General features: G+C 44.2%; 17 protein-coding genes, 5 long non-coding RNA genes, 10 other non-coding genes and 4 pseudogenes across 44 annotated transcripts in view; 21 read left to right on the top strand and 15 right to left on the bottom strand.

Annotated features, from left to right (window-relative positions):
• MTMR11 (myotubularin related protein 11) overlaps positions 1–1,870 on the top strand; it is a 7,959-nt gene extending 6,089 nt beyond the window's left edge. For 3 of the 5 annotated variants that reach the window (XM_058715955.1, XM_058715952.1, XM_058715956.1), the window contains 2 exons: positions 257–550; positions 1,164–1,870. In XM_058715955.1, the coding sequence (XP_058571938.1) occupies positions 257–550; positions 1,164–1,310 (441 nt within the window). In that variant the 3' untranslated portion in view covers positions 1,311–1,870. The remainder of the gene's footprint in view (positions 1–256; positions 551–1,163) is intronic. The other 2 variants (XM_058715954.1, XM_058715957.1) reach the window with 2 other exon arrangements.
• Positions 1,871–2,847: 977 nt separating this feature from the next.
• Positions 2,848–7,611, top strand: SF3B4 (splicing factor 3b subunit 4). 2 transcript variants are annotated; one of them, XM_058715958.1, is made up of 6 exons: positions 2,848–2,969; positions 3,442–3,570; positions 4,035–4,577; positions 4,909–5,115; positions 6,810–6,983; positions 7,192–7,611. In XM_058715958.1, the coding sequence occupies exons 1-6, from the start codon at positions 2,936–2,938 to the stop codon at positions 7,377–7,379; spliced, it is 1,275 nt and encodes a 424-aa protein (XP_058571941.1). In that variant the 5' UTR covers positions 2,848–2,935; the 3' UTR covers positions 7,380–7,611. The 2 variants fall into 2 exon arrangements, with proteins under 2 accessions (XP_058571941.1, XP_058571942.1); XM_058715959.1 differs by having other exon boundaries at positions 4,909–5,097.
• A 10,751-nt stretch (positions 7,612–18,362) lies between these two features.
• Positions 18,363–31,901, top strand: SV2A (synaptic vesicle glycoprotein 2A). Its single transcript, XM_058715960.1, has 13 exons — positions 18,363–18,494; positions 22,011–22,962; positions 24,256–24,436; positions 25,261–25,412; positions 25,527–25,660; positions 26,297–26,386; positions 26,626–26,736; positions 26,907–26,995; positions 27,298–27,462; positions 27,655–27,788; positions 28,697–28,903; positions 29,507–29,666; positions 30,067–31,901. Exons 2-13 carry the CDS (start codon positions 22,341–22,343, stop codon positions 30,248–30,250), a joined length of 2,229 nt encoding a protein of 742 aa, XP_058571943.1. The 5' UTR covers positions 18,363–18,494; positions 22,011–22,340; the 3' UTR covers positions 30,251–31,901.
• A 2,834-nt stretch (positions 31,902–34,735) lies between these two features.
• On the bottom strand, positions 34,736–35,928 carry BOLA1 (bolA family member 1). Its single transcript, XM_058715961.1, is given in 3 exon segments — positions 34,736–35,096; positions 35,098–35,469; positions 35,828–35,928. Coding segments are annotated over 2 exon segments (414 nt in total). The 5' UTR covers positions 35,467–35,469; positions 35,828–35,928; the 3' UTR covers positions 34,736–35,051.
• Positions 35,929–38,908: 2,980 nt separating this feature from the next.
• On the top strand, positions 38,909–41,059 carry LOC131504027 (uncharacterized). The gene is made up of 2 exons (XR_009257740.1): positions 38,909–39,781; positions 40,450–41,059. It is a non-coding gene; the product is annotated as an uncharacterized LOC131504027 (long non-coding RNA).
• Positions 41,060–46,062: 5,003 nt separating this feature from the next.
• LOC131504028 (histone H2A type 2-B) lies at positions 46,063–46,758 on the top strand. Its single transcript, XM_058715963.1, has one exon. The coding sequence runs from the start codon at positions 46,335–46,337 to the stop codon at positions 46,725–46,727; it is 393 nt and encodes a 130-aa protein (XP_058571946.1). The 5' UTR covers positions 46,063–46,334; the 3' UTR covers positions 46,728–46,758.
• Positions 46,759–46,837: 79 nt separating this feature from the next.
• On the bottom strand, positions 46,838–47,310 carry LOC131504029 (histone H2A type 2-C). Its single transcript, XM_058715964.1, has one exon. It carries the CDS (start codon positions 47,271–47,273, stop codon positions 46,884–46,886), a length of 390 nt encoding a protein of 129 aa, XP_058571947.1. The 5' UTR covers positions 47,274–47,310; the 3' UTR covers positions 46,838–46,883.
• A 236-nt stretch (positions 47,311–47,546) lies between these two features.
• LOC131504030 (histone H2B type 2-E) lies at positions 47,547–48,054 on the top strand. The gene has a single exon (XM_058715965.1). The coding sequence runs from the start codon at positions 47,601–47,603 to the stop codon at positions 47,979–47,981; it is 381 nt and encodes a 126-aa protein (XP_058571948.1). The 5' UTR covers positions 47,547–47,600; the 3' UTR covers positions 47,982–48,054.
• A 17,982-nt stretch (positions 48,055–66,036) lies between these two features.
• On the bottom strand, positions 66,037–70,620 carry LOC131504031 (small ribosomal subunit protein eS6-like; annotated as a pseudogene).
• A 106-nt stretch (positions 70,621–70,726) lies between these two features.
• LOC131504032 (histone H3) lies at positions 70,727–71,436 on the bottom strand. The gene has a single exon (XM_058715966.1). The coding sequence runs from the start codon at positions 71,192–71,194 to the stop codon at positions 70,784–70,786; it is 411 nt and encodes a 136-aa protein (XP_058571949.1). The 5' UTR covers positions 71,195–71,436; the 3' UTR covers positions 70,727–70,783.
• A 702-nt stretch (positions 71,437–72,138) lies between these two features.
• Positions 72,139–72,829, bottom strand: LOC131504033 (histone H2A type 2-A). Its single transcript, XM_058715967.1, has one exon. It carries the CDS (start codon positions 72,637–72,639, stop codon positions 72,247–72,249), a length of 393 nt encoding a protein of 130 aa, XP_058571950.1. The 5' UTR covers positions 72,640–72,829; the 3' UTR covers positions 72,139–72,246.
• A 23-nt stretch (positions 72,830–72,852) lies between these two features.
• Positions 72,853–73,447, top strand: LOC131504037 (histone H2B type 2-E). The gene has a single exon (XM_058715970.1). The coding sequence runs from the start codon at positions 72,994–72,996 to the stop codon at positions 73,372–73,374; it is 381 nt and encodes a 126-aa protein (XP_058571953.1). The 5' UTR covers positions 72,853–72,993; the 3' UTR covers positions 73,375–73,447.
• Positions 73,448–82,673: 9,226 nt separating this feature from the next.
• On the bottom strand, positions 82,674–83,261 carry LOC131504038 (histone H2B type 2-E). The gene has a single exon (XM_058715971.1). It carries the CDS (start codon positions 83,125–83,127, stop codon positions 82,747–82,749), a length of 381 nt encoding a protein of 126 aa, XP_058571954.1. The 5' UTR covers positions 83,128–83,261; the 3' UTR covers positions 82,674–82,746.
• A 45-nt stretch (positions 83,262–83,306) lies between these two features.
• On the top strand, positions 83,307–83,982 carry LOC131504034 (histone H2A type 2-A). The gene has a single exon (XM_058715968.1). It carries the CDS (start codon positions 83,482–83,484, stop codon positions 83,872–83,874), a length of 393 nt encoding a protein of 130 aa, XP_058571951.1. The 5' UTR covers positions 83,307–83,481; the 3' UTR covers positions 83,875–83,982.
• Positions 83,983–84,686: 704 nt separating this feature from the next.
• Positions 84,687–109,738, top strand: LOC131490784 (histone H3.v1-like). Its single transcript, XM_058693240.1, has 3 exons — positions 84,687–85,336; positions 85,821–85,924; positions 108,559–109,738. The coding sequence occupies exons 1-3, from the start codon at positions 84,927–84,929 to the stop codon at positions 108,975–108,977; spliced, it is 933 nt and encodes a 310-aa protein (XP_058549223.1). The 5' UTR covers positions 84,687–84,926; the 3' UTR covers positions 108,978–109,738.
• Positions 99,303–100,051, bottom strand: LOC131504039 (histone H4). The gene has a single exon (XM_058715973.1). It carries the CDS (start codon positions 99,965–99,967, stop codon positions 99,656–99,658), a length of 312 nt encoding a protein of 103 aa, XP_058571956.1. The 5' UTR covers positions 99,968–100,051; the 3' UTR covers positions 99,303–99,655.
• A 16-nt stretch (positions 109,739–109,754) lies between the features above and the next one.
• Positions 109,755–110,952, top strand: LOC131504036 (histone H2B type 2-F). The gene has a single exon (XM_058715969.1). It carries the CDS (start codon positions 110,038–110,040, stop codon positions 110,416–110,418), a length of 381 nt encoding a protein of 126 aa, XP_058571952.1. The 5' UTR covers positions 109,755–110,037; the 3' UTR covers positions 110,419–110,952.
• Positions 110,953–122,280: 11,328 nt separating this feature from the next.
• On the top strand, positions 122,281–130,647 carry LOC131504045 (uncharacterized). The gene is made up of 2 exons (XR_009257744.1): positions 122,281–124,929; positions 128,022–130,647. It is a non-coding gene; the product is annotated as an uncharacterized LOC131504045 (long non-coding RNA).
• A 1,684-nt stretch (positions 130,648–132,331) lies between these two features.
• FCGR1A (Fc gamma receptor Ia) lies at positions 132,332–140,716 on the bottom strand. The gene is given in 5 exon segments (XM_058715982.1): positions 132,332–132,558; positions 132,561–132,766; positions 133,773–134,057; positions 135,249–135,500; positions 140,416–140,716. Coding segments are annotated over 5 exon segments (1,104 nt in total). The 5' UTR covers positions 140,702–140,716; the 3' UTR covers positions 132,332–132,483.
• LOC131504043 (uncharacterized) lies at positions 135,409–136,195 on the top strand. Its single transcript, XR_009257741.1, has 2 exons — positions 135,409–135,522; positions 135,888–136,195. It is a non-coding gene; the product is annotated as an uncharacterized LOC131504043 (long non-coding RNA).
• Positions 140,717–154,912: 14,196 nt separating the features above from the next.
• TRNAG-CCC (transfer RNA glycine (anticodon CCC)) lies at positions 154,913–154,983 on the top strand. Its single transcript has one exon. It is a non-coding gene; the product is annotated as a tRNA-Gly (tRNA).
• A 5,945-nt stretch (positions 154,984–160,928) lies between these two features.
• Positions 160,929–161,000, bottom strand: TRNAE-UUC (transfer RNA glutamic acid (anticodon UUC)). The gene has a single exon. It is a non-coding gene; the product is annotated as a tRNA-Glu (tRNA).
• A 939-nt stretch (positions 161,001–161,939) lies between these two features.
• LOC131504040 (myomegalin-like) lies at positions 161,940–211,333 on the top strand. 7 transcript variants are annotated; one of them, XM_058715974.1, is made up of 9 exons: positions 161,942–162,214; positions 189,991–190,208; positions 201,107–201,342; positions 202,431–202,482; positions 203,524–203,768; positions 208,162–208,395; positions 209,689–209,820; positions 210,720–210,794; positions 211,102–211,333. In XM_058715974.1, exons 1-9 carry the CDS (start codon positions 162,182–162,184, stop codon positions 211,191–211,193), a joined length of 1,317 nt encoding a protein of 438 aa, XP_058571957.1. In that variant the 5' UTR covers positions 161,942–162,181; the 3' UTR covers positions 211,194–211,333. The 7 variants fall into 7 exon arrangements, with proteins under 7 accessions (XP_058571963.1, XP_058571957.1, XP_058571958.1 ...); XM_058715975.1 differs by having other exon boundaries at positions 210,723–210,794; XM_058715977.1 differs by having other exon boundaries at positions 161,944–162,214; positions 190,061–190,208.
• LOC131504042 (large ribosomal subunit protein eL33-like) lies at positions 164,206–166,201 on the top strand (annotated as a pseudogene).
• On the bottom strand, positions 169,191–169,262 carry TRNAH-GUG (transfer RNA histidin (anticodon GUG)). Its single transcript has one exon. It is a non-coding gene; the product is annotated as a tRNA-His (tRNA).
• On the top strand, positions 170,262–170,335 carry TRNAN-GUU (transfer RNA asparagine (anticodon GUU)). Its single transcript has one exon. It is a non-coding gene; the product is annotated as a tRNA-Asn (tRNA).
• Positions 211,334–212,525: 1,192 nt separating the features above from the next.
• LOC131490791 (thymidylate synthase-like) lies at positions 212,526–216,038 on the bottom strand (annotated as a pseudogene).
• Positions 216,039–221,015: 4,977 nt separating this feature from the next.
• Positions 221,016–226,868, bottom strand: LOC131504044 (uncharacterized). 2 transcript variants are annotated; one of them, XR_009257743.1, is made up of 4 exons: positions 226,344–226,859; positions 225,629–226,038; positions 224,333–225,084; positions 221,016–221,235 (listed from the first exon to the last, which is right to left on the bottom strand). It is a non-coding gene; the product is annotated as an uncharacterized LOC131504044 (long non-coding RNA). The 2 variants fall into 2 exon arrangements; XR_009257742.1 differs by having other exon boundaries at positions 224,333–226,038; positions 226,344–226,868.
• A 17,659-nt stretch (positions 226,869–244,527) lies between these two features.
• Positions 244,528–244,599, bottom strand: TRNAE-UUC (transfer RNA glutamic acid (anticodon UUC)). Its single transcript has one exon. It is a non-coding gene; the product is annotated as a tRNA-Glu (tRNA).
• A 2,230-nt stretch (positions 244,600–246,829) lies between these two features.
• Positions 246,830–246,902, top strand: TRNAV-CAC (transfer RNA valine (anticodon CAC)). Its single transcript has one exon. It is a non-coding gene; the product is annotated as a tRNA-Val (tRNA).
• Positions 246,903–249,089: 2,187 nt separating this feature from the next.
• LOC131504048 (MARCKS-related protein-like) lies at positions 249,090–250,222 on the top strand (annotated as a pseudogene).
• A 1,243-nt stretch (positions 250,223–251,465) lies between these two features.
• Positions 251,466–251,539, bottom strand: TRNAN-GUU (transfer RNA asparagine (anticodon GUU)). Its single transcript has one exon. It is a non-coding gene; the product is annotated as a tRNA-Asn (tRNA).
• Positions 251,540–252,238: 699 nt separating this feature from the next.
• On the top strand, positions 252,239–252,310 carry TRNAH-GUG (transfer RNA histidin (anticodon GUG)). Its single transcript has one exon. It is a non-coding gene; the product is annotated as a tRNA-His (tRNA).
• A 5,536-nt stretch (positions 252,311–257,846) lies between these two features.
• Positions 257,847–257,920, top strand: TRNAN-GUU (transfer RNA asparagine (anticodon GUU)). The gene has a single exon. It is a non-coding gene; the product is annotated as a tRNA-Asn (tRNA).
• Positions 257,921–271,246: 13,326 nt separating this feature from the next.
• Positions 271,247–273,109, top strand: LOC131504052 (uncharacterized). Its single transcript, XR_009257755.1, has 3 exons — positions 271,247–271,301; positions 272,324–272,425; positions 272,810–273,109. It is a non-coding gene; the product is annotated as an uncharacterized LOC131504052 (long non-coding RNA).
• On the bottom strand, positions 271,400–271,472 carry TRNAV-CAC (transfer RNA valine (anticodon CAC)). The gene has a single exon. It is a non-coding gene; the product is annotated as a tRNA-Val (tRNA).
• Positions 273,110–281,949: the final 8,840 nt, after the last annotated feature.

Below are 281,949 nucleotides of genomic sequence, written 5' to 3' on the forward strand. Positions count from 1 at the left end.
CCTCATCTTTATTAGTTTTTGTCTCTTACATACATTTTACAAGTTTCCCTAAAATTGACTTTCATGAGACCTGAGGCCTAGTTTGAAGTTTGAAGCCTAATGAGGAGAGAAGATAGAGTTCTCAGGGGGAGGCCTGTAGTTCAATCACTAATGCAGTGTGAGTAGGTGGCAGTTAGACATTCCTTCCTGACCCATTTTGGGGAAAGTGGGGTCATCTAGTTTCTAGGTTGCCAGTTGATTTCTCTCTTCCTTTTAGCCAAGCTTCATGGTTCCTGGACCCCCCAGTTCTGTGTGGCTCTTCTCCAGAGGGGCCCTGACTCCCCTCAATCAGCTCTGCCCTTGGCGGGACAATCCTTCCCTGCTGGCAGTCTCTTCTCGTTGGCTCCCTCGAGCAGCTGTCTCCTCTGAAAGCCTGGCTGATCAGGAGTGGGGGCTCCCCTCACATTGGGGGGCTTGCCCTTTACCCCCGGGGTTGCTGCTGCCTGGATATCTGGGACCCCAGATCAGGCTGTGGAGACGCTGCTACTTGAGGGGAAGGCCTGAGGTCCAGGTGAGGAGGGAAGACAGGGATTGGGAGTGGGAGAATGGAATTGACTACTAAACCAGATGTTTCAGGAGAAAGCAAATGTTTCTAGGAGTGGAAAAGCAAGGGCCTGGGGAGATCGAGAAGTGAAGTACCATTCCTATTGGACTCCAAGTGGACTCGGTCTCCCTCTCTTTCAAAAACAAATAAACATTAAAAAGACCCTAGGTAGGAAAGGGGTGGGTGCGAACCGGGAGAGGATGGCACCCATCATACTGTCCTTAAGGAAGTAAGGGGATAGGGCAGGTCAAGTCCACATGCACTTGGGAGAAGGTTTGGGAGAGTGTATGTGGTGGGGATGCAGATGGTTGTTGCTCAGATCAAGTAGAACCTAAGGCATAGCTGGAGGGGGAAGAGAGAATTAAAGATGCCAGCGGTGATGGTAACTAGACTTGTCATGGGGATCACTTGGTAATGTATAAAAATGCCAAATCACTAGAATATGCACCTGAAACTAATAGGATGTTGTAGTTAATTATACTTAAAAAAAAAATGATGCCAGTAGTGGACAGAGATCTCAGAAACAGGGAGCTAGAGCTACAATAATATTCCTCTCTGCCTCTCTTTACCCCCTCCCCAGAAAGGCCTCTCAGCTCCTACAATCTCTGGCCTCCAGGATGAGCTATCCCATCTTCAGGAGCTTTTAAGGAAATGGACACCAAGAATATCTCCTGAGGATCATTCCAAGAAAAGAGACCCAAATACCATTCTCTCCCAATCCCGCTGAAATTACTGTCTTTTTTTTTTTAACCGACTGAGCGACCCAGGTGCCCCTTAATTACTGTCTTTTTTATGGGCATGGCAGAGGGTGGTCCAGAGTGAGGGAGGGTTCTAACCTTCTGATTCTTCTTATCTGGTCTTGCTGTCTCAGCTTTTGACACTCCAGCACTCAACAAGCTCACTGACCTTTCTGTTGCAAGTGTGTGGTGCTAACCTTCTCCAACTCTTGCCCTGTCCTGTTTGGTTCAAGATAGGTTTCTTGTGGTTTGAGGAATTAAGAAAAAAAAGCAATCTAGAACATGATTACCTTTTTTCCAGGGCAATTTTATCCCTTTGGATATCCAGCTATTAAATTGTGAGAGATGCTGTCCATCAGTCTTAACACGATGGCCTACAGACCTCATTCTCACCTCCTCTTGCTGCTTCCTTAATTCCAATTTGTTTCTTCCCTTTGGTTTTCTATGGGCACGCAGTGGGTATGGGAGACGCACTGTCTCTTCCAATTGTGTATTTTATACACTGACATTTCTATTTAAGGAGTTCATTAAAGCACAGTATTTATACACATTGCTGACATTATCTCTTGCGTCTGAATAAAAGATCCTAGGTAAGGGGTGACTGTGTGGCTCCCTAGTCAATAAAGCATGTGACTCTTGGTTGTGCTCAAGTCATGAGCTCCTGGCTCTTGAGTGTGAGGTCTACAGCTGGCTCTGGGCTGACAGCACAGAGCCTGCTTGGGATTCTCGGTCTCCCTCTCTTTCAAAAACAAATAAACATTAAAAAGACCCTAGGTAGGAAAGGGGTGGGTGCGAACCGGGAGAGGATGGCACCCATCATACTGTCCTTAAGGAAGTAAGGGGATAGGGCAGGTCAAGTCCACATGCACTTGGGAGAAGGGTTCCCTTCGAAGGAGCAGACGGGCCAAAAGCACACCAAGACGTTGTTGCCGGGCCCAGGGTGTTCTGAAGGTAGAAAGTGAGACCTCTGGGCTTCAATGTCAACTACTCCTCAGCTTTGGCCACTCTCCATTTCGGAGCCCCAGGTTCCCGTCAGGAGCCCTCACCCCCACCCACACGCAATAGGACTAGGTGAGCTAGACGTTCCGCTTCTTTCCCATGAAGGAAAACCAAACACCTCAAGCCCAGGCTGGGGCTGAGGCCACCGCTGTCCGAGGGTTGTGGGCTTGGGTGGGAGCTGCCTCCGCGTCTTAAGGCAGCAGAATCCCTCGGGGGGGGGGGGGGGGAAGGACACCCTCCTCTGGGGAACAAAGAAGGCTCGTTTGGCAACAAAATATAAAAAAGTAAAGTTTTGTGCTTTCAGCTTTTGAATTTCCATTTTTGGGAGCAGTGTGATCCTTTAGCGTCCAGTACTGCCTTAAGAGGGTCTGAGCATTTGCATCCCGCCTCCCTCGCTTTCACCGCTCGCGTGAGTACTTCCTCGCAGGGCCATTGATGGGAGGCGGCCCACCGAATCGCGGGAAGTCTCCGCCGTTCCTAAGATGGCCGCGGCCGCTTCCGGCTCCTCCCCCGCCGCGGCCCTGCCCACTGCCCTCACGTCCGCGTTCGCCCCGGAAGTGGAAGTAGAGTTCAGAAGGCGGGACCGCTGCCTGGAGACGGCGGGAGCTCTTTCGCCATGGCGGCCGGTCCGATCTCCGAGCGGAACCAGGGTGATTGGAGGGGATGAACCCGGAATAGGCCCACGGGGGCTGGCAGGCATCGACTAGGGCCAGCAGTGTCTTCGCCTGGGCAGGAAATCGGACCCCCCCTGGAGGGCGCGAGACCGGCCCCCGTGCCTGCCGGAGGGAGGGTGGCCGAGTGTAGGCTGAGGCCTGTAGGGGTGGTGCTGTCTGTGCCCAATCCCTTCTCCCTTCCCATTAAAAAAAAAAACCAAAAAACAAAAAAACCCCACAAAAAAACAAAAGCCAAACCAAAAACAAAACAATTCACCAAAATAATTTGTAGCAGAACCTTTAGATTTCGGAAGGCTCTTTAGTTCCTGGAAAGGGAGGTGTAAGAGTTTAACCGAATTTTCTTTTTTTCTTTTTGCTCCTATACTTCATCTCCACTCCCAATTCCTCCGCCTGTCATCTCCTTCCTGTCATTCTTTCATCCTTGGCCTAACCTGCTTCCATCCTCTAGATGCCACTGTCTACGTGGGAGGCCTGGACGAGAAGGTTAGCGAACCACTGCTGTGGGAGCTATTTCTCCAGGCAGGGCCCGTAGTCAACACCCACATGCCAAAGGATAGAGTTACAGGTCAGCACCAAGGTAAGTACATGACAAGAGGTGAGTTTATGTATTGAGGGGACAAACTGCTGGTGGAGGGCTCCAGCAGTATTTATTTATAGATGTTTTGGAATGAATTCTCCGCAGATTCTTTTTTTTTTTTTTTTTCATTTTGAGAGAGAGTGCGAGCCAGCATGAACAGGGGAGGGGCAGAAAGAGAAGGAGAGTCCTAAGCAGGCTCCACACTGTCAGCACAGAGCCCAGTGTGGGGCTTAAACTCATGAACCTGAGATCATGACCTAAGCCAAAATCAAGAGTTGGATGCTTAACCGACTGAGCCACCAGGAGCCCCTGCAGATTCTTTTAAGCGTAGCCCACAGCTTGTTTCTGGAACCATTCATTCCCAATGGAAACAAAGTCGTTATTTCTTGTGGTTTGGAAGGTGAATGAGTTATACCCCATTTTGAATCACTTAAGTTGTTAATCTCCACTCTTTTACTTCCCAGGGTATGGCTTTGTGGAATTCTTGAGTGAGGAAGATGCTGACTATGCCATTAAGATCATGAACATGATCAAACTCTATGGGAAACCAATACGGGTGAACAAAGCTTCAGCTCACAACAAGAACCTGGATGTGGGGGCCAACATTTTCATTGGCAACCTGGACCCAGAGATTGATGAGAAGCTGCTTTATGATACTTTCAGCGCCTTTGGGGTCATCTTACAAACCCCCAAAATTATGCGGGACCCTGACACAGGCAACTCCAAAGGTTATGCCTTTATTAATTTTGCTTCATTTGATGCTTCGGATGCAGCTATCGAGGCCATGAATGGGCAGTATCTCTGTAACCGCCCTATCACTGTGTCCTATGCCTTCAAGAAGGACTCCAAGGGCGAGCGCCATGGCTCTGCAGCTGAAAGACTTCTGGCAGCCCAGAACCCCCTCTCCCAGGCCGACCGCCCTCATCAGCTGTTTGCAGACGCACCTCCTCCTCCTTCTGCCCCCAATCCTGTGGTGTCATCACTGGGGTCTGGGCTTCCTCCACCAGGTAATGCTTTTATTCAAAATAATTTTGTCTTGTGTTTGGGGTATGGTGGTGGTGGAGCAGGAGGAAGGACAAAGGACCTGATGAAGGGGGATGTGGAGTCAGTAGGTGAAGAAAGAGGGATTGAGGGGTGATAGTCGTGGTGGGGAAGAAGGCTGTTGAGTTTCTCCAGGAGGTTGAAGTTGTTGTTCAGACTTGTCTAGTATTGCTTCTGACTTTGAAGAGCTGGGAGGAGGGGAAACAGCTTTTCCTGCCTGAAGAGGCCAGACGGAACAGGCTCTACAGACATTCTCTTCTCTCCCTGTCATTAACTTTTCTTCCATTTCCTCTATAGGCATGCCTCCTCCTGGGTCCTTCCCACCCCCAGTGCCGCCTCCTGGAGCCCTTCCACCCGGGATACCCCCAGCGCTGCCCCCGCCGCCTATGCCTCCTGGGGCTGGAGGACATGGCCCACCATCAGCGGGAACCCCAGGGGCTGGACATCCTGGACATGGACACTCACATCCTCACCCATTCCCACCAGGTGGGATGCCCCATCCAGGTGGGTATTCTTTGCTGGGAAAGGGAGGGATGGCCTTGGCAGAGGAGCTTTACTGCCACTTATGCTCCTGTCCTTGTCCCTCAACAGCGATAATAATAGCCCCAGAGCTCAACTTTTCTTCAGTTTTTCATATAAAACACAAAATACTGTTCTCTGTTTACTTTAACAACTATCATCCTGTTTCCTTTTTCTGATGTAAGTTTTTCCAGAGAGTATAACTGTACTTGATTTTTTTTTTCCTTTCACTTAAAAAAAAATTTTTTTTAACGTTTTATTTATTTTTGAGAGAGAGAGAGAGACAGAGTACAAGCGGGGGGGGGGGGGGGGGGCGGGCGAGAGAGAGAGAGGGAGACACAGAATCTGAAGCAGGCTCCAGGCTCCAAGCTGTCAGCACAGAGCCCGACGTGGGGCTCAAACTCACAAACAGTGAGATCATGACCTGGGCGCAAGTCGGATGCCTAACTGACTGAGCCACCCAGGCGCCCTTCCCTTTAACTTACTTCATTTTTCTTTGATTTCTACCCTAAAGCAGTGACCTAATTGCCAAATCTAGGGGACGCTTCCATTCCTTATCTGGTTTGCCCTTTGGTATACTTGAAATTGGGCATGTTGTCCTGTTTGAAAATCTTGTCTGTTGGTTTTATTGGATTCTTCATCTGTCTCTGACTCCTCAGTCTCAGTCACCTTAATAGGCTTCTTTTTCTCCCCACGTAGCTAGGTTTTTATATTCGGTTCTCTTCTCCACATGGCTCCATTACTTGTACACTGATGCCTCCTAGATAAGTGTCTCTGGTCTGTGACCCTTAATCTTGCTGTGTGATGGACCTCTCCACTTTTCTACCCCTGTCTTCAAACCTGTTCTTCTTCTAGTATTCTTTGTTTTCAAATGCTTAATTGAGAAATCTGAGAGCCATTTTAAACCATTTCCTGTCACCCCACTCTAGATACCAAGTCTTATTAATATCTCTGGCATTGGCCCCACTGCCAGTGCCCTAGTTCAGGCCCTCTTGTACTGATTATTTCACACCTGATTTACTGTAGTAATTTTCTCATGCTTTGCCTCCAGTTTCTCTATCTTTGATCCACTTGCATAGAGTAATTCTAAAACACAGATGCTCACATACCCTTGCTCAAAATTCTTCCGTTGCTCCTTTTTATCTACAGAGTGAAACTCACACTTATCACCGTGGCATTCTACGCTTTTTGTGATCTGGTGCCTGTTCATTACTCCCATGACTACATGCTGCTGCTCTGCATTTCTCTGAGTTACTGGTTTTCCCCAAACATACTGTGCTGTTTGATGGCTCTGTGATTGGCGCATGCTGATGTCCTGCCTGGGATGCTCTAGTCTACTTTGTTGTCCACTTGAAAAATTCTTACTTACTCTTTAGAATTAGATCTTTGCTCAGACAGTGTCTCTGCTACCTTCCCAAATCCTGTCGTCCCTCTGTTCGTTACATACTTCTGCAGCACCGTGATACTGTGAAAGTCGTGGAAGGAGCAAGGTGGGTGGGTTGGTAGTTGATTTGTTTGTAACCTTGGAATGGGGTTGAGGATAAGGGCACTTTGTACCAGCCCTATTTTCCATACTCTTCTTTTCCTGACATCATGTCTTTCTCTATTTTGTTCTCTTTTTTTTTGCTTTTTGTATGCCTTTTGTCTCCTTTCTCTTTGTGTCTGTTTTTTTCTCATAGGGATGTCTCAGATGCAGCTGGCCCACCATGGCCCTCACGGCTTAGGACACCCCCATGCCGGGCCCCCAGGCTCTGGGGGGCAGCCGCCACCCCGACCACCCCCTGGAATGCCCCATCCTGGACCTCCTCCAATGGGCATGCCCCCTCGAGGGCCTCCGTTTGGATCTCCCATGGGTGAGTAGGATTCAGCCACCCCCCCCATCCTCAAATGTCATACTCTTGCAGCTTCTTTTGTCATGCTCCTGTCCCCTGCCCTTCCTTTTATTTACATTTCTGCTCATGGTGTCCCTGCCAGTCTTCTCTGTACATTCTCCCAACATCAACTAGTACCTGTTTCCCAACTGTTACTGAAGTCAGTCAACTTTTCTTTTTTTGTGTGCAGGTCACCCAGGTCCTATGCCTCCACATGGGATGCGTGGGCCTCCTCCACTGATGCCTCCTCACGGGTACACTGGACCTCCACGACCCCCACCCTACGGCTACCAGCGGGGCCCCCTGCCTCCACCCAGACCCACCCCCCGGCCTCCAGTGCCCCCCCGTGGCCCACTTCGAGGCCCTCTTCCTCAGTAATTTCTCATTCTCTTGCCTCCTGTTCTATCTTCCCAATATTTTTTCAAATCCTTGGACCAATCTGAGTTGCTGTAGCTCCTTAGGGCTAAGGCACTAATCCCTCTCAGGCCTTTTTTTTTTTTTTTTTTTAAGTGTAATTCTTTTCACAGGAGGTTTTTTTTTTTTTTTTTTTTATGTTGGTCCTAAGTGTTTTACAAATGCACAGAGAAAATAAAATTAAACTCCTTGTTTATTCTTTGTGCTCTTTTCCTCAGCAAAATAACTTCTCTGTTTTCTCTAAGAAGAGACATCAGTATATTGGGAAAAGAATGGTAAGGTAGGAGGGAGCATGCTTATTCTATGTTTTAAGGCTTACATTTAGCTTATAAGCTGGAAACCCTAAGTACCCGTGACATAGGGTTTTTGTGAATATGAAGCGAGAACAGAGGTGAAGTTCCTGGAGATAATGCTGGCAAAAACAGGAAGGAAGATGCACAAAGCCATCCACTGCAGTCCTGCTTGTAATGGTAGTAGGTTGGAAACCGCTCTCCTCTGTTGGTCAGGGACTGGTTGAATAACTTGGTAAATCTACACAGCAGCGGTAAAAAGGAGAGAGAAGACTACCTACTGTTTTAGAGAGACCTCCAGGATACATTAAGGGAAGAAAGTAACAAGCCGAACAGAACGTCCTATGCTCCATCTAACATACGCATTTATTTACATTAAAAAAACCAGATAAACCAAAAAGGAAATTCATACACTGGGATGGGGAGGGGAGGTAGATTTCTCTGAGCATACTATGTTAAACTTGGTTTACTTCGACGCTATGTACACAAATGTCTTACATAATTGCGAAACTGTTGAAATTGGGACCGTTGGAACTCGGTAAACCTACATTTTCTTCAATGCTTTCCCTTCAGACATCATAAATGAGGAATTTGGATCTTACTCCTATTTTTTTCCTCCTCAGTCCTTCCACACCTGACTTTCATCCCATGGAAATCTGTCTTCAGAGACTTTGAGTAATTAGACCAAATCCAATGGCCCCTTTTCTGTTCTTTGCTGTATTTAATCCTCTTACGTCACCACTTTCCTAAAGTTCTCTTTCTGGTCTATATGACCATGGACTTTGCTGATGTCTAGGCAAGAAACGGTGCACCCAGCCCTCTCGTTCTCTTGCACCATTCTTAAAAAAAAATTTTTTTAATGTTTATTTTTGAGAGAGGGAGAGACGACAGAGTGTGAGCTGGGGAGGGGCAGAGAGAGAGGGAGACACAGAATCTGAAGCAGGCTCCAGGCTCTGAGCTATTAGCACAGAGCCCGATGCGGGGCTCAAACCCACGAACTATGAGATCATGACCTGAGCCGAAGTCGGATGCTTAACCGACCGAGCCACCCAGGCACCCCTCTCTTGCACCATTCTTACGTGATGTGGTACCTATAAGACCTGCCAGTGGCAGCTGAATGATACAGAGTTGTGCAGAGTGCTTCTGTTCTGGTGTTACCAAGGCAGTGGGTTGACACGTGCCATTATTACGACACAAAATATTCTGGGAGCGTGAGGAAGGGTATCCCGGCATGAAAAATCTGAGAAAACTTCCAGAAAAAAGAGTGATAAGTTCAGATGTAATGTCAAAGGAAGGGTAGATGTTTCCCGGGCGAAGAAGGGGAAGCTCCCTCCTGGTGGACTGGATGCTCCTGAGCAGAAGCCGAGATTGGTCAACAGCACTACAAGTGATCCACTAGAGCTGCATGGCATTGGAGCTAGCTGGGGAGCTCCTGTTGATAGGGCTTCTCTGCCCTTTCTCATGTGGCCCAGAACCACTCAAAACCGCACACTGAGGCAAAGGGAGGAGGCTGCTTCGGACTGGAAGCTATTGGCTCAGGAATTCTAGCCGTCCTGGGATCTGCTTAGCGGCCCGGAGTGCTGAGAGAATTGCCATCCGAGCACCACTGGCAGGGCACACTGGCTGGGAAGCTGCTATCCATGAGGGAAAGCCACAGGGAGGATTTGAGCAAGGGAGTGACCGATTTGCGTTTTAGAACTGTGGTACTGGGGGGAAAAGATCTGAGGGAGAAGACCGGGCAAGGAGCCAAGCAGGGCATTCGGCAGTAATTTAGGAAGAGATGCAGTCCTCGAGGGCCGTGATAGAAGCCCAATGGAGAGGAGGGGATGCACTGGGGAGGTATTCTAGAAGGCAAAAGAATAAGGTGAGGTGTTAGATTGGATATAGTGGAGGAAAGGGAGAGTGGAATCAGGATGAGAGTATGCAGCAGGAAGAATTTCCCGGGAGTTGGGATGGAAATGGTAAATTAGGTTTGGCATATGTTGACTTTCAGGTGAATTGTGGCACAGGCAAGTGGGGTCACCTAGTGGGCATTTGTCAAAACTTGGGGAAGATTCCACGTGATCATTTCACACAATGAATGGCTAAGGATGCCAGGCTTCTAAATCGTAATGGGCTTAATTGACTTCATTTCAAACAGCACTGCTGTGCAGTTACTTTGATGTGGTCATAAGCCGAGGCACTTGGGACCTAGCATAGTTGGCCGCTGGCTCCGAGCCCAGGTGCCCGCGGCCAGTACTCCAGCAGCCCCAGGTGGTAGCAGGCTTTGTCTCAGTCCCTGTGTCCTTTCTGCCTCCATGGCATCTATCAAATGAACTGACTTCTAACTGATCCTTGGTGAGGACTTCAAGGACTGTTACCCTTATGCTGAAGATTTCTAGCGTGTTTTTTCATATACGCTCCTGTGTGGTATTTTTGGCTCTTATCTGATAGCATGTTGATGAATTCACACCATCGAGGAGTAAATTAGTGCCTTTGCTGAATTCCCCACATCTCTCTTTGGAACCACTATTTCCTCAGGCATTCATTCGCAGAATCTTGGAGCTTTCATTCATTCAACACTAATTTTTGAGTGCCTCCTCCAATGAGGTTGACTCCCCCAGACTCTCCTCCAGCTCTCCCGCCCCTGGCTCCTGCAGATACTGGTGCTCAGCAGTTCTCTGTGCAGGCCCAGTATTGCTGGTACATTTTAGTACTTCAGTGCACACATCTGTTTGTTATTCACTAAACCAGGGCTTTTCCACTTTTTTTTTTTAATCATTGCCCCTCTACCACCACGGCTGGAGACATTGTTTTCTTTTTTTTTTTTTTTTTTTTAATTTTTTTTTTTTCAACGTTTTTTATTTATTTTTGGGACAGAGAGAGACAGAGCATGAACGGGGGAGGGGCAGAGAGAGAGGGAGACACAGAATCGGAAACAGGCTCCAGGCTCCGAGCCTCAGCCCAGAGCCTGACGCGGGGCTCGAACTCACAGACCGCGAGATCGTGACCTGGCTGAAGTCGGACGCTTAACCGACTGCGCCACCCAGGCGCCCCAGGAGACATTGTTTTCAAATTGCCCCCTACCCCCGCATGACATTTTAAATCACAGATATGCTATATATGTCTTTTTCTCTAAATTTTTATTTAAAAGTGGAGGAGGGCAGAGAGAGGGAGGTTCCAGGCTCTGAGCTGTTGGCACCGAGCCCGATGTGGGGCTCGAACTCTCCAATGGAGAGATCATGACCTGAACTGAAGTCGGACACTTAACCCACTGAGCCACCCAGGCGCCCCTGTGCTCTATATCTTTTTATGTACTAGGGCCCTTTGGAGGGACACAAACCATTGTAATATCTAAGATTCCTGCTCCCCAAACCAGTTTTGTCCCCTTTAGCGGGGGGGGGATACCACTCCCATTGAGAATGTGTGGGACCATTGGTCCTTAATGTTTTGTGGGCCCCAGACAGCCCTTTGAGAACATGACAAAAACTGTGGACCCTATCCAAGAAAAATACATACATGCCTGTATTTCCAATATCCTGAAGCAAAAATTACATAAGGTTCATAGATCCCAATCTAAGTATCCTTGTATTACACTGAATCTCTTCAAGAACCCTGAAGGAATCTCATTCTATTAATCTATCTCCCGAGAGTACCCGAGATGCCTGGCATATATAATAATTGTAAAAATAGTAACAGCTAATGTTTCCTGAACTCTTGCTAATATGCCAGTACTAAGTGTTTAATATTGTACTAAATGTTTATCTCAGTTAATCCTTGTAACAACCCCCTGAGGTAGGTTTTGTTATTACCCCCATTTTAAGATCTGGAAATGGGTATTAAGTTATTTGACCAAGGTCACATGCTACGAAATGATAGATGGAATACTTGAACGAAGATCTGCATGAATTCTAGAGCCAGTTGCATAGTCATGTTATACTATATTTACTGAATAGATTCTTGTTGAATGAATGAATGTTTTCCTTTGCTATTAACCAGCTTTCTTAAAGATAATCCCTCTTTAACTGGGTTATAAACTCCTAAAGAATAGGAGCTTTTTTTGTGCTTTTTTTGCTTCAATTGTTAGCATCTCTCACTGGAACTTTATGGTATCTTAGAAGTGCTATCATTGACCCCATTTTGTCCCTCAGTTTCCCCATCCTGACAATCTCCTGTGCTTAGAATGTGGTGGGTAGAAGCAGTGATAGAATACAGGGTGATGGGTAACTGGGCAAAGAAGCTACACTAGGAAGCTTTATAAGGCAGTGGTTAAAACACCTGGAAAGCTCTAAAAGCCAGAGACCTATATACTGTATGAATCTACTTAAATGAAGCTCTAAGACAAATCTTAAATTTTTTTAATGTTTATTTTTGAGAGAGAGACAGAGACAGAGACAGAGCACAAGCTGGGGAGGAGCAGAGAGGGAGACACAGAATCCGAAACAAGCTCCAGGCTCTGAGCTGTTAGCACAGAGCCTGACATGGGGCTCAAACCCACAAACTGCAAGATCATGACCTGAGTCAAAGTTGGATGCTGAACTGACTGAGCTACCTAGGCACCCCTAGAAAAGACAAATCTAATGTATGGTGACCAAAAGGAGATCAGTAATTGCCAGGGATGGGGATATTGACTGCAGGGGCAAGGGGATTTTGGGGGGCAAAGGAAATGTTCTTTATCTTGATCAAGGAGGTGCTTACATGGGCGTATACTTTTGTTAAAACTCATAGAACTATATATTTCATTTTTTTATTTTTAATTTTTAAAAATGTCTATTTATTTATTTTTGAGAGAGAGAGAGCTCAAGCAGGGGAGGGGCAGAGAGAGAGAGAAAGGAGAGAGAGAATCCCAAGCAGGTTCGGTGCTGCCAGCACAGAGCCTGACTTGGGGCTTGATCTCACAAACCACAAGATCATGACCTGAGCTGAAACCAAGAGTCAGAGGCTTAACCGACTGAGCCACCCAAGTGCTCTACAACTGCATACTTTAAATGGATGCATTAAAAAAGCATTAGGTCTCTGAATCTATATTGCCTGGGTTCCATTTTTAGTTTTGCCACTTCTGAGTTGTGTGATCATATCAAGTTACTTAACCATCCAGTACCTCAGTCTATCATCTGTAAATGGTGACCATCTCATAGGGTTAATGTGGAGGTGGGGTGAGTTCATCAATGTAAAGTAGTGAGAAAAGTGCTCAAGTCAGGTAAACGCTCTAATGAGGCTAACCATCATTACCAAATACCCACTTATCACCTCCTGGGCCATAGTCTTATTTCCACACTTAATATAAGCCATTGTGGAGAAGAGCTGAGTCTAGGGATAGGAACAATTCTAGACTAAAAATGGGGCAACTCTTAGTAGGTAATTAAACTATATTCTTTGAAACAAATTATTTACCTATTAGTTCAACACTTATATTTAATGGGAGTAAGCAGAAATTTATCATATATACTAAAGGTAATAAAATTGAACTTATTTGGAATAATATTTCATTAAGTGTTTACTTAAGTAATGAAATTAAGTATATATTGGGGATATAGCAGTAAATATGTCAGATGAGGTCCTTATTCCTTTAGAAATGACAGTCTAAGTAGGAAAAGGCAAAAAATAAAAAAGTAAACAAAAATAATAATTTTAGATAGAGATATCTTGTAAAAAAAAAAATAAGGCAGTGTGATAGGATACTGCCTGGGAAGTAGGGAGGGTCATCTGAAGGGTGACTTTTTAAAAAAATTTAATATTTATTTATTTATTTATTTATTATTTTTTAATTTACATCCAAGTTAGCTAGCATATAGTGCCACAATGATTTTAGGAGTAGATTCCTTAATGCCCCTTACCCATTCAGCCCATCCCCCCTCCCACAACCCCTCCAGGAACCCTCTGTTTGTTCTCCATATTTAAGAGTCTCTTATGTTTAGTCCCCCTCCCTGTTTTTATATTATTTTTGCTTCTGAAGGGTGACTTTTGAGTGGAGACCTGAATGGTAAGGCAAAGATCTGGGACAAGGGATTTCCAGGCAGCAGGACTGCAAGTGCTAGGGTCCTCTGATGGATTTGCAGTGGGCATGCTGGAGCCGTAGCAGGAGACCAGGGAGGCTGAAGAGATTCAAGGAAGAGGGTTGGGGAGGCAGGCAGGGGCCAGATCCCACAAGGCCTTTTAGGCCTTGATTAGAAGTTTGGATTTAATTCTTAGTACAATGGGAAGGCATTGGAGGATTTAAAGAAAGGGGAGTGGTAAAATCTCATTAAAACTTTTCCTAAAAATTGCAGTTTAACATGTTCAGAAAAACACCTAGGTCAGGAGTGAATTTTTATATATGTATGCACCCTTTTAACCTTATATCATCAAGATGTTGGCACATTTCCAGCACCCGGAGGGCTCCCTTGTGCCCCTTCACAGTCAATTTCCACTTCCTGGTGGTAGCCTTTCTTTTCTTCATCACTGTAGATAAGTTTGTTTTTCCTTTGCACTGTATACAAATGGGTTCATAGAGTATGTACTCCTTTTGGTCCAGCTTCTTATACTCAATATTTTGTTTGTGAGATCTTTTTATCTTGTTGTATACAGTAGTTCGGTCTCTTAAAAATTTGTCAAATAGTATTCCTTATATGAATATACCACGATTTGTTTATCTAAATGTAACCATTCTTTGGCTGATAGGCATTTGAAGTTTTTGAATCTTATGAATGAAGCTGCTATGAAAATACTTGTACCTGTCTTTTTAAAAAATGTTTATTTATTTTTGAGGGAGAGAGAGAGTGGGAGCTGGGGAGGGGCAGAGAGAGAGGTGGGGACAGAGGACCCCAATAGGGCTCTATGCTGACAGCAGTGAGCCTGATGCAGGGCTTGAACTCATGAACTGCACATTCATGACCTGAGCCAAAGTTGGACGCTCAACTGACTGAGCCACCGAGGCGCCCCTGTACCTTTTTTTTTTTTGCCTGTACCTGTCTTTTTTTTTTTTTTTTTTTTTTTTGTGGTACATATGCACTAATTTCTCTAGGGAGAGAGTATCTGCTAAATCAGGTTTGATTTAGAGGATCCTCCTGACGACTGAGAATAATGGGCAGAGCAAGATTGGAAGTAGGGAAATCAATTAAGAGGCTATTGTGGCAAAGGACAGAGATGATGGTGGCTTAGACTAGGGGACAGTGGTAGAGAAGTGGTAGATTTTTTTTTTTTTTAATTTTTTTTTTTCAACGTTTTTTATTTATTTTTGGGACAGAGAGAGACAGAGCATGAACGGGGGAGGGGCAGAGAGAGGGAGAGACAGAGCATGAACGGGGGAGGGGCAGAGAGAGGGAGACACAGAATCGGAAACAGGCTCCAGGCTCTGAGCCATCAGCCCAGAGCCTGACGTGGGGCTCGAACTCACGGACCGCGAGATCGTGACCTGGCTGAAGTCGGATGCTTAACCGACTGCGCCACCCAGGCGCCCCGAGAAGTGGTAGATTTAGAACATGTTTTGAAGTAGGGCTGACAAGGCTTGATAAGAGCAAGAAAGGAAACAGGGCAACTGCAAGGTTTCTGGCCTGAACACCTTGATGAAGAGTTGAGAAAGACCTCAGTCTGAAGTTTATTTCTGGGTGTTACATTAGAGATGCTGATGAGATATCCATGTGGTGATACTGAGTTGACAGGTGGAGATTTTGAGTTTGGGCTTGGTAGAAAGGTCTGCACTGGAGACATAAATGTGGGAATCATCACCACATAGACAGTACGAAAGGCATGGGATTACCTGAGGTGACAAGGGAGAATAGAGTAGGTGGAAGGGGGAAAGGGGCCAGGACTGATCCCCTAGGAACTCTTATGTTAATGGACCCAGCAAAGGGGACAGTGAAGCAGCTGGTGAGCTGCATGGGTCTGTGGTTCCTGGAAAAAATGATGAAGTCTTTCCTCAGCATTGGAAAAACATATACAACCTTTCTCTCTAAGATTACAAGATTTCTATTTTAGCAAGTAAGGGATAAGTGGAGAATATGCAGTCACCTTAAAGAGAAAAACTGGCTCCCTGCCAGCAAGGCTTGGCTGTAACCTAATTGAAAATATTAACATATTTAAATAAAGAATGTATCAACCTGAAGAGGGGTCAGCAATGGAAATCTAGTGAAGGGAGAGTCGCTGAGGCTCACACAGCCATAGCCTTTCCAAGTACCATCCTGGAAAGAGTGCTTTAGCCAACAGAATGAGAGTAGTCCAGGAGGATTGGCAAGGCTGCCCATACATAGAGAGGGGAGTGGAGAACTGTAGCCAAGAAGAGTTTTCTGAACCCATTGGCACAGCTCCTTCCTGGGGATGGCCAGATGCCATTAAAGATAAAAATATTCTTGGGGCGCCTGGGTGGCGCAGTCGGTTAAGCGTCCGACTTCAGCCAGGTCACGATCTTGCGGTCCGTGAGTTCGAGCCCCGCGTCAGGCTCTGGGCTGATGGCTCGGAGCCTGGAGCCTGTTTCCGATTCTGTGTCTCCCTCTCTCTCTGCCCCTCCCCCGTTCATGCTCTGTCTCTCTCTGTCCCAAAAATAAATAAATAAAAAAAAAAAAAAAAAAAAAAGATAAAAATATTCCTGTTCGGTTATGTCATTGTGCATCTATATGTTGACATTCTGATTTGGCTTAAAGAAGAGAATGTGCTGGACGTGAGTCTGAGCAACGGAAGATTTCTCATGGTAAATGAATACGTATGTATTATGGCTTTATGTTTCAGTAAATTGTAAACTTCGTTGGCACAAACAGGTATTTCCAAGATGTAGTTTTGAAGTCTGTGAAACCCAGGCCCACATCCCTATGAGAAATGATGTAAGTATAGCCTTTTTTTTTTTTTTAATTTTTTTTTTTTAACATTTATTTATTTTTGAGACAGAGAGAGACAGAGCATGAATGGGGGAGGGTCAGAGAGAGAGGGAGACACAGAATCTGAAACGGGCTCCAGGCTCTGAGCAGTCAGCACAGAGTCCGATGCGGGGCTCGAACTCACGGACCGCGAGATCGTGACCTGAGCCGAAGTCGGACGCTTAACCAACTGAGCCACCCAGGCGCCCCACCTTTTTTTTTTTTTTTTTTTAATAATTAGGTCAGAACAGCCATTTCAGAGGAAATTCCTTGCACATCTTGTTTTCTAAACGTTTGAACCTGGGCCGAATTGCCAATATTCCAAGATGTCCACGAGAATGAGAAAATCTTTGAAAAAACTGAAAAAAGTGAACTTTTGCCTGGTCACCACTTCTCCCGACCAGTCAAGGAAGTACAAATCTAGCCCAGCTCATCAGCACCGATGAACCTCTTTTTAAAAAACTTACCTAATCTTCCTCTTTTTCCTCAATAAAAACCCTGAGCCCATTTCCTGTAATTGGGACACTATTTGGGTTTCAACCTAAACTATGTGCCCTGAATTGCAATTCTGTGATATGAAATAAACACTTTGCCTTTTGAACTGGTTTCTTGTTTTTAGACTGAAACAAGTCTAAAAGTTAGTGGTAAATTCAACACTGCAAACGCCACCTGTGAGCTCTCTTGGGACACGGCCCGCCAGGCCTCTTCATGTAACATATTCCAGCATTCTGAAGCCTACATTTTTATCAAAGTAGAATCACACACTATTAAATCCGAAAGGGAGCTGATACAGCCTCTAGTGCAAGCCTGGCATTTTCCAGATGAGAAAACTGAGGCTCAGAGAGGCAGAGAACTTGACCCAAAGCTTATGGAAGTGAGAACCCAGGTCAGTGCACTGTCCAGAGTACTCTAAGCCCTTACCTAGAATAGGGAGACACATTCAGTATGTATATCCCCAAACCACCCAGCTCCCCTCACCTCTGAAGCAGGGTCAATCACCTAGCAGGACGTCTTGGATCTCTAAGCCCAGGTTGTTGGTACAGGGGCAAAGCAAAGAACTGAAACTAGTTCAATCCTTCCTGCCCCAGAAGCAGGTGTGTGTGTGTGTAGTAAAAGGAATTGGATAGAGCATTGAGGGAGGGAGTCCCTCTTTGAGTCATTGGAGCAAATTAATAGAAGGAGAAGGTAAGGTCTGTAAATCCCGCTCAGCTTCGTCCCCCACTCACCTCTGCTGCTACCAACTGAATGGAAGATGGGAGGTCTGCACTGGCAGTAAATAACCAGGACTGTTTCTGGTTCTGGAAAAAGATGGCAGGGATCCAGGAGTCTCACCTCTTGACAGTTCAGGATTAAAAACTTTGTTATTCCGGCGTTCTCTAAAATGGCCAGGTAAACTCGGATTCTGAGCACTCTGGATCCGGAAGAGGGCTGTGGGAAAGAGGTTTGGCTGGGAGTAGAGGAGAAAGGGAAAAAGGAGGGTGCTTTGGAGGCAGAGAACCCCTCAAATTTGTGAGTCCTGCCCTACTAGGAATGGGGCGCTGAGAAAGGGTCTGCCTCGTTCCCCACCTCCCTTTCTGCCTTCCCACTTGTCTCCCTGACAGTATTCTTGCCTTAGTTCCTTTCATCTTTTATTCGGAACGGGCTGGGAAGGGCTGTGTGTGTTATCTCCAGCTGTGCCTGTGACAGTCCCCTCTGCGGCTTCATCGTTGCTCCCCGGTGCCCTGAGGCCCTCCCCATCCTCTTTTCTTCTGCCGCTCCCCACCACCCCCAACAATGGTCTCTCCCGGTGCTCGGTGGCGCTGGGGGGTTGGGGGGAGGGAGGAGGCGGGCGGAGGCGGGGCCGGAGCGTGGGGAGTGGGGGGGGGGGCAGGTCTGCATTGCCGCTTCCCCTGGTACCCGGAGCAGTCGACGCTGCCGCCAGCCCCGCGGCCGGGACCCCCGCCCTCACCCGGGACTGCCTTACCCGGGGGCACCCAGCCCAGGTGAGACCCCTCTCTCAAGTCTCTTACCTCCACCCCGCCCGGGGCAGAAGCATCCTTGCCTTGCCTTGCAGCCATTTTATCCTCCGATGCTTTGCTTGTGGGGAGGGTGACAGTCCCTGCTGTAGGGGTAAGGGGGCCGGTGGTGGTTTGAAAGGACATTTAATTAAGTTGCTGTGCTGATCAGAATATATATATGGAATAAGGGTGTTTTTCTCTACCTTAGCCAAGTCCCTAGTACGCTCTCAGATATTGACAGGTTTGGGGGGGAGGAGGATTTAGGTGAGGTAGGGTTCCCTCGAAGTCCAATGCCCTCCTCACCTTGCACGCCCCCCACCCCCGCCGTAAGTGACCTTGGCTGGGGCAGAGAATGGATGCTGCCTCAGTCTGCTCCCCTGCACTTGGGCGGGGGTGGGGGGCAGTGGAGGAAGGGCAGGTGAAGGAGGGAGGGAAGGTAAAGGAAGAATGGAAATGCTGGGTAGGGAGATGGTAAACGACCAAGGTCGGGGGCACGCGTAGCGGGGCGGGGGGGGGGCACTTGGGCAGTTGCTTCTGGGTACGGGGAAGGGGTGTTGAGTGATGATGGGCACCTGCCCAGAGGCAGGACTAAGCGGGGGAAGACACTCCGAGAATGGATTCAGTCAATTCTAGGGGCTCCTCTGTTATGCCAGAGCAGAGGCGAGACGGGGTGGGGGATGCTGGGGGCTGTCGCGGCAAATGCTGGTAGGGGCGGTCTCTTGCCTTTGCTTGTGGAGGTCTCTCCCTGTCTCCCTGCCCCTGTGTTCCTCTGTTGTGTGCATTTTCAGCTGACACCTTTTTCCCCCTCCGAACTGTGAATGCTCCATCTTCCTAACCCTTGAGGTAGGATGTAGGGAGGGGAGGTGCAGCCTTGGGCGTCCTGGGTGGGGGGCTGAGGCTCAGTCACCCAGCTGTCACAGGGAGCGGTGCTCCAGCACACCCCGCTTCCTTGTACCCTCCCCCCTCTCCGTGGTTGTTTTGACAAGTGACTGCTTCTTAATGACCTTGCCACCTGGGCTAGGGAGGGTTGGGGAATCCGGGTGACCCCCAAAGTCAGGGACTTTGATTGGGGGTGGGGGCTTCTGGACCCTCCTATAATCCAGGGCAGAGTGAGTCCTCCTGAAGGGAAGCATCTGCTCGGGAGCCCCTCCCCCCTTTCTGCAGGAAAATCTCCCGGGCACATTTTTCCGGTCAGGTGGAGCCGGCCAACCTTAAAGGGCCGTGTAACCCGGAGTCTTGTCTCCTATAACCTCCACCTCTCCAAGCCCCATCTCTCTCCCACAGGCTTAGCCACCCTGTGCTGCTTTGGGGGCTAAAAATAGCACCACTTCCTCACCAACTCAAAGAATTTGTCTTCTTTCCCTTCTGACCTCCTGGCTCATTGGCCCTGGGGGAGCTGGCTGTTAGACATCCTATCCTGCTGTGGCTCTGGGAGCCTTATCTACCCTCCCTGCACCTCTCAGGGGTAAACAGTGTTGATAAACACAGGATGTGTTTCCTGATGGGTCTGTCTCCTTCAGGGTTTGGGGAGCCGGGGAGGGGGGGGGGATCCTAGATGGGAAGGAAAGGAGAGGAAAGCAAATGGCCATGCAATGGAGGGATTCCACTTTCCTCTCTTGCATGGGGGTGGGTTTGGGTCTTGAACCATAAAGAAAAGAAGGTGACACAGGGGTCACTGGTTTTGGTCATTGTGGTCCACTGCTTACATCTGGCCTGAGGGGCTAAGGCTATGCTTGCCAGTGCTTCTCTCTGAGCCATGTAGCATTACTTATCCCCTTCTACCAGGGCTACCGTGTGTGCGTGTGACATTTAATGAAGGCCCTGGATGGGTGGGAACAGGAGGCAGGATATTTTTAGGGGAATGATCTCTGATCAGAATCTAGTCCTACTTCTTCTGCTTCTCTGAATGAAGGCAGTGGGGCGGGGGGGTGTTCTCCTATGTTTCCCTCTGGAGGATGTCTTTTTTGGGGGGGAGGCCCAAGGCCCCTTCATTCTATACTGGCCTCCTACGCAGTGCGGTATTTGTGGACTCCTTTTTCCTTGACTCCTGGAGGAGGAGCAGAAAGGATTAAGGGGGATTAGGAAGGAAGGCCCTGGAGAAAGGAGGTGTAGCTATAGACCTTAGCCCCCAATGCTGAAAAAGTATGTATTTGATCAGCCATTTCTGTTCCTGCCCCCACCAGGGAAGGGGCTCATGGATGATGTCCTGAAGGAAGGTGGCAGGAGCCAGACATCACCTCTTCTCCATGACCTCAGGTTCCAGGTTTCCTTTTTGAGTCTTCCCTTCTTTGTCTGGAGGGAGACAATGTGGGCCCATCTGCTGGAACTAATTTGAACAGAGAGGTCTTGGGACTCTGTTTTGGGAGGATACTGGACAACAGCATCCAAGTATGACCCCTACTCTTCCCTTGCTGCTTCCTGTTTCTTTCACATTTTTTTCAGTCTAATAGGAAGGAAGGAAACTAATTTATAGAATATCTACTGTGAGGTTGGATTCTCTTGTGGACTCAGAAAACTAAAGATTATTACCCCCAGTTTAAATATAAGGACACTGAGGTTGAGGGAAATTAAATAATTTGCCCAAGAGCAGTTAGCAAGTAAGTGACAGAGCTGGGATTTTAACTTAGGTCACCTAACTGTCATGTGCTTTGCACTGAACCAGCTTTCCCTTGCCAGTATCCCTTTCTGCTCCTTATCCTCATAAGCATCCAGACGTGGCTTTTGTTCTGGGGTCTTGTGAGGGAGTAGAGGGGATCACACTGTATTATTATCATCACAAAGAGCAACAACCAACATTTCTTAATCGCTTTTTATGTGCTAGGTACTATGGTAAGGAGTTATACACATTATGTCATTTAATCCTTACTTTCCCCTTCTTAAATAAGAGGAAACGGAGGCCTGGCTGTATGGGGAGATGGCCGAGGTCACTTAGCTAGTAAGTGCTGAAGCAAGAAGCCAAACCCAAGTCTGTCTGACCCTGGAAGGGAATTTTCACCCACTGAGAAAACCCTTCCTTGTGGGAACCTGAGGGGAGGACCCCAAGAGCCCCATTTGAGATGCGATCAGTGGATTGAAGTCACAGGCTGGAGGACTTGATTCTCCTTTTACACATTCTCCCCCCAGCTCTTCCCCCAGTAAGCAAGCCAGACCAGACTAAAACAGAGAATTATGGTTTCTCATATTTCCTGTTTTGTTCTTTGCAGTTTGGTGGTAAAGCAAGGGGTCTGATCTTGATGTGGGGCAGGGGATCAGAAGGAGGGCTCTAGATAGGTGACCGTGACTCTGGAGCATATCTCATAGGCCTGATCTCCAAGGTCAAAGTGAGGGGATTTATACTGAATGATCCACAGCTGGCCCAGGTAGGCATCCCTTTTTAACTGTGTGCAGGCTTGAAGCAAGGAGACCATCCGTATCACATGGTCTTGGTTGGGGCTCTGTATTGGCTTTCTTTACCATTTTAGGCCTCACCACCTCCTTTTCTCCCCCCCTTATATTTTCTAGATCTCAAGAGGCTTCTTGAAGAGAAGTAGGCGGCCTTTCCTGTGTTATCCTGGCTCCCCATCTTAGCTTGCACAACCTAGCTCCCCCTCCCCTTCCCATTCTGCTGTTCCCCTTTTCCCTTCCCCATGTATCCAACTGAACTGGCCAGAACTCCTCTCCCTCCTTTCCCTTCCTACACACTCACTGGCCAGGTCCTATTTGCTCCTATTCTGTGCCCAGAGATACTTGAATCCACTTCATCTGAGTAACTGGGGGAAGGAGTCTTTCTGACTTCACAAGTCCTTGAGCAGGGAGTGGAGGAGTCTAGTGAAGCATTCCCAAAGACCCATCATGGAAGAAGGCTTCAGAGACCGGGCAGCTTTCATCCGTGGGGCCAAAGACATTGCCAAGGAAGTCAAGAAGCATGCGGCCAAGAAGGTGGTAAAGGGCCTGGACAGAGTCCAGGACGAATATTCCCGCAGATCCTACTCCCGCTTTGAGGAGGAGGAGGATGATGATGACTACCCTGCCCCTGCTGATGGCTATTACCGTGGGGAAGGGGCCCAGGATGAGGAAGAAGGTGGTGCATCTAGTGATGCTACTGAAGGCCACGACGAGGATGACGAGATCTACGAGGGGGAATATCAGGGCATCCCCAGGGCAGAGTCTGGGGGCAAAGGCGAGCGGATGGCTGATGGGGCTCCCCTGGCTGGAGTAAGGGGGGGCTTGGGCGATGGGGAGGGCCCCCCTGGTGGCCGGGGGGAGGCACAGCGGCGGAAAGAACGGGAAGAACTGGCTCAGCAGTATGAAGCCATCCTACGGGAGTGTGGCCATGGCCGCTTCCAGTGGACACTCTATTTCGTGCTTGGTCTGGCACTGATGGCTGATGGTGTCGAGGTCTTTGTGGTGGGCTTTGTGCTGCCTAGCGCCGAGAAAGACATGTGCCTGTCGGACTCCAACAAAGGCATGCTAGGTAAGACACACTGGGGGGCCCTCCAGCCCTGCCCTGCCCCAAACTCTAGAAAAACCTCTGCTCCTGAGAACCCCTGTCCTTACCACTCCCTAGGACCCCGATCCCAAGATGTCCCCAGAGAGCGTGGAGTTCCTCTGCATGCTCATCCCTCACAAACCCTCCTCTTGGGGTTGGGTCACAGTGAAGTTGTTTGTGCAAGAGAGGCTTGGGGAAGGGCAGCTGGGCTGGGGCTTGGGGCAGTGGCTGGGTGGTGGTCTGCTTAGTTAGTTCTGCAGGAGGTGGCCATGGTGGGATGGGCCCCTGTTGGGTGTTTCTTCAGAGACTTCCCTTCTGTTATCTTGCTCCTTTTCCCTGATCTGAACAAGAAGTCAGTGTCCAAACTCCCTAGTTTAAATGAGGAGTCAGTTTAGTAGGGTGGGGATCGGGGAGGAAGCCCAGGTCTGCCTTCAGCCAGAGAAATTGGCCATGCTTGCTCTTGGCAAGTCTTGGGAGTGTTCAAGGGCCAGTGAGTGTCTCTAATGGCTCTTCCTGATGTGGACCCTGGGGGAGGAAACCGCCTGGACTCACCCACAAAAGGTCTCTTGGTCTTGCACTGCTCCCAAGTTGCCATGAGATGTTGGGGAGATCCCCACTCCTTGGGGCTTGGCTGAAGCATGGGTAAAATGCAGAGTTTGGAGTAGATTGATTTTTAGAGTCATTCCAACTCTGAATGTAGGAAGGAAATAAGGAACAGGAGAGTTTTAGGACCAGAAGCATTGGAGCTGGGGGAGTAAAGCACAGGTTCTATGGGGGGGATTTTGTAGGGGGGACTGAAGAAATGGAGGTGCTTTCCTAGGGACACAGGAGATCTCTCCTGCTGCCTTCAGGACGTCAAGGCAGGGAGGGAGAGGGGACCCTGGGAAGGTCTGGGAATTTGGGTAGATCCATTACTCCTTCTAGGCAAGCCAGAGATGGGGGTGTGTTGTGTGTGTGTGTGAGAGAGAGACAGAGACAGAGAGACAGAGACACAGTGAGAGATGAGAGCAAGCAAGAGAGAGCAGGAGGGAGAGAAAGAATTCTGGGGGTCTCCCATGTCTGCATTCCTGCCTTTGAATCTCTGGTCTACAGAGATGACATTCCGTGAGTAAAGACAGAACTCTCACTTGCTCTCATCTCTGGGTAGACTTACCTATCCTAGAAGTCTTCCAGCTCCTCAATCCATTCTGCTGCAGCTCTAGCTCATTTAATGCTCAAAAAGTGAGAGAACTGAGGCGTGTCTGCTCATACCTCTGCTGTCTGTTTCCCTCCCTGCAGGCCTTATAGTCTACCTGGGCATGATGGTGGGAGCCTTTCTCTGGGGAGGTCTGGCTGATCGGCTGGGTCGGAGGCAATGTCTGCTCATCTCGCTCTCAGTCAACAGCGTCTTCGCCTTTTTCTCATCTTTCGTCCAGGGTTATGGCACTTTCCTCTTCTGCCGCCTCCTTTCTGGGGTTGGGTGAGTGGCCACCTCCTAAGCCCCTGGAGGCAGTCCTGAGGGAGGACTGTGCCTTTGTCGCCGTTATGTTTCTGGAACCCAGCACAGTGCCAGGCACACCAGATGCATCTCAAATATGTATGAATTGAATGAACTCCTTTCTCCTACCGTCTTTAGGCCAGCTTCCCCCTGTCCTGGACCCACCTACCGCCTGCCCAGAGCACCATTCCATGTCTCGTCCACTCCTGAGTCCTCCACCCCACCCTCCAGTTCCATTCTGAGCCTGGCTCCATGACGAGAGGCCTGGTGGGTCTCAGCTGTACCCCTGGGTGCCTGTGAACCCCGGAGTTATCCCCTTCCGAGTCTCCATCTTTCCTGCATTTGACAGCAGACCTTTCTGTTAACACCCACAGCTGCCAGAAATGTGACACGTTGACCCACCACACTCCCACACTCCCTGAGCCGTCTGCGTGCATTCTTTGCCCTGTCTGCAAGCTCTTTTCTGGCCTGCTCCCGCATCCCTGCCCTCGGACTCCTCTTTGCCTAGCTTTTTCCTGTGGGGATTTTCCCTCTTTTCTGTAATCATCTTCTGTCTCTTGCAACTCAGTAGCCATCTTCAAGGTTCAATGTTTGTTCCTTCCTTCCCCTCAGACCTCCCGCCTGTTCCCCAGGGTCTTGAGGATGGGTGCATAACAGCTGGTGGTGAGGGAGTGTATAGGGCACTGTGTGAGAAGTCTCTTTAACAAGGTGTGGAAGATGAAAGGCACTTGGGGATCCAGAGCACTGGGGCAGGGGATCGGAAATAGGGCCATTTTCTAATGCTGAATTCTCACAATGCTCCCCAGGATTGGAGGGTCCATCCCCATTGTCTTCTCTTATTTCTCGGAGTTTCTGGCCCAGGAGAAACGTGGGGAGCATTTGAGCTGGCTCTGCATGTTTTGGATGATTGGTGGAGTGTATGCAGCTGCTATGGCCTGGGCCATCATCCCCCACTACGGTAGGCAGTCCCCGGGGAATGCACCCCAGCCTCTCTCCCTCTTCTCCTGTGTGCCCTGTGGTGGGAGCCCCCAGCCTCTGGCCTTTCTGCTGATGCTGTGACTGTCCCTGCCAGGGTGGAGCTTTCAGATGGGGTCCGCTTACCAGTTCCACAGCTGGAGGGTTTTTGTCCTCGTCTGCGCCTTCCCTTCTGTGTTTGCCATCGGAGCTCTGACCACACAGCCTGAGAGCCCCCGCTTCTTCCTGGAGGTGAACGGGGCCAGGGCTAGGCTGGGGGAGGGGCAGCAGGGGGCTCTGTGCTCAAACACTCACGGTGGGTTTGGTTTGTGGGACCCTCACAGGGCCCATACTCCTGGGGACTTTATCTTGCTTCCTTTTTCTTACATTGTATCTCCAGAGGGGCTCTGTGGGTGGAGAAACCAGGGTACCTGCCCATCCATGGGTGGTTTAAGATGTTGCAGGTGGGCGCTCTGCCCCTGACTTTATCACTCAAGAGAAGTTCCTACCCTGTGCTTTTTCCCCCTCCAAGTAGATCTTGGTCCAGAAGCTTAGGATGCTGCCCCTCCTCTGACAACCTCCCTGCCCCTTGCCAGCAATTCCCTTGTCTTCAGTTTTCTCTTTCCATTGTTCCAGGGGATCCCTAGGACCTGTAGTTGTAGCTGTCTCCTGGACTCCCCCTAGGCTTGCTCAAGTCTTACTCCATTTTGCTGTACCCCTGCTTGGGGCTCTTTAATTGTGGGTGATGTACACACCCACAAGTCAGAGGTAGGGGTGGGAGACTTTTTGTGTCCTGTGACTACAGAAGCCACACTGGAGGAAGGGGGTCTATTACCCTGGGTCAGGGAGGAGCTAACCTGGAGGTGGGAATTATGTCTGTGGCTCCAGAACGGGAAGCATGATGAGGCCTGGATGGTGCTGAAGCAGGTTCATGACACCAACATGCGAGCCAAGGGACATCCTGAGCGAGTCTTCTCAGTAAGCCAAAGCCCCTCCCCTCAACCTCCAAGGCCCTCAAGCCCCAGCCCCACCCAGCCTCTCTCTGGATACCACCCCCTGCTTCCCTAGACATCTCCCACCACATTCTCCCTCAATGTCCTCTCTCAGAGTATCGCATCCACCCCCTGCCGCCACTTTGCTACTGTTTTGAAACTGAAGCCCCTGGATGGGGTTGGGAAATAGACTATGTGACTGCTAACCGCTTCTCTTGACCCCAGGTAACTCACATTAAGACAATTCATCAGGAGGATGAGTTGATTGAAATCCAGTCAGACACAGGGACCTGGTACCAGCGCTGGGGGGTCCGGGCCCTGAGCCTGGGAGGGCAGGTAATGAAGGACGGTGTGGTGAAGAGAGGGAAGGGAGTGGGAGAGGCGGAGACAAAGGCCTGTTTGTCGGGTGAACTGAAGGGAAGGGGGACGGGAGAAAGTGGGGGACCTGGGGTGGGAGTGTTAGAAGTCAGTACAGCTGCTATCTGACTTTGTTTTGTTCCACCTAGGTTTGGGGGAATTTCCTCTCCTGTTTTGGTCCAGAATATCGACGCATCACTCTGATGATGATGGGTGTGTGGTTCACCATGTCATTCAGGTGAGGAGGTGTGTGGGGGCAGTGGGGATCTAAGTCCTGAGGGATGAACGGAGGTTAGACAGTCTGGGGTGGGGTGGTGGCAGGGAGACTGTTAGGCCAATGGAGGAGCAAATGGCTGGGAGATGAGAGTACAGTGGGTGGGCAGAAGAACCTGAAGTCCCTGAGACCAACAGCAATGAAGGGAGGAGTGCTGAGGGATGAGACTGGAGAGGCAAGCAAGGTCCTGACTCTCCACCCCCTCATTCTGGACCCTCTGGTTCTAATCGTGAGCCCATCTGATTCCATCACACTTGACTCTTCAGCTACTATGGCCTGACTGTCTGGTTTCCCGACATGATCCGCCACCTCCAGGCGGTGGACTACGAAGCCCGCACCAAACTGTTCTCTGGGGAGCATGTAGAGCATGTGACCTTTAACTTCACTCTGGAGAATCAGATCCACAGAGGGGGACAGTACTTCAATGACAAGTACGTGGGGACGTTTACATTTCACTTCTTCCCTGTTCCTTCTACCCCTTGTCTCTTGCGTGGGTCTGGGAGTTTGGAGACAGGGTCTTTGGGAGTAAATACCTGTGGTTTCTCCTCAATTCCAAGGGAGTGAGTCTTGGAGGAGGGTATGAGGGTAAGGGGGAAGTGTTTCTCATCATCCTGGCCTTACAGGTTCATTGGGCTACGTCTGAAGTCAGTGTCCTTTGAGGATTCCCTATTTGAGGAGTGTTATTTCGAGGATGTCACTTCGAGCAACACATTTTTCCGCAACTGCACATTCATCAACACTGTGTTCTATAATACTGGTAAGATGCCTTGGCTGGTGCCTGTCGGACCAAAGGGTTGAGTGGACCTTGAAGAGGGGAGAAGAAACGTTCCTCACTCCCTAGTTCAGGGTTCACAAACTGAGCTCTCTGGGGCCCTGTAGGAAGGTGGTGTGAGGGCCTATTATCTACCACCAATAATTCCAAAAATTGAACGGACACTGAACATTTTTCTGTAATAGTTTTAAGAATATCTGGCAAAAACATCAAGTTTCTTTACCTTTGAGCTGGAATTAAAGCAAATCTGCATTATTATCAGCGTACTTCTGAAGTGGGCAAAACTCATTCAAACAGGGCCTTCAGGGGAAAAACAACAACAACAAAAAAAAGGAATATTTTCTGGGTAAAAGGTTGCGAATCATTACATTAGTCCGGTTTTTTAAAACAGTGATTCTCAAACTACATGCACATGAAATGCTACTTTGCCAGCTAGACTGAGGTTCCCACCCCTAATGGAGCACTGGGTGAGTTTTTCCCAACTTGCAGGGAAAAATAATGGAAAGGGCTTTTAATGATTTTTAATATTTTGCTTGGTAATTTTTCCTAAACCCATGGCACTGCTACTGCTTATAGTCAGCTAGGGCAGACCAAAAGAATGAATAAGAAGCAAAGATTATTAATGAGAAAACTTGGAAACAGCCAGTCCCACTGTTTCATTTCATAGACTATGGTCATTTTCTGCTGTAAAGATTTCTAGTTCCTATGGTGATATTATTTGACGTTTTACAATGAAGGCCCTGAGCAGTTTTGAGAGCCCCTTCCCCGCCCCCCCCCCCCCCCCCCCGCAACTAACCCCACAAAGGCAGAGTCCTGAGCCATAAGCAGTAGCAGCTTCCCCCTCCTTCTCACATTTGCCGTGACTGCCTTCCTGTCTTGGTTTTTGCCCGCAGACCTGTTTGAGTACAAATTCGTGAACAGCCGTCTGGTGAACAGCACGTTCCTGCACAACAAGGAGGGCTGCCCACTAGACGTGACAGGGACTGGTGAAGGCGCCTACATGGTGTACTTTGTCAGTTTCCTGGGGACGCTGGCTGTACTTCCTGGGAATATCGTGTCTGCCCTGCTCATGGACAAGATTGGCAGGCTCCGAATGCTTGGTAAGGGGGTGGGTGGGTGGTGGTGTGTCAGAACTGATAAGGGGGCTGGGGAGCAGGGTGAGGCTGTCAACAGGCTTCTTACCTTATTCTGAAGGAACAGCTTAGCTAGAGAAGGTTCTTGCTCTCGTGTCTTCTGCTTAGGTCTTGGCTGCAAGATGGGGTGGGGCCAGACCTGGAAGTTTCTCTGGGGGAAAAAGGAGGTAGACAGATTAACAAGTGCACCGGCTTTGAGGTTATGGGTGTTGGATCTCAGCTCCACCACTTAACCTTGGCCAAGTTACTTTATGAGCCCAGCTGTGTCATCTGCAAAACGGGGGTGATGACAGTACCTACCCCATTGGGTTGATGTATTAGATGAATGCATGTAAAGCATCAAGCTGCTTGACCCATAGCTGTCATTGAAGAGATGGTTGTTACTGATATTATCAATAAAAATATAATTATAAGGAAGGATGGGGATGGGTGAAGTGCATTCCTTTTGAGTACTCTGGGAAAAAGATCTCATCTTGGGCTTCCCTCAAACCTAGTTTGAGGGCACAGGGTGGGTTGTGGATGAGCATCACTTGGTCAGGTTCATGCCACTCCCTCATTTCCTGGCTCTAGCTGGCTCCAGCGTGATGTCCTGTGTCTCCTGCTTCTTCCTGTCTTTTGGGAACAGCGAGTCAGCCATGATCGCTCTGCTCTGCCTTTTTGGGGGGGTCAGCATTGCATCCTGGAACGCGCTGGACGTGTTGACTGTTGAACTCTACCCCTCGGACAAGAGGTAGTTGGAGTGCCGTGGGGGCAGGGCAGCCGGTTTAGGGTCTACACGGCGGCGGCGGGAAAGTGGGGTGAGGAGGCGGCTGAATGGGAAATCATCCGTAGGGTTAACAGGATATACTTTCCCATTGAGTTTCTGCTCTAAGAGCTGGTAGCTTTTGTATTCACTCCTTGCAGCCTGAACTATTAACCTAATTTTTTGGTCTTCTTTTCCCTTTGCCTCCCAATCTGTATTCCCTGATGTACATGCCTCACCTCTCTGATCTTTCCATCCTTCATCTCCCTTTTGCACACTGCCTGCCATCTCTCCTTCACTTTCCCACCTACTCACCTGTCTCCCGCAAACCCTCCTATGCCTCTTCCTTTGTCTCACCTTTGCACCGCGCTGGGGGTCTCCTGAGCAGGACCACGGCCTTCGGCTTCCTGAATGCCCTCTGTAAGCTGGCAGCTGTGCTGGGGATCAGCATCTTCACATCCTTTGTGGGAATCACCAAGGCTGCCCCCATCCTGTTTGCCTCAGCTGCCCTTGCCCTTGGTAGTTCTCTGGCCCTGAAGCTGCCCGAGACCCGGGGGCAGGTGCTGCAGTGAGAGGGTCTCAGGGCCTTTGAGGGTGGCAGGCACACTGTGAGACCAACAGCTCCTCCTTTTCCCTCCCTGCCCTGCCATCCTGGCCCCAGAGCCCCCACTCCCCACACCCCTGTGTTCAGTGTCTTAGCCATGTGCGTGTGCGTGTGCATGTGTGTGACCCCGTGGGCAGGGATACAGGGAAGGCTCCTTCATCCCAGTTTTGGGATGCAGCTCTACTCCCCACCCCTTGACGTGCACACCCTTCTCCCCCAGTGTTAGTGAGGGGCCCTAGCTCTTCCTGGCTCCAGGGGCTCCAGCACAGGCTTCCTGCCCTCCCCTTCATTCCCTCTGCCTAGGCCCTGGTGAAACCATGGGCATGTGGTTATGCTGGGAGCTGGGGCTTGGTGTAGTCCATGGACCAAAAGAACTTCTTAAGAGTCAGAAAGGCCGCAGGTGCCCTCTCACACCTGTTTGATGTTGGGGGAGTAGCAATAAACCTCAGCCCCCTGGCCTCCACTTTCCTCTCAATTTGGGCTATAAGTAAGAAGCCTGAATTTTATCAAATTAGCTTTCTGATTCTTATTTATTTATATATTAAGTTCTGAGGCAGCTCAGCAGGACTGTGTGTGTGTGAATGCATGTGTAACACTTACGTACGTGTGTGTATGTGCCGTGGGGCGGGGTGTCACCATACTGTCCTAAGATACAGCCAAGGATAATCTCAGTGGACACACACACTACTCTGCCTCCCACAGTACCTCCCCTAATCTTATTTTTGTGCCAGGCCTGGGAGGGAGGTGCCCCAGGCCAGGCTAGGATAAGAGTCCCACAGTCTAGAGAGACCTGAGGGCACCTGACAAGGTCCAAATCCTCCCCTCCCTCAAGAAGCACAGTCCTCTGGAGTGAGAGGCTCCACCCACTATAGCACAGACAGGGACAGCACAGCTGCCCTCCCACCCCCAACCTGTCCCCTCACACGCAGGGTAGCAGGGGAGGGAAAGAAACCAGGCATATGGTCAAACCAGCAGATCAAAAAGCACAAGGAGCTGGGGCAGGAGGCAGGGGCCCTCCCAGGGACTCCTCTGAAGGGGGAAGAAGGTTAGACAATAAGCCCGGGACCCCTAATGTGGGACCAGAAGCCTCAGTTTCCCTGTCTCACCCTTTCTACAAGATACCCCCTGTAGGTTAAGCTGCCCTTGCCCCACCCCACTCTGTGTGGCTGCTTTCTTTGGTGCCCTCCTGCCCTCCACTGTAGCTGTGATGTGTTGTAGTTTTTAGCTGTTTGTAAAACGTTAAAAAAAAAAAAGTGAAAAGGAAAAAAAGTGAAAACAACAACGAAAAATCCAAATTCATCTTCCTCATGCTGCGTCTGGTGCCCCCACCCTATAGTCACTCCCCCACATTTTGTAACACTGACCCAGGTGGGGACTGTTTAACTCTTTGGTATCTGTGCTCAAAGGACTGCCTTCTCCAGTGCCCAGTGTATGAGTGTGTACCCCCTTCCCTCACCCTTCATTTGATGGACGCAGCCTTCTCCCTTCTACCCCCTGGAGGGACCCATCCATCTCTCCTGCTCTCCTGGGACACCCTAAACCCAACTCTGTTGATGTGAAAAATGAAATGAAAAATATTGATGAAAAATAAAAAGGAAATAAATCCTTAAGATCCAAAATGGCTACATCTCCTTCTTTGCCACTCCACCTACATCCTCTGCCTGCTTGGAAGGAAAGGTGGTAAGATGGAAATGCCATTCCTCTCTCCCCAAACTGAAAGCCAGAATAATATGATGCACCATATTTATTTCCTCAATTGGCCACTTTATCCTGACCTTTTCACTTCTACAGATGGAGGGTCCTCTCAGTCTCTTGGATTTGAAAACTTGGGAGTAATGTCCTGCAACTCGATAGCAAAAACAACTAATAACCTGATTTTAAAAGGGGGCTAAAGACTTGAGTAGACATTTCTCCAAAGAAGAACACAAGTAGCCAACAGGTATATGGAAAAATGCTCAACACCACTAACCATCAGGGAAACGCAAATCAAAACCACAATGAGACACTTCACACCTGTCAGGATGGCTATTACCAAAAACTATCCCCCCCCCCCAAAAAAAAAAACCAAACACAACAAAATGCTAAAGGTGTTAGTGAAGATGTGGAGAAACTGGAACACTAGTACACAGGGGGAACGCAACATGATGCAGCTGCTATGCAAAAGAATATGGAGGTTACTCAAAAAATTAAAAATAGAACTACCATATGATCCAGCAATCCCACTTCTGGGTATTTATCAAAAGAACTAAAATCAGGGGTGCCTGGGTGGCTCAGTCGGTTAAACGTCAGACTTCGGCTCAGGTCATGATCTCACGGTTTTGAGTTTGAGCGCTGCGTCAGGCTCTGAGCAATCAGCACAGAGAATGCTTTGGATTCTATGTCTCCCTCTCTCTTTCCCCCTCCCCTGCTCGCGTTCTCTCTTTCTCCCTCTCTCTCTCAAAAATAAACATAAAAAAAAAAAAACACCTGAAATCAGGATCTTGGCAACATTAGTACTCCCACGTTCACTGCAGCAGTATTCACAATAGCTAAGACATGGAAATAACCTAAATGTTCATCGGCAGATGAACTGATAATGAAAATGTGGTATATATACACAATGGAAAGCCATTCAGCTTTTAAAAAGGAAATTCTGCAATATGTGATAATATGAACCAATCATGAGGATATTAAGTCACATAAGCCAGTCGCAGAAAGTCAAATACCAAATAATTCTATTAGTTAGCTGAAAATAGTCAAATTCATAGAATCAAAGAGTAGAATGATGGTTGCCAGGAGCAGGGAAGAGAAGGAAATGGGGAGTTACTAATCAAAGAGCATGAAGTTTCAGTTAAGCAAGATGAATAAGCCCTATAGATGTGTATGACTGTACCTAGTCAATGATAATGAATTGTATTCTTAAAAATCTGTTGAGAGTAGACCTTATGTTAAGTGTTACCACCATAATAAAACAATTTACAAAAATAAAATTAAAAAAACCCTAAATCAAAACAAAAATTTATGAGCGTTTCTTGAGGATAGAGCCAGTTTTCCTCCAAATCTTCGTGTGTCTTTTAAAGATAGATTCCAGATTCCATTCTTGTGGAATCAGAATTCCCCCTCCCCTTTTTTTTAAAGAGAGGGGACCTAGAATCCACATTTGAAACAAGCTCCCATGGGAATTCTTATGTTAGGCTATCTGGAAATCAATGCCTGGGTGTTACCCTTGACTCTCCCTTTATTTTTTCTTTAATGTTTATTTATTTTTGAGAGACAGACGTGAGCAGGCAAGGGGCAGAGAGAGAGGGAGACACAGAATCTGAAGCAGGCTCCAGGCTCTGAGCTGTCAGCACAGAGCCCTATGTGGGGCTCAAACTCACAAACCGCGAGATCATGACCTTAGCTGAAGTTGGACACTCAACTGACTGAGCCACCCAGGAGCCCCTCATATTTCTGTTCTAATCAAGACATTTTCTGACTTTTTATGGTAGCTCTCAAAACTTTTTCCTTTCCATTCCTACAGCTGACCTTGAAGTCAGGGTCCCATCTTCACTCTTGGTTGCTCTCTATGTCTCCAATCTCCTATGCCAACCTCCTTACACATCACTGCCAGAAGGATTTGCCCCAGAATGCTCTTTGGCATGTCCTTCCTCAAAACTCTTCAATGACTTCCTATTGTCCAACCAGATGCAGTCGAAACTTTAGCTCAAAATGGTCATGATGTATGTTAATCTTTTTCTTTAGTATCTAAATTCTCTTGCCACATTAAGGTCATCAAGGTGCTTATCTAGACATCACTTGAGCTCCCCTCAGAAATAGGACTTTAGAAGGCTTGTAAGAAAAAGGGCTATATAAAGTTTTCTCCATCTTCTATACTCATATTCCATGTTATCTGTTCACTGCCTTAATGTGTTTTCATTTGTCTTGTAAGGATTTTTCTGTTTTCTTTTTTAAAGTTTATTTATTTTGAGATAGAGCACAAGCAGGTGAGGGGCAGAGAGGAGAGACAGAATCCCAAGCAGGCTCTGCACCATTAGCACGGAGGCCTACGCAGGGCTCGAACCCACAAACCGTGAGATCACGACCTGAGCCAAGATCGAGTCAGGTGCTTAACCAACTGAGCACCCAGGCACGCCTCATAAAGGATATTTCTGAGAAACAAATGCAAATCCTTTTGGAAATGGGTAGGCTGACAGAAAACCAAACATTCTCCCAGTAGGAAATTCAAATATACTTATAACTCCTGCCTCGTCCAATCGGTGGCTGCAGTTTCTATGCTTTTGCTTGAGCTCTTCCCCCTCCTTATAACATCCTTCCTCTCTTTTCTGGTTTAATTCTGTGCTTTCCTTTAAAGATCCAATTAGGTCACTCCCCACAATGAAGCCCTTCTTGCCTACTCTAGGCTACAGGTATCTTTTCCCAAGAACATCTGTAGCACTCATTCAACAGGCCATTATCAACACAAAGCAGTGTATCTCCTATGATAATTTATCTTTTAATGTACAGGATAATTTCCAACTCATCAGGTCTGGTGATTCCTTAGTCACAATTTAACATAAAACGACTACGCAGCTTTTCCTAAATAGTCCAGGGCAAGGGCAGTGGTGAGTGATTCTCTTTCCTTGGATAAGCTTTGATCTGAAATGAGTTGCTATCTCCAGAGGACATGTACGTGCTGGCTGAATGGGGCCCAAGATCCTTGTCCCTTACAAACACCAGACCGTTGAAGGGAAGAAAGCCCGTAGTTTATTCCCAAACCATTAGGATCCTAGTCTTCCCTCTCTGGGGGCTCAGGGGGTTCCGCGAGTTTTCTTGCTCCCACCCAGGCAAGGGGGGGCTTGCGTCCAGTTGAGGGTTCTCCTTCCACTGGGCGGGGGTCCGTGCCTGTATGGCCAATGCGTGGACCGGCCCAGCCAGCTCCTCAGACAGCGCAGCGTGGACCAGCCGGTGCCGTTGCAAGGGGCTCAGTCCCTCAAAGTGAGAGCTCACCACCGCCACGCGGAAATGTGTCTCGCTGCCCGGTGGGACCGCATGGCCGCCGCTCTCGTTGCGCAGCTCCAGCACCTCAGGGTTCAGGGCCTGCTCTAACTTCGTGCGAATGGCTGCCTCGACGGGACCGACAGTCCCCAACCCGGCGCTGCTCCGGGACAGACAGACACGACCGGCCATCGAGAACAGGCGCCCGACCAGCTGCACACTCAGCATCCGCTAACGCAGAGACAAGGCCCAGAGCAGTGAGGGTCTGGGCCTTCCACCTGGTGAGAGCCCCGTCTCCCACCTCCAGCCGCCCACGTCCACACCCGGCTCCCGCAGGGTGCCCGCTTCGACTCCAGACACCGCCCCTTCCCTCTGGGTGACGCGGGGTGGGGGGGGGGGTGGGGGGGTGGGTAGGGTTGGCCTCCAGCCGCGGACAGCAAAGGAGCGACGGGGGGGCAAGGGTTGGAAAAGGCCTCCGAGAGGCACGTTTAGCAGGAGTGGGCTGGAGGTTGCAAAGGTAGGGTATGTGCAACTCCGGGTTGTGGTTGAGCCACTGTCCCCTTTGAACCCCAGGCTGGGCCTTTTCTACCTTCCACTCAGCCTTGGCTACCGCAGTCGTCGCTCAGAAACCCGACTCCTGAAGTTCTCGGCGAAATGCGGACCCCGCGTCTTGAGGCACGCTGGGAAATGGAGTTCTGACTACGCGATAGTAGCCTGGGCAGACGCCACGTGATGCCCCGAGGTCTCACGGGAATTGTAGTCTATGATTTTATTTTTCCCCCCCAACTCGTGGTTTTAGGTTTTGAAGCAGAATGATGCAAAAAACAAACAAAACAAAACAAAACAAAACACCACCGCTGGGAATTCCTGCGCAGTTGGGACTGCTGTTATTTGTTGCATTTTATTGTCATCTAGCTGAATTCCTTTATTTTATATACGAGAAAATGGAAGCCCATTTCATTTACTGAATACATAATTACTGAGCGCAGACCAGTCCTGAATAAAGCAGGCCCTGTCTCAAGGAGTGTACAGAACCCTGAAGATGAGCAAGTAAGCAGGTAATTACAATACCGTGTGCTAAGTGCTATGATGGGACTGGGAGAACAGGATTCCAAGGAGTCATGTCTCCCAGATTTGGGGGTGCAGAGAAAACTTCAGAGGAGATTTTAGGGTAACAGTCTAGAGGAGACAGCACGAAAGCCAATCTCAGCTCCTGTCAGTCAGGCTGTGGTAGTTGCACATGCAAAGGCCAGAAGAGGGAACTTTGGGGGAGTGGTTACTTTAGGTGTAGTTAGGTGTAGTTGGCGCCCACGGGGCAGAGATGATGGCGATGGGAAGTAAGTAGGAAGGCCTGCCTGGGAGAAGGAAGGGGCTAGATCATACTAGGCCTTGTGGGCCAGTCTGTTTCCTGGGAGCGATGGGAAGCTAATGAAGATTTTAAGCAGGGCTGTAACAGGATGAGATTTTTTTTTTTTTTCCAAGATGATATATAAGCTTTTAATTTGTATTTTATTTTGTATCTTTAATATTTTATCGATTATATCTCCATATATTCCTAAGTATTTTCCCCAACTTCTAATTCGGGAAAAATGTCAAAGCTGCAGAAAATCCAAAGCAACGTCTTCTACCTTTCACTATTTTTTACATTTATATATAATATACATATATACTTATATATTTAAGTACTTTGTATATATCTATATACTTTAAAAATATATTTATATACTTTTTTTGGTTGAACCACTTGAAAATAAGTTGCAGATAGCAGACATTTCACCATTAAGTACTCCAACATATATCTCCTGAAAACAAGAATATTCCCCTATATAACCACAATAAACTTATCACACTCAAGAAATTTAACATAATGACATATATTTCCCCTAGCCTTAAAAATTTTTTTTTTAAACTTTCAGAAAAGCTGCAAGATTAGTACAATGAGCACCGTTTACCCTTCATCCAGATTCACTGACATTTTACCTGACTTGCTTTGTCTGTCTTTGAATTTGTATGTATATAATAACAATAATGAAATAATTATTTTTGCTGAATCATTTGGGAATTAGTTGCAAAAATGTTTACATTGCACCACTATCTACTTCAGCATGTATCTTCTGAGAACAAGGACATTTCCCTACTTAATCACAATACTGTTACCACACTCAAGACATTTAACCTTCGTATAATACTATTATCTATAGTTGAGTTGATAGTCAGATATCCTCAGTTGTCTCATTAGTGATCTTTATAGTTTTTTATTTTTGGAAAGCCAGTCAAGGATCATGCATTGCATTAAACCATCTTTAAATTTGTGTTTTTGCAAAGATCACTGGCTGCAGTGTGAATTGTCAGAGAGATTAGAGAGCAAGCAGGGAGAGCAGCTGGGAGGTTACTTGTAGCAGTCTAGGTGAGAGATGATGATGGCTTGGATCAAGGTGGCAGCAGTAGAGGCAGAGGTGGAGAGAAACTGTGCTTACAAGATATATATTAGGAGGGAATTCACAGGATGTGGTGATAGGTTAGTTATGGGAGGGGAAGTGTCAAGGATGAGTATCAGGTTTGTGCATCTGGATGGATGGCATTAGTTCCATAAGATATGGACTACTGGGGGGGCACCTTGGTGGCTCAGTCAGCTGAGTGCCTGACTCAAGTCATGATCTCACGGTTTGCATCTGGCTCAGTTTGCATCTCTCAGTTAAGCATCTGACTCTTGATTTTGGCTTGGTGATCTCACGGTTGGTGAGTTAGAGCCCTGTGTGGAGCCCTGTGCTGACAGTGCAGACCCTGCTTGGGATTCTCTCTACCCCCCACCCTCCTCTCTGCCTGGCCTCTGCTCATGTCCCTGTGGGCACACATGTGTGTGCTCTCTCTCTCTTTCAAAATTAAACCTTAAATTTTCTTTTTTTAAAAAGAAGCTTGGAATTTTCAGTTATGCCCTCATTCTCTTGAGAAGGGAGAGGGGCTGAAAATGAAGTTAATGATCGATCATGCCTACATGATGAAGTTTCCGTCAAATCCCAAAAGTATGGAGTTTGGAGAGCTTCTGGGTTGGTGAACATGTGGAGGTGCCGGGAGAGTGGCATGCTGGAGAGCCCCTTCCCATATACCTTGCTTTATCTCTTCTATATGGATGCTCAGCTGTATCCTTTATCATATCCTTTTATAATAAACTGGTAAATGTAAGTAAAATATTACCTTGAGTTCTGTGAGCTGCTCTAGCAAATTTATAGAGCCCAAAGGAGGGGTCAGTGGAACCTCAATTTATAATCAGTTGGTCAGAAGCACAGGTGACAGACAACCTGGGCTTGTGGCTGGCATCTTAAGCTGTGTGTGTGTGTGTGTGTGTGTGTGTGTGTGTGTGTGTGTTGGGGTGGGTGGGGCACAGCGTTATAGGACTGAGCCCTTTAACCTGTGGGATCTGATGCTATCTCTGGGTAGACAGTGTCAGAACTGAATTAAATTGTAGGCCAGGGTGGGGGGGTGCCTGGGTGGCTAAGTCGTTTAAGCACCCAACTTCAGCTCAGGTCGTGATCTCATGGTTTGTGAGTTCAAGCCCTGCATGGTGTGAGGTCCAGCCCGACTTTGGGGCTTCGAGCTGACAGTGCAGAGCCTGTGTGGGATTCTCTCTCTCTCTCTCTCTCTCTCTCTCTCTCTCGTCTCTCTCTCTCTCTCTCTTTCTCTCTCTCTCTCTCTCTCTCTCCCCTTCCTCACATGCATGCTCTCTCTCTCTCAAAAATAAATAAAAATAAACTCATAAAAAAAATTGCAGACCACCCAGCTGGTGTTGCAGAAAATTGCTTGGTGTGGGGAAAAAGCACACATTTGGAAGTGAAGTGTTTTATGTGACTAGTGAAGGAGACTCACAGGGAAGAAACACACAGGAGATAGACTGAAGTAAGGTTTTCCCTGACACAAGTGGAAAATTAAGTTTTTCCAATATATGATCCCTCATTCTGATACACAGATTATCCAAATGTTAACATTTCATCAGGTTTGCTTTATTTCTATGTATCTATCTACACACATATAATTTTTTTGCTGAACCATTTGAGCGTAAATTTCAGAGATAAAGCCCCATTTACCTCTAAGTACTTGGGATGGTTAATTTTATGTGTCAACTTGACCGGGCTATTGGGTGCCCAGATATGGGGTCAAACATTATTCTGGGTCTTTTTGTAAGTGTGTTTTGGGATGAGGTTAACATTTAAATTGGCAAATCAGATTGCCCTTCCTAATGTGGGTGGGCCTCGTCAGTCAGAGGCCTGAATAGAACAAAATGGCTGACCATCTTTGAGAAAGAGAGTTCTTTCCTGCCTGAGTGCCTCTGATTTGGGACTTTGGCTTTTTTCCTGCCTTTGGACTCAAACTGAAACATTGACTCTTCCTGGGTCTCCAACCTGCTGGCCTGCAGACTGGAATTGCAGCATTGGTTCTCTTTGTTCTCAGGCCTTTGGACTTGGACTGGAACTACACCGTCAGCTCTCCCGGTTTCCAGCTTGCTGACTCACCTGGCAGATCTTGGGACTTGTTAGCCTACATAATCGTGTGAGCCAATTCCTTATAATAAATCCTTCTCTATCTCTCTCTCCGTATATTTCCTATGTGTCTGTTTCTCTGGAGAACTCTGATATTTACTAATGAGTATTTAGTTAAAAAAAAAACATTTTCTCACATAACCACAATGTAATTGTCACACTTGGGAAATTGACATTGATATAGTACTATTATCTAATATACAGATCTTACTCAAAATTTGTTAATTTTCCCACTAGTGTCTTTTGTATAAAATGAAAAAAAAATGTTCTGGTTCAGGATTCAATCTGGGATCACATGTTGTATTTAGTTGTTAGATCTCTTTGGTCTCCATTAATCAGGAATAGTTCTTTAGTCTTTGTCTTTCATGACTTTGACATTGTTGGAGAGTACAGAACATTTATTTTGTAACGTCCCTCAATTTGGGTTTGTCTGCAGATTTAGGATATGCATTTTTGGCAAGAATACTGCCAAATGATATTGAGTCCTTCTCAGTGAACCATACCAGTGGGCATTAGCTTGATTTGTCTTATTGCTGATGATAATTCTGATCATTTGTTAAAGGGATATCTTTCAGTTTCTCCACTGTAAAATTCTTTTTCCATTTGTAATTGTGGGTGATATTTTGAGTCTATGTACTATCTTGTTTCTCATTAAGCTTTTGTCTACTAATTTTAGCATCTGAGAAGTGTATATGAAGCAGGAGTTATTGAAGATGGAATGAGATCATCATGGATGGGTGGGTGAGGAAGTGGGTAAGGGTGAGAGAGCATATGGTGAAAAAGAATCCAATTTTCTATTAAATCACTTTGGCTAGCATGTGAAGATGGTATTAGAGGAACAGGAAGAATAGAAAAGCCGTTCACAGTAGTATGGTGAAAGATAATCTGAGTGAAGGCAGGAGATGGGCTAGAGAGAAATAAATTGATCAGAATGCTGCTAAAAAAGATAGAATCTATAGGACTTGCTTTTGGTCAGGGCTTTGCAACTTGCTAATCCAGCAACTGATAGGGAATGTTGGGAGGCTGTGGTTGGAGAAGGCCTTGCTAGGGAGGTGATTTAATCAGAGATCTGAATGATTAGGGGGTAACTAACCATGAGGAAAGAGAGATCTGGGCAGAGGGAATGTATTCATTATGTTCTGGATGTGTTATGTTAAGCTCAGTGTTGGCATACTTGTTGTTCTTAAATGTATTGGATGGATGTGTGAACTAATGTGCAAATAGAGAGGGCTGATGTCATTGTTATTTCTGTTGCAAAAATAAATGGAAGCTTTGTAAATTGCAAACTTCACGGGGCAAGTTATAGTGTCTTCGTTTTTAATAAAAACATAGTAAGAATAATATCTCCTATTTAGTGAAGGTTTGTCTTGGCCAGATTGAAACTTTTAGAGGCTTTGAATATTAAAAGATTATGGTGGCCACCTCAGGTGTAATTAAACAAAACAAAACAAAAAACCAATAAACACTACTCTGTGACATGAGGATGGGGTGTCTAACAAAATACTCATTTCCCCCCCATGATGATTACTTCAATATTTGATCATGAAAAACTTAATTTGTGCTTATTGATGTATAATTTACACATAAGGAATTTACAAATCTTAAGTGTACAGTTTAATTCTATATATGAATACACGCATATCAAGATACAGAAAATTTCCAGAACCTTGGAAGGCTCCAGGGAAATCAATACCACCTCTCCACAGGTAATCATTATTCTAACTTCTATCACCATAGATTAGTGTTGCCCATTTTAAAACTTCATATAAAAAGAATCACATAGCATGAATTCATTTGTGTTTGTCTTCTTTTGTTCTACATTGTCTGTGAGATTCATCCAAGTGCATTGCATTTCTGTTTGCTGTATATCCAGGAGTGGAATTGCTAGGTCATATGATAAACCTAATGTTTATTTTTATGTATGTATGTATGTATGTATGTATGTATGTATGTATGTATTTAAGCTTATTTATTTATTATTGAGAGAAACAGAGAGAGCACAAGCAGGGAGAGGGGTTAGAAAGAGAGGGAGAAAGAGAACCCCAAGCAGACTCCGTCCTCAGCACAGAGCCTGGTGCGGGGCTCAGTCCCACAACCACGAGATCATGACCTCAGCCCAAATCAAGAGTCAGACACCTAGCAGACTGAGTCACTCAGGGGTCCCCCTAATGTTTATTTTTGAAATGAAAAATTGGTTCAGGGGCACCTGGGTGGCTCAGTAGGTTGAGCATCCGACTTCGGCTCAGGTCATGATCTCACGGTTTGTGAGTTCAAGCCCTGCGTCGAGCTCTGTGTGGACAGCTCAGAGCCTAGAGCCTGCCTCGGATTCTGTATCTCCTTCTCTCTCTGTCCCTCCTCCGCTTGCACTCTGTCCCTCTCTCTCTCAAACATAAATAAACATAAAAAAAATTTTTTTAAAAGAATAATTGGTTCAAAGAATTTTGGGGATGCCCCTGCTCTGTTGGTGCTAGGTACTTTTCTAAATGTTTTACATTTATGAACTCTCTTAATTTTTACAACAGCCCCATGAAGTACCTAATATTACTTTTTTTTTTATGTTTGTTAGTTTTGAGAGAGAGTGAGCGGGGGAGGGGCAGAGAGCGAGGGAGACAGAGGATCCAAAGAAGACTCTGCTGCTGTCAGTGCAGAGCCTGATGTGGGGCTCGAACCCATGAACTGCAAGATCCTGACCTGAGCTGAAGTATGACACTTAACTAACTGAGCCACCCAGGTGCTCCATCTACTGTTATTACTTTTGATTTACCAGTGAGGAAGCAGAGACGCTTAGAGGTTAGGTAACTTGCCCATGATCACATATCTGGTAAACAATGCAGAGTCAGGCTGTAGAATTTGGGCTCTTAAACATTAAGCTATTTGGCCTCCTAATACAGCTTTGGGACCTCTCAGGTTCCGGGCTCTGTATTAGGTTCTTTACATTTATCATCATTTATTCTAACAAGTCTGTTATGGTTGGATATATATATATATATATATATATATATATATATATATATATTTATATATATATATAAATATATATTATATTAAATATATATTAAATATAAATATATATATAAATATATATATTTATATTTATATACACATATATATATGTATATATATATATATATATTTTTTTTAGTTGTTTAATTGACGAGCTTCCAGTATATCTTCCATCACTCTGGCTATCACAGTCTACTATTTATAGGTGGCATTTGGAGAATGGTTCTCGAGTAAAGAGAAATATTTTTGAAAAGAAGACACTAATTCCTTAGGAGTGTTATTTCATGTATTCATGCCGAAAACATTTAATTACCTTTTTAAGAGCCAGGTAGAAGGAATTAAGGACTCAGATTCAAAGATGAAGAAGACATGGTCTCTCCCTTGAGGTGGTTACAGAAAGGAAGTGAGACCAAAGCCAAAGCAGAGTGGTAAGCACTATCACCAGGATTTGAACACAGAGGTGGGTACACTGAGGCTGTGTGCGTATGGGAGTAGGGAAGGCCTCATGAAGGAGGAGGTGATATCTGGGCTGAAACTCAAAGGATGAGGAGGGTTTTGCCAGGTCAAGAGGAAGATGAAGCCTTCTAATCAAAGGCAAGTGTACATGCAACGTTAGGGACCTATGGAAAGGTCTTAACTGAATGGTGTGCAGCTCAGTATGGAGGAGGCTGGAGGTGGTGGTTGTGGTGACAGAGGTGGAGGGAGAGGGGAAGAGAGAGGACTATGGAATGGGGCTAGAAGGCAAAATAACGGTTTGATTAACTGGATTCCTTGGGAAGGAACTCAGTTGCCTTTGGTTAAAAATCCCGGTTGCCTTTTTGTTAAAGGAGGTAAGATCCAGTCTGTTTGTCTGTGATGGTGTACTACTTTTACGGATGGCCTGCTCTACTTCACATTTTAATAGCTCTGGTAAGAATGCTGGGAAAAGAGCTCTGGGGAGCAATAGATAGTAATTGAGCCTGGTATAATTTGTGGGAGATTGGCCTATCTAAATTAATCTAATAAGGTTTTATAGCTGGATGGAATCTAAAATATTAAATCTAATTTTCTCTCATTCTCTTTCTCTCTTTACCAGAGGAAGAAGGGGAGGCTGTGTAAGTTAAGTGGCTCGTGAAGCCCAACATCTAGTGAGTGAAGTAGTGTAAAGAGCACAATTTTTGAGTCAGGCAGACCTGAGTTCTAATCATGTCTTAGTAAATGGCCATGTCACCTTCAGCAAGTGCCCTAACTTCTCTGAGCCTTACTTTCCTTTTCTGCAAAACAGTTACATCTACTTCATAGGTAGCCCCCATCATAGGGCTTATCACATAAGGTTCCATATATTCTCTTTGCCCTTCATCTTTCCTAACAGCACAGAGTCATTGTGATAGAGGTAAAAAAGAGATAAAAAGTGGAAGAGTTGGGGAGGTCAGTGCCCCCTCAAGCAGGGTCTCTCAAGCTACCAGAGTTATAGTAGTCCCCCCCCCCCCCCCCGCCCATTTGGACTGTCTGGGTTCAGACCCTGTAGGTCTGAAAAGTTGACACTGTCAGAACTTCCAGCGTTGATTGGCTCATTGGGGAGAGACTCACACTAACAAAACAGACAAGAAATTTATGAATAGTCTAGGGTGCAAATTCATTAACTTCTAGTGATGTATCTTATAACTAGCTCATGCATTCTCAGTCTCATATTTTTATCTTGAAGTTGTCGAGCCCAGTATCTGAGCTAAGAGAGTTGGGCAGTCTTCAGAAATATTTCATCCAGGTTGTAAGAAAGGCTGATGATTTCACAACCAAGGACCCTTGGTTGTGTGTGTGTGTGTGTGTGTGTGTGTGTGTGTGTATTCACAGTGCTTGGAGAAACAACACATTCCTATTGTAATTGCCTCATTTAGACTCTGTGTGGACTACATCTTTCTATTAACACATGCATCTTCTGAAATGATATAATTGATTGAGTTAGAATTACCTTCAGGTACATTCTGCTATTGAAAAAGCACTCTCCCATCACCTTTGATTGGATCTGGGTGTTTCACATGTTTATACCAACATTCTTACCAGCTATAGATAGCTGATATTAACTTGCAGACTTGAGATTTCCTCTATTTTCTAGAAGCATCTCATGACAGCTCTTTGCACTAGTCTCACTTATCTGTATACCCATTGCCTGGTAGGTAGCATGTACTTGATAAATGTCAGTTCAATAAAGGTGAGGATAAAAGAGAGGACATCAGAAATGGGCTCGATGAATAGGATTTAAGTCCTCCAGTCCTCATGGAACACTCAGGAGAGGGTGCAAATGGTGTGAGGGATGTAGAACCACCCAGGATGGGAGGCTGAGGAGGAAGAAACAACTTTCCAGAAGGTTTCTCTAGAAGGCAGTTGGAAGATTAGGAAAACAAGTGTTACAGGGCTGTTGCTGAAATCTAAGAGAGCAGTGAGGAAGCAGACAGGAACATGGATTAAAAACTGAAGAGATGCTAAGTAAGTAGCCAGATACGCTGTTGAGATGCAGGTGAGTGGATTCTAAGTGTAATTTGGCGATAAAGAGCAAACAGAGGAGGTAGGCGGTTGTTTGGGTAAGTTTGCATCTGGATTGGACGAGTTGTTGGGACAAATGAGTTGAGGTACCCACTAAGCAGTTTGGTGTAAGGGTCTGAGCTTCTAGAACAAATCTGGGATAGTTGAAAGCATGGAAGTGGGAAGACTCCTCGGGAAGAGCGAAGAATGGAGGGGGGTTTTGTGTAGGGGGCAGAGTCCAGACAGACACGGGAATTTAGAGCCAGGTAGAGGAAAATGAGCAGGATGGGGAAAGTCGGGGGACATTTTGAAAGCCAAAGGAGCAAGTTTCAAGGCGGTAATCGGATGCCTCCTGGAGGTCCAGAGGAGGAAGACAGATCTTTTTCAGTCCTTGGTTACAGTGTATTCCGAGGAGCGGGGAAGGCTGGGGGTGGGGCTAAGCCACACCGAAGGCCACGACTAAATTGCAGAGAAAGCAGACGGCCTTAGTAATTTTTCTGGGAGTTTGGCTGTGAAGAGACAGAAAAGGCGGGACTTGGAGAGTAATTTAAGGCTCAAGGGGATAACTGGCTTCAGAATCCCCACCCTTGAGTGGGAACAACTCTGCATCTGCTGGAGGCCCCTCTGCAGGCCTTTTGGGTCCTTTTTAGGATTTCCCTTCTAGCTCTAAACTGGAAAAAAAAAGAACCAATTCTCTCCCCCCTCTCCCCACCCCCCACCTACCTCCGCCTCGCCTTCTCTAAACTGAAAACAAAAATTGCCACTCAGTAAAACGCAAAACCAGCGTTTTGTCCGAAAGCTTTCTTTCTTTAAAAATCCTCTCATGCAAATTAGGAGCTTTAATGTGGCTCCCAGCGATTGGTAGGTACGTACGAAATCCGTCATTTCCTTGTAGTGCAGGATGCAAACGAAGAGTCCGCTTTCTGCCTTCCGATTGGCTGTTTGATTGGGCTACTTCCCTTTACCCCTCCCGGTAGCTCTTATAAATTACACCAAATTGGTTATCCTTTCCACTTCCTTCTCCTTGAATAAGAAGCTGTAACTGCAGTTTTGGCCGTAATGTCTGGACGCGGAAAGCAGGGAGGCAAAGCTCGCGCCAAGGCCAAGTCGCGCTCGTCCCGCGCCGGCCTGCAGTTCCCGGTGGGGCGAGTGCACCGCCTGCTGCGCAAGGGCAACTACGCCGAGCGGGTGGGGGCCGGCGCGCCGGTGTACCTGGCGGCAGTGCTGGAGTACCTGACGGCGGAAATCCTGGAGCTGGCGGGGAACGCGGCCCGCGATAACAAGAAGACGCGCATCATCCCTCGCCATTTGCAGCTAGCCGTGAGAAATGACGAAGAGCTCAACAAGTTACTCGGGGGTGTCACCATTGCCCAGGGCGGCGTCTTGCCCAATATACAGGCGGTCTTGTTGCCCAAGAAAACGGAGAGTCACAAGCCTGGCAAGAACAAGTAATTAGGAAGCTTGAGACCATCCCCACTAACCCCAAAGGCTCTTTTAAGAGCCACCAAAGTGTCAAATGAGGGGCTGATCACGAAATAGCGCATTAGCTCTTTTTTTGAAAATTTGGGTGGCTCTAAAAAGAGCCTTTGGTCTTTGGCTTGTCATGGTTTATTTGCTTTTGGCTTTGTGGCTTTCGGTTTTCTTTGGTAAGAGAACGGCCTGGATGTTAGGCAGCACGCCGCCCTGGGCGATGGTGACTTTGCCCAACAGCTTGTTCAGTTCCTCGTCGTTGCGGATGGCCAGCTGCAGGTGGCGGGGGATGATGCGCGTCTTCTTGTTGTCGCGGGCCGCGTTCCCCGCCAGCTCCAGGATTTCCGCCGTCAGATACTCCAGCACCGCCGCCATGTAGACCGGCGCGCCGGCCCCCACCCGCTCGGCGTAGTTGCCCTTACGCAGCAGGCGGTGCACTCGCCCCACCGGGAACTGCAGGCCGGCGCGGGACGAGCGCGACTTAGCCTTAGCGCGGGCCTTGCCTCCCTGCTTTCCGCGACCTGACATGACTAAAAGTGAGGTTACAACACCTAAAGCTCTGAACCTCACAACAAAACAGGATTGAAAGATCAGCGATTGAAAAGCCTTTATAAGCTTTGCTAGGGGTGGGGTCAGGAACGAGTTTTTCATTGGTCCTAAATTGGCTCCAGAACTAGCCAATAAGGCCAAGAGTAGGTGCTGTTACGTAGTTATTACTGATAACGCAAGGTCCCTGCAAGGCCCAATGGAAATGAAGGACTTTTGGAGCCCTAATTTGCATACGGTGGTTATAAAAGGATCAGGCCCGCCCATTCTCGCACTTCTTTTCTTTGCTAACGCGTGTGGTGTTGTACAATGCCTGAGCCGGCAAAATCCGCTCCCGCGCCCAAGAAGGGCTCGAAAAAGGCTGTCACCAAAGCCCAGAAGAAGGATGGCAAGAAGCGCAAGCGCAGCCGCAAGGAGAGTTACTCCATCTACGTGTACAAGGTGCTCAAGCAGGTGCACCCCGACACTGGCATCTCGTCCAAGGCCATGGGCATCATGAACTCGTTCGTCAATGACATCTTTGAGCGCATCGCCGGCGAGGCCTCCCGCCTGGCGCATTACAACAAGCGCTCGACCATCACGTCTCGGGAGATCCAGACGGCTGTGCGCCTGCTGCTGCCCGGCGAGCTGGCCAAGCACGCCGTGTCCGAGGGCACCAAGGCCGTCACCAAGTACACCAGCTCCAAGTGAGTCCCTGCCGGGACACGGCGCTCGCACGGGTCGCCGGCCGCTTGACTCCAAAGGCTCTTTTCAGAGCCACCCACCTAATCACCAGAAAAGAGCTTTGTTCACTTATTTTCCCCTCACTTCTTTCTCACAAAGTAAGTTGTTTTACTTGCGAAAGGTCATGGAAGATGGCACACGTAGTATCTAAGCCTTTCTTAAACTTGAGACTCCTGGCGCGTGACTGGCTTTGCTTTTTAATCTAGAGCGCGTCTTAAAAACTTTTAACTTAGTTTTTCTAGAAATACTTTCGAATTAAGATATTGGAGAATGTTCCTCCTCACCTTCCGTCCCTAGACTATTGTGTCCTGGTCGTTCTGTTGGGTGTATGTTTCATCGGTGTTCTAAAACGAAATGAGTGATTTCGGTCATCCTCACTTAAAGTCCCAGGACAACTAAGCCCCGGGGGCCGCGGATATTGCGTCAGAGCGCTGAAGAATTCTTCCGAGCGTTTGGCATCTGCCTGGGTGCCCAGTCACCAGTTCTGCCCTGCGGTGTGGCCTCCTGTGGATCCCAGCGGTCTGGGCGTTAAGGGTGGAGCCTGTGCTGCCGGGTCCTAGCCTTTCCCTGATTGGACGACATGAATATTTAAAATCACCCGCCGGCTCCGGAATTTGTAGATTCTGGTTTCCGCTGCTTACTTTGGGTCTTTGAAATCCCTGTTATTTCTCGGTTTGTGGATCGTTTTTGCATTTAATTCTTCTCGGAACGCTCCGGCTTTAGGTCACTGCACGGCGCTGGTCATTGAGTTCTGGGCTCAAAAGCCACCTCTCGGAGGCCTTCCCAAGTCCCACTCAGGAATTTGCGCCTCTTGTTCTTGCCTGTCATCCGGTCTCATGGTTTTCTCTTCCTCCTAGCAGCCGTCAGAAATTGGTTCGTTTCTTAGGTATGGTCCTTGTTCTCAAGCCCTTAACAGAGACTTTGCTGGTCTGTTTTTCTGTATTGTCCATGCCAATCAGTGCCTGGCACAAAGCGGACACTTAAATACTTACTGAATTATTAAGATCTGTCGAATTAATTTTCCCACCCCATCCTTAATCGCTCCCGTGGATGGATGGGTGCCGTTCATTTCCATTAGATACATGTGAAGACATGAAAATGGAAATGTTTTTGGAGCTCTTTGCCCAAGTCCGTCCGTGGTCACCTCAGGGCAAGATCTCTGAGGAGGCCCGTGTTAAGGTACTTTTTGCGCCAAATAGGTGACAATGGTTGGTTCTCCCTTTACGCTCCTTAGTGTAGCGTAACCTCTTTTGGATTTTCGTTAAATTCAGAGCATTGAATCCTTTTCCAGTCTCCTTTTCTGAAACCCATCACTTCCACCCTGATCCTCTGTTCCCCATGGAGATGAGCATTTAATTTACACTCACCTTCTCATTTATCAGGAAGCCCTGAAAAGATAGACCCTGTAAGACAGGCAAGGTTAATAACCCTTTTGCAAAGGAGGTTGAGAAAAGCAATGGGATTGGTTCACTGGTCATGCAGCCAACTTTTCCACCTTTGTATCTTCAAATGCGTGGACAATTGCATTTTAGTTTTATTTTGTGTGATTACAGAATGTTCACAGTCTTTCTGTCCAAGCCTTGATTTTGCTGATGAAGACACTGATCAGTTATTCAACTCTGCTTTTGGCTAAGGGGTTCTGGGCTTGATCCTAAGAGTTTTGTGAATTCAGATGGACTCCAGACATCATGAACTGAATAAGTCTTCTGTTTCCCACATGTGTGTTTTCAAGTGTGTGTAGATGCTATTGTATTAATAAAATTACCGATTAATTTAAAAGCTTGGCTGCTTTCTTTTTATCTGCAATATATTTTCTCATTAAATGAAGTAAACAGATACAACCACTGCTGGGTCTGTGGAAAAGGATAAATATTTATAAACCATTGGCCAAAATTACTTCTACCCAAGAGGTGCACTGGGGTTGAAGTAGCTTGTTATGAGGACACTGTTAATGTTTAGTCATTTAAAAAGACATGACCACAAATAAGAAGCATTATAAACAAGGTAGAAGAAATAAAGTCCTTAAGAAAGTTTAGCTAACACCTATAGAGCACTTAGTATGTGCCAGACAATGTTCTCCAGGCTCTTTATACATATTGACTCATTTAATCCTCACAAGAACCTCATGAAATATCATTCTTATCTCCCATTTTATAGTTGAGGAAACTGAGGCATAGAAAGACTTCTCCTCAGAAACTCTCCAGAGAATAAACTGCTAGTTCAGGATTTAAGGGATTTGAGAGAGTAAGATCAATCTCTGAAAACCTGGATCCCTCCTTGGATTTTGGGAGGAAATTATCTATGCTTTACAATTAAAAGGAATATCACCTGCTTTATTCTTTTCAGGATGTGCCCCGTATATAAATCTATGGTGGTGGTGGTGGCTGAAATCCTTGGGGAGGGGACTGAGGGGGTTCTGGTTCTCCATCGCAGAGGCCATATCTCAACTTGCTTATCAGTTGGAATCCCTTCACTAATATGAGAGAGTCTTGGTTACTGGTTTCAGGCTCCTCCTGGGCATGGTGTTCACTAGCAAGGAAACTGCAGAGTGGGGAAGGGGAAGAGGTGATAGAATTTGAAATTTTAACTCCAGAGGGGAGCTAATTAGTGATAGTGAGTTTAATCTTCCTAAAGAACCTTTTTCATCACTTCTTTCTCCTGCTAAGACATCTGTTGTCTATTTGCTTATGTTGGGGTTAACAATGATTGTTATAATAATTGCCTCTACTTATTGAGCACTTAACTACTTCATGGTCCTCTGCATTGCATCATTCGATCTATAACTGGCACCACTGAAGTAGATTCCATTATCATCATCCTTATTTTCTAGATAAAGGAAACAGCCTCAGAGAAGTTAAATAACTTGTCCAGGATTGTTTAGGAAGTAAGTGGTGGAGCTATAATCCAACACACATTTTTAAAAAGCTTGATATTCAAAGCTTTCCAAAATCTGCCTCTTCCTCCTTTTATAGCTGTGTCTTCTACTGTTCTCCTCTAGGGTTAGGTGGGTTTTCTGCTCTGCTTCAAATGGTCTGTTCACCTTCCACTAAACCCATTTGCTCCTTCCCAGGTCTGGATTGGATTGCTCCTTCCTTCTGGCTTGGCCAGAGTTTTCTTTCAAGCCAAAGTCATACCTTCCAGCTCAAATGACATCTCTTCCTTCATTTCTCTATCATACCCACTTGCACACACCTGTTCTATTCAAGTGGGAGAAAGTGTTAGGGTTGCACCTCACCTCTTCTAGGCTCAAACCTCTCGGATATTCCATGTTCTCCTGCTAGAGTAATCTTCCAAGCACAGGTCTGACCTCATCACCTACCTGCTGATAAACCTCCAGTGGCCTGTATCACTGCCTCAGTTTGGCCTTCAAGAGAAAAAAAATAAAATAAAACAGAAAACGTAAAAATTTATCAGTAATTCTTACCATATTTGGTTTCACAATGTGGCCTGGGGAGGGGACCTTTCTTTAAGAGGGAGGTTAACATAGCTCACAGTACAGGTAATCAGTAATTCTGACACAGAGAATAGTAAGCCTGAAGGGCAGCTCTGTTTGGGTTTCAGCAAGTGACCCTTAACTGCAAGACTGTCCCTGTGCCTAGGGAGACTAGGTTTCATCATTTCATATGGGCAATGGAAAATCTGTGTCTACTAATTTTGTAAATCTATTAAGTATCTATTGATATTAAGTTCTATAAGAAAGGCTCTCTAGGATCATTCCTCTTCTCTGACTCCTAAGCATTGCTAGATATGATATCATTGATTCATTTTTTCATTCAAAAATTGGTTGAGTGTGTTAGATATCAGGCAATCTGCTGGGCAGTGAGCATACAAGATTCAACAGAACAGAGTGGCTTCTGCCTCCCTGGACTTTTAGTGCCTAGGAGAGAAGTTGGATATTAAACCAGTGACTATAATAAAGTGTGATGAGTGTTAAGTGGGATAAGTGCCCGCACAGATAGTGCAATGGAGGGAGGCCTAACTTGACATTGGTGGGGGCGAGGAAGGCCTCTGGGAGGAGGGGACTTTAGGATGAGGCCTGAGGTGGATGGGAAGGAAGAGTGTTCCAGGCCATGGGTGGCATGGGCAAAGGCCTGGGGGAGAGCAAAAGCCAGCTGGCTCAGAGAAGTAGGAGGAACTGCAAGAAGCAGTTTAGAGGACAAGTTTAGGTAGCGTTTGGAGGGCAAGGAGGAGAGCACAGTAAAACGAGTTTACACCGGAAGGCAGAGCCCAGACCTTGCCAGATTAGACCAGACATATGGAAACAGACTTTAGAGAACCCCATTAGCTTCTAAGCTAATGTAACTATGGAGACAGGAAGGAGCCAAATAGCAGTGAAAACACAAATGGCAGTGAAAACACAGTCTCAGAGGCCACAGGGTCTATGTCCATTAAAGCACCTTCTGGGGCAGATGGCACCCTGGCCCTCAAATGGGTATCCATTCATTGCAATGGGGTATCCCTTAACATAGAAATGGCTGCATCAGGCCATCCAGGCTGATACCAGCCACCATGGCGCTCTGAGGAACCATGAGATTTCGAGGGGTCTGTGAGATTCATAATAGGTCAAATGTAAAGGTTTGCTAATGTCCAGTGCTGGTTAAGGTTAGAGAAATGGGGTAGTCTTATACACTATTAGTGGGAGAAGAATGTGGTGCAAACTTTTTAGTGGGTAATGTAACAATATCACAATTCCCTTTTCATATACGAAACAAAACAAAAATGTCTACACAAAATCCTCCAAGATACTTATGCAGGGAGGGTAAATAGCAGCTTTTTATTTCTATTTTCTATTTTTTCCTACTTTTTTATTATTAAAAAATTGTTTTTAAAGTTTATTTTGAGAGAGCGCGCGCACGCGCACAAGCGGGGGAGGGGCAGAGAGGAGAGACAGAATTCTCTCAGGCAAGCTCTGTGCCATCAGCGCACAGCCAGATTCGGAGCTCGTACTCACCAACCAACCGCGAGATCATGACCTGAGCCGAAATGGGAGTCAGACACTTAATTGACTGAGCCACCCAGGCACCCCTCTACTTTTTAAAAAGTTTATTTATTAAAATTTTTTTTAACGTTTTATTTATTTTTGAGACAGGAAGAGACAGAGTATGAACAGGGAGGGTCAGAGAGAGGGAGACACAGAATCTGAAACAGGCTCCAGGCTCTGAGCTGTCAGCACAGAGCCCGGCGCCGGGCTCAAACTCACTGAGGAGGAGATCATGACCTGAGCTGAAGTTGGCCGCTTAACCGACTGAGCTACTCAGGCGCCCCTATTTATTTACTTTTGAAAGAGAGAGAGAGTGTGTGTGGGTGCGGGAGCCAGGGAGCAGCAGAGACAGAGGAACAGAATTCCAAGCGCAGAGCAAAGTTTGGAAGTCACAAACTGAGATCATGACCTGAACCTAAATCAAAAGACGGCCGCTTAACCGACTGAGCCACCCAGGTGTCCCAACAGCAGCTTTTTATTAAAAGCATATTTTTAATTCTTGATAATTGAGAAATTAAAACATATACACAGAGGGGAAGATACCCATTACCCAACTTCATCAATTACCAACTTAAGACTGTCTGTCCTGTATCATTTTGAAGCAGATCACAGACAGCATATTATTTCATCCATAAATATTTCCTTATGTATCTCTAAAAGATAAGGACCACAATACCAAGTCACACCTAAACAAATTAACAATAGTTCCTTAATTCATCAAATATCCAGTTGGTGTTAAACTTAATCTACATGTCACAGCTTTAAAAAAATGCTTGGTTTAAATCTGAATCCAAATAAGTTCTGAACATAATGGTTGGTTGACACGTCTTTCAACTCTAATATATGTTTCCCATCCATCTCTATTTTTTTCTTTTTTTAATTATTAAAAAAATTTTTTTTAATGTTTATTCATTTTTGAGAGACAGAGAGAGCATGAGCAGGGAAGGGGCATAGAGAGAGGGAGACACAGAATCTGAAGCAGGCTCCAGGCTCTGAGCTGTCAGCACAGACCCCGATGCGGGCTTGAACTCACAAACTGCGAGATCATAACCTGAGCCAGAGTCAGACGCTCAACCGACTGAGCCACCCAGGTGCCCCCTTTTTTTCTTTTTTCTTTTCTTTTATTTATTTATTTATTTTTTAATGTTTATTTATTTTTGGGGCAGAGAGAGACAGAGCATGAACGGGGGAGGGGCAGAGAGAGAGGGAGACACAGAATCGGAAACAGGCTCCAGGCTCCGAGCCATCAGCCCAGAGCCTGACGCGGGGCTCGAACTCACGGACCGTGAGATCGTGACCTGGCTGAAGTCGGACGCTTAACCGACTGCGCCACCCAGGCGCCCCTTTTCTTTTTTAAATGTTTGTTTATTTTTGAGAGTGAGAGAGAGTGCGTGAGTAGGGGAGGGGTAGAGAGAGAAGGAGACACACAATCAGAAGCAGGCTCCAGGCTCCGAGCTGTCAGCCCAGAGCCCGACACGGGGCTCGAACCCACCAACTGAGAGATGATGCCCTGAGCGGGAGTCAGACGCTTAATCGCTTGACCGACTGAGCCTCCCCAGGTGCCGCCATCCCTATTTTCGTGTAATTTCTTTGTTAAAGAGACATGGTTGTTTTTCCTGTAGAGTTTTCCAGTTGGGATTTTGCCTATGGCTTCCCTGTGATGTAGTTTGTTGTGATTCTTTGTCCCTTTACGTTTCCTGTAGAAACAGAATAAATGGAGCAGAAGGTGATTAGATTTAGATTCATTTTTGTACTTTCTGGCAAGATTGCTGCACAGGTGGTGCTATTTTTTTTTTTTTTTTTCCCTATCAGGAGACACACAATGTGTAGTTGCTCCCCTTTCTCTGACAATAGCTGTTGATGCTTAATGCTTGGATCCTTTAATTCATTAGTGGCTGCAAAATGATATTCTAGCACTCCTCCTTAATTTTATTAGCTGGCAAGCTTCAATAAAGAGAAAGCAGTATTATTTTTAATATTAAACACTCAGAAAGTACTTAACTATCTAATAGGTGAAAAGAGAGCGACAGGATCCCTTTTGATATAAATAAAAAAGTATATGTATGTATTGGTATGTATACATGCATATATGAAGGAAATATTTTTCTGAAATTTCATATGATAAAACTCATAATAGTGGCTAGTCATAAGGAGAAGAGTTTGGGTAGCCCAGAAGGAGGATTTTACTTTTTCTTTATATCTTTCAATATTATTTGAATTTTTGATGAACGTATGCTTGAAATCATTGTCAGCAGAGGTTATTTGGACAGTGGGGTTATTGGCCTTAAGGAAAAACAAAAACAAAAACAAAAACCCGGTGCTGTGAGAATATTTTTGGTGAAAATAATGCTTCAAATAACTATCCTAATGCTTGGCATCTAGTAGACCCTCAATTCATCTTCATTAATTCTGAAAAACAGTTTAAAAAATCTTCAAGAGGGGTGCCTGGGTGGCTAGTCGGTTAAGCACCTGACTTAAGCTCAGGTCAAGATCTGTTTGTGGGTTCGAGCCCTGTGTTGGGCTCTGTGCTGACAGCTCAGAGCCTGGAGCTGCTTCAGATTCTGCGTCTCCTTCTCTCTCTGCCCCTCCTCTGCTTGCGATCTGTCCTCTCTCTGTCTCAAAAATAAATAAACGTTAAAAATTTTAAATAAAAAAAATAAATAAAACATCTTCAACAATATAACCAGCATTCAAACTAGACAGCAACAATGGACTCCAAGTGTTCCTGGGACTTGTGTATGGACCTACAGGTCTGGGATTGGGATTCTGCTAGTACAATCACTTAAAAAATCGTGAACATCAACTTTAAAAGAGTTATGCTCTGAAGTGATTTTCCTAACTAGTCAATTTTGCTGCTGAGGCCTCTGTCATAGATTAGGTCTTCAGCCAGGTCAGGAGAGCCAGTCAGGCTCTTCAAGGAGGACTGACTGGGTCATGGAGGGGTGTGAAATCAGGTGATGAGAGTACAGAAGATTGGCCCTGGACAGTTGGCATGGGTTACTGAGCAAGTCAAGAGCAGTATTTGGGGAAGGTTATTCTGACCCTCTTAATCTTTACTCTGACTGAGCCATGCAGGATAAATTGGTGCTCCTAAATGTTACTCTTATTTTTCTGAAATTTGCAAATCACACATAATCTGAGGATCTTTTACTGTATTTGCTGTATATATTTAGTAGAGCCATTGCCCTTTTTCTTATTTATTATTCCTTTGTATGTTTATTTTTTACTCCCTTGCAGACAATCATTCTAATTTTGCTTCTATGTGTTTGTGCAAAAGGTGTATTGCTTTCTATGCATTAAAAACAATTATTCTTGGGGTGCCTGGGTGGCTCAGTGGGTTAGGCATCCAACTTTAGCTCAGGTCACAATCTCGCACTCCGTGAGTTCGAGCCCCGTGTCTGGCTGTGTGCTGACAGCTCAGAGCCTGAAGCCTGCTTCAGATGTTGTATCTCCTTCTCTCTCTCTGCCCCTCCCCGCTAGCATGCGCTCTCTTTCTCTCTCTCTCTCTCTCTCAAAAATAAACATTTAAAAATTAAAAAAAATTATCCTTGCATACTATATATTGCATTTATATGGTATTTTTGAAATAATAAATTACAGAGATGAATAGATTAATGGTTTCCAGGGAATGGGGGTGAGATGGGTGGTTGGGAAGAAACTGGGAAATTCTTTTGAGATGACTGAATGGGACGGTATCTTGATTGTGGTGGTGGTTACACGAATTTACACATGGAATAAAATTGCATAGAATTACATGCACACACGCATATGAACTCAGGTTAAAAAAACATGTGAGAAGTCATTAAGGTCTGCATATTAGTTAACAGTAATGTACCAATGTCAATTTTCTGGTTTTTGCTATTGCATTGCAGGTATTTAACACATCACCATGGGAAGAGGCTTAGTGAGGGGCACATGGAACTCTTTGCACTGTTTTTGCAACTTCCTGTGAGTCTATTATCATTTCAAAATAAAAACTAAAAAGCTACAGAACATACTTTACTAGTAATTAAATAGATACAAAGGTAAAATAGAATGTCATATATATTGTTTTCAATAGAAAAATTCTTCTTTGGTGCCAGACAATGTTTTAAACACTTTACACGGATTACCTCATTTACAGAAAAATTTTTTTAACATTTATTCATTTTTTGAGAGACAGAGAGCACAAGCAGGGGAGAGGCAGAGAGAGGGGGAGACACAGAATCCGAAGCAGGCTCCAGGCTCTGCGCTGTCAGCACAGAGCCCAGTGCAGGGCTTGAACCCATGAAACACAAGATCATGACCTGAGCCGAAGTCGGATGCTTAAACGACTGAGCCACCCAGGCACCCCTGGATTACCTCATTTTATTCCCCTAATAATCTATCTAATAACCTAATAACCCTATCAGCAGGTAGCATCATTATTTCCATTGTACAGATGTGGAGACAGAACCACTGAGGGGTTAAGTCACATGTCAGTAAGTGGCCAAGCCAAGATTAAAAGTCAGAGTCTCTTTTCAGTCATTATGCTATACTACTAATGTCAAAGAAGCAAGATATTGAGGCAGCATTTACAACAGTTAACAATATTGTAAATAACCAAAAATGTAGGAATGCTGAAATAAATATAGGAAAAAAAAATCATCCTATCTCAATCAACCTGCAACCACCACTTAGCTATTTATTGATATCAAGCCATATTTACTGACTAGTTTTCAAAGAGGAAGAACATATACCAGAGAAACAGTGAAGTGTCTCACCAAACAAGGAAAAACTAGAGTTAATAGGTTGTGGGGAAGCATGGACTGTAGAGTTTTGATGGGCTTAAAGCAAAGCAGGCCTGTGTGAAAGGATGGACATCAGAATTAGGCTTTGAAGTGTATCCAGGTTCCTGTTTCCTTGGAAACCACAAAGTTAAGATAAAGATGAATGTTGTGTTTAGAAACCTCTTATTGAAGTTTTGTACTTGGGTTGAAAATCAAGGTCTGTGTCAAAGTGATTTAGGTCCTCCTGGCGGGAGGGGGATGTTTCATTCTAGTTGATGTGATTTCAAACTGAAAAGGTTCTGGTAGTCTGTGACTTTTAGAACAGATTTCTCAGTGAATAAGAAAGCAGTAGTCATTCAAAGAAGGGGATTGTGACAATATAGCTGCAGCATGTCCTTGAGACCTATGTTTCCTGCTATTTCTTTGGCTAGCTGTATCTATTATCCCAGCCTGATGAATAGCAGAACACATTTTTACTTTCTCAGTTCTAGTTAATTTCTACTCTCTGAGAATATATGTAAGTGGGATCGTGTTTTATATTTTATTCTATGTTTTGCTTTTTCCCTTCTCTAATCCTATTTTAAAAATTGGCCTTTCCTGCTCATTCATCTCCCACAGAACACAACCTGTGTCTGTGCTATCCCTGTTGTGATGTGAACATTCAATCTGTTGATTGAACTGCTGCATTAAACTGCATGATGGGCAAAACCACATTTCATCTCCTCATTCTCAGTGACAAACATCCAGGTTTGCTCTAACTCCCCATCACAAAAAGTGCTACAATGAACATTGTTGTACATTTCCCTTATGGACCTAGGTAAGAATATCTTTTAGATAAAAACCCAGGAACAGAACTGCTTATTGGGATCCGTTTATTCTTTTTTTTTTTATTTAATTTTTTAATGTGTATTTTTGAGAGAGACAGAGATAGAGACAGTGTGAGCAGGGGCGGCAGAGGGGCAGGAAGAGAGGGAGACACAGAACTCCAAGCAGGCTCCAGGTTCTGCACTGTCAGCACAGAGCCAGATGCAGGGTTCGAACTTATGAACTGTGAGATCATGACCCCAGCCAAAGCCTAGCTTAACTGACTGAGCCACCAGGCAAGCCCAGAATCTGTTTATTCTTAACTGAACAAAGAGTACCAAGCTCCCCTCCAGAATGGTTGCCCCAGACTTCCAACACCATGGTATCAGTGCTCCTCTGAGCCTACTTCCAGACCAACCCTTGGGTCATCCAACTTTATGAGTTTTTCTACACTCGCTGGTATAAAGTGATATCTCATTATTCTTTTCATTTTTGTTTCTTTGATTATTAATCAGTTCAAGCATCTCTACATGAGTTCGATAGCTTTTGTGTTTGTTCTCTTGTGTATTGCCTGTTCATATCCTTTGCTCCAACATTGTTTCTAGAATAAAACCTAGCCTCTCCCTAGTTTGGCATGGAGTCCCTGGTACTAAAAGCTCACTTTTTTTTTTTAAGATTTTTTTTTTTAAGTAATCTCCACACCTACATGGGGCTCAAACTCACAACCCTGAGATCAAGAGTTGCATGCTCTATTGACTGAGCCAGAGGCACCCCTAAAGCTCACTTCTCGTCACTGCCCTTTGCCCATGCTACATGTGGCCCCATAAAAGTTCTTCTTTGTTTTCATTGTCTGTTCTGCCTGGATTACACCACCTTCTCCTAGCCCCCAATGTAAACATGCCTCAAAACCTAAATATTCTTTAGAACCCAGCTCAAAATATCACCAACATATTTGCTCAGCTGGAATGGACCTTTTCCTCTCAGCTCCCACAGAGCTCAACCTACATTTCCTTTAGTCATCTACCACGATAAGGCTTCTACTCTAGCTACTGAGGTGGGTATTACCTCCCTACAAAGACAGGCATAGGTTTGTGCAAGCATAGAGAGATTCAGAAGGCATATTCAGAGAAATATTAAGATTTATTAAACATGAGTAAGATGATTTTTACTTTGTTCTTTGTAGTTTCCTGTAGCCAGTGGTTTTTTCCTAACTATAGATTGTAAACCATTAGTGGGTTATGAAACTGATTTACTTGATAGAGGTCATCTTTTTACTTTTCCCTTTTTTTTAAGAAGATAGAGTATATCACAAATAGTATCATTTTGTGAAACTTGTTGCAATTTATATATATATTTTTAATGTTTATTTTATTTTTGAGAGAGAGAGAGAGAGAGAGAGAGAGAGACAGAGTGCGAGCAGGGGAGGGGCAGAGAGAGAGGGAGACACAGAATCTGAAGCAGGCTCCACGCTCTGAGCTGTCAGCACAGAGCCTGAAGCGGGGCTCGAACCCATGAAGCGTGAGATCATGACCTGAGCTGAAGTTGGACGCTTAACCGACTAAGCCACCCAGGTGCCCCTTCAATTTATATTCTTGTGTAAAGGCAATGTAAAATGAATTTCTTACTGTGAGTTGAGGTCAAGAGGTTTGTTCTACTGTGCGGAAGGGTCACAGAACATATTCCCCCAATATATGCTACTTTGGCATATTGATATTTTGAGCTGTAGGCTCAAACAACAATGTAAGGACAGATTTTCTCTGACCCTCCCCTCACTTACCTGCTTCAAGATACATCCTCCAGGGGCGCCTGGGTGGCGCAGTCGGTTAAGCGTCCGACTTCAGCCAGGTCACGATCTCACGGTCCGTGAGTTCGAGCCCCGCGTCAGGCTCTGGGCTGATGGCTCGGAGCCTGGAGCCTGCTTCCGATTCTGTGTCTCCCTCTCTCTCTGCCCCTCCCCCGTTCATGCTCTGTCTCTCTCTGTCCCCAAAATAAATAAAAAACGTTGAAAAAAAAAAAAAAAAAAAAAAAAAAAAAAAAAAAAGATACATCCTCCAGAAGGAACTCAGTTGTCATAAGTCCCTTTCCTGGGAGTTTCATCAAGCAGGGAATATTACCCCTTATCACAGGAGAACTCGACTTCACAGCCAGACAAACTTTGTCACAAACTCTCATATCTCCCGTGTATTCTTCTAAGGGCCCATTCATCTTTTAAAAAGGCATTTACTGTCTCCTAAGAGGCCTCCAGTTCCCCTCCTCTTTCACTATTAAGATGGTATTTATGTCTGAATTCTAAGCCACCTTGGGGAGTTAATTATTTTTCCCTGGGTGTCTCCCATGTATACATAAGGTATGCATGTTAATAAACTTCTGTTTACAGGTACCTGGGTGGCTCTGTTGGTTGAGTGTCCAACTTTGGCTCAGGTCACTTTCTCACTGTCTGTGAGTTTCAGCCCCGCGCCAGGCTCTGTGCTGACAGTTCAGAGCCTGGAGCCTGCTTCGGATTCTGTGTCTCCCTCTCTCTCTGCCCCTCCCCTGCTCGCATTCTGTCTTTCTCAAAAATAAAATAAGCATTAAAAAAATATATTAAAATAAATACATAAATTTCTGTTTGATTTTCTCTTGTTAATCTGTCTTTTATTATGGGAGTCTCAGCTAGGAATGCAGAAGGACAGAGGGAAAATTATTTTCTCTTCTCTATAGTACAAATATATACATATTTAATGTTTATTTATTTTTGAGAGAGAGACAGAGTGTGAGTGGGGGAGGGGCAGAGAGAGACGGAGACACAGAATCGGAAGCAGGCTCCAGGCTCCGAGCTGTCAGCACAGAGCCTGGTGTGGGGCTTGAACCCACGAACTGCAAGATCATGACCTCAGCCGAAGTTGGATGCTTACCGACTGAGCCACCCAGTTAACCCCCCTACAGTACAAATATTGATATTATTTGTATCTATGTGTAATCACTTTCCCTGGAAACCTTGAACCTAATACAAAAGAAAAGTAAAACACAAAGCGTAGGCTCAAATTCCATCCTGGTCACTTTTTAGCTGGGTGACCCATATCCCCAGGGGGCTCATCTTCACCAGAAATTTCCCTATCTGTAAAACAGGAATAAAAAGACCTACTTCCTTTCCAGGGTTATTGTAGAATCAAATGAGAAGACATAAGGGGAAGGCTTTTGTGAGTCACAAAACATCCAGGAACCCAAATATTCTTATTGTCTGGGTCACAGTCTAGAAGAATCTCTAGATGCTACTCCTCTAGATTATATAATGTACCCATTGTTTCCTGTGAGTCTTTCCACATCCTGATTGTGAGGTTCCCAAGGTAAAGATCTAGGACTTGTACAGTTAGTGTTTATCAGAATGTTAATGAAATGACTAATAATTATTACTTTATTGCCATGTTGAGATTCTGCCCTAAGTACTTTGCATGGACTGTGTTTATCTCATTTCATCCCTATGGTAATCCTATGAGGTAAGTACCTTTCTTGTCACTATTTTACAGATATTCAAACTGCAACATCAAGCCCCTGTTGTAGTCTTTTCTCTTCCAGTTTTTCCCAGACAAGTGAATCTGGGGAACAGTTTCCTAGTTGTCCAGTTTGGGCCTTCCCCAGGTCACCAGAGGTATCTAGCCAAGGGCCACAGACGTCTCTGTGTATTGCTCTGAAGGCTGGAGTTTTCTAAGTGGAGACACAGCCTCCCCTCTGGCCCCCACACTGTCGGACACAGGGGGTGTGAGTAAAAATGCAAACCTGTTCCTCGTGGTTTATACTCAGGTGTAACTGACAGACAGAAGGGCCTTTTGGAGATGGAAAGTGCAGGGGCACCTAAAAAGAGAAAATTAGGGGAAGTCTGGTTCTGCTTTGAGAAGGCCCTCTAAGAGGCTCTGAGCTCAGAATCTGCAGTGGGTTGAATAGTGTCCTCCCAAAAGTCATGTCCACCTGGAAGCTCAAAATGTGACCCTATTTAGAAATAAGGTCTTTGCAGATGTAATTAAGGATGTTTAGATGAAATTCTCCTGGATGTAGGATGGAATAAGAGAAAGGAGTAGGAAAAGAAGACATCCAGATGGCCAACAGACAAATGAAAAAATGAAATGAAAAATGAAAAACTGTTCAACATCCCTCATCATCAGGGAAATACAAATTAAAACCAGATGTTGGTGAGGATGCAGAGAAGGAGGATTTCTTTTGCACTGCTGGTGGGAATGCAAACTGGTGCAGCCACTCTGGAAAACAGTATGGAGCTTCCTCAAAAAGTTAAAAATAGAATGACCCTATGACCCAGCAATTGCACTGCTCGGTATTTATCCATGGGATACAGGTGTGCTGTTTCGAAGGGACACACGCACCCCCATGTTTATAGCAGCACTATCAACAATAGCTAAAGTATGGAAAGAGCCCAAATGTCCATTGATGGATGAATGGATAAAGATGTGATACACACACACACACACACACACACACACACACACACACAATGGAGTATTACTCTGCAATCAAAAAGAATGAAATCTTGCCTGTGCAACTACATGGATGAAACTGGAGGGTATTATGCTAAGAGAAATTAGTCAGAGAAAGACAAATATCATATGACTTCACTCATATGAGGGCTTTAAGATACAAAACAGATGAACATAAGGGAAGGGAAGCAAAAATAATATAAAAACAAGGAGGGAGACAAAACATAAGAGACTCTTAAATGCAAAGAACAAGCTGAGGGTTTCTGGAGGGGTTGTGGGTAGGGGGACCGGCTAAATGGGTAAGGGGCATTAAGGAGGACACTTGTTGGGATGAACACTATGGGTGTTACACATAGGGGATGAATCACTGGAATCTACTCCTGAAATCATTATTGCACTCTATGCTAACTGACGTAGATGTAAATTTAAAAAATAAATAAAATTAAAAATAAATAAATAAGTAAATAAAAAGAAACAGACAGACATGGGGACTCAGGAAAAAGACAGAGAGCGAGAGCGAGAGCGAGAGCGAGAGCGAGAGCGAGAGCGAGAGCGAGAGCGAGAGCGAGAGCGAGAGCAAGGAGCGGGAAAGACACAGGGGAGAAGGCCATATGAAGACTCAGGCAGAGATTGGAGATTTTGCTGCCGGAAGCCAAGGAAAGCCAGGAGCCACTTGAAGTTGAAAACGGTGAGGAAGCCCCGCCCTTCTGAGGAGGTCTGAGGAGGAGGAGCAGGGGTGGTGGGGTGGGGGGCACATGAGGAGAGCATCACAGGGCTGAATTTTACAGACTAAACAGTAAGCCTGCAAAGTGGGGGACATACGTGGACGGAAGAAAGGGTTATGCCCAGTCATGGGAGTAGCTGTGAATTGCAGACATTGGGTAGGGCGAGAACAAACTTGTGTAAACAGGGGAATGGCTATGAGCATCTAATTAAAAGCCAGGGAAGGTTTGCAATTTGGGAATTGTAAGGGTATTTACCTTCATAATTTTGTTTCAACTTTTCTAAATAGCTAATGATAGTCTTACACATTTTCCCTATTGTTTATTTTGGATCAGACTTGGGCTTGTCACTTCATGGGAATTGTTTTCTTTAAACGTCTCCAGACACCACCACTGGGCAAGTACTGTTATCTCCATTTTACAGTTGAGGAACTGAGGCCTGGTGAGATGAAGCATCTTGCCAAAGCCTCATAGGTAATAAGAGGCAGAGCCAGGACTCCAACTCGAGTCTGTGGCCTTGCACTTAGCCTCTGCTTCTCTGTACTGATCATGACACATGGGCATGTGTTTCATTGCTGAAGGTAACAGGGTGGAGGAGATGGAGAGTGTAAAGCTCAACTCTGGCACAGGGTAGACGTTTTTCTCCACTTGATAGTGATGGTGACAGGTGGACTGTGGGTAAGCAGGTATCAAAGGGTCCGTTGAAGCAGCAAGGCCCTCAACCCTGTACATCATGAACCTCCCGTCACGTCCCCGCTCAGCTGCCAGGATGTCCTCTTCACTTGATGTTTTCTGCTTAGGAATTTGAACTTTGGAGTCCTAGCATTTCAGGCGGAATCCTGGGTCATGGCACTCACTAGCTGTGGGAGCTTAGGCAAGATACTTTAAGCTTCCTAGCCTGTGAAACGATGAGAAAACACCCACCTGCCTTGCAGGGTTGTCGTGATGATTAAAAGAGAGATGCAGTAGAAAGCATAGTTAGAAGTGACTGAGCCACGGGGCGCCTGGGTGGCTCAGTCGGTTAAGCGTCTGACTTCAGCTCAGGTCATGATATCATGGTTCCTGGGTTCGGACCCCGTGTCAGGCTCTTTGCTGACAGCTCAGAACCAGAAGCCTGTTTCATATTCTGTGTCTTCATTTCTCTCTCTCACAAGAGGGGATTCTGTGTCTCTCTTCCCCCGCTCAGGCTCTCTCTCTCAAAAATAAAATAAACATAAAAAAAGTGACTGAGCTTGATGAACATGAGTGGTTATCATCATTTCTGAACGGTGTGCATAATACAGTGCTGTTGCTACCACCTATGCCTCCTTGGGACATATGCTGTCCTGGTGGTCCTCATCTGTCTCCAGCTATCCTCTGTCTCCTGACGTTCCCTTCCTCTACCAGCCCCCTCACTGCTCCTGCTTGCCCAGGGTGCTGCCTCAGCCCTCTTCTCTTCTCCTGGACTCCTGGCTACATCTCATCCAATTCCCCGCCTTCTGTTAGCCCTTATTCCCTTATCCTTCTGCTAAGGGCTTCTCCCCAAAGTATTTCCAGGTGAGCCCCTTTACTGAATAGATTAATATTCAGAATTCCTGGTGAATGTGTCCTTCTAGATGGTTAACAGGATTCTCAACATCAATGTCAGAAGGGCCTTTAAGCATCTTCTTGGTTCCAAAAGCAGTTTGTTCTCCCTGAATTCTTCACCTTAGTGAAATCTTCTATCATCTCCTAGTTCCTTGGGTCAAGGAGAATCTCCTTTTTCTCTTGCATTCTCCAAATGCCTAAATCACCACATCTTATCAACTTTACCCCCTACAATTCCCTCAAATCCATCACTTCATCTCTGTCCACTCCTAGTTGCTGCTATAGCTGAGGCCACCATCAGCTCTGATTAAAGGACGCAAAGTCCAATGAACAATACCAGCTCCTTGGCTGACAGATTTTCCAACCAGGTTGGACATGAGAAGACTTTTGAAGAGAACATGAATTGCTTTTTGCCTGACTTTTTTTTTCTTTCTGACTGATCTGAAAGTGGGAAATTACTTAAGTACCTAAAACAATTAGATTTTGATGCTGACTTAAAAATTTTTGGTACCAGTTTTTGGTACTAATTTTCACCCTAGTTTCTCAAACCCACAAAGACATTCCAAAAGTTTCCTATTAGGCCTAGGAAGTTTGGATTTCACAGGATAGTAGCAGGGATGTCAACTTTGTCCTATTGCCAAACAGGTGTCCAAGTTGTCACTAGAATGCCTGTGGCAATTTGTGAAGCCCTTGAAGGCACTGGGAAATTCCTCATAGTCCTCCCAGAATATGTTCACAGTGAGAATCAGATTCTGTTGCCCTAGCCCCTTGAGGCAAATCACCAATATGGCAGCTGATAGGTAAGGCAGCAGTGTCCTGCCAAGGCCTGACCCTCTGCTGGGTGAGAAAGACTGGGTCAATAGGCTCCAAATCCTCAGAAAGTGAGTGTGCATACACCTGCTTCCACGCCTGTGGTTTGCTGGCCCTATTTGAAGACAGGGGGCTCAGTCAGGCTGAATAGAGAACACTTCCATTGTCAAGACCCAGACCTGCTGTTGTGTAGGAGAGCTGAAAGATTTTTAAAAAAATCTTTTGTACACTCTGAGGAATACAGTTTTAATGATCTATACACAATGCATGAAAAGTGCCCTTATGAAAAAGTGCCCTTTTTCCCTGTACAAGGAGCGTCCTCCAAGTACCCTCACATTTGCCTCAGCGGGCTATTTGGGGTAATCAGAAGAGACCCCACCTCCTTCTGGGTGTCTCTTCCCTTACCCCTAGGCCTAGAATTTTGTTCCCCATCCTCAACCAGGCTAGTTCCTGCTCCTGAGCTTCCCTGAGATGCTCAATAAATAAAAATTCATTTGTTTTATTCAACAAAGAAATGAATATTTATTTGCCACTCTTACAAAATCTCATTTTTGACTGGACTCAGACGAGAGGTAGAACCTCTCAGAGAAGACAGCCTCTGTCTCTTGGCAGTCCGTTCCTATGGCCTCCTTCATTCTCTTGGCCAAAAGGTTAGCATTTTCTGCAGGCTCTTCCTTATTTGTCTTCATGCACTGCTTGTTCAAAGCAGTACCCTGACATTTGTGTTGGAGGACACATGGAGTGAGAAGACGCCAATCTTGGCCGCTCAGGTACGAGGTTTCCTACTTTGTTTGTTTAGGGACTTTCTCACAACATCCTGGCGGACATCATCTTCCTTAGAGAGATTGAAAACTTTGCGGATTCTGCTAGGTCTTTGGGGCCCGCAGGCGACAAGGCACAGTAGGATCAGTGAGTCCAGGAGTATCCTTCTCCCCGTTTTTTACAATGACCAAGTTGAGAACATGGAGATTGGCATCCGCAATGCAAGCCTGAACAGATCTGTGCTTTCTTTCCCCAGAGTCCTTCTGGGTCAGTGGCAGGAAGGCTCTGTATTCGGCAGCAGGCGGACACAGCCATGGGTCAAGACACCCTGCTTCGTGGGGAAGCCTTGTTTGTCATTGCCACCACTGATTTGGAACACGTAACCCTTACACTCTTCACCTAGAGCATCAGCAGCAACTTCTGTGACTGTTCGCTTCTCATAAAAGGCATGAAGTTCACGTTCGTCGTCCACTTCAATGAGTTTCTGGCAGCCAGTAGCCGGGAAAGAGTTGGTCAGCTAAGGATGATAAAAGGGGTGGGGTGGGGAGGGAAAAGTCTTAAGAAAACTGCAGAACCACCTACAAAGGTAATTCCATTGCAAAAAGCCTTTTATGGAACCCTCAGAAAATGAGCAGAGATCCTGAAATATCGGTTTTACTAGCTAAACGTGTGTACACAGTAACGCACAAGCACTGCACTAAATATCAAGCTAATTTTTCCTCCAGCATTGCGGAATGACCCCAGAGCAAAGAGCCCTCCACGGCTCTATAGCCTATCAGAGCAGGAAGCCCAGTTAGGGGCCGCCAACTAGGCAGCAAGGCCATATCTCTGAAAGGCAGATTAGTGATGCAGACGAGGTCCATCCTCTGAGGGGCTCACCTTTGACAGGAAACCAGTTAAGACCACCCAGGGAAGGCCACCACTGTCCCGCACCAGTGAGGGGCCAGGTCCTAACTCCCCCGTGCTCTTCCTCCTCTGCTTTCCTATTTTCCTTCCACACCCTGCAATCGTGGATTTGGGGAGCGAGCGCTCCACTTGTTGTGGTGGGAGGAGCACACGTGGGTAGAAACGCGAGGAGAGGGGTGAAGGCAGATCATAGCCATTCCCACTAAGCCAGGAACCCCTGAACTGCCTTAGCCACGGCAGATGCCCGCAGGCTGTTCTCAAATCTCAGGGCCACGGGCAGGTCTTGGGCATCTTTGGTATTTTAGGTTGGTTGAAGCTGATGTAGTATCAGTTTGAGGCATGGGATCCTGAGGAGGAAGGGCTCCGGCATGGAAATCAGGGGTCTGCTGAGCCACTAAGGGCTCTGCCACTCTGGAACGTAATTCTCCCTTTGAAGACTTCAGGCTGCACTTTTGGGAACAAATTTCAACGGACAAGAGACGTGGGCTGCAAAGGGGTCACCCCTGCAGAGCTCCAAGTCACTGCTACTTCTGCTTGTAACTAAGTCACAGGGGATCCCATCACGTACTGTTGGTCTGAGCAGGGAATGAGGCCCCGGGCAGAGACCATGGGGCCTGTATTGATTTCCTAGGGCTGCCCTCACAAGATACCAGACTGCCTGGCTTAAACAACAGAAATTTACCCAGCTCCCAGCTCTAGAGGCTAGAAGTCCAAGATCAAGGGGCACCTGGGTGGCTCAGTTGGTTAAGTGCCAGACTTTGGCTCAGGTTATAATCTCACCGTTTGTGGGTTGGAGACCCGCGTTGGACTCTGCGCTGTATGGAGCCTGCTAGGGATTCTCTCTCTGTACCCCCGCCCCTGGTGCTCTCTCTCTCTCTCTCTCAAAATAAATAAATAAAAACTTACAAAAAAATTTTTTTGTTGTTAAGAAGTCCAAGATCAAGATGTCATCAGGTTTGGTTTCCTCTGAGGCCTCTCCTTAGCCTGCAGGTGGCTGCCTTCTCACTGTGTCCTCTTATGGTCGTCCCTCTGTGCTGTGTCCTGATCTCCTCTTATAAAAAAGACACTACTCATATAGGATGAGAGCACATCCTAATGACATTTTAACTTAAATGCCTCTTCAAAGGCCCTATCTCCAAATACAGTCACCTTCTGAGGTACTAGGAGTTAGAGCTTCAACACAGGAATTGCTGGGGCGGGGGTGGGGGGGGGGGGTGGGGAGGAGAGACACAATTCAGCCGGTCACAGGGCCTATTCTGAAAATCTCTGAGTCTGGGGCTGAAAACTGGGGACCCTCTGGCAGGAGCAGAAAAAGTTTTCTTCCTTCCTTTCTTTCCTTTCCTTCCTTCCTTCCTTCCTTCCTTCCTTCCTTCCTTCCTTCCTTCCTTCCTTCCTTCCAGAAAAAGTTTTCTTCCTTCCTTCCTTCCTTTCTTTCCTTCCTTCCTTCCTCTCTTTCTTTCCTCCCCACACTCCTTGCAAAGGGCAAAAGTTTTCAGAAGTTATCTCTGCCTGTTTCTGTTCCCCTCAGTGAATTTTCACCAATCTCTGTGTGAACGAAACCACCAACTCTGGTCTCTTCCGGGTGTACATAAACGACGATCAAGGATAAGAGGTGTCATCTGAGACGCACACAGCTGCTAGTGTTTGAGTTCTTGCTCGTGTAATGCCAGCTTCCCAAGGTCCTGCCCCACTCTTCTAGGTAAACAGACTCATTTCTAAGACCCCGAGAGGCGTGAAGACTTCCATTTCATCTGGTGTAATAAGAGTGGCCCCTCGGAGAGAAACTCAAGCCTCCGCCCGCACAGATGCTGGGGCAGACAGACGTGGGCAAGGAGGGGAAGGGAGCAGGGCGTGCTCTGCCTTCCCTTGGTTCCAGCCGCCCGAGAGCTTGAACTACTGAGCGCCCCCGCGCTGGATAACTCAAGTACCTGCACAAAACTCCTCAAATGTCTCTGCATGTGGGGTTGTCCTCCTGGAAGAATCGCGAGTCTCCTGCTGTGGACGTGAGCAGGGAAGGATACCGACCAGGCGTAGCTCCCGGGGAGTGGTGTCGTGTTGAGGAGGCCTTTGAATCCCGGTCCATCTTCCCACCGCCGCTGTTTTAGCGAAACCCATAGGACTGTCAGAGCTGAATGCTGGGCCACACAAGCCAGACCCTCTTTGTCCTGTGTGTTCCTGCCCGGAGCTGCCCAATCCTACCTTCTTCCTTAAGGTTCCTTGGCATTCAAAACAAAGGGCGGGGCGGGGCGGGGGGAGAAAGGCGGGGTGAGAAAGTGCAGAGCGCGAGACCTCTGAAGGGGATGAATGGCACCCGCTAAGTGTCCCGCTGCCCGGGGCAACCTGGGCGTTACCGACACCCGACGTGCAGGCGGGGTTTGGGAATCCCGACAACGACCTAGCAGAAACCTGGCGGTACCAAGGTGGCGGGTGGCGGATTTGCCCCCTCCCACCAGCCGGAGCGCCGAGCCTCTGGGGGCCACTTCCGGCGGGGGTGTGGAGGCCGCGGGAGCACGGCTCCCGCTGGGGAAGAAGCCCGGCCAGCCGAGTCCGGACCGCTCCCTAGGGACTCTTCGTCGTCTCGGCCGGTCCTGGAGCCCAAGACCCCTCGTCTCCTGTCCCGACAGCTTACAACCCGGGGTCACCGTGGGGCACGTAAGGACACCCCAGGAAGAGAGCACGCATGCCCGCCCCACAGAAGCCGAAGTGGGGGTCCTGGCCGCACCCGAAAAGGGAGCCAACAAACGGGACGGGACGCCCCTGGACTCGGCGCGTGGCCCCACGAGCTACCTGCCAGGAGACCCTCAGCTTTACCCGGCTCTGGTGCCTCATCCGCGCGCGCGGGGGGGGGGGGGGGGTGTCTGCTTTGTACAGGGGAGGTGGTCGAGTATGAGAGCGTCGGCCGGGAGAGAGCGAAGACGAGTGGCACAGCTTCTTTCAGGTGCCGTCGTGGGTGGCTCTGAAAAGAGCCTTTGGATGGGATGGAACCTCGAGCCGAGCGCGCACTTTAAGCCCGCTCCCCGCGGATGCGGCGAGCCAGCTGGATGTCCTTGGGCATGATAGTGACGCGCTTGGCGTGGATAGCGCACAGGTTCGTGTCCTCGAACAGCCCCACCAGGTAGGCCTCGCTCGCCTCCTGCAGCGCCATCACGGCCGAGCTCTGGAAGCGCAGGTCCGTCTTGAAGTCCTGCGCGATCTCGCGCACCAGCCGCTGGAACGGCAGCTTGCGGATCAGCAGCTCGGTGGACTTCTGGTAGCGCCGGATCTCCCGCAGGGCCACGGTGCCCGGCCGGTAGCGGTGCGGCTTCTTCACGCCGCCCGTGGCGGGCGCGCTCTTGCGGGCCGCCTTGGTGGCCAGCTGCTTCCGCGGGGCCTTGCCGCCGGTCGACTTGCGGGCGGTCTGCTTTGTACGGGCCATAGCGAACCAAAACACCAACTCACCAGCGCAGCGGCAGCGAGAGTAACGGGATCTCGGCCCGCCGCCTCACTCTTTATAGGCACCGTCTTCTTCCGATCGGGCGGGGCGGTAATTGAAAGTCCCGCGCTGGCTGTCCATTGGCTGTGACGTCACCCGTCCCGGCATCACTCATTGGCCTGGGCAGAATCCTCCCTGCCCCGCCCCGCTTTCTACTTTCCAGTTCGCCAAGTCTTTCTCCTACCTTGTTTTTCCCCTTTTCGGCGGGCGGGGAGGGGGGGGGGGGCTCATTTTTGAGCTCAACTCTGTCCGAATCTTCCTCCCTGACCCTTTTACCCCTTTGCCGCGCAGTACCCTCTTCCTTCCCTCGCGGGCTCCCCAACTCCACCTCACTCTTCCGTTTGCTCCCCGCCCCCCAAAGCGCCTTGTCCCTTTCTAAGAGACCCCTCGTTGGTGTGATGGATCTTCTTTTCCCGCCTTGTCAGTACTTCTCGGATGGGAAAGTTGTCGGTCTCACCCCACCCCCTCGCCTCCCGAGCGCAAGATCCCGCCTCCGGGAACCCAAGCGGGGACCCGTCCCTCTGCTGCGAAGGCGGCCCCCTCACTTTTACTTGAGACAGCCGGCTCAGCTAAGCCAAGGTCAGGGCCGCCACACTCCCGCAAGCTGCCAGCTCCCCTGCCGACTGCGGGGTGCACGTGTGTTGGGTAAAGGCCTCGCGAGCCCGGGAGTCGCGTACTTGGCACCCACTCCCGAGGGAGGAGCCCGGGGGCCACCCAACAGTACTACTTCTAGCGCAGTCGACCGTGGCTGCGCCCCACGGGCTCTGGCTCCTCTCGCTGCCTTCAAGTTCTAAGTAAGATCTACGAGAGATGGTTGAGGCGCAGGATTTGAGAGGCCAGGAGCGGCTCGGCGACTACTAGCCAATAGTGGAACGGGAAAGAGTCGCTACTGTGAACAACTCTTTATTTGAAAGGGTGGGTGGCTCTTAAAAGAGCCTTTGATTTCACAGGTACCCCTTCGCCACCAGGGCTGGCTGAGCTTCCGGACGCCGGCCTCACTTGCCCTTTGCCTTATGGTGGCTCTCCGTCTTCTTGGGGAGCAACACGGCCTGGATGTTGGGCAGCACGCCGCCCTGGGCGATGGTGACTTTGCCCAACAGCTTGTTCAGTTCTTCGTCGTTGCGGATAGCTAGCTGCAGGTGGCGGGGGATGATGCGCGTCTTCTTGTTGTCGCGGGCCGCGTTCCCCGCCAGCTCCAGGATTTCCGCCGTCAGATACTCCAGCACCGCCGCCATGTAGACCGGCGCGCCGGCCCCCACCCGCTCGGCGTAGTTGCCCTTGCGCAGCAGGCGGTGCACTCGCCCCACCGGGAACTGCAGGCCGGCGCGGGACGAACGCGACTTAGCCTTGGCGCGGGCCTTGCCTCCTTGCTTGCCACGGCCAGACATGACGGCGACGCTCACCGCAACCACCTCCCGCTTGACGACCGAGAAAGTCGCCGCAAACGCGGCCGCTTCAGCCTTTTATAGGCAGAACCCGGATTGTCTACGGAGCACTTTGATTGGCTAAGGCAGATCTTTGTTCTGACGACCAATAGGCCGGCTCGGCCAGAATCCGCTCATTTACATAATCTCGTCCCCCTCGCAGGAGCGCGGCCGAAAACTCGCGAATCACGACGCAGCGTAACCAGAACCTTAATTTGCGTGGGGCCTCTTTAAGTACCGAGTCGCTTCCGGTAGCCTCGGCCCTACGGTGGGGTTTGCGTTCCCGGTGGTCGGCGTCCGTGCCTCGTGCTCGCCGCTATGCCCGAGCCGGCAAAGTCCGCCCCCGCGCCCAAGAAGGGCTCGAAGAAGGCGGTCACCAAAGCCCAGAAGAAGGACGGCAAGAAGCGCAAGCGCAGCCGCAAGGAGAGTTACTCCATCTACGTGTACAAGGTGCTCAAGCAGGTGCACCCCGACACCGGCATCTCGTCCAAGGCCATGGGCATCATGAACTCGTTCGTCAACGACATCTTCGAGCGCATCGCCGGCGAGGCCTCCCGCCTGGCGCATTACAACAAGCGCTCGACCATCACCTCCCGGGAGATCCAGACGGCCGTGCGCCTGCTGCTGCCCGGCGAGCTGGCCAAGCACGCCGTGTCCGAGGGCACCAAGGCCGTCACCAAGTACACCAGCTCCAAGTGAGTCCCTGCCGGGACACGGCGCTCGCACGGGTCGCCGGCCGCTTGACTCCAAAGGCTCTTTTCAGGGCCACCCACCTTCTCGGGGAAAGAAGCTGTTCGTTTTCTCTCTTATGGTTCCTAGTTTGTCTTTGGATTTTCTTCTAGTACACTGAATTCTTTTGTGAAGCACAAGTGACCTTTCTTTTTCCTTTTTAGTTAGGTGATAGAATAGTTCCTGCGTACTTGGGTAGAAGAACATAATGGGAAGTGGTATGTGGTTTGTAGAGGACTGCCCTTGAAACTGGCTTTGGCTTTGCTGCGTAGAGTTGAACGTGTGCGTTGCTAAGTCGTTAACGTTGAGAAATGCTGTGTTTGTTTTCATTAACTTATTTATGCCGGATAAGGAAGTTGTCAGGTTAACAAAGGTGCAACCATCTGGTTGGTGTTCCCAATTGGTGATACGGTGGTGGTACTTCAGTCTCTCCATCATGTGCTTTAGAGTTGTGAACTAAAAAGGATAACTTTTAGTTTTGGTTCCGACAAATTCGTTGACTCGGTATCCCTGATTCACGAGCTCCTGCTCTTTTTTTTTTTTTCATTCATGAGAAGATTGAAGCGGATTTTGATACCTAGTAATTAACCGTTAATGCTGGTGCAAATCCTCAAAATCTGCGATATGGTCATGAGAGAATTATTAGAAAAGCTTGTCCAATTTGAAGGCTATTTCCACAGAATGGGTACAACATATGCGTAATTTCTGAAGCAGGAGAGTGTAAAATGCTAGCCGAGTAGAAAGCCCCAATATGGCTGGGAAAGTGAAAAGGAGTTTGATTGACTTGAGAGTTTGTTCTGGGTGTTTTGGGAACTCTTGGATTGTTTTAGGCAAGGATCTGCACACATGACTTCATTAGCCTTAACGATTACTCTGGGGGCATTGTAAATGCCCCTTCTCTGTAAAGAAAGGCTTCATACTATTCATACTTTCTGATCTGTAATAAACTTCTGCCTGCTGCTCCTTACCAAAAAAAAAAAAAAAAAAATTACTCTGGTTGCTTAGTGGATCTAGATTCTAGGTTGTCCATAGTAGAAGCAAGAAAACCAACTACTAGGCTATATAGCAGTGTTGTGAAGTAGAGCAGTGATTACTAAAGTCTGGTCTCAGATGAGCAGTGTCAGTATTACCTGAGAATCAATCAAAAATGAAAATTCCAGGCCCCACTAATCAGTGTTAACAGGTCATCTGGCTGATTCTGATGGTTGCTAAAGTGTGAGAACCACTGGTAGTCTAGACCTGTTGGATTGGAGTACAATGATAATGGTGATGGTTAAATATGTTGGAATTAGGATTAGATTTTGGAGGTAAAAGTGATAGGTTTTGGTGAGGAATAAGATTTAGTTAAAAGCAAAACCCCTAAGTTTTTTATTTGAACATCTGGTGCTATTAATTAGGATGACTATTGGGAGGAGGTATGGGTTTTGGGGCACTGAAAAGTGATCTAGAGTTCTGAGTCAAATTTGAGAAGCTTTTAATATTTATTCAGGTGGATATATGGCGTTGGCAATTTGAGAGTGCATGTAGTACTCAGGGAAAAGAACACGAACACAGAGGAATGGGGACGAAGGACTATCACCTTAAAGTATTCTTCCAGACTATTTCTCCTTGTCTCCTTAATGTATTCTTTAAAAAAAAAACCAAAAAACAGTTTATTTATTTTTGAGAGAGAGAGAGAGAAAGAATGTGAGCAGGGGAGGGGCAGAGAGAAAGGGAGACACAGAATCTGAAGCAGGCTCCAGGCTCTGAGCTGTCAGCACAGAGCCGCATGGGGGGCTCGAAATCACCAGCTGTGAGATCATGACCTGAGCTGAAGTTGGCCGCCCAACCAACTGAGCCACGGAGGTGCCCAGCTTTAATGTATTCTTGAAAATGTTATTTCTTCTTATGTGCTTGTCATAAAATACAACTTAGTAGTTGATAGTCCTATAATAATATTACTGTAGCGGGGCGCCTGGGTGGCGCAGTCGGTTAAGCGTCCGACTTCAGCCAGGTCACGATCTCGCGGTCCGTGAGTTCGAGCCCCGCGTCAGGCTCTGGGCTGATGGCTCGGAGCCTGGAGCCTGTTTCCGATTCTGTGTCTCCCTCTCTCTCTGCCCCTCCCCCGTTCATGCTCTGTCTCTCTCTGTCCCAAAAATAAATAAAAAACGTTGAAAAAAAAATTAAAAAAAAAATATATTACTGTAGCATTTATTTTTCTTATTCTGTTTTTCTAATAGCGTTCTGATTTTCATTAAGGAATCCACCTAATCCCTTGTTTCTCAGATTGGACTGTCTATTGTAATCACCTGGAGAACTTTAAAAAATACTGATGCTTGGATGACATCCCCAGAAATTCTGATCTAAGTGGTTTGGGATCTAACAGTCTGCACTTGGGTGATTTTTAAAAAGCTCTCCAGGAGTCGCCTGGGTGGCTCAGTCGGTTAAGCAGCCGACTTCAGCTCAGGTCATGATCTCACGGTCCATGAGTTCAAGTCCCGCATCAGGCTCTGTGCTGACAGCTCAGAGCCTGGAGCCTGTTTCAGATTCTGTGTCTCCCTCTCTCTGACCCTCCCCCATTCATGCTCTGTCTCTCTCTGTCTTAAAAATAAATAAATAAATAAATAAATAAATAAATAAATAAAAAGCTCTCCAGGTGACTTTAACGGGCAGGGAAATTTGAGAACCACTGCCACAGGTGTTTCCCAGAAAACAAATCTTACAGGGTTGGCCTGATTGGTTGGAGTGTAATTCCAGCCCCCTTTGCTTGTTGATTAGTTCAGAAATCTAGACCAATCTGATTAGCACAGACATTTCAGAAATTGAAGTAACTGAGTAAGGGAATGTAGATTGCTTTTATCTTTTGGGAAAGAAGTTTCTTTGAAGGGCAAAGGAGGATGGAGTGCTCTAGGGTGTGAAGGCAAAGAAGAATAGTAGACAACACTAGAAGAAGGAACATCTTCAGGGGAGAATCAGTGTTCTGAGCCACTCCTGGAATTCAGCCAACCTTGGAGCCCTGCTGTACCTTCGGATATCCAGTTAAGCCTGTTTGTCTGACATATTTTTATTTCAACTACTTTGACTCTTGAAATATTTGAGAAATAATAGCACATAATTTCCCAGCATAAAAGATGATAGGCCTTTTGTCCTGAAAGGTCTCAGAGGATAAATAGGGTAGATAAGAAAAAATAGAGGGGCTCCAACTGCATGTTTGGAGTAAGTCTCCAAGTGTTAAAATCAGTATGTGACCAGGGCCAGAGGTTAATATTACCATCAAGAAGGAATGTCTGAGATTTAAACAAATCACAGATGTGATTTAAAAACTTAAACAATATAATTCTATTATTTAAAATTGTAGTATTTCTATTAGTTTTTTAGGGCTGACATAACAAAGTACCATGAACTGAGTGACGTAAAACAACAGAGATTTATTCTGCCATAGCTCTGGAGGCTAGAAACCTCAAGGTGCTGCTAGGGTCCTGTCCCTCTGAAGGCTTTCAAGGAGAATCCTTGCTTATTTTTCACCTTGGGTAGCCTCAGCTATTTTTTGACAAGTGACAGCATAACTCTGACTTCTGGCTCAGTTTTCTTCCTGTGTTTCTACATCTTCATAGGGACACTAGTCACATTGGATTAGGGTCCACCCCGACGACCTCATTTTAAATTGATTACAGGCATATGTCATTTTATTGTGCTTTGTAGATACTGCATTTTTTACAAATTGAAGGCTTGCAGCAACACTATATGGAGGAAGTCTGCGCCATTTTTCCAACACCATTTATTCACTTAGTGTCTCTGTCACATTTTGGTAATTTCACAGTATTTCAGACTTTATTATATTTGTTATGGTGATTGCGATCAGTGATTACAACTTGCTGAAAGCTCATGTGATAGCATTTTTTGGCAATAAAATGTTGTAATTAAGGTGTATATATATCAGGGTTTGTTTTTTTTTTTGACATAATGCTATCACACACTTAATAAAATACAGTATAGTGTTAACATAACTTATATGCACTGGGAAACCAAAAATGTCACTGGACTCGCTTGCGGTAGTCTGGAACCAAACCCACAGGATCTCAGAGACATGCCTGTACATCTCTGCAAAGACCCTATTTCCAAATAAGGCCACTTTCTAAGGCACTGGGGAGTCAGATTTCAACATCTTTTCAGGGGACACAATTCAACCCATAACAGCATTCAACAGCTTTGGTAAGCTGAATATGGCCCTCAAATATGTCCACATCTAAATCCCTAGAGTCTGTGAATATTACATGGCAAAGGGGATTTTACTGATATGATTTGGAAATAGGAAGATATCCTCAATTATTTGCGGGAACCCCAAATGTAATCACCAGGGTCCTTATCAGAGTAAAGGAGAAAGGCCAAGAAGAGAAAGAAGGTGATAAAAGCAGAGAGAGATTTGAAGATGATGTGATGCTGGCTTTGAAGAGGAAAGAAGGGACCAGGAACAAAAAAAAGCCCCTGCTAGAAGCTTTTTGAAAATGTTTGGAAATGGATTCTCCCCCTAGAGCTTTTGGAGAGAGCAGTCTTGGTTTCCACTTGGTGAAACTGATTTTGTACTTCTGATCGCCAGAAATGTAAGAGCATACATATGTGTGTTTTAAGCTACAAAGTTTTTAATACAGTTAGGTGACCTTAAACAACACACTTTAACTGTACAGTTCCGTTTGTACACATATTTTTCGATAAATACAGCACAGGGCTCAAAATATATTTTCTCTTCCTTATGATTTTCTTAACATTTTTTTCTTTAGCCTACTTTATTATAAGACAATAGTATATAATACATACAGCATACAAAATATGTGTTAATGACTAATGTTATTGGAGAGGATTCCTTCCAGCCAACAGTAGGCTTGGGGGAAATCAAAATTCATATGCAGATTTTTGACTGCTCAGGGGTCAGTGTCCCAAGGCCCTTGTTGTTCAAGGGTCAATTGCAAGTTGTTACATCTGCAAAGACTGTAATTAAGCCATAGGAAGTTAATACAACAACTATATTATAGGATATTTTTTGACAATTGGAGAAATTTGAATATGGATTGTGTATTATTTAATATTAAGTCATTATTAAATGTGTTGTATGTAATAATAGTATGTAATTGTATAGGAGAATGTCTTTATTTTTAAGGGAGACATGCTGACGTATTTAAGGAGAAGTGTCAAGCTGCTTACAATTTTCAAATTGTTTAGAAAACGTGTGTTCATGAAAAGTGATGAAGCAGGGCACCTGGCTGGCTCAGTCCATAGAACATGCAACTCTTGATCTCAGGGTTGTAAGTTTGAGACCCATGTTAGGTGTAGAGATTAATTAAAAATAAAATCTTTTAAAAAAAGGTGATAAAGCAAATGCAGCAAATAGTAACAATTGGTGAATCTAGATGAAGAAATGGTTGAACATCCACAAACTTTTCTATAGGTTTGAATTCCCCCCTCCTTCAGAAATTTTTTAAAAGTTACAATTAAAGACTTTAAATACTACCAGAAACAGCTTTCATAGACATCCCATTTTGTTTGTGCAGTAAATCTGTTAACTGATACAATTTCTTTAAAAAAAATTTTTTTTAATGTTTATTTACTTTTGAAAGAGAGAGAGAGGTGTGAGCAGGGGAGAGGCAGAGAGAGGGAGACACATAATCCGAAGCAGGCTCCAGGCTCTGAGCTGTCTGCACAGAGCCTGGCACAGGGCTCGAACCCACAGACTGCAAGATCATGACCTGAGCTTAAGTCGGACACTTAACCGACTGAGCTACCCAGGTGCACCCTGATACAATTTCATCATGAATGTGTAAGATTTTTCACCTCATCAAAAGGCTTATGAATGTTTGACGGTGATCATATACTAACCAGAACTTTGAATGTTATCCTGTTTATCATACTTGCTATAGTCATTAGTGGTAACGGTGACTTAAGTGATAGCACCTGTCCAAGGATGCTCAAATGACATGGGCTTAGACATTGGGTTATTCTGTCTTCTAAAATCTGAGGTTGAAAGTGGAGTTGGATAGGGGAATTTAGTCACATCCTGAGACCACAGCTAAGTCACTTCCAGGGAGAAAATGTATCTTGATGTGTTATAGTGATTCTAAGTGCTTTCAAAAAGAAAGGGTAGATCATCTACAACAGAGCAAGAGCCAGACTTTATACACCTAACCCCTTTCTCTTCCCTGAACTCCAGATTCTCATATATCATATTCCTGTTTGGGAATTTAGTATTTCCTTTTCGATATTTCCACTTGGATAGCTACCGGGAGTTTCACAATTTTTGTCCAAAACAGTACTCTTGGATTTCTCCCTCCAAATCTCTCGTCTCTCATGTCAGTAAATAGCAGCTCTTTCCAAGTGCTCTCGCCAAAAACCTGCAATTAATCTTTTATTCTTCTCCTGTCATAACATTCAGCTCATCAATTTAAAAATATGTCCAAGATTATCAAATACATTTGAATATATTATCAAATATATTCAAAATGTACCAAAATATATCTTAACTACTTCTCAGATCTCCACTGGTACCACCTCTCTCTCTCCTGAACTACTACTGTAGCCTCTTTGAAATTCTCCCTGCTTCTACTCTTGTTCTCCTATAGTCTATTTTTTAACATAGCATCCTGGATGAGCTTAAAAAAAAAAAACATCAAATAATGTCATTACTCTGATCAAACTCTCCAAAGGCACTCCAACTCCTTTATGACAAAATCTTTGCCATGGCCTATGAAGCCCCCATGATCTGTCAACTACCTCTGTGATCTTTTCTCCTTGCAGATATTTCCTTTGTGGACTGTGCTTCAGCCACACTATTGCTTATTGCTTATTCCTTAAACTCTCTAACCTTGTATCTGCCTCAGGGGCTTTGCACTGGATTTTAGAATACACAGTTCTTAGAATACTCTTCTCTAAGATAGCCTATGGCTATCTTACTTTCTTCAGGCCTCTGCTCAAATATTAACAGATCAGACCTATTGTCCACACTCCTTTCCATATTCTGTGGTACTTCATAACACATACATTCCCCTGAATATGTTATTATGCATTTCTTTCATTTTTTTGTTTCCAGCATCCATTAACTAAAATATAGCTTTATGTGGATAGCGACTTTTCCTTCTCTGTTTACTGCTGCACCCCCAGCATGTTTTATTTATCTGAGGGTGAAAAATGTGTTTTTTCCCCCCTCTCCCTTATTGCAGGAAATTGTGTGCAAACATACTCCTAGTGGAGCCTGAACAGGATATTTGTTTTGCTTTCACACCTGTAAGTGTAAATTTTGGTGCTAAAGGGAACTATTGATAGGTAATACAGTTATAATGAGTCACCTCCACCTTTAAGAATTTGCTGTTTTCTGCTTTCCTACCCATATCTGGAGAATCTTCAGAACCAAAGGTGACCACACCCTCCCCCACATGTAATTACAGTATTTGCCCAACATCCTGTGTGCCTCTTAATATGTTTTCATTATATTCCTACCCTGTAAATGCAAACCTTCCCCTATTTTCTTTTCCCTTCCCCATCTCCATAATTTACCTGAACTTTTCAAGCTTTGGCCTTCTTTCTAATCTCTTAGTAGATCCAAGCAAGGACCAAGCAAGACATGTGCAAAAGTAGGGAAATGTTTCCTGAGACCTAAGCATTGGAAAGAAGGGATGGCTTTAGCACAATACTAGGAAATAAGTTACCGTTTTTTAATTGGGCAGGGCAGATAGGACGGTCTCCCAATAATATCTGAGATTTTATGTAGGTACATAAAAAAAGTATATAAGCAAGGGGATGAGCTAGGACACTTGCAGTGTGCTTAATTTTTTTCCAGAAAGTTTCATTTTTGTGCCTTTTAGTACTTTATTTTCTGTTCTCATTTGACCTCTTTAAAATGTGTTTCCAAACCTTAATAAAAGTAGAAAGGCAAAGTCTTAGGCTGTATTTGGTGCCCTGGATTAATGAGAGAAAATGAAGCTAGTTTTGTATGTAATACTATGAATAATTCTGGGAAAAGACAATTTAGGAAAAAGGAAATGTCTGGATGGTAACTGAAAACTGCAGATTGTTACCAAATAACATGGCAACTACATAGCCAGTATGTCCGTTGTGAAACATGAATCACCTGGTGTGTCCCAGAGGTTCTCACCCCACCAATCACAGTGCCCCAGTGATTTGGGTTCAGTGGAAGTATGTGGGGGTTAAGGGATAAACCCACTGATTGATTCAGGCTCTAATGGCCTTTGAACTGTTTTAGGAAACACTGCTTTTAAACATCTAACTCAGAAATGGAGAAGACCTTTTTTATTCTCTAATATTTAGTGCCCCTGTTTTCAGAGAAGAAGGAAATGAACTGCTCTAAGCAAACGGTATTTTTTAATATTTATTTATTATTGAGAGACAGAGCATGAGCATGGGAGGAGCAGAGAGAGGGGGAGACACAGAATCTGAAGCAGGCTCCAGGCTGAGTGGTCAGAACAGAGCCTGAGGCTGAACTCGAACTCACACATCAGGAGATCATGACCTGAGTCGCAGTCAGAGGCTTAACGACTGAGCCACCCAGGTGCCCCTAAGCACACGATATTTTTAAGACTTAAGTAGTTTTAACAATGTTTCTGGACATTTTATGATTAACAGGCCCAGGTTCTGGATTCATAAACCCTCTTTCCTCCTCCCTTATCCAGGTTGGAAAACAGCAAAACTACAACTATGGAGAATGTAGGTTATCAACCTGAGCAAAAAGGGTTTATTATAAATGACTGGCTTTTGCATTATCTTATTCTGACAGTTTAACGTCTCCAATTTAAGCGGTGAGTACGTACCGATTCAGTGTACCTGAAAGAAACACCGAATTGGGGCAAAAAGTGTGTAAATTAGAAATTACTTCAATCACAGAATCAAGATATCGAGGTACCGAGAAAAATTTATTTATGGGTGCTGGGCGTGGTTTCAGAAATACTGCTTTCCATGTTTACAAACACATTAATTTTCCAGAGTAAGAAAAATGCAATTACAATAAACAGATTCCAGCTAATTACCTTACAACACTCCTTAGCACTAATTTCTATAATCACGAATATATTTACACGTTGACTGCCATGCATTGCTGACCGCTTCACTGTTAAAGCTGAGTTACTTTTCAAAACATATACACGTACTCTAGCTCTCCACAATGTTAGAAAAATCAGGTCCAATCTTAGAGTCCTTTCTTGTCATCCAAAGGAAAAAGCTGGCATTAAAAAGAATAAATAGCATGGAAAAATAATATTTTGAAATGAGGGAAAACTTTCCCGAGAAGGTGGGTGGCCCTGAAAAGAGCCTTTGGAGTCAAGCGGCCGGCGACCCGTGCGAGCGCCGTGTCCCGGCAGGGACTCACTTGGAGCTGGTGTACTTGGTGACGGCCTTGGTGCCCTCGGACACGGCGTGCTTGGCCAGCTCGCCGGGCAGCAGCAGGCGCACGGCCGTCTGGATCTCCCGGGAGGTGATGGTCGAGCGCTTGTTGTAATGCGCCAGGCGGGAGGCCTCGCCGGCGATGCGCTCGAAGATGTCGTTGACGAACGAGTTCATGATGCCCATGGCCTTGGACGAGATGCCGGTGTCGGGGTGCACCTGCTTGAGCACCTTGTACACGTAGATGGAGTAACTCTCCTTGCGGCTGCGCTTGCGCTTCTTGCCGTCCTTCTTCTGGGCTTTGGTGACCGCCTTCTTCGAGCCCTTCTTGGGCGCGGGGGCGGACTTTGCCGGCTCGGGCATAGCGGCGAGCACGAGGCACGGACGCCGACCACCGGGAACGCAAACCCCACCGTAGGGCCGAGGCTACCGGAAGCGACTCGGTACTTAAAGAGGCCCCACGCAAATTAAGGTTCTGGTTACGCTGCGTCGTGATTCGCGAGTTTTCGGCCGCGCTCCTGCGAGGGGGACGAGATTATGTAAATGAGCGGATTCTGGCCGAGCCGGCCTATTGGTCGTCAGAACAAAGATCTGCCTTAGCCAATCAAAGTGCTCCGTAGACAATCCGGGTTCTGCCTATAAAAGGCTGAAGCGGCCGCGTTTGCGGCGACTTTCTCGGTCGTCAAGCGGGAGGTGGTTGCGGTGAGCGTCGCCGTCATGTCTGGCCGTGGCAAGCAAGGAGGCAAGGCCCGCGCCAAGGCTAAGTCGCGTTCGTCCCGCGCCGGCCTGCAGTTCCCGGTGGGGCGAGTGCACCGCCTGCTGCGCAAGGGCAACTACGCCGAGCGGGTGGGGGCCGGCGCGCCGGTCTACATGGCGGCGGTGCTGGAGTATCTGACGGCGGAAATCCTGGAGCTGGCGGGGAACGCGGCCCGCGACAACAAGAAGACGCGCATCATCCCCCGCCACCTGCAGCTAGCTATCCGCAACGACGAAGAACTGAACAAGCTGTTGGGCAAAGTCACCATCGCCCAGGGCGGCGTGCTGCCCAACATCCAGGCCGTGTTGCTCCCCAAGAAGACGGAGAGCCACCATAAGGCAAAGGGCAAGTGAGGCCGGCGTCCGGAAGCTCAGCCAGCCCTGGTGGCGAAGGGGTACCTGTGAAATCAAAGGCTCTTTTAAGAGCCACCCACCCTTTCAAATAAAGAGTTGTTCACAGTAGCGACTCTTTCCCGTTCCACTATTGGCTAGTAGTCGCCGAGCCGCTCCTGGCCTCTCAAATCCTGCGCCTCAACCATCTCTCGTAGATCTTACTTAGAACTTGAAGGCAGCGAGAGGAGCCAGAGCCCGTGGGGCGCAGCCACGGTCGACTGCGCTAGAAGTAGTACTGTTGGGTGGCCCCCGGGCTCCTCCCTCGGGAGTGGGTGCCAAGTACGCGACTCCCGGGCTCGCGAGGCCTTTACCCAACACACGTGCACCCCGCAGTCGGCAGGGGAGCTGGCAGCTTGCGGGAGTGTGGCGGCCCTGACCTTGGCTTAGCTGAGCCGGCTGTCTCAAGTAAAAGTGAGGGGGCCGCCTTCGCAGCAGAGGGACGGGTCCCCGCTTGGGTTCCCGGAGGCGGGATCTTGCGCTCGGGAGGCGAGGGGGTGGGGTGAGACCGACAACTTTCCCATCCGAGAAGTACTGACAAGGCGGGAAAAGAAGATCCATCACACCAACGAGGGGTCTCTTAGAAAGGGACAAGGCGCTTTGGGGGGCGGGGAGCAAACGGAAGAGTGAGGTGGAGTTGGGGAGCCCGCGAGGGAAGGAAGAGGGTACTGCGCGGCAAAGGGGTAAAAGGGTCAGGGAGGAAGATTCGGACAGAGTTGAGCTCAAAAATGAGCCCCCCCCCCCCTCCCCGCCCGCCGAAAAGGGGAAAAACAAGGTAGGAGAAAGACTTGGCGAACTGGAAAGTAGAAAGCGGGGCGGGGCAGGGAGGATTCTGCCCAGGCCAATGAGTGATGCCGGGACGGGTGACGTCACAGCCAATGGACAGCCAGCGCGGGACTTTCAATTACCGCCCCGCCCGATCGGAAGAAGACGGTGCCTATAAAGAGTGAGGCGGCGGGCCGAGATCCCGTTACTCTCGCTGCCGCTGCGCTGGTGAGTTGGTGTTTTGGTTCGCTATGGCCCGTACAAAGCAGACCGCCCGCAAGTCGACCGGCGGCAAGGCCCCGCGGAAGCAGCTGGCCACCAAGGCGGCCCGCAAGAGCGCGCCCGCCACGGGCGGCGTGAAGAAGCCGCACCGCTACCGGCCGGGCACCGTGGCCCTGCGGGAGATCCGGCGCTACCAGAAGTCCACCGAGCTGCTGATCCGCAAGCTGCCGTTCCAGCGGCTGGTGCGCGAGATCGCGCAGGACTTCAAGACGGACCTGCGCTTCCAGAGCTCGGCCGTGATGGCGCTGCAGGAGGCGAGCGAGGCCTACCTGGTGGGGCTGTTCGAGGACACGAACCTGTGCGCTATCCACGCCAAGCGCGTCACTATCATGCCCAAGGACATCCAGCTGGCTCGCCGCATCCGCGGGGAGCGGGCTTAAAGTGCGCGCTCGGCTCGAGGTTCCATCCCATCCAAAGGCTCTTTTCAGAGCCACCCACGACGGCACCTGAAAGAAGCTGTGCCACTCGTCTTCGCTCTCTCCCGGCCGACGCTCTCATACTCGACCACCTCCCCTGTACAAAGCAGACACCCCCCCCCCCCCCCGCGCGCGCGGATGAGGCACCAGAGCCGGGTAAAGCTGAGGGTCTCCTGGCAGGTAGCTCGTGGGGCCACGCGCCGAGTCCAGGGGCGTCCCGTCCCGTTTGTTGGCTCCCTTTTCGGGTGCGGCCAGGACCCCCACTTCGGCTTCTGTGGGGCGGGCATGCGTGCTCTCTTCCTGGGGTGTCCTTACGTGCCCCACGGTGACCCCGGGTTGTAAGCTGTCGGGACAGGAGACGAGGGGTCTTGGGCTCCAGGACCGGCCGAGACGACGAAGAGTCCCTAGGGAGCGGTCCGGACTCGGCTGGCCGGGCTTCTTCCCCAGCGGGAGCCGTGCTCCCGCGGCCTCCACACCCCCGCCGGAAGTGGCCCCCAGAGGCTCGGCGCTCCGGCTGGTGGGAGGGGGCAAATCCGCCACCCGCCACCTTGGTACCGCCAGGTTTCTGCTAGGTCGTTGTCGGGATTCCCAAACCCCGCCTGCACGTCGGGTGTCGGTAACGCCCAGGTTGCCCCGGGCAGCGGGACACTTAGCGGGTGCCATTCATCCCCTTCAGAGGTCTCGCGCTCTGCACTTTCTCACCCCGCCTTTCTCCCCCCGCCCCGCCCCGCCCTTTGTTTTGAATGCCAAGGAACCTTAAGGAAGAAGGTAGGATTGGGCAGCTCCGGGCAGGAACACACAGGACAAAGAGGGTCTGGCTTGTGTGGCCCAGCATTCAGCTCTGACAGTCCTATGGGTTTCGCTAAAACAGCGGCGGTGGGAAGATGGACCGGGATTCAAAGGCCTCCTCAACACGACACCACTCCCCGGGAGCTACGCCTGGTCGGTATCCTTCCCTGCTCACGTCCACAGCAGGAGACTCGCGATTCTTCCAGGAGGACAACCCCACATGCAGAGACATTTGAGGAGTTTTGTGCAGGTACTTGAGTTATCCAGCGCGGGGGCGCTCAGTAGTTCAAGCTCTCGGGCGGCTGGAACCAAGGGAAGGCAGAGCACGCCCTGCTCCCTTCCCCTCCTTGCCCACGTCTGTCTGCCCCAGCATCTGTGCGGGCGGAGGCTTGAGTTTCTCTCCGAGGGGCCACTCTTATTACACCAGATGAAATGGAAGTCTTCACGCCTCTCGGGGTCTTAGAAATGAGTCTGTTTACCTAGAAGAGTGGGGCAGGACCTTGGGAAGCTGGCATTACACGAGCAAGAACTCAAACACTAGCAGCTGTGTGCGTCTCAGATGACACCTCTTATCCTTGATCGTCGTTTATGTACACCCGGAAGAGACCAGAGTTGGTGGTTTCGTTCACACAGAGATTGGTGAAAATTCACTGAGGGGAACAGAAACAGGCAGAGATAACTTCTGAAAACTTTTGCCCTTTGCAAGGAGTGTGGGGAGGAAAGAAAGAGAGGAAGGAAGGAAGGAAAGAAAGGAAGGAAGGAAGGAAGAAAACTTTTTCTGGAAGGAAGGAAGGAAGGAAGGAAGGAAGGAAGGAAGGAAGGAAGGAAGGAAGGAAAGGAAAGAAAGGAAGGAAGAAAACTTTTTCTGCTCCTGCCAGAGGGTCCCCAGTTTTCAGCCCCAGACTCAGAGATTTTCAGAATAGGCCCTGTGACCGGCTGAATTGTGTCTCTCCTCCCCACCCCCCCCCCCACCCCCGCCCCAGCAATTCCTGTGTTGAAGCTCTAACTCCTAGTACCTCAGAAGGTGACTGTATTTGGAGATAGGGCCTTTGAAGAGGCATTTAAGTTAAAATGTCATTAGGATGTGCTCTCATCCTATATGAGTAGTGTCTTTTTTATAAGAGGAGATCAGGACACAGCACAGAGGGACGACCATAAGAGGACACAGTGAGAAGGCAGCCACCTGCAGGCTAAGGAGAGGCCTCAGAGGAAACCAAACCTGATGACATCTTGATCTTGGACTTCTTAACAACAAAAAAATTTTTTTGTAAGTTTTTATTTATTTATTTTGAGAGAGAGAGAGAGAGCACCAGGGGCGGGGGTACAGAGAGAGAATCCCTAGCAGGCTCCATACAGCGCAGAGTCCAACGCGGGTCTCCAACCCACAAACGGTGAGATTATAACCTGAGCCAAAGTCTGGCACTTAACCAACTGAGCCACCCAGGTGCCCCTTGATCTTGGACTTCTAGCCTCTAGAGCTGGGAGCTGGGTAAATTTCTGTTGTTTAAGCCAGGCAGTCTGGTATCTTGTGAGGGCAGCCCTAGGAAATCAATACAGGCCCCATGGTCTCTGCCCGGGGCCTCATTCCCTGCTCAGACCAACAGTACGTGATGGGATCCCCTGTGACTTAGTTACAAGCAGAAGTAGCAGTGACTTGGAGCTCTGCAGGGGTGACCCCTTTGCAGCCCACGTCTCTTGTCCGTTGAAATTTGTTCCCAAAAGTGCAGCCTGAAGTCTTCAAAGGGAGAATTACGTTCCAGAGTGGCAGAGCCCTTAGTGGCTCAGCAGACCCCTGATTTCCATGCCGGAGCCCTTCCTCCTCAGGATCCCATGCCTCAAACTGATACTACATCAGCTTCAACCAACCTAAAATACCAAAGATGCCCAAGACCTGCCCGTGGCCCTGAGATTTGAGAACAGCCTGCGGGCATCTGCCGTGGCTAAGGCAGTTCAGGGGTTCCTGGCTTAGTGGGAATGGCTATGATCTGCCTTCACCCCTCTCCTCGCGTTTCTACCCACGTGTGCTCCTCCCACCACAACAAGTGGAGCGCTCGCTCCCCAAATCCACGATTGCAGGGTGTGGAAGGAAAATAGGAAAGCAGAGGAGGAAGAGCACGGGGGAGTTAGGACCTGGCCCCTCACTGGTGCGGGACAGTGGTGGCCTTCCCTGGGTGGTCTTAACTGGTTTCCTGTCAAAGGTGAGCCCCTCAGAGGATGGACCTCGTCTGCATCACCAATCTGCCTTTCAGCGCTTCTACACAACAGCATGTCTGGGTCTTGACAGTCAAAGAGTGCTCCACTCAGCCTGACCGACTGACAGCCTGACATAATGAAAGGGCTTTCTGGGGGACAATCTGAGGCTCTCAGGGGTGGCTTGGGCAGCATCTCGGGCCCAGGAGTGGCTGCACAGACCCTGGAACCTGTGATGTTGCTTACAGATGTCAGTCCTTTCTGTCCTGTGTTAGTCTCAATATCACACTGCTTTACTTTAGCAGCCAAAGCACCTCTAGCCTCAACAAGTCTCCCTGTCTGAACCCCAAAGGGAACTTTAGTGGCATTGTTTATACCCAGTCAGGAATAGAATAAAATCCATGTTCCTGTGACTGTAAAAGCCTACCCTCCCAGCAATCTTTCAAATCTTTCTGTTTGTTAGGAGAACAGCGCAACCTGGGGACATCAATAGAAGAGAACAATTTATTTTTATTTTTTTTTAAGTTTTTTTAAACGTTTATTTATATGAGAGAGAGAGAGATTGCAAGCGGGGCAGGGGGAGAGAGGAGAGGGAGACAGAATGTGAAGCAGGCTCCAGGCTCTGAGCTGTCAGCACAGAGCCTGATGTGGGGCTCGAACTCCTGAATTGCGAGATCATGACCTGAGCCGAAGACCGACACTTAACAGACTGAGCCACCCAGGTGCCCCGAAGAGAACAATTTAAAATGTAAGTTTTCACATTTAATATTTTCTGTACTTAAATCGTTTTCTACCCTCAGATGAGAGTTAAACGATAGTTAAGGACAAGATAAATAAATGCTCTTCCTGTAATAATTACCTTCTATGTGGATAGCTCAGTTGCAGGAAACGTCTACCCTGAACCTGGGATTTTTAAGGAGTGAAAAACAGTGTCTGTTCAGATTTAAATCTGCCTTAGGGTAGTGGGGGACGGGTATGTGTGCATGGGTAGAGGTAAACGATGAGGTATGGCCCTGTTGACATTACCCTTTGCTTCCTTGGAAGAGGAGTTGGCCTCTGGGTTCACACCCTCTCCTGGTCCTCCTTATCCTTCTCCACGTCTGCACCTCCATCTCATGTCCTCCTCTATCTCTGCCAGGCCCATCAATATTCCTGGCCTTGGCTTTGTTTTCCCCTGCAACTCAAGTGAGATCATGGATTCCCTGCCTGCCATATCTCTGCCTCCCTCAAGTGCTCCCGAGTTGGTATCTCCTGCTGAGCCCACCATCCTGAGCTCCACACCAACATTTCTAACTGCCTGGTGGCCAGGTCCTTCTGGATAGGTGCTTCTAACTCAGCATATTTCCAAAAGTGCATCATCTTGCTTCCCAAAGCTATTTTTCTCCTTCCATGTTCCCCTCTTACTGAAAGATACCTTCATCCCCCGGTCTGTTTAGGGCTAAGTTCCTTCTTCTTCCCCTCTGTCCAAATTTCATGAGTCACCAAATGTTATGACATCTACTTTCTGACTTTCAGTTCCATCACTCTTTCTGTATCCATCCATGGTCCCTTGGTTAACTGAGGCCCCACCCACCCTGATCTGGAAGATTAAGTGTCCATGCTAGACTCTCTGCCCTGCCACTAGGCTTCCTGTCTGTGTGAGAGCTGTCTCTTTTAAAGAACATTTTTTTTTGAGCCTGTCACTCTCATGCTTTAATTTTTTCCACCTCCTTCCTGTTCCCTTCAGGTTAAAATCCACCTTCTTCTGCATAGTAGTTCAGAGCAATGGAGGTTAATAACTAGTAGGGACTCTGCAGTTAGACAAACCCCAATTTGATGGGCTTGCCCCTATAACAGGTATGTGACTTTAGCAAGTAAATCTCTATAGGCCCCACATGTCCCATTTGTAAAAGGGACAATAGCACCTTGCTAATAGTGTTTTGGGAAATATTAAAAGTGATATTTCCTATAAAGGACCCAGCACCGTGTCTGGTTCAGAACAAACATTCAGTTAATTGTAGCTACGCTGTTAACCGTGATTAAATGGAAAAGATCCCAGGAAGAAGAAATAGACCTCTAGTTGGTGGTGTTTCTCAGAGCCTCCCTGGCTTTCTGGTGCTCCGCCAGCCAAACAAGTGGGTTCTAGCCCCATAGAACATCTGCAGTCCCCAAGTATATGATGTCTTCACACATTCCATTTCTTCTGTCTAGAATTTTTCTGTCCTCCCCCTTTTTGTAGCCCCAAAGAACCCCCACTCGTTCTTTAAGACCCAGCCTTATGTAGCCTCCCCTCCCCCTTCTCTTCTTCATCCTCACCTCTCTGGGCCCTTGTCTTTGCCTCTCCCTCTTACACCCCTTCCTTACACCCCTTCCTATACTGTACCCTCAACATGAGGCCAGCAGCATTCCTCAGGGGGAAGATCATCTGTTTTCTCTCTCTTTGGTCCCTGTGGCATTAGCACCCACACAGTGCCTGGTGTGCCACACGTGGTCAGGCAACGCTTGGCGAGGGGCCTGTTTCATCTGCCCTTTGACTCTTGCCTTATATGAGAGAATTGGGAACAAGAGGCTCTAGCTTTTAAGGTCCTTGCAGTCACAGATCAAGAGCAGGTCTGAACTGGATCTCCGCAAAGAACCTCCAGGGTCCTTGCGGGGGGTGTCCTGGAACATGGGAGCAGGAAACTGCCCACGGGCAGGGTGTCTGGAAAAACTGTTCCTGTGATAGTAACTGAGAAGAGTTCACTGAGATACTCCCCTAATCTCTTCCTCAAAGCAGATAATCTGGAGCAGAATGTCTGTCTTTATTTCCCCAAGACATCAGATTCAGCCCTGCTGATAGGATTTGTTTGAGATGTGATAGGAGAATGGGGGTGATCAGTGCAGAGAGAGTAGTGTACATAGCAGAAGTGGGTAGAGGAAGAAGGATGGCAGAGAAGGGATAGAAAATGAAGTCCAAGGTCCTTGCTGCTACCAACTGGGGCAGAGGCCTGAGTCCTTTGTGGTAGGACCAGGACTCCTACCCCTAACCAGGGAAAGTCTCCAGAGAGAAAAGACTGGGATCTCCATTTCCTCATGTGTAAAGCAGGATCATAATTGTACCCACTTCAGGAATGTTACAAGGATGAAAAGAGACCGTACAGTCCATACAAAATGCTTGGGACAGAGCCTTACATGTGGTCATTAATCAGTATTAATGATATCATTAACATTGACAATGTAAATATTAGTGGCATTAATGTGAATTGATGTAAGTCCAAGTTACAACCATGTCATAAAACATGAAATTGATGAATAATTTTAAATACATGATGAGCTTCTAGACTGTGTGGCCCAGGCAGTAATAATATCCAGGTTCCTAGACGGCTGATGGCTCATGTTTCACTCACCTCTCCTCTCATTCCATTTCACAATAACCCTGGGAGGCAAGAAGGGATTTTTTTTTTTTTTTTAATTCCTGTTGAATAGTTGATGAAACATAACCTGGTGAAGGAAACACACCTGGGAATATGGGTCACCCAGCCAGAAAATAGCCTTGAACCTGAGTCTTGTATTTTGCTTTTCTTTTTGTAGTAGATTCAATTCTTCAGAAGAAAAAAGCAATACGTGTGATAATTACATACAGAGAGATACAATATCACTGTATCAGTAGCTCTGATTTCTGCTGACTTCAAGCCACAGTAAGATACAATTTTACAATACTACCTATTGCATATTCACACTCATCTAAAAATCAAAACCAGTTGTACAAAAGGATTTCCCCCCATCACGGGATGCACCCTGATATTTTCAATCTTATTCTGCTTCATTAATAAAAGATACTGGCTCCCATTTTCTTTTTTAATTTTTTTTTTTTACATTTATTTATTGTTGAGAGAGAGAGATGGAGTGTGAGCAGGGAAGGGGCAGAGAGAGAGGGAGACAGAATCTGAAGCAAGTTCCAGGCTCTGGGCTGTCAGCACAGAGCCCAATGTGGGGCTCAAACTCACGAACCATGAGATCATGACTGGAGCTGAAGTCAGACACTTAACCGACTGAGCCACCCAAGTGCCCCACTGGTTCCCATTTTCTAAATTGACTTTACCACCTGCTAATGGGTTATAACCTGCAACTGAAAACCACTTGCGATAGAGAAAATTACGAAGAACAAAGTAAAATCCCCACTCAGATGAAAAATTGTTCTTTTGTTGAGCAGGAGTCCCAGCACCTCTCAGACCTGGAAGCATGTGTATGCGCTTACAGAAATGGGAATCCGTTCTTCAGACCGCATAAGAGTACATGCACTAGAATGGAAGGCATGCTCCGGTAGGTGGCAGAAAAGGTGCAGATGAGTTCCCCGGAAGTTCAGAAGGAAAGGTCACTTCTAACCGCGGGTATCAGGAAACGCTTCCTGTAGGAGAACTCGGGCTGAGGTAGGGAGTCTAACCCAGGCAGGGGAAGCAGAAATAGGGAGAACTGTGCATGGTGGCTGGTCCACGGGGTGGGGCCAAGGCCAGGAATGGGAAATGACTTTTCAGTGGTGGGGACTTTGAGGCCAGCTTAATGGGAGTCTTTTTGGGGAGTCAGCGTGCCAAAGTGGGGGGGGAGGTGCAGATTTTATTCTGTAAACAGTGTAGGAGAAAGGCTTACAAAAGAGGAAGCAAAATATTTAACATATGTAGAGATGCTCAGAAATATTAGTGATAAGAGAAAAGCAAATTAAAGCAATAGAAGATGTCACTCTACTCTGGATGCTCTGGGAAATATTGGAAAGTTGGATAACACCAAGGCTTAGCAAGGATGGAGGGCCTAGATGGTCGGTGCCCTGCCGGTGGGGTACGGACAGGTGAGGGCAGCCATTCTGAAAAGCAGCCTGGTGGCCAATTAAGGACACACATGCTAGAAACCAACAATTCTGTTTCTGGATATTTATTTGAAAAGTCTCACACAGGTCTATGAGGACACATGACAAGGATGATGGGGCGTTAGAAACAATATGGGCATTCGTACTGGGAGAGTGGATGCAGAAAGTGCGGTGGATTCGCTCCATGGAGGACTGCAGCAGGAGGAAACACATAGGAAGGACACATAGGAAGGACAGACCTTTGGGGCTCAGTTGGTTGAGTGTCCAACTCTTGATTTCAGCTCAGATCATGATCCCTGCGTTGTGAGACAGAGTCTTGCATCGGGCTCCACACCCAGTGTGGAGTCTGCTTTAGATTCTCTGTCCCTCTGCTCCTCTCCCCTGCTCTTCTTTCTCTAATTAAAAAAGGAAAAGGGACAGATCTTTTTTTTTTTTTTTAATTTTTTTTTTTCAACATTTTTTTATTTATTTTTGGGACAGAGAGAGACAGAGCATGAACGGGGGAGGGGCAGAGAGAGAGGGAGACACAGAATCGGAAACAGGCTCCAGGCTCCGAGCCATCAGCCCAGAGCCTGACGCGGGGCTCGAACTCACGGACCGCGAGATCGTGACCTGGCTGAAGTCGGACGCTTAACCGACTGCGCCACCCAGGCGCCCCGGGACAGATCTTAAAAACATAGTTCTAAGGGAAATAAGATAATACATGGAATTTGATTTATGGGGTGCCTGAGTGGCTCAGTCGGTTAAGCATCCGACTTTGGCTCAGGTCATTATCTCATGGTTCAATGGTTCAAGCCCTGTTTTGGGCTCTGTGCTGACAGCTCAGAGCCTGGAGCCTGCTTCGGATTCTGTGTCTCCCTCTTTCTCTGCCCCTCCCCCATTCATGCTGTGTCTTTCAAAAATAAATAAAACATTAAAAAAATAATAAAAATAAATGGAATTTGACTTAAAACAATACTATTTATGTAAATTAAAAATACATTAGGGGCACCTGGGTGGCTCCATTGGTTAAGCAGCTGACTCTTGATTTCCTCTCAGGTCAGGATCTCATGATTTGTGAATTCGAGCTCTGCCTTGACAATGCAGATGCCTGCTTGGAATTCTCTCTCCCTCTTTCTCTGCCCCTCCCACCTTCCAAATTAATAAATAAACTTAAAAAAATACATTAATATATTTTGCAGTCATACATAGAAACAAAAAGAAACTTTAAACGTAGTTTTCTCTGTGGAGTGAAGGGATGTTCAGGAAATGAGGATAAAAGAGAACAAGGGAGGGAAAGTTTTGATATTTTTGAATGTAGAAGATTGCCTGGGCCTGGATGGGGGGATGGACAGAAGGAGGTTGTTGTGGCAAAAAGTAATCAAAGATATCTTGAGACCGTCCTGCCTGAGTGACTATTGGAGGATCCTGCCATCTTCATAGGAACAGGCAGCCGGGGGCGGGGGCGGGGGTGGGGGGGTGCTGCTGAGGGGTTCACGTCAAGCCACGCTGGGTCAGAGCTGTCACCAGGCAGTGGCAAGTGGCTGTGTCCTTCACGCAGCTGGGAATGTAGATCTGGAGGTAGGCCTAGAGACCCAGGTGGATTCTCTCATCTGCCCTTAGGAGCTAGAGAAACACTTGGGAGTTCCTGGGAAGAGCTTCCAAAGAGATGGCCCGAAGGACAGGCCTCTTAGGAACATCTATACCAATGAGGGATCTGGTAGGAAATGGAAGCTGGCATAAAGTTTTGTCTCGAAACCAGAGGAAAAATATAATGAGAAAATTAGACCAGATGAGGTCCTTTCCATCATCCACATGGAATGGTTTCATTAAATGAATATGGCAAATGTATTCAAAGATCCTCATATTATTTGCGATTTGAAAATTTTAAACAAATATTTTAGTAAGATTCAGGAGCACCAGGATGTATCAGAGAATGCCAAGTTATTCAAGCAGCTTAAACATCAGTTTCTTGCTTTGAAAAATAAAGGTATTATTGACTTTGTGGGGTTGTTCTGAAGATTTGAAATGGTACATAGTAGGTATTCAATAGATGGGAACTGTTATGCATTCTTTTATTTAAAAATTCAAATCAGGGGCGCCTGGGTGGCTCAGTTGGTTAAGCGTCTGACTTCATCTCAGGTCATGATCTCAAGACTCATGAGTTCGAGCCCCGCGTCGGGCTCTGTGTGGACAGCTCGGAGCCTGGAGCCTGTTTCGGACTGTGTGTCTCCCACTCTCTGCTCCTCCTCCACTCACACTCTGTCTTTCTCTCCTTCAAAAATAAACATTAAAAAAAATTTTTTTTTAATTCAAATCAAAGAGAAGTATCTCAATTTAACCCAAATGCCCACTTCAAATTTAAGGGAACCAGGGGCTTCTGTGCCTCTTGTCCTCACCATCTCTTTTTCCGATCTTCCCCAGTCCTGCTGCCACCATTCTTGGCCAGTGTCTCCATAGCTTACAACAGCCTCCTAACTGGTTTCAGTTTCTCATTCTCTGCTCCCTGCAATCCAGCTTGCACCCAAGAGTTCACCCTCAACTTGCTCAGAATCAACACAGATCTGCAAGCTTTATTCCATTGGGTCTAATCTCTGCCTGGTCTCAAGGTTCTCTAAGAGTCAGCTCTTTAGGGTATGCTTAGCTGTGGTATTGTGATGTATAATAAAAAATATATATTTGGTCTTTGTCCCAATTAATCTCTCTCTTTCATTCTATATTCTATATTCTATATATATATATATATACATATATATATATATATATATATATATATATATATATATACTTCCGTATCAATCTGCCTAATTTTTATTAAAGGATGCACAGTTTTTCATTTAATGGATGTTTCTTTAAGGGTATTTATTTTTTTTTAGAGAGAGCACCAGCAGGGGAGAGGGGCAGAAAGAGAGCGAGAGAGAGTATCCCAAGTAGGCTCTGCACTGATGAGGGGCTCGATCCCATAAACCATGAGATCATGACCTGAGTGGAAATCAAGAGTCAGACACTTAACCGACTGAGCCACCCAGGTGCCCCCATTTAATGGATGCTTTTTAATTTATTTACTCAGACTCATGTTAATGGATATTTAGGTGTTTTCCAGATTTTTACCACTAGAAACACAACTGCAATTTATTATCCTTGTGCATATAACTTGGGGGTACATTTTTCAGTAATTTTGATGGCTATTGCTAAATTGTCTTCCAAAAGTTTTGGTACAACTGGCTTCGGACATCAGCAAACTTAAATTTGGCCAGGTTGTTATTTGGGTCTGACTCTCATAGTCCCTCTCGAACATCAGGATGAGAACAAAGTTAGATGCTTCCTGATCTTGCAAACTTTCTTTCTTAAAGTAGCAGGTCCTCTCCAGCCGACCAGGGCTAAACTGTGAGCTTATGAGTAAGTTTTCCTCCGCCAGGTTTTGATTTTGGGTTTCTGTTTCTTTCGTTGAGAATCTTTTTCCTTTCTGCTCTTTCTTTGCTACTTTGTTTTTGTGTCTAATGTTTGAGACGTTATTACTATATTTGGTCTTATTGCATTGTGAAGCAGTGGAAAATGAAGGATGTCAACAGGATGTCCTCCTCGGCCCTTTCTCACCCCATTCCAGGCGGGTCCTTGGCTCTGTAGGCTCAGAAATTTCATTTTCTTGTTAGCCTGGGTAGGTGGGCTCTGAGGACCTAGATCCCACTGACAAGACTCTCAAGGGACAAATGCATAAACCCTAATAATAATTATTATTAATAGGTAGTAGCATTTATTGAGTCAAAGTGCTGCTTTATAAATATGAATACATGTTATCCACATAAAACCCTCACACAGTAGGTGTTCTTTTCCTTTTAAATGCTACTGAGAAAGAAAATGAGCTTCAGAGATTAAGGGATTTCCCACGGTTTCACTGTTAGTAAATGGTGAAGTTCAGATCCTACCCTGAATTGTCTGGCTCTGGAAATCATGCTCTTAATCTCCAACAAGAAACATGATTCGTTCCTTAGCTCCCTGCAGGCAATTCTATACCAAAAGCCAAACTACGGCCAAGAAGTTGGGGAAGAGCATGGAGACAGATGAGCTCAGTGGCTGCCATTACTCAGCCAGGATACTGTCTCACTGTAAAGGCTGCCTTGTTGCAGGAACTGGATATGCTCACTAGAGTCAGGTTACCACCTGCCCTGGAGGGTACCTGGATGGTCCCAACCCCAGGTGTGTCTCCTCCCACCCCCCTTGTTTCCAATCTGCCTCCAATCAGCCCTCTTCCGTAATATAGTTGTGGTAAGAAATTACTTTGCCATAATCATGGCTTCCTACTCTACCAGACAAGCAATCCCAGAGGTCACTGAACAGAAAGCCTCATAGGCCCAATGAAGACAAATATATCAAAGCACACAGACAATTGAAACTAACAGATAAAACAAGAAGGAGGGGGAAAGTGATGGAGGAGGTTAACACGCTTAGAAGAGGGTGCAGTGATGGTGGAAACACCACTTGGTGTCCAACCCTGGACTTACACAATCTTCTGTCGTGCCTCTGTCTGCAGCACCAGCCTTCTGTACTGGGGCTACACTTAAAAGGTTGACAGCTGAGGACGGGCAAGGAGGCTTACCGGATGGAAGGTGCCTGAAGCTAATTTATGCTCCCAAGATCAGTGAGATAAGGGGCAAGTACGCCTGGCCATAGTTGTGATTCACCAATAACCTGTAGAATAGCTATGGATTTCTCTGTGTGTATGCATGCAGAGGACACATTGGGCCATATCAGGAATTACCAACAGATGGCTGATTTAAGGTTTGAATACTGGGTACCTCGTGTACCTCATGAATATTCAACATGGTGTGTATTATTAGGTCTTTCTACTCGTTCCTATATCTATGTTTACCACACATGCTCTACTTAAGTTATGTATTTAGTGAAAGATAAAATGGGAACAAGGATCACTATTAAAATCACTGTAAAGAAGGTGCGTCATTAATAGGTAAAGGATGATATATTAGAGAAACTTAAGAAAAAAACATCCATTGGTTACAAAATTCAATATTAAAAACGCAAACCAATAATATTTAGGAAAACAAGCTGACTAGTTTTCGTTCATATATCTTCTATGTTTGCCTCAGATGCTTTGAAGAAATAAGCTGTTTTACTTTTTTCCTCCTGTAATATTTTGTACTACAGAAAATTTGCTAGGCTCATTCACCTAGTGTTTTTCTTTTCCCCTTCAAAGAAAGCAAAATGTAACATTTTGGGAAACAATTTAATTAGGGCCATATCTACTCAGATTTAAATACTTTAGTTTCATTTAAAGAAACTATGTTATGTAGACCAATGGTTCTCAAACTGGGTATCATAATCACCTGAAGGATTTGTTAAAACACAGATTGCTAGATCTTACCCCCTAGAATTTTTCACTGAATAGATCTGGGGTGGATCCAAGATTTTGCATTTCTAACAAGAAAAAGACACACCTGAATGAACTGTTTCTTGAAGACTTGCTTCCATGATGTTATAGTTTGATCAGCTTTTGTAGAAGCTGACATCTGTATTTTTGCAATGTTTTCACTGAAAGACAGTTGTCTTCCCACATCCTTGACTCAAACTGTCCCTTGAATATAGCATTGAAAAAAAAGCACACTCAGCAGATAATACGCCAAACTTGCTTTTAGAAACTGCAGTAGTGATCTCATCTGTTCTAATAACCTGGATTTCTCTTGATTTTAAATGCTCTTGCACCTTTTGAAGTGAGAATTCAGACTACAAAACATCGTCCATTGTGAAGAGGGCACTTCAGCCATCTAGCCCACACCCTCTTGTAGAGGTAGGAAGTGAAACCCAAAATAGAGAATTGAGACTCAACACCACCGGGGTGGGGGGGGGGGGGGCCCAAAGGCCACCTCTAGATTGCAAACCATTGGGCTGCCCCCTCTCCCACTTCTCCGAAGCAAATGTCGTGAGCTGGATAGCTAGTTCTTACCTTCCGCAGCCCAGCCCACCGATCACAATACAGCGCACCCAAAAGCAAACAGAAACATTGCTTAGACCTGGAGTACAAGACCTTTTAAAATGAATCAAAAAATGGAGCAAGCACATGAAAGGCAGTTTTTAGTGAATGACTTGGGTTTTTTATTTTCTAACGTTTATTCATTTTTGAGACAGAGCATGAACGGGGGAGGGGCAGAGAGAGAAGGAGACACAGAATCTGAAACAGGCTCCAGGCTCCGAGCTGTCAGCACAGAGCTCGATGCGGGGCTTGAACTCACAGACCGCGAGATCACGATGTGAGCCGAAGTCGGCCGCCCAACCGACTGAGCCACCCAGGCGCCCCACGGACTTGGGTTTTCAGGGCTGTTAACACTTCAGGAATGTCTACCTCTCACGAACTTCCCAAAACCCGACTCTAGCCCAACTCCCAAAAACAAAGTTACCAAAGTTCTACCCGAGCGTCCAGCTCTTCCGAAGACCAGATGGTTGGCCCTAAAAAGGGCCGTTGGCAGGATGGATGCAGAAATGAAGCGGCATCTTAGCCTCCGAAACCATACAGGGTGCGTCCCTGTCGCTTCAGGGCATACACTACGTCCATAGCCGTGACCGTCTTGCGCTTAGCGTGCTCAGTGTAGGTGACTGCATCCCGAATGACGTTTTCCAGGAAAACCTTCAGCACGCCCCGGGTCTCCTCGTAGATGAGACCGGAGATCCGCTTGACTCCTCCACGCCGGGCAAGGCGCCGAATTGCCGGCTTCGTGATGCCTTGGATGTTGTCTCTCAAAACTTTGCGGTGGCGCTTGGCACCCCCCTTGCCCAAGCCTTTGCCGCCCTTTCCTCTCCCCGACATGGCGAGAATCAAGCTGGAGACACAACCTTCGGTGAGAGTAGGGCGGCTTTACCCCCTAATATAACAGAGCACCGGACCAGATTGAGAACAGAAGGCGAGAGGCGGGAAGCCCGCCCTAAATTGTCCCCGCCCGCTCCGCATTGCGTCATTTCTTCTCTGCTAATTTCCTACCCGTTCTTCCGCCCGCTGCACGGCTCCCTCTAATGGCAAGTGGACTCTTAGTTTAAAAAAAAATCTCCCGGCCATAGTCCTTGGGAAGAATACAGATCCATCCAACGTGAGGCGTCCGGATGCCGCAGCCGTTTTCGCTTCTCCCTCCATTTGTGGATTCCCCCAGGGCGTAAAATTTAGGCTAAGGGGAAAGGTCTTTCTGGCGTGAGAAGACCAGAGAAAGACCAAATGGAGTCCAGAGACGGGAAGAAGAGGGCGCCAGCGCCTGGTCTGATCCCGACTAGAGGGTCACAGGCTTGTGAGGCATGGTTACATAAAACAGCAACAAAAGCAGTTCCGATCATTTGGCGCACCTGGAACGTGATGTCAAGAGCAGCCGCTCCTGGGCTGTATGTGGAGGGGGGAAGAGGGAGATCGCCTTAATTTCGGAGTCTAGTCTGTTTTGTTGATATGGGGCATGGAATTTCACCTCACCCAGGTCAGATCCTAGGAGAATTGGTCTTAGAATATTTGCAAGCCTTCTCAAGGAAGTCAGTGAGTGCAACGCACTGTCATTCAAAGCTCTGGCGAAAGAAGCAATATATACAGGAAGAAGACTCCGTTTCCACAGATCCTCTGAAATCAACCCTTGCTTTCAGCCAGAAATCAGTGACCCAACTGTGTGCCCCTTGAGGAGCCAGCAAAGTTGGCTGAATTGGTTTTCTCAAGGGGAAATCTCCTTTTTGAAAGTCATTACCAGAAACTGCCCTATGAAATTGACAGGGGTCCTTTACTGAAAGCATGTTCCTTACTTTACCAGGGCCTTCTTTTGGAGAATCTATCAGAAGATGTGGTTTCTGCATCAGAAAGAATTGTCTTTTTTTTTTTTTTTCTAAAGGATGTTTATTTATTTATTTTTTTATTTTCAGTTTATTTTGAGAGAGGGAGTGCACAAGCGTCAGCGGTGCACGGGCAGAGAGAGGGAGAGAGAGAATCCCAAGCGGGCTTAGCATTGTCAGCGCAGAGCTGGAAGGGGTATTCCGTCTCATCAATCTGGAGATCATGACCTGAGCCAAGACGACTGAGCCACCCAGGCGCCCCTATCTTAGGAAATCTTATATATATGCCCCTTTTTATCTCTCTTCTGGCTTCAACTACCTTCCATATGCTAATGAGTCCCAGTACTGTATCTTTATCAGACTTCTAGGCCCAAGGCATATAGATCCTCCTGGTTGTTCTTTAGTCATTTTAAACTCAGAAATCTCAAAATGATTAAACTTCAAAGCTCGAAGGTGTGACTGTGATGGGGACTGAGGGAATTCATTCTCCTTCTTCCCAGCCATACACTTTGTTCTCTGCTCATTGAATGGGTTCACCAGGCATCGCTTGTCTAAACCAACACCCTGGGATTCACAATAGATGTTGGTTACAAAAATGAAAGGAATGTTGAGAAAGAAGATACATTTTTAAAATAGCCTTTTTTCTTTATTTTTTTACAGACAGGCTGTATATTAGTTGAGTTGTGAGCATTCAATTCTAATTTTCCCCATAAATCAAGGATAGCGTCATGCTAACATCTGCAGCCTGAACATTAAAAAGAAACAAAACAGGGGTGCCTGGGTGGCTCAGTGGGTTAACCATCCGACTTTGGCTCAGGTCATGATCCCGTGTATAGTTCGTGAGTTTGAGCCCGACATCAGGCTCTGTGCTGACAGCTCAGAGCCTGGAGTCTGCTTCGGATTCTGTATCTCCCTCTCTCTGCCCCTCCCTTGCTCGTGCTCTGTCTTTCTCTCGAACATAAAATAAAACATTTAAAAAATTTTTTTAAATAAAAACAAAACAAGTCATTTCTGTTGAAAATAAATAAATATAACCTTTAAAATTCTTGCACTATGTAGCTTAAATCTCATGAGACTGGTTAATGGAATAAAAATACTTTTCACCTGTATAGCTTTAGAATACTGTGAACATTCCTTGAATCTACTGCATTCCATTGGGATGTGTTGCATTGGAAAAACCAGACATGGTATAAACTTCCTTCTCCCTCTTAGAGTCTGTGGCTGGACTAGAAATTAAGCTCATTGAAGACTGATCAAAAAGGAAAAAAAAGCATACAGATTTTAATATTTTTATGTGTACACAGGAGTCTTCAGAAGGAAAATGAAGACCTGAAAAGGCTGTGAGGCCCAGAAGGTTATACATACTTCTAAAAACAAGGAACAATAAAATCTGGGAATATGACCAGACAGAGGGGCTTGGGCTACAGACAGTAAGTTGTGGGACAGTGACTGGGAAATATATGGCAGAAACTAATGGTATCTTCTGAACTGCTTCAAACTGAAATCTGCTGTAGAGGAGGCAAAATTTACCTCTTCCCTCTTAGAGTTTTTGGCTGGGCCTGATGATTGACGGAAGACAGATTAACAGGAGAAAAGCATACAAACGTATTTACTGTAAGTTTTACTTGACATGGGAGCTCTCATGAGGAAATGAAGATCCAAAGAAGCAGTTAGAGTTGACTGCTTGTGTATTGAATTGGACAGAGAGTAGTAAATCATGCAAATGTCACAAGGTGAAAGAGCTTTGGCTAGGGCAGTTCATGGAGGAAAAAGAACGAGGAAGATCAGGGTTAGTTTAACAAGGTTTGTGCAGATTTCTCTTGGCTTCAACTCCCTGTCCTTGGTGAAAACAATGTTGTTTTCCTCCTGGCCTATGGAAGACCTCCTCCATGGGGGCGGTGGGGGCGGGGGGGGGTGGGAATCTCCTGTTTTCAGGAAGGAAATGGAGGTCAGAGAACTTCTCGCACCTGCTGTTTTTCAAGTGCCTTCAGCTCAAAATAATCATTATGCCAGAGTGACATAATTTAGGGGTGGCATATTCTGTCACTGATGGGGTTCGGGACATGCTGCCCCAAAACATGGCACATTAATATTGAATATTCTAAGTCAGAGAAATTTTGAGAAAAGGACATAAGCAGGAAGGTCACTCTGACCCTTCCCCAAAGCCCTCTTCCCTAAAACAGGTCATAAAAGCCTCTTGTGTCTTCTCTATATGATTAGAGGGATAGATAAGGAAGAAAGGAGCATCTTTATCTCTAAAGACAAAGGGACATACAGAAGAATCTTAACAGGCCTTGCTGCTTCCTCTGGTGTATTAAACTTATTTCACACTCTGTAACCTACTGTATTTCTACATGAGTGCCCACAGTTCATCACACCTAGCATAAAAATATTCAGGTCTGTTTCTTTGGGTCTTCATTTCCTTATGAAGTTTCCTGTGTCACATAAAACCTACGTTAAATAAAACTGTGTGCTCTTCTCCTGTTATTCTGTATTTGTTGGTTTGACTTTCAGACTCAGCCAGGGACCCTAAGAGGACTAAGGAAAACTTTTTCCTCCCCTATGCTACCCTTCACTGTATAGTATAAGCAGTAGTATTAAGGTAAAAAGGGGAAGTGATTTTTTTTCATGTTTATTATTTTTTTTAATTTTTAAAAAATGTTTATATATTTTTGAGATAGAGACAGAGTATGAGCGGGGAGGGGCAGAGAGAGAGGGAGACACAGAATCAGAAGCAGGCTCCAGGCTCCAAGCTGTCAGCACAGTGCCCAACGAGGGGCTCAACTCATGGACAATGAGATCATGACCTGAGCCAAAAAGTCAGATGCTCAACTGACTGAGCCACCCAGGCGCCCCAAAAAAGTGTGGGGGGAGTTTTTATCCAATGAGCAAGATGTTGAAGGAATGAGTTTATCTCAGAATGGGATAAGGAAAGAAGCTCAAAATCCCGTGGCTTCTGAATTTGGTCCAGGGATACTGACCTCTTAAGATGAAAGAAAATCATTTCACTCATATGTCGAATTTAAAAAACAAGCAAACGTACAAAGAGGGGCACCTGGGTGGCTCAGTCAGGTAAGCGCCAACTCTTGGTTTCAGCTCAGGTCATGATCTCACTGTTCATGGGTTTGAGCCTCAAACCAGGCTCCATGCTGCTGGTGTGGGGCCTGCTTGTGATTCTCCCTCTCCCTCTCTCTCTCTCTCTGCCCCTTGCCTGCTCTCATGCGCATGCGAGCACACACACACCACTCACTCTCTCTCTCTCAGAATAAACTTTAAAAAAAGAGGTACAAAGAGAAAAAAAAGAGACAAACCAAAAACAGACCCCTACCTATTTCCTGGAAATCAGAACATACTGTTGGTTTCCAGAGAGGAGGTGGGTGAGGGGTGGGTGATAGGTGAGAGGGATTGAGTACATTTGTCTTGATAAGCACTGAGTAATATATGGAATTGTTGAATCACTATATTGTGTACCTGAAGCTAATATAACATTGTATGTTAAATACACTGGACTTAAAATTAAAAACTAAAAATCAGGGGCGCCTGGGTGGCTCAGTCAGTTGAGCGTCTAACTTCTGCTCAGGTGGCGATCTGGTGGTTTGTGGGTTTGAGCTCTCTGCTGTCAGCCTGTCAGCACAGAGCCTGCTTTGATTCCTCTGTCCCCCTCTCTCTCTGCCCCTCCCCCACTTGTGCTTGCTTTCAAATTAAATAAATAAAATAAAATAAAAAAATTTTAAAAACATGAAAGGAAATCAGGCACATGGCCTACCCAACCCACAAACCAAAGATTCAGTCTCATCTTGGGGGTATTTGAACCCATGGGGGTACTTGTAGTCAAAGACTAAACACAAACTGGCTTCCCAGAACATGTAGTTAAAATTTTTTTAAATGTTTCTTTATTTTTGAGAGAGAAACAGAGCTCAAGCAGGGGAGGGGCAGAGAGAGAGGGAGACACAGAATCAGAAGCAGGTTCCAGGCTCTGAGCTGTGAGCACAGAGCCCGATGCGAGTCTGGAACTCAGGAACAGCGAGATCATGACCTGAGCCGAAGCTGGACACTTAACTGACTGAGCCACCCAGATGCCCCAGGAACGTGTATTTTAATTTAGTCCATTACTTTTGTACTAAAAACAAACACATGCACACACAAAACGTTATATTTTTCTTTTACATGTTTATTTCCTGTGGCAAATTTTAGGCTTCTTATGCTATTTCCCCTCTCTCAGTACTACATAATGAAACTTCAGGGCTCAATCTGGAAACTGCAGATTCTTATTATTTCTAGTGAAAGAAACTTCAGAGGTATCAGTAGGAGAAAAAGAATCCCCATTTCCCCACAGCTACAGCAAAGCACAGGTTCTTCTGGCTCGTCAATTTACTTCTGATAGAGTAGTGTGTTGAGAACACTCACAGCAATCACCCCTTCAAGGTCCTTCTACCCAGACCTACCTTCTACTCTGACATGAGACAGATTAACAGAGAAAATAAAATTTAATTTGGTATGTACAGGGAAGTCACGCAGACCATCTATGATGGTAGCTCTCATCCTGAAGCAGGCCTTCCATCTAAATTCTCAGGGGCATCTGGGTGGCTCAGGCAGTTAAGCCTCCAGACTTCAGCTCAGGTCATGATCTCAGGGTTTGTGAGTTTGAGCCCCGCGTCAGGGAGAGCCTGCTTGGGGTTCTCTCTCTTTCTCTCTCTCTCTCTCTCTCTCTCTCTCTCTCTCTCTCTCTCTCTCTCTCTCTCTCCCCTGCCCCGCCCCCACCCTCTGCCACTTCTCCTTCTCCCTCTCAAAACTAAGCATTTTTTAAATTAAAAAAAAAATTGTTTTAAATAAATTCTTTTCAGGTAAACAGTTTTTCCTGAATCTGCTGGGTTTTGATCACTTTTTAACTTGAAATAATCTTCATGCCAAAGTGGCCCATCTTGGAGTGGTCTGCCTTTGGCATCTGTAAATAACAGATTGTTCTATTCTGAGAAATGCCAGAGGAAGAGGTTTGGAATTTTCTGATTCTCTGTATTATAAAGAGAAAATACACCCCATGACTATTGGATTCTATATGAATATACATTGTAGGGGAGCAAAATTTTGCTACCTCCAAATATGTTTCTTTGGTATGTGGATTATTTTAGGCCGATTATTATTATTATTTTTTTTTTAATTTTTTTTTTCAACGTTTTTTATTTTTATTTTTGGGACAGAGAGAGACAGAGCATGAACGGGGGAGGGGCAGAGAGAGAGGGAGACACAGAATCGGAAACAGGCTCCAGGCTCCGAGCCATCGGCCCAGAGCCTGACGCGGGGCTCGAACTCACGGACCGCGAGATCGTGACCTGGCTGAAGTCGGACGCTTAACCGACTGCGCCACCCAGGCGCCCCAAGGCCGATTATTTTTAAGAAGCAGAAGACTCAAGAAGTTTTTCTTTTTGCCTCCCTCCTAACTGCGTAAGAGAATTTAGATAGAGGACCTGCTCTAGGAGGGGAGCTATCACCATAGAGAACTACTGTATAACATGAACTAGGTGTTACAGATAGGGAGGAACTTAACAGTCTAGTTGCTAAAATCCCTTTCTATGCTCCATTGTTTCTATCTGGCTCAGCAAACATTTGTTTACCAAACGTTTACTCATGTTCATCTTCTTGTAATGGTCTTCCTTCCATTTGCAGTCCCAGACCTCAACCCCCTTGTTAGCTATCGATGGCACATAAGCCTGAACTGCCTGGGGGGCCTCACATTCTTCTATGATTTTCTCCTGTTAATCTGCCTCATGTCAATTTAATTCTTAGACCAGCCAAAAAACCTTGAGGGGTAGGGCAAAGTTTTTCCTCCCTAACAACAGCTTGAGAACCTTTTTCTTATTTAAATGAACACCGGGGCCAAGAGTACATAGATTGAAAAAGAACACTGCAAAGAAATGTTGACACTTGTGTAGGCTGCTTTGGGCTGTCATCCAAAACTCCCCCCCGCCCCCCACCCCCCTTGGTGGTTTCCTCTTCTGATGGGAATAGTTTAGTGAAGAAGTTTGAGAAACACTGAGTCATTTGATTGCATGATGGAAAAATTCTTCATTGCTTTAAGATGTACCCCAAGGCTGATGAAACTGGAAATCCACTATAATTCCATTATTTTCCTTTAGAATATTATGCAGGCCTTGTTACTTGTCCAGGACAAGCCATAATTTCTCTGAGACTCAGTTTCCTTATCTGTAAAATGAGGAAAGTAACATCTACTTTACACAGTTGGGATTAAATGAAGTAGTGTATGCAGAAGAATTTTTAAATACCAAGTAGTGCTCTCTCTGTGTTAGTCATTATCACAAACTGGCCACAGGAAGGGGTAACAGTTGTTCATATCAGTTAACACTTTTGCAAGACATCTTAGGTCTCCCTAGAGCAGATTGTGCTGCTGATGGGAACTCTTGTAGATACAAAGTTTCTAAGTTATTTAGTGTTCAGGAAATCGCCTCAAAATCACTTGCCCCTAGCAGGAAGATGGTAATTCATATTGACACCATAAAGTAAGTTTTAAGCTTCTTGGGCTTGATTTTGTTCACAGGTGTGAGTTACTAAAGGTTTGGATACAAGGCTTTTTCAATAGAATAAACATACGATTAAAATTTTTATATTAAGTATTCACCAATTTAAGCATTGGTAACCTTACATCACTTGTTTCATGACATGCAGTTTTCCAAGCAATGCTACAAAGCATATGAAACAACTGAAAAGCAGAGGATCTTCGATTTCTCTATAGAGAATAAAAAAGATGAAACTTTCAGGTGAAACTTTTAGATGAAACTACTTAATTGAAGAAAACCTGTTAGTAACTCCGTAATCAACAAGTAATTTGTTTACTTTGAAACTTTATTTTAGTTTTTAATCTGACCGACCAGCAAATTGACTATTTAGAAACTATTCACCATTATAAAGGAGAAAATAACGTTTCTCGTCTTATATTCCCTGATTTAGACGCGTTTCGTCTCTTGGACCTAATTGGCCATTGAGGGGAGGGAAGCGCGTTCCAAGGTGAAAAGGTTAAAGAAAGGGGGAAGGCTCAAGGCTCTTCTACACTGCAAGTCGGTGGTGATCAGCACAGGGCTTCGGCGTAGTTCCGAAGTTGGGTAAAGGTAAATTCAGTGGTTCTTTCAACTGCATATTGTTTTGTTGAGTCCCAGTCATACTGTAATGCAACTAACGCGCTTAGCAGAGGGTGAGACGCAAAATGTTAGCTGTGGTATTGGAGTTACAGTAACAACTAGAAATGTAGACTGAAACCTAGTTCATGGGAAGGCACGCTTTTATTTCGAAGGAACCTGAATCCCAAGCTTGCAAAAACACTTTCAAAACTGCTCTTACAAAAGTGACATCAATTTAAAGGAAAGGCCAAAAAAAAAAAAAATCTGTGACCGATAAAATTACAGAAAAGTACGGAAAGATGAAGTAATAAGGGAAAGAGATTAGCATTATAATCTTCTACCCGAGTAAAAAAAAGGATTGAAATCTAGCCAATGAGATCACAAGTCTGGAAGTTCTTAACCGTTCTGGTCCAATCAAGAGGAGGCTACGTCTATAAATATGACTGCCTAGTACTTCTTGAATAAAGCCAGTAAGGCACCATGGCCCGTACAAAGCAGACCGCTCGCAAGTCGACCGGCGGCAAGGCCCCGCGGAAGCAGCTGGCCACCAAGGCGGCCCGCAAGAGCGCGCCCGCCACGGGCGGCGTGAAGAAGCCGCACCGCTACCGGCCGGGCACCGTGGCCCTGCGGGAGATCCGGCGCTACCAGAAGTCCACCGAGCTGCTGATCCGCAAGCTGCCGTTCCAGCGGCTGGTGCGCGAGATCGCGCAGGACTTCAAGACGGACCTGCGCTTCCAGAGCTCGGCCGTGATGGCGCTGCAGGAGGCGAGCGAGGCCTACCTGGTGGGGCTGTTCGAGGACACGAACCTGTGCGCCATCCACGCCAAGCGCGTCACCATCATGCCCAAGGACATCCAGTTGGCTCGCCGTATCCGCGGGGAGCGGGCTTAAGGCCTCTGCTTTTAAGCGGATCACCTAACGGCTCTTTTCAGAGCCACCCATGTTTTCACGAGGAGTAGCTGTATCGCCTATCTCACCTGGTGTGGGTGTACTGTTGTGCACTGGTGCTCTGGGTAGAGGAATGAGGGGAAACTCGCACGTGGTGGGTAGGAAGATCACAATGTCAACTTTGGTCGGCTGACAGGCACTAGCGGGAACAGCTGAAGCTGGGCTTAGATTGCTTTTGCCTAAGCTTTTACATATGTTGAGTTACAGTCTACAGCGTCAGCCTTACTAGTTTGAGGAAAAACTTGCAAGGGGGTGGACTTTGCTCTACTAGTCGTTTGTAACGTTAACACGCTACTCGTACAAAGCGTTAGCACGAATCTGGATATAGAAACGAAGCGGGAAGGCGGTCGTGTGGGTTTGTGATAACTGCCGGGTTGGGGATTTGGGTTTTCAACTAGATTTTACAGTTAAGACTAAGCTGGATGTAAGTCCTGGTTTGCAAATGGGAGCCTTTTTCCTGGTTTATGTGTCTTAAGAGTTGTATGGATCTAATATCTAATACCCTATTGCATAAGACAGGCAGCGCAAAAACGAATAGGAATTTGAGGGAAATGCTGATGGGTTGGGTTTTTTTTTTTTGAGATGTTTGTTACTGCTCCGAAACCCAAAGGCAAAACAAACTTCCACAAAGTGTAGGAAGTAAAGTGATGCAAAAATAGAAATGGGCGCTTCAGATCTTTTCCGTATGCAAGTACAACTGAAAACACCCCAAACACCCCAAACAGGTGAACTATACTTTTACGTAACTTATTGGTTGGTCTGAAACGGAACATTTCAATTGGCTAAGAAGACGTTTGCTCTGATAGCCATTAAGGAAGCGCTAGCAGAAGCTATTATTTGCATAGACTCCACCCCTGTATGACGACCTTGTTGGAAATTAACCAATAAAAATGCAGTCCTATGCGAGCCTTCATTTGCATACGGGCTCTATAAGTAGCGCGTAACGAAGCCGCTTGAATGTAGTCCGGATCGTTTCGGCTGTGTGGCGTTTCTTCGAGCAAAAATGCCTGATCCAGCGAAGTCAGCTCCCGCTCCCAAGAAGGGCTCTAAGAAAGCTGTTACGAAAGTGCAGAAGAAGGACGGCAAGAAGCGTAAGCGTAGCCGTAAGGAGAGCTATTCCGTCTATGTGTATAAGGTGTTGAAACAGGTTCACCCGGACACTGGCATCTCGTCCAAGGCCATGGGCATCATGAACTCGTTCGTCAACGACATCTTCGAGCGCATCGCCGGCGAGGCCTCCCGCCTGGCGCATTACAACAAGCGCTCGACCATCACGTCCCGGGAGATCCAGACGGCGGTGCGTCTGCTGCTACCCGGCGAGCTGGCCAAGCACGCCGTGTCCGAGGGCACCAAGGCTGTCACCAAATACACCAGCTCGAAGTAAGGGCATGCAAAGGACGCAATAGAACAGCTACTTTTACCCCAACGGCTCTTTTCAGAGCCACTTAACTTGTCACAAGAAGCGGCTGTCCACACTTGTTAAACGCTTGGGTGGCTTTTAGGTTGGGTGGGCTTGTGGTCTCAAATATTTGGGCATGGGGTTAGGTTACGACTGATTAAGCTTGCCCTGGTTAAGACCTGGAATCTCCTATGGTGCGGTGGTGTCCCCCTAGTGGCACGACTCTTCTGGTAACAAAACTCGTCCTCAAAATGGTCTCTGTCTACTTCTAGAGGAAACTGAGGTACAGGTAACAGTAAGCAAAGTTGATGCAGTTCTGGGTTTTTTGATTTCTGGCGGTCGGGTGCTGTTCTACTTTATTAACGCTGTATGTCAACACGAAACTTAGGCCAGCTGACGTTTGTTTTCCTTAGTATACAGATAGCTTTCTGTTCCCCACTGTTTCTAATGTTCCAATCTAACAAACGCTTCTAGGCGTTTGTCGCAAATGGTTTCTAATAAAGTCTGCTTTAGTCTGTTGCCCTTTGTGGTTCTGATCTAGCAATCCTCCCCTCGTTTCCTTCTAGCCCCATACCTCAATCAGGTACAGATTTTTGCCCCCATCCCGTGGGATATGGGATATTTTGTAATACCTACAGACAAATCCTCTCTTGGGAGGAATGCTAACGCATTAGTGGGTAAGGGCCAGGGATGTCGGGAAACCTAACCTAATGTACAGGACTGTGCCTACAGCCAAGACTTCGCCTGGCCTGTAACCTCAGTCCTCCTGTGGTATTTGGTACACCAAGCACCCAGACTTCCCTTCCATCAGGATTTAATTCTCATTTGGGTCAAACCTTCCCTCAGCCCCACCACCTAGCGCATGTTCTTGCTCCTGGTGAAAGCTGAGAAGAACACAGATTTGCTGTGGTTGCTTACACTCTTCCACAGGAAAACTAGCTTCTCCAGGGCAAGGACCTTGTTGTCTGTAACAATTTCCTAGCTATAAAAGCCACTTTGCTGCTTGCTAAGCCCTCCCAGGTGCCTCTCCTTGAATTTCCTGAGAGATTGGAGGTGGGGACTTGGGGAAGTGGTTTTTGGTGTTCTCAGGTGCATTTATTAAAAAAAAAAAAAAAAAAAAAAGGATGATGTGCAAATGGCCACAGTTAGCATATAAATGGCTTTCTAAAGATCCCTTAGTTCAAACCTTGCATAACCTGGCCAATCTTGCCAGGTTGGTGAATGTTTGCCCAGTAAAACCTACCCCTAAGTTAAAGGGAAAAATCTTAGTTTCAGATTCATTTGTCAAGATTTGAAATTAGGCCATTATTGATAAACTTTAAGGAATTGACAAGTTTGCACTTAAAATGAATTTTATAATGTAAGAGTTCAAATTTACATCCAATTAAAGTTACATAAAATGGGCTATATAGGATTTCTTTCTTTCACTGGGAAATGAAGATTTTCTGAGTCATTTTCCCTGGCGAGAGGAATGACTCACTGAGAATTATAATTTCCCAGTGAAAGAAAGGAAATCATTATGCAGCACATTTTATGGTAGGAAAAGTTAAATGAAAAGGCCAGGGTGGTGTGCCTTCTACTCAAACCATCAGAGACCCTATCTGATCTCCTCCCCTAGGATCCTGAAGTTCCAGAGGACTAGTGACCATGTTTTTCATGGTCTTTTGAAGTTGTTAAAGCATTATCAGTTGGCTCACCTGATCCGAAGCTATCATGAGTCACTCAGGACTAAAGGATTAAGCCCCAACTCCTTATCCTGAAACTAAAGGCTTTCTGCCATCTGGCCCAAACTTCCCTTCTTCAGCTGTTCATTTTCCTCAGCTTTCTAGCATAGCCCAAATGCTGTACGCACTGTCCTATAGTGCCTCTTAAGGTCCTCTTTGTGCTTTTGTTATGTGGTCCTTCTAAACTGTGTTACTCTGTTGCCCTCTCGACTACTCAAAGCCTGTCAACCTGGCAGTTCTTTAAACTTTTAAATTTTTAAAAATATTTTTGAGAGAGTGTGTGTGTGAGTCCCCGCTCATACACAGGGAGACACAGAATCGGAAGCAGGTTCCAGGCTCTGAGCTGTCAGCATAGAACCCGACGTGGGGCTCGAACCCACGGAACGCAAGATCATGGCCTGAGCTGAAGTCAGACGCTTAACTAACTGAACCACCCAGGTTTTCCACAGTTCTTTAAAATCTTCCTCAAATCTCACTCCTTGAAGCTTTTCCATCCCATTATAGCTCACAGGAAATCTTTCTCCTTTCAGTGCTTAAGGCTTTATTCCTTGCACAATGAATTTGCAATTAACTAACTTTGTGAACTGTGGAGCCCTGTTCCTTACTTTCTTTTTCGTTGTTTTTACATTTTCTTGTGTTTGTCTTCTATTAGAAGACAGGGTCTACTTTCTTTAAAAATCCTTCTTGGGATCTCTGACAAAAGCTGTTCCAGTGCCCATTATAAAATAGCATCTTGATGAACATTTGTTGACTGATTGCTCAGACCACAGAACACCAGAAAATGGACATGAAGGTGTTAAGTTCATGTACTCCAATAAGGTTTTTTCTTCTACTTTTTCCTAATGTTTCTTGCTCCTATAACCTGAAACACTTTTATAATAATTACTGACCCAGTTAAAACAACAATTGGAGATTAAAAACTCCTAAGAGGGGCAGATCGAGTACTGCGCTTGATAGCTTCCCTTCATCCAATGTATCTATGTAGCCAAAAGGACAGGATTAGACTGGAGCTTTTTCAGCCTAGTTTAGATGTTGCGTTTCCAGTCTTGTAAACAAGGGTGAGGAGGGAGATGCATTCCAGAAGATGAAAAAAGTTTGTGGTCTTAAGATAAGGAGCTTTGGGGTGCCTGGGTGGCTCAGTCGGTTGAGCGTCCTACTTCGGCTCAGGTCATGATCTCACAGTTTGTGGGTTTGAGCCCCACATCAGGCTCTGTGCTGACCGCTTGCTCAGAGCGTGGAGCCTGCTTCGGATTCTGTCTCCTTCTCTCTGCCCCTCCCCCGCTCATGCGTTGTCTCACTCTGTTTCTCAAAAATGAATAAATGTAAAAAAAAAATTTTTTTTTTTAAAGATAAGGAGCTTTACATATCCGATCCAGTGAGCATTGCAAATGTAGAAATAGTCTCAGTCTGGGTCAGGTCAAATGTCATTAAGCTTGGCTTATTATGGGGCATCTGGATGGCTCAGGTTCAGTGTCTGACTTCAGCTCAGGTCATGATCTTACGGTTCATGAGTTCGAGCCCGCAGACAGCTGTGCTGACAGCTGACAGCTCAGAGCCTGGAGCCTGCTTCAGATTCTGTGTCTCCCTCTTTCTCTGCCCCAACTCCACTCTGGCTCTCTCTCAAAAATAAATGTTAAAAAAATAATTTAAAAAAAAATTGGTTAGTCATCATTTTAAGGATTGGTGAATGGATTGTGGTATCTATATAAACTTAAAAGATGACAATTTAATCTTGCCATCATTTTTAGACAAATATTCATTTTAAAACGATGCATTTACTAAAAGTGATTTAAGAGTCAACATATTTAAATTTGGATGACTATAATTTAAGCACAGCGCAACAGATGGGAATTAAGATCTCTTTGGGGGGTATAAAGTGGGAATTATCAAAGGATGTCAATCTTTTTTTTTTTTTAACCTTTACACCCCACGTGGGGCTCAAACTCACGAGATCAAGAGTCTCATGCTCTTCTGAGCCAGCCAGACATCTCCAAAGAATGTCAATCTTTAGCAAGGAAGGAACAAGACTGGGGAATTACTAGATATTATTGAAGATTGTTTCCACATTTCGTAACTATTGTTGAGCCACTATATGATTTGGCAAAAATAGAGAACTTGGTAAAATATCCTAGAGCCCGTACTGTCAACATCAACAAACTTCTGAAAAGTAAAAGCAGGGTCGTGTTTTCTTTTTGTGTGTGATCAAATCTCCGTATCGAACATATCAGCAAAGCAGTGAGATGGGTAACAAGATGTAAATACATCTGCTAGAGGGAATTACACTAGTATACAGATAATTATAATTCAAGGCAAAATGTGTTTTTCCCAAAAGAGGGGGAAGAAGGAAATGTTCTCAATTAAGGGGAATGACAGGTTGCATCTGGCTGGAGGGCTCAGGAAAGCTCCATGAGGATCATTTCCATCACCTGTGTAGGTGATAGGGCTCTATAGGTGCCTTCCTTCCCAAGTACATGAGGTTCAGCTGGAATATTGTTTGCAACCAATATATTAAGTATCCTCTGGGATTTTTTTTTTTTAAGTTTTAGCTTTATTCAATTTTCACTGCAACCTCTTTCAATTAATCGTCTGATTTTGGTAGATGAAATTCTCCATCATTCTATATTCTGTGACTAGAGGTCATTAATTGTGCACCCCTCATCCAGGTTGTAACATTTTCCTTTCACCTTTAATGTATCTCTTAAAAAATTTTTTTTTTATTTTCACAGACTATTTTATGTCCTTATATTGAAAAGTTCTGGCTTCTCCTCCTGCTTACAAAACCTTTCAAGTCACATTGTTCTTGGCTCCTAACCCTTCAAACCTGCTGAAGCTTTGTTCACCACAGTGTGGCTTGAGAGAAATTTGACTTTCTTGTTCCCTGTGAAATTAATTTTCTCTTTCCGGGGGTGATGATAATAGGGTGAGTGAATAACAAACCTTTTCTCAATCACCCATGATTTATCAGAAAATATCGTTAACTCAAAATGTGTCAAGTCTCCAACCACACCTTGACACTTGTGCCACTGCCCTGCGCCCTAAGCCACCACCACCTCCCCAGGTGCCCAGGGTGGTTGCAACAGCCTTCTGCCTAGTCTCCTTGCTTTTGCCATCTACCCTCTCTGTTTTCCACAAAACAGCCGGAGTAAACTTCTTGAAACGTGAGTCAGATCCTGTTACTCCCACGCTCTCCTCCCCATCTGAACGCCACCCCCTACCACCCTCCCCACCACCCCCTGCACCAACCATGGCTTCGGAGTGAAGGTGGCATCCTTATGATGGCCCACCTACCATGTCTTCCTGCTCTCCCTTTTGTCTGCTCCACTGCACTCCCTGGTCTCTCTGTTCTTACTTGAATACACCCAGGCCGCCTATCTCCGGGCCCTTCACTTGCCATTTCCTCTTCTGGGAAGCCTGTCCCCCCCAGATACTTAGGCGACTGATTTCCTTCGACATGTCTTTCGACATGTCTTTTAGGTTTCTTCTCAAAGGGTCCCTTACCGTCTTACCAGTGAGGACTTCCTTGACCAGCTTATGTAAGATAAGCCCACCTCCTCCTCCGACTTCATAATACTCTTTATTCCCCTACCTTGCTTAATTTTCCTCCATGTATCATCTGAATAATGTGTTTGTTTATTACTGAATCAGAGTCTACTACTCATAAAAACTGTTCTTTGCTTTTTAAAATATTTATATTTTGGAAGAGCACAAGCAGGGGAGGGGGGTAAGAGAGAGGAGGACAGAGGATCTAAAACAGGCTCTGTGCTGACAGACTGACAGCAGTAAGCCCGACGTGTGGCTCAAACTCACAGACTGCAAGGCCATGACCTGAGCCAAAGTCAGATGCTCAACCAACTGAGCCACCCAGGTGCTCCCTTCATAAAAACTATTCTTACCTGCTTACTGTAACTCCGTGCTTTCTGAGTGCATGGCTTCTCAGTTAAAGGTTAATTTACCAGCTTCTCTTGTATCTAGGTTTGTCCATAAGACAAAGTTCTGGGCCAATGAGGGGTGAACGGGCACTCCTGTTCTATATTATTTCAAGTTTGTGCCCTAAGAAGGAATAGGTATGTGCCGCCCTTACCTTTTTTCCGTCTCCTCTGGCTTGGTTGCAAAGATGATGGCAGGCACTGTGACAACCACCTTGGACCCTGAAACAGAAATCTTGTGATAAGGATGACTGAACTATGCTACTAGCTCTGGACTATGATGTGAGAGATGAACTTGTATCTTCTTTAAGCCACTGTTTTTGTTTTTGTTTTTGTTTTTTAAAGATTTGTTACAGTAATTTAGGCTGTGCTCTGACCCATTGTCTGACTCTCCTCTTACCTTCCTAGAGTAAGTCCTACGAAGGCAGGTCTTTTTCTTTCTTTTCCTATCCCCATCACTTAGAACTGTATCTGGAATACAGTGGGTGCTCAGTAAATATTTATGGGATGAGTGGATTGATGAGAGAGAAGGGTTGAAAGGGATGGCAGAGCTCCCAGCCTTGGATGTAACAGAAAATGACTGAGTTTGAAATCTTTTGCTCTCTGAATCGGGAACAGCACAACACAGAGTGAAGGTCTAGGGGAGGTTGTTAACAACCATGGTCCACAAAGCAGTTTAGAAGTTTCCCAGTGTGAATTGTTGGATATTTATACTAACCTATACTAGTTCAGAAGCAGTAAGAGGGTGGAAGAAAACTTTCATTTCCTCTACTCTCAATACTTCTGGCTCCCAAATGTGTGGGTTTTCCACACCAAGAAATTCTACCTGGATTTAGCACAGATACCACAGATTATAGGCTCAGTCCCATAAGGCTGCCCCCCACTTCAGACACCAATCACAGTAGTGGGTTCCCAGGTTACTCACACTTCTGTCAGTTTTGGTTACAAATCAGGCATTCCCACCACCCCCTCATCACATTTGATAAATTGTTGCAATGACTCTCAGAACTCAGGGAAACATATTTACCAGTTTATTGTAAGGGATCTAGGAAAGGATACAGATGATCAGCCAGATGAAGATAGGGCAAGATCTAGAAGGGTCCTGAGTGCTAGAGTGACTGTCCCTGTGGAGTTGTGGTGTCCACTCTCTTGAAATGTGGTTTCTGAACCCTACAGTTTAGGGATTTTTATGGAGGCTTTATCAAGTAGACACGATGGGATCATCAGCTCAGTCTCCACACCTTCCTCCCCTCGAGGATGGGGGGTGGGGGAGGCTAAACATTCCAAGCTTCTAATCAAAGTTTAGCCTTTCTGGTGACCAGCCTCCATCCTGAAGCTACCTAGGAGCCCACCAAAAACCATCTCATGAGAACAAAAGACACTCCCCATTACCTAGGAAATTCCAAGAGATTTAGGAGCTCTGTGTCAAGAACCCAGGTCAAAGACCAAATACAAGAAAAGATGTTCTTGACACCCTTATTAACCCAGAAAATTACAAGAGTTTTAGGAGCTCTGTATCAGGAATCCTGTCACAGTCCACTCTCTTGTCTCTAGCCATGGACCCCTTACAGCAAACTGATTATAATAAAGTCAAAGATACTAGCTGAAAAGGCAGCTTCCTGTAGTGATGAACGTTAGCAGTGAGTCCCAGTCCCCCCCTCCCCCCAAGAACTATATGACCTTGGGAGAGTTTCTTTCCTCCTCTGAACCTCAACTTCTTCCTCTGGGAAATGAGAAAAATAATGGAACCTACCTTCTAGGCTTGTCATAAAGACTGAATGAGATTATGTATTGTATGCACTTAGTAGGGGGGCTGGAACATGGTGAATATTTGATCAGTGTTTCCCTCACTGTGAGTATGGGTAGGAAGGCACTTCCTGCATAAGTACCATTGTACCCCCAAAGCACATTTCCCTTCCTAACAAGCACCGCTTTAAGAGATTCCTAGGGATTTGAGAGTCCCTTCCCTAAGGATCTTGCATTGGAGCAATAAGAACTTCTTTTTCTTTCTTTCTTTCTTTTTTTTTTTTAAGTGTACTTCTTTATTTTGAGAGAGAGAGGGAGAGAATCCCAAGCAGTGAGATCATGACCTTACAAAACCAAGAGTTGGATACTTAACCAACTGAGCCACCCAGGAGCCCCAAGGACTCCTTTTTCTAAGGAGTTCAAAACCTTTACCCAAGAAGGCAATTCAACAATTTACTTGTTGGGCCTTTGATTCTGTAGAACTTTCAAGTGTCTGCTGTGTCCTGATAGGAAAAAAAGCATGCATTAGAAAACAAAAGACCTTATTTATAGTGTCTGTTAGTAGTGCTCTATAAAGACCTAAATTATCTGGCAAATATCTTTTTTTTTTTTTTAATCAGATGATGTTTACAATACCTCCCATCAAATCTCTCAGGAAAAATGGAATACTTTCATTAAATACTCCCTTGCTATTTCTGATTTCTGAATTGAAACCTCTGGATTTTGAGAATTTAACACAGGAGTAAGCCAAGTGAATAAAAATGATGTAGGGTACACTATTAGGTAGCACAGAGAAGGACACACCTTATAACAGAAAGGAGAATTGCAAATATTTGGGAAATTTTTTTAATGTTTTTATTTAGTTTTGAGGGGATGAGGGGCAGAGAGAGGGAGACACAGAATCTGAAGCAGGCTCCAGGCTCCAGGCTGTCAGCACAGAGACCAATGCGGGGCTTGAACTCCCAAACCACAAGATCATGACCTGAGCTGAAGCTGGGTGCTCAACCAACTGAGTCACCTAGGCGCCCCAGGAAAAGTTTAAGTTAGAAATTTTAAAATGAGCTTGAGGAACCAGGTTGATGACTTAGGAGTTGATCATTTCTGCTTGTTTAAAGTATTTCACATTTTTCCTCTCAGTATTTTCAAGATGAAACTCTTGTTTTTGCCACCTATTCAGGAACCAAAGTTTTCCCAAGAATATAAGGAAGACTTTCTTATTTTTATTTTAGAGAGAGAGCATGAGTGGGGAGGGGCAGAGGGAGAGAGAGAATCTTAAGCAGGCTCCATGCCCAGTGAGAAGCCGGCCACGGGGGTTCCTGGGATCCGATGACCCTGGGATCATGACCTGAACTGAAACCAAGAGTCAGACACTCAACCTACAGAGCTACCCAGGTGCTGCGGAAGACTGTCCTATTTAACTACAGTCCAAGAAGTAGTGAACAAGGCAGATGATAGTTCTGAGATCTCAAGGTTTCTTTTCTTTGGCCAACAACACATTATGTAATAGGTGATCTATTTCAGATGATTGTACTAAAATGAGGTACAAGAATCTAGAGAGAATCTCACTATCAACCAATCCAAGGAACTTTGCTTAGATGGCCAAAGCCAGAAACAGAGAGCAGAGGATGGAACTAATAGGGCTGAAGCAGTTCTCCAGTACTTGACTTTTGAGGACCAAACTTAGATGCTGGCCCACTGTCTCAAGGTAGTAAAGAGGTAGTGGCTTGGGATTGGTTGAGTATTTTGAGAGAGAGATGGAGAGAGTTGGAGATTATCTTGGGACTTGAACAGTCCCAGGCCCCCAGAAGAAGGAATCTTGTGGCAAAAAATGGAGAATGCAAATTAGTGAAATGAAGTAAAATAAGGAGCAAATTATCTCTGTTACTTCACATGATCAAGTGCAGTAATCATAAACTACCAGAAGGTGATTATGGGAGAAATCCATATCGCTCTTTTGACATCCAGGTTTTTAACATTCAGGAGAACAGAATATACCTAAAGACATCTGCTTCATTTTTGTTTTGTTGAAGGCAATGATGTTTGAGCATTGTGTAAGTCTTAGTTTCTAGCTGGTGGAATTCTAATTTTTTTTAATGTTTATTTATTTTTGAGACAGAGACAGAGTGTGAGCAGAGGAGGTGCAGAGAGACAGAGAGGGAGACACAGAATCTGAAGCAGGCTCCAGGCTCCGAGCTGTCAGCACAGAGCCCAATGTGGGGCTAGAACTCACGGGCCGCGAGATCATGACCTGAGCTGAAGTCGGACACTGAACCGACTAAGCCACTCAGGCACCCCTCCTCTGATATCTTTTTAAGTGTTTGAATTATCTTGTTCATAATTTTCTTCACATTACTATCAAGGGGCTGGGCAATAGAAATTGTTCCTAAATGAATATCTTTTTTTCAGAAACAGCAAGTATGTGTAGAGAACACAGTTGTGGGATTAGCAGGAAAGTTAACCAAGGTAACATTTGAATTTCAATTCTTGGCCTAGAGAAAAAAAGGTAAGAAAACTTTTCATTTTCTGAGGAAAATAAATGTATTTCATGGTATCATGACCGGGGGGTGTATTTAGGCGGGAAAGGGGCATAACAGATAAATCTTTGCACTAATATATGCAAATCATTTATAGTGGGAAAAAGCAGTCTCCAGAATTGGCATATCAAGTGGGCTAAAACTTGTTGAGGATATAGAGGATTTGAAGAACATGGTTAACACAATTAGTCAGAGCTATACTTACACCCACCCTATCTTGTACCCAAAGTAGAAAATGTACATTTTGAAGCCACATAAATACTAATAAAAACTGACCACATGTGAGAAGACACAACCTTAATGAGTGTTGAAAAAGTTGAAACCATAGGGGACACATACACTAATCATTTGCAAAGATATAACTAAAAATATTCTCCTTGATCTATACTTTTGGGAAAAGCACATGGGCTAAGGAGGATATAAAAATAAAAATGATATAATTTTTAGCATCCAATTATAATAACAAAGAGAGCATGCTATATTAAAACCTATAAGAAGAGGACAGAGGAAAATTCAGAGCTTTAAAATGCATTTCTAAGAAAAGGAGCACTATTAGAAATAACAAAGCAAGATTTTACCTTAAAAGCTAATAAAGGGACAACAAAACTTGAGTAGGGGAATAAGTTAGGCTCAAAGCAGAAATGAGCAGGGGCACCTGGGTGGCTCAATTGGTTGAGCATCTGACTTCAGCCTGGTGTGGTCTTGTTGTTCCTGAGTTTGAGTCCCATGTCAGGCTGTGTGATGACAGCTCAGAACCTGGAGCCTGTTTCAGATTCTGAGTCTGCCCCTCTCCCACTCATGCTCTGTTTTTCTCTCTCTCTCTCTCTCTCAAAAACAGAAAAAAACATTAAAAAAATTTTTAAGTAGCAGAAATGAATCGAATCAACCATATTTCCTCACTCCCCAAAATAGGATTCATCAATAAAACCAAAATCTGGTTCTTTGAAGGAAAATTAAAGGGTTAACCCTTTGATAATTTAACATTGAAATAGAAAAAGTACACCAATATGTCAGCAACATTAGATGCAGAAGATTTTCTAAGTGATATGTGTATTTTGATACATATATTTGCAGATGCAGACAAAATATTAGATTTTTAATACAAGTGATCAAAGTTGCCCTAAGAAAGGTAGAATGACTGAATAAAAATAGCTGTAGGAGAAACGGAAAAGAGGGGCAACGATGTACTCTTAAAAACAACTCCAGGTCCAGAGAGTTTTACCAGACCCTGAGGGAAGAGACAATATTTATGCAAATTGATCAAGATAATGGAAAAAAATGAAAAGCCAGCTGCTAATATTATGAGGCAGTGACGGAAACAGATACTATTAAGATTAAGTGAAATAACCTGTACAAAGCAAATAAAAAAAAAAGAGTATTTGGTAAATAAATTTAACCCATAAAAGTTAGATACTATGAGGCCACAATATAGATTTCACAGTGGAATGAAACGTAATTGAGATAAGAAATTGCAGTTCAAGGAGCTAACCTTGCAGGGTTAAGATTTGAATTCTAGTTTACCAGGCCCAAAATCTGTGAAATGTCAAGATGTGATTGAATTCAAGTTAGGAAACGATTATTTTCTAAAATAAATACGGAACCTATAAACCCATTGCCAATAAGGCCATTTCTTGCCCTTTCAGAAGAAATGGTCTTCAGTCACAGCCAGACCCCAGAGCTGTTTTACTGGAGATTATGCCACAGCTTCCTCAAAAGGATATTCTCAGAACCACATTTGGGGAGCTTATTTCTCTGGAATGTATAGATCGATTGGTCTTCCTTAGAGATTTTCTGTCTCCATTAACTCACTTAGGTTTGGGAAACTCTCCCTTTAACACATGCTCCCTGTCCACAATTTATTCTTCTTCTTTTTTTTTTTTTTTTTGATTTTTTTAATGTTTATTTATTTTTGACAGAGAGAGAGAGAGAGAGAGAGAGAGAGATTCTCTCTCTGATTGGGGGAGGGTCAGAGAGAGAGGGAGACACAGAATCTGAAGCAGGCTCCAGGCTCCAAGCTGTCAGCACAGAGCCCGACTTGGGGCTTGAACTCAAGAACTGTGAGATCATGACCTGAGCCAAAACCGAGTCAGAAGCTTAACCAGCTGAGCCACCCAGGCACCCTGGTAAAGTCAGTATTGTAATGATGTCAGTATCTCTCCCTCACCCTCACTCCCCAAATCTACATATTTATTGCAATCCCACTCCAAATCCGGTAATAGTCTTAGGAGAATTTGACATAGTTTAACACTCTTTCTTTCTTGAGACACTTTCTTCTCTGTTTTCCTCTTATCTCATTAGCTATTCCTTGTCAATATCCTCTGCTGCCAAGCCTTCTACACGTTTAAGATTTGGTACATCCCAGGGTTCAGCCTTAGACTCTTTTCTATCTGTACTTTCTGCTTACATTGTCTTTTCTAATCCCATGACTCTAAATACAACATATATATGATGATTCTCAAATTTTTAGCTCTATCCCAGGATTGTTCTCTGAGCACCATTCATATTCCATTGCTTTTTCAAGTTACACTTAAATGTCAAACAGGAATATTAATATGTCCAATACAAAACTTTTGCTTCTTGCCACTCCTCTCTCCTCTATTACACCAACTTGCTGTTTCCCAGTTAATGGAATCAGTTTATTGCTCAGGCCCAAATCTAGTTTTTCTGACTCCTCTTTTTCCCCACATTCCCCACATTTAATCAATCATAAAGCTGGGGGGGGGGGGCGGGGAGGACACTTCCTACAAAATATATTCCAAATGTGACCACTTCTCAACACCTCCACTGCTCCCTGTAAATCCAAACTACCATTATCTCCCACCTAAATTCCTAACTGGTTTCCTTGCTTCCACTATTGTGGAAGTCTTCCACTATTGTGGGGTCTGTGTCTAACTGGCCTGGTGGCATTCAGGACTATTGAACACCTTCCAGCCAATTGCCAGCTGTGACTCCATTCCATCGGGTTTTCAGTCAGGTCTGGCTACCTTGGACTTCTGGGATGAAGGTTGGGGAGATTTCTAAATCCAGAAAGCTCTAGGGTTTCTCCCCAGTGTGGTAGCAAGTGATGTGGAAGTGTTGGGGTTCAGAGCAAAAGGTCAAGAAAGAATTCTTGAGACATCTTCAGTGCCAAAAGAGTTTTATTAAAGCACAGGGACAGGACTCATGTGCATAAAAAGCCGTGCTTGGGGTTGTGAGGAGTGACTGATTATACACTCTCAACTTGGGAGAGGGCTAGGGATAGCATAAGTCTTAAGGAATTTTGGAAGCAAGGATTCCAGGACATACTATGGTTAGGAAAAGGCCATTTATTACTTTCAATAAAATCTTAGTCATGAGCCCCTTCAGATGTAGATCAGGGGGCCATATGCTTTGAGGATGATTGCTAACATATATCCGGGTGGGGGGTGGGGCGGGGGTAGAGATACAGGGAGTTTCTGAAGGAATTTTTATATGTTAAGGTAGACCTGCAGGATCCTGGAGGGTGGGATAATGTTAGGCCAAGATTGCCTTTTGCCCTTAGCAAAGTATTAACATAGAGGCAGTTGAATTCCTAGAGGAAGGTCACTCTGCCTGTCTCAAGGACTTGCCAATGGACTGTAAGTTATAAGGAAATTTTCTTCTTTTGCCTCTGTTTCTCACATCAGCCAGGAAAGACCTAGAATGGGCCCAACTGTTCCCGTTTTACCTCAAACCAGTCATCCACTTTAGGGATTCCTCTCAAGTTAGGAACACTCTGAGTGTTCTGGAATGGGTCTGAACTCCTGTAGAAGCTCAAATAAGTTTAGGGCTTTCCTTATGGAACCTGGAAGATGAAAAACGACCTCCAACTGACCCACCCTCCTCACAACCAGTTAGTTGCCTGCTCTGCTCCATAACTGTCTCCTCTGGGGTGTCCTACTTAGCTCTGTAAACCCTGGGGATCATAGGATGTGCCCCAGAGCATCTTGGATGGAAGACTTGGAAGGTCCAGCAGACCCTTGGGTATTGTCCCTGCTGAGTCTGAGATCGATGAAAGGACACCCTCCCTCCCTTCCCCAACACCTGCCACCCTCCTCCCTGCCAGCTGCATCAATCCCCTCCAGTGTTCTCCGTCCTGGAAGCTCTAGTGATCCAGGACAGAACAGGCCTTTGGGTGAAGCCCTGTGGTTGCCGAATGCATTTCAGAGGAGCCCTTGAAGAACCTGGGGGCTCACTGCCCACCGCCCAGCGGGTTCTGCCAGCTCAGGCTCCCTTCCTGGCTCTGCTGGGAAAGTCATCTGTGTTTGACTGAACGGTGGTCATTCATTCGCTCCCCACCTGCTCCTTCCCGGTAGCCATCTGCTCCAGCCACCTGGAGTCTTGGGTCTCCGGGTAGGTCAACGCCCGCCCCTTCCCGCGGTCTCCCAAGTCCTCCTCTCCGCGAGGTGGCGCCACGCCAAGTCCGTGAGCGGGCGGGTCGCCGCGGCCCCGGAGGAATTTTTCAATTACGCAGTTCCAGGAAGCCGCCCCGCAACCCCCGCCGTCTGGTGTGCCGCCGTACTTCCTGCAGCTGCCGACCGGGCCCTGGGGGGAATCCGGTTCTTGCAGGTACCAGCCCAGAGCAAACAAGTACGTCGCCTTTGGAGGACCGCCCACGAGTTGGGTGCTCTTCTGGGTACCGGGACGAATCGGACACGCGCGACTCCGTGCTCTCCGCCACCTGTTCGCCGCCGCTGCCGCCGACCCACTCGAGGGCTCATTTCTTGCCCCTGTCGGCTCTGGGGAAGCCTTGAGGTCTCTTACCAGGTCTGGCAGGTTGTGAAAGCGAACGACGAGCCAAAGTAGCAATGTGCACAGGCGGCCACAGGGTGGAGCGAGCGGCCCATACCGCAACTACTGCCTTGGTCTGTCCATTCAGGAACCGGTTCTAGCCATTAACTGAATGTAGAGCTTTAAGTAGTATATTCGTGGGGCGCCTGAGTGGCTCAGCTGGTTAAGCCTCCCACTTCGGCTCAGGTCATGATCTCACAGTTTGTGAATTCGAGCAACCCCCCCCCCCCCCCCTCCCGGTTAGGCTTTGTGCTGCCGGCTCAGAGCCTGGAGCCTGCTTCAGATTCTGTGTCGTCTTCTCTCTCTGCCCCTCCCCTGCTCATGCTCTGTGTGTCTCTCTCCTTCAAAAGTAAACACTTAAAAAAAAAAAAAAAGTGTATTCGGGACCTTTAAGATGCTGCTTTACAGTAGAATCTACTAACACATGCCAGTTAGGAACAGGAAATGACTGATGAGTGACAGAAGCAGGTTTGCAACCGAGTGAAAATGTGAACACAGATATACAGTGTGCAGTACTTTTTTTTTTTTTGTAAAAATTAACGAAAAAAATTCTAAATTGTTCAAGAAAATGTAAAACCAACTTTCTAGGAGCTGTAATGTGATGGGTTAGAGGTAAAAGGTTTCAGCTCTTTTGAAATCAGGCAGAATATGAAACAGAAACACTAAATTGGGTGAATGAACTATTCCCCCTCTCCCTTTACTTAGAATACTGAAAATGCAGGGGGACTGCTCTTTAAAGCTGGTTGACAATTCCCGGAGTGTTTTTATGTATCTTAACTCTATGCACTGGCGTCTGTGCTGTTTGCACAGTATTTCCAGCTTCTGTAGAATTTTACATCCTCTTTGTGGTTGAATGGAGCTGAGTAACTAGTGCTGACCAGTGAGGTGGAAGTGTCGTGAGTCACTTCTGGGCTGGAGCATTGCATTCCTGGTTTGGGATGCTCCATGCTCTCAGCTTCCACACAACTGCTGACAGTGTTCCTGCAAGCCACCGCCCCCCCCCCCCCCGCCCCGCCTCCCATCAGCCTCCTGGTTTGACCTTGGTGTAGCATGAATAAATGACCAAACCCTGTTGGCTTCAGGTGCTCAGATTAAGGAGTTGTCACCCGAACGTCTGCCAGCCTATTACACAGCCTGATGCATAGATGAGTAAATCAGGTATAGGGCTGCGCATGAGTTTGTTGCCTAGATGACATAAGGTGCACTATTTCTTACACTCTTTGCCTTGCTCTCAGGACTCTCTCTCCAGAGCTAAACCTTTTTTTTTTAATATATGAAATTTATTGTCAAATTGGTTTCCATATAACACCCAGTGCTCATCCCAAAAGATGCCCTCCTCAATACCCATCACCCACCCTCCCCTCCCTCCCACCCCCCATCAACCCTCAGTTTGTTCTGTTTTTAAGAGTCTCTTATGCTTTGGCTCTCTCCCACTCTAACCTCTTTTTTTTTTTTTTTTTCCTTCCCCTCCCCCATGGGTTTCTGTTAAGTTTCTCAGGATCCACATAAGAGTGAAAACATATGGTATCTGTCTTTCTCTGTATGGCTTATTTCACTTAGCATCACACTCTCCAGTTCCATCCACGTTGCTACAAAAGGCCATATTTCATTCTTTCTCATTGCCACATAGTACTCCATTGTGTATATAAACCACAATTTCTTTATCCATTCATCAGTTGATGGACATTTAGGCTCTTTCCACAATTTGGCTATTGTTGAGAGTGCTGCTATAAACATTGGGGTACAAGTGCCCCTAGGCATCAGTACTCCTGTATCCCTTGGGTAAATTCCTAGTAGTGCTACTGCTGGGTCATAGGGTAGGTCTATTTTTAATTTTTTGAGGAACCTCCACACTGTTTTCCAGAGTGGCTGTACCAGTTTGCATTCCCACCAACAGTGCAACAGGGTTCCCATTTCTCCACATCCTCTCCAGCATCTATAGTCTCCTGATTTGTTCATCTTGGCCACTCTGACTGGCGTGAGGTGATATCTGAGTGTGGTTTTGATTTATATTTCCCTGATGAGGAGTGATGTTGAGCATCTTTTCGTGTGCCTGTTGGCCATCTGGATGTCTTCTTTAGAGAAGTGTCTATTCGTGTTTTCTGCCCATTTCTTCACTGGATTATTTGTTTTTTTGGGTGTGGAGTTTGGTGAGCTCTTTATAGATTTTGGATACTAGCCCTTTGTCCGATATGTCATTTGCAAATATCTTTTCCCATTCCATTGGTTGCCTTTTAGTTTTTGTTGATTGTTTCCTTTGCTGTGCAGAAGCTTTTTATCTTGATGAGGTCCCAATAGTTCATTTTTGCTTTTAATTCCCTTGCCTTTGGGGATGTGTCAAGTAAGAAATTGCTGTGGCTGAGGTCAGAGAGGTCTTTTCCTGCTTTGTCCTCTATGGTTTTGATGGTTTCCTGTCTCACATTCAGGTCCTTTATCCATTTCGAGTTTATTTTTGTGAATGGTGTAAGAAAGTGGTCTAGTTTCATTCTTCTGTTTGTTTGTTTGGTTTTTTTTTTAATAATAAAGAAGAGGCAAGGTCTTTGCTTGAGAAGTGTCATCAATTCTGCTTTACCTCTTACGATACACCAAGATTCAGAACATCTCAACATGGGCCAACATATTTATCTCTAATACCTAGCTTTGTTCTTAATACTCATAAGTATAAGAGAGACACAAAAACCTACCACTGGTCTATAGTGCCTCTGTCTCTGGTAAAGAGATTTTTTTTTTTTATCCCCAAGGCAATGAATCATGATTTGGGATGGGTGTGAAAGATACCTTTCTTTTGCAAACTGGGTGAAGGGTGTGTGGGAAAGAGTATGTGGAAAAGCAGAAGCAGCTTCACACACTTACAGAGGGCATGTCCTTAGGCGACACAATACAATGGAAGCCCCTGCATGGAAGTTGACAGTTGGGAGCTTGATTCCCTTAAAGCTGTCATCGCCAACGTACCTGCGAGAACACCAGCTATCCCCGTGGGTGCACACACTCCAGGAAGGCGCTGATCAGTGAGTAAAGCAATCCATATGTAGGACAGTAGGGGGTGGTGGAGACTTTAGAACAAAGTGCTGCGTGTTTCTTGTTTCATCATTATTGAGTAAAATTCTATTGACCCATTTATTATTATTATTTTTTTTTTTACATTTATTTATTTTTTGAGAGACAGCCTGAGCAGGGGAGGGGCAGAGAGACAGGGAGACACAGGATCTGAAGCAGGCTCCAGGCTGTGAGCTGTCAGCACAGAGCCTGATGCGGGGCTCAAACTCAGGAGCTGTGAGATCATGACCTGAGCGGAAGTGGGACACTCAACTGACTGAGTCACCCAGATGCCCCTCTATGGATCCATTTCTTGATTTCTGCAACTAAAATTTTTAGCAGGCTCGTGTTTTGCTTCTAATGTGAACTAGTGAAATTCCAAAGCCTGGCCTTAAAATGGAAGTCTTCATTATTCATAAAAGTACATCTAGAATCACTGAAAATGTTCCCTCTCCTTTACAGGTAGAGGGAGAGAGAACATTTTGCATCATAAACAGCTCAGTTTGATACGGTGTTAAAGGACATTCGCAGGAATATCAAGCTCGTTCTCTTGTCAAAATGGAGACATGTGTGCATAGTTTTTACTGTTACCAACTTGTTTTGTTCTCCATTAACTATGTCCCAAGGGTGCCTGGGTAGCTTAGTTGGTTAAGTGTCCAGCTCTTGATTTGTGCTCAGGTCATGATCTCAAGGTTCATGAGTTCGAGTCCCACATTGGGCTCCACGCTGACAGCGAGAAGCCTGCTTGAGATTCTCTCTCTCCCTGTCTCTCTGCCCCTCCCCTGCTTGTACTCATAAATAAATAAGTAAATACATACATACATACATAGTCCTTAGAAGTGTTATTGGGACAAATGGGTCTTATAAGACTCCAAAGACTATAAATTTTGCAATGGCATACAAAATACTCAGACTGGACTCTGGGAACAGATACTGGACAGAGTTTGGGGTGCAAGATGTTTATTAAGGATGAGCTCCTGTGAAAGGAAGAATGAAGAGGCAGGACTGGGCAGAGGAAGAAATCAGACGGCAATGAAAGCTTGATAGAGCCTAGACCAACCCACTGAGGAGCTCTGGAATAAGTACTGCTCACAAGCCTGTCCTGCTTTGGGCTGAAATGGCTTGTTTTGTTCAGGCAGGAGATGCTGGATGTTCCAGGAAAGGTAGGACTTGGGGGGGGGGGGGTCCCAGCAGGGGACAATTTGCCTTCTGCTGGGTTTTACATTTGTTTCGCTTCTCTGCCTTTGGGCCCTTCTCCCCAGTTGGATCCAATATTTTCTGTGTGTTTCCAGCACTGGATGGAATAAAAATAAAGAGTGAGCCCTTAGATAGGGGCAAGTGCTAGGGTCAGGGCACCCAACCCCCATAGGGAAATTGGAGACCTGGGCACCCACCTGGAGAAAGTATTGGGTGGTATCAGGCCTTGACCAGACCCAGCACTATGGCTTGGGGAACAGACAGGTAGGTGTCAATTTGGAGCACCCCAAGAACTATTCCTGTCATAGCTATAGACCAGAAATAAGGATAGACTGAAGTGCAAATTGTTCAAATGTTAGACTAGGCAGTTAGGTTCTAACAGGATACCTGGAGGCCAGCAAAGAGGAAGTCATGGTCAGCGTTTGGGAAGGCCAGAGGCCTGTCCTCACAGCACTCCTTAAGAAGCCAGATTAAACCAGACAGGTCCAACAAGGCAGGTGCCAAGACAGAACCCCTGGCCAAATAAGGAAGAGGAGAGAAAACCTACCAATTCCACTCCAAATAATGAATAAACCACACCCTTGTTAATAGCTGTTGATAAAAATAGAAACCTGAACCCTGGGAAGTTCTCTCTCTTCCTTCCACTCTCACCTCAAGAGTCTACTTTTGTTCAGGTTCAGGAGTGAATGGTCAAAGAATCCTTGAGACATCTTTGGTGCAAAAAGGTGGTTTTATTATAGTACAGGGACAGGGCCCATGGCAGAAAGAGCTGCACTGGGGTCGTGAGGAGTTGCTTTCAAGTTGGGAGAGGGTTAGGGATAGCATAAATCTCTGAGGAATTTGGAAGCAAGGTTTCCAGGACCCTGAGGGGCTAGCTGCTATTAGGAAAAGGTCATTTATTACTGTCTAGTAAAAACTCAGTCATGAGACCCTTCAGATGTGTATCAGGGAGCCATATGCTTGGAGGATGATTGCTAACATATGTCTTGGGGGCGGGGGGCAGAGAGAAAGGAAATTTCCAAAGGAATTTTCACAGGACCCTGGAGGTCGGACTAACGTCAGGCAAAGGTTGCCCTTTGTCTCTAGCAAAGTATTAACATCAAGGCAGCTAAGCTCCTTGAGGAAGGTCACTCTGCCTGTTTCAAGTACTTGTCAATGGGCTGTAAGTTGCAAGAAAGTTTAATTTTTTTTTTCTTTTGCCTTGTTCTCTACATCACTTTCACTTTAATAAATTTTCCTGCTTGTATCGCTCATTCACTGTGATGTGTCTGTCCTTGAATTCTTTCTTGAGACAACCTTTGGTGACATCTTTGGGAGAGGCTGGGTCAAGGCCTCAGGATCCAGCGTTCTGCCCAGCTCACCCAGCAACACAAGAAATTGACTTAATCAAACCAATTATTTAAGCAGTACCGGTGATTAAAAATTGTGACAAAGACACAAGCATGGAAAAATCTGGAGAGGAAGCACAAAAGAGGAGAGTGGGGAAGGACAAGGCTCTTCATGATGCTTTACTAATGACTATCCCCATTCCAACTTCACCCCAGGCCTTAGCGTCTGCCATCTTCTTCCCCTAGGGAGCCCTTTCCCTGAAGTTCTATCCACCCTGTGAGGGCTGGCAGAGAGCTCTCTCTGTGCATGTCACTTCTACTTCACTTCCCAATTCCTCAGGCTAGAGTGTCCTGCAGGTGGTCCCAGAGGGTCTTTGGGTCTCTTTCCTATGGGATCATTTCCTGCCATCCTCGTTTCTGTTTTCTCAGTCCAAGACACCAAACGATATGTGCAAACTCCTACTGTTATATATGACCATTTCTTTTAATACAAATGTTGGGAGTTGTTGCACATCTATTGAGATGATAATTATCATACCTTGTTCTGAAAGGGAGAACCTTCTCATTGTCCACAGACTAGGGAAGCAGTGGGCTAAGGTGCTCTTCCGTCTAGTCTACTTCACATGCTGAATTGCAGAAGAGTGCTTCTGAGGTTGTGGCTGGTAAAGGTGAGCCCTGCCTTGTTGAGCCAGGACAGAGGCTAGTCAGGGGTGTGTCCTTGTCTGGCAGATAAACTACATTAAAAACAAAAACAAAAAAATCTAGGATTTGTTGCTAGGTTTGTTTATAGCCCTTTTGTTTTTTTCAAACCTTTAGTAAAGTCTTTCCACATGTTGTAGCTTTATTTCAGAGTAGCAGGAAAATATTTTGCCTCCAAACGAGAGCCCGAGTGGGAGAGTAGCATATCTTGAAGCTAGGTAGTAATCAGCCAGAAAATCAGAAGGGGAGAGTACATCTCTGGCAGAGAGAGCTGGGGCTTTCCAATGTCAGCGCCCCTCCCCACCTGCAGCCCCTCCTTGCAGTGCCTAGCTGGGAGGTCTGGGTTGAATTTATTAAGGAAAGCCTCTGTTAACAGTTCTTCTGTCTTCCTGTGGGGTGGGGACTGGGACAGGCAGGCAGGGCCCCTGTGTCTCTGGGCAGAGAGGTTATGAGAAAGCCTCATAGGAAAGGACAAAAATAATGTACCCATCTCTCCTGGGGAGGAATGGCCCTGTGGCTCTGCCAGCTGTGTGGGTGCGTCCCCTGCTAGTGTGCTGAAGAGAAAAGCCACCAAACAACCACGCTGACTCCAGGGAGGTGTGAGCGCTCCTGCCACAGTCTCTCAGGAGCCATCTGTGAGTTATATTCCCTTCTTTGAGATCTATGCCCTTTTCTCTTCCTGAGATCCATTCTCTCTTTTTCTGCCTCCTTCTCCCTCTCATTCTGTCTTTCTCTGTCTTAATCTCTTGTATACATGTACACACCTTTTTACCCTGTCCCTAGAAATATATTATTGCTCAAACCAGCTAGTAGGATAAGCAGGTTAGACTGCATTTGCAAGTTTTTCAAGATTTCTTTAGAGTAGGCTTCACCTCAAATCATCCCTGATTACCCAGATTCCAAGTTAATCTCCACTGAAGTCCATTCATTTGTTTGCTTTATTTGATTGAGTGAGTCAGATTATTATGGGACTCACAGTTCAGTGTCTAAAGTTCCGGCTGTTTGTGCCCCAGTGCTTGCCCGGAGAAGAAGAGGGAGGGGCTGTCTAGACCCGTGGGCACCCACTGGGCCACTACTGCTGCCCTCCCTCTAAGGACTTCTGGTGTATCCTTTCTTGCAGCTGTTCTGGTTCCTGACATTTCAGCTCTAAATGTCTTCTAAGTATCTATCTTCTTGAAGGTAGGAAGTTACATTTTTCTTAGGACCAGAGCCCAAAGAGATTTCTAAATTCCACTGTTTCTGTTTTTGCAGTTCCTTATGTATAATCATACAGAGAATGGTGTCCACCAAAAATACCATTCCCACTGCCAGATAGAAAAGGACGTGAAACCAAACAGGAGTTGGTGTCTGGAGGCCTGAAAAAGAAAATGACAAAGAGAAGAAATGCTACTTAGAACCCAGAGGGATCTGGCTGAGAGTTCTGCTTGGGGGAGAAAGCTAGCTGACACCTGATATGCCTGTCCCCAGTGGAGGACTGGTCATTTCAGGGGGCAGAGAGGTGCTCTTCCTGGGTTATGTGGTGTAACAGACCGTGGGCAGCCTCCTCATTACAGCTTAACTGCTAGGGCCCTGTCAGTGGACTTCCTAGTTTCTGACATAAATGCTATTTCTATGCCATTTAATGCTTGAAATAAATTTGGGTTGAAGATAAACTTTTTTCCCCAGAGTCTTTGTTTTGGAGCTCACAGTTTCTGCACCCCAGCCAGATAGAGACACTTGGGCAAGTATTATGTGCAATCCACAAAATCCCCATCTCCCCAATTTACTATGTGAGCTCCTGGAAATAAGAATTGCACCCCAGTGTCTTCATATCCCCATACCATGACAATAGATGGGAAGAACTCAATATATTGCTGATCAGACTTTTGGGGTTGAGGGCAGGAATGAGGGGGAAGGAAGGAGAGAGGAGAGAAAATAGAAAATAAAGAAGGAAAGAAGGAAATAAATGAAGAAAGGAAAGGAAATGAAGTTTATGAGAATAGGGAAGTTATGAATCAAGAGTGAAGGGGTGCCTGGGTGGCTCAATCAGTTAAGTGTCTGACTTCGGCTCAGGGCATGATCTCACAGTCTGTGAGTTCAAGCCCCACCTCAGGCTCTGTGCTGACAGCTCAGAGCCTGGAGCCTGCTTTGGATTCTGTGTCTTCCTCTCTCTCTGCCTGTCCCCTGCTCACACTCTGTCTCTCAAAAATAAACAAACATTAAAAAGAAAGAGAGAGAGAGAGAGAGAGAGAGAGAGTGGAAAGGCCTGTTCATGGGTTTTTCCTGAGTGGGCCATGAAATCCCCTTAAACAGACCTCAGCCCCAAAGGAGAAAAGGGCACATCTTCCTCTGTGCCTGGCAATTCCCCTTATTCTCACTCACCAAGCACTTGAAGTTCCAACTCAGGGCTGTGCTTGACAATACTGCCATCTTCTGTGGTAGCCTCACACCAGTATAGCCCTGAATCTTCTCTTTTAGCAGTTAGTATCTGGTATCCAGAGGATGTGTTCCTGCTCATCAGGGTCTTGCTGCCCGTGTAGAAGGAGAAGTAAAGTTGCAAACCAGGTCTCTGTAGGAGCAACTTTGTTTCACAGCTCAGGTTGACCAGATGCCCCTCCAGGAGTGGTAACGACAAGGATGCTTTTAGCACTGGGGCCAGAAATAGCTCTAAAGAAAAAGTTGATGAGGACAGGGTTGCCTGCTTCAGTGTCAAGGTTCTTCTTACAGAAGATATACCCCCTTCCTTCTCGGGAACCCTGCTCCTGGAGAATGCATCCATGGACAATTTGTCCCACTTCCAGCAGAAAGGCATTCTTGGGGCTTCCTCATAGATATACTTACAGTTACCAGCTTCCTCATTTCCTACTGGGGAGAATACCTTCACACAGTCCATGCTTCCCTGAATAGCCATGTTACTGATTATATGACCGTGCCCTTTTGGTAATGGTTGCCCAGGAGTGGACACTGACCCCCACACTAGCCAGTTCAGTGACTCGTTGCTTGTGTTACTGCCTCAAAAGATAATCTGGGAAAATCCTCTCTTTCCCATAGGAATGAATTATTTTTCAGACAGAAAACAGTTGCTAGTAGTTAAGTGTACTAATATGAAAGAGTTACCACGAAGGCCATGTGCAAGCTGGAACAGAGGAAACTGCTTAGTTAGCAGATAGATGTTCAGAGAGAAGTAAAACCAGAGAGGCTTCATTGCCCCTGCCAGATAGAAAGTATAATCAAGTCCTAATGTCTTCATGGCTTCCATTTCTTTTTTTTTCTTTTTTTTTTTTTTGATGTTCATTTGTTTTTGACAGAGAGAGAGAGACAGAGCATGAGCAGGGGAGGGGCAGAGGGAGAGAGGGGGACACAGAATCCAAAGCAGGCTCCAGGCTCTAAGCTGTCAGCACAGAGCCGGACGTGGGGCTCAAACTCACAGACCGCGAGATCATGACCTGAGCTGAAGTCGGACGCTCAACCGACTGAGCCACCCAGGCACCCCATTCATGGCTTCCATTTCTATGGAGATTTTATGAGATTGCTTTGAGTTATTTTCTAATAACTCTCCCACCCATCTGGGGTGAGTCTATTCCTTGCACCTGAAACAAAATTGATGAAATAGATCCTTACTATGCCCTGGCCTTCACTTTAGGTCCTGGGATTATGGATGGGGTGCTGTGGTTTACTGGAAAGAGCAACACACAGACCTAGGAGACTTCAGTTCTGGTCCCGGCCCAGCCACTGGTCATTGCATGGCCTTCAGCGAGGCAGTTACCTCTCTGGAACTTAGTCTCTTCACTCACAAATTGAAGTGATGATTTATGATGGCCCTTAAAACTACAGCTCTATGACTATTCAGACACATACCTTTCACAGTGATAGAGACTCCTGGTGATGTGTAGCGATGCCTTCCCATGCCTGAGCAGTGATAGATGCCATTGTGACTCAGGCTGGTTTTCAGAATGGTGAATTCAGAATTCTGAGGAGAAAACTTAAAGGCCTTGTCATTTTGGTAGAAAACCACATTGTATACCGGCTTATTCTTCCATCCATGACACCTTAAGGTCAGAGGTTCCCCTTCTGTGAAGACTCTGCTTTGGACCTGGAGCAGTAGCCAATCTGGAAAATGTAGACCCAAAGTGTATGTATACAGTGGCAGAGGTACAAGGAGGCTTTCTTATCTTTTTCTCTTTATAACATTCCAACCTTATAACTCTGTTGAATTTGAGGCCTGTTGCCCATTCCTCAACTATCTTTAGCTTTGCTGGGAAGAAAAGTCTTTTCCAGCAGTTGTGCACACAGCCCCTTTTATATTCCCTTTCCAGATTTCAGAAGTTGGTTGGGACAAAAATAACTTACTCTATGTGGTAAGCAGAATTCTAAGATGAGTCTTAGGATGAGTCACACTCTTGTGTAATTCCCTTGACTGTGACTTTCAACAGAACATAGAAAAAGTTGTGGGGTGTCTCTTCCATGATGACGTTGCATTTTATGACTCTGTCTTAGCTGACTGGACCGAGAAGGTCTCCCACTGGCCTTAAAGAAGTGAGCTGCCATGTTGGGAGAGGGCCATAAGGGCAGGGGCCTGCCTCCAGAGCTGAGATCGGCCTCCACCTGACAGCCAGCAAAAAGATGGGGACATCATGTCTACCACATAAGGAACTGAATTCTGCCAATGACCATGTGAGCTTGGAAGAGTTGCAGGAAGGAACACACCCCAGTCAATACCCTGACTGCAGCCTCTGCAGACCACCCAACCAAGCTGTGCTGGGAGCCCTGACCCATGGAAAGATAATAAATGTATGCTGTTTTAAGCTGCTGTCTTTGCGGTAATTTGTTACACAGCAATGAAAAACTAATACACTCCAAGTCCTGAGCAAGTTATTAATGGGATCCCAGGTGCTAAGACAAACACACAGAACAGCAAACATATCCAGAAGAATATATGCTTCTAAATTGATAGAGGACACACACATCTGTGCAGATCAGTGATAGAGCTGGTAAAAACAAGCCCCACATCCAAGGAGCCTTCCCTTGTGATGCACACCTCTACACACAACTAAAGATGCTTCCTTTTTGGGGCGCCTGGGTGGCGCAGTCGGTTAAGCGTCCGACTTCAGCCAGGTCACGATCTCGCGGTCCGTGAGTTGGAGCCCCGCGTCAGGCTCTGGGCTGATGGCTCGGAGCCTGGAGCCTGTTTCCGATTCTGTGTCTCCCTCTCTCTCTGCCCCTCCCCCGTTCATGCTCTGTCTCTCTCTGTCCCAAAAAAAAAAAAAAAAAAAAAAAAAAACGTTGAAAAAAAGATGCTTCCTTTTTCTTTCCCTGGGGTAGGTGGTATGGCTAAATGAGGATGAGGTTCTTAAAGGACAAAAGAGAAGGGACAGTAGTGCTTTTTCCCCCTCCGGAACTTACCTAAGAATGAAAGGCAGACACTCCAGTGCTATATGTAGCATGTTTTTATAGTTTTGGATGCTGCCACAGGGTTTCTAAATATAATCAATACTCTTCCCTCCCTTATTCCCGTTCCTGGCAAAATGGTGCTCAAAGACTATACTGCCCAAACACACCAACCCTTTTGCTTTATACGTCCACAGATTTTAATATACCTCCATCAGAAACTGTCAAAAATACTAGTAATGATATAAAATATTCGAATGACACAATTAACAGAGTTGACTTTGTGGATTTATATAGAATGCTATAGCTTAGAGAAAATTCGTGTACTTTCCAAACACACATGCAACAGGTGCAAGCATGGACCACATATTAGGCCATAGGCAACTTTCAACAAATACTAAAGACCTGACATCATATTTAACATAAATTCTAACCAAAATGCCATAAAGTTAGAAAACGATAACAGAAGCCACCCTCCTAAAACACCTGTAAATAATTCATAAAGAAAAAGAAAAAAGAATACACGCATACTAATGAAAATTAAAAATATTTAGCCTTAAATGATCATGGGAGTATTATATATCAAAATTTGTAGGATGCAGCTTTTGGCAGACATTACCAATTTCCTACTCAGAAGCCATTCTCTCCATCCTCATTGCCTTGGAGCAGGATGGGGACACTCATTCTAAGCCATATAATTAGGACGTAGGTCCTCGACCAGCTGTATTTTTGTGATCTCACACACAGATTTAAATGAAGTGACTGCGAGCTAGGGTGACTGCAGTTGAATCCTCCACTGCTGATTAACTGTGGTAAAACATTTTTTTAATGTTTATTATTTATTTTTGAGAAAGAGGGACAGAGAGGGCACGAGTGGGGGAGGGGCAGAGAGAGGGAGACAGAGAATCCCAAGCAGACTCCACGCTGCCAGCTGGAACCCACGAACCATAAGGTCCAGACCTGAGCCAAAATTAAGAGCCAGATGCTTAACCGACTGAGCCACCCAGGTGCCCCTGTGGCAAAACATTTTTAAATAGGGTGTAGTGAGCACCAACCCAAAACCCTGATGTATTGTACTACAGGAAATGTAAGAACTTTTTTCACTGAAAAAAGAAAACAACATAGATAGTGGAAGGACAAGCCATAGAGTGGAAGATATTTGCAACACTTGAAAAAGGATCCATATCCAAAATACAGAGCTCCTACAAGTCCATAAGGAAAGACAACAATCCGGAAAAACTGGCAAAAAACCTTGACAGGTACTTTACAAAAGAGGACATCCAAAGAGACAATAAACATGAAGAATGCTCAGTATCATGAGTCATTAGTTTTAACGCAAATTAAAACTATGTGGTAACTGCTGCACATGCAACAGAACGGCTAAAATACACTGAATGTTGAGGAGGAGGAGGAGCAACCAGAACCCTCATGCACTGGTGGGGGTGTAATATGCTGTAATCACTTGTGAATACTAAAGCTGAATGAATATATGCACATTTTGTGACCTAGCAATTCCACATATGTGTACATATGTGCACCAAAAAACATGTATAAAAATGTTCACAGTGAGGGCGTCTGGCTGGCTCAGTCAGTGGAGTGTGCAACTCTTGACCTCAGGGTTGTTCGTTTGAGCCTCATGTTGATGTAGAGATTACTTAAAAAAAATAAATAAAATCTTTACCCCCAAAATGCCCACAGTGGTGCTATTTATAAGAAGCCCAAACTGGAAACAACCCAAGAATGCATCAATAGCATGAATTAATATGGAATATTGAATAGTAATGAGAACAAATGAATTGCAACTTTACAACATGTATGAATCTCACAATGAACATGAGAAAAAGCAGCCAAACACAAGAGTACATACCCGACCATATCGTATTCATTTATACGAAGAAGTTAAAGGACAGGCGAAAACCTATGGTGTTAGAAGTCATCATTGGGGGTAGTGACTAGAAATGGGCAAGAGGGGGGTCTTGGGGTGCCTGGGTGGCTCAGTAGGTTAGGCGACCAACTTCAGCTCAGGTCATGATCTCGCAGCTCCTGAGTTTGAGCCCCGCATCGGGCTCTGTGCTGACAGCTCAGAGCCTGGAGCCTGCTTCAGATTCTGTGTCTCCCTTTCTCTGACCCTCCCCCGTTCATGCGCTGTCTGTGTCTCAAAAATAAATAAACATTAAAAAAATTTTTAAAGAAATGGGCAAGAGGGAGTTTCTATGATTTTGGAAATGTTCTATTGTTCTGTGTGCTGTTTATTTGGTGAAAAGTCACTGAGGTGTACACTTAAGGTTTGTTGTATGTGTGTTATACTTCAATAAAAATTTACATTAAAATGTAAGAGATCCATAATATAATAATATATAATACAATGTTAAAAATGTAAGAGCTATTATTCTCAAGAAGTCACCAATGCTGGGGTTTCTGGAGTCTGTGCAGAGGTAAAGAAAAATGGCCTTTTCCCAGCCCTGCTTCATTTTTTGTCACTTGAACCACGAAACACCACTGCTTCTGCTTGAACTACACACAAAGTCTCTTGCTAAAACAGTTCTGTCGGCTTGCCTCACACCTGTAGCCTGGGATCTGATTCCCAGAATCCAAAGAGACTCATGAGGAACACCTAGCATTTCCTCTCACATTCCCAGTATTTTAAAACACATTTCCTCCAAAGGCAACCTAGTCCACATTAATCTAATTCTGCCCCCAGCATAAAGTTTTACATTATCAATTACACAGAAGTTTTACCTTTATGGTTTTGATTAACGAAAGAACACATTTGAATGATCTGTATTGACAATGAAACATTTTGCCCTAAAGAGTATTGCGGTTTCCATTTCTTAACAAATAGAAACCTTTTACAGATTTAAGTGGGTAGTGGGGTTTTTTTTCCCCCTTCTTCTATCCATCGTTGTTTAAAATGCTTCAAGTCTCACAGTAATTTCATGCCCAGAATATTATCTTACAGATATTCTATGAAATGTGTCCCAGACTATATGTATAGAGATGTGTATTGCAACATTGCTTGTAAAAACAAAAAACTGGAAACACAAGTTTAGTAAAAGGGAGAATGGCTAAATCAGTTACAGCACAGCCATACTGGCAGACATTTGAAAGTTCGTGGCAGATTGCTATGGATTTAAACAGACCTCCAAGGTATTTTAAGTGATGAAAGCAAGTGATAGGACAGTATATAGAGTAGTCTACCAACCACTTTTTTTTTTTTTTAAGTTTATATATATTAACAGTTTTGTTTCTACAGAAGGCGACTGTGGGACTAGGAGTTTGGGATGGGAAAGAGACTTCACTGTTCATCATTGTTCATTTCTCTGAATTCTTATTTACTATGTGCAGGCATAACTTTTTCAACAAAGTTACATAATTTTAAATAATAAAACCTTAGAGTCTAGGTTTTACTGGAGACACCCTGCTCACAGCTGTCCCAGTTGGTGTGCTGTTGGGGCACAGTTTAAGGACCCTAATGTGATTTTCTGAGTGTCTTGACTTAATTTCACCTGGTAGGCGCATAGACCTGAGACTCATACATACTCCAATAAATCAAACACATACATGTGGCATCCAGAAAGAAGAAAACACAAAGGAAGACCTTGTGATTTCCAGCTCTCCTGCTCCATGCCATACTTACCTCTGTGGATTTCCAGCCGTACTGGGTCACTTGGCACTGAGAGACCTGTCTGGCACCTGTATTCACCAGTGTCACTGACACTGGCAGCAGCGATTCTGTATCTGGGGGTCAAGGTCTGAAAGGCTGTGCCATTGAGAAACCACCGTGTAGAGCTGTTCCCAGGCAAATGGGGTCCCTCACACCATAAGGTTATGTTTTCCTCTTGAAATACACTGACCCATGGAGGCTGCAAGGCGATCACTGCCTTTGTAAGGTCTGCTTGGGGATAAGCAACAACAACAAACATGTGGAACAAAAGGAAAGTCTGAACAATTGGTAAGGTTTTATGGATAGCACAAGGACAAAATATGTATTTAGATGAGATGGAAAAATAAGCAAGTGGGATCCTATAAAAGCCAGCCATTGCAAGTGTCCAGACCCCATGCAGAGAGCTCTGTTCATGTTATTAAATCTGCATCTGGCTGTTGGAGATTTGGGGTTCCTGAGAAATGAATGACTAATTTATTAGTAAACTAAGGCAAGCTGATTGGGGCTGGTTCTCTTATACTCTGGGCTATACTGTCTCTGAGGGTTAATCTCAGGCCTTAATTAGCATCTGCATCAGAAACCAAGGCTCAAACTCCTCATTTCAAAGCCATTGGTACCTGTTTGGTTCTCTCTGAGAAGAAACCAAGCACTCAGCTTTTTCCTAAAAGGGACTGGTTTGGGAAAAACCTAGCAGAGCTACTTCTATGTTTTTGCAATTCTGGCCTTTTCCTGTTATTATGTACACACGTAGGCAATTCAGTTCAGAGGTCAAAGCTTTTGCAGAAAATCATAGAAACCTTAAAACCCAGCATTTTATCAAAATCATACCCTAAATATAGGGGATTTTACTTACTTTGTAATTCCCTCTTCTTTCTATCCTCTCCTGATACTCTCTTCTTCAGGATAACAAAACCCATGTGCAGGGATGTGGCAGAGGAAGAGAAATTGAGTTTAAGATTACTCACCCGCTTGTGCACCAGCTGGAACTGTAAGAGACCAAAGAACAGGGACATAAATTGGTCAGCGGGAGATGACAAGGAAGGGAGAATCAAGGAGACAAAACTAACGTAGACTCTGAGGGGCCAGGTTAAGTCTCTTGAGTCTTTCTCTATTCCCTTTCCCCAAATCAGGTGCTAGTGGCATTGAACAGCCTATAGATGGTTATTAATGAGGCTTTATTTTGACATAATGCTTCCAGGCCTAATGTTACCTCAAAGTCTCTCTTCCCATCCTTTTGATATAATAAGCATGAATAAACCATGGAAGCACAAATATGGTTGTCCCCATACTTATGAGTTCTAGCCTATGATACCAAAGGAAGACAAAAAGTCTTGAGTCCCCAAAGCCAGAGCTAGTACCCTTCTAGCTATCCCCTGTAAGCCCAACTTACCCCAAAGAAGCAGAGCCGTCAAGAGCCACATGTTATTTCCAAGCTGATGGGAACAGTGAAGTCTGTAACATGCAAGAGTTTCTGCTGGAAGCTCTGAAGCCAAGATTAGAAAAGAGGAAGGAAACTGCTTCTTCTGACCACTTTCATCACACTCCTTTTCTGGGAAATACATCCTTAATTCTTGAGTCATTCTCTCCTTGTTCTCAAACTTCGTAGCCTATCTCCCTTAGTTTGAAACTCTGGGTTTGGGGTTTATGAAACTCTCGGAATTCAAGGGAAAGACTAAAGTTTTTATTGATATTCTATTCTGACTGTATTCTCCCTTTACTAATTATTTGAGTCTAAAATATGGCAAATCCTCATTTCTATTTTTTTAAATCTTTATTTATTTTTGAGAGAGAGAGAGAGAGAGAGACAGAGTGCGAGCAGGGGAGAGTCAGAGAGAGAGGGAGACACAGAATCCCAAGCAGGCTCCGGGCTCTGAGCTGTCAGCACAGAGCCCAATGCGGGGCCCAAACTCAAGAACCATGAGATCATGACCTGAGCCGAAGTCAGATGCTCAACCGACTGAGCCATCCAGGCACCCCAGCAAACCCTCATTTCTAAAATTGCTCCAAAGACTGGCCAGTGCCTCTAAAACTATCATTTGAATCCAGATTATTCTATATCGACCTGTATGTGACCCGTGATGAGTAACTCATTTATAAGAGCTCCCCTACTACAGGCCAGCCTCTATTCCTCTGGGAATACATGCAGGATCAATGTCCCATTTTTATTTTTTTAAAGCCACTCCCTGAGAGACATTATGAATTTGGAGTGTTTATCTTGGCTACATCAAAGAAAATTAACTGTTTAATGTAAATGCTGTAGAGAAGAAAAATAACTCACATACATGAATGCAAATGTCCCTAACAGGGGAGCTTCAGAGTATGGGGAGAAGCTCTATGCTATCAAAATGAGTTGGTTCCTAAGGCAGAGTTGTTTAGATATAGAGGGATTTTTAGGTATTCTATTCAGAAAGAAAGAAAACTAAACAGAAACTAGAATGTGTCCAATGAGTGCAAACACGGACTTGGGTAGCAATCTCACCAACAGAGAATTAAAATGATGACAAATAATGCTGTAGATTCCATTACTGGCCCCAATTTCTCCCCCTTCCTCAATCAGCACTGCCTCCACAGCCCCATGAGAGGCTAAGGATACTTCTTTGACCTTTGGCTTTGGCTCATCCACATGACTTTCGGTGCCTAATGAAATGTGGATAGAAACAGCATTGTGTTCATTCTGAAACCCCCTGTGCTTCTGTGATTGTCACAACGAGAACACATTCTGACTAGCCAGCTATGTTGTGAGGCAGAGCTGTCCTGGCCATCATAGCCTGAAGTAGAGTTGCCCAAACTGGCCTGCAAACTTTGAAAAATAAAGGCATACTATCATTTGCCACTGATTTTTTGAGATTATTATAGAGCAATAGCTGACTGACACAATTAAAAGCAAGGAAGAAAGGTCTAGGGGGTCCCAGTTCACTGAAACTTACATCCAAAGCCTATATTCATAATTATTACACTATTTTATCTCCAGTTTTCCACTGTGTAGATGTTTCATAATTTCACCACCTCTCTTAATGGGCATGGAGGTTATTTCCAATGTTCTACTGTTATCACCAGCACTGCAATGAATAGTCTAGTACCTATCTTTTATTATTTTCAGAGGACACATTCCTAGAACCAACATTGCTCAGTCCAAAGAAAAGTACATTTTTTTCTTTAGATAGATGTTGTCTGATTATCTGCTATCATTATCATCATTGCATATATTTATAGACTATTATGTGCCAGCCAAATATGCTTGCTATATCTTTTCTTATTTACCCCTCACAACAAACTATGAGTAGACACTCTCGTCTCAATTTTGCAAGTGAGGAAACTAGGGGTACCTGGGTGGCTCTGTCAGTTAAGCCTCTGACTCTGGCTCGGGTCCTGATCTCACAGCTCATGAGCCAAAGCCCCATGTTGGGCTCTGTGCTGACAATTCAGAGCCTGGAGCTGGCTTCAGATTCTGTGTCTCTCTTTCTGTTCCTCCTCTACTCACACGGTCTCTTTCTCAAAATATATCTCAAAATAAATAAACATTTTTTTTAATGAGGAAACTAATCAATTTCTTTTGTGTCTTTTTTATAGATATTCATATGATCTTCTAATGTTTATTTCTTCCTTTCTGATCCTTATATGGTTATGTTTCCAAAGGATTTGAGTATATATATTTTTTTCAGGAAATAATGCTTTATTTCTTAGTTTGCTAAATCACAAATGGATGTTAAATTTTACTGAAAGCTTTTACTCTATAAATTGAGACAATGTGCTTTTTCTCCTTAAATTTGCTAATGTGGCTAATTATATTTATAGATTTACTATTATTAAAAATACTCTTATATTCCTGGAATGCCTGGGTGGCTCAGTTGGTTGAGCTTCTGACTTTGGCTCAGGTCATAATCTCATGGCTGGTGGGTTTGAGCCCCCTGTCGGGCTCTGTTGTGACAGCTCAGAGCCTGGAGCCTGCCTTGAATTCTGTGTCTCCCTCTCTCTCTGCCCCACCGCCCACTTGCACTCTGTCTCTGTCTCTCAAAATAAATAAACGTTAAAAAAATACTCTTACATTCCTGAGTAAATCTAATTTCAGCATGATTTATTCTATATTTTTAGATATTAATGAATTTGGCTGCCAGTGATTTGTACTTGAGATTTCTGCATTTACATTCATCATAAATTGCACCAGAAGTTTGTCAACACTATTAGTCTTTTCAAAGAACCAACTTGAGATTTTGTAAATTTACTTATTGTATCTTGATTTTTCTATTTTAATTATTTTTTCATTTGTTTATTTATTTATTTATTTATTTATTTATTTATTTATTTATTTTTGAGAGAGAGAGAGAGAGACAGAGCATGTGCATGTGTGTGCAAGTGGGAGCAGGGGAGTAACAGAGAGAGAGAAGAAGAGAGAATCTCAAGCAGACCCCATGCCCAGTATGGAGCCAACACAGGGCTTGGCTCAGTCTCAGGGCTGTGAGATCATGACCTGAGCTGAAACCAAGAGGCAGGTTTAACTGACTGAGCCACCCAGGCACCCCTGCTCTTATCTTTATTATCTTCTTTCTCCTCCTTTCTTTGGGTTTATTTTGTCCTTTTACTAATTTTAAGTCTTATGCTAAAGCTATTAATTTCAGCCTTCACTTTTTTTATAATTTATTTTTTAATTTTACATCCAAGTTAGTTAGCATATAGTGCAACAATGATTTTAGGAGCAGATTCCTTAATGCCCCTTACCCATTTAGCCCATCCCCCCTTCCCACAACCCCTCCAGTAACCCTCTGTTTGTTCTTTATATTTAAGAGTCTCTTATGTTTTAGTCCCCCTCCCTGTGTTTATATTATTTTTGTTTCCCTTACCTTATGTTCATCTGTTTTGTTTCTTAAAGTCCTTATATGAGTGAAGCCATATGATATTTGTCTTTCTCTAATTTTGCTTAGCATAATACCCTCTAGTTCCATCCATGTATTTGTAAAAGGCAAGATTTCATTCTTTTTGACTGCCAAAATATATATACCACATTGTATATATATACCACATCTTCTTTATCCATTCATCCATCGATGGACATTTGGGCTTTTCCATACTTTGGCTATTGTTGATAGTGCTGCTACAAACATTGGGGTGCATGCGTCCCTTTGAAACAGTATACCTGCATCCCTTGGATAAATACCTAGTAGTGCAATTGCTGGGTTGTAGGGTAGTTCTGTTTTTAACTTTTTGAGGCACCTCCATACTGTTTTCCAGAGTAGCTGCACCAGTTTGCATTCCCACCAGCAGTGCAAAAGAGATCCCATTTCTCTACATCCTCGCCAACATCTGTTGTTGCATGAACTGTTCATTTTAGCCATTCTGACAGGTGTGAGGTGGTATCTCAGTGTGGTTTTGATTTGTATTTCCCTGATGATGAGTGATGTGGAGAATTTTTTCATGGGTCAGTTGGCCATCTAGATGTCTTCTTTGGAGAAGTGTCTATTCATGTCTTTTGCCCATTTCTTCACTGGATTATTTGTTTTCTGGGTGTTGAGTTTGATAAGTTCTTTATAGATTTTGGATGCTAACCCTTTATCTGATATGTCATTTGCAAATATCTTCTCCCATTCTGTTGGTTGCCTTTTAGTTTTGCTGACTGTTTCCTTTGCTGTGCAGAAGCTTTTATTTTGATGAGGTCCCAATAGTTCATTTTTGCTTTCGTTTCCCTTGCCTCTGGAGACATGTTGAGTAAGAAGCTGTTGCAGCTGAGGTCAAAGAGATTTTTGCCTGCTTTCTCCTCGAGGATTTTGATGGCTTCCTGTCTTACATTTAGGTCTTTCATCCATTTTGAGTTTGTTTTTGTGTATGGTATAAGAAAGTGGTCCAGGTTCATTTTTCTGCACGTCTCTGTCCAGTTTCCCAACACCATTTGCTGAAGAGACTATCTTTATTTCATTGGATATTCTTTCCTGCTTTGTCAAAGATTAGTTGTCCATACATTTGTGGGTCCATTTGTGGGCTCTCTACTCTGTTCCATTGATCTGAGTGTCTGTTTTTGTGCCAGTACCATACTGTCTTGATGATTACAACTTTGTAATACAGCTTGAAGTCCGGGATTGTGATGCCTCCAGCTTTGGTTTTCTTTTTAAGATTGCTTTGGCTATTCAGGGTCTTTTCTGGTTCCATGAAAATTTTAGGGTTGTTTGTTCTAGCTCTGTGAAGAATGCTGGAGTTAGTTTGATAGGGATTGCTAGCCTCACACTTAATATAAAAGTATAAGAGTTTCTTTTTATTGTAATTACTGCTATTTTTGCTGCATTTCATAACTTTGGACTCATGATATTTTCATTACCAATTACTGATAAATTTTAAAATTTCCTTGACTTTTTATATGGAGTTTTTTTCTTCTATATGCCGTTTTTCTTTTTCCATTTCCCTCTTCTCATGGTTTAGAATTTTCACATGCTATTTCTATTCTTTACTGATTCTCCTAAAAGTATACCATGCATATTTTATATAAGAAATTATAAAGATCATCACCAGGATGAAAACTCAAAGAAAAATCCTTTCACCAACTTCATGCTCTAGGCAGTAGCAAAAACATATTACCAAAACTCATTGTTATGGAATTCTAATGTATAGAAGGTTTCCTATAGAAGCTTCCTATAGGAGCTTCCTATAGGAGCTTTATTGTATCACTTTTTCCCTCAGACTATTTCAACTTAATGCAAATCGAAGATGTTATCTGCATACTATCAAAACTTTCAACATTCTATGCAAAAGAAATGACCTCCTTAATGACAACAGAATCCAGAATTTCTCAGAACTTTACTATTGGTGATACTATTGGTGGTGGTGATTCCTTAATATTCTGAGGAATTAGTGAAGAATGATGGTGATATTTTCCTTGCAGTAACCTATGAGAGGAGACAGACTGGAGTAGTGGTAAGGAACTACAAATGAAATTGATGTCTGAAGATCATTTTATGATGCAATACTACTTCACCTATGCTTTAAGCCAGAGCAAATTTATTTTTCATTTTGGTAGCTCTATTACTGGAGGCTCTCTGCGGTCTATGGGTCAAGTAAGGCAAGAATTTCCCTCCTACACAGGACATGAGGGGTGAATGGCATAATTTCAGTTGTTCTATCAATTTCTCTATCTCCTAAGAGAACAATCCTCCTTTCCTGATTCCCAATCCATATACTTAATTGTGTCTGATGTCTCTGGAGACTACTTTCCACCTAAATATTGAGACTACAGGGGCGCCTGGGTGGCGCAGTAGGTTAAGCGTCCGACTTCAGCCAGGTCACGATCTCGCGGTCCGTGAATTCGAGTCCCGCGTCGGGCTCTGGGCTGATGGCTCGGAGCCTGGAGCCTGTTTCCGATTCTGTGTCTCCCTCTCTCTCTGCCCCTCCCCCGTTCATGCTCTGTCTCTCTCTGTCCCAAAAATAAATAAAAAACGTTGAAAAAAAAATTTAAAAAATAAATAAATAAATAAATATTGAGACTACAATACTAAAACCAGCTAGATATAGATATAGATATAGATACCTATATATAGATCTATCTATCTATATAGATAGGTAGATATCTATAGATATAGATATATATAGATATAGGTACATAGATATATATCTATAGACAGATAGATAGATAGATATCTATACACATATAGATATATATTTGGGGGATATCATTTTTGAAGCAGGAAATGAGATGACCATTCAAATAGGAAAGAATGGTAATGACCATTCCCAGATTCAACATTAAATCATGGACAGACCTGTTATATGGGCTTTGTCATGGTCAGGAGTGCCAGAAATTAGGTTTCTTGGGTCCTCTCAGTCTAATATATTCTTACAGTTGGAAAGGATCCCAGGATTATCCTGCTGTAGGGTCATCACCAAAAGCATCTCTCGGATAAAAACCAATGGAGAATTTTTCTGTTGCTTGCCTGAAATCCTAAGTCGATCTTATACTTTTATAGTCATTTGACAGCAAAACCACTTTCTTGTACTGATTCAGCTTCTGTTTATTTAAATCTTTACTCCTGTCACTTGTAGGCACTTGATGGAACAAGTGCTATGACATGGGGAAGCTGTAGGTAGGTGGGCAAGGGGGTCCTATATAGTTGGTTAGGAGGGCATATTTGGCTTTCTTCTGGTTGGTCTCATTGGAAGCATGAACAAAAACTAGGGAAGCTGTCTTATTAATCAAATCTCACAATTGGGGCCAATTTTTACCGGGCTTATTGTTTCACTTCTTGAACTGTTTGCTGGAGACAACATTTTGACTTTCTACAACTATGACTTGTAGACTGACTATGACTTATAGGTTGACTTCTTGGGCTAGTTAGTATAAATAACAGATTGGTCTTCAGGGCTGGCTGCTGCAGATTGTGGCTCAGAATTCTATTTTTATATATGGTCTGGCCATCATCCCACTTACATATTCAGTCTCTCATCTAGCATTTACTATAATCATACCTTTCTTCCCATCACTTTCCTGAAACTGCTCTTGTCAAGGCTGCCAAAAATTAATTTTGCTAAACCCAATGGTCAACTCTGACCCTCATTTAATCTAATCTATCAACATTTTACAGTTGATCCTTTCCTCTTCCTGGAAACATTTTCTTCCCTTGGCGAGGGAAAAAAAGAAATTCTGAAATGAAATAAAAATAGCTAAAATTAAGAACTCAGTGGAAGATTTCACAGCTGAAGAGAAAAATCACAGCTGAGGAGAAAAATAGTAAGGCAGAATACGGGGAAGGAGAAAAATTCAAAATGTAGGGCAAGAAAAAAAATGTAACATTAAACACACAAACAAAAAATAGGAAAAATAGAGTGAGGAAGTATACCTTGAATTTTGGTTAGAGCCTTGGAAGGAGAAGAGACAGAAAACAAGGCAAAGGCAATATTTGAAGAAGCAATGTTTGAGAGTTTTCCAGACAATGTGAAAGACACAAATCAGCAGATTCCAGAAGGCCAACCAATCCCATGCAAGGTGAGTAAAGGGACACCAGTACTAGAGAAATCAAAGTAAAACTGCAGAAAATAAAAAAAAAAGACAAAAATTGTTTTATATATGTATCTATCTATATATAAATACACACACACACACACACACACACATTACATTCAAAACAGCAGCAGTCAGACCGTTGACTGACTTCTGAAAAACAAAAATCAAATGCAAATATCCTTTATGTTCTGAAAGACAGTTAACTGCCTTCTAGACTTACATACTTAATAAAAATAGTCTTCACTAATTAAAGTAAACACAGAAGAAAAAAAAACCTGAAATAGTTCTTCACAAGCAGACTAACACAAAAGAAATTTCTAAATGATGTTTCTCAGGCAGAAGAAAAATTATTCCACATGGAAAGACACACACAGAAAGAAACAAAGAGAAAGGATAGCCATAAATACATGGATAAATCTAACACTAATCGTATAAAAATGTGTAAATTGTCTTCGGAACTTAATACTCAGAACTATAATAAAGGATAACAGCATATATGTAGATGAGACTAAATAGAATAAAAGTATTCAAATGTCTATATACTGTTCAGGATGAGGGAAATGGAATAATTATTATTATGCTTGATACATTAAGGACTAAAATTAACCAAAAAAAGAAAAAGAATTAAAGATTAAGATTGTAATTTCTAAATTAATCACTGAAAGAATAGAAGCAAAGTGAAATACAATGAAAAACAGAAGGAAAAATGGAAGCAAAGTATATAAAACAATAAAAAAGTTATAATAGTTTAAAAGATAACTAATCCAAAGAGAGAGAGAGAGAAAGAAGAACATGGAACAAGGAGGACAAATAGAACAAATAAAGATAGGTTTAAAATTAATTATATCAGCAATTATATTAAAGGTAAGTAGACCAAATTATTCAGTAAAAAATAAATATTGCTAGACTTAATTTAAAAAAAAACTATAAATATGCTGTATTCAAGAGACATGGCAAAACCATAATGTGATAGGTTGAAAACAAAAGGAGAGAAGAGGAGCGTTACTACATACATTAACCAAAAGATAGCTACATTAATAGACTTTAAGGCAAAAAGCATGACTTCAGTAAATATCTCTAGTGAATATAACTATCCATTTTTAACTGCTTTTAACGCTATTTTGTTATCATGGGTAATGATATGTAGATTAATCTCCAAGAGCCATTTTGTTAGACAAAGAGCTTTGATATTTTCTTCTTCACCCTCCAACTGTAAAGGTACAATAAACTAATAAATCTTTAAAAATACCTTATCTTTCAATTTGTGTGTGATTACTGTCATGTTTTAATTTAGGAAAATTCCCTGGCACTGAAGTCAGAACTGCTTCATAGGTGAATGCTCAGTTACTAACTGCCTGGCGTCAAGGGAGACCGCAAGAAAGAACCCAGGATGACACTGCCTCTGGCGTGGGGGATGGATAGATGGTGGTGCCAAATTCCTTGCCAGCCTTGCCCAGTTTTCTGCTGCTCTTTTGTCTCTGCCTCCCACAGTGTATCAAATGCTCATCTATGTGGCTCCTCTGATGCCAACTGCTTCCCTCATCACTGGGCCAAGAGCAGGAGGTATTTGGTCTGGAACAGTCTTCCACCACCCTATCAAACTTCCAACATTGTCCCCCAACCTCCACCCCCTTAGTTTTGCCTTTTCAGAACACCAAAACTGGGGATGGCCATTTCTGTCCTACTTGTTTTGGTATCCCCGAAATTACTGTGTTTCCTATGAATGTAGCAAAGAAACAGAGGTTGATACGGTCCTGCACTTTCAGCCTTCTGGAGCTGCCATTTTGGACAGAGTAGAGATAAGCTGGACATGCTTCTGCTTTGGCAATTATCCACATTATCACTTGATGTGATTTCATTTGTGAAGAGTGGTCAATCAGGGTGTTCAGCTGTTAACTGAGTGGTCAGCTGTTAAAGTTGGATTGGCTCTAGCACTTCCTAGCACTTCGCCCACTCTTCAGTTTCTCTCTCGTTCTGAACAGTTTTTATTCTGCATTTGCTGTGCCCACCTAAGGCAGAAAGAAAGTGAATACTCATCTATGTGTAAAGTAACTGTAGCTGTCTGATAAGCAGTTAGAAAAGGCAAATAATTAGCATTCAAAAGGAACAACTGACTTCTCAGATACTAGGTTCCTGAAGTTAACTTAATGTATGATTTTGACCATTCATGATGTAGTGACTTTTAGAGAGAAATTTCTTTATTGCCCAATTTCTCAACTTTCTGGTCCAATGTAATATATAGGAAGTTCAAGAAAAGTTTATGGAATGGCAATCTAAAGGAGAGAGTAAGACATTCTTTATGTTTCTCAAGTCTCCTCCTACGGATACATTTACACGTATCACGACAACAGAAAATCAGAAGAATACAGGCACAACAAGAAGGGAAATCTGGCTTTGTTCCAAAACCAATTTCCAAAGAGAGAAACACACCGCAGTTATTCTTCATATTCTAGGAGGTGATGTCATGATATCAGAAGTTCTGCACACAATTGTGGCAAGGATATTAGTTCCAAATGATGCATTCCCAGCAACACACCAGAACTTACTCCATACCCTAGAGGAACAGTTGTGCACCTCATGCTAAGCACTGATCCTTCCATGATCACAGTCCTGTCTCGGTCCCAAGGTGGCATATCACTGTGTAGACACACTTTTTAATAGCTTTTTGTTCCCCAAACGCTGCCCATTTTATTCTTTTTCTCCCTTTCCTCAAATGACTGCAGTGAGTTGGATCCCTGTCTGTTGGATCCTTGCATAGAACAGACTTGCCTTTGAAGTAAAGATTCATGTAGAGGTGAATGAATTACTGTGGTGGAGAAAAAAAGAAAAGAAAAACAGTTATATGTATTGGCCTGCAACCAAAGTTGGCGCACTCAGGTAGAAGATGAGAGGCTGGCTGTTGAAGCACCCACATTCTTCAGCTTGTAACACATCCAACATGTGTCCAACACTGGATGAGGTTTCTTCTCTCACAACCCATGGCAGGTCCTTAGGCTTCATCTCCTGGGCTTCTTTACAGAAATGGAGCTACCTGTCCATACCTGGACTCGGTGAACACACGGTCCCTGTTACACTAAGCAGCCCATTCTGGAGTTTGATCTGGGATGGATGAGAACCTCAGGTGGGACCTGCTCCTTCTAAAGGATACAAATTATCAGCTGAAGAATACAAAATTGTCCCTGTGTGGAGACCCCTGTGCTCCTCGGACACCTCTGAAGCTTAACTGCTAAGAATTTCCAGAAGACCAAGTTTCAGAATGTTTCCTGCAGGGAACTTCCTACAGAGGCCTTTTGGTGGCCTTTAACCCAGCTGTCTGGAAACGGACTTGGTGAAATTGCAAAGTCAGAAAGCCAGGTTTACCAGCACAGTGATGCATTTTGTTCTTGCTTCCTTATTTCCAATCTCTGCCAGAGATTTGTGCTTCTGCAACATGTACATGTGTTTCAAAGCCATTACAAGTCCAGAACCCACCAACTCCAGGGGCTGACCACTACAGTTCTTTACCAACGCTTCCTCTGGTCTCCAGGGCTCCAATGACCAAGGGAGGGAGGATTGCTGTTGGTTAGCTACTGTGGTGGGTGATGTGGATTTAGGCTACAGGTATGTCCAGCTTTACATCATGGAGTGATCAGAATGCAATGTGGCAAATGGATTGGAGTAGAGTAGACTGGCTGTAGGAGGGCCAATTATTTTTAACCTACTTATATGAAGGAAGGAAGAGGTGATAGATGGAAGAGTTTAGTAATGAAGTGGCAGTGAGCCTACAGAAAGCCAAATAAATTTAAGCACTATTTATTAATTATACTAGGAACAAATTTCTGTGTTGGAAGGATGAAGAGTTTATCCAAAAAGAATAGCAAGATCTGATTTGGGCAATAGGATGGTTGGGGTGAGGGTAAATGTACTATGCAGGGGCAGGAACAGATTTGGCTGTTGTTTTGATGATTGACTAAAACATTCTAGATAATGCACTACTATATTTTGGGACACACTGTGCCTGGGTCTGATCTTAGAGGTACAGAGGGTGGTGTGTGATGCTGACAGGGAACTCCCTGGTGCGTTGAGTTTTAGCACTTGTGACTCTGAGATGCATATGAGGTAGTGATTTGTAAATCAGGAGTTGTGAGTTGGAGGTGCAGATCTGTAGTTTCAAAAGAGACGTGGGGATAAATGTACCCCTGGTTGATGCAGGTGGTAGTTGAAAGCATGTTGGCCAGAGCCGGTGTGTGTCCTGGGCGTTGGGCAGAGGGCAGAGGGAGCCAAAGCTCTTCAAGGTCGAGGTGATGGTTGTTTTCCTTGTTGAGCTCAAGTTTATGACTCGGCCTCCATCTAGCTTGCCTTCTTCTAGCAAGAGAGGCATCATTGCACCTCTGTGGCTCCTGTCCTTCAAAAAGTCATAAATGATTCCTAGTCCCAACGTGTGGGGGAGCTCTCCAGGTTCCTCGCTTCAGTTTAATTTCCCCAGGGAAATTTGAAGAAAGAAATCTCTCCATTATTTGAACTTCAACAAAAGACCACTATATTAATATTTCAACATAAAGTATTTCTTTAAAATAGTCTACTCCTGGGGTGCCTGGGTGGCTCAGTCGGTTAAGCGTCCGACTTCAGCTCAGGTCATGATCTCACGGTCCGTGAGTTTGAGCCCCGCGACGGGCTCTGGGCTGTTGGCCCAGAGCCTGGAGCCTGCTTCCGATTCTGTGTCTCTCTCTCTGCCCCTCCCCCGTTCATTCTCTGTCTCAAAAATAAACTTAAAAAAAAAAAAAAAAAGCTGCTGAGGACAACTCAGTTTAAAAAAATAAAGTAAAATAGTCTACTCCTCATACAGGTAGTAAATCAAAGCCTATTAACTTGAGAAAGCGGATTCTCCCAACATTAAATGCAAACTTACTACTAATCTTTTCATATCATATATCCATGCTAAGGTTTTATACACCTTAAAAAGCAGACACATTATAATGATTATAAGACTGATCATTACTCTTTTACCAACAACAACAACAAAAAAAAAAAGCTACAAAGAATTAACTACATGGACCAAAATTTATGTCTTCATTATATCTATCTTGATTCTGTCCTTTTCTCTCTTTTTGGTTACTAATTCTGGTTCTGATTCTTATTTCTTTCCTGGATTGGAATTTTACTTACCTCACCTACAAGTTAGGTTACCTTCCCAAGTAACCAGGTTACCTTCAGGAACCACTAAGAAAACAGTTTGAGGTTAATAATTGAAGACTTAGGAACAGAAACAAGGAACCTGGATGAATTTATGTTTTTCTGTTGGAGTCTGTTACGCAGTTTGAAAGAGTTACCTTTTTCAGAGTTAAGAATTTGCACAGACAAATCAGATATTTTGATAGTTTTGTCTAGTATAAGTTGCCTATAAAAACCCATGCCCCTAATAGTTATTAGCCAGCACTTGAAAAAAACCTCTTACAACTGTTGCTAAGTCTTTCTGAACACACCACCTAAACTTCACCTATGTGATACAGGAAAGCATTGGTGGTTCAATGGTAGAATTCTCGCCTCCCACGCGGGAGACCCGGGTTCGATTCCCGGCCAATGCAGCAATTTCCTTTATAGTTTGTCCCACAAAATTACACCGCACAGGCAAATACGGTCTTTTAGAGTTCTGGGTTGTTACTGCTCCAGTGCTTGGCATTCAGCAATCATTTAGTGAGTCTGACTTTGAAAGTGGGAGTGTCTGGGCAGGGCGGGGCGAAAGGGTTTGCGATTTGGACCTAAGACCACAGTTACTTTCAGCCTTTCCCTTGGAGGCCCCACGGAACCCAAAAAGCTACCAGGTCACCTATGCCCTTGCTGGGCTTTGGGTTGGCCGCTGGGCCACGTGTCAGCGCAGAGCGAGGATCGCGACACCAAAGTGTCTCGGGAGGACAATAGCCGCGGGGCCCCGCAGACACCCCTGAGCATGAATAAAGGTGTAGGCTGGTGAGGAGGAACTCGCGTGGACCCGAGGGGAGCTGCTGTAAACGCGTAGGTTCACGTCATCAGCCGCCGCCGCCGCCGCCTGCGCGCCTCCCGCGGGCCCGTGGCTGTTCCCGCGAGGATGCCGCGTGCCTGGCAGTGTGCCCCAGCAGGTGTTAGCCCGAAAAGTAGACTTTTAATAAGGGAAAAAGAACTGAAGACTCTGGGAACGGTTGATCCGGGTTTGTTTTCTACCTCTTGGACGCTCCTTCAAAGGATTCCCATTTGAGGGCACTAAGTGCGTGACTGCGTTGGAGACTGCGGGTGATTAATTTTCATCTAAGAATAGCTTAAAATTTAAGTTTTTAAAATCTATTTTCAAACCAGCAACATTTCACTCTTTAAGAATAAATTTATTCATGTTCAAGGGTTTCCTTATTCTGATATTATTGTTGCATCCACACGACTCCTGAAACAGAATGCTATGGGCACCAGTGGCAATCACAACAAAGTTTATTACAATAAGAGGCAAGGCCAACCGATCGGGACCAACACTCTTGATAAGAGTGCGGCCTCGAACAGCCGGGGTACAGAGTTTTTAAAGCCGATCACATCGTTTTATCATTACCTGGGAACAGAACAGAGAAACAGTTCCCAGATGAGTTAGGAACAGTTGCCAGATGAGTTAGAAACAGTTGCTGAATGAGGTGATTATTTTAGACTTTCTGCCTAAGTTGCAACCAGTGGATCTCCTTGACCTTGCCTCTGATGCTCTTTTCTTTGAGCTTTTGTTTTCCTTCATTGGTAAAGCCAATGTTCTGACAAACAAAGCTGTTATTTTTCAAGCTACGCGTTAGCCCTACACTACAATTTAACCTTTACATTATGTCTTTGTACGTTTGTTGTAAACTGATGGTGATATTTTAAAGTCCTTTCTTGGCAATATTGTGTTGAAATCATCAGGATGGTTTTACTATTTTGTTTTAACTTGTCTGAGAATCTTTGTCTTTGTCCAATAAACATTGTAATGTGATACATAATTTCTTGTTTTTAAGATTTTTCTCTAAACAGGAATCAGGCCTAGGAGACTTGATTTTATTATAAAAAGGAAAATGATGCATTGCTTATGTGACAAGGCACACAGAAAGGGCTCATCAGGTACCAGGGATTGACCATGGATGATCAACTTCAAAACAACACCACGGTAAAACTATTAGACTTTAAAAGTAAAGAAAACATCCTCAGGTGCTCCAGGCAAAACTATGAAATAAGTTACAAAAGCAACAGAATTAGATAAGCACTAACATAGAAAGCAAGGCAACAGTGGAGCAGCATTTTCAAGAAACTTCGGTAAAGAAGGGCAAATCACAGATATTCTATCCAGCCAACCTCCTTTTCAGTGCTCGTCGAGGTATAGGAGAATGGCTCTTTTATGGCACTCTGGTGACCCTGTACTTCTCCACATGGGCCACAGAGGCAAGGTTCAATGTTGTTTGACCCAAATCTTGGCTGAATATCCCCTTGGAACATGGAAAGATAGGCAGTCTTGTGAGGTGCTACTGTATGGCTATTTCTCACTGATCTCTTGCAGTAGGTTGCCTGTCCTGGGGCAAACTATAAGCAGGCAGTTTCACCTGTCTTCCTGGTTCTGGTGAGACCCGGAAATTTCCACCTTGCCTCCACCCCTGTAGGATGCAACTACAAGCTATCAAACTGCTTGACAGCAATATGGAATTAGCTCCTTCATGACAGAGTGAGCCACCACTTGTGTTTTCTTGTCATTTGATCCCTCCAGTATGGTGTCCTGCTATGGGATTATAGATGTGGGGAGCTGACAACATACTACACTTGCTTATGCTGTGTGTCTAAGTAGTAACTACCTCAGTTCATTTAAGATTGTTGTCTCCTTACTGGTCAATTCTACAGAAGTGTGACAAACACAATCTAATACTGCCTAAGGACTGCTAGACTGCATGATAAATTTGGTGCTCAGTGCAGGGGCAGTAAAGTCCCAGTACTTTCTCGGCGAAAAGACAGAAGGGGGTGCATGGGGATATGAGAACGCTCCCCAGGATGATCTCCCCTAAGTGGTCATTATAAAAAGGAGAGTAAGGACCTTTTGACAGTCCCCATATGTTGATAGACAATTGGAGGTTGAGCAGTGACAAGGAAGGATTGAAAGCAGCCACCTAAATGGTGCTTTAGCTATTACTAAGTTTGTTGAGACTGAGTGGATAACCTCTTAAAACCAAAAGCAAGTATACAGGCTGTGCTTACTTTAGTGGGACTGCTCCCCCATGGCCCCCACTCCATCCCTCTCTACCCCTCACCCTTGACCTCAGGCAATAAGAAGCCTCCTCACTGCTCCAATGGGCCTCACAGACTAGTCACACCGCCTCGCTCTCCCTGAGCTCTTTGTCAAGGAGATATAATGGTCTCCAGGCTGCTGTGTAACCGGTCAAGCGCAAGTATTCAACTCCTTGGTCTGTGTTCCTATAAGACAGAGTGTGAATTCAACTGACAGAGTTTGGGTAAAACTTCTAAGAAAAAGAAAAAGAAATTAAAGTTAAGAGTATGGCTTCTATACCAAATCAATGTACAGTTGTGCAAATGTTTAATGGAAATCAATGAGTTGCATGATTATACTATGAATGCTCTTAAAGTATTAATGGAGACTCTTCTGTCCAGGGCACTGTCATGTATTAAATGAAGTGCTAATGGGACAAACTCCCATTGTAGCAAATGTAGCAAATGGTGACATTTGCCACCAGAGGATGGCTCAAAATTTAGCATGAGTAGCTAAACCCGCTGATGTCCAAAGTTTCACTGTATAAATAATGTCATACTGACTGGCAAGTCAAGAATTTTACTCTCAATGGCTCTGACTGCAGTGTTATCAGATCTCTGCCAGGAAGAGTGACTGATATACCCCACCAATTTTCAGTAGCTTGCTTGCCAAGTGAGGTTTCTTGGGACTATAGAGATAAGTCCTTCTGACAATACTTAATCCCTCTGGCAGCCAAAAGGAAAAACAGCAAAACAAAAAAACTGCTTTTTCGCACAAAGTAAGGAACTCTTTCTATACAGAAGCCACCACTGTAAAGCTAAACTTGTAAGTCCTAACAAAGTTTGGCCTGTTTGTTTTACAGTAAAAATTGTTCTTCCACTGTCTTCTGTCCTCCATACTTTTTGATGAAAAATCTGCATTATGGATAAAATTTGAAAAGTACAGAAAGAACATTAAAGCAATAATTTCCATTGCCCCCAAACTGAACTCTCCAAAATAAACAGTATTTAATTTATGGTGAGTATAATTTCCAAAGTGATGGAATTAGAGCACTTACTAGTAGTGTTTGGCCAGAGAAACAAAGAATTCCCAAATCTCATTCTGCCAATGACCTAGGTTCCCTGGTGGGTGTGGGGGTTCCTGAGGGAGATATGTATACAATGAAAAGCGGCAACATGTATATAATCACAATTGTTATTGGTAGGGTTTATGCCCCAGTAGAGGGAATCCCAGTAAACTGGTCAATTCAAGGTCTTAGAAGATTTTCCTGCTAAGCACAAAACAACCTTAACCAAACTTCCCCAAATGAATCTGATGCTGCAAGTCCTCTGAGAGGAGAGAGCCAGAAAAAAGACAAATAGATGCAGGGTTGGAGGCTCTCCTTGACACCAGCCAGGCGGCAGGTTTTGATGCTCAGATAGAAAAGGGGCAGCAGTAGCCACACCCCTTTGTATAATATTTTAATATAGTGTGTCCTCAACCATTAGAAAAGGAAGCTCAGGGGTGCCTGGGTGGCTCAGTCAGTTGAGTGTCCAGCTTCGGCCAGGTCATGATCTCATGGTTCATGATCTAGCAATTTGTGGGTTCGAGCCCCACGTCAGGCTCTGTGCTGACAGCTCAGAGCCTGGAGCCTGCTTTGGATTCTGTATCTCCCTCTTTCTCTCCCCTCCCCTGCTCATGCTGTCTCTCTCTGTCTCTCAAAAATAAATAAACGTTAAAAAAGTTTAAAAAAAAAAAAAAAAAAAAAAAGAAAAGGAAGCTCAGTATCTATCCTAATACGTGAAGAATCAGAGTATTTGCTCCTCCATTGGGTATTAAGGGTTGGGAAAGAGGGAAAAGCAGACAATTTTCCTTTTCCATATGAACCTTCCCTTTACTTTTCTGATGTCATTCCAATAAGAGAGATATATTAGGTAAGTCCTTCAAAAGGCCATTTTCCCCCTATGGTCACTCCTGTATATCATGCTGGGTCAGGAAATGGGCAACCACTGGCTCTAAGGTATGTCATTTTACTATAGCATAGTCTTCTAAAGTATGTGAGAGCATGGTATAAATTCAGTTGATCTCAGGACTACACTAACAGATCACAACACCTTCCCATTTTACCTCCTTTTTTGAATTATAAATAGCTGCATTATGGTATGTATTACCACCTAGTTGAACATAACTCATCAGGTAATGTTATACAGTGCTCAATACATGACCAGCACAGGCCAACTATATCAATGTGAATAATGTAAGATGTGTAATTTTATTATTAAATCTTATTAATCTTTTTATTATAATTTATATTAACTTATTATTATCATTAAATTTCCTTTAGAGAAATAAAAATATAGAAAAATTACTGATCCAATAAAGCAATTTCCCTCCACTAATGTCCTCATAAAACAGATAAAATGGGGGTGCCTGGTTGGCTCAGTTGGAGGAGCAAGAGACTCTTGATCTCAGGATCATCAGTTTGAGCCCACATTTGGGTGTACAAATTACTAAAAATAACAAAATAGACTTTAAAAAATAAGTAAGTAAAGATAAAATAAGTCTTATCTTCCTTCAAAAAAATAAAGTGGCCATCAAAATGAAAATTAAATTATTGAAACAACTCTCTGATTTTTAAAAATCTGTTCTGCTTCCAACCACTTTTAGGTCTTCACAAGTTGAAGTGCTCATTTATTTCTGCCAACACTTCCAAAGATGGATTTAGGAACCCTGCTGTGCACAACTTTTCCAAAGTTCCTAAAGGTGAAATGTGCCCATGAAACTATCCAAGCAACAGCTCCATACCCACAGAATTTAGAACTGGTGAGACCACGGTAAGCAAAAAAGGCAGACTTACATTTTTACTGCGACTAATCTTACCTGGAAGAAAAGGTAAATACCAGAACAGATCAATTTGAGATTCAATTCAAGATATCTGAGATACTTCCAGTTTGTCTCTTGTGGACTTAAAGCCCATGGGGGAAATTGACTATGAAGAGGTTGCTTGATGGTAAGTAAAGTTTGGAAATTATGTTTAAGAGATTGATAATTTCTAGTGTTAATTTTAAGCGGGGGGGGGGGAGGGGGGGAAATGAAGCGTCATACAGGTGGGGGCTTATAATTGGTGCTTATAGGTTCCCGGGTAGTGTAATTGATAGTTTGAAATTCACACTCCATTTCACCTAGTAGTTCTGCTTTCTGGCATGTATCCTCAGTGAATAGTTAACTCCATTTTCCCGCCAATTTGGGGGAAAATCACGGCGAAACTCACTGCTCCCGGTGGGGGGGGGGGGGGGGGGCAGCCCAGTAAGAAGAATCCCATTCCCTGACCGGGAATCGAACCCGGGCCGCGGCGGTGAAAGCGCCAAATCCTAGCCACTAGACCACCAGGGAGCTACCAGCCGCTTCTTTTTAAGAAACACAAGTACTCTCTGCGTTAAGCGGTGGTTATTTCCCGTCTGCTCGCTCTGGGTGACGCGCGCCCTCTCTGCAATTGTCCCCTAAGGCCGTTCCCTCTATAAAAGGTGCCGCACAGCAAAGACCTTACACTGTGGGGGACAGCGGTTGCGCCCCGGGGCCCTGCCAGGTCAGAAGTCGCCCCGTCCCGGCCGCACCCGTGGCCGCGTGTGGACACAAGGTCACTGCGAAGAGGCGGGAGGGGAGGCGCCCGGACTGAGACCCCGCAGTCCCCAACATCCCCCCAAAGTTTGGGACGCAGTGACGGAGGCTGCGCGGACCGAGACGTTTTTCGAGGCAGGCTTGGCGGCCCTGGACTGGACTTGCCCCCCCCCCCCCCCCCCCCGAGCCCGCCGCGCCTGCACTTACCACCTACTTCGGCTGCTGCTCTGCACGCTCAGGGCCCACACAGAGTGCTCTTCGACGCCGGCCTTCCCCTCATGCCACACGCCCGCTTTGTCCGAAAATCCTGCTGCTGCTTTTGTTAATTGCCGTCTCGGAGCCACACAACCGGCTTACTGATTCGGGCAAACGACTCTCCCGACACAGGCGGGGAGAATGACGCCACTCGCGACCCCGCTCCACTAGGACTTCGGGGTTTGGGGCCTTTACCCTCGGGACCCGGGGCTGGGCCGCCGTTGAGACTTTCTGGGCTCTGCCCGTCAAATTAGCCTCTTCTGGGCCCGGCCTCCAGGGTCAGGGGCAAGGCCGGGGCCGCTCGGCGCGCTGCGCCCTCTCTCTCCGTCTGCCGCGCCCCGCACCCTTGCGTACGGCCTGCGGATGAGCCCCCAGACGGCGGCGTCGATTCAGAGTGTCCGGCGCCGGCGACGCGCAGCTGCGCGGTGCACGCGGATGCACGCGGCGAACTTGCGACCCCGCCCCCGCTGCCGTCGCGGCCCCGCGAGCGTCACCCGCGGGCCGTAACGTCCCGGCCCGACTGAGCTGCCCCGACGCCCCGGAGGGAGGGACCCGGAGGAGAAGGGCAGCCTCCCCTTTCAGCCCTGTCCAGTGTTAGGCTCCCGAAGCGTCGTGGAGGAGACAGAAACGGAGAGGTGGAAACAGAACCCAGGGGAGGGAGGAACTCCGTGCGACTTTCCTCCTCTGCAAACAGCCCGAAGATGAAATGGCGTCTCGTCCCGTCGCTGGTGAAGGTGAGTTCCGTTTCCGTGGGGGGGAGCCAAAGCCTTGGCCCGGCTCCCAGTGAGCTCCTTTTGGCCCTTGAACGTCTCTCCCTGGGTTTCTTGTGGATTCCAAGGATGCACCTGGCAGGTTTATTTTTAAAGCATGTACTTTAAGATTACTTTAAAATCTTTTGGCGAAGGAAGCGGTGTTTGATGAGTTTTGGATGAGGACTTTCAGGTGTGGGGAAAACTAGCGAAAGCAACTGTGGTTGAGAATCTCACACACCCAGGAAGGGCACTTCAGCCAGGTAAGTATGTCTCTTAGGTTCTGCCCATTTTATTTTAAATGCACTGTTGGTCGAATTTCAGATGAATTTAGGACTTTCATGATAAATATTTTAATGTTAGTAGTTTTTAATTTAAATACACATTTTTAAAGTTACATAAAAAACCCACGAAGCCCGCCATTTTTACAAAAATGAGAAAGAAAGACGATGTATATAAATGAGAAAGCCTCAGAGAAATGAGGCCTTTAAGTATTGGTTGTTTCCACTAAAGTTTTTTTGTTGTTTGTTTTAGTGGAAAGTTCCTCTTTCCTCAAATCTGACAATTACTACCATACCCCAAATTCCTCTTTCTACAAAACCTGACAATCACTGCAAGACCCAAAATTCACCTTTCTAGTTCCAACCTACTCTTCCCTACACCTTTCCTCAGCATCCCCCTCATCTTTTCTAACACAATAAAAGTCAATTCCAAAGTCAGCCTTCAACTTTAACCAACTTTAACACTCAACTATCAGTCCATTAAGCTAGAGGCCCTCCCTGGGACTTTATCTCCCTACAAAGAACAGAAAATTGCAAACCATTGTATTCGTGGTCATAAATAATAGTCATTGGCCTGGAAAATGAACTTCTTTTTTCCCCAAGAAAAATCTATATTCATGGTTAAGTGTTACAGACATTTTTTATTTCATCAGCTCTAAAGGTAACTGGAGATTTCTTTTTCCTGGGGGCTGTAAAAGAGGATCTTTGGCTAAGGGATCAGCCACAATCTGTAAGCGCATATGTCCTACAATGAAAGGAGACAACTTAAGCAGCCACAGATCTTGATTCGCGTGGTGGCTACTTTGGTATGTATACATTTCAAAATTTATTGAGCTGTGTGAAGTCAAACCTGGAAGACTTTAAGACTTACTATTAAGCTGTTTATTACTATAAACAAGATAGTATGGGAGTGGCAGAAGGACACATTATATATAGAAATGGAACTGAATTGAAACACCTAAAATAGACCTACCCTAAAATAGACCCACCCTCTCTGGTCAAATTATTTTCCAAGAACAGATACTAAAGCAATTCAGTGGGGAAAGGAGGATCATTTCGACAAATAGTACTGAAACAACTAGAGATCTACATAGTGAAAAACCCTGCATTCCCTACCTCCCAGTATGCACAAAAGCTAATTTAAATTGGATCATAGACCAAAACATACACACTAAACTGTAAAGTTTTAGAAGAAAGTACATGAGAATCTCCTTATGACCTGGTGGTAAGCAAAGATTTCCTAAATATTACACAAAAAGATAAGTAAAAAAGAAAAATGACAAATTAGACTTTAATAGTATTAAGTATTAAAATGATAAATTAGACTTTTAAAAAATTAAAGTAATATTAGACTAGAGGCTCCTAGGTGGCTCAGTCGATTAAGTGACCTACTCTTGATGTTGGCTCAGGTTATGATCTCACAGTTCATAAGATCAAGCCCTGCATCTGGTTCTGTGCTGACAGAGTAGAGCCTGCTTGGTATTCTCTCTCTCTCTACCCCCCACCCACTCTCTCCTTCTCTAAAAATAGGTAAACTTTAAAAATAAACTAACATTAGTCTAATTAAATAATAAATCAGCCTTTAACATTAATATTAAAATATTGAATATTAAATTATAAAATAATTAAAATAATAAGAATGTCTTCTCATTAAAAGATAACCATTAAGTGAAAATAAATCGCGGACTAGGAAAAAGTATTCACAAAACATATCTGACAAAGACCCTGTTCCAGAATATAAAATGACCTCCTATAATCAATATTAAAAGCTGAAGCACCCATTTTTTAAAATGGGCAAAAGCTTAAATAGACACTTCAGAGAGGAAGATATACTAATGGCGAGAAGCATATTAAAGAGTACTCAATATCATTAATTGCCAGGGAAATATATGTTAAAACTTCATTGAGATACTTCACCCAGTAGCATGGCTAAAATTATAAAGTCTGAAAACATCCAATCTTGGTGAAGATTTTTAGTGGGAATATGTCATAACCATTTTGGTTTGACAATTTCTTATACATTTCAACATAAATTTACATAAATATCCCTTTATTCATGTAAATTCTTCACCTAGATATTCTTCCAAGGGAATTGAAAACATATGTCCATACCAAAAAAAAAAAAAAAAAATGTATCAGGAATGTTCATAGTGTTTTTTGTTCACAAGAATCCAAACTAGAAACCACTCAAATGTCCATCATCAGGAACTGGTAAACAAATCATAGTATACTCATATAGTGGAATACTATTTAGCAATAAAAAGGCATGAACTTTTGATATAAAAAACAGACAGAGGCACTTGGGTGGCTCAGTCAGTTAAGTGTCCGACTTCAGCTCAGGTCATGATCTCAGGGCTCATGGGTTTGAACCCTGTATCAGGCCCTGTGCTGACAACTCAGAGCCTGGAGCCTGCTGCAGATTCTGTGTCCCTCTCTTGCTCTGCCCCTCCCCCGATCATGCTCTGTCTCTCTCAAGAATAAACATTACAAAAAAAATTTTCACAGACATCATGCAGAACACAGCAGCATGAGTACTCCATGATTCAATTAAGTTGCAAAATATCAGAATGATGATTTTTGAAAATAGTGCAAAGGATAATGACAATGAGGATGATGATTCTACTAGATAATGACATTATTGATTGAGTAGCTGCTAAATCCAGGCACAGCCAACAATGACAGAATGAAGTAGATTACTCTTATTAGCCCCATTTTACAGCAGAAAGAATTCGGGCACATAAAGTTTAAGTTACTTAAGCTTTTCCAAGGCCACACAAGGGCTGAATCAGATTTACAAACCAGTGCCTGTGCTCTTAAGCACAGATTGATCAGATCTTTCTTCTCGGCTTTAGGTATTTCTGGTTTTCTCAGATGTAGGGAGGAGAAGAGAAGAGAAGGAAAGAGAGGCAAAAGAAGGAATAAGGGATAGAAACACAAAGATATGTAGTCAATGAAGAGCAGAGCAGGAAACTATTATGAATATTTTTACATCAAAGGTTATAAAAATTTCTGGGAGGTTGGTGATCTGCAAACAAGCCAAAGATTCTTAAGCCAAAGTGATTAAATATTGGGCTGAGGTCAGGAAATGAATCATAGATTCTAGAGCTGAAAACTAAAATATTAAAGCATCTAGGAGAGAAAATGTAGGAAAATATATTCACAGTCTTAGGTAGGAGAGATGTCTTAGAGTAAGATACCTTAACAGTAAAAGAAAAATAAAGAAATTAAATTTCATCAAAATTAAAAGCTTCTGCTCATCAAAAATCACCATTAGAAAGTAAAAAGGCAAGGCCTTTCTCTTTCCGCCATCTTGGAACCTGTGGAGGCCTGCTGGGAACAGGACTCCTGAAAAGACACATATGTCGGGAAGACTGTGGTCCAAAGCCATTTTTGCTGGCTATAAGTAGGGTCTCCAGAACCAGAGGGAGCATACAGCTCTTCTTAAAACTGAAGGTGTTTATGCTCAGAATGAAACTGAATTCTATCTAGGCAAGAGATGTGCTTATGTGTACAAAGCAAAGAATAACACAGTGACTCCTGGTGGCAAACTGAATAAAACCAGAGTAATCTGGGGAAAAGTAACTTGTGCTCATGGAAACAATGGCATGGTTCGTGCCAAATTCCGAAGCAACCTTCCTGCTAAAGCCATTGGCCACAGAATCGTGTGATGCTGTACCCCTCAAGGATTTAAACTAACTGAAAAGTAAATAAATAAAAGTGTAGATTTGTAAAAACTAAAAAATGAAAGAAAGAAAGAAAGAAAGAAAGAAAGAAAGAAAGAAAGAAAGAAAGAAAGAAAGGAAGAAAAAGGAAGAAAAAGAAAGAAAGAAAAAAAGAAAGTAAAGAGGCAATCCACAGAGTGGGAGAAGATGTTTGCAATATTCTTCTCTGAACACGACTCAGATATTGAATGGATAGAGAACTTTTAGAAATCAATAATAAAAGCCAAAACATTTAAAAATTAGCCAAACACCAGAATAGTCTTTCTTCACAATATGGACCATAATTTCTAAATAGGCAAAAGACATAAGAATCTTGTGGTGCCTGGGTGGCTCAGTCAGTTAAGCATCTGACTCTTGGTTTCAGCTCAGGTCACAGTCTCACAGTTCATGGGATTGAGCCCTGCCTCAGGCTCTGCACTGACAGTTGGGGAGCCTGCTTGGGATCCTCTCTCTCCCTGTCTCTCTGCCCCTCCCCAGTGCGCTCTCTCTCTCAAAATAAATAAATAATAAAAACGTTTAAAAAAGAAGCCAATATCATTATGTATTAGGGAAGCACAAATTAAAACCACAGTGAGATCCTCACAAGAGTATGCACTCACAAGAATTAGTAAACTTTTAAAATGGGAGAACATCAACCTCTGACAAGAATGTACAGTAACTATATCTTGTTGCTGTTGAAAAGGTAAAATCTCACAGTCATTCCGGAAAACTGGCAGTTTTTAATAAAGTTGAATTTACATCTATCCCATGACCCAGCAATATCACTATGAAATATATACTCTGAAAACGAATGCACAAGTATATGTATAACAGCTTTGTTCACAATAGCCAAAACTAGAAATTATCCAAGTATCCATCAATGGCAGTATGGTCACACAGGAATAACACTCATCAAGAACACCATAATAATATATTCAATAGCATGAATGGATCTCAAAAAATGTTATTATGCTGCATGAAAACAAAAAAAATAGGCAGACACAAAAAAAGTATATTGTGTGAATTTTAAAAATAGTCAACACAAAACTACAGAAATCAGAACCAGAACTGTTTATATCTACTTAATTTTGTTTTTGTTGAACCATTTAAAAAATTTTTTTAACGTTTATTTATTGTTGAGAGACAGAGCATGAGCAGGGGAGGGGCATAAAGAGAGATACGCAGAATCTGAAGCAGGCTCCAGGCTCTGAGCTGTCAGCACAGAGCCCAACACGGGACTCAAACTCACAAACCATGAGATCATGACCTGAGCCGAAGTTGGACACTTAACCAACTGAGCCACCCAGGTGCCCCATTTTGCTGAACCATTTTAAAGTTAAGTTATATCATGATCATTGAACCTAAATACTTCAGTATGCAAATTACTTCATTGACTCCGATATTTCTTAATCCAGTCTTTCAGTCCACTTGAGTGGGGTCAGCAAACTTTTTTGTAAAGTGCCTGATAGTAAATATTTTAGGCTTTGCTGACCATATGGTCTCTTTTGCAACTGCTCAACTCTACCGTTGTAACACAAAAGCAGCCACAGATAATACATAAATGAGTAAGTATGGTCGTATTCCAATAAAACTTTGTTTACCAAACAAGTTCTGAGTGGGATTTGGCCAGCAGGCCATAGTTTAATGACCCCTGCACAAAGATCACAGTTGTTTTTCATGCTCAGAGTACCACAGCTCATGCCAGTGGGAATTCCTTCAAGCTGGCTATGTCTTTTGTTAAGATCATAATAGATTGTTAGTGAATCACTGGTTTCTGATCCAAGCTTTCCCATGCTTACCCTGTAATTCCCCAGCACCATTCCTGGAAGAGGTAATTTTTTTAAGAAATTTTGATTCATTTTTGTAGGGAATGGTATTAAAGATAAAAACCTGGACACTATGAATAACCATGGAACTGTGGGTGATTTGCTTTTAAATCAATTCAGTTCTAAAGTAAATTGTAACTGAATGTATATATTTTACATATAGAAAATGTTCATTTAAAAATAATCGTGACTTGGGGCACCTGGCTGTTTCAGTTGGTGGAGCATCTGACTCTGATCTGGGGGTCGTAAGTTCAAGCTCCACATTGGGTGTAGAGATAAAAACTTTAAAAATAACAATGATTATGCCTGTTTTGGGCCTTGTAATTCTTCTCGCTGGGACTGAAAATCTTGATTGCCATTTAACAAAGTTGCTTATAAAGTCCTTTCAAAACAACAAAAAGAAATCAGAAAGATTTGCTTAAGTGAAGGGAAAGTAGGTGGGAATCTTTTGGAAAGGGCTGTGCTGACGTTTCTGGGCTGAGGGAAATTTTGTATAGCTCTTATCTAGGTGTGGATGTGTTTACATCAAAAATACTAAAGGACACACACACCAATTGCCAGCAGGTTTGCGCTGCGCAGTGATCGCATAACGGCTAGTGCTCTGCCTTGTGGCCTCAGCAACCTGGGCTGCAGTCCCAGTCACGGTAGTGTCAGGCGTTTGTCAAAATTCATTGGGCTGTGCGTTTAAGATTTGTGCGTTTTATTCTTTGTGAATTGTACTTCAATATGTACTATTAGCATAAAAATTGGGTGGGGAATGCCGAGAATGGCATTGAATCTAGGTTTTGTTTATTAGATTTTATTGTAAAATACCTTATCGAATACAAACTGATAAAAAGCTCATTTGTCACAGTGTCTAAAAAGGCCCCATCAACATTTGAAATATTTTAACCAGAAAAACGGTTATGACTACACCGTTACATAAGCGGAAGCTACCGACCGCGCTTTACCTTTTGGGATAGTTCTGCGCAAGCTCAGATATGGGGCATGGTTCTGGAAAACCGAATACCCGACCGCCCTTTCTCCTGACTGCAAAGTGCTGGAGAGCCACAGCAAACCCCGATCTTAGGCCACAAATACTGGTGAGGGAATTAAAAGAGAGGCTGGAAGATGTACCAAATTTTGTCAAGGAAAAAAAAGGGACACCACATATTGCCGTGACTCGGATTCGAACCGAGGTTGCTGCGGCCACAACGCAGAGTACTAACCACTATACGATCACGGCGCGCCATAAACCTGTGCCTTCTGAAGTGAAATAAAAAACAATTCTCATGTCTCAGGATCTGGCCAGTGCATCTCCACAGGTCTCTTGGGGGGGGGGGGGTCTCCTTGTCCTCCGCAACTCCTCGCCTGCTTCTTTCCCTTCTCCTAAAGTTTCCTTTTTGGCCCCGACCCTTTTCCTGCTCCCTCCCCCTGACCCCATCGGCCCCACTGAAGTTGGAACACAGTTGATTTGAGCGCTTGGAGCTCCAGCGGCACAGATGGTGCACTGTAGGCCCCTCCATTGCCCAGCCCATGGGATGTTGCAGGCTTCGAAATCTATTGCCCAAACTAAAACCTTTTGAAAAGAATTTCCCCTTTTTAAAAACACTTCTATTTCTGCCCTCAGAGTTCCTCAAAGGACTAAAAGCTTAAAGGCGACAAGGAATAAACGATGACCAAATGAGAAAAGCAAAAGGCTATTTATACGCCTTGAAAGGGCGTCAGCCATGGTCACTTGCGTTTTAAAAGAAACGAAGGCAGCGGGAGCAGTGGGAAAGGTTTATAGTAGAACGGGGGAGACTTAAGGTGTGCCATCTTTGGAAGCTGTTGGCGTGGAAAACTGTAGGCGGTTAACTAGAAGCTGAACATCCTGAATAACTGGATATTCAGACTCTCCAATGCATTATTAATTCAACAAGTCCTAATTGAATGTCCTGGGCATTCAGCTTCCCTTGGGATTCGCTCGACTCAGGCTGGGGGTAGAAGGATAGAGGAGGGGTCGCAGTCCGGGGGGGGGGGGGGGGGTGTCTCTGGAGGTTCTGGATTCTGTGATTGGTGAGGGGACAGGGCGGGGCTAAGCCATTTGGGTGTGCTAGTTTCAGAATCACTCAATGTACCGGTTTCAAACATGACGAACGACTCGATTAGATTTACTAATCTTAAGTTCTTTGAGGCTTTGGAGCCTGCCCAATCTCTTGAGTAAGAGATCACTCTATTTTAATGAAACCAAAGTGTACGTTGTGTCTCTGTGGCGCAATCGGTTAGCGCTTTCGGCTGTTAACCGGGAGGTTGGTGGTTCAAGCCCACCCAGGGACGTAATGGGTATTTTTACAGCAGCAATTTGGTTCTCTCAGATTCGCTCTGGCAAAGGACAAGATACTTGCTTTCCCTTCCTTTCAAGTGACATAATGGCCCCTTCCTGCGCTTCCATGACCTCCCAGAAAATCTGCCTGGAAGAGACATTGCATTTCTAAAAACAGGGAACAAGAGAGGCCTGATGCAATCTCTCCTCAAGAGAGTGTGTTCTGGGATGAAGTCATGTTTCTTTGGGCTAGTAGCAAATTTTACATACTTCAGTTTTTCAAATGTGTACTAGTGTCTTGCAGGATATGTGTGGGTTTAATAATTGCTCAATTAATAATGCTAGAGTCATTGGCACAAGCACAGACACTCAGATCAATGGAACAGAATAGAGAACCCAGAAATGGACCCACAAACGTATGGCCAACTAATCTTTGACAAAGCAGGAAAGAATATCCAATGGAATAAAGACAGTCTCTTCTAGTGGTGCTGGGAAAACTGGACAGCGACATGCAGAAGAATGAACCTGGACCACTTTCTTACACCATACACAAAAACAAACTCAAAATGGATGAAAGACCTCAGTGTAAGACAGGAAGCCATCAATATCCTCGAGGAGAAAGCAGGCAAAAAACCTCTTTGATCTTGGCCGCAGCAACTTCTTACTCAACACACCTCCAGAGGCAAGGGAAACAAAAGCAAAAATGAACTATTGGGACCTCATCAAAATAAAAGCTTCTGCACAAGGAAGGAAACAATCAGCAAAACTAAAAGGCAACCGACAGAATAGGAGAAGATATTTGCAAATGACATATCAGATAAAGGGTTTGTATCCAAAATCTACAAAGAACTTATCAAACTCAACACCCAAAAACCAAATAATCCAGTGAAGAAATGGGCAAAAGACATAAATAGACACTTCTCCAAAGAAGACATCCAGATGGCCAACCAACACATGAAAAAATGCTCAACATCACTCATCATCAGGGAAATACAAATCAAAACCACAATGAGATACCACCTCACACCTGTCAGCATGGCTAACATTAACAATTCAGGCAACAACAGATGTTGGTGAGGATGCAGAGAAAGAAGATCTCTTCTGCATTGTTGGTGGGAATGCAAACTGGTGCAGCCACTCTGGAAAACAGTATGGAGGTTCCTCAAAAAACTAAAAACAGAACTACCCTACGACTCAGCAATTGCCCTACTAGGCATTTATCCAAGGGATACAGGTGTGCTGTTTTGAAGGGACACATGCACCCCCATGTTTATAGCAGCACTATCAACAATAGCCAAAGTATGGAAAGAGCCCAAATGTCCATCGATGGATGAATGGATAAAGAAGATGTGGTATATATATACAATGGAGTATTACTCGGCAATCAAAAAGAATGAAATCTTGCCGTTTACGACTACATGGATGGAACTAGAGGGTGTTATGCTAAGTGAAATTAGAGAAAGACAAAACTCCTATGACTTCACTCGTATGAGGACTTTAAGAGACAAAACAGATGAACATAAGGGAAGAGAACCAAAAATAATATGAAAACAGGGAGGGGGACAAAACAGAAGAGACTCATAAATATGGAGAACAAACTGAGGGTTGCTGGAGGGGTTGTGGGAGGGGGGATGGGCTGAATGGGTAAAGGGCACTAAGGAATCTACTCCTGAAATCATTGTTGCACTATATTCTAACTAATTTGGATGTAAATTTTAAAAAATAAAAAATAAAACAAGTTAAAAAAGTGCTAGAGTCATGATCATTATTATTTCTTGCATTATTTTTAATGAAGTCATTTCTTCCTTTGTACCAATTACTTAGCCTTTTACATGCTGTTTTTTCAAGTAAATTGGTCTCGTGATAATCTAATAATTCTGTAGTCATCATCCTTGTACTCATATTTTTTGCCACTTGTACAAGTATTTCTATAGGATAGTCCTGTAAATGCAATTGCTCTATCATAGTGGTTACAATATATATGTTTCTTAATGTAAATCATAAATCCTGTAAATTTGCCTTCCACTGGAGTAGTACCAATTTATCGTTCATTTTATTTTTCTAACTAGGAGAATTCTTTTCCTCGTACTCTTGCTAGCACAACAAATTTCCATAAATGTATACATGATAATCTAATAAGGGGAGTGTTGTCCTCTGACTTAACTAAGGCGGAGGTACAAAGATGACATGATGGGCATTAAGCAGTAGGATATCTGCACCTGCTCCTCGACTACACTGCCAAGATATTTTTGTAAAACTGTAATTGATTTCTGTGGTGACCTCGTCAACCAGAGCCAGAGAAGACTGGCCAAGGTGAGGAAAAAACTCACTGGTCCCAAATATTTGTTCCTCTTCCCCTTTCTCTAGAAATAGCAAGGGTGAAAGAGTAGGTTGTGTATATTAGTCAGGATTCTCCAGATAAAATGAATCAATATAGAACTAATATAGACAACATACTAATTCATCCTTGGCCCTTCAGATAGATAGACAGACAGGTAAGTGAGACTCATTTTAAGGAACTGGATCACAGGACTATGGAGGCTTTACCCTTGCAAAGTAGGATGGCAGGCTGGAGACCCACAAAAGGCTACAGTTTGGCTCCAAAGGCTTTCTGCAGACAAAATTTTCTCTTCTTTCAGAAAGATTAGTCTTTTTCTACTGAGGCCTTGAACTGATTGGATGAAGCCCACTCACATGGAGGGCAATCTGCTTTAGTCAAAGTCTACTGATTTACATGTTCATCTTATCTGAAAACACCTTTACAGGAACATCAAGAATATTGTTTGGCCAAATATCTAGGTGCTGAGGCCTAGCTAAATTGACATACAAAATTAACCATCACCTCCGCTATATTTTTCCTTAATAGTTTTTTGCACCTATTTCCACAAAAATTCACACACCTGAGACACATCATTGTAGCCAGGAGAATCCTGCACCTGACCGGGTCACCTTGTGTTAGAGGTTGATTTTTCTGTCGAATCTCAGGAGCAGAAATTGAGCTCTATGACTTTTATATACTACTACATGTAATTCTTGGACAAGTCTTTTTCTCTAGCATTTGTACATTTTCAATCATTTTCTCCCGCCAGTGGTATCAAAGTGGAATTTTGGTTTTGCTTTTATAAAATAAACATCCAGAGATGATCTCTGTTGGGTGGTGGTTCACAAGGATCCACTCTCTGTTAGACAGTAAATGACAGATAATCTAACCTGCAAGTCTTTTTTGATTGGCTATTTGTCCTGAGGGTTTTGGTATTTCCTGGTGTGTGAGTCTGCAGTGCTGAGAATTTGTTCACACCTTATCTAACACTAGATAAAATTCTTTGGGCCCCAAAGTCAATACTATATATAACAAGAATTATCTCCATACACAGTAATTCTCCCCTAAGAACTCTTAACTTTAATAAATTCCTCTACATAATGGAGATCTTAGAAAAGAAAGTTAACTGAATTTCTGGTTATCTGTTAGTCTGTTTTCTTAGTATATACTGAACTTACTAAACGGTAGAATAATTTCACAACTATTTAAATCAGGCTAGAAAAAGGAGGGAAAAGACATGTCATTACAATTAGACAATTAAATCAACAAATAGGGCTTCTGACAATTATATAAAGCAAGATTTAATAATTTCTAGAACTGTTAACTAGTTCATTCTGTTATTAAGAGAGAGAGAGAAAATCCTTTTACAATGGATTTTTAAAAAGTGGGTAAAATTCAGTGATCACAATGCAAAAGATTCTGAGAGGGTCCTGCTGGACTGAAAAGGGTATCACAAAATTACTAAGATTTTCAGCAATGAGTCTTCTCCAAACACAATTATTTCCTTTTATTTTCCTTGCAAACAATTATTTCCTTTTATTTTCCTCACTGATAAGCATTTTTAATAAATATCATTGCCCCTTTTTCTTTAAATAGTGTTATTGCTTTCTGTAGTTAGTTCTTTTAGAATACCCAGTAGTTGTAGGAGTTTTTTCCATTATACAAATATAAACTGCTTTCTAAGAAAACAAATTGGTATAATTTGTTTTCTTCTGGAGGATATAGACAAATTAGGTCTCTAGCAATTTGAAGGACTGCCCAGAATGGTTTATATAACTTATATGAATTGAAATAATAACTTATATGAATTGAAAATAAGAGAAATTAAGTATTTCAACCAAAAAAAAATTTACGGTTCTTAAATTTTCAGAGAGTACTGGGCTCCTTTCAATTTTCACAGGCAACTGTTTTGTGCTTTTTCTATGTGATTCCCTGACATTATTCTTTTTAAGTAATCAAATGACTTATGCTTACCTAGGAGAATAAATTTCAGTATCAGTTTGGCAAACCTTAGCTAATCAAGCAGCCTTTTAATTATTTTTACTTAGAACAAATGTAAAGTACACTAAGTGTGCAGTTAAAAGTTACTTTATTAATTAAAGTAAACCCACCCGAGTAAACCACTACCCAGACTAAAGTACATTATATTTTCAGACTGTGGAAAGCTTCCTCGTGCCTCTTCTCAGGCAACATTCCACAGGGTTAGCCTTCCTTAAATGTCTATCACCACAGTTTTCCTTATTCTTTGCTTTCATGTAAATGCAATCAGAAAGCAAATACTCCAGGGCCTTTTTCATGGGGCGGGGATAATCTGACTTGTTCACTGTAAACTATGGTATAGATACATCCATTTTTTAAAAATTTAAATTCTAGTTAACATACATCCATATTTTTTTCATAAGTTTTTACTGCTGTGTGTGTTCCATCATACAACTACATCACAATATATTTAGTCTGCCGTTGTTGGACATTTGAGTTGTTTCCAGATTAGAGTCATTTAGAATAAAGCAATTATAAACATTATTTACATGTCTTTTGGTGAACATATGCACACCTCTCTCTAAAGCAGTGTTGTCCCATAGAAATTTAATGCTACCATTTGCAACTACGTGGATGGAACTAGAGGGTATTATGCTAAGTGAAATTAGTCAGAGAAAGAAAAAAATCATATGACTTCACTCATATAAGGACTTTAAGACACAGAACAGATGAACACAAGGAAAGGGAAGCAAAAATAACATAAAAACAGGGAGGGGGACAAAACATAAGAGATTCTTAAACATGGAGAACAAACAGGGTTACTGGAGGGGCTGTGGGAGGGGGGATGGGCTAAACGGGTAAGGGGCACTAAGGAATCTGGGTAAGGGGCACTAAGGAATCTACCCCTGAAAGTCATTGTTGCGTTATATGCTAACTTGGATGTAAATTAAAAAATATACATATAAAAGAAGTTTAATGCTAGCCACAAATGTAATTTTACATTTTCTAGTAGCCACATTAAAAAAGTAAAAAGAGGGGCGCCTGGGTGGCGCAGTCGGTTAAGCGTCCGACTTCAGCCAGGTCAAGATCTCGCGGTCCGTGAGTTCGAGCCCCGCGTCAGGCTCTGGGCTGATGGCTCGGAGCCTGGAGCCTGGAGCCTGCTTCCGATTCTGTGTCTCCCTCTCTCTCTGCCCCTCCCCCGTTCATGCTCTGTCTCTCTCTGTCCAAAAATAAATAAAAAACGTTGAAAAAAAAGTTAAAAAAAAAAAAAGTAAAAACAAATAGGTGAAATGATTTTTTTTTTAATTTTTTTTTTCAACGTTTTTAATTTATTTTTGGGACAGAGAGAGACAGAGCATGAACGGGGGAGGGGCAGAGAGAGAGGGAGACACAGAATCGGAAGCAGGCTCCAGGCTCCGAGCCATCAGCCCAGAGCCTGACGCGGGGCTCGAACTCACGGACCGCGAGATCTTGACCTGGCTGAAGTCGGACGCTTAACCGACTGCGCCACCCAGGCGCCCCATGATTTTAACAATATAATTTAGCTTGATATAATCCAAAATATTACCATGTCAACATATGGCACTAGCCATAGTGGTCAACAGCTCTATGCAGCTAGTGTTTACCAGGTTAGCAGCATGGTTCTAGGCTATTTAGCTAAAATTGGCATTGTTGGTTCACAGAATATATACATATATGCCTATTTTCCTATCTATATTTATATCCATTTCTATGCTTATATCTGCAGTTGCCTTTAGTAGACACTGCCAAATAATTTTCCAAAGCTGTTGTGCCAAATTACACTCCCACCTGAAGTGAACAAGACAATTATCAGTACATAATTCACCCTTACATATGAGAGGGAACTGTTGATCTTTAAGTAAAGCCTCCCTCCAGAAAATTATATTAAAACAAAATAGGTGAGAGGAGAGAAAAGAAACACAATCAGGGAATAATGGATCTCTCTCTTTTTACTTTTTTTCTTTCTTTCGCTTTTCATAAGCTGATATTCTGGAATCTCTAAAAGGACAGGTTAAGCAATCTGCCCTGGGAGCAATTTCACTGGGTTATGAAGGAAACCAATTTCAGTGATGTGGAGGTTTTCTGGATAGCATTGAAAATTTAGCTAAAAACTATACATGACAAGTTATCTCTGCCAGTGTCCATCTGTTGGAACCTCTGTATTTGAAACCAGATTTGAATCTTTTCCTTTTCAGAATTTTTGAGCTACCATTTGGTCAAAATTCTGTTTCAAATGGAGCCAATTTGACCATGAGAGCCTCAGGCTCTTTTTGATACATCAATTGGATATTACCACAGGATAATGGTTCTATACCAACTTTTAAACACATGAATATTAGTGGAAGAAGACCAGAAAAAGTATGAGATCATAAGAAGTATGGAATCCACTTCATACCCAGTTTTCTAGTCAGCCTTGGCCTAAATAGGATAATAAGGCTCAAGAATCACTCTGGTCAACCTTAGCTAACAGGTGAACTTTTTAAAAATCCTCACTTCAAAATCTTAAATCAGCTTTTGTATGGCTGGCCAGTAAACACTAACTACTTAACTACTCTGATCTACTCTAGGTAGCACATTTTTGCTAATCTGTGAAGTATCTAAAACTTGAGCTGTTTTGTTATTTGAACGAAAGTCGGTGGTAAGTTATACACCACATGTTTCTAGTTTAAGAACAACAAGTCAGAATAGAAATTCTCATACATTACAAACTGGTGAAATTCAGAATCTTGGATCAGATCCTTAGCATGTTAGGTTCTTAATAAAATATGAGAGACTGCCTTTTTTTTTAAAAAAGGTTTTGTAGTAGTAGTAATAATAGTAAGAATGGCCACATGACCATGGTCCAGGTAGCATTTTGATGTGGTGAGCAGGGGAAAGTCATTTGATTACTGAAATTTATTCTCCTAGGTAAGCCTAGGCTAGGATGCAAATTAGGTTCACCTTAGGAAACTAGAAAAAGAACAAATTAAATTGTAGGTAGGCAAAAGAAAAATAATAAACATCAGAGCAGAAGTCAATGAAATTGAAAACAGGAAGACAGAGAAAAGCAACAAAGCTAAAAGCTGGCTCTTTGAAAAGATCAATAAAATTGATAAACCTCCAACCAAGCTACTAACTGATAAAAACAAAAAAGAGAGAGAAAAGGTACAAATTATTACTATAAGAAATGAAAGATATGGGGAGTCTGGGTGGCTCAGTCAACTAAGCATCCAACTTTGGATCAGGTCATGATCTTGAGGTTAGTGGTTTGGACCCCCACATTGGACTCTGCGCTGACAGCTCATAGCCTGGAGCCTGCTTCAGATTCTTTTGTCTCCCTCTCTCTCTGCCCCTCCCCCACTTGTGTGTTGTTTTTTTCTCTCTCACTCAAGAATAAAAAAATAAACATTTAAAAATTAAAAAATGAAATGAAAGAGGCCATCAGTACTGATCCCATGGATGTTAAAAGGGTAATAAAGGAATATTATAAAAAACTCTGTGCCTACAAATGTGATCACTTAGGTGAACTGGACCAATTCCTTGAAAGACACAATCTACCAAACTCACACAAGGAGAAATAGATAATCTGAACAGACATATATCTATTAAGGAAATTGAATCAACAATTAATAACCTCCCAGAACACAAAGTAGGTTCAAAGTATTCCCTGTGACATTTTGGGTGCTCTCATACTTTTGGCTTTCTACTTATTTGACAACATTTTGATGATGGTCTCCCTTTTTTGAGGAAACGTGAGATTCACAGTCCCTTATTTACTACTAATATTTAAGTGTTTTTATATTAATCTCTGTACATCATATTCTAAGATTGACACACTTCCATGGAAAATTCAGCCCCTGAGCCACTGGAAGACAGGTACAATTTAGTCTTTAAAGTCAGTTCCCAGTCAGTGTATGGTTAATAAACCTGTTTTAATTCTGTGTCTAAACCTCTGCGTCTGCATTCTCCTCCTTGTGCTTCACCTCTCACTTCTGAGAGGTCTTGGAGATCCATTTTGCTTTTGTTTTGCTCCGGGATACCCTTTTGCTCTCAAGACATAACTTGGGGCATGAAGGGGACAGATAGCATGTAGAGTCAAAGCCAGAGCTTTTCTGGGCTTAGCCATTTGGCTCCCGTTAAAGGTTGAGGCCTCTCTATCACCATTCAGGTTCTACCACAAAACTTCATCCTTCTGTGTCCTCTAAGGACATTGATTCTGTGACTTCCATTCTTATACTGCAATCTCATCTGTGCAATAGAGAAATTAGCTTTGCAAAATTCAGTAATTTGATCACCCCAGCGTGGCTCTAGGCTCCTCTGATGGCTGTCTCTGCACACTCCTCGAGGGAGTGCTTGTGGAGGCTCCTGGGCTCTGCTTCAATGCTAACCCCTCGGCCTCCCCAGAAAAGACCCCTTTCGGGTCCTGACCAGAGACTGATGGAAAATGTTCTCTCTTCTTCCTAACTGTGAACACTCATTTCAATGTTGTCATACACTGTAATTCAACATCCATTTTAAATCTCAGAGGACATGAATTTGGGGGCTTTGGCATCTGATGGTTTGTTTCATCTTGCCGCTTCCACTAGCTCTGGCCTGTCAGTCAAATTTTGAGTTTTTACATTCCAGTTTCCTCCTCTGTAACAACAGAGATAACATTGATGTTGAATTGCTGCTACAAGAATTAAATTGCCTATTATACTTTATGCCAATTTACTTTTACTATTTAACTTGCATTTTTAACTATTTTAATATTATTTTACTATAATCACACTGTTCTGTTTCCTTTGTCTTTATTTTTTCAGTTACATCCTGCTTAAGACAATTGATTCATTCTGGTATTTCAGCTATGGTAGTGACAAAATTAATTTTAAAAAGAATCTTTCCTTAATAAAAAAAAAAAGGTGACTCAATATAAAGAAGACATTAGGTTATCAGTGGTAAAGGAACATGGATATGGCCAAATATGAAAGTGTTATTCCATGAAGTTTGAAAAACATGATTTGGGCTCATTTTTATGGGATATCCTCCCTCCCTCTTGTCACTCCAGGCACACTCCTTCTTGCCCTAAGTCAGGAAGGTGGGAGTTGGCTCAGCTGTCTCCTCCATACAGTCACTTTTTCCTTTGTGCCCCTCAAGGGAACTCTCTGTTCAGACCATTAGGAAATATCAAGGTCCCTAAATACTTCCAGTTGGGAGATGTGATTCCTTCATCCCTAGAGCCATGGAGTCTGTTTCTGGGGAGGACTAAATCGTTTTGTTCTTTCTCTTCTTCATTTCGTCCATTAGTTGCCAGTGTTAACCTTCTCTTTCTTTTCAGCATCAGGGAGGCTGAGCCAGGAGGGGACGGCAAATCTTGGTGAAGGCTTCTTAGTGTGCGCTGGCAGGCTGGCCAAACATGAGGGCTCTGGAGGCAAACTGCCTGGCCCTGAGTGCTGGCTCTCCCCGTCACAGGGCTGGGCCCCTTGGAAAGTCAGACCAGCCTTTCAGTGCCTGAGTGTCCTCACCTGCAAGCAGGTGTAGGTTAACACCTACACCGTCTCGGGGTTGTTATGGGGACTATATCAGTTATCCTCAGTACAGCACCGAGGAACTGCGTGCTGCTCACACGGTGACGCTTGCTCGGAGAAAACTGCCAGTATCATTGTAACTAAGACTGCCGTTTTCACTTCTAACTGCACCACTGCTGATTTTCAGCATTCCCCAGAATAAATGAGGAGTGTTAAATGGTTCACTTGGGCTCTTCTTGTCCGTATTAGTGACCAACACCTGGAAAACTGGTTGCTTGATAATTTCCATGGTGAGTTAACTGATGAGACAGCACAGCAGGTAAATGGATCCAGCTTGATCAAATTCTCGGACCTTGGACAGGCGTGATGAATGTTCAGCTCATGGTAGACAATCTTTTGCACCTGCTTCTAGCAAGAGCTTTTAATAGCCAGTCAGACTTATCCCAAAGTATAATAAGAAAAGTCCCAATTATGTACCGGTAACCTATTCCTTTTGTTGTTGTTGCTTTTAAGAAATCAAAGTAGGAAAATTTAATTTACCTGGAATTTGTAGATTTCCTCTTTCAGTTATGATGGCATATCTGCAGTAAACCAGCACAGACACTGAAAACAGTAGATCAAATCTGGTTTAAAGGAATTGTTTGAAGTCTTTGGAAGGCTACCAATGCAACTAGGACACACAGAGCCAGCTCAAGAGAGAGAAAGGGAGAGAGAGAGAAGCTCATTGGAATGAAACTAATTTTCTGCCTTTTCCCCTCAGGCATTGGTCAGTTCTTGGCACAGGACCCAGAGACTGAGAAGCTGGGGAGAAGGCAGCTACTAAGAATCAGAAAAAATAGCAGCACTTTAAATAATCCATGAGGAGGGGAAAAGGGAGCCATAGAGGGGGCTGGAGAGATTTGTGGGGCTGTCCAGGTATTCAGACTTGAGGAGTCAAGATCCTGGAGTGCATTGGGATGTGAACCAGATAATCGGAAAGGGTTTGCCCTTGTTAACCTTAAAAATAAAACTGCCAGGGGCGCCTGGGTGGCGCAGTCGGTTAAGCGTCCGACTTCAGCCAGGTCACGATCTCGCGGTCCGTGAGTTCGAGCCCCGCGTCAGGCTCTGGGCTGATGGCTCGGAGCCTGGAGCCTGTTTCCGATTCTGTGTCTCCCTCTCTCTCTGCCCCTCCCCCGTTCATGCTGTGTCTCTCTCTGTCCCAAAAATAAATTAAAAACGTTGAAAAAAAAATAAATAAATAAAACTGCCAGTTATTTTACCAGCAAAAAACACGTTTTTTCAAGAACAGTAGAGAATTGCAATAGGTAAGCTATAGCAAAACCATAGGCAAGTCCACTCAACAAAGGAGAAGGGTCTTTTATAAAGTGAAAGGGGAAGTTAGGTAGGTGTTACAAACAAAAAATCTATTGGAGTAAACTGGGGATTCAAAGTATAGTGGCTTTTCATTGGCTGAGTTGTGACTGTTTCTCATTAGCTGGGCTACTGCTGGGGGAGGAGGAAAGCCTTTCTTCCTCCTGCTGGAATAGTAAAGTAATATCCACTTGCAAGGTCTGTCTCATCCTTTTGGTATGGCAATTTGTGACAGCTCCCTCTACCAAATCTCCCATCTTCACCTTAGCCAGGTTTCAAGTTACTAATTTTCACACCCTCAAGGCATTTGCAAATTCTGCTATAGACAGGCAAGAAGCTATGAAGGCAAGCAGAGTACCGCTGAAAGAAGAGCAGTTTTCAGTGGTACATGGTGCAAAGGAGATAGATACGAATTGAGGTTCAGGTCTCCCCAAAGAGAAGGTACTGCTCAGATGGCAGCCCTAAAGATCTACCACCTAGGAATGTAGGCAAAACCAGATATAGGCTGAGACTTCCAAGCAGTGCAAACTGTCAAATAGCTTAATTATGGAATGGATTGAGGTGATCTGCCTCTCTATAATCTCTCCCAAAAAGTAACATTATCCAAAGGCTCCATGGTTCTTCATACATCAGGACCATCACTCACTCACATTTTTCAGACATACAAAGAGATGAACAAGAGGGGGACGACAGGAAAGCAAACAATAGAGACTGATTCACAACATGATTGAGCTATTGGACTTACCAGATAGGAACACTCAAATATATATGTTTTAGGCATTCAAGGACGTAGATGACAAAATGGAAACTTACATTAGAGATTAGGAATCTATTGAAAACTCAAATGGAAATCCTAGAACAAAAATATGTGATAACTAATTTTAAAAAGCAACATATGGTTGGGGCAGCTGGGTGGCTCAGTTGGTTAAGTGTCCAACTCTTGATTTTGGCTCAGGTCATGATCTCCCAGTTTGTGGAGTTGAGCCCCACAGCAGGCCCTGCATGGAGCTTCTCACTAAGAGTATGGAGCCTGCCTGGGATTCTCTCTCGCCTTCTGTCTCTGCCCTTTATCTGCTCTCTGTCTCTCAAAATAAATAAATAAAAACTTAAAAAAAAAGTAACATAGTTTTAACGGCAGTTTGGACCCAGTTGAAATATATTAGTAATTGAAATAATAAGTATAAAATACCTAGTTGAAGTATAAAGAGCTAAAAGGAAAGGAACTTCAGAGCTTCAGAGGGGAGAGTTTTTAAAAAGTGTAAGTCATGTTTTTAAAGGGCTAACGTATCTGTATTTGAAGTTTCACGTTAAAGGAGATTGAAATTGGGTCGAAATCAATTTTGTAAAATGTAATGGCCAATTAAAAAATAACTGATGAACTATCAAGCCAAATGTACAAGAAATTCTGTCAACTCCAAACAAAATTAAAGACAAGAGAACTGTATCCAGGCATGTGATTGTAAAACTACTGAAAATCAAAGGCAAACAAAATCTAGAAACATCTGGAAGAAAACAACTCATGTTATATTCATTATTAAAGGGCTAAAATACTATAATTTTCAATCTGCATTTAATCCCTGACGAAATATCTTGCAAAGTGAAGGTGAAATAAAGGCTTTTCCAAATAAGCAGAATACCTTCAGTAAAGGAAATTCAGAAGATCATTCTTCAGGCAGAAATGATCCCAAGGGAACATGGAAAATGAAAGAAGGAATGAAAAGCAATGGATATGTAAAATATGTGATTAAATCAAATAAATATAACTGTCCCAAGCAAAAATAATGACTGTGTGATTTGAACATATTTTGAAATATAATGAATGATAAAAACTCAAAAGGCAGGAGAGTAAATGGAATTAATATTAGTAAAGCCCTAGTGTTGCCCACTGAACTGGGGAGACCCAGGGCCCTGGGGCCCTGTCCCAGCCAGTCCCAAAGGTGTCGCTGAAGGTTCTTGGTCTTGTCTCGAGAAAGAATTTAAGAACAGACATGCAACACAGCAGATGTGCAACACAAGTGGTAACGATTATTAAAGCGAAAAATGCACTCTCAAGGTATGAGATATGAGAGCAGGTGAGCTAAAGAAAGAGGGAGGGAGAGGGGTTGGGTTTCTATTTTTTATTGACAGTTGTTAACTAGGGGATGGACTATTGTTGGGGCAGGGATTTCTTAGAAGCAGAGTTTCTCACCTTTTCTTCCTTATTTGGTCAGAGGTTTCCTATCCTGGCACCCACCATCTGGGGCCTGTCTGGTTTGATCTGGCTTCTTGTGGAGTGGCGCCAGCGACAGGCCTAGCTGACCATGACTTCCTCTTTGTTGGCTTCCAGGTCAGAGCCTAACTTAACTGCCTGCTCTAACACTAGCATAGTTTAGAAAGTACAGAAGTTCTAATTTATATTAGAGTCTTTCATTTAGATTTTACAGAACACATAAAAGTAAAATAATGTGTATCAGAGTGAAACTAAACGCTGAACAATTATTTTTATGTAATTCCAACAGTTTAAAAAATATACATAATCTTGTTTTTATGCTAACAATATGTTATTGTGATACAATTTACAAACAACGCACATATATAAAGTGTACAGTTTAATGAATCTCGACAAATGTATACACCCTTGTAACCATTAGCCAGACCAAACTTTATAGAACATTAGCTCAAGAACTTTCCCTCATGTAAGCTTCCAATCAAAATATCCCAGAGAAGCTACAACTCTTCTGATTCCTATGACTACAACTTAGTTTTGTCTGTTCTGCCTTTTCTGGGACTTCTTGTAACTGGAATCATACATGGGTAACATAAAATAGCTATGTTTTAGATATTTAAAAACATCTTTTTGCAGAAGCATCTTTTGCTGAACATACTGTTTCCATGTTATCCATGTTATTGTGAGCATTTGTCATTTGGTCATTTGTATTGCTGAGTAGTGATCCAGAGAATATAAAAGTTTATCGGTTCTGGGGTGCCTGGGTGGCTCAGTCAGTTAAGCTCAGGTCACGATCTCATACTTTGTGAGTTCAAGCCCTACTTTGGGCTCTGTGCTGACAGCTCAGAACCTGGGGCCTGCTTTGGGTTCTGTGTGCTTCCACTGTCTCTGCCCCTTCCCTGCTAGTGCTCTGTCTCTCTCTCACTCTCAAAAAAATGAATAAAACACTAAAAAAAATTTTTTTTTAAGTTTATCAGTTCCCCTGTTGGTAGACATTTGGGTTGTTTTTAGTTTTTGCCTAGTATGAATAATACTGCAATAATCATTTTCTGGAATCTTTTTGGATGTATACATTAATTTCTCTTGGGAAATAAATAGGAGTACTATTATTGCTGGATCATAGGGTTAAGTGTATGTTTAACTTTATGAACTCCCCAAAAGCTTTCCAAAGTGGTTGTGCTAGTTTACAGTCCAACTAACACCATACAGCAGTATCATTACACAGTCTACAAGGAGTTGGGGGAGGATTGGGCAACAATAACAACTTTCAAAATTAGTTTTTCCAGACGACCTTTCTTCATATTCTTCCAAATCCTTTGAAGGATGTGTAGAGATGGCCATGGTCACACCAACAGGTTTTACTACCAGCCTATCTAAGCCTGACAGCAGAGCCATAGAAACAGTAACCAAGGCAACCCAAGTATTAGGCTTTTAAACCCTCGATGGGAATCTGTCAGTAGTATGGTGCAGCCAACAAGCACCAGCTCTCAAGGTAGCTGTTAAATTCACAGGATTTTGTCATCATTAAAAATTAAAGTATAGGGACACCTGGGTGGCTCAGTTGGTTAAGTGTGCAACTTCAGCTCAGGTCATGATCTTGCAGTTTGTAGTTTTGAGCCCCACATCAGGCTCTGTGCTGACAGCTCAGAGCCTGGAGCTTGCTTCAGATTCTGTGTCTCCCTCTCTCTGCCCCTCCCCCACTTGCACTCTGTCTCTCTCTCAAATATAAATAAACATTAAAAAAAATAATAATAAAGTGTTTGAACTTACAATTAAATAAATTATAACAAAAACAAAGTAATAAATATCCAGAACACATCACTTCCTAATTATTTCACAACATTTTACTATTATCTATGCTCTTGGGGTTCTTTATGTGTATTATATTTTTTAACTAAATTAATGAAATTAATTTTTTAAATTTAACATAAAATTTGCCATCTTAAAAAAACTTACCATCTTCATCATTTTTAAGTGTACAGTTCAGTGGCATTAAGTGTGTTCACACTATTATGCTACCATCACCACCATCCATCCATAGAACTTTTTTCCTCATTTAGCAAACCTAAATTCTGTCGCTAGTAAACAATGACTCCCCATTTCCCCCTGCCCAGCCGAATAAACAACATTCTTTTTTTTAATTTAATTTAATTTTTAAATTTACATCCAAGTTAGTTAGAATATAGTGTGACAATGATTTCAAGAGTAGATTCCTTAATGCCCCTTACCCATTTAGCCCATCCCCCCTCCCATACCTCCTCCAGTAACCCTCTGTTTGTTCTCCATATTTAAGAGTCTCTTATGTTTTGTCCCCCTCCCTGTGTTTATATTATTTTTGCTTTCCTTCCCTTATGTTCATCTGTTTTGTCTCTTAAAGTCCTCATACAAGTGAAGTCATGTATTTGTCTTTCTCTGACTGACTAATTTCGCTTAATCTCCTCTAGTTCCATCCACGTAGTTGCCAATGGCAAGATTTCATTCTTTTTGATTGTTGAGTAATACTCCATTGTATATATATACCACATCTTTATCCACTCATCCATCGATGGACATTTGGGCTCTTTCCATACTTTGGCTATTGTTGATAGTGCTGCTATAAACATGGGGGTGCATGTGTCCCTTTGAAACATCACACTTGTATCCCTTGGATAAATACCTAGTAGTGCAATTGCTGGGTCATAGTTGTATTGCTGGGTAGTTCTATTTTTAATTTCAATAAATAAAAAATTTTAATTTCAAAAAATAAAAATAAATTCTGTCTCTATGAATTTGAATATTCTACATCCCCATGTAAGTGGGATCATATGGCATTTATCCTTTCATGACTGGCTTATATCACTTAGCATATTGTCTTCAGGGTTCCTCCATGTTGTAACATGTGTTAGAATTTTCTTCCTTTTTAAAGCTGAATGATATTCAATTGTATGTATATACCACATTTTGTTTATCCAGTCCTCTGTTGATAGACACTTGGGTTGTTTCCACCTTTTGGTTTCAGTAAATGATGTTGCTGTGAACATGGGCATACAAATATCTCCTTTCAGTTCTTTTGGGTATACACCCAGAAGTAGAATTTCTGGATTATATGGTAATTTTATTTTTAATTTTTTGAGGAACTGCCATACAGTTTTCCAGAGGGGCTGCACCTTTTTACATTCCCCAAAGTGCACAAGTGTTCTAATTTCTCCACATTCTTTTTTTTTTTTTTAATTTTTTTTTTTTAACGTTTATTTATTTTTGAGACAGAGAGAGACAGAGCATGAACAGGGGAGGGGCAGAGAGAGAGGGAGACACAGAATCTGAAACAGGCTCCAGGCTCTGAGCTGTCAGCACAGAGCCCGACGCGGGGCTTGAACTCACGGACCGTGAGATCATGACCTGAGCTGAAGTCGGACGCTTAACCGACCAAGCCACCCAGGCGCCACATAATTTCTCCACATTCTTGACAACACTTGTTATTTTGTTATTCTGGGTTTTTTAAAAATAGTAACTATCCTAATAGTTATGATATGAAGTCGTATATCTATCATATTTATATGGTGGAAAGATTATATCATATATAAATACTATATCATATCCCAACTCTATATTCAGTGATGTTTTATTGGTAGCTTAAAATTGGCCATGGTGATAGTATTTACTCCACAGACATAGCCAAATGCTACAAATCAGGATTTTATCCCTTGGAGTACTTGTCATTAAACACTTACCAACACACCATTGAAACGGAGGCCGAAAAGAAAGAAAAAGAAAGAAAGAAAGAAAGAAAGAAAGAAAGAAAGAAAGAAAGAAAGAAAGAAAGAAAGGAAAGAAAGAAGGAAAGAAAGAAGGAAAGAAAAGAAAGAAAGAGAAAGAAAAGAAAGAGAAAAGAAAAGAAGGAAGGAAGGAAGGAAAGAAGGAAAGAAAGAAAGAAGGAAAGAAAGAAAGAAAAGAGAGAAAGAAAGAAAAAAGGAAAAAAAGGAAAAGAAAAGAAAAGAAAAGAAAGAATAATGGAGGCCTCGGAAGGAAGTGGAAAACAAGGTCAGGTGACCTTTTATATTTGTGATTCTCTTGACAGTCTCAGCTGCGGTGACCAAACTGTTGCTTGCACTTGCCACCCATTCCCTCCATTCCATCAGCTAGATTTTACTGGGCTCTGCCACAGACCATTTTCAATGGCTTTTGGGCATCCCAGGCAACTGTCAAAGATGAGTGAAAGAACAAATAATTCTATTAGATTTATAAATGAACACCACATTAAGTGTCCATATTCAAGGAGATAAAGTGTTTTGAGGACTTTGACGAAGTGGAAAGTAACTTACAGAGCCAGAATGAAAAACAGACATAGCAGAGTATAATGTTTATAGAGATTTTTTTAAAGCAATGCAAAAACAGTCATCTATAAGTTTAGTGAAGTTGGGAGTTTGGAAGTTTAAAATTACTTCCTGTTAGGTGTGCCTGGGTGGCTCAGTTGGTTAAGTGTCCATCTTTGGCTCAGGTCATGATCTCACAGTTCCTAAGTTTGAGCCCCACATCCAGCTCCATGCTGACAGCTCAGGGCCTAGAGTCTGCTTCAGATTCTGTGTCTCCCTTTTTCTGTCTCTCCCCTACTTACACTCTGTCTCTCTCTCTCTCTCTGTCTCAAAAATAAATAAACATTAAAAAAATCTTTTTTAATTACTTCCTGTTAAATAAAACCCCCACATGTTCTACTGCAAGTGAAAGAAATTTAACATTGCACTAAGATATATTAATTTTTATGGGGTTAAAAAGTAAGACATCATTATTCTAAATTTATTAGTTATACTTAGTTTTTGGTCACTATTCCCTTGAAAGGATCTAAGGGGTAAAATTTCGACAGTTCCCAAAGAGGAACAGTAAAAATCACTAGAGGCTTTTAAAAATTCATGCATGAAGAGCCACAGAATTGTTTTTATTGAAACTATCTTCAAGAAAATAAGGGTGTTGAAAAAAAGATTGTTGTTTGAGGTTTTCTGTGCAAAAGCAAGATTGAACAAAGAAAACATGCTTAGATTTTTCTTTATAAATTGATTGGCTGGGGTGCCTGACTGGCTCAGTTGGTGGAGCGTACTACCCTTGATCTTGGAGTTGTGAGTTTGAGCTCCATGTTGGGTGTAGAGATTACTTCAAAAAAAATTGGTAGTATCAGTAAAAGAGTACCCAGATAGTAAAACTGGTTGGTGAGAGAGGTGGTCTCCATTGATAGAGACATCCAGGGAGAAACAAGCAGTTTTGTGTTGAGTATGGCAGGCCTTTAGAAGACAGGGCTTTCTCAGGTTCTGTGGCTACCAACACATTCTAATTCTCTGATTACAATTTGAGACCGGGAACCGAGAGTCCTTCCCATGGCACTATTGTTGATGTCCCAGTGACTAGATTTGAGCTCTGGCATTTCAAACTTTGTTTCTGCCTTCATAACTCTCAAAACTTGTGGGTGACAAAAAGGCCTTCTGATTTCTAAAGGAACACTCCCAGGAAACTTTATCTCAACTGTAAGAATCAAAAATACTCAACTCTTACTCCAGTTTAAAGCCCATTTGGGGCACCTGGGTGGCTCAGTTGGTTGAGCGTCCGACTTCGGCTCAGGTCATGATCTCACAGTTTGTGGGTTCAAGCCCCGCGTCGGGCTCTGTGCTGACTGCTTGCTCAGAGCCTGGAACCTGCTTCAGATTCTGTGTCTCCTTCCCTCTCTGCCCCTCCCCTGCTCACGCTTTGTCTCACTCTGTTTCTCAAAAATAAATAAAATGTAAAAAAAAAAAAAATTTTTTTTTAAAAAGCCCATTTGATTTCATTTGTTTCATTATTTGCTTGTTGGTTGGTTTGCTTTAAAAAAAAATTTTTTTTTAATGTTTATTTATTTTGGAGAGAGACAGAGACAGAATGCGAGTGGGTTAGGGGCAGAGAAAGAGAGAGACACAGAATCTGAAGCAACTCCAGGCTCCAAGGTGCCAGCACAGAGCCTGACGTGGGGCTCGAACTCAGGAGCTATGAGATCATGACCTGAGCTGAAGTCAGATGCTCAAACAACTGAGCCACCCAGGTGCCCCAGGTTTGTTTGCTTTTCTAAAATACCTCTGGGTCCTGCTCTTCTCCCTCATGGCACCATCTCCCCCTACTTGCTGTATCTTTCCTCCAACCCATGGTCACCAAGGTCCTCATGGCTGAGCGGGAACTCTTCACAGGAGCACATCATAGGTTTCGTTATTTACCTCCTGGCAGGTTCCCCACTCCCTTCCTCTGTGCTCCTATGGGATCCTCTTTAATGATCCAGCTCTATAAACTATCATTTTGTTTTGATTACTCTAGGCAGCTTTGGAAGAAAGCCTGGCCATTGTGGAGACCCAGACACATTTCTCTTCCATCTTTCCTTTTAAAGGAGGCAGTAAGAGGATTCTTCATGAGAAAATGCTGCAACTGAAAGCTGGAATGCAGCAGCCCCTAGAGAAGGGACCTGCTGAGAGGAGAGTGGGTGAGCAGCAGACTCAGCCAGAGGAGACAGGGTCCTCCGCTGTGTCCCACAGCAGGTAAGAGACTCTTTGTTTAGACACTCCACTGTCAGAATTAAATCATTGCCCTCACGGCAGCTTTCAGGTCTGCATCCAGACTCTGTAGCTTAATTATAGGGCTGTCTCTTAAGACCCTCCTGAAAAGTCTTTACAGAAAAGCCTATACGGCTTTTAGTATCAATTACTTTATATTATTCAGAGAAATTTGGTTTTATTCTAAATAACAATGCATGTATTCACCAAATATATCACCTTCAAGGATGTTTGGGATTGCATGGAATTCTTCCAGTCATGTGAGTAACATCTCTTTTCTGCATTGACAGGGACACCTAAGAATCTCCTGTTCCGTCAGGAGATTTCAGGACAATCAGATTGTCCCTGGTTTCTGGTCTGGCAATTTTGATAAGTTCAATTCTTTTTTTTTTTTTTTTTTTTAATTTTTTTTAACGTTTTATTTATTTTTTGAGACAGAGAGAGACAGAGCATGAACAGGGGAGGGTCAGCGAGAGGGAGACACGGAATCTGAAACAGGCTCCAGGCTCCGAGCTGTCAGCACAGAGCCCGACGCAGGGCTTGAACTCACTGACCATGAGATCATGACCTGAGCCGAAGTCGGCCGCTTAACCGACTGAGCCACCCAGGCGCCCCGATAAGTTCAATTCTTAAAATAAGCTTACAGAATTGTCAAATAATGGCTGGTTGGCTTGACTTGTCAGCGTTTTTAATGGCTGAATGTTTATAGCTTTTCAAAGGCATTAAAATGATATGGAGTTAATGCATTATACATTTACCTGTGAACACCAGTTACTGACATACTACATCATAACTAACTTGCTTAGTGGTTGGAGCACAGCTTTAAAGGTGATAAAATTCAGCTTCATGCTCCACTGGGTACTGTCAATATGTACCACTTAAATTTTCCTGACCTAGGGGCGCCTGGGTGGCTCAGTCGGTTAAGCGGCCGACTTCGGGTCAGGTCACGATCTCACGGTCCGTGAGTTCGAGCCCCACGTCGGGCTCTGGGCTGACGGCTCAGAGCCTGGAGCCTGTTTCAGATTCTGTGTCTCCCTCTCTCTGACCCTCCCCCGTTCATGCTCTGTCTCTCTCTGTCTCAAAAATAAATAAACGTTAAAAAAATTTAAAAAAAAAAAATAAATAAATAAATAAATAAATTTTCCTGACCCAGAGAAGAATGTTAGAGCTAAAATAACCTTAGAGTCACTTAGTCTCATTTCCTCATTTCAGACCTGAGAACATTCAGGCCCAAAGATATGGTTGCTTGATCAAAGTTGCACAATAGCCTTTTTTGCAGAAATAATATTAAAATCTTGGACTCTTAATTCACAAAGCCTATACCTACTTTGTGAAATACATTTAAAAAATCATATTCTCATGATTATTTTCATAAAGTCTTTATTTTTAGAGCAGTTTTAAGTTCAGAGCAAAACTGAGTGGAAAGTACAAAGAATTTCCATATATACCCCGTCCCTGCACATGCATAGCCTCCACCCCCACTATCAACATCCTGCACCAAAGTAGTATATTTGTTACAATCCATGAACCTACATTGACACATCATTATCACTGAGAGTCGTAGTAGTTTACATTAGGGTTCATTCTTGGTGGTGTACCTTCTTCGGGTTTTGACAAAAGTATAATGATGTGTATTCACCATTATAGAAACCTATAGAATGACTGTTCATTGCCCTAAAAATACTCTGTGCTCTGCCTATTCATTCCTTCCTCCTTCCTAATCCCTGGCAGCCACTGATCTTTTTACTGTTTCCATAGTTTTGCCTTTTCCAGAATGTCATAGGGTTGCAAGTATACACTATGTAGCTTTTTCAGATTGGCTTCTTTCATTTAATAATATACAAATTTTGGTTCCTTCATGTCTTTTCATAGTTTGATTGCTCCTTTCTCATTAGTGTTAATAATACTACATTTTTTTCTGGATGTGCCAGTTTATTTATAAATTCACCTACTAAAAGATAAATATCTTGGTTGCTTCCAAGTTTTGGCAATTATGAATAAAGCTGCTATAAGCATTGTGTGCAGATTTTTATGTGGACATAAGTTTTCAACTCATTTGAGTAAATAGTGAGGATACAGTTTCTGGATCATATGGTAATGGTATGTTTAGTTTTGTAAGAAACCACAAAACCATCTTCCAAAGTGGCTGTAGCATACTCAGTCACCAGTGAGTGAGAGGATCTGCTGCTCCACATCCTCACTAGTATTTGGTGTTACCAATGCTCGAGATTTTTACCATTCTAACATGTAGTAGTGTCTCATTGTTATTTTAATTTGCAATTCCATAATGACATAAGATGCTGAGGATTTTTCTTTTACTTATTTGCCATCTGCATATCTTCTTTGATGTCTGTTCGGGTCTTTTGCCCATTATTTGATTGGATTGTTCATTTTCTTGTTGTTGAGTTTGGGGAGTTCTTTGTATAATTTTGACAACAGTCCTTTATCAGATAGGTCGTTTGCAAATATTTTATCCATGTCTGTGATTTGTCTTCTTATTCTCTTGACCATGCATTTTGCAGAGTGAAAGTTTTAAATTATAATCAAGTCCAGATTATTAATTATTTATTTTATGGATTGTGCCTTTTGATATTTGTGTCTAAAGAGTCATCACCAAACTCAAGATCAGTTAGACTTTCTGCTCTGTTATCTTCTAGGAGGTTTATATTTTGTGTTTTACATTTAGACCTATATGTATTTTGAGCTAATTAATGTAAAGTTCTGTCTAGGTTCAATTTTTTGCATGTAGGTGTCCAATTGTCTAGCACCATTTGTTGAAGGATTATCTTTTCTTCATTGTTCTGCCTTTGTTCCTTTGTCAAAGATCAGTCAACTGTATTTTTGTGGGTCTGTTTCTGGGCTGTTTTGTTTCACTGATTTGTTTATTCTTTCACCAATGTCACACTTTCTGGATGACTTGTACCTTGATCATAAGTCTTGCAGTCGTGGTGTCAGTCCTCTGACTTTGTTCTTCAATATTATGTTGGCTGTTCTGCTTCTTTTGCCTCTCCATGTAAATCTTAGAATTGGTTTGTCAATAGCCACAGAATAACTTGCTGGGATTTCAATTTGAATCTTTGGATGAAGTTGGGAGGAACTGACATCTTGACAATGTTGAGTCTTCCTATCCATAAACATGGAATATCTTTCCATTCATTTAGTGCTTGTTTGATTTCCTTTTATCAGAGCTTTGTTATTTTCCTTATATAGATAGATCTTGTACATATTCTGTTAGAGTTTTACAAAAGTATGTCATTTGGGGGTGCTAAGGTAAATGGTATTGTTTTCAATTTCAAACTCCACTTGTTAGTTGCTGGTATATAGGAAAGCAACTGATTTTTGTATATTAACCTTGTATTCTGCAACCTGACTTTAATCACTTTCTAGTTCCAAGAGTTTTTTTTGTCAATCCTTTCAGATTTTCTACATAGACAATTGTGTCACTTGCAAACAAAGACAGTTTTATTTCTTCCTTTCCAATCTGTAAACCTTTTATTTGCTTTTGTTTGTTTGTTTCATTGCATTATCTAGGACTTCCAATATGATGTTTAAAAGGAGTGGTGAGAGGGGACCCCTAACTTTATTTCTGATCCGAGTGGAAAAGCTTCTACTTTCTTACCACTAAGTATGATGCTGGCTGTTTGTTTTTTGTAAATATTCTTTATCAAGCTGAGGAAATTTTTCCTTCTATTCTTAGTTTGCCAAAAGTTTTTTTTCTCATTTCATCATGAATGGGTGTTGTATTTTATCAAATGTTTTTTCTGCATCTATTAATATGATCATATGATTTTTCTTCATTAGCCTGAATTACAGCAATTGATTTTCAGATGTTGAAGTCAGCTCTCCATCTGGAATACATCTCACTTGGTGTGTTACATAATTCATCAAATACATTGTTGTATTCAATTTACTAATGTTTTGCTGGAGATTTTTGTACCGGTGTTCATGAGAGATATTGTTCTGTAAGGTGTTTTGTTTTTTTTTCTTATAATGTCATTGTCTGGTTTTGATAATAAGGTAATGTTAACCTCATACAATGAGTTAGAAAATATCTCCTCTGGTTCTATCTCCTATAGAAAGCCTGTAGAGAATTGGTATAATTGTTTCCTTACATGTTTGGTAGAATTCACTGTGAGCTCATCTGGGCCCAGTGCTTTCTGTTTTGGAAGGTTATTAATTATTGATTCAGTGTGTCTAATATACATAGGTCTATTCATATTGTTTATTTATTCTTATGTGAACTTTGGCAGATTGTGCTTTTCAAGGAATTGGACCATTTCATCTAGGTTATCAAATTTGTGGCCATAGAGTTGTTCATAGCATTTCTTAATTATCCTTTCAGTGTGCATCAGCTCTAGAGTGATCCACTCTTTTATTTCTGGTGTTAGTAATTTGTGATCTTCTCTCTCTTTTTCCTTTTCTCTAGCCTGCCTAGAGGCTCATTGAGTTTACTGATCTTTTCAAATAACCATATTTTTAAAAAATTACCTAAATAGGGGGCGCCTGGGTGGCGCAGTCGGTTAAGCGTCCGACTTCAACCAGGTCACGATCTCGCGGTCCGTGAGTTCGAGCCCCGCGTCAGGCTCTGGGCTGATGGCTCGGAGCCTGGAGCCTGTTTCCAATTCTGTGTCTCCCTCTCTCTGCCCCTCCCCCGTTCATGCTCTGTCTCTGTCTGTCCCAAAAATAAATAAAAAAAAAAAATTTAAAAAAAAAATTACCTAAATAAATTTTAATTGTCATTGTAATAAGTATTATTTATTATTGAGAAACTGGATGGGAATAAATAATAAACCTATAGAATCCAGAATAATAAGTGTATTCCAGAAAAAAGGCCTTGCCTTAAAAGTGGAATAGCCTTGTTTATCTCAGAGACCCCTAAAACTCAGAGCAAGAGGATGCATGGTACTGATAAAGAACACTAGAGTGAGAGTTTGGAACCAAACTCTCTGTAATAATGATCCTTCCACCAACTAATGATGGAAGCTCAGGTGTATTTCTCCCCACTCCAACTTTACTGAGATATTATCAACATATATCAGATACATTTCTTACAGTTTGTGAGTCTCAATGTCTTCATCTGTAAAATAAGATGAGGCCTTTTCCTGCACTAGTATTGTCCACATCTTGAACTGGGATGTTAAAGGGTTTATTAACTTAGTAATTGCAACCAGGACCAAGTCTTAGCCCCTTGTGCACGTCTGTATCTGTGTATGTGTGCATGGGGTTTTTTTTAAGTTTATTTATTTATTTTGAGAAAGAGAGAGAGAGGAGGGCCATAAAGAGAGGGAGAGAGAGAATCCCAAGCAAGCTCCATGCTGTCAGCGCAGAGCCTGATGCGGGCTTGAACTCATGAACTGTGAGATCATGACCTGAGCCAAAACCAAGAGTCAGATGCTTAACCAACTGAGCCACCCAGGCCTCCCCCACGTGTGTGTTTTTTGCAAGAGAACACTATGTCAATATTATATCCTGAGGTCTCAGAGCTGAAAGAACAGATAGGAGGAGCATCTTCTTGGTTAGAAAAAGAGAGTAATGAGAGGTGATGAGGGGACCTGGGTAGCCAAAGTTGGTATAAATGAGAAAGTTAGAGGGAATTGAATGTCAAAAATCTAGAAATAGCAAGATTGAAACCACTAAATCACTAAAATATTAGTTAGAGTTTTTTGTGCACATAAAAGTAGTTTGCCACTGGGAGCTCTCAAACCAACAGTGGAATGAGGCTCAAAGGTATATTGTTATAAGACACCTTATCTAGTGAGAATGCATAGGTTATTTATTATTTCCAATGATTGGTTACATCATTAGAGTTTTCCTAATGATTGAGGATTGGTTAAAAGTGACCACCTCATGCCAATTTGGGGGAACAGCTTGAATTTCATCTGTGATTTTCAGAGGCATGTGCAAGAAATGGCCCAAGGTAATTTTCGCTTGTTTTGCAGAATAAGCTAGGTTTGGATTCAGTAATTTTCCTAATAGCATGACAAAAATATCACGGTCATTATCTGTTTTAAAATCTGTACTGTTGTGTATGGAAGTCTAATCTCCATTGTCTGAGTCAAACCAAAGTGTGTGATTATAGAGTGAGTCTAGAGCATGCCCTAAATTACATCCAGTACCATGAAGGCTTGCTGTGCATAGACAGATTGCCAACAATGAAGTTTGCAATGATTATGGGCCATCCTTTGGCTTCCAAAGTTCCTCCCAGTACCAGATTAACTGGCTGTAAGTATTAATTGAATGGCCAAGGCATGGATACCAAACCTTTTTGTAAAGCCATTTTCCGGTCATTCAAGCATGTATAGGAGCTGGTTCTAACACTGAGAGTCTTCCTGAGCATTTAAGTGTCTACATAACCAACAATCATTTTGATTAGTAAAGAAAGGTATGCATTGAATGGTAGGCCTTAGTGGGTAGAGAAAATCCCTAACAGAAAAAGGAACATGGGTGTGAATGTTCTGTATTAGTTTGTAAAGCAGTAATATCACAGTAATTGTTATAAAAATGAGTCCTGGAAAAAGATAGGAGATCTAACAGAATCTTGTTCTGTGTTCTTTGCCTTGTCTGCTTCAAGGGAAATTTTTTTTTCCTGGAAATCCTTAATGTTAAGTTAGCTGTAGGTTGACAAGTCCAAGAGTTGAGGGGGAGGGGGTTTCTCTTGGATTGAGAGACATGGACCCAAGGTTTAATACCCTGTAATTTAACTAGTGTATGAAAAAACAGAACCTGGTAGAGCCCTTTTCATAGAGGTTCAAGTGTTGTTTTTCATTTATATCTGTTTCAGAATACCCAGTCTCCAGGTTCCAGTGTATGAAGTATAAAGTTTTCACCAGGCACAGAAGGTCTCTAAAAACTTCCTGACCTGTTGAATATAAGTTTTTGAATATTGCATCAGTACTTTAAAGTCATATTAGAATTTACAAGGGCAGGATGTGCATGGGGCTTTGTCATTAAAGGCATGGATTCATAAGGTGTTAATTTATGTTTCCCAAAAGGTGTTGATCTCACGGTCATAAGGCCTAAGGGTAACACTTTAGGCTAAGGTGTTCCTGTGGTTTCAGTCAATTTTGCCAGTTTTACTCTTAGGATATCATTGGTACATTGAACCTTCCCTAAAGACTGAGGGTGATAGAGACAATGATAGTGTCATAACGTTTGAATAACCTTGTTTAGTTGTTTTATAACCTATCCAGGTAAACTGAGTCCTTTATCACTTGAAATTTCGTCTGAGATTCCCCACAGTGGAAAAGGATTTTCTAATAATTCCTTGCGACTGTGGTGATCATCAGCTTGCCAACATGGGAATCCTTCTACCCATCTAGAAAATAGATATACCATTACAAGTACATAGTGATAGCCCACAGAAGGAGAATTTTGAAAAAGTATCAAATGAAAATGTTCAAATGGTCCAGACAGTGGGGGAGCAGCCCCTGGAATTAGGTTAAATGGTTTCTCCCAGGTTATATGATTGACAGGTTAATCATTGAATATAAACCCATCGTGCGAATTTAGAACAATCACCCCACTAATATTTTTTCAGAATTCAAGACATTTGGTCAATTCCATGGTGGGTAGTCACATGAAGCACTTGCAAGAGTGGTGATGGAGGGATTCAGGAGGCACCAGCCAGTCATGTGTACCCTCCCCAAATCCTCTTTTTATGATAAATCTGTATCCTTCTTGGTGCCACTTTTGGTTTTCAGCATCAGATACCATTTTTTGTCTATTACACAGTTGTCTTAAGTAATCTGATGTGGATCTACAGTGGAGTATATAGGTTATGGAAATTCAGGAGAATGGCTTTACCAAAAGGTTTAGTATCTGTCCCTTGGCCATTTTATGGCGTTTATTTAAAGTTCTGGTACCTTGGGGCGCCTGGGTGGCGCAGTCGGTTAAGCGTCCGACTTCAGCCAGGTCACGATCTCGCGGTCCGTGAGTTCGAGCCCCGCGTCAGGCTCTGGGCTGATGGCTCGGAGCCTGGAGCCTGTTTCCGATTCTGTGTCTCCCTCTCTCTCTGCCCCTCCCCCGTTCATGCTCTGTCTCTCTCTGTCCCAAAAATAAATAAAAAACATTTAAAAAAAATAAAAAAATAAAAAAAAAAAAATAAAGTTCTGGTACCTTAGGAATCTCTTGAGTAGGAACCTTAGCATGAAAGTCAGCCATTTGTTTTGGGGGGCACCTGTCTGGCTCAGTCGGTGGAACACGTGACTCTTGATCTCAGGGTTGTGAGTGTGAGCCCCACACTGGGTGTAGAAACTACTTGGGAGGAAAAAAAAAAGTTTTTGTTTCCAGAGCATACCACAGTGATGAACTACTCTGAAGATATACCTGCTATTGGTGTAAATATTTGCAGTTTTTTCTTTTGTCAATTCACAGGCTCCAGTGAGAGCCAAACAACTCTGCAGGTAGGGCTGAATTAAATAAAGGAAGGGCTCCTCTTTCTAGTAATTCATGTTGTGTAGTGACAGCATATTTGTCTTGATATTTTCCTTCAGAGTTTTTGGCATAGAGTACTAAATCCAGACAGGCCAATAGCCTTTCTTGTAAATCTAATCTAGGAGTTTGATTTGAGGAGACCAATTCAACAGTTATGAGTCTCTCCTTTGTTTGATAAGGGTAGGAAGGTAGCAAGATTTGAGGAGACGCAGGAAAGAACACTCAGGAGACAGGAGGAGGATCTCACAAGATGTTGTCTACTAGCTGAGAAATGGTATATATGCTCAGTGTTTGGCAAACTTTCTACAGCATAAGGAACCTATAGATTTATTTCATTTCCTGAACAAGTTTCAAGGAGAATTCCATAATTTTAGCAAATGCAGCTACGCCCTTTAAACAATTTGGGTATGCCCTGGCCTTTGGATGCAATTGTAAGCTATAATAGGCTATAGGTCTATTTTTTCCTTCATTTCTTGAGTAAGGGCTCCCAAAACTGATTGTTACATTCTTGAACAAACAACGTAAAAGGTTTAGTATAGTGAGGAAGTCCCAATGAAGGAAGATTCGGTAATGCCCATTTAATTTCAGTAAAGGCTTCCTCACGTTTGTTTTCCAAGGAAGAGGTTCTTGAGTATTAATCTTAGTTCATAGAGTAGAGAAGCTAACTAGGAAAGGTTAGGGACCCAGGACTGACAATATTCTGCAAGTCTGAGGGCATTTATATTTCACAGAGCTCCCCAAGTGAGGACAGGATCTTTCTTAGGGGCAAGGGTTTTTTGCATCAGTGGAAAATGCATACGATCCCTGAGAGGGCATTTAGGACAGGAACACAGTGAGAGATGAGTGGAGGTTTGTAAGAACTTCTCTTTTCCAGAATTGGAAAAATGTTTACTGAGAGTCTCCTTTGTGTTCGGCTGTGTCCATAAGATGACCAAAATACTCCAGGCTCTGAAAGAGCTCTTAGTCTAGGAACCAGCATCTGCCTAATGATATGAGAAATGTTGGTCAGAAATGTGAATAAAGTATAGCATCATTTAGAAGGTTCAAATAGAGTTTGATGCTTCCTGGAGGTGACCTGTCCTGATCCCCATCCTGACTCTTTCCAATGCCTGGATTAATGTTCTAAACCAGTGACTCTGGGCTTCAGGAAAATTTCACCTCCTCAGGAAATAACTAGCACCCATGCTCCCTGTTAGCACAATACAGATTACACTGCCAAGGTCTCCAAGAGAAACTGGTGAAATCAGAAGCCATTGATTCTGCTCTGGCACACCTGCGGAAACCGAGGGGACGTCAGGTTGGTCTGATAAACTCACCATTACCAAAGTAATGATAATATGTCTTTGATAAGTTAAATGCTTTACTGGGATTGCTGTCCTCATCCCAACATTTAAAATAAAGTTTGGGGCGCCTTGGTGACTCAGTCAGTTAAACATCCGACTCTTGATTTCAGCTTGGATCATGATCTCACTGTTTGTTAGTTTGAGCCTCACGATGGGCTCTGCACTGACGGTGTGGAGCCTGCTTGGGATTCTGTCTCCCTTTCTCTCTGTCCTTCCCTGCTTGCTATCTCTCTCAAAATAAATAAAAATTAACTTAAAGTCAATCCTGACCATATTTCTAAAAAGGCAAAATAGTCCTTTTGACCTCATTTGCAGATGATGAAACTGAGGCACAAAGTAGTAAAGTGACTTTCCAAGTTTGCAGTGGGAGCATAGAGCATACTGGGGCTACAGTCTAGGCCTGCTGCTTCCTGATTCATCCGTCCAGCTGTGTTGCCTCCCTCAGGAACAAGATGAACTAAAACCTCCTCTTCTACTCTCCTCTATGACAAATAGTAGTCGTGTTGGCCAGGATATTATGGGATACTAAATTGGTTCAGATCATTTCTTGGAGATCATTTTTCAGATCACTCTTTTGAACCCTACAAGCAAAACACTGCACTAATTAGTTACACCAGAGCATACAGACATGGTAGAATACAGTGGGTAGACTAAAGGAGCTTGAAGATGTCCTAGCAATGGAGCCTTAGCTATTTACAGGAAAAACATAGATAGGTCCATCCTGGTGAGAGAACAAGTGGTCTCTTCTCACATGATGGTTTTCCTTTCGACTTTCCAATTAAAGCCTGACTTTTTTTTACTGTACTGAAATGGTTTATTAAACTGAAGAGATGGATTGGGAACAGATTTTAAAGCAGAACTAGGGAAGAAAAGCTGATTCCATTTTCAGAAGTACAGGCCTGGGAAAAGAAACTTCTAGAAGGAGGCTTTCAAACAGAAGAAGGCTTAGTTTTCCTTTCTTCATTCCCTTTGCCACATTCAGGTCCCTAAACACGTGCTAATTCAGTGTAGGGGTTTTGGGGGTGAAATTCTCTAAGTGTCTTCTGCTGAAGTACCACAACCTGTCAGTCACCTCTTTCCTCACTTACTGTTTCTTCCCCTCTTTAGGAAATGCCATTCCTTGATCCAGGATCAGGCTCGAGAGTTGACCCACCTGCGGCAGAAGATGAGAGTGGGGAGAACTTTCTCTTCCCTTCTCATTCAGCATGTCAGGAACACAGTGAAAACCTTTGAGGAGCTCCTCAGCAGCAATAAAATTGACCACTGCATGGAGCAACGCTTCCATGAGCAGCTGGCCAAGGGGAGCCAGCTGGCAGAGAGCCTTGCCAGCAAATTCAGCACAGGTAAGCGCACCCCAGGGCTCAGGAAGACTTTCAGTCCCTCCCAAGGACCAAGGCTCAGACCAGCCCATATCCATCGACAAGTGACTTTTCAATCTGATGTCCCGCTCTGTAGTCACCACCTTGGAAGCATGGTGGAGTCAGGACTGGCTGGTGAGGAGCACTGAGGAGAAGCACACCGGATTGAGGATGCCCAGATGAAGGCCACAGCCCTGCCATCTCTCATGGGATGTGGCCACTCGGGCAAAAGGCATCTCTGGTGGGTGATAGCATTTATCTGAAACTAACTGGCAGAAAGGGAGGTAGAACAGGGGCAGCTGGGTGCTGTGAACAGAGCCCCGAACCAGGATCTGAAGACCCTGGCTCTAGGCTGTATGTGTTCATTGCCAGCTCAGGACACGTTCATATTTCTCTTGATTTCTGTTTCCTCACCAAAAAAGTAGGTCAAATAATACCAGCATGATTGTCCCAGGGATCAGATCAGCAATATTAATCAGTGCACTTCAAAAACATGATCAAACAACCATGCTGATTTGGGCATAGTTTAGACACTGTATAGACTGGTACCTGGTTGTGGGAACATTAGTTAGTTCAGGTGCCTTTTTCATAGAATAGTCCCTGGAGCACCAAGGGCGCATAGGCTTGAGGCCACTGTGTGGGCTCCTGGTGGCAGATGCAGAGGTGGGACAGGGATGTCTGTCACCTCTACAGAGATAGGAGTAGGTTCTGCGTGAAAACTGTGGCCGAGCACACAGAGGCAGGACTGGGAACCAGCTCTGTGGCAGAACTGGGAGACTCTGGTTGGAGTGGTCCAGAGCCACCAGACAAGTATCTCAAGACCTGTAGGAAAAGAGACATTTAGCTTTTGACTCTGATCCAGGGCAGAGCAAGTAAAGATTATGGCCTTTGTGGTGGGCTCAGGAAAGCCCACCAGACAAGTTCTCCAATGTCTCCTGAGAAAATTCAGAGTATCTTGGACTGGAGCATCAAATAGTCACATCTCATCCCAGAGAAAATTCAGAGTTTGTCTGTAATCTGGGAAATAAGACCTGCTTAAATTATGACTGGTCCTTTTTGAATCTGGTTTTCAGATGACTGCACAAGTGAGAAGAATCAAACAGGACACATGCTGCGGACCCTCAGGTAACTCTAGATTCTCAGGGGCTGTGAAACATAATCTGATGAAGGATTTATAAGCAGGAGCTCTCACATACCATAAAAAAACAGATGGCTGATTATCATTATGTCTCCTTGGTGATGAAGTGGTCTCGTTTCTTTTTTTTTTTAATTTATTGTTATTTTAGTCCCATTCTCATATTCAATCACCAATTTAGCAATACAGAGCTGCTCTAACCTTAGGAGTCTTCTGTACCCCCGGGGATCAGCTCTGATTTCTCTCAGATCTTTAAAGACCAGAGTGAGGGGTGCCTGGGTGGCTCAGTCGGTTGAGCATCCGACTTCGGCTCAGGTCATGATCTCGCGGTCCGTGAGTTCGAGCCCCGCGTCGGGTTCTGTGCTGACAGCTCAGAGCCTGGAGCCTGTTTCAGATTCTGTGTCTCCCTCTCTCTCTGACTCTCCCCCGTTCATGCTCTGTCTCTCCCTGTCTCAAAAATAAATAAACGTTAAGAGAAAAAAAATTAATTAATTAATTAAAAAAAAAAAGATATACAAAAAAAAAAAAGTAAAGACCAGAGTGAGATTATATCTGGTTTCCTTAAGGGTGACCCAAGAGGTACTGGCACATGATAAATAACTACAAATTTTTCTTGCAAAAAAAGAGATTTATACTCCATGACCATACTTAGGGAAGGAAGTCTAGAAAGTACAAGACACCTAGGAAGCCGCATTGCCTTGGGAAGCAGTTTTAAACAGGCCACTGCAAATACTACTGAGCACATCGTGTTCACAGAGTGCGAACCTCTGGTTGTCTTATGAAGGAACCATGAGTATTATTTAAGAGGCCTAATGGGTCTTCTCTCTTCCTCAGGATGTTTGTGGCCAAGGCACTGGGCAACTGTTGTCCTCCCCTGTCCCCCACTCTCCACCCCCAAACAAATGGTTTGCCTTCCCCTCTGAAGGAACAGTCTCCTTGACTTCTGGGGCTTCTCCCATGGGCTGCCAGATTGCTACAGCTATGTCATTCAGGTGACCTTTATTTTCCCTCTGTCTTTCTTACCCCGCCAGTATCTTAAGGGAGATGCATACAAAGGGTAAAGTGCCAGAAGCTCTAAAGACCAAACAGCAGGCCCAGCCCCAGACTCTGCCCCAGATCCAGTCCAGCAGCCATGCCCAGTCTGCTGCCGATCACTCCTCCAGCAGCACCTCCCTGCTTCATGAAGAGCAAGAAGTACACCCTGCAGTGGCTGTGGCCAGTGAGTACCCAGACAGCATCCTGTTGCCAGGTGCTTGCTCCTTTGTCTACACCAAGAGTAGGTATCTTTGCAGCCAGGCCCTACAGATCCCCTGTGATGTACCTGGTGGGGCACAGGTCTGGGACTCGGTGCCAAGCACAGGCCCCAAGGGTGGCAGGCAGCTCTTCTCCATTCCTAACCCCACACGTCATCAACCACTAGACCTCCTCTGACACATACACGGTATTGGACTTGAGGGGAGGGGTCATGAGTTGGGAAGGGAAAGGGGCAAATGTTCCCTTATCACTGCAATCCCATCATATCATGTTTCAGGCCATGGGCATGAACATCACTAATATTGGGTCTCTGATCTTGGAATCTCTGGGGTAAACAGTCACAGTTCTTATTTTCTGTTTATTACTAAACATTCTTTATCATTTGTGGATTTATAGATCCCATCCATCATTCTAATGATTCAGCTGTAATGTCCTCTGAACCCTCAGTATCTGGGACGTGTCTCAGGTTCAGGCTGAACTCATCGCCAACTTGCCTCTCCCCAGAATTCCCCAAGGAGGGCACTTGGGTAGCCTTGGTGCGGAGGAGGAGCAGCATACATTTAAAATCAAACCTTCATTTTCTCCTGCCCAGCTTTCTCTTTAATTTTCCTCCTGAGAAAAGCATTTCTGTTTTTAGGGAACTGTATCAATCAAATTCTGGTGTAAATAATACTGAGAAACCAACCTTAGTCTGATTTTTTTTTTCCTGAATTGACTGTTTTAAGCAATGAATGAGCCATATTGGGATTTGACCTGATACTATTCCTGTTTCTCATTTTACCCTGAGGATCAGAGCAGCATAATGTTTCCCCCGGGATTATAGCAACCAAGGAAAGAAAGGAAATTCACATTTATTGAACATCTGGTATGCTCACATTACTAACTATGCATCTTGCCTCATTTAATCAGCATAACCATCCCCTCAAGTAGTTGGTGGTGTCCCAGTTTTACAAGGCTGAGGACACTGAGGCTCAGTGAAGTCAGGACACTTACTGAAGAGTGGCCAGCTTGGGATGGCATTCACTGTGAGCCTGAATCAACAGCTCAGACCGTCCACTGCATGGCAGCCTGAGCAGTCAGGGACCAAGCAGGGAGGGCGTCACCTCTTTGCACACGTCTTTTGCTGGGTTTCTGGAACCAGTGTTTTCCCCACTCCACTCTTTCTGACAATGGTGTAGCCTCTGCAGATGAGACAAGTCCCTATGGACATTGCACTTTCGTCCACGGATTTATGAATGAATAAGCTGTCCTTGATGTGTATGTGACATCTTCCAAGGGGCCCAGGGGAGTTTTACCTGCATCCTTGAACTCAGTTGCCCAGAGTCACTTGACCCGAACTCAGGGCCACCCTGGGAGACAGCAGAAGGGCAAACACACCTTCCCCCTCACTGACAATTCCCGCCACAACTGGTAGGGAAGGCCACATCTCAAGTGGCCTCATCGCATGGCATCACCCCTATTTTCTGCCACCTTCTTCTTCTCTGAGGGAGATTGAAACCCTTCTTTGTTCCATCTGAAGTCATTATCCTCTCAGAGGGGCATTGGCTTATCACTGCTCCTCCTCTGTTTTTTGGACCAAACTTTGTAGAACAGTTAACAAGCAGTGTGACTGGTGGGGCAGCTTCCCGGTGAGGTGAAACCCTTCTCATGAGAGGCTGCTCCCTGTTGCTTTCTGCGTACAGCATAGGGCATGTTTTCTGTGCATGTGGCGAGGGGAGACTGGGACGTGAAATGCTGGTCACTGTCACCGATGGACCTGGGACTCCTGTGGCCGTGGTTGAGTGTCAGCTGGTTTTCTAGGGAGGGGATAAAGGAGGTTTGAAAGGGGGTGGGAAAAGAAAAAGAAAAAAAGAAACAATAAATTTAGTTTACATTAAACAAAAAGAAGAAAGGGGTTGGGAATCACCTTTTGATTGAGTTCCTACATTGTGGGGTATTGTGTTAAAGACTTAATGGTAGGCTACCTTACGCTTTTTTTTCACAGTGATGCTAATTATAACTGGTTTTATGTAAGACCATACATAATGGAAGGAGAAGACCTACTGGATATTGATTCAAGTGCATAGTTCCTTAGAGGAACTTGACTTGGTTGGAAAACAAGGACTTCACTCCTATCTGCTTAGAGGAGAAACTTGCCAGACAATTTAAGCTATATTTAAGAATTATTTTTACAGTCTTGTGAGCCATTCTGGGTGAGATCCAAATCACCACTTGCCTTCCTCAGAGACCCCCTCAGCCTCAGTAGGCATCCAGAGTAGGAGGCAGGAGGAGTGGGAGCCACCAGGAGCATCACCCTGTCTCAGTTCTCTGCACAACGGCCATAACCGGAGGCCATTTTCCCTTTCTCTTCCTCCTCCAACAACCCCCAATCGAGAACAGTCTCAGGAAGGATTAGGCACTGTGTCACTGGCAAGGGCATAGACTGTCCAGTGAATATATTACCTGTTCACATACTAGCAAAATGCTCATCTCCTTAACCTTGTGATTTGTAAGATCTGTAGTGATTTCTGCTACAGAAGGAGACATTTCTAAAGTGCCTCCATAGAGACAGGCAGGAGAGTGGCCCCTGTACTTTTCCTGTGCATATATTGTGACCCTCAGATAGTACATCTAACCACCACTTCTTTGTTTTTCCTTTTTTTAAATTCAAGTATAGTTAGCATACAGCGTTATATGAGTTTCAGGTGTACAATATAGTGATTCAAGAATTCAATACATTTCTCAGTGCCAATCATGGTAATGTCCTCTTAATCTCATCTATGCCACCATCCTTCACCCACCTCCTCTCTATATTTAAGAGTCTGCTTTTTGTTTATTTCTCTTTTTTTTTGTTCATTTGTTTTGTTTCTTAAATTTCACATATGAGTGAAATTATATGATATTTGTCTGCTCTGACTTCTTTCACTTAGCATTATATCCTGTAACTCCATCCATGTTGTTGCAAATGGCAAGACTTTGCAACAAATGGCTGAGTAGTATTCCATTATATATAAATACCACATCTTCAAGGCACCTGGGTAGCTCAGTTGGTTAACTGTCTGACTTCAGCTCAGGTCAAGATCTCAGGGTTCATGGGTTTGAGCCCTGCATCAGGCTCTGTGCTAACAGCTCAGAGCCTGGAGCCTGCTTCAGATTCTGTGTCTCTCTTTCTCTCTCTACCCCTTCCCCCGCTCATGGGTGGACACTTGGGCTGCTTCCATAATTTGGCTGTTGTAAATAATGAAGCAGTAAACATAGGGGTGCATGTATCTTTTCAAGTTAGTGTTTTTGTTTTCTTAGTGTAAATACCAGGTAGTGAAATTATGGGATCATATTGGTAGTTCTACTTTTAATTTTTTGAGGAACCTCCATACTGTTTTCCACAGTGGTTACACCAGTTTGCATTCCCATGAACAGTGCACAAGAGTTCCTTTTTCTCCACATCCTCACTCGCCAACACTTATTTCTTATGTTTTTTGTTTTAACCATTCTGATGAGTGTGAGGTGGTACCTCATTGTGGTTTTGATTTGCATTTCTCTGATAATGAATGATGTTGAGCATCTTTTCATGGGTCTATTGGCCATCTGTATGTCTTTGGGAAAATGTCTATTCATGTCGTCTGTCCATTTTTTATTGGATTGCTTGGGGGGTTTGGGGGTTGAGTTATATAAGTTTCTTATATATTTTGGATATTAACCTCTTATTGGATACATCACTTGCAAAACATTCTCATTCAGTATGTTGTCTTTTTGTTTTGTTGATGGTTTCCTTCACTACACAAAAGCTTTAAATTTTGGGGTAGTCCCAATAGTTTAATCTTGCTTTTGTTTCCCTTCCTTATCATGAAAAATGTTGCTATGGCTGATGTCAGAGAAATGACTGCCTGTGCTTGGGGTGTCTCTCACATCTGCTCTGGTCTGAATTCCATGGATTACTGTATTAGTTTTCTAAGGCTGCTATAACAAAGTATCACAAACTGCGTGTTTTAAAACAACAGACATTTGTTTTGCCCACGTTCTAAAGGCTAGAAGTCTGAAATCAAGGTGTCAGCAGAGCCATGCTCCATTTTCCTTGCTTCTTCCTAGTTTCTGGTGGTTGCTGGGAGCTTCCCTTGGCTTGTAGAAACATCTCTCTGGTGTCTGCCTCCTGACTCCCTTGTCGTGTGGTTTTCTCCCGCCGTGTGACTCTATCGGTGTCTCCTCTCCTGTCCTTGTAAGGACATCAGTCATATTGAATGTAGGTCCATGCTAATCCAATATATTCTTGTCCTAAATCATTTCATCTGCGGCAACCCCATTTTCAGATACGGTCACGTTCTGCAGTTCCAGGTATGGACATGACTTTGGAGGACACTATTCAACCCACTATAATTATTTTTAAAACGCTTTATTTCTGACTTCCCATCCATTTCTTCCTCACATTCCTTTCTGGACAGATGTCAGCGCAGCCACTCCTGCTGATTCAGCATCACTGCTCAGCGACCATTCAGATGCCAGATCCGCCCAGCCCTCCTATCCTCTGAGTGGCACCACACAACTGAGTGGGACACCAGAACCTGGGTACCATGGCAGCAGTGGCCCATGGGATGAGACGAGGCCTCAGAAAATGAACGCGTCTGGGTGCCTCTCCTCCTTCTCCTCATTGTACCGACCCGACTCCAAGCCTTCTGGTAAACACAAAAGAGTAGATGGTGACAATGGAGCCTATGGATGGGGGTGAACACATTCTTCCTGGGCCCAAGGATTCTTATTCCCCTGTTAGATCCTGGCTCACAGAAGTGGGTGAGATGAAGGGACAGTATCCTGTAGCTCAGCCAGAGAACAAGATTCCAGCCCAGTGCTGGTCCTTTCTAAGTGCGTCTCCCATTCCCCTTACCCAGAGATTCATGCTGAGCAGGAGAATCCAGGAAGTCAGGGACATTCTGAGGTGCTCTACAGACAGGATGAGTTGCCTTGTATTCATATGCTCCCTTTGCCCTGTGCTACAATCTTCTGCGGCCTACATGTAGACTGTTCTTGGAGTTCCCAGCTCAAGCTACCCTGGGGAAGATCTTCCTTCGGTCAAGAGCTATTTATTGCAGGATGGGAGACTATTTCTACAGTTATACACACATGCCCTTTGTATGCAATTACTGAGTCAGTCTTGCCTCTCAAATTTTGCTAGTAGTTTAGAGCCAGGCATCCTGGCACCAGTGACCCAGGGTTCACCCATGGAGAAGAATGGCTTGAAGGAGCTCAGTTCCTGGGACTGAGACAGTGTAACAATAAGACATTTGAAATTCTCAGAAAAACCTGACCCTAAGCAAGATGTCCTAGTGGATGATGCCTATTCTTGGCCTCTTTCCCCTTCCCTTTGTGCATCCTCTGACTTCTTCAGAGGTGCTTCTTTCTTCTCCTATTCCTCCTTCAGGTCCTGATACCTCCCCAGGCCCTTCCTTGTCACTCTTCACCAAAAGTGGTTAAAGGAAAATACTCAGCATCCCTTATTATTCACTGCCTGATTTAATTTCATATGCATTTACTCTAGCCTTTCTATTAGTGGATGGGTGGTAAAGGTTTTCAGTCAGGGATCATCAGGTAGGACAGGTATGAGGTAGAGAGGAGGCCTCTGGACTGTGACCAAAGGAGGTAGACCAACTGGCCAGTCCTGCCTGGAGACCTGTAGCAGTTTCCACCCTTGTTTTCCAGCCCAGCATCCATCTCCCTCAGATGTACTCAGCCTTCATCTGGGAGGAGGCCCTGATGGAGTTTCCTTCCAGAGGGCCATCTTGTGTTTGAAAGCCCAGGAGCTCTTTAAACAAAGCTGCCTGGTGCTTCCTGGTGCCCAGGTGAGAGAAGGAAGTTGACAGGACAGGGACGGGCAGGGATCTTGCAGAGAAGTCCTGGGCAGGCTCCATAGCTGCCTGTGAGCAAGTGGCCTTCCTCACCTCCTACCTCTCCCATGTCTTGGTGGGATGCAACAGGGGCTGACCTACTGGAAAAGAACCTTGTTGAGATCCAGAACCTGCGCCAGCGCCTGGAGGAGTCTGTCTACATCAACGACCGCCTGCAGGAGAGGCTGGGACACGTGCTCAGCAGTGCCGAGCGAGAAAAAAGTAGGAAAGGCCAAAACTGGTTCCATCCACATCTAGAGTCTCACAAGGGCATTTAGGTTTGCAGTTAAAAAGCACATCAGTGTGCTGTACCCTAGTCTTCCTCACAGTCCACCAGAGAGGGAAGCAGGGCAGGCGCCATTGTCCCTACTCTATAAATGAAGACACTGTCTTGCCCGAGGCAGGGCTGTGTCTCACGCCCAGCACTGTCTGACATGATGCCCATTCTTGTGACTCCCTGTACATCCTTGTGCCACACCTGGCTTCTGGCCTGACTGGCAAGTGGTGGAACCAAGACTTGCCATGATGCCCACTTCAGCCGAGGGTGGACCACATCCCACCTTCACGCCACCACCACAGGCTCTGGGTACCACCTGCCACTTCCCATATGCAAATGGCCCATGTTCCTGTGCTTTCCACATGATGCTCTCACTTGGAGACTGGTACTTCCACATCCCTTCTCCCTTGCCAAGCTCAGAAGAATGGCAACCAGGGCCCCTACAACCTCACAGCGGCAGCTGAGTGGTGGGCAAGTCCGTCCCGCAACTGCAGCCACTGTGCATGAGTGTTTGGTCCAGCGTGGTGTGACTCAGCCACATCACAACCGTCTCCCAGTTCAGGCAGCCCCCAGGTTTTCTGCATGGCTGAGCCTGAAACTTTGGTGTATACAGGAAAGTACATCTTTGAGAGCATCTGTTTCCCAGATGTATGACTTTGTTTTTTGTTTTTTGTTTTTTTACTCCCTGTGACAGTATCCACCTCTGGCTTCCATGGGTAGAACCCAGAGTCTGTGCCTCAGCTCTGCAACTGGAAAAGGGCCTTTGGGAAAGCAAACTGGAGCCTTCAGGCTGACAGAGGGCAAACCCCAAACTTGGTCACTTTCATGTTGCCCCTTTCCACAGCAGTACCCAGTTGCAGAAGCAAGCAGAAGAGGCTGGAGAGTAAAAAAATTGCCCAGCCCCACACGGGCCAAAATTGTAAGTTATTTTCAATTTGGATAAGGCTGCTTCTTATAAGGGCCTGTCTACACATTCCTGGACTCTAAACTCTAGGAGTCACTAGCTCTGGGAAATTCACATTTCATGTATTTGTCCCTTGCTCTGTGCAGATAACCAGGGAGTCACTGGCTGCGAACTGGATACCAGCTTGGTGTCTCCCTCCCTCCCTTTCCATTTCCAGCTGAGTGTGAATAAGGAAGGAAAGGGATGTCAGTTTCTGTTTGGAGCAGTCAGTGTAGAGAGTTCCCTGAGCCCTTCCTTTGCAGCTCTGTCTCTCCTTCCGTAGGCAGTGCCCAGTCAGCTCCAGAGGTCTCCCCGGCCACCCCTCACACATGCGCTCAGAGTCACTCTTGCTGCTGTGCTCAGGACACCTTGTGACATGATGTCTGGAGGATCCGGAAGAACGTTCTCCAGAACTTTCCCTGCCCTGTCAACAGCATTCTTGGGTGTGAACTTGGAGGCATCGACATTACCTTTAAATGAATGGATCAAATTAATAAATTCTTATTTAAAAATTATTGTTTACATATATGTATTGAATTCCTATAAAGAGTAAAATTTGTGAGGAAAGAATAAAACCCATAATGGCCAGAAGTTCATAGAAAAGGTTAAAGAAAAAATGAGATGTCGCTATTAGTTACTTAATTTTTTTGCAGAGCACTTCTTTATTATGACAATATATAAAACAAATATAACTTTAAATGTTTATAACTACAACTGTACATTACTAGGACTGCCAGTATTGTTCAGCTTGCTCAAATTTAGGGGAATAGCTTATATGTAATTCTTGAAATTCACTGACCATCATAAAAATGTGGGATTGAAATGCATGTATACATTTTTCGTGTATATAAATTTCACTCTCCTGACTTTATTCCCAGTCTCAGCATTTTCATACATCTTTGGGGAGTTAACCAAACTCAAGGCCTTTTGTTCCTAAGAGAACTGGCAAGGTTATGTTTGCCAATGGCAACATCCTTAAAAGTTAATAATAATGGGGCGCCTGGGTGGCGCAGTCGGTTAGGCGTCCGACTTCAGCCAGGTCACGATCTCGCGGTCCGTGAGTTCGAGCCCCGCGTCAGGCTCTGGGCTGATGGCTCGGAGCCTGGAGCCTGTTTCCGATTCTGTGTCTCCCTCTCTCTCTGCCCCTCCCCCGTTCATGCTCTGTCTCTCTCTGTCCCAAAATAAATAAAAAAAAAAAAAAAAAAAAAAAAGTTAATAATAATCACTAATCACCCATAGATTTTTTACCTCATTCCTTCTTTCTTTAGGGCAAACGAGCTTTTACCTGGGCATTCAGTCCAACCCCTAAAGACTGAATATCCTTCAAACACCTCCCTGAAAAGCACTGTAGGGGCACGTGGGTGGCTCAGTTGGTTGAGCATCTGACTTCAGCTCAGGTCATGATCTCATGGGTTGGTGAGTTCAAGCCCCACATCACTTCGGATCCTCTGTCCCCCCCCACCCCCCAACCGCCTCTCGCCTCTCCCATGCTCACGTTCTCTCTCTCAAAAATAAACATTTTAAAAAATAAAAACAAAAAAATTAAAGCACTTTAGCCATTTCCTTTTTTTTTTTTTTTTTTTTTTTACTTTATTTTTTAAATTTACATCCAGGTTAGCATATAGTGCAACAATGATTTTAGGAGTAGATTCCTTAGTGCCCCTTACCCATTTAGCCTATCCCCCCTCCCACAACCCCTCCAGTAACCCTCTGTTTGTTCTCTATATTTAAGAGTCTTTTATGTTTTGTCTCCCTCCCTGTTTTTATATTATTTTTGCTTCCCTTCCCTTATGTTCATCTGTTTTGTCTCTTAAAGTCCTCATATGAGTGAAGTCATATTTGTCTTTCTCTGACTAATTTCACTTAGCATAATACCCTCTAGCTCCATCCACATAGTTGCAAATGGCAAAATTTCATTCTTTTTGATTGCCAAGTAGTAATACTCCATTGTATATATGTACCACATCTTTTTTGTCCATTCATCCATCGATGGACATTTGGGCTCTTTCCATACTTTGGCTATTGTCGATAGTGCTGCTATGAACATTGGGGTGCATGTGCATGTGCATGTGCCCCTCCGAAACAACACCTGTATCCCTTGGATAAATGCCTAATAGTGCAATTGCTGGGTTGTAGGGTAGTTCTATTTTTAGCTTTTTGAGGAACCTCCATACTGTTTTCCAGAGTGGCTGCACCAGTTTGCATTCCCACCAGCAGTGCGAAAGAGATCCTCTTTCTCTGCATCCTCACCAACATCTGTTGTTGCGTGAGTTGTTAATGTTAGCCATGCTGATAGGTGTGAGGTGATATCTCATGGTTTTGATTTGTATTTCCCTGATGATGAGTGATGTTGAGCATTTTTTCATGTGTTGGTTGGCCATCTGGATGTCTTCTTTGGAGACATGTCTATTCAGGTCTTTTGCCCGTTTCTTCACTGGATTATTTGGTTTTTGGGTGTTGCATCTGATAGTTCTTTGGATAGTAAACCCTTTATCTGGTATGTCATTTGCAGATATCTTCTCCCATTCTGTCAGTTGCCTTTTAGTTTTGCTGATTGTTTACATTGCTGTGCAGAAGATTTTTATTTTGATGAGGTCCCACTAGTTCATTTTTGCTTTTGTTTCCCTTGCCTCTGGAGGTGTATTGAATAAGAAGTTGCCGCAGCCAAGGTCAAAGAGGTGTTTGCCTGCTTTCTCCTCTAGGATTTTGATGGCTTCCTGTCTTATGTTTAGGTCTTTCATCCATCTTGAGTTTATTTTTGTGTATGGTATAAAAAAGGGGTCCAGGTTCATTCTTCTGCATGTCACTGTCCAGTTTTCCCAGCACCACTTGCTGAAGAGACTGTCTTTATTCCATCGGATATTCTTTCCTGCTTTGTCAAAGATTAGTTGGCCGTTTGTGGGTCCATTTCTGGCTTCTCTATTTTTTTCCATTGATCTGAGTGTGTTTTTGTGCCATAGCCATTTCCATTTTTATAGTAAGGTGAGGATTGTACCCCTCAACCTGAAAGTCTTTAACCTTGAAGTCATCAATTGTCTCAACTTTTCAAAGGATCTTAAGCTTCGGGAAAGGCCTTGGTTCTCACTGAAGCTGCATTTTCAGCAGCTCAACATGACTCAGGTAAATATGTGCATCTCCCAAAGTATGTATGAAGTCACTGGGCTTCAGGCCTGTGGTGTGTACCATCCTGTAGGTGAGCAGGGCATAGCTGGCGACATTGGAGGGCACAACCAGGCCCATGTCTCCTGAGCTCCGGTATAGCTGGCAGGACAGCTCACCATTTTCCAGGTAGAACTGGCAAAGGGAATGGCAGAGAGGAGCCATTAAAGGAAGATCTTTTGGATTCCACCCACACAGGATGATTCTTCTGTCATCACAGTTGGTTTTGATTGTGTCAATCACCTTTTGCAGTTGGTCTACTCCTTGACCAGAATAATCTGAATTCTTATCTTTGTATTTTCCATTGAAAATTATAAACTGGGCCTAAGTCCCCTTCTTCTCTGTTGCAGAATACCGGCTGTCCAAGAGGTCTCAGGACCCATTTGAGTCCCAGATTTTCACTCCCTTGGAAGACAGTTCCCAAGCGTTTGTGGATCCCTTGATAAACCACAGCAACTCCTCCAAAACACCCTTCTAGAATACAGGTTTGGTTGTCAGCAGAGGAAATTCATGCCATGGGCTGGAGTGCACCTGCATACCCAGCACCAACAGCATGCTGATACCTGTGTGGTCATCCTTCTGGAGCCCACAGTGCAGGATGTGCTCCGTCTGCCCCAAGTACCGCAGCACCCTGTTTGGTGGTGGCCAGAGATCCTGCCCCACTTCCACACAGGCGGGCTGAGACCTTGAGCGCTGCAGGTGGGAGCTGGGGGCCAGTGTGGTGCTGGCACAGCTGCAGGGCCCGGATGGGACCCCAGCAGGGGGCGGTGAGCAAGGTGGTACAGGCCCTTCCACACCTCTTTTCCCACTGTGTCTGCGGTGACCTCTCTTAGCTATTTCTGTTTCAGACAACTAGACTGCAAAGGCTCAGGGAGTGTTAGAGCTATTGAGAGTGGGACTGTGGGACTCCTTGACCCCATCACGTGCTTAGAAAGAACAGAAAAACTATCACGCATCAAAAAGTAGTAGGATAAAATTTGAAAGTGTTAATGGAGACCATTTGCCAGACCCAGGTGAACTCCAAGAGAACGATGGAGTCATTCAAAGTCATGAAGATCACAAGAGTTGCCTCAAGCCTGGAGAATAGCAATTGTCAAATTTTCAGAATGATGGAAATAATATATTTTAATATCTATAGAAGAGTGAGTTTTGGGGGCGCCTGGGTGGCTCAGTCGGTTAAGCGTCCGACTTCGGCTCAGGTCATGATCTCATGGTCCGTGGTTTCGAGCCCCGCGTCGGGCTCTGTGCTGACAGCTCAGAGTCTGGAGCCTGTTTCAGATTCTGTGTCTCCCTCTCTCTCTGCCCCTCCCCTGGTCATACTCTGTCTCCCTCTGTCTCTCAAAAATAAATAAATATTTAAAAAAAAAAAAAAGAGTGAGTTTTGTTTTGATCTTTTGCAAACCAGGAACAAATTGATATATATTTTTTTTAATATATGAAATTTACTGTCAAATTGGTTTCCATACAACACCCAGTGCTCATCCCAAAAGGTGCCCTCCTCAATACCCATCACCCACCCTGCCCTCCCTCCCACCCCCCATCAACCCTCAGTTTAGGAACAAATTGATATTAACTCTATGGTATGTGAGCACATAGAAAGGATGGTCACTGATAACACAAATGGGTTCACCAAGGTAAGCCACGTGACTAAATTAGCAAGTCAGAAGAATTGGCCTCAGAGAGCTGAGCCAGGGAGAAAAATTAAGCCCATGTGCTCTACAATGGTCATGGCCTAACTTGATTTTATTATTTTTTAATGCTTGTTTATTTTTGAGAGAGAGAGCATGGGATGGGGTGCAGAGAGAGGAAAAGAGAGGATCCCAAGCAGGCTCCACACTGTCAGTGCAGAGCCTGATATGGGGCTCGATCTCATGAACTAAATTTAACATTTGATTATTCACATGACCTGAGCCAAAATCAAGAGTCAGAGGCTTAACCGACTGAGCCAGCCAGGCACCCCAAGGATACTACCTTTATCAGGAGTTTATCACAAGGGCACCCGAACTACTTCAGCAGCTCCCTGCAACCCTCACCAATCTCCTACAAACGTACCTGGCACATCCCCTGATGCCTGCATACTAAATTCACTTTCCTGGAACTCAGCTTTCACTCTTATTTCACTGAACCCAGATAAGTGCAAGGTGACTAGAGGCCATTATATGTCCCTAGTGAGCAGCTCCACCTCGGATACCAATAGTGATCCTCCTCCACCTTTGCCTTAGATCTTTTTTTTAAGTTTATTAATTTTGAGAGAGCAAGAGCGAATAGGGGAGGGGCAAAGAGAGAGGGAGAGAAAGAATCCCAAGCAGGCTCCGTTCTGTCAGTGCAAAGCCCCACACAGAGCTTGAACCCATGAACCACGAGACCATGCCCTGAGCAGATGGATCCGACACTTAACAAATAGCCACCCAGGCGCCCCCAGCTTTGCCTTAGATCTTAATGTCAGTGTGGGCGGTGACTGGGCTCACCTTCTTGCTGACAGCTCCCAAGTGCTAAGAAGCCAAATTCTCCTCTTCTTTATCCCCTTCCCAATCTGGGCTCATCAGAGCACTCCGAGGAATTCTGAGAAGGCTCTCAGATCCTCTCAATCCCAGCTTCAAAAGCTCAGACTGAAGGTAGAACAATAGGAGTGACAGTAGTTTTCATAGAACCAGAAAGAGAAGCGACAGAAGAGCTTGCATTTCCAGGAAGATTGTCCTTTCAGATAAAGCCTCCAAATAAAGTGGCCCTCATTTCATGAGCTGCAAGTGACTAGGGCAAGACAAATGGTACCTACATTTAGAGACTCCAGTATACCTGATCATAGGATACAATCCCAGTCCTCACTGGAGGGGTTATAGAATATAAAGACTGTACTCTGTATTACTTTCCTTAAAAAAAATAACAAATCCTGACATCTTAAAAACATCTGGCCCCAAAGATTCAAATCAGATTTCATGGGTCTTCACTGTATTACTTATAGCTGCTTGTCCACCATCTGTGGTAGGGTCTGGATTGCCACTATTATTTTGTGTTTTGCTTGAGGCAAACAATGTGGGCTCTCAGGTATTTAAGCCATTCTCAAATTCTTCACCTCCTAACACCCTAATAATAAAATCTGTCTCATCTGGTGGTTGAAAGCATTGTGATAGTCTACAGAAAAATCACCAAATTAATAATGGCAATGCATCCCATACTTGAGATCTCTTGTGTTTGGCAGTGTTTTATAATTGCAAAATGCTTTTACATGCATTACTGTTCCACTTGATATGCATCAGTTTTTTGCCTTCTCCAATCACTGCGGACTAAATCTTTACTTTCTCGGGAGGGATTTCTCAGACCTTATCCTCTCAGCTTTCCTTCTCAGTCCAATCTCCCCTGTCTTCACAAGGATGTGGACATTGCCCTCAGCAACCCAATCTCCTTATGTGGTTAGCTTCTGTTTTGTTTTAATGGAGGGATGTTTGGTTAGGTCTTCCCCTCTCCAGTCTTCTCTCTTTCTCTCCTGCAGTGTGAGCCAGCCCTTTGTCTTAGTTACTGTTGGGCACGCTCACCTACCATCAAGGCGTGAGCAAGAAACCAAGCCATACTTATCAGAAAAAGGATCGTTTTAATCAAGATGCTGTTGACAAGATGGCTTTTCTCACGAGGTCAGCCCAGAGCACAGAGGTGATCACATCTGTGGCTCTTGGGTCCACTTCTTCCTTATTGCCACATGGAGCTCAAAGTGGAGGTTGAGCAAAAGAAATTGGAGTTACAGTAGCTTTCATATTAATGAAACCTTCCGGTTGGAAGGAGACACAACAGTTTTACCATTATTCTTTTTTCTATCCCACATATTTGTCAGTCACTAATCCTTTTGTGAGGTCTTACTTCAGGGTTTGGCCATGAGGATTTGCCTTGCAGACCTTCTTAATACATGGAGATTAATTGACCAAGGGCCCCCGTTGCTAGGCTTTAAAATGGTCTCTGAGACCACACCTCCCATGCACTGCTCCCTGCCAATAGCTGGGCGCAGTGGGGATGCTAAGACAGCCCCATTCCTTGGGCAACACAGGACTCTTTGTTGGCTGACTTTGGCTCATTGACTCCATGATGAATTTATAAATCGTGGCTGAGTCTTGGGCCCCTCCCCCCAGACTTCTCTCCTTTTCTCTTGTATTCAGATTTGCTTTGTGGCCTAAAGGCCTTGCCATCCTCCCTGAGTATGTTCCTATTTTCTTTCACACAGGTGTTTTCCCTAATAAAGCCTTTGCACATTTAATCCTAGTCAGCATTTGCTTCCTGGAGAATCTAGAATAGGCAGAGCTGGCATCCTGTCAGCCTCTTCCATCTCTGTGTGCTGTGTGCACTTTGAGCTCTGTTTTGTTTCAGATGTAACTGTACTGTTACTTATCTCTCCTCACCCTGCCTCGGAGCCACAGGAGAGTCTGTTATTAGTAGCACATTTATTACGCCCATAAACACATAAGATGCTGTGTTGATCACCCTTTATTAGCTTATAGTCACCAGGCATACACCCGTGAGCACAGGACATTCAGAGAGAGAACAGAACCAGTAAATCAGAACAAAGTGAAGGTATTTCCATCCTTATGAGTCACACAAATGGGAAGGTTTACAGGTTTGGCAGCCATTTGGTTTCCAGACTGAGTGGGGATAAGGCTAACAGTTGCCACTGTTCTAATCAATCTTAGTGATTGAGTGAAATCAGGCTCTGAATGCTGGACAGGGAGAGCCACTGAAGTGTCATGGATGAGTAAAGGAGAGCCTCTGCCTTCAAGAAGTCCTCACGCCAGTGGTAACATGACTTCAAAAACCAAGGAAGCACTGTAAGCATAGTGACAAAAATTGTCTAGGGTATAGTGAGGGCACAAAGGCAGATGGGGTTATTTCTTAGGAAAATAGGAAATATTTCAGAAAGGGGCTAAGTTTGAAAGCTGCAGTTTCTCTTGACGCGTTCCATATTGGCGCCACAGTTTATTTGCCATGGTTGAAGCATGAGGTGCAATGTGTTGATGGGCAAAGGGAGAGCCATTGCAAACTATAAGGACTTTGCGCTTGAGAACTCTGTGCAATGGAAAGCTTAAAGGTGCAGGGTGGGAAGAAGTGAGACAGTCGCCTGGGACTGGGACAACTCTGAGGCACAACAAATTCCAGAGTTCTCCTGAGTATCACACCAACCTGCTGTCAATGAGACTGACTGAAATCTTTCTTGGTTTCCTCCCTTTGCTTTCCTGCTTCCCTCACTCTATTCCAGATGCTCAGGGAGGACTGTCTTAATAAATCACGTGCATGTAAATCCTCACCTCAGGGTCTGCTTTTACTAAACCTGCCCTCAGACACCCCCAATTCCTGACATGTTCATCTGATTCACAAGTGCTCTAACTGAAAGTAAGAGCCCCCATATCTAGGCCTAAAGAGGAACTGTTGGTCAGAGTTCATAGCAATCCTGACCTGGAGTTAGGTTTCTCCTTAGCATTAGGTTCTAAACCTGTGCTGTCATAGGTCTTCCACGTGCTCCATAGCTGCATCTGATGGCCTCGTTGGAAGCTGTTGTCACCTGGAGGACTTGAGAGTGTGTACTGGAGGGAAGTCAGTCCAGAAATAGATGGAGAGGGCAGGGTTTCAAGACCTGGAGCATCAGATGTCTTAAGTGTCCTTACCTCTGATAGTCTGTCCCTCTTTCCCAGGGAGAGCCAAAGAGGGCTTTAACTCTGGGGTTTCAGGGAGAATTATATACACAGGAGAGTTCCCTCCAAGAATGATGGGCAACTGAAGACCAATATTCAAGAGGAGAGCCTCAAGAGGTTCATTCTCAACCACCCAGTGCCAAGAAAATGGAAAAGGGAAGAGGTGGGCTTCCAACACTCCACCTGGGCTCCTATAGGTTCAGCAACTTTTGAGGTCAGAGGGGGCAATGACAGGGAGAAAACTATCTCAGGTGTGCCTGAACCGCCTGTTAAGATGGGTAATTGTGGGTTCAGGGAGAGGAGAGCAATGGAGGAAACAAGAAACAACAGAAGAATGAATGAATGAATAAATGAATGAATGAGAATTGCTTTGGAAAACACATTCCATATCAAATTTGGGACCAGACTGCAATTCTGCTTAGTTGTACTATTACAATGACCAGGTCACACGCTATTTTGAAGAAGTCAAGGATTGAGACCAGTCCACCATCATCACATCAGCCTACTCCCCACCCGCTACATATCCAGGGAACCACAAAGTATTTATTGCTTCCAACCTGCTTCTTTAGCTTGTCATAACACTTTTGAAATCCATCCATGTTGTTGAACTATCAGTTAGTAGTTCCTTTTTTATGGTTGAGTACTGTTCTATTATATGAACATCCCACAATTTGCTCATACTCCGGTTTGTGTCCTTCCACTGTCCATCTCTACCCCCACCTGTCCCCCTCTTTGTCTCCTTACTGCTTGCTCTGTGTACCCTCCTACTGTCATTCTTTTGTACTTTGCCTTTGTTATGTCAAGTTTTCAATACAGCAAAATGCAACTCACTTGAATCTTGAAGGCGTGAAAGAGGACTTAGGTATGATTTAGCTTTGGATAAAGGAAGTCCATGGGCCAGTTTTATAAACATGCACAGAGATGCAGGAAGGTGAAACAAGAATTGTTAAGACAGCCATGGCCCTAAGGGAGAGAATAATTTGTTGTCAGAGGCAGAGCATTATCTTCGGCTATCGCGGGAAAGACAGAAGGCGAAGCCAAGGAAAGGGTGAGGTTAAGGAATTTGTGTTCTCAATCTTGGCTGCAACTTATATTCACCTGAGGGGTTTTAAAAATGGATATCAAAACTTATCATTAGAAATTCAGATTTAGGGGCGCCTGGGTGGCGCAGTCGGTTAAGCGTCCGACTTCAGCCAGGTCACGATCTCGCGGTCCGTGAGTTCGAGCCCCGCGTCAGGCTCTGGGCCGATGGCTCGGAGCCTGGAGCCTGTTTCCGATTCTGTGTCTCCCTCTCTCTCTGCCCCTCCCCCGTTCATGCTCTGTCTCTCTCTGTCCCAAAAATAAATAAAAAATGTTGAAAAAAAAAAAAATTAGAAATTCAGATTTATTTGATCTGGGATGGGGCTTGGCATAGAGTTCTAAATTCTCCACGATGCTTTTAACAAACAGCCAGGAATAAGACTTGCTTAGCATTGCAGATAAGCCAGCTACAAACCGCCCCGCAGTGTGCATCTCATTCACAGCAGAGACTGAAAATCAGGCCCTTTAAGCAGTTTGCATTCGCCTCTCAGGGGTGATGGTGAGAGAGCCTGGAACAAGGATCAGTGGAAAAGCAACAGATGAACCATGTCAGTAGTGTTTCCTGTACAGATATCCTTCTAGAAGCATGCTCCTTACATTTGCTTGACCACAACTCACAATAAGAAACACATATTACACTGTGATTCAGTTCATACATGTAAATAGTTAAAATTTTGCAAAATTATATTTACCCTTACCATGTGCAATGAACTTTCATAATTTTGTACTAAGTTGATTTCCTAATCCACCCATGAATTGAGAACATAGCTTGAAAAACATGGATTTAAAATGTTTTCTTAAAAGAAAGAAAGAAAGAAAGAAAGAAAGAAAGAAAGAAAGAAAGAAAGAAAGTTTTATTTAGGCATATTTTAAAAGATGGGGCGCCTGGGTGGCGCAGTCGGTTAAGCGTCCGACTTCAGCCAGGTCACGATCTCGCGGTCCGTGAGTTCGAGCCCCGCGTCAGGCTCTGGGCTGATGGCTCGGAGCCTGGAGCCTGTTTCCGATTCTGTGTCTCCCTCTCTCTCTGCCCCTCCCCCGTTCATGCTCTGTCTCTCTCTGTCCCAAAAATAAATAAAAAATGTTGAAAAAAAAAAAATTTAAAAGAGAACTATGAGGACTTACTTGCCTCAACAATTCTCTAAATAGGAATTGAAACATATGAAAGCATTTTTATCTCTATGCTGTCCTTTATCGTGCCACAAGAAACTTAAGAAGAAGCCACTGTCTGATGAATAATCCAGAGGATGACAGGAGAGAGAGATGGCTTAAAATGCAACAGCTGAAGTTTTTCATGCTATTCTTAGAATGTTCCTACAGTGTAATGAGATATAAAGTCCCGTTGGAGAATATTGATCTCTGGGTAAAAATTTGGTAGACATGGTTTAGGCTAATCCTTTTGCCAATTCTTTTTTGCTTTCTCTGATGATTCCTTTCTCTCCTGAACCTCTCCAAAAGAACACAAGACTTCTGTGAAGGCTTACTCCTTGTCCCCACAAAGGTGACCCAGTGCCTCTCATGACTGTTGGCTCCTTCCAGACTGGAGCCTTTCATGTCTCTTCTACCAGACTCTAGTTTCTCACCAAATGGTTGTGTGTCCTTAGCTACTCCCTCAGCCTCCTCAAACCACTGTCCCCTAATCTGTGGATGATGGAACTAGACTTATTTGATCTCTAAAGGCCAACTAAGTGTTTACATTCTTGGGCTCTTTTTTGACCCCTTTCCCTTCTCCTTAAATAGAAAGGAAAATCTAATGAAGAGGTGTGTTCTCTGTAAAATGTAACAGGCTGTTTGTAAACGTGCATATTCAAGATTAAGCACCTCTCTTTCTCCTGCAAAAGGGAGAAGGCCATCACTTTCTTTAGAAAAGAAGGATCTGGAGGGGAACCTGGGTGGCTCAGTTGGTTAAGCGTCTGACTCTTGATTTCAGCTCAGGTCATGATCTCAGGGTCGTGGGATCGAGCCCCACATTGGGTTCGGTGCTGAATGTGGAGCTTGCTTAGGATTCTCTGTCTCCTTCTGCCCCTCTACTCCTCCCCCACTCTCTAAAGTTAAAAAATGTAAAATAAAAAAAGGGTCTGGAGAGCAAACTGGCAGCTGAGGAAAGAGTGGTAGGGACTCAGCTACCCAGTCTGCAGAAGCTGTGAGCAGGATATCACCAACTCCTGGCAGTGAACATGGAGTCCTGCATCACAGGAGGGAACTTATCCTCGAATTTACCGGTAATGCTTTCCCCTTCCAGGCTGCTGCTCACCACTCAGCCTGTCTTCTACAGCCTCTCACTGTGTTCTTGGTCTTGGTCTTTAGGACTGCATGGCTCTCACTCCAGCCATCAGTAGGATAAAGACTAAAAGACTCTCATTGTGGTTTCTTCCATTTTCTGTCTGCAGATCAAACCTCAGTGGATGCTGCCAGATACTCTAGTCCTGTGAACTGAGACTTCCGGAAGCCAGGCAACAAACAAACACAATCTTACCCTCGAAAGCTTCAGGAAGTAGCAGCCTGGTTAGTCTCTCAACTCTGAAGGCTACCTGTCTCATGAGCAGAATCTGGGCCCTGTCTCTGCAAACCTACAGGGCGGCCCAGAAAAAGTCAGTTATGTCCTGTTGGGGTCTGTGGAAAGTTAGGAAGCCATTTCCACTTCTAGATTATCATTAGCCAATGCTAAGCAAAATGCACTTAGTCTGCATACATAATTTGTGATCCTGCTTTTTAATGAGGCTCAGGTAAACTTGCACTGGCTATAGTACAAGCTTTTTACTTCAGCTCCTGTGCTCAAATAATCAACTCAAGGTAAAGAAAACCCTGCCCCTATGACAAATCAGGCAGCCCCTAAATGGGCCCACTGGATCCCCTCCAGTACTAGTATGAGAACACTATTGTGTGGTGTTGGAATGCTGGCTAGATGGTGGGAAAACTGGCACAGGGTCAGTGAACACTGCTTTTAGCCTTCACCTGACCCTGGGGCCGCTCATTTAGATCATTGTCAAGATGGGCTTTGTCTAGACCATCGTAGCCAAGGAAGACTTCAAAGAATGTAAGAGACATATCAAAATACCACAGAAGGGGCACCTGGGTGGCTCAGTCAGGTGAGCGTCTGACTTCAGCTCAGGTCATGATCTCGTGGTCTGTGGGTTCGAGCCCCACGTCAGGCTCTGTGCTGACAGCGCAGAACCTGGAGCCTGCTTCAGATTCTGTCTCCCTCTCTCTCTGCCCCTCCCCCACTCATGCTCGCTCGCTCTCTCTCTCTCTCTCTCTCTGTCAAAAATAAATAAACATTAAAAAAAATACCACAGAAGACCTAGAAGGGGCCTCCAATGGAAAATCATACTATTTCATCAGATGACATTTAGTAGAATAGTCATTGTGGCACAGTGGGTTAAGGTCAAAAATTAGAAGCTACATGAGGGCCCATCAATAGGACAAAGGGGAAATAAGTCATGGCATATTCCAGCAGTGGGTCCTATAGAGCGATGACGAATGGATGGACCACGCTTGTCATCTGGAGCAGAGTGCTGAAGGTTATGCCTTTGAATGACTACAACCAACCTTGAAGATGGAGGAGGACAGGTCAGAGGAGGAAACAAGGAAAACCTTGGGCTGCTCTACCTGAGTCCTGACGACACCTGGAGCACAGGGACTTCCCAGAGGAGGAGTGCTAGAGAGAGAACATTGGTCCATGGCAGGCCTGGGTCCCAACAGTGGACGTGGTAAAGGGGACAGGGCTGGTCATAAAATAGTTCCTTTAGTTTGTCCTTGGAAATCCAAGATGAAGTCAGGGACACTTTGAGCACTTGGTGGTAGGAAATAAAGGAGTCACGTATGGACCCACTTAACAGCAGAGGAAGTTGAGACTACAAAGAAAATGGTGGCAGGGCTGAGAATAAATTGAGGCCTTCTGAACCCAGCTGAGAGGGGTGACAGCTCACAGTCCCCAACAGGCAGCTCCATGGGTACAGCGAGAAGGCCAGTCCTGGAATCAGGCTGCAGGACAGTGAGAACGTGTAGGCAAACCAGGGAAGCTCTGTCTTCCCTGTTGTCCCTGTAGCCTGGGGGAGCACGAGTGGGGAAAGGAAGAAAGTAGAGTTGGACAGCAAAAGAGATGTATGTTTAGAAGCTGCCTGGAAACCATCCTGAAGGGAGTCACTTTGCTCCTCTGCACTTAGCTTCTAGACGCAGCCGCAGGCAAAGACAGAGGATGGCAGAACAGAGCCAAACCACAGTAGTTCGCAGGAGGCTGCACACAACAGACACAAGCAAGAAAGCGCCAGACCCAGGTCCTGGGCCTCCCGGATGGGGGAGCCATACCGCTCTTCTGATGGTCTCATGTGGACCTTGACAGCAGAAAATGCCATTTGGATCTGAAAAGAGGCGACACTGTATTTAAAAGCATCCCAACCCCTGCTCCAACTCCTTTCCTCTGTTTCTTTCTCTAACTCATCTTCTCTCACACTCCTGTTCTTTGCTCTCTTCTGCCCACCTTTTCCCTTTTTACCCTTTGCAGCTACAGTTTTAGGAGCATTTGCACACTGGACATGAAAGTGGCTAGTTCTCCTTGTCTCTCTCTCTCTCCCTTTTTTTTTCTTTTTTTCTCCTTGTCTCTTCAATGAAATGCCAAAAGAAAGATGGGATCCTCAGAATCCTTGATGGGTTGGTCGGGAAGTGGAACTCCAAGGGGACCTGAGTGCCATCACAAGAGAGCTATTTCTCTGCAGAAGTTCCTATGTTAAAGGATGGGGGCTGGGAGGGAGTGGGAGTCTGACCAACCACTGCCCCAAAGCTGGGGCGTGAGCATTTATGGGCCAGCAGATGTAACATTAAGACCAAGCCCTTGTTGAATCTCAGAATTTGGCAGCCTAGATGGACACGCTCTCACCCATCACCAAAGAGGGCCTGCTGGCTTACCTTTCCAGCTTAGGGTCAATGCCCCAGCCCTGAGAGCTCAAGTCAAGGACAGTGATCCTGGAGCACTCATAGAAGTACCCAGACCCAGAGAGGGCACACAGGCATCCCCACTCGCCCAGTGCTGTATAATAGTCACTTCGAGACTGACCACACATGTAGCACTCTGGACTGTCAAAAATAGAACGTGGATTGTCATTGTCTGTTCTCCTGCAGAAATAGCGTGGTTTTGTTCTCCCCCAGTGATAGCTATCTTGGAAAACCATGTGGTGGATGAGGTTTCCTGAGGATGCTCCTTTTCCTACGTAAGAAAGTAGGAGATAGCTAAACGATCCGATGGGAGGAGCTCAGGTGATCATTCTTCGAGTCGCACAGCTTTGGCCCAGGCATTGACTACTGAGATGAGCAGCTCTCTGGGAAACAGAAACCACGTGGAATGAATTCAACAGATATTGGAGGCTCAACATTCAAAAAGCCAACACCAAATTAACATAGCTAGAAAGAGCAGGAAATAGCTCCCATACCTAGGGCCGGAAAACCAGAAAGAATATATATAAAGGGATTGTAAAGTCTGGACGCTTGGAAGAGAGGCCCCGTGAAGCTGGAACCTGGAGCTGTGAGGTGAAGCTGCCGTCTAGCCATTGCTGTTACCTCAGGCAATCAGAGGGGACAAAGCCCCCAGAATCAGGACCCAAACCTTTGGGAGGAGGCTCAGTACCTGGCTGAGGCTGGCTCCTCAGGAATTCGAAGGAGGGACCCTGCAAAGCTCGCAGCTGAGGAGAAGGGGAAGTCCACCTTTGGTAGAACCTCCAGAGTCTAAACAAAACCCTTGCAGCGCTGAGATCCAGAGGGTACATCACCACACTGCTGCAAGAGCTCTGAAGAGGCACCCGTTTGCCGCCAGGACTCAGAACAGGAGGCACAGGGCTGCTGACGCGGATATCTCTGAAGGGGCACACTGAAAATCCTTCTGGGAATAGGAGGAAAACACTAGAATCTGGGGCCAACTGTAACTACTGGAAACAACTGCCAAGATGAAGCACTATTGCTGAAGTGATGTAGAAAAGGAACAGTGAGCAAACAGAAAGAAGCAAATCCTTCTCATTTTCCTGCCTTCTAGTGCTCCCATTAGCAGACTCAAATGGGAGAGAGCTGGTTTGTAGGTACTCAGGAAATCAGTGTTTGAAGCTGACATACAGTAGCTTCAAATTCATTGTATGTTTATTTACTTTTGAGAGAGAGAGAGAGAGAAAGAGAGCATGTGAGCAGGGGAGGGGCAGAGAGAGGGAGACACAGAATCTGAAGCAGGCTCCAGTCTCCAAGTTGTCAGCACAGAGCCTGACACGGGGCTCAAACTTATGAATCCTGAGATCATGACCTGAGCTGAAGTCAGATGAGCCAACAGCCACCCAGGCGCCCCAACAGACAGTAGCTTCAAAACCAACACATCTCACATCCTCAACACAGGCTCTCTCCTTTCTTCCCAGAAGTCTTTTCTCTTCTCAAGATCCATAGCTAGCATCTGGTCCTCCCCTAAATTCCTGCATGAACATCACTTCTTATGTTTGAAAAGCTTTGTTTTAAGTCCTCCTCACTGAAGTTGGTTACCCTAACTAGGCCTACTTCTGCCCTTGTGAATAGGTCTCTCTGTTCCTTTTCCTCTGGTTTCAGCGACAATCTTGAGTGAGAGAGGGACTCAAAGGATGAACAGATGCCGATTCTAAAACACAGCCATTTGGGATGTGGCCTGGTCACTAATGGCTGTTGTTGCTAGGATAGGAGTAACTCCGGCATAAGTGATGAAGAGACAAAGTATCAGGGAGCCGGGCTCTGAGTCTCTCTGTCTAAATACCCTGGTAATGCGACCACCACCCACTGGCTCTGAGCCTTAAGCAAACTGACTCATAAAGTCACCTCATCATTAGGGGGATCAGCTGAGCTTAGAGCTGGCAATACTATTTGTAATCGAACATTAAATACAAATATTAAAGGACCGTATGTGATTGCTGATCATCTACTATGCTATTTTTATAATCAAGAATTTCTAATATATTATCCCAAAAAACCCCATTATTTGCCACTGGAAAAAAAAATCAGACCTATATTCTTTCATCTTAAAATGGGAGAGTTTGTGAAGATGGTTTTGGTGTAATTCCGGTATTAATATTCTATCAGATTAAATATAAAGAATATTTTAAAAATCCGAATCTACTTTCAGTTGATAGAATTCAATAGCATGTATACAAAGAGTACTTAAAAAATTGGCAGTCATCATTAAAGGAAGACATTATCTTCTGGGCAGGGGATGTTCCTTAGTATTTAGAGGTAAGTAGTCTGGGTGCAATTTCCTGTGGCACCCTCAAAACCTGAGCACCTGAGCAAATACATTATTTGGCCTCCGTAATCTTCAGCTTCTTTTCTGATAAACTAGATGCAATAATAACACTTCCTCAAAGTTAGTAGGAGGTTTAAATGAGTTAATGTTTAAGGGCACCTGGGTGGCTCAGTCGGTTGAGCATCTGACTTTGGCTCGGGTCATGATCTCATTGTTCACAAGTTCAAGCCCCCCACCAGGCTTGCTACTATCAGCTCAGATCCTCTATATTTCAGATCCTCTATCCTTCTCTCTCTCTCTCTGCCCCTCCCCTGCTCATACTCTCTCTCTCAAAAATGAATAAACATTTTTAAAAAAATGTCTTTTTCCAACACAATGACAGGTCCCATTGTTACTGGAGAAGAGAGTTCAGAAATGTGTTTGAGACATTTCACAATGCAATAGCACGGCATAGCTAGATGTGGAGCAGGGTAGAGTAAGGCACAACTTTCAAAAGTGATTTTCCCTCGTCTTTCTGCCTTCGCTTTTTAAAAATCATTTTGCTGCACGTGTGGAGGCACTCAGGATCAAACATGTGGTACCAACAGTCTAGCAGCAGAGCCAGAGAGACAGATGGTTACTCCAGGACATGCTCCTCAGTCTCAGGCTTCAACCTCAGTTAGAACGGAGAGACAAGGTGGGTCAGATAAGTCCCTCCCCTGCCACACTTGAGCATCCCTTGACAAGCTCAGTGGCAACATCACTAAACACCACTCACATGCGGAGCATGGGTTACGCCCCAAATACCCAAGGGCCAGATTTTACCATGCTCTATAGAAAGGTAACATTCTTGGACCACATCCAGGGGCTTTGTGGCAACCTCCCTCCAGCAAATCAGTCAAGATTCCTCCTGAGCCCTGTCACGTTCGGTGTATTGGTGACCTGAATAAAAGAATAAAAGAATGTCATCAGATGTGCAGGTCATCATCAAAATGGGTGACCGCCACTATCTTAAAGGAGATTAATTGTAAAGTGACCTTAGGCAGCCAAAATGAAATGTAAAACCAACAAGTATAAGAATAACATCCATGCAAACAAAAAAACAAAGCAAACACAAAAGCATCCCACAGGCAGAAGTGGTAGTGGGAAGTGAGACATTAGAAGGTCAAAACTGACCTCAATTTAAATGAAACATCAATATAGTCCACTGTGAGGAAAAGGACAATGGTATTGGAGTATATCAAGAAGAATATCAGAAGTCAGGGGGATAAAACCTTTTACTGGATTCATTAGTCATCATTAAGTAGAATATTACATTTATGTTTTAGTATTTTTTTGAAGAGTGTGAAAATTTAAAAACTGGAGAGGACTCAAAGAAGAAGAAGAAATATCTAAAACTTTAATTTTTTATCAGAGGAAAAGGCCATAAAATCTGCTTTGGTTAAGAGAATGAGGGATGACTTTATATCAGTCCTCGAAAATGGAGGGGAGGAGGTGAAAGATATTGTACTTGTATATAGAGGATTGAACAAGCAGTAGTATTGTAGATTTTTTAAGGTGGTTGGTTGGCAGTTTGGGCAGAAAGGTACCAGAAGACTGCAGATGGCTATTAAAATCAGCAAAGGCCAGAGTGTACACTTTTAGAGCCGTTGCATTGGGTGTTGGCTTGGCTAGACAGCCAAAGGAAAGAACCTCCCTGGATAGGAAGCTCTCCTTATATTCTACTTCTATGCTTGTAACGCCAATTAACTGGCAATTTTGTTGGAGCTTGGACTGCAAGCAGTGCCTCAGGCTCTAAGCTCTGGCTGTTGAGGCTCCTGCTCCGTAATCAAGCCCTCTTAATTGTCCTGGGTGCTAATGAAGCTTCTGACTACAGATAGGATTCTCCAGAGACTCTATCTCAACAGTAAATATCCTCCTCCCCACCCAATTAAAAACCCATTTGTTTCTATCTTCATTTAATCCATTTTTTCTTTGGTCTCACACTCCTCTGGATGGTCCTCATCCTCCTCTCACAGCATCCTCTGCATAGTTGATAAGTCCTCCCCATCTGAATAGATCTGACATTAACCATGCCATTATTCTATCTCCCATGAGGGGTTGCTCTAACGATCTCATGCTCCTCTGGGATCCTCTTTTTTGACCTGACTTTTATCAATCATGATCTCTTTCAGCCCACCGAGGTGGCTTAGCAAAAAGCCTAGAACTATGGAGATCCAGACTAATCTCTGTTCTCTCTTTCACCAAGAGAAGACAATAACAGAAGACTTCATGAAGAAATGATCCATATGAGAGCTGAGATCACCTAACAGAGCAGAAGGAAAAAAAATGGAACAGAAGGAGCCAAAGACCCATACTAGGGAAGCAGTGTTTTCCTTTGTTTCCCAAATCAGGTGGAACGCTCTTTCCTACAAACAGGGACACTACCATTGAAAGACCACCATGAACAAAGGACTTGCCTGCTTCAGCTGAGTCACTCTTACTGCAGTTAGGGCTTTGGGGGTCATCACCTCAAGTTGTTTGCTTGATGGTGGGGTTTTTCCTTTGCATGAAAATCTGGGGAATTTGTCTCAAATGTGGTTTCTCAGGCTCTATACCCAGCTATTTTTTTTAATTCAAGTATAATTAAAGTACAGTATTATGTTAATTTCAGGTGTACGATATAATGATTCAACAATTCTATACATTTCTCAGTGCTCATCCCGATAAGTGTACTCTCAATCCGCTTTACCTACTTGACCCATCCCCCCACCCACCATCCCTCTAGCAATTGCCAGTTTGTTCTCTATAGTTAAGAATCTGGGTTTTTGGGGGGTGCCTGGGTGGTTCAGTCAGTTAAGCATCTGACTTTAGCTCAGGTCATGATCTCACAGTCTGTGAGTTCAAGCCCTGTGTCGGGCTCTGTGCTAACAGCTCAGAGCCTGGAGCCTGCTTCAGATTCTATGTCTCCTGCTCTCTCTGCCCCTCCGTGGTTGTGATCTATCTCTCTAAAAAATAAATAAAAAATTAAAGAATTTTTTTAAAAAAAGAGTCTTTCTTTTTCTGTTTGTTTTGTTTCCTAAATTCCACATATGAGTGAAATCATATGGTATTTGTCTTCCTCTGATTTATTGCACTTAGCATTATATCCTGTAGCTCTATCCCATGTTTTTGCAAATGGCAAGATTTTGTTCTTTTTAAGGCTGAGTGTGTATATATATATATATATATATATATATATTTTTTTTTTTTTTTTTTTTTTTTTTTTTTTTTTTAGAGAGAGAGAGAGAAAGCGCAAGAGTCAGGGAGAGGGGTAGAGGCAGAGAATCCTAAGCAGGCTCCACATTCAGTGCTCAGCACAGAGCCACACACAGGGCTCAATCCCATGACCCTGAGATTATGACCTGAGCCGAAAGCAAGAGTCAAATGTTCAACCGATGAACCACCCAGGCACCCCTGTACCACATCTTCTTTCTCCATTCCTCTGTGGATGGACACTTGGGCTGCTTCCATAATTTGGCTATTATAAATAGTACTGCAATAAACATAGGGTGCGTATCTTTTCAAATCAGTGCTTTTGTTTTCTTTGAGTAAATACCCAATAGTGGAATTATTAGATCATATTGGTAGTTCTATTTTTAAATTTTGAGGAATTTCAATGCTGTTTTCCACAGTAGCTGTACCAGCTTACATTTCCATCACCACACACTAGGGTTCCTTTTTCTCCACATCCTCCCTCACCAACGCTTGTTAGTTCTTGTGTTTTTCATTTTAGCCATTCTGACGAGTGTGAGGTGATATCTCATTTTGGTTTTGATTTGCATTTCCCTGATAGTGAATGATGTTGAGTATCTTCTCATGTGTCTGTTGGCCATCTTTGGGAAAATGACTATTCATATCCTCTGCCCATTTTTTAATTTGACTATATGGCTTTTTGATGTTGAGTTGTATAAGTTCTTTATATATTATCAATATTAAGCTCCTTATTGGATACATAATTTGCAAAATATTTTCTCCCATTCAGTAGATTGTCATTTTGTTTTGTTGATGATTTCCTTCACTGCGTAAAAGCTTTTTATTTTGGTGCAGTCCCAATAGTTTAATTTTGCTTTTGTTTCCCTTGCTAAAGGAGACATATCTAGAAAAATATTTCTACATCTGATGTCAAGGGGGTCACTGCCTATGTTTTCTTCTAGGAATTTTATGGTTTCAAGTCTCACACTTAGGCCTTTAATCCATTTTGAGTTTATTTTTGTACATGGTATAAGAAAGTGGTCCAGTTTCATTCTTTTGCATGTAACTGTCCAATTTTCCCAACACCATTTATTGAAGAGACTGTTTTTTTCCCTTGTATATTCTTGCCTTCTTTGTTGTAGATTACTTGACCATAAGTAAAGCATAAGTTTATTTCTAGACTCTCTATCCTGTTATATTGCTCTATGTGTCTATTTTTATTCCAGTACCATACTATTTTGGTTACTATAGCTTTGTAGTATATCTTGAAATCTGGGATTGCAATACCTCCAATTTTATTCTTTTTCAAAATTGCTTTGGGTATTTGGGGTCTTTTGGGTTCCATACAAATTTTAGGATTATTTGTTCTAGTTCTGTGAAAAATGTTGTTGGTGTTTTGATAAGGATTACATTAAATCTGTAGATTTCTCTGAGTACTAGAGACATTTTAACAATATTTGTTCTTCCAGTCCATGAGCATGGAATTTTTTCCCATTTATTTGTGTCATCTTCAACTTCTTCCATCAACATTTTATAGTTTTTGGAGTACAGGTCTTTTACCTCCTTGGTTAAGTTTATTCCTAGGTATTTTTATTCTTTTTGGTGCAACTGTAAATGGAATTTTTTTTCTTCCAAGATTTTATTTAAATTCAAGTTAATTAACATATAGCGTAGTATGGGTTTCAGGAGTAGCATCTAGTGATTCATCACTTACACATCACATCCAGTGCTCATCCCAACAAGTGCCCTCCTTAATGCCTGTCACCCAATTAGTCCATCCCATCACCCATCACCCCTCCAGCAACCCTCCATTTGTTCTCTATAGTGAAAAGTCTCTTTGGGTTTGCCTCCCTCTCTGTTTTTATCTTATTTTATTTTTCCTTCCCTTCCCCTATGTTCATCCTGTTTTGTTTCTTAAATGCCACATATGAGTGAAGTCATATGTGGAATTATGGCTGATTGACTTGTTTCGCTTAGCATACACTCTAGTTTCATCCACATCATTGCAAATGTCAAGATTTCATTCTTTTTGATGACTGAATGTGTGTGTGTATGTATATATATATATATATATATATATATACCACATCTTCTTTCTACATTCATCAGTTGATGGAAATTTGGGCTTTTTCCATAATTTGGCTATTGTTGATAGTGCTGCTATAAACACTGGAGTACATGTGCCCCTTAGAATCAGTATTTTTGTTTCCTTTGGATAAATACCTAGTAGTGCAGTTGCTGGGTCATAGGGTAGCTCTATCTTTAACTTTCTGAGGAAGCTTCCACACTATTTTCCAGTGTCATTGCCCAAGTTGTATTCCCACCAACAGTGTAAGAGGAATTGTTTTCTTAATTTCTCTTTCTGCTGCTTCACTATTAGTGTATAGAAATGCAACAGATTGCTGTATATTAATTTTGTATCCTATAACTTTACTGAATTCATTTATGAATTCTGATGGTTTTTTGGTGGAATCTTTAGGGATTTCTATATATAGTATCATGTAATTTGCAAATAGTGAAAATTTTACTCCTTCCTGACCAATTTGGATGGCTTTTATGTCTTTTTCTTGTCTGATTGCTGTGGCTATGACTTCCAGGACTGTATTGAGTAAAAGCGGTAATAGGGGCGCCTGGGTGGCTCAGTTGATTGAACATCTGACTCTTGATTTCAGCTCAGGTCATGATCCCAGGGTCATAGGATCAAGCCCCACATTGCGCTGCATGCTGAGTGTGGGGCCTGCTTAAGATTCTCTCTCTTTCTCTCTCTCTCTCTCTCTCTCTCCCTCTCTCAAAAAAAAAAAAAAAAAAAGGTGATAAGATTGGACATCCTTGTCTTGTTCCTGATCTTAGAGGAAAAGCTCTCAGTTTTCACCAATGAGTATAATATTAGCTGTGAGTTTTTCACATATTCCCCCAGATATTTTTAATAAGTACACCAATGACTATGATGCTGGGATTGGGAGCTTTCTTTACTGACGTTAATTTGAACATCCAGAAACTCTCCTGGTTAATGCTTCTTTCTATTTTATTTTTATTTAATTAAATTTATTTATTTGTTTATTTATTTATTTTTTATTTATTTATATTTCCTTCTCTATTCTTTCTCTATTCCTTCCTGCTCTATGTAAGCAGAATAAGCTCAAAGAGGATAGTGAAGGGGCACGTGGGTGGCTCAGTCGGTTTAGTATCCGACTTCAGCTCAGGTCATGGTCTCAGCTCAGCTTAGGTTCATGAGTTTGAGCCCTGCGTTGGACTCTGTGCAGACAGCTCAGAGCCTGGAGCCTGCCTCAGATTCTGTGTGTCTCTCTCTCTTCCCTTCCCCTGCTCACACTCTGTTTCTCTCTCTCTTTCTCTCTCAAAAATAATAAAACCATTTTTAAAAAAGAAGATAGTGAAATCATCCACTAAAGTGTTGCATCCACACGACTCCTGAAACAGAATGCTACGGGCACCAGTGACAGTCACAACAAAGTCTATTACAACGAGAGGCAAGGCCGACTGATCGGGACCAACACTCTTGATAGGAGTGTGGCTCCGAACAGCCGGGGTACAGAGTTTTTAAAGCCGATCACATCGTTTTATCTGGGAACAGAACAGAGAAACAGTTCCCAGATGAGTTAGAAACAGTTGCCAGATGAGTCAGAAACAGTTATTGAATGAGGTGATTATTTTAGACTTTCTGCTGCTAAGTTGTGACCAGTGGATCTCCTTGACCTTGTCTCTGATGCTCTTTTTTTGAGCTTTTGTTTCCTTCATTGGTAAAGCCTGATTCGCAAGAGTATGAAGTATGATTTACAAGAGTAAAAGCAAGGCTGTTATCTTTTGGCCTTCAGTGTCAGAACAAAGTTATTATTTTTCAAGCTAAGCATTAGCCTTACACTACAATTTAACCCTTACAAAAGCATATGCGATATGTGATGAAGCTGGTATTCACATCTTAGACTGCTTTTCCCAAGGCTGTGCTTTTATTTCTTCAGCACAGACCCAGGATGGGATTTGTGGACAATATCCGTAAGAGTTAGTTATTCCTGGTAACTGTTACTTATACATTCAACAACTATTTACAACAATGTTTTATCTGGCAGTTTCTTGTGGAGGCACCGGGGAGATTGGATGAACAAGGCAGACAGCGTGCCTGCTCTCAGGAAGATGGTTTCCTGGCACAGGAGCCCAGTATTTTATAGATAACCACATCAATACATTTTAATTATGACTGTGGTAAGTTTTACTTAATACTTGTGTTCCTTCATCCCATTGTGTCAGCTACAACTGAAAATTGACTGAGTATAAATAATAGGACTATAGAAGTGTGATTTTAAAAATGCCCCAGGGGCGCCTGGGTGGCGCAGTCGGTTAAGCGTCCGACTTCAGCCAGGTCACGATCTCGCGGTCCGTGAGTTCGAGCCCCGCGTCAGGCTCCGGGCTGATGGCTCGGAGCCTGGAGCCTGTTTCCGATTCTGTGTCTCCCTCTCTCTCTGCCTCTCCCCCGTTCATGCTCTGTCTCTCTCTGTCCCAAAAATAAATAAAAAATGTTGAAAAAAAAAATTTAAAAAAAAAAAAAAAAAAAAATGCCCCAGGAGGGGCCCCTGGGTGGCTCAGTTGGTTAAGTGTCCAACTTTGGCTCAGGTCATGATCTTGCGGTGTGTGAGTTCGAGCCCTGTGTCAGGCTCTGTGCTGACAGCTCGGAGCCTGGAGCCTGCTCTGGATTCTGTCTCCCTTTCCACCCCTTCCCCATTCACACTGTGTCTCTGTCTCAAAAATAAACGTTTTAAAAAATGTCCCAGGAAAGGCTCTTTGTTTTAACAGTGGAAATACCTATGTTTGTTCCAAGGTCCCCTGAAATTTAGATGTGGGTCCCTGGGGGGTTGTTATATCGTTTGGACAGAGAAGCTTGAGGCCAAGGTTTGTGTGGTGATTCTGATGCCATTTAGTGGGGGGGGAGTTTGGGAAGATGTCTTAGTCTCCGGGCCTGTTTCCTCGTCAGTAAAATAAGGTTATTGTTCTAGCTCTTCGAGGTCTTCTCCCACTCAGTTTTCTCTGAGTCCGTGGGGAACTGTAATGTGTATTAAACATGCCCTGGGAACTGCTGCTGGGACCTGACCTGGGCCCTACGGTGTGTGTTTCCTCTAATAGCCTGAGCTGAGCCAATGCCCTGAGAGTCCAGAGCTGAGAGAGAAAATGGAAGAAAGTCAGCAAATTTGGAGGATGAAAATTATCTGAAGAAAGCCAAGATAATGGCAGAGCATGTGGTAGACAACATGACAAGAATAAAGATGGTCTTCAGGCTGGGTTCAAAAAAATCAGGGAACCCTAAGGAATGCCTGTAGCATCATCGGACTCCTCAAAGAGCATCCTAAGTGAAGCAGTGAGAACTAGGAGAGTAACTTACCCAAAGTAACTTGTTGTAAAGGAAAAACATCCTTGGTGTGTCTCCTCTAGCCTCAGTATTACAACACTAATTTATTTCTGACACCAGATATGTGAGTTTTCCACACGTCAGTAATTCTGCAACACCAGTTGGGTGTCTTACAATTTAACTCAATTCAGACACTGACTAATGGAGTTAGTGTCCGATCCCACAAGAGTTCAGTCCCTTCAGATTGTCTCTTTCCCATTTCAGATACCAATCACCAGTCCAGGTTATTAACCATGCCTCTGACCCACCAGCTATAACCCAGAGGTTCCCAGAATCCCTTCCTTGGGTTAAGTTAGTTTGCTAGAGTGTCTCACAGAACTTAGGAAAACAGTTTACTTACTAGGTTACTTGTTTATTATTTCAAAATATAACTCAGGAACAACCAGATGGAAGAGATGCATGGGGCAAGGTATATGAAAAGGGGCACAGAGCTTCCACACGCTCTCTGGGGTTGCCAATCTCCTAACACCTCCCTGTGTTCACCAGCCTGGAAGCTCTTAGAGCCCTATGGTTCTGGGATTTTTGATGGAGGCTTCATTATGTAGGCATGATTGAGTAAATTATGGGTTATTGGTGATTGAGGCAATTTCCAGGCCCTCTCCCCTCCCTAAGGGTAGGAGGGTAGGACTGAAAGTTCCAACCTTCTAATCACAGTTCCACTGGCAACCAGTCCTCATCCTTAGGGGCTTTCCAAAAGTCCCTCCATTAACATAAATTCAGGTGTGGTTGAAAGAGGCTTGTTGTGAATAACAAAAAACACCTTGGAAAACTTAGAAGTATTGGGCTAATTCTTCAAAAAACACAAGCTAGAAAAACTGAACCAAGATGAAATAGACAATCTGAAAATCCTATAAAGATTGAAGAATTGAATTTGTTTGTTTTCTTTTTTTAAGTAGGTTCCACACCCAGCACAGAGGCCAACATGAGGCTTGAACTCATGACATGATGCTGAGATCAAGGCCAGAGCCAAAATCAAGAGATGCTTGACCAAATGAGCCACCCAGGCATCCCTGAAGAATTGAATTTGTAATTAAATAACTCCCCATAAACAAATCTCCCAGCCCAGATGGTTTCACCAGAAAAGTCTATGAAATATTTAAAGAAGAAGTAACATGAATTTTGATGAGGGGGCGTGAAGCAAACTGAGGACAAAGCAGAAGCTAACACCCCCCACGCACACTCCCCCCCGCCCCCACACTAGGTGGGACAGGTATGATATTCCTTGGACTCTCCTGGCTATCCAAAAACAGGAAATGACAAAAAACTGGTAAGAGTCTCCACCTGTTTACCAGAAAGAGGCAATCCCATCAATAGCCTAAAGTCCAGGAACTCCCTACAGTCTTAATGTTAATGCTTTGCTAGAGGGAAAAACAACCTTAGCTTGACAACAGCAAGGCCTCCAATAAGTCTTTAGCATGTGAAAGTATCTCTTGAAACCCCCTCTTGACTTCATCTCCCCACACTCCATAAAAGGGTCACCCCCATACTTATAGTGCAGCTCTGCCTGCCCAAGGGTGCTGTCCCCATGCTTTAATAAAGCACCTTTTTGCACCAAAGGTGTCTTCAAGAATTATTTCTTGGCCATCAGCTCTGAATCCCACGAACCCCCCATCACCCCAAAACTTCATCAATTTTACACAATCTAATCTGAAATATACAAGAGGAAGGAACACTTTCCAACTCATTTTATGAGTCTACCATTACCCTGATACCTAAACCAGGCAAAGATAGTACAAAAGAATACTATAAACCAATAGCCCTCATGAACTTAAATGCAAAAATTATCAGCAAAATATTAGCAGATTGAATCCAGCAATGTATAAAAAAAAGTATACACCATGACAAAGTGGGACTTATTCTAAGTGTGCAAGGTTGGCTTAACACTAAAAAATTAATTGGTATAGTTTATGGTGTCTGTCTTTCAATCGGCTGGGGGCCCCCAAGTGTGGGGTGACCATCAGGTAGTGTGGTAGAGCCCCTCCCTAAGGAATGTGGTGGAGACCTTCTCAGAACAAAGGAAGGCAACACGCAACTTGGCCCAATGAACTCCTATACACATATGCATAACTCTAACAGACTCTGCAACTTCGACTGTGTCCAATCAGACTCTATGTGTCACCATATACAGGAGACAAGTCGAAATTGCATAAAAGCCCACTGCACTTGAGGTTCTGCTTTTTTGGGGTCTTAGCCCACTGAGCCTGTGGCGGCATGAATAAAACTGCTTCCTGGAAAGAAGAGCCTCCATGTCCCATCTCTGTGTGAAAATCCTGCTACAGTGGAAGCTGGTGGCTTGAGCGGTGAAAAGATTCACCCAAGGCAGAGCGAAGGAGAGAAGAATACACCACAAGGGGGCTACAGACAGGTCAGCAGAGCAGAGTGTCTGCAATGAGGCGGTGGGTGGGGGCTATTTTTAAATGTGGAAGGTGAGGAATATGGGTAGGTAAGGCATTTCCCCTTTTTTTTTGAACTGTGCCTGGTTGTAAGTAGCCCATTGGTTAGTCAGGGCCTATGGATATGTTGAGATGGGTTGCCTGGTGGTGGGCCTGTCTGTATTCAGCCAGAGAGTCACTGAGGGCTCTTTCTACATTCCATTGCTCACGCACACCTGTTGTCTAAAAGCGGCCTCTACATATTTCACTATATCAACAGTCTAAAGAAGACACAACATACTATTACACCAACTGACGCAGAAAGAGTATGCAACAGAATCCAATACCCATTCATGAATAAAACTCTCAGATAAATAGGACAAGAGAGGCAGTTCCTCAATTTAATAAAAACTATTTACAAAAAACCTACAGCTAACATTATACTTGGTGGTGAAAGACTGAATGCTTTTCCCCAAAGATTAGGAACAAGAAAATGATGTCTATTCTCATGACTTTAATCAATATCATACTGCAAGTTCTGGCCACTGCAGTAAGGCAAGAATAAAGAAATAAAAGGCATACAGATTAGTAAGGAAGAAATAAAACCAACCCTATTTGCATATGACATTACTGTCTATGTAGACAATTCCAAGGAAAAAAAGAAATCCAGAACTAATAAATGAGTTCAGCAAGATTGCAGGATACAAGATCAACATACAAAAATCAACTGAATTTCTATACACTAACAATGAGTACTTGGGAATTATTTAATTGAATTTAATTGAAGTTTAAAAACAATATAATTTACAATTGCTCCAAAGAAAATGAATTACTAAGGTATAAATCTAACAAAGCAAATAAAGGATTTGTGTGCTTAAAATGACAAGATACTGATCAAAGAAATAAAAAAGACCTAAATAAATGGAGAGGTATACTCTGTCCATGTTTGGACATCTCAAGATATTAAAGATGTCAACTCTCCCCAAACTGACCTATAGGTTTAGTGCAATTCCTATCAAAATCCCAGCAAATTTTTTTGGAGACATAGATAAGCTTGTTATAAAACTTATAAGGAAGTAACAGACTCTCAAACAGCTAATATAATCTTGAAAAAGAATAAAGTGAGAAGAATCACTCCTGAAATTAAGGGTTATTATATATAGTAAACAATACAGTGTGGTGTTGGTGAAAGCATAGATATATCAATGGAACAGAATAGAGAACCCACAAAATAGACCCACATGCGTATGTTCAACAGATTTTTTATAAAGGTGCAAAAGCAATCCCATGGAGGAAGGATAGTCTTTTTCAACAAATGATACTGGAGCAATTGGACATTGATAGGCAAAAAAAAAAAAAAAAAAAAAAAAAAAAAAAAAAAATGAGCCTCAACTTAAAACTGTTCAGGATTTAGGACTAGGCAAAGAGTTATTACTCTTGGCACCAAAAGCATGATCCATTAAAGGAAAGATTGATAGATTGGACCACATCAAAATTAAAAACTGTTGCTCTACAAGACTTTGTTAAGAGAATGAAAAGACAAGGAGAAAATATTTGCAAACCATATATCCATGAAAGACTAGTATCTAGAATATAAAAAGAATTTTGGGGCGCCTGGATGGCTCAGTCGGTTAAGCATCCGACTTCGGCTCAGGTGGTCATGATCTCACAGATCATGAGTTTGAGCCCCACATCAGCCTCTGTGCTGACAGCTCAGAGCCTGGAGCCTGCTTCTGATTCTGTGTGTCTCTCTCTCTGCCCCTGCCCCGCTCATGCTCTGTCTCTTGGGTCTCAGAAATAAATAAACATTAAAAAAAAAAACAAAAAAAAAAAACCTCAACAGTAAAGTAACAACCCAATTAGAAAATTAACAAAGATAAAAACTGATATTTCCCCTGAAAGGATATAAAGACTGCAAATAAGCATGTGACAAGCCATTACATCACTAGCCATTAGGCAAATGCAAATTAAAACCGCAATGAGATATCATTCCACGTATCTGAAATGGCTAAAGTTAAAAATACCAAATACTGCTATAAAGAATTTCATTATATGCTCCTATAAAATTGTTAAATGCTACTTAAATATGTAGTTAGCTACTCTGTGCTTCCTAGTAAAGGTAAATCTCATGACAGTCAGATGTTCAAACTCTAAACTTGCCTCATTCTGATTTTCACTGATCAACCATAATGATAATGATAATGATAATCAACCATAATGATAATCCTTATATAATTTTTTGGCAATAAAACATAACCAATAATAGCTACCGTAAAGTAATATTTATTATGGCACAGTTTTCAAATATTCTCTTATAAACTCATCTTTTACTATTAGAGCATTCTACTCAGATGACTCTGGCAAGATCATGCTATATGGCTAAAGGTCTGAGAGTGTTAATTTTTAGCTGTATAAATAGCATCTTTCCTCGAGGGAACCTATCTTTCCTTCATTCAAAGGGCTCTATGATTGTGAATTTGTTAAGGATTTGTGGCTATTGTGATTCAAGTCAGACCTATGTTCACTAGACCTAAAATATTTCTGTTTATACAGATCAAGTAAAATTCTAATAGGTTACCCATCTATTTCAGATCTGGGGACACTGATGAGTTCATGATAAAGAGTGGTAAGCCATTCTGACTAGTGCTTCAGGTCTGCTACCCGTTGTATTAGCTGTGACCACTTTTTCTTTAGAGATTTATCATTGTCATGTGACCCTCTCAACGCCATCTTTCCATTATCCCCATTAATTTCAGGAATTACAGTTCAATGGCAGCAGCTCCCACTGTCCTTCAAGAAATAGCCACTACAGAGTCCTTTGAAGATGCAGAGACAACCCTCTTGAATGTATTTCTCACAACCTTGTTGAAAATAGTGTTCTTCTCGACCTTTCCAGAGAATATAGATAGGGGTGAGTGAGCTTGTCTTACATGATAAATCCTCTCTAGTATCCTGATCTCCCTAAGCTTTTGGATACTTTCCTCTGTAATATACCAAAGAAGTTCTGGCGTTTAAACTTCATTTACAATAGGCCACTTTTGGTGCAAGTTTTCGGTCAACCAAGCAAGTGAACGGTGAAAGCCTCTTGAGTAAATGCTTTGCTACTGCATGCCATGAACTGACAGTATTTCCTGACATCAGGGTCCTTAATACCTTCAAATCTAAACAGGTCTAAGACCCCATAGCAGATAATCCAGAACACATTCTCAGAAACCATACCTAAGCTCATATTCTTCCAGGACCACTTCACTTATTGTAACTCAGTTCTAACCGAGGATGTCACTACAACAATGTTAACACAATAGAACAATGGCACCTCACAAAGAAATAAGACTGGGAACTTCAGCAAATTGCATCTCTGCTACCATGTGACTTTCTCGCGCCTACACACATACACACACGCACATACACACACACACCTTACTCCCTCCTGACCATTTGTTGGGTCAGGCATTTACACTGATAAGTTATTCAACAAAATAAGACAAGATTTGAACCACCTGGTAGGCCTCAGTGTCCTGTCTTACTTGCCTCACCATCCTTCTACTTTCCTCTCATCAGATTCTCGGTTATTCCTGCCCCTGGAGTATGTCCTTCAAGCTTGTGGCCCTTAAGCTGAGAATTGGGATATTGTTTACATTTATTCCCTGGCTAGAAATCAACTCAAAGGATGGCATTCATTGTCAATCCCAGGGCTTTTTTGTAGAAAAAAATGCTTAGAAAAGTAATGCTTGAATATTTGCTTTTCCTCCAAAGAAAAAACCTGAAGTGATACTGCTGATGTCTGTGAAGTTAACTGTGAAGTCAGCTGTGGGAAGCATGCTAAAAACTGAAGCTCTTGAGTTCACCATGGGGCTAAGGAGAAACAGCAGTAAAAATTGGTTGGAAGGAAGCTTCTGCGCCCACAAGACACCTCACTTCAAGCAAGGGGAAGTAAAATTTAACTGGGTTCTGGTGTCTTCTCAGTTTGCAGATGGGATTTGCAGAATCTTTCATTCTGAGGGAGGTAAGGAGCAAGTTAGGGGAGGACAGTTGGCCTGCCAGGCTAGCCCTGAAATCACTTAACAGGGATTCTCACAGGCCCCCAAATGTGTTCCATGATATGACTTCCTTAGTCACATCTCCAAGGTCCAAAGCCTCCCCAGACTTACAGAGTTAGAGGACCCTGGACGGGCATAGGATGAAAGAAACACCAACAGCTAGTTGTAGCAAGAAACACCAACCATAGCTAGTTCTATGTTCCAGAGTATGGCACAAAGACTTCAGGGTCACCTGTCCCTTGGACTATAAACTCAGTGCTTGGTGGCATAAACCCACTTAGAATCAAAGGCTTCCTTTTGAGTTTTTTCAGGTAGATTCCTTACACTGTTGGATTTTGCTATCATTTGATCAGTGATCTCATTCTCGTTACTTTTACCATTTAAATTAGATAACAAAAAGCTCTAATGAGTGGAGTATTGGTGGACTTAACTGAAATATTTTCATGTGGAGCTCTAGAAATAAAGATAGAATTTGTCTGCAAATTTGTTTTCTTGGATTGCCAGAATTTGGCTCTTTGTAACTGTGTATGCTTTCTTAGAAGGCAGGCTTGGTATGCTCAAACCCGGTTTTCAACTCTTCTTGCTGCCTTCAGCCAGCTTGAATCTATTTCCAGGGTTCTTTGGAGTCCAAGGATGCAAATGAGGTCTCTTATATTTCTTGCATTTTCAAGCAAGGCCCTTCAGAAAAGAATAAAGTTTTTCAAAGAAAATAGTTTTTACTCAGTTTCTGAAAGGATATTTTTTTTCCATTCAAATATAACTAACAGTGTTATTATTAGTTTCATTTTTCACATGTAAGGCAACTTCTCCACTGTAATGGCTCCTAACCCCTTCCTGAATACAGAGCTTTCTGCTGTGTCAAATTTAGGGCATGTGATATGCAAAATTCAAATGCATTATATACCAGGAGCAAAGTCTTCAGAAAGAACTGAGACAGCTTCAAATGAGAGCTCAGCTCTCCAGAGGCCCCTGCTTCGGGGCTTTATTGCCTCTCCCCTGGAAGGGCCCAGGATTTTCACATCCTGGATTCAGAATCCCACATCTCAGGCGGGACTCCTGATTTTGAACAAAGCACAAATTGTAAGTTTTTACCCCTTGGACCTTGGAGCTTCTGGAAGCTGCAGAAACTGGGGGACTTGCACAGCTGTGAGGCATGAGAGAGCTCCTTGCAAGCCAAGAGCAGTGGGACTCCCCACCTCCCCCTTGTCTTTCCCTTTCATTCCTCTCAAGCTGCAAGGCTCCTCTCTTGCCTTTCTTTCAGAAATAGAGGGTCCTTTGCTTTCTGTCATTTTTTAAAATTCTATTTGACCAAATCTTTCAATGTTTATTTTTGAGAGAGAGAGAGAGAGAGAGAGAGAGAGAGAGGCAGGCAGCGTGCAAGCGGGGGAGGAGCAGAGAGAGGGAGACACAGAATCCGAAGCAGGCTCCAGGCTCTGAACTGCCAGCACAGCCTGGAGACAGCCTGGACCCGGAGACCTGCCCCAGCCCGCCCCCCACGTGGGGATGAAGATCCAGATACGTGCATGTGGAACCATTAAAAAAAGGTCTTCCCTGACCGGGAATCGAACCCGGGCCGCGGCGGTGAAAGCGCCGAATCCTAGCCACTAGACCACCAGGGAGCTGCCAGCCGCTACTTTTTAAGAAGCACGAGTACTCTCCGCGTTAAGCGGTGGCTATTTCCCGTCTGTTTGCTCTGGGTGACGCGCACCCCTCTCAGTAATTGTCCCCTAAGGCCGTTCCCTCTATAAAAGATGCCCCACAACAAAGACCTTACACTGTGCGGGACAGCGGTTGCGCCCCGGGGCCCCGCCAGGTCCACAAGTCACCCCGTCCAGGCCGCACCCGTGGCTGCGTGTGGACACAAGGTCGCCGCGAAGAGGCGGGAGGGGAGGCCCCCGGAGTGAGACCCCGCAGTCCCCAACATCCCCCCAAAGTTTGGGACGCAGCGACAGAGGCGGCGCGGACCGAGACGGCTTTCGAGGCAGGCTCGGCAGCCCTGGACTGGACTCGGGTCCCGCCCACCCCCCCCCACACCCCCCCCCACCCCCCCACCCCCCGCCCGCGGCCCCCCAGCCACACGCCACACGCCTGCTTTGTCCGAAAATCCTGCTGCTGCTTTTGTTAATTGCCGTCTCGGAGCCACACAATCGGCTTGCTGACTCGGGCAAACGACTCTCCCGACACAGGCGGGAGATCAGTTTAACGCTGGCACCTTGGCTCCCTCTCCCCTAAGTCTAGGGATCGTGGGTTTGAGCCGCCGTTGTTCTTTTTCGGGGGGAGTGGTGTTGCGGGGGGGAGTGAGGGGGCGGCTCTGTCCCTCTTCCAGGCCTGTCCTCGAGGGCAAGGGGTTAGGGCTGGGGCCCCTCAGCGTAGCTCCTCTTGCGGGGTGTGGAATCCCACGTGCCTTCCGTTTCAGCCAACAGAGAGGCTCCAAGGACCGCTCGACTGGGTTTGCGGGAACCCAGCTGATCCAAGTGTATTAGTTTGTGGTTCTCGAGCCCCGATTGCCCGTCTTGCTCCTGGAGGGGAAGGTTCAAATACTCCTTCCTCCTGTCCACGTACAACCACAGAGGGTCCGGACACGACAGAAAGACAGTGAATCCTCTCCCCTGGCTGGGGGTGGTAGGAGAAAAATAGAATTTGGAGGGAAGGAATGGGGGGAGGGTGACCTAAAGAAATTCAATGATGGAAAGCTACTTTGAAGGCCACATCTTTTGGAAGCAGGTCCTCCGGTTGCTGGTGACGATGGTGCATCCATAACTGCATTTTGAGCCAAAGCAGAACAAAGCAGAGCACTGTGGGCTGATGTCCAGTGAATATGCTGCCCGCACTTCCTTCGGGTTGGAGCACTTGAACTTTGAGCGAGAAGGCCACGCGGTAACCATTGCACTGAGATCAACCGCTGGAGAAAATGGCATATTCTTCGCCAAACTTTTTAAGCTGTACTTCTAAAGGAAAAAGAGAAAAGGGGAGAAGGACAAGAAAGAAAAGCAAAGAAAGAAAGAACATTAGTCTTTCCCAGCATTGGTCGGCTAGCATTTTGCTGTGAGGTGAGCTTGAAAACCCCTCCAGGCACATGCTTTCTGTGAAAACCGCCTTTACCTCTTGACCTGTCCTAGGTTAAAAATCGCACTCCTTGACCTGTTGAACGGGAAAATTATAAAAGGCAAATAAAAGAAGTGTCAGGTATTGTAAAAGGTAAAACAAAACTGTTCTTCAAAACGAATCTCAAAAGGGATGAGGAGGAAATCGAATAATCATGAAATCTGCCTGCACTGTCTCTGGCTCCTGAATAGATTTATACTTACTCTATGTGGTCTTCGAACGAATTCATTCCAGGCAGGGAATCGTGGATTGGCCTGTATTCGTGTTCGGTATTTTAAAACAGCCAAATGTCCTAAGATGTGGCCTTTGCTACGGTACTGACTAAAACACACAGGCATGATTAAAATATTGGACTAAAGGAGCCGAGTAGAATAAGCGATGGCGGCAGGAATCGGAAGGACCCCTCTGCCAGGAGGGCCGCGGTGAGGCGCAGAGCCAAAGGGCTGGCGGAGGAAGAGCGCGCACCCGACGTCTGCCCTGGGGCCCCTCGTCCTGGAGGCGGACACCCTGCGTTCGGTGCGGTTCCCGAGGCCAGGCTGCTGAGGCCGCCAGGGTCCTGTCCTCAGGGGAGGCGGGGAGGCGCGGGGTCCTTTGCCGGGACCGCTCCGGGGGCGCGGGCTCCTCGCCCGCAGGGGCGCGGCTGCTTTCAGGGCCTTGGACAGTTCAAGCGAAGTCGGCGGCCCGATGGGTGTGGCCGAAATGCCGTTTTTGGGGGTTAGAGCCGAAGGCCCGGCTGCCTGCCTCGTTTCCGTAGTGTAGTGGTTATCACGTTCGCCTCACACGCGAAAGGTCCCCGGTTCGAAACCGGGCGGAAACAACTTCCTTTTACGACCCCCTCCTCCACGCCCCGCCCCCTCCCCCCCCCCCCCCCATCTATTGTCCTTTAAAACGCAAAAGGAGCGATGGCTTGTGCCAAGGCGGCCTCGGCGGGCGCTGTTGCGTTTCCATTTAGAAAACTAACACACAAAAAAACAACACAAGCAAGGCCGGAGTCCCACCGCCACCTGAAAGCCTTCTCAGCACTCGACTACCAGGCCTGGTCGCTGTGTGTCTGCTCCCAGTCACCTTGGAGAGCAGGCCACACCCTTGACTGTGCCCCAGGACAAAACTCAAAAAAATTTATAGGAATACCAAAGTAGCCAGTATCCAAGAAGGTACACTGTGACAATGTCTGCCAGGCATGCAAGAGGCAGAAAAACAAAACCCAAAGGAGGAGAATAAGCAATTGAAACTGAACGAGAGCTAACAAGATGTTAAAACTAGCAGAGAAGACTTTAAAATAGATACTATGTGTTACATATGCCCAAAGAATTAAGTTGGAAATGTGGAACATACACAAATGACCAGTATCAAAGTTAAAGGAGGAAACTATAACATCTGAGTTAATAAATTCACCAGATGGAATTAAGAGCAGATTAGACATTGTGTAAAAAAATATTAGGGAACATAAAGCCATGAACAATGGAAATATCCAAAGTGAAACGCAAAAAAAAAAAAACCCTTTTTTTAAAGTCTTTTTTTTTTCCTTAACGTTTGTTTATTATTGAGAGACAGAGACAGAGCATGAGCATGGGAAGGGCAGAGAGAGGAGGAGACACAGGATCCAAAGCAGGCTCCAGGCTCAGCTGTCAGCACAGAGCCAGACGCAGGGCTGGACCTCACAAACCGCGATAGCGTGATTTAGAGCCCAAGTCGGACGCTCAACCTACTCAGGCACCCAGGCGCTCCCAAAAAGCTTTTAACTTAACATAGCATCAGTGAATAGTAGAGCAACTTTAAAAGGCCTAATATATGAGTGATTGGAATCCCTGAAAAGACTGCAGGAGAAAATTTTTTGAAGTAAAAATGTTTGAAGAAGCAATAAGAGAAAATTTTCCAATCATAATGAAAATTATTTTTTTAATTTAATTTTCTTTATGTTTTATTTCTTTTTGAGAGAGAGAGAGAAAGAGTGTGAGTGGGGGAGTGGCAGAGAGAGAGGGAGACACAGAATCCGAAGCAGGCTCCAGGCTCTGAGCTGTCAGCACAGAGCCTGATGCGGGGCTGGAACCCACGGACGCGAGATTATGACCAGAGCCCAAGTCAGAGGCTTAACTGAGCCATGTAGGCGCCCCTCAGTCATAATGAAAATTATAAGCTCACCCACCCAAGGAGCCAAATGGATACAATGAAAGAACACAAGGACTATTTAAAAACTCACACCAAGTTACATCATAACTAAATTGCTCAAATCCATGGGGGGTGGGGGTGGGGGTGGGGGGGGGTTGGTACCTTTAAAGCAGCCAGAGGAAAAAAGACATGGTACTATGGAAATTCGTTAAGGGAAACCTCACTGAAATGTAGTGGGGAGGTTCAAGGCGGGGGGGGGGGGGGGGTCTCATGCCTTACCATTTGCTCTCAGTTCCAAATCCAACTGTAAAAGGTGGACCTTGCAGGAGGACACTACTTTTGCTACCCTGCAGAAAGATGAGAGGCTTTTCTCCGGGCAACAGCCCAGCCAATGAGACAGTCACAACTCAGCCAATGGGAAGCTCCTATACTTAAAACTCCTAGTTTGAGCCAAAGTAGTTTTTATTTATAATAGTCTTCCCAACTTCCCGCTTTCCTGTATAAAACAGCATACCTCTCTTTTGTTCTGTGCACTTGTCTATGGGTTTGCTTTAGCTTGCTTGTCTGGGATTGTAATTCTCTGCTATTCCTGAACAAACTGATCTTTTGCTGGTAAAACAACTGGCAATTTTGTTTTAAGGTTAAGATACATACAGAAAAAAATAAAGATGATGTCAGACTTCTCATCAGAACCAGCACAAATGATAAGACAGTTGAGGGCATTCTGGCGCGGAGTTGGGAGGCGGCGGGCACAGCTAGCGGGTCGGGCGCGGAGCGGGAGTGCAGCTCGGTTCCCCACCCCTCACCCCTCCCCCTCCCCCTCAGGCGCGAGCCCCACCCCTGCAGCGCGAGCCTGGGGCGGCTCCGGGCGCCCCCCAGCAGACCTCCCCCCATCATGGGCAGCCAGAGCTCCAAGGCTCCCCGGGGCGACGTGACCGCCTCGGAGGCAGCAGGCGCTTCCCCTGCTAAGGCCAACAGATGGAGAATGACCACGTGAAAAGCAATGGAGACTTCTTCCCCAAGGGTGAAAGGGAATCGCCCCCCATGAACGGAACAGAGGAGGCAGCCGGGACCACTGGCGATGCCATCGAGCCAGCATCCCCTAGCCAGGGCGGTGAGGTCAAGGCGGATGTCCCCGCCAAGGAGACCCCCGAGAAGAAGAAGAAATTTTCTTTCAATAAGGCTTTCAAATTGAGTGGTCTGTCCTTCAAGAGAAATCGGAAGGAGGGTAGGGGTGATTCTTCTGCCTCCTCACCCACAGAGGAAGAGCAGGAGCAGGGGGAGATCGGTGCCTGCGGGGAGGAAGGCACAGCCCAGGAAGGGAAGGCTGTTGCCGCCCCCGAGGGCCAGGAGCCCCAGGCCAAGGGGGCAGAGGCTAGTGCTGCCTCCAAGGGAGGAGACACCAAAGAAGAGGCAGGGGCCCAGGTTGCAGGGCCATCCACTGCCTCTTGGCAGGAGAGTGGCCCTACACCTGCCAGCGAGCAGAATGAGTAGCTGGGTGGGGGCAGGTGGGTGATCTCTAAGCTGCAAAAACTGTGCTGTCCTTGTAAGGTCACTGCCTGGACCAGGTCCCCTGACTGCCTTCCTGTGCCCAGAAAGGAAGGGGCTGTTGCCCCCTCCCAGCCACATTCCTTCTCCTTTTCCCTCCTGTGGATTCTCCCATCATCAATTTGGACTTCCTCTTAAGGCCAGTTGAAGGTGGTCCCTTGCAGTTTCCCAAGTTAGGTTAGTGATGTGAAATGCTCCTGCTCCTGGCCTTACCTGTCCTGTCCCCACCCCTGCAGAAGGCAATTGCTGGTTTTCTTCCCCAATTCTTTTCCAAGTAGAAAAGACATTTTCCCTATTCCCCAAATCCCTGAGCCGGATGTGGGGTGCCTACACCTTCAAACCCTGAGTGTCCAGCCTCCCCCTCCCGCCCCCCCTGTTGAGTTTTTAGTCTCTTGTTCTGTGCCTAGTGGCACCTGGGCTGGGGAGGACACTGCCCCTGTCTAGGTTTTTATAAATGTCTTACTCAAATTCAAACCTCCAGCTTGTGAATCGACTGTGTCTCTTTTTTGACTTGGTAAGCAAGTATTAGGCTTTTGGGGGGGGGGGGGAGTCTGTAATGTAAAACAACTTCTTGTTGTCTTTTTCCCCCCTCCCATTGTTGTAAATAACTTTTAATGGCCAAACCCTAGATTTATACTTTTTTTTTTCTAACTGTTAAAAACATTCTCTTCCACCTGGTTTTACTGTAACATTTGGAAAAGGAATAAATGTCCCTTTAGAAAAAAAAAAAAAAAGACAGTTGAGCAACATCTTTAAAGGATGGGGGAGGAATTCAACGGTGGAATTCTTTGCCTCCTCCCCCCCCCACCAAAGTCTTTCAAAAATGAAAGTGGATAATGACATTTACAGACATACAAATGCTGAAAGACTTCATCACCAACAGATTCACATTGCAAGAAATGTTTAAAAAGTCCTCTGGGAAGGACACTGATACTAGATGGGAATCTGTATGTACCCAAGGAGATAAAGAACAACAGAAAGGATATTTCCATGGGAAAATATAGGATTTTTTTATTATTACTTAAATCCCTAATACCAAGAGACAGATTAAACAAAGGTAATGACAATGGATTGTGAGGTTTATAACATACGCAAAGTAAAATGCATGACAAAACTAGCATAAAGGCTGGCAGAGGAGAAATGTGAAGAGATATGAGATCACTTAAAGGCAACTGTGGTAAGTTACAGATGTATATGCTATGAAGCCCAAAGCAGTAGCTGAAATAACAAAAGAGAGAGTTATAGCTAATAAACCATCAAAGGAGAAAAAGTGGAATCCTATAGAAACCATGTAAAGACTAAAGACTATGATAGAACAATTGCATTCTACCATGTAGATGTGTATACAAGTATTGACTGGATATGACGGCAGTATTATTTATAATAGTAAAAGCATAAAACCAAATTAATTTCAAAACTATATGGAAAGGCTTAAATAAATATTAGTACAAGCAAAGAAACCTCGTTGTTGAAACGAACTCAGGGTAACGATGTTTACTCTTGAGGATTCCTGGTGACCTCTTTTCCTCCCGAGGTCTTTGAGGATCCGTGATGATCTTGACTTAGGTCCTTCTGTTATGCACAAGACGAATAAGGACAGGAGGGTAATGGAGGAGTTTCTCTGCCTTTAGGGGAGGGGATGGACAAGATAGAAAGAAAGGACTTTCACGATCTATAATAAAAAAAAAAAAAAAAAAAAAAAAAAAAAAAAAAACGATGGGTGCGTCCCTGGGTGGGCTCGAACCACCAACCTTTCGGTTAACAGCCGAACGCGCTAACCGATTGCGCCACAGAGACCCGCGGAAGCACATGTTTTCATAGAACAGAGAGCAAGCACTCACGCAACGCTAGGGGGAGCCACCCGCCTTTTCCGGACAGCACTGCAGGCTCCAAAGCCTCGGAAAATCAGAGAAGAGTTGGGATGCAGTGTTCGTCCCGTTTGAAACCCGTGCGTTGGGCGATTCCAAAGGCAGAAGGGCAGCCAGCTGAACAGCCTCACCCACACCTTGTTCCACACTCGCGTCAGATACCAGAGCCCCCCAGAGACGCCCAGGGCTGCGACTCCCCGAGCCTGATGCAAGAGGTGCCCAAGAGAAGCTGAACGCCTGGTGGGTTCTCGTGATGGCTCCTCGGGTTGTGCCGTCTTCACCCGCCCATCTGTGCTGATGGCGCTCGGCTCAGCCGCGGTCGGTGGGGTGGGAGCCGGAGTGAGAGGTGGGGGCATCAAAAGGAGAAACGTATGGAGGAGGGAAAGAAGCGGGGGAGGCATGGACACCGCAAAGATACCCCGCAGAGGCCTGTGCAGACGCGCGGGCTGGGCTGGATGCAGGGGAGATGATAAATGAATTCGAATGGGGAGGGGGAAAACGAAGGCAAGACACGAGGGAACAGCACGAGTACCTGCAGTTACCCAACAACAAAGCAGCACAGTAACTGGAATGAATTTCATCCCATTTGTCAGAGCAAGAACTGAGTTCACCGCCGGCAGTGTGGCGCGCCGTGATCGTATAGTGGTTAGTACTCTGCGTTGTGGCCGCAGCAACCTCGGTTCGAATCCGAGTCACGGCAAGGCTTTCCATTTTACTTTGTGTTTGAAACCACACGGGCCGCTCTCCTTACCTGCACGCAAAGAGCCACACTTTTCGCAGGCCACCACCAAGTGCAATACGGTCAGGAGGAAGGAAAAAACAAACAATAGTGCACTAAGCTCTATGCAGCGCTGTCCCAGAGAAACCCTGGACGCGCTCCACATCTCCCAATTTAACAGAAAATATCTAAAGATGAAGTGGAAGCTCTCAATGATCCCTGTATGTAGCTTCCACTAAGGAAATGGTCTAGTCTTATGGAGGGTTGTTTTTTCTTTTCTTTTTCTTTTTTTTTCTTTTTGTTTGTTTTGTTTTTGGTGGAACTATTTCAAACATTAGTGAGACTGCTGTACACAAACAGAACAGATTTTAAAGAGTTTGCAATACACTCCAAACTGGTCGTGGTCTACGTTGTAGTCTCTAACGTTGGATAGTCAATTTTATCCTAAAAAGGAAATTAGTAATGTGTATTCACAGAACAAAATGCCCAAATCATTAATGGACAGCTATTTAAATATTGAAATGTTTAATCACACCAGGATCGAGACAAATTTTCTCTCATCCAAGCATGGCCCTTTGATACACTTTCCAGGTAATGCCTATCCATCCTTGCTATTTTAGGGATGTCTACCCCCCACAGATTAGGCTTGTCCTTTCTTCAAATTCACATGAATGAATATACACTTTTTCTAACTAACCATTATCAAGCAACATCATGTTTTTTGTATGTGTTATTGCATTTGTCACACTTTCATTCTGGTGTTAATGATAATGGTGTAATGATAAGTATACCAGCGTAAAACTAAAGACCAATGACAGATGCTTAAGTAATTTCAATATACCGTACTTGGGGAAAGGCTGGTAAAAATGTCATTCTACTAGTAATTTGTGGATATGTGAATACATGTCCGTTAAAGGAAAGGGAGTCATGGACAAAAACAAATCTATAAGAAAAACAAGACCACCATTCTTCTTTCCTGGAGGTGCTAGAATGGAGGAGTGGGGAGGACGGTGAGGCATGTTGGGGGAAAGTGGGATTTTTTATTGCCACTGGAGAGTGCGTCCTTCTCTATCATTCCTCCGCTCTCCAAGGCCCCGCGAGAGCTGCACGCGCCGACGGAAGCGACGCCGAGAAGTGGCCCGGGGCGCAGAGTCCGGGCTTCTGTTGGACCGCTTGCCAGGTGTCTCTTCTGGGTAAGAGCGACCCCCACAGGATATTCCTGCTCTTCCCTGGGGTGCGGTGGGAGAGACGCTGACTTGGCCAGCTCCGGGCGCCGCAGGCTCTGGCAGCTCAAGGAGAAGCAAGGATTACGGGCTCGAGCCGGGCCCCTCGACGGGCTGGGCCGTGAGAACCAGCGCGGGAACCGGTTGCCTCCGACCGCAGTTCCTCTCTCCTCCCGTTGTTACAAAAGGTTGCTCCGCAAGCATGGGAGAGGCGACGGGTCCTTTCCGCGGGTTTGGGGGTGCGGGTAGGGGTGGGGATGGGGGGGGGGCGGCGGGAGACGGCGGGGAGAGGACGGGGAGGACGGAGAGGGCGGCTTCCTGTCCCCAAGGACACAGCGGGAGTGGGAGAGAAGCAGCGGGAAGGAGAAGCCGGGTGAGAGGCGAGGAACCATGGCCAGCCGGGGCAGGAAGACAAAGGGCGCGCTGGCCCCGGGAGCCTTCGTGCGAAGACAGGTTTCTGGCCTCCTTGCTCCTGGAAGGGGTGCCTCCTTCCGACTTGATTCCAAAGGGAATGTGGCGCTGGAGCGGAGGCCCTCCGGTGACGTCCCGCGTGCTTTCCCACCAGCGGACTCCGTGTGGCCTTTGTCCTGCTGGCCTGCGAGGAGCTCCCAGCCTGGTGCTGAGCTCGCTGGGCCAGATCCTGGCGCCAGAGCTCCCGCAGACAGGGCGGGCTGCAGGGAAAGAGCAGGTGTAGCTCTGGCACCTTTTGGACAGACAGGGGGTGTGGTGCAAGAAGCAGTTACAAGCATGCACTTCCGTCGTGAAAGAGGAGATCCAGGAAGACGAAGGTGCAGACCCGATTTCCCAAGCAGGGCTGAAAGCGACGCTAGGAGGGAGAATCGCGCCTGACCCACCCAACCTCGGTGTTCCGGCACAGACACCAGCATCAAAGAGGCCTTGGGCTCCTGGGGCTTAGAGCCTTGAACCTGGCGCGCAAGGGCACCTTATGACGTGGGCGTGCGGTAGCTGCAAATGCTTGTCGTTAAGGTCTGGAGTAGGAGAGATACGGAATTGGTAGAGTTGTCAATCCTGGGGGATGTTGGATCTACCCCGGGACCTTCTGCAATTGGTGCTGGATAGATTGTGGGTCAGGTCCCTGCCCAGGAGGAGTGAGGAAGGGGAATGTGTGAAGGAGGTAAGTGTTCAAATATAACAAGTGTAAGTGTGTGTGTGTGCGTGTGTGTGCGCGCGTGCGTGCGTGCGCGCGCGCGCGCATGATAGGCTCTCAGGGCTTTTTTAAATGCCATCTAAAATATATAAAATCAGGGTGCTTGGGTGGCTCAATCGGTTGGGCGTCTGACTTCTGCTCAGGTAATGATCTCACAGTTCCGGAGTTCGAACCCAGGGTAGGGCTCTGCGCTGACAGCTCAGAGCCTGGAACCTGCTTGGAATTCCCACTCTCTCTGCCTCTCCCCTGCTGGCACCCTGTCTCTCTCAAAAAAAAAAAAAAAAAAAACCTATTTAATAAAAAAATAGAATAGAATGCCATCTAAAGGAAGCCAAATATTATGGGAGAATCACTCACTGGAGATAGCCTTGGGAAGACTGTAATTCAGAAAATACCTGTGCAGGTTATCTATGCCGACTTTCACTAGATCCAGTAAACTCTTGCAACCAGGGGCAAACTGCGTTGTAGAGATTTCCAAAAGAGTCATTTTCACTCAGCACTTGACAGGTTTGAAGGATAATTTCTGAATCTTCCTGTGAACATGGAGTATTGCTAACACCATCATCCCAAGTCCCTAATAGATTCTCTTAAGAGCATTTTAGAAGTATTTTTTATTCCTTGTCATTGATAGCTCCTAAGACTATTTTGATTTTGAGAAGAACATATCACAGATTTTTAAATTGTGACTAAACTTCTAGAGCTCATAGAGAATTTGGGAGAATATATTCACAATATTTGGTACAAAGATTTCTTATAGAACATAAAAAGGCATAAATATAAACAAAAAATAAAGCTAAAAAAATTTCACCCAAATTAAACACTTATACTCATGAGAAATCACCATATGAAAGTCAAGTCACAAATTGAGAAAATATATTAGCCACATTATTACTTTAAAATGTCTCAGGGGTGCCTGGGTGGCTCAGTCTGTTAAGCCTTTCAAATTCTAGATTTCAGCTTGGGTCGCGATCTCATGCTTCATGAGAGCAAATCCCACATAGGACTCTCAGCTCAGAGCCTACTTGGGATTCTTTCCCTCTCTGCCCCTCCCCTTCTGTCCCTATAAATAAACAAACAAACAAATAAATAAAATGTCTCAATTATTTTTATAAATCAGTGGTAAAAAACTAAACCAAATAAAAATAGGTAAAATATTTGAATAGTCTTTCCTCAGAAAGTAAGATATCTTAATGACCAAAAGTTATCAGAAATATTCCGGATATTTTTACTCCTTTGGGAAATACAATTAAAATATAAGGAGATATAACATTCTACACCCTCCAGCATGGCTGTATTTAAAATAATTAATACACCAAATGCTGATAAGAATGTAGAGCGATTGCAACTGTAGTTGCTGGTTCAAAATCATTCTAGAGGACTATTGGCAATCTCTTTTTTTTTTTAATTTTTAATTTTGGAGAGAGAGAGAGAGAGAGATACAGAGTATGAGTGGGGCAAGGGCAGAGAGAGACACAGAATCTGAGGCAGGCTGAGCTGTCTCAGCACAGAGCCTGACCTAAGGCTGGAACTTGCAAACCATGAGATCATGACCTGAGCCAAAATCAGAGGCTTAACTGACTGAGCCACCCAGGAGCCCCAGTGATTTCTAATAAAGTTAAACTCCATGACCCAGCAACTGCAGTACTTCTATGAGTGTACAAGTACACAGAAAGTCCGGCACAGACTATGCATCAAAACACTAAGAATATTCATCAATAGCACTAATTAATACTAAATAACACCAAAGTTACTCCAATAATATCCAAATCAAGAAGTGACGTACATAACGGTATGGACATATTTAATGAACATAATGTTGCATGAAAAAAAGACAAATGCAAAAAAATACGCATTTATTTGTTTGAATTTCAAGAACAAGCAATTGTAACCTATAGGAAATAGACCTCCAAGTGATAATTAACTAAGTGAGATAGGGTCTGAATTGCCTGGAAAGGGGATCAGTGTACACTTTTGGGATCATGGCAATTTTTCGTAACTTGATTTGGGTGATGATTTCATTTGCCCACATTCAACAAAGTGTACACTAAAGATTTGTGATTTTTACTCTATGTGAACTATAGTTCAGTAATTTACTATTCCCATAAAAACTAGTAATGAATGGCAGATGAAGACAAGCTGAGGTAGACCAGGACCGCTTGTTGGCATTTTATTAAACTCGAAAACTCGTTCTCGTTTAGTGTAAGCCCCTCCCCACCCCCTCCGCCACACACACACAGATATTTGAAATATCTTTACTAGAAAAAAAGGCTATGACCGCACTATTTCGTTAGTGGAGGCTACAGGCAAGCCTCCCTGAAGGCGGTATTTCACCTTTGGGATGTTTTCTGCTGGGTAGTGAGACGAGGAAACTCCCAAAGTTTCGCTTTGGCTGGCGGCCTGCCAGTTCGTGCACCGTGGCATTTACTCCTCTTGTGGCCGCGTGGCTCTGTGGGGTCAGCCCTGTACTCTGCACCCAAGTATGCTGTGCTCCAACTGCTGCTAACTCTGGCGCGGGATGACGAGCAACCCAAAAAGATGGGTCAGACACTACTCTGCCGTTACCGGGTTTGAACTTGCAGTCACAAACGCCCTAACCACTGCACGGTGACCATGCACCACAGGCCTGCGGGCCGCCACTGCCAGATACCTACAGTTTGTTCTTACGTAAACATATTCACACTTCCTTTGCCCTTTTATTCTTGGACACCTACAGATGTTCGTGCTGTCCTCTTTCACGCTCTTCTCCGTTTCTCCCTCCCCATTCTGTTCCACAAAACAATTTTCCCATCTCCCGTCCGGGCAGGTCTCTCCGTCTCGTCCATACTTCTTTCCACGTTTCGTGTTTTCCCCTGATCTCCTTCCCACCTCCTCCTGGTCCCGCCCCCCATAACCTTCCCTTTAATTTTCTGGTTCCCGCCACAGCAACGAACAGTCCGGCTGGCTGCCCTTCTGCCTTCGGAATCGCCCAAGGCAAGGGTTTCAAACGCGAGTAACTAGCCCCGTTGACTCGTCCTCCCGGGTTTTCGAGGCTTTGGAACCTGCACAGTGGTCCTGCCGTGGTGGGTGGCTCTCCCCGCGTGGAGTGCATGCTCATTCTTTATTGGGATGAAAAGTCAGACTTGAGCGGGTCTCTGTGGCGCAATCGGTTAGCGCGTTCGGCTGTTAACCGAAAGGTTGGTGGTTCGAGCCCACCCAGGGACGTAATGTTTGGGCTTGAAAAGCCTTTGTCCTGTGACCTCCTTCCCTTCAAGAAGGAGAAGACGTCACTTATATTACCATTCTACGTCTGGTGCACTTCGGGGTCCTGTGCACCTCGGGATCCTTTATTGCACCGTCTAGATCCTTTATGCGAAGGTCATCCCAGATCCTGGGAAGAGCTATTTAAAGCATATGTATGAAAAAGCAAGAACAAGCAGAGCTGTCCTCTGCCTCACTTTCCATAGAAGTTTCTTCTATCGTTTGTACTAGTGTTTAACACTCTGTGTGCTTTTGAAATTAATTTGGTTCTGTATTTTTAACATTACAAATAATGCTGTAGTCTTCATTTCTGTCGACATATCTTTGACCGCTTGTACAGGTATTTCCATAGAGTCCTGGAAAAGCAATTACTCTACCACAGTTTTTACATGATTCCATTTTCTCTCCTTTGTGGTCTTGTTATAAATCTTTTTTTGTTATTTCAGCGACTGCTTTGGGCTTCATAGCATATACATGTGTAATTTACCAGTCTCCCTCCAGTTGATCCCATGCCTCTTCCCATTTCTCCCCTACCCACCTTTATGCTATTTTTGCCATGCTTTTTACTTTACATATGTTATAAAATCCACAATCCATTGTTATACTTTTGCCGAAACTGTCATGTTTTTTTTTTTTTAATTCTTTTAATGTTTATTTTTGAGAGAGAGAGAAAGAGAGTGTGAGCAGGGGAGGGGCAGAGAGAGAGGGAGACAAAGAATCTGAAGCAGGCACCAGGTTCTGAGCTGTCAGAGGCAGGTCTCAAATTCACAAGCAGTGAGATCATGTCCTGAGCTGAAGTCAAGCCCTTAACTGACTGAGCCACCCAGCGGTCCCTTAAACTGTCATGTTTTTAAACAGATTTAAATAATAACAAATCTTATAAAATTTCCCATACAGATATAATTTCTGTTGTCCTTCATCCCTTCGGTACTCCAGATTTCCATGTGGTATCAATGTCCTTCTTCCTGGAGGCGTCCTCCTGGTGATGTAGTCTTTTAGCATTTTTATGTCTATAAATGTCATTATTCACCTTCATTTTTGAAAGAACTTGATGGCGGGCAGGCATAGAATTCCACATTCCATTAGGGGGAAACCCTAGTCCTTTAAAGATGTTTTCTGGGGGCACCTGGGTGGCTCAGTCCATTAAGCATCTGACTTGGGCTCAGGTTATGATCTCACTGCTTTTGGATTTGAGCCCCAAGAGCTCTGTGCTGACAGCTCGGAGCCTGGAGCCTGCTTTGGATTCTGTGTCGCCCTCTCTCTGCCCCCCTCCACTCGTTCTCTGACTCAAAAATATAAACCTTAAAGATGTTTTCTATATTCTCACTCACGCTGGTTCTGATGAGAGCTCTGACCTTTATTTTTGTTTCCGTATGGACCATGTCTTTTTCTTCTGGCTGCTTTGGAGATTTAATCTTTTTCAGTGGATTTGAGCAATTTAATTATGATGTGGTTTTATGTGGTTTTCTTCATGTTTCTTGTGCTCAGGGTTCATTTGACTCCCTGAATCTTTTCAGGAACTCCCATTATTCATGTTTTAGGACTTTTAAAGTTGCCCTACTATTCATTGATGCTATGTTCATTAAAAAAAAATTTGTTTCTGGGGTGCCTGGGTGGCTCAGTTGGTTGAGTGGCTGACTTCGGCTCAGGTCATGATCTCACAGTCCGTGAGTTCGAGCCCCGCGTCGGGCTGTGTGCTGACAGCTCAGAGCCTGGAGCCTGTTTCAGATCCTGTGTCTTCCTCTTTCTCACCCTCCCCCGTTCATGCTCTGTCTCTCTCTGTCTCAAAAATAAATAAACGTTAAAAAATTTTTAAAAAAATTTGTTTTTACTCTGAGTTTCATTTTGCATATCTTCAAATGTTCATATCTTTATGTTCCTAATCTTTTTTTTCTGCAGTGTCTAGTCTGATAATTCCATTTGGTGAATTTATTATTTCAGGTGTAGATTTATTTAGTTTCTATCTCTAAGGTTTCATTCTGGCCATTTGTATATGTTCCACATTTCTACTTAACTCTTTGGACATATGTAAGTGATAATAACTGTCCTAAAGTCGTCTCTGATCATTTTAACATCGTGTAAATTCTGGTTCAGTTTCAATTGACTGATTATTCTCTTTACGGGTCACGTTTTTACATGCCTGGCATTGTTTGATTGGATCCCAGACATTGTCAAAGTTTACCTTCTTGGGTACTGGCTATTTTGGTATTTCTATACATATTCTTGATTGTTATTCTGGGGTATAGTTAAGTGACTTATAAACTGATCCTGTTGGATCTTGCTTTTAGGATTTTTTAGGTGGTTCAGGAACAGTGTTCATTCTAGGACTGATTATTTCTTACTACTGAAGCAGAACAAATTATGCATAGTTCCAGTCTACCTAGTGGGAACAGGCACTCTTTCCTGCCCTATGGGAATGCCAGGCCCTGTTCCATAATCTTTTCATATGTTTCTTCCCATGACCTCAGATAGTTTCTTCACAAGCATGAGCTCACTGATCAGGGACTGAGCTCATGATCCACAGAGTCCTGGAGATGGAATTCCTGGCTTCTCTCTCTGCCCAGCTGTCTCCTCACTGGTATTGTGTCCTATGAACTCTGGCTGTTTCTCCTCAGACCTCAGCTTCATCTCCTCAATACAGTCTCTTTGTCTGCCTCCGATCCCTTCCTGTACCACATCTGGAAACGATTTTGCACCTGACAGTGTAAGCTGGGACAACCATAGGTCTCACCTCTTTCTTTCCCATCTCTTGGGGGTTGCTATTCTTTGTTGCCTGATCTCCAGGATCTTGAAAACCATAATTTCATGTATATTATCTGTTCTTGTGTTTCTTTTATTTTCAAATGAGGCTAAATCTGGTTTCTGTTACTTCCCCTCTGCTAGAAGCCAAAGGCTTCTCTATATTTTCTTAGTTTGACTTTAGTAAGAGTTGCACCGATTTATGTTCTGATATATTTTTCAAACTCAGTGAGAGGGCCTTTTTCTTCATACTTTTGCCTGCACAACAAACTTTCTATATACCTGATTGTATAGAAGGGGAGTGGTGCCTTCATGACTTAACTAAGAGAGGTACAACGGAAAGACATGTGGACGTTATCCAGAGATACACTGTTGCATATGTTCAGCAGCTAAACTTCCAAGATATTTAGAAAGTCTTCCAATAAACTGCATGCAGAGAAGAGTGACTAGAGTAACCTCTCTGATAATTTCCTGCCAAGCAGTTTATCCAGTAGGACAAAAAACTGTTCCCAGACATATGATCCTCCTCCCCTTTCTTTATAAATTGTATTTTTGCCTTTATTTGGATGCAAACAATCTAATAACTGTTTCCCCTCCTGTAGAAGGGTGAATTAGCATGTGGGCGACTAACTCCACATTTTTCCTTGCCAGTGTTTGGTTGTTTCTGCAAAAATTATCCCATTTATACAACTCATCAGAGCCAATAGAATTTGGTACCTGACAATGCATCTGTGTAGACAAAGATCTTTCAGCCCATATTCCATTGGTCCTTCTGTTGAATCTCATCAGTAAAAATGAAAGTTTTGGCTTTTACACACTCAGTCAGGTCCTTGGATTTAATGTCTATTTATCTGTCTACCTAACTATCTTATTTGTACATGGTTGATGTTCCCTTCCATCAGTAACATCAGTGTGGATGGTTTGGGTTTTTGATTTTGTTTTTTTGTTTTTTGTTTTAAGTAGGCTCCATGCCCAGTGTGGGGCTTGAACTCACAACCCTGAGATTAAGAGTCACTTGCTTTACAAACTAAGCCAGCCAGGTGCCCATGGTTTGGGTTTTCATATCGTGAAATGAACTTCTTATGATAAACGTGTTTGTTATTTGACAGAGATCCATCTCTGCTAGGTGACAGATGACAAATGTGGCCAATATGACTTCCCCCAAGGCAGTTACCTATCTATGTGCAATTGACATGTCCACATTAGTCTTGGGTATTTTACTGATTTATAACACAACTAAATTTTCTAGGATTTCATTCTTTCTGCAGCCAGACCTAAAATCAGCCATTTCTCAAAATCCCTGGGTCATTACAGGGGTAACGATTTTTATTTTTATTTTTTATTTTTTTATTTATTGTTTTTTACATTTTTTTAAACGTTTATTTATTTTTGGGAGACAGAGAGACAGAGGGCAAGCAGGGGAGGGACAGAGAGAGAGGGAGACACAGACTCCGAAGCAGGCTCCAGACTCCCAGCTGTCAGCACAGAGCCCGACGTGGGGCATGAACCCACAAAGTGCAGGATCATGACCTGGGCCGACGTCAGACGTTCAACCGATTGAGGCACCCAGGAGCCCCAATGATTTTTAGAACCCAAGATCTGAATGGCAGCTGTTCTCACTGATACTGTGGTGTCAATGCCTCTCAGCAATAAAGACAAGAGACCCTACAGATATCTCTGATTCCAAACCATTACCACACAGTTCTTTCTTCCTTTCCCATGACATATTTTTGCTTCTCTCACAGTGAGAACACCGATTCCCACAGTATCAGCATATTTGCTCATTTGTTGTCTTATAGTAAATTCAAAAGAGTTTCAGAATTGGTCCACAATATAATTCCCAACAAAAAAATTCAGTTTAAGTATGAGATTTCTTTAAAATCTCTACAAAGCACTCCATTAGCGGTGTATTGGTAAAACATAGAGTTTTCCTGTGATGAAAATCACCCACTTGAATCTAGACCACTTTAGATTGACAGGCAAAATTACGCCTATTATTCAGCTACTATTATCTCTAGTACTCTAACCTAAAGAGAAGGTTCTACAAAGATAGGAGGGGTTGGGAGAGAGAGTTGTTGATCTTTCCCCATAGGAATAAAATGAAAGGGAGGAGGAAGCAGGGTCTCAAGGCTCTAGATACCATGAGCTAGGGGGTTGGACAACTGTAGACCAAACACCTAATTGTGTGAATTTGTCAGAGTTCTGAAACCTTTCAAACTTCTTGTTGTGTGTAATTTTTGGCCACCCTTCACGCATTCACCAACATAAACATACATCGATTTCCATACCGTGGATACTAATAGCACTAAGTAACGTAGTAGAGGTCCAATTCCTTTATCAGCAAAGTAGGGGTCAGAAGTGTTCAGAACCAGAATTCTGTGGTTCTTTAAGGAGTAATACAGCACATAGTCCTCACATCATATACCCCTCTAGTGGGGTCTGGGGCAGTACCCCATAATCAAACATATTTATATTCTTACTGTGAAATGAATGTATATTCTCACACAGTGGCCAACTGAAGTCTTCAAATAGCCTCGTCAGCTCAGGAGGTAAACATGGGGCTCCTCTCTCTCCTCCCTCTATGCATCCTCATTCTCACCAATGTTTAAGTTTTTCTTCAAAATGTCTTTCATCCTGGGACTGCAAGCTGGTGCACCCACTCTGGAAAACAGTATGGAGGTTCCTCAAAAAACTAAAAATAGAACTACCCTACAACCCGGCAATTGCACTACTAGGCATTTATCCAAGGGATACAGGTGTGCTGTTTCGAAGGGACACGCGCACCCCCATGTTTATAGCAGCCAAAGTACGGAAAGAGCCCAAATGTCCATTGATGGATGAATGGATAAAGAAGATGTGGTATATACATATACAATGGAGTATTACTTGGCAATCAAAAAGAATGAAATCTTGCCATGTGCAACTACAAGGATGGAACTAGAGGGTATGTTGCTAAATGAAATTAGTCAGTCAGAGAAAGGCAAAAATCATATGACTTCACTTATATGAGGACTTTAAGAAACAAAACAGATGAACGTAAGGGAAGGGAAACAAAAATAATATAAAAACAGGGAGGGGGACATAAGAGATTCTTAAATATGGAAAACAAACAGGGTTGCTGGAGGGGTTGTGGGAGGGGGGAATGGGCTAAGTGGGTAAGAGGTACTAAGGAATCTACTCTTGAAATCATTGTTGGGGCGCCTTGGTGGCTCAGTCAGTTAAGCGTCTGACTTCGGCTCAGGTCATGATCTCACAGCTTGTGGGTTCGAGCCCCACGTCAGGCTCTGTGCTGACAGCTCAGAGCCTGGGGCCTGCTTCACATTCTGTGTCTCCCTCTCTCTCTCTCTCGGCCCCTCCCCCACTCACACTCTGTCTCTCTCTCTCAAAAAATAAATAAAACATTTAAAAAAATTTTAAAAAAAGAAATCATTGTTGCTCTATATGCTAGCTAACTTGGATGTAAATTAAAAAAATAGAATAAAATAAAATGTCTTTCATGCATCTTTTACACTTAGTCATCCAGATAGTCCCTTATATCAGTCTCATCATTCATGTCTGCACTCTCCTAATTACTTTCTCTGATTCTAGCATCTCCACACTATCAAATGTCTTATCTTATTACCCAAAAGTTCTATTTTCATCATGTCCCCACTCTGTTTATGAAAACTTACTCTCCACCATCTGCTATACAAACTCGAAACTCCTCGCCCTGCCTTTGTAGTTCTTCTAACTTGTGACTTCTCTTTCTTATCCAATATTAATTCCCAGAACTCTCTTATACAAATCCTTCCCTAGAGTCAGGCTGGCCCCTTCCTGACCCCAATCCTGGACCAGGTACCCTCTACACAAGCACATGTCTTGGCCTGGTGTGCCCTCCAGATTTCCTCAAGGCACAGTTAACTAATCATTTTTCCTCAGTAATTCAGGACACTTGATAAGATCTTATGATAATTCAGGTTAAGGTCAGTGTAAAATCCTCGTAAACTAACAAACCTATTTGGTGAAGAAATTGTCAAGCACAGGAAAAAAGGATCTTAGAGTTGAAACGATTGAAAGAGGCAACTGCTGCAAGAATCTTTATATATACATATATATATTTTTTAATGATTATTTATTTTGAGAGAGACAGAGACACAGTGTGAGTGCGGGAGGGGCAAATAGAGGGAGACACAGAATCCCAAGCAGGCTGTCAGCACAGAGCTAGACATGGGGCTTGAACTCATAAACCACAAGATCATGACCTGAGCAGAAGTTAGACACTTAACCGACTGAGCCGCCCAGGGCCTCTGCAAGAGTCTTTTCGACTATTGACACATCATGTAGTTTCTGCTCAAATGTCTTGTGAGGAGAGCTCATTCACTCACATCAGACATTCTATCTGGTGGTTAGGAAAGTACCTGTATGTTTGGCCAACACCTGGTATCCTGCACTTTAACCTCCCTTGATACAACCAGTATAAAGTTGGCCTCCCTCCAGCCAGTCTAGTTGACTCCAATATTTTGCCACATTGCATTCTGAGTGACCCTTCTACACCCTAAATCTACATACCTGCAGCCCAACTCCATTTAGTGTCCCTGTATTCCTTCTCTAAAATGGCTGATACCTTATGATCTATATCCCGAAATGCTCATCATCTTAGTCTCTTGCCAGTTCTCAGATCTCCACGTGTTGGTCACTCTCACACTTCTAGGCACGTGCTTCCCTCTATGGGGAACCGTCTCTCCCCGCCTCCTCTTCATTGTTCTGATTCATTCTCATTTTTCAAATCTCATCCCAGAAGTCATTTCCTTTGAAAGATTTTTCTGACCCTCTAAACTGACTTAGATGCCCTCTGATGTATTTATTTACATTTTGACATTAAGAATTCCCCAATGAAATAACTGTCTACTTGTCCTTATTTTCCAAAATATTGGAAGTTCCTAGAAAGCCAAGTGTGTGTGTAAGTACCTAATATATCCTCAAGACCTAGCTTTAAAGAATGGATAAATGAATAAGAGAATAATTCTCTGTCTCTTTCTCTGAGACACACAGGAAAAGGAATTTAGCAGGACAGACAGGAGAAGCAGTCTACAAAGTAGAGAGATCCTAGCAGAACAGTTAGGAAGGACAGAGAATAAAATCAGCATAAATAAAATTTTGCTTGGAAATAAGATAAAAACAGTCCTGAATGGCTCTTTAGGGCTAAGAATAAGAGATAATAGGTGGGAAATATACAGACAAGAGAGGGAAAGAGTAGAAATAAAATTTCATCTCTGCCCCCCTAAAGTATCATTCCATAGTTATCAGCCTCTTCTTTATCCCCCATCCAACCCCTGTTGAAACCATTAGGCATGGTTCACATACTGAACATGAGAGCCAGTGGAACTTCTTTGTCAAACCCAATAATCAAAGGGACCTAGTTGGAAGTTACATCATTTTATATTGGATTTCTACTCCAAAGGCATAGTTTAGCTCTCCCTGTGATTCCGTCAATTGGAGGAGAAGTCAAGAAGCATATGATACATTGGTAAGACTCTGAATTTTAGAAACAGATGTAAGGGGAAGAATTTTTGGCACTCTAAGATTAAGAAAATTCACTGGACATTATAACCATACCTGGTTCACAGAGTAAGTCCATACTGCATGTTTTTCTATGATAGCTAATTTTTGTTTCTCCAAAAGTCTTATGAGCCATCTCCTCCCAACATTATCTTAAGGTCCAGGGATCAAAGCTCTGGACTAGAAATTCAGAAGCAAAGTTCAAATCTCAGTGGGACAAGAATCAGAAAGTAAGTAAAGGAACCAGTTTAGATATTCCAACATACATCTGGGAATTCTTACCCAACAAGGGTTGCAACATGAAATCATGCCTAGGTCACTTAGACTTGGCAAAAGACAAAAGCTTCTGGGGTGCCTGGGTGGCTCAGACTGTTAAGCAGCTGACTTCTGCTCAGGTATGATCTCACAGTTTACAAGTTTGAGCCCTGCGCTGGCCCTGTGCTGACAGCTCAGAGCCTGGAGGCTGCTTCAGATTCTGTGTCTCTCTCTTCCCCTCCCCTGCTCACTCTCTCTCTCTCTCTCTCAAAAATAAATTAAAAAACATTTTTAAAAAATTAAAAATAAGACAAAAACTTCTTTAGGAAATTGCTTCCCTGGAAAGGAATGATAGTTGTGTTTATTCAATCCTTCTGTTCCACCTCTAAACCTGCCTGCCCCATAAGAGCTCCCACACCAAGGTAACCACCAGCTGTAGACCTCAAAATTGGATCCTGGGATCCTGTGAAAGTAGATGGGGTTGTGTCCAGCTGTGTGACTTTTCTTTGGTGTGGGTTTCTAACGTTAGCCAGACTTATGAACATGCAGAGGTGGAGAAATCAAAGAAATCATAAGATCTCTATGTGGAAAAAAAGGGACACTAGGAATAAATTACTTGAGAGTAATGCCCACTCAAGGGAAGGATAGAAGAATAGGATGAAAACAGGCTGAATGAATGACTGCAGGGAATAATCCCTAGGTAGAAGTGAATCACTACTTACTGGGCTAAGAGCCATGGGGATGTGCAACCAAAATTCAGCCCTTTTATCCATCACAAGTTTCACAATAGGATTGCTAAAGTCTGCTTCCAACAGCTTCTGGAAGTCAAGGAGCCTGAACATAAAAATTCTATCAATTGGGGCCTTCTATGCTATACCGGAAGCCTGGCCCAGGGACTGGATTTCAAACCCAGTTGTTGATCCTCTAGGATATCCGCTAGCGTAGACTTATGGTCACCAGTTCTTCCAAAAAGGTGTTCAGGACCCAGCGACAATTCAGGAGGCTGAACATTCAGGAATGTGCCCAAGTTGCTAAAGAAAATCTGCGTGATACTCTTGCCAGGTGACCCAGGGAGACCCTGAGGCTCCGACCTGGCCCGTCCCAAACAGGTTGGCAAAGGCTCTTGGTCTTGTCATGAGATAGACGTGCAACACGGCAGAGTAGGGACACAAGTAGTAAAGTCTATTACTCTTGGGATAGAGAGCAGGGAAGCAGGAGGGAGAGGGAGGTGGGGAGAGAGAAGTTCAGAGAAGTTGGGGTTTAGGTTTCTATCTTTTATTGACAGTTGTGAACGAGGGGGTAGAATGTTCATTACTTGGGGTGGGGGTAGCTTGGAAGCAGGAGTTCTCATCTTTTTTTCTTTATTTTGCCAGGGGTTTCCAACCTACTTCATCAGCTATCTTGGGCCTGTCTGGTTGGATATAGCTTTTTGTGGCTTTGTTTTAGAGTGCTGCCAGGAAGGGCCTATGACTCTCCTGACCTCTGGTCTGGCTCTGATCTCTTCATTGTTTGCCTCCAGACATCCTCTTGGAACCTAACCAGCTGCCTGTAACAATACTTGTACTTTCTATTTCGATGTCTCTTGTGAGTCTCTGGAAAAGACCAAATATTGAATGATTCCTCTTTTAATCTCCTTTGTTTTAGAGACAAAGAGCAAATAGTGAAACTTGCACTTCGAGATTTCTTTCCTTTATCATACCTTTGGCCATGAAGGGAAGCCAGTTCGGTGCAAAGCAGTCTGACTACATTATGGATAGACCTAAGACAATTACACCTGTTAAAAAGAAAAACACAGGCCCAAGATAGTGTCACCTGTCCCCAGGACAACCAACCAAGACTTAATTGCAGTTTCTGCCTCTCCGAGAGTAGAATTTGAAGCCAATAGGGGCACCTGAGTGGCTCAGTTGGTCATGATTTCATGGTTTGTGAGTTGGTCTGTGAGTCTGAGCCCTGCTGAGGGCTCAGAGCCTGGAGCCTGCTTTGGATTCTGTGTCTCCCTCTCTCTCTCTGCCCCCACCCCCCACTCATTCTCCCTTCCTCTCTCTCGAGTAAATAAACATTAAAAAAACTTTAGAATTTTAGGCCAATAAATCTGGAACTTTCTGGTCAGCACCAATGAGTTAATCTGTCACCTGGGCCCTCTCCTTTCCCTAAAGGAAGATGAAGTAATCCACCTAATTGGAATCCTAGCTACTCCCCCTAAGGAAAGATGACCCAGTCTGAAACATCCTTTCTTTTCTTTTGCTTAATACCGTGTTGTCCCATTCTCTTTCCTATAAAAACCTTGCAAAGCTCCCCTCTACTTGTTAGCTGAGATATTGCCTGATTCATGAATTACTTAAAGCCAATTAGACCTTCAAATTTTGTTTTTTAACACAACTCTACTCAATGTAATACTTTTTTGCCCTCTGCCTTTGTCTAAGAATCATATTTAGTTCTTTCGTGCTCAGCTTGGTACAGGTTTGTACTGCTCTTAATATTTAGCCCTTTTCTAATATCCTATTGTAACTGAAATTTACTTTTATAACAACCTGAGAAGACTTGAATCCATTATAATTAGCAGTGTGTAGTCTTATGTTGGGGATTCCTGACCCAGTTGGTTTCATTTCTATATCATGTATTAAAAATTTTTTTTTCCTTATGTTTTTCACTAGACTGGTTTACATAGATACAATTTTCTGTTTTCCTATAGCATTTAAGAAAACTCCATTTTCCTGATATATTTCCCAATATATTTCTGGGTCCTGGGTACATAAGACTAGGCATTCTGTACCTTAGTTCAGGAAAAAATTAACATGGGTGCTCTAAGCAAGGTTCTTTCATACTTGTCTTTCAGTTAGTTTCTGCTTCCCCACACCCTTTCCCTTGTCCACCTCCAGTGGCTTACACTCTCAGGGATTTACTGAAAGTCTTTTCATCACACTTTCTCTTTGCATATGTAAATAAGGTTGTGTTGTTGAAAAACACATATAGTATCTTTGAGTGAGTGTTGGGTTCCTTAGTTCGGTAACATACAAAAATATATACTTTTAATTGGTATGCATATGGAAATATTGACTCTGGAAATCCTTGGCTTGAGATCCAGGTACAGATTTAGGTATCTTTACCTTGGCTTTGTCAAGGAAATAACCTTCTTCTGTGATTTTGCTATGGAGTCAAGGGAAATTGAGCCGTACCCTTAGGCAATACTTGAGATACACAATCTTTTTATCCAGTGTAAGCCTATGGAGAAGATTCAGGCGCTAGAAGATAAACAAAGGGAATTTTAAGGGATTTCCTGATATAAAGTCCAACCTGAATTGGGTATTGCTGTGTTTCCGGGGGTTGGGGGAACATGGTAACACCCTGGCCTCCTCCTCAACCTGCTTATGAGAAGACAAATGAGTACTGGCTCATAGGTAGTGGTGAGTGAGTAGTAATTGTACTTTTTCTCATGGTTCCTGAGAATCACAGGTACAGCTAGTCCTTCCCAATTTCCCAATCCCTTGCCTTTTTTCCTTCTGTTAGGAGGATTAACATTGAAGAAAAGGAAGCTGTTTCCGCCTTGTTTCGAACCACGGAATTTTCGCGTGTGAGGCGAACGTGATAACCACTTCACTATGGAAACCAGACAGTCAGCCTGGCTTCCTGCTCTAACCCTGAAAACCTTCAGTCCTGCCACTGCTGTTAAGCCCCAGTCTGTTTGGTTGAAAGCCTGGACGAAGTCAAGTCCCAGGTTCTCTTTAAAGGAAAACACTTGAAGTGAGACCTTGGGTTTCTGAGGTGAATAGAGGGGAGCCGCTGGCCTGGCTTCTCATCCCAGCTCTCCTCTCCCAGCCTGGCCATTACAAGGACACTGAATCCTGACCTCCCATATTTTAGGGGCTCAGTGCACAGCCACTTCTGCAAGCGTCCCTGGGTGCACACCAGACTTTGGGGGATGAAAAGGCAAATCCTAAGTAGGGAGACAGCGCCACAAAGTCTCCTGGATTGGAATCGAACCTGAGCAGTAGCGGTGAAAAATCCAAATCCCATCCCACCGATCCAATCCCGGGGAATCCACCTACACAGGATCCCTGCTTCGGCCCCTGCAGATGAAAACCCTGAAAGTCAAGGTGACATTTCCCAGGCGGACAGAGCACAAGCGGAGGCGATTCCCAGCGGCGCGGGTCTGAATGCAGCCGCACAAGGCTCCCAGCCCTTGCCCTGCTGCTCACCACCTCTTCCAGCCTCAGCGACCCCTTGGGCCCTGACCACAAGGTGACTGGCCTGTGCCACACTCTAGTCCAGCTGGAGCCGTGTGTGTTGCAGAGCCAAGGCCGTGCTCTCTTTCTGAGCCTACTTTCCTGATGGGTAAGGTGAGGACTCGGCTCTCAGCGGGGGGAGGGGCGGAGTCCCTCTACTTGGCGACTTCCGAAGTAGCTCCAGAGCTGTCCTGATGACGGCACGGGGACAGGCTCCTTTGGTGTCCCCATGGGCTCATTAGGTGGAGCCTGAAACTCCTCACCTACGTGTCTTTGGCCCGGGTCCCAGGTGCAGCTGGTTTGTGTTCTTTGCGTTCTGTCAGGCAAATAAATACACCTGTTGCGCAAGTGTGCCGCCCAGGGAAGAACGTGCTGCTTTTCAGAGCCACGGTCGCTGTGAGCCCGTCGGGCAGACGGAGGCGCCAGATGAGCAGGTCAGCGGATGCGTGGAAGTAAAGGTAACCTGCAGTGGGCCTCGTCCTGCGTGCCCTTGTTGGAGTGACTAACTGGGTGTGGCCCGCTCTCCAAGGTGACTGGGAGCAGACACACAGCGGCCAGGCCTGGTGGTCGAGTGCTGAGAAGGCTTTCAGGTGGCGGTGGGACTCCGGCCGTGGTTCTTTTTGCGTTTTAAAGGACAATAGATGGGGGGGGGGGGGGTGGCGGTGGGGGGGTAGTGGTAAAAGGAAGCTGTTTCCGCCCGGTTTCGAACCGGGGACCTTTCGCGTGTGAGGCGAACGTGATAACCACTACACTACGGAAACGAGGCAGGCAGCCGGGCCTCCGGCTCTAACCCCCAAAAGCGGCATTTCGGCCACAACTATCCGGCCCGCCGACTTCGCCTGAACCGCCCAAGGCCCTGGAAACAGCCGCGCCCCCGAAGCGGCCCTGGCAAAGGACCCCGTGCCGCCCCGCCCCGGAGGACGGAACCCTGGCGCCCTCAGCAGCCTGGCCTCGGGAACCGCACCGAAGGCAGGGTGTCCGCCTCCAGGACGAGGGGCCCCGGGGCAGACGTCGGGTGCGCGCTCTTCCACCGCCAGCCCGTTGGCTCTGCGCTGCCCCGCGGCCCTCCCGGCAGAGCGGAGTCTCTTTGGTGGCCTCTGGGCGAAGGGGGGTCCCTCGGGCTCCTGCCTGCGCTGCTTTAAAGCCACTGACAGGAGGCCCGCGGCCAACAAGCTCCAGTGAAATCTAGGTCACCGACCAGAGGGATGAAAAGGAAGAGCCAGAAACCGAGTTGAGTGGCACCGAGCGGAAGAGTGGCAGAGCCACGACTGGGGAGGGAAGGTCTCTTCCTACCTGGCGTTTTGAGTGATTCTTGGGTGGGCTGCCTTGGAGTCTCCCGAATAGGCTGGTGGTGAGACTCGGTGTGACCACAGCCACCTTCAGGGGGGCCTTCAGCATTGGGAACAAAGTGAAGACGAAAAGCCTAGAAAAATAGGTATTTTTAAAGCTGTTTCCTCTCTCCCTCCCGCATTGGAGTGTGTACGGTATTACTGCGTGATCTTGATTGCACTGTAATTTAGCACAACGACTTTCCTAATATTTGGCAGTTTCTCATACAGTGAAAAACCTGACCTGCCCCGTTACCTAGGAATATTGCTATTCACTCCCCCAGAAAAATGAATGCCAACATCCAAAGAGGCCTCTACACCAACGTTCATGCCACATCATTCATACTAGGCAAAACCGGATACAACCCAAATGCCCATCAACAGAGGTGATACACAAACCCTTGTATATGTTTAGAATGGATTAAGTACTCTGTAGTAAAAACATCCAAACTATGGTTTAGGCGGTAACACGGATAAGCCCCTCGCATAGTTATATGTAGCTATCTGATACTCCTGGGTGATTCCATTTCCAGGAAGTATTAGCAGGGAAGAGTGGTTCCCCCTTTGAACTAATTTGCCGGGAAACTTCCCGGGTTGATGGCTATGTTGCATATATTAGTCTGGCTGTTAGTACAAGCATTTACACGTTTATCACATTATTGCACTGTATACTTGGAATATCTTAACTCCACTTACCCTCCTCATTTTTGAGTTATTGGCATTAATTTTATTTCAAAATACATTTTATCTATTTTATTTATTTTTGACAGAGACAGTGACAGTGCGTGAGCAGGGGAGGGGCAGAGAGAGACGGAAACACAGAATCCGAAGCAGGCTCCAGGCTCTGAGGTGTCAGCACAGAGCCCAACGCGGGGCTCAAACTCGTGAACTATGACATCATGACCAGAGCCAAAGTGGGACGCTTGACCAACTGAGCCACCCAGGCGCCCCTCAACATACATTTTAAAAACATAGGCATTCTTACCATTGCTCAGAGAGTCCTATTTATTTGACTTAGCCACGTATTTTACCTATTCATTGCCCTTCCTTCCTTCCTTCCTTCCTTCCTTCCTTCCCCCTTCCCTTCCCTTCCCTTCCCTTCCCTTCCTTCCGCACAGTTCCCCTGTGACCTGTGCAGTTACTTCTGCCTGAAGAGTTACCTTTTGCACTTTGCATTTCTTTTTCGTTAGCTTATGTGGAAAGGTCTTCACTTCACTCACCCTTGAAAGATACTGGGTCGGGGGCAGCACGTGGTGGCTGGAAATCATACTGAGGTCCTTCATACTGAGGGTCCTCTTATGAGAGGACCTTCATTGAGACCTTCATTGAGGTCTTCTTTTTCATGTTTTTGCTGAGATTTCAGCTCCCAATCTTTGGACGATGTCATAGGAGTGTCCCCTCCTCCCCACACCCCAATCTGGGTGCTGCTGTGATTGTTTTCAGCTGCCCTTGGTTGTTCAGCAGTTTAGGGGTGTGACCTTCTTGTCCTTACCTGGCTTGCAGTGCACCGAACTTCTTGCACATGTGGTTGGAGAGACCATCATGATTTTTCTTTGATTCTCCATGATATAGTTTCTGCCCCACTTTCTGGTCCTCCAACCCCTGAGACTTTAATTACACACGTGTTAGGACTTCATGACATGGCTCATTATCTTTGTTACGCTCTTAATATTTCTTCCTTTTGGCTCTGTATGCTTCAGTCTGGAGAGTTTCTTTCTACTTACAAATTTCGAGGTTAATACTCTCTCTACCATTGAGTCCAAGCTGCAGTTAAACTGACCTGCTGACTTTTTTAAAATGCCAACTATTACATATATTTAATTTTCATGAGATTTTAAAACTAGATTCTATTTCTCTGATGCAATATTTTATCTTGTCATCTATTTTCTGAACAGCTGAATCATATACCACTTCATCTTTTTTTTTTTAACTTTTAAGTAATATATTTTTTCAAGTTTCAATTTATTTATTTTGAGAGAGAGAGAGAGAGAGCGAGACAGAACAAGCTCGGGGCAGAGGAAGAGGAAGAGGGAGAGAATCCCAAGCAGGTTCTGCCCCATAGATCTCACCAACCTTAAGATCATGACCTGAGCCTGAGCCAAAATCAAGGCAGATGCTTAACCGATCGAGCTACGCAAGTGCCCCTGATTTTTAAGTAATTTAAAGAAATTTTATTCAAGTGACCTGTACACCCAACGTGGGGCTCAAACTCACAACCCAGAGAGATCAAGAGTCACGTGCTCTATCCACTGAGCCAGCCAGGCTCTCCTAAAACCTACCGCTTTGAGTTCTTATCTGAGAACTCAAGATCTCAAGAGGCAATTTCTACGATTTGCCTTCTTTCTCTTGCTTCTCTTCCTTTACAATCCTAGAATATTGTGATTGAATGATGAACCCGTGGTGTGAAGGACAGCCAGGTTGGAGATGTTGTTTCTCTGAAGATCTTTCACCTTCTCCCCCAGCAGGCAGCAGAGGGGCGCATCACCTCTAATCCTTGACGAAGCTGATTTGCAGCTGGTTCGCCCTCAGGGAAAGCCTCAATCTACAGCTAGTTTGCTCACACTGCTGTGCTGCAGACGTCCAGGGCTCCTACCTGCGACCTTGGTATGTTTCCTTGGGCCCCTCCTCTTCCATGAATCCTGAGCTTCAGTTTTTATCCCCTAAGCACCACGGTAGTGCTGCAAATTCCACTCTCTTTCAGCCACACTCTGCTGGCCTTCCAAGCCCCTTTGATGCACATAGCTTAATTTGCAAATGTATTGTGGGGAACTTCTGTACCAAGCACCCAGCTCACTTAACCCATTCCAGGATCTTGGCTGCTCAAGTCTGAATCCTTGGACAGTTCCATATGCCCTTCCTCTTCCCCCCCCCACCCCCCGGCCCCCTAACTTCTCTGTCCAGACCTATGAGATCACTTAACATGTTGTTTTCTCTGACTCTTAGTAGCTTCCCTCTCTCCAGTTTCTCAGTCTCCGGTTCCTGCCAAGAACTGGCAAATGCCCTCAGGGGATAACGCAGAAAATTAGTCTCATTCCATTGAGTTTCTCTTCTCTCTCATCTCTCCCCTTGAGCTGAAGGACTGGTGGGTCCTATCTGCATTGATAGTTCTCCAAATCTTCAAGCAGAATTCCTTCCATTCAAACTTCATTCATTTCTTTTCAGGGCGAATGCTGTTCTGCTACAAATACTCCATCATCACTGAAAGGTGAAATCTACAATTTCCAGATAAATCACATTTTCTTCCTCCTTTTTTTCTTAAAATAAGGTGGGGGGGGGTCACTGGTGCATAGCTGAAGTTTTCTTTTAGTACCCCCCGGGTAAGTCTGACTGGATATCAAAAGCTCTTGCTAGAAGCACGGGCAAAAGATTGTCTACCTGGAGCTGAACACTCATCACGCCTGTCCAAGGTCCGAGAATTTGATCAAGTTGGATCCAGTTCCCTGCTGCACTGTCCTGTCAGTTAACTCACCATGGAAATTATCAAGCGACCGGTTTTCCAGGTGCTGGTCACTGATACAGAGGCGGAGAGCCCAAGTGAACCATTTAACACTCCTCATTTATTCTGGGGAATGCTGAAAGTCAGCAGTGGTGCAGTGAGAAGTGAAAACGGAAGTCTTAGTTACAATGATACTGGCAGTTTTCTCCGAGCGAGTGTCACCGTGTGAGCAGCACGCAGTTCCCCGGTGCTGTACCGAGCATAACCTATCTAGTCCCCATAACAACCCCGAGACGGTGTAGGTTATCAGCACCCCTGCTTGCAGGTGAGGACACTCAGGCACTGAAAGGCTGGTCTGACTTTCCAAGGGGCCCAGCCCTGTGACAGGGAGGGCCAGCACTCAGGGCCAGGCAGTTTGCCTCCAGAGCCCTCGCGTTTGGCCAGCCTGCCAGCGAGCACTGAGAAGCCTTCACCAAGATTTGCCGTCTCCTCCTGGCTCAGCCTCCCTGATGTTGAAAAGAAAGAAAAGGTTAAAAGTAAGGCCTACTTAACACTGGCAACTAATGGACGGAATGAAGAAGAGAAAGAACAAAACGATTTAGTCCTCCCCAGAAACAGACTCCATGGCTCCCGGGATGATGCAATCACATCTCCCAACGGAAGTATTTACTAAATCTTGATTCTTTTTAATGGTCTGAACAAGGAAGTTCCCTAGAGAGGCTCCCCAAAACAAACAAAAACAAAAACAAAAGAAAACAAATCCCGTCAAGTGTGCCTTTTATGTTCAAAGTGTGGAGCAGACAGCTGAGGCCCTCTCACCTACTTAATGCCTCAGGGCAAGAGGGAGTGCACCTGCAGTGACAAGGGGGACAGAGGAGATCGCATAAAAAGGAGACAAAAATCATGCTTCTCAAAGCTCATTAAGGAACACAGCACTTTCATAGTTGGCCACAGCCATGTACCTTTATCACCGATTACCGAAGAGTTTCCATACTTTGATTTACACCTTCTACTTAGTAAATTTCTTTTTAGACTCAATTGTATATCAGCGTCGTAACGGAAACACCACTAGGAATAGCCACAGGCAGGATGTAACTGGAACATAAAAGGAGATAGTAGTGTTGTGACAGTCAATGAGGGAGGTGATGAGCGGAGCCCAGGAGCCTCCCTCCACAAGCCTTCCCTTGAGGCATGGGCACAGGCAGCCTTCAGAGGAGCCCAGAGCCACACTGGGGCTGGGTGATCAGTGCAGGAAAACCCTGGCCAACCAGGACGTGGAATGGTTCTTCGTTACCAGCCAAGGGAAAACCCGACAGTCCCCCTCTCGATGATCACAGCTCAGGGGAAGCGGCGACATCAGTACACACACAGGAGCTGCTGGTGCTAGGGACGGACGAGGTGGACTAAAATGAATCTAATGCTGAGCGAGATTTCAGGGCCTTGAAAGAAAAAAGTCTCATGTGTAAGGGGTTCAGGAAGATTGCAGTGTGGGCAAGGTAATGAAGAACGGCACATTGATAGGTTGGGAAATAAACTGGACTGTGATTTGGTACTGCTCCCCTGGAAGGCAAGTTTGCAGGACTTCCCCAAAGTAGCAGCATATGAACACTATACTACAGTCATTGCACTTCCAGTTCTGTACGCTGCAGAAATACCTGCACAAGTGGCCAAAAATATGTGTACAGGAATTCGTAATCATAAAACCATAAAACCAACTTAATTTCAAAAGCAATATGGAAAAGGTTAAATAAGTATCACACATACTGTGGAAGAAATGCCTCTGTCAAACAAACGCAGAGGACAATGATGATGAGGATCCACTGATCACAACATTATTGATAGAGCAATGCCCAAATCCAGGCACTCCCTGGGGACGGGACACCATGCTTGGCCTCCTACTCCCCATGAAAAAGAACTGAGGCACATCAACACCAAAGGCTGGCGAAGATGGGGGAACAACAGGAGCTCTCACTTACTGCTTGGTGAGAACGCAAAATGGTACAGCCACCGTGGAAGGCAGTCTGGCAATTTCTCACAAAACCAAAAATGTTCTTAATATAGCAGCCAGCATTCGGGCTCCCTGTTAGCCAGAGAAGTTGAAGTTATGCCCACACAGAAACCCGCACACGGATGCCTACGGCAGGTGTACTCACAATTGCCAAAACTTAGAAGCAACCAAGATGTCCCTTACAGGTGGAGGGATAAAGGAACTGTGACACACACACACACACACACACACACACACACAATGAAGTAGTATTTCAGCACTAAAAGGAAATGAGCTGCCAATCCACCAAAGGACATGGAGGAATCTTAAGTGCGTATTAGTAAGTGAAACAAGCCGATCTGAAAAGGCTACATACTGTGTGATTCCAACTACACGACCTTCTGGAAAAGGCAAAACTATGGAAACAGGAAAGGGATTCGTGGTTGCCAGAAAGGGGGCGCAGAGGATGTTTGGGCTAGTGAAACTACTTTGTGTGATACTTATAACAGTGGACACATTTCCGGATACGTTTGTCCAAACCCACCCTGCAAGAGTGAACCCTAATGTAAACTATGGACTTTGGACAGATTCCTGAGTTGTCACAAAGGCACAAAGGCACTGCAGTGGGGGGGTGTTGACAACCAGGCAGGCTATTTGTGTAGGGGGGGGAGGGCAGGAAGGGTGTGGGCAATCTCTGTCCCTTCCCCTCAGCTTTGCTGTGAACCTAAAATGCTCTAAAAAATGAACAATTAGCATTTTTTTCAAAAAAAACGCCAGCCCCCTAGACCAATTTTCCCAAAGCAAGCAGCTTGAACAATGAAGGCAATCATGTTTAGAAATTAAAAAAAAAAAAGATGGGAGTCACAAAAAGTTTCACTTACTCATCCAATCTTTCAGGGAGGACCACAGAGTTTTACCACACTAGGTAGAACCCGGGTTCTTCTATCTGTTTGAGAAGCTGGCGTTGTAGAGGTATAAAGCTCATAGGCCAGCAGATACCGTCAGAGAATGAGGTTGGGACGTGGGGGTGGCTCTGAACAGTTAGGTGCTGTGAGGTGGCTAGGACCCAGAATCCAGTAATGTTGTGTACTTTATGTGAGGAAATGTGCAGGTGCGAAACTGCAGGTAACAGGGGAATTGAGGTAAACGTGAAGCAGCCTGTCCCTGGGTGGGCTCAGACCACCAACCTTTCAGTTAACAGCTGAACACACTAACCAATTGCACCACTGAGACTTTACTGGGTGGCTTTTTGGATTTCATTGTGTTGGCACTTCCACCCAGGATGTACGGTTGCCAGTCCTGTAGGAAAACTGCAAATTTCAAAGCTTCAAAAAATAGATTAGAGAGATAAATGGTGTTGTTTATCCCATTTGAAACTGGTATGTCGGGTGATTATGAAACTAAAAGCACAGTATGGCTTGGCCACAAATTGCCCCTTACCTGTTCATTGCCAGTGCCTTCAGAGAGATCACGGGCTCTGATACCCTGGACCTGAGCCACATAGGGTCCTTAGGAAGCTCAAGGCCTGGTGGGCTCCCATGATGGCTCTTTCTGTCACTCTGCCCTCACCCCAGTGAGAGAGTTTGCCCACCCTTCCAAGAGGCCTCTGTGTAGATGTGTTGCTTTGGTTCCTATGTGTAGCACGGGAGCTCCAGGGGCAGGGGTCGTTCTGAAGGTCCGCCTTGTTGCCCCTCCCTGAGAACAGAGTCTGACACTCACCAGAGTCTGACACCAGGAAGTTCTGTTAAGACTTGTTGAATACATTGTTGTCTGTAGCTTTTAGCCCCATGAAGAACCCTGAGAATGGAAATGAAAAGTTTTTCAAAGCCCAAAGTTCTTTGTAAAAAGCTTTTATCCAGGTTGACTCCTCAGCCTCCCCAGCAGCAGGCAACAGGAAAAGCCTACAGTGGACCCTCTGCCCAGGAGGCCCCTGCCCCCTTTAGGAGAGTTGTGTCCTCATTGTGGTAGGTGGGTGGACCCCTGCGGGTGGGACAAATCAGTGGGGGGTGGGGAGGGGGGAAGGGGGTGCTTGGAAAAGGGCAGTGAGACCTCCTAGGAGGACTTGTGTCGGGACAGAAGCCGGATCCAGAGAGGTGGGAATTGTTTTTGTTATATAACAGAATAGGGAAGGAGGGTCTGAGCTGGGGTGGGAGAGAAAGGAGGGAGGAGGGGGTGGGGGAGAGAGACCCAGAGGGAGGAAGAGATGGGGAGGTGATGAAAGAATTTATACTTACATCCCTCCCTCACTTGCCCTCTCCTTCTCCCTTTTCTTCCCATCCCAACAGCTGAGGAATCCTGATGTAGGGAAATTTAAGAAGACCCAACTAATGTATGCTCAAGGGGGCAAGCTCTATGTTGTAAAGATGGTTTGCCCTGGAGGGTGGGGGGGTGGGTGACATAGATAAAAGGGATTAAGAACACTCCTGTCATGATGAGCACTGAATAATGTATAGAAATGTTGAATCATTATACTGTACACGTGAAACTAATATAAGACTAATATATATTTCAATTAAAAAAAAAAGAAACAATGGTTCTGCCCTTGTGTGGCTTTGGCTAAACACACTTCAAGTGTCTCCCTTCTTTGTTCTATAAAATGGGACTAATTAAGAGCATTTTACTTCATTCTATTATCAGATGTGTTTTGACTTAGTTACTATTGGATCAGTCATGTTAAAAGCAGTAGAATCATGAATATTACTGTCATTATCCTCCTAATCTTTTGACAGCCACTATCCTTATTTATTTCACAAATATGTTTTGCTCCTTCTAGAAATTACTGTAAATGGGATCACAGGGTATGTATGCTTATGTCTACTTGCTTCTCTCTATGTAATGTCTTTGAATTTTATCTATATCATTGAGTAGATCAGCTTTTCATTCCTTTTTATTGCTGAGAAGGATTCTCAGCATAATTGCATAAATATTTCACAATTTCTTTACCATTCTCCTGATGATGGATATTTGGGTTGTTTCCAATTTGAGCTGTTACAAATAAAGCTGCTATGAACATTCTCATTACAAGTGGGTTTTTTTCTTTTTTTAAAAATTTATTCACTTTTTGAGAGAGAGAGAGAGAGAGAGAGAGAGAGAGAGAGAGAGACAGTATGAGCAGGGGAAGGACAGAGAGAGAGGGAGACACATAATCCGAAGCAGGCTCCAGGCTCTGAGGGGTCAGCACAGAGCCCAACTCAGGGCTCAAACTCACAAACAGTGAGATCATGACCTGAGCCAAAGTCGGTCGCTTAACCAACTGAGCCACCCAGGCACCCCCAAGTGTTTTTGTAGACACTTTTCCACCCCATTTCTTTTGGATAAATACCTAAGGGGGGATTTGATGGAACCAAAGAGGGAGAGGTGTATGTTTAATTTCATAAGAAACTGACAAATGTTTCCCAAAATGGTTGCACCATTATAGTCATGCCAACAATGTATGAGAGTTCTGGTTGTTGACAAAAATTCCTTGACAGAACTGTCAGGGTCCTCTAAACTATCTTCTCAAGCGGGCCCTGACCTTCAGCCTTTGGAGTTTGTTTTTGCATTGTCCAATTTTAGCAAGAATCCTGCTAAGTCATTTTAACCAGAACCCCCTCCATGACATCTGGTCAGGTTCCTTGTCCTCCGTCCCTGGGTGATGCCTGATGACTTTGGCAGGCCTTCAGCAAGAGCCCCTTGGGCTGGTTTAGCCAGAATCTCCCCCGCTTACCCCTGAGGTTTCCTCTTAGTAAATTTTCACTCATTAACCCTCTCTCTGGTCCTGCTCTGGGCTATACGTTCCCACTCTCCCTTGTATTCAGAGCTGAGCTTGGTCTCTCCTACTACAAAACCCCATTTTAGTAGTCCTCCTTAATAAAGCCTACCCTACTGTTCTTTAACAAAAGTCATGTATGATTTTTTATTTTGTTTATTCTACTGAGTGTAATAAAATCTCAATGTGGTTTTAATTTCCATTTTCTTAGTTTAGGGGCACCTGGGTGGCTCAGTCAGTTAAGTGTCTGACTTTGGCTCAGGTGATGATCTCATGGTTTGGGAGTTCAGGCCTTGCATCGGCTCTGTGCTGACAGTTCAGAGCCTGGAGCCTGCTTTGATTCTGTCTCCCTCCCTGTCTGCCCCTCCCCTGCTCTTTTTCTGTCTCTCAAAAATAAATAAACATTAAAAACTTGAAGAAAAAAAAGTTTGCTTAGAAGAGTTTATGGTAAGTCTTAAAGTCAGGTAGTGTAAGTTTGCCAGTTTTGTACTTTTTTTTTTTACACAGCTCAATAAAATTTGAAATATGCATAGATATACACACATCTATGATGTGTGTATATCTATGCATATTTCAAATTTTATTGATATAGATGTACATCTATATGTACATATAGATGTGTGTATATCTATGCATATTTCAAATTTTATTGATATATGTACATATATATGTGTGTGTGTGTGTGTGTATATATATATATATATATATATGTATATATATATATAAAATCATCACACAG

The sequence above is a fragment of the Neofelis nebulosa genome, chromosome 2 (genome assembly GCF_028018385.1).
Source record: "Neofelis nebulosa isolate mNeoNeb1 chromosome 2, mNeoNeb1.pri, whole genome shotgun sequence".
NCBI lineage: Eukaryota > Metazoa > Chordata > Mammalia > Carnivora > Felidae > Neofelis > Neofelis nebulosa.

Excerpts from the sequence above, each read along its gene's own strand:
- SV2A (XM_058715960.1), top strand. The coding sequence starts at position 22,341 with ATGGAAGAAGGCTTCAGAGACCGGGCAGCTTTCATCCGTGGGGCCAAA. Across the intron at positions 25,661-26,296 it reads GCCCCCGCTTCTTCCTGGAG|AACGGGAAGCATGATGAGGC; the intron begins GTGAACGGGGCC and ends CTGTGGCTCCAG. Across the intron at positions 26,737-26,906 it reads CCCTGAGCCTGGGAGGGCAG|GTTTGGGGGAATTTCCTCTC; the intron begins GTAATGAAGGAC and ends TGTTCCACCTAG.
- LOC131504034 (XM_058715968.1), top strand. The coding sequence starts at position 83,482 with ATGTCTGGCCGTGGCAAGCAAGGAGGCAAGGCCCGCGCCAAGGCTAAG.
- LOC131504032 (XM_058715966.1), bottom strand. The coding sequence starts at position 71,194 with ATGGCCCGTACAAAGCAGACCGCCCGCAAGTCGACCGGCGGCAAGGCC.
- LOC131504028 (XM_058715963.1), top strand. The coding sequence starts at position 46,335 with ATGTCTGGACGCGGAAAGCAGGGAGGCAAAGCTCGCGCCAAGGCCAAG.
- LOC131504029 (XM_058715964.1), bottom strand. The coding sequence starts at position 47,273 with ATGTCAGGTCGCGGAAAGCAGGGAGGCAAGGCCCGCGCTAAGGCTAAG.
- LOC131504039 (XM_058715973.1), bottom strand. The coding sequence starts at position 99,967 with ATGTCGGGGAGAGGAAAGGGCGGCAAAGGCTTGGGCAAGGGGGGTGCC.
- LOC131490784 (XM_058693240.1), top strand. The coding sequence starts at position 84,927 with ATGGCCCGTACAAAGCAGACCGCCCGCAAGTCGACCGGCGGCAAGGCC. Across the intron at positions 85,337-85,820 it reads ATCCGCGGGGAGCGGGCTTA|CGGGAGCCGTGCTCCCGCGG; the intron begins AAGTGCGCGCTC and ends CTTCTTCCCCAG. Across the intron at positions 85,925-108,558 it reads ATCCGCCACCCGCCACCTTG|AAGGCACCATGGCCCGTACA; the intron begins GTACCGCCAGGT and ends AATAAAGCCAGT.
- LOC131504037 (XM_058715970.1), top strand. The coding sequence starts at position 72,994 with ATGCCCGAGCCGGCAAAGTCCGCCCCCGCGCCCAAGAAGGGCTCGAAG.
- LOC131504038 (XM_058715971.1), bottom strand. The coding sequence starts at position 83,127 with ATGCCCGAGCCGGCAAAGTCCGCCCCCGCGCCCAAGAAGGGCTCGAAG.
- LOC131504040 (XM_058715974.1), top strand. The coding sequence starts at position 162,182 with ATGAAATGGCGTCTCGTCCCGTCGCTGGTGAAG. Across the intron at positions 208,396-209,688 it reads ACCCGACTCCAAGCCTTCTG|GGGCTGACCTACTGGAAAAG; the intron begins GTAAACACAAAA and ends GGGATGCAACAG. Across the intron at positions 209,821-210,719 it reads CAGTGCCGAGCGAGAAAAAA|CAGTACCCAGTTGCAGAAGC; the intron begins GTAGGAAAGGCC and ends CCCTTTCCACAG.
- LOC131504036 (XM_058715969.1), top strand. The coding sequence starts at position 110,038 with ATGCCTGATCCAGCGAAGTCAGCTCCCGCTCCCAAGAAGGGCTCTAAG.
- LOC131504033 (XM_058715967.1), bottom strand. The coding sequence starts at position 72,639 with ATGTCTGGCCGTGGCAAGCAAGGAGGCAAGGCCCGCGCCAAGGCTAAG.
- SF3B4 (XM_058715958.1), top strand. The coding sequence starts at position 2,936 with ATGGCGGCCGGTCCGATCTCCGAGCGGAACCAGG. Across the intron at positions 5,116-6,809 it reads AGGTGGGATGCCCCATCCAG|GGATGTCTCAGATGCAGCTG; the intron begins GTGGGTATTCTT and ends TTTTTCTCATAG. Across the intron at positions 6,984-7,191 it reads TCCGTTTGGATCTCCCATGG|GTCACCCAGGTCCTATGCCT; the intron begins GTGAGTAGGATT and ends TTTTGTGTGCAG.
- LOC131504030 (XM_058715965.1), top strand. The coding sequence starts at position 47,601 with ATGCCTGAGCCGGCAAAATCCGCTCCCGCGCCCAAGAAGGGCTCGAAA.